A 258597-nucleotide genomic window follows, 5' to 3' on the forward strand; every position below is an offset into this window, starting at 1 on the left:
AACAAAAATCATATGATCATATCAATAGATGCAGAGAAAGCGTTTGACAAGATCCAGCACCCGTTTATGATTAAAAAAACTCTCAGCAAAATGAAGGAACTTTCCTCAATATAGTCAAAGCCATCTACCATAAGCCCACGGCAAACATTATTCTCAATGGGGAGAAACTGAAAGACTTCCCTCTAGATTGGGGACAAGACAAGGTTGGCCCCTTTTTCCACTTCTATTTAATATAGTACTGGAAGTTCTTGCCACAGCAGTTAGGCAAGAAAAAGATATCAAGGGCATCCAGAAAGGAAAGGAAGAGGTCAAGCTCTCAATATTTGCAGATGACATGATACTAAGAAAATCCTAAAGACTACCAAAAAAGCTCCTAGAAACAATAGGTTTGTATAGTAAAGTGGCAGCCTAAAAAAATCAACACCCAAAAGTCCATGGCTTGGGGCTGGAGCAATAGCACAGCAGCTAGGGCATTTGCCTTGCACACGGCCTACATGGGTTTGATTCCCAGCATCCCATATGGTCCCCTGAGCACCGCCAGGGGTAATTCCTGAGTACAGAGCCAGGAGTAACCCCTGTGCATCGCTGAGTGTGACCCAAAAAGCAAAAAAAAAAAAAAAAAAAGTCCATGGCTTTCCTATATACAAATAATGAAAGAGAATAAAGAGATTTTTTTTTTTGCTTTTTTGGGTCACACCTGGCAATGCACAGGGGTTACTCCTGGCTCTGCACTCAGGAGTTACTCCTGGCGGTGCTCAGGGGACCATATGGAATGCTGGGAATCGAACCCGGGTTGGCCGTGTGTAAGGCAAACGTCCTACCCGCTGTGCTATCTCTCTAGCCCCAAGAATAAAGAGATATTTTTTAAAAAATGGGGCTGGAGCAATAGCACAGCAGGTAGGGCATTTGCCTTGCCCGTGACTGATCCAGGTTCTATTTCCAGCATCCCATATGGTCCCCTGAGCACCGACAGGGGTAATTCCTGAGTGCAGAGCCAGGCGTGACCCCTCTTCATTGCCAGGTGTGATCCAAAAAGGAAAAAAAAAAATCCCATTCACAATAGTGCCTCAGAAAACCAAGTACCTCAGAATCAGCTTAACTAAACAGGTGAAGGACCTATACAAAGAAAATTATAAAACACTACTTCAAGAAATAAAAGAGGATGGCCCTGGGATGCTCACCATTCCTGAGCCTCTTCCTGTTCGCCCCAATGCTGTGCCAGTCTTCTTCCTCCCCCAGGTCAGTTAGTCCATCTGTATTCGAACCCAGGACTTGGCTTTCTCCATGTACGTGCCCCAGGCAGCCTCTAGGACCCTGGGACGCTCACCATTCCTGAGCCTCTTCCTGTTCACCCCCAATGCTGTGCTGGTCTTCTTCCTCCCCCAGGTCAGTTAGTCCGTCTGTATTCAAACCCAGGACTTGGCTTTCTCCACGTACGTGCTCCTCTAGGACCCTGGAATGCTCACCAGTCCTGAGCCTCTCCTGTTCACCCCCAACGCTGTGCTGGTCTTCTTCCTCCCCCAGGTTGTACCCTCTACACACACCAGGTACCCGTAGAGGGTGTGGCCTCTTCAGAAGTGGGCGTGGCCTAATTTTGGGCCAGCAGACGCTCACGTGGCCGCAGGTAATCTACTCATGCCCAGCAATCTGGTGTAACATCTCAGCCTCCATACCGCCACACCAACATGAAGAAATAATGCAAATCCCCACCACGAGGAGAGGACAATGAAAAGAGTCCAGAAGCCTCAGTAGGTGCTACTCACCTAAGGGACCTCTCTGAGAAATAATTAAGATATAAAGTAATGAAGATGTTCAATGAACTCAATGGAACAGTGAGACAGATATCCAGTAAATTGAAGGAGGACATGAAAGAAACAATGGATCAGACAATCGAGAAAATCCAGGAAGAAATGAGAACAGAAATTGGAAAGCTATGCAGAAAAATGTCATGAATAAAAGATTCCATAGATGAAATACAAAACTCGGTCTGTGCCCTCAACAGTAGAATGGCGACAGCTGAAGACAAAATCAGTGAGCTGGAAGATCAGCTGCACCAAGACAACAGGCAACAACAAACAATGGCAAGAGACCTCAAAATAGCTCTAGAGCAAATCAGAGTCCTAGGAGATGATTCCAAAAGGAACAACATTAAAATCATTGGAGTACCAGAAGCTCAGGGAAACAATCCCAATGAAAAAGCCACGGTCAAACAAATCATTGCTTAGAAATTCCCAGAGCTGTACAATGCAACCATTCAGATTCAAGGAGCCCAAAGGGTGCCAGCTAAAAGAGACCCTAACAAAAACACCCCAAGACATATCATAATTAGAATCATGGATGCCATGGATAGAGACACAATACTGCAAGCAGCAAGGTCAAAGAAGGAAATCACATACAAAGGAGCACCCCTTAGATTCACAGCAGACCTATCAGAGGAAACCCTCCAAGCCCTAAGGCAATGGTGGGATACAGTGAAAAAACTCACTGAAATGAATGCTTCATCAAGAAAACTCTATCCGGCTAAACTGTCACTCAAACTTGGAGGAACAGTACACTATTTTGTAGATAAACAGCAGCTCAGGAACTTCATAGACTCAAACCCAAACCTAAAAGAAGGGCTAAAGGGGCTACTATAAGACAAGACAAACCCTACAGGCACAAAAGACCCCTACAAAAAGATGACACAAAACTCCATAACTATAATCTCTCTCAATGTCAACGGTCTAAATTCACCAATTAAGAGGCACAGAGTGGCAAAATGGACTCAGAGACAGAACCCAACATTCTGCTGCCTACAAGAAATTCAACTCGACAGTCAGAATAAACACAGACTCAAAGTGAAAGGATGGAAAACAATCCTGCAAGCAAACAGCTCCCTCAAAAAATCTGGGGTAGGGGGCTGGAGCAATAGCACAGCGGGTCTAATCAAAGCAGATAGAGTGTTAACTAGAATTCATCTGCCTCACAGGGACTGGGAGGGGTGGGGGTGGGGTTTTATTGGGGTTCTTCATGGTAAAAAATAAGTATTGGTAAAGGGAAATTTGTTTGATATTTGCATGACTGAGACCTAAACCTGAAAGCTTTGTAACCTTTCCCACAGTGATTCAATAAATAAATTTAAAAAAAATAGCACAGCGGGTAGGGCGTTTGCCTTGCACACACAGCTGACCCAGGTTCGATTCCCATATGGTCCCCCAAGCACTGCCAGGAGTGATTCCTGAGTGCAAAGCCAGGAGTAACCCCTGAGCATTGCCGGGTATGACCCAAAAAGCAAAATAAATAAATAAATAAATTCTATCTTTAACCTTTGCTTTGTATTTAAAAAAAAATCTGGGGTGGCCATACTAGTATCCGACAACATAAATTTCAGGTTGAAAGAGATTTGAAGAGACAGCAAAGGCCATTTTCTATTCATCAAGGGATATGTACAACAGGAAGAAATCACACTCTTAAATGTATACGCACCTAATGAGGGAACAGCTAAATATTTAAAACAACTGCTAACAGATTTTTAAGGAGGACATTGCTAGCAACACAATAGTAGTTGTAGACTTCAACATCGCCTTATCACCTCTGGATAGATCAACAAGAACAAAGCTCAGCAAAAAAACATTGATTTAAAGGAAGAAATAAAAGAGAGAGGGCTTATAGACCTATACAGGGTTTTACACCCCAAAAAGAAAGACTACACATTCTTCTCCAGTGCACACAGAACATTTTTCAAAATAGACCATGTGCTAGGCCACAAAATACACCTCAATAGAATCAGAAGATAGAAATAGTATCAACAATCTTTTCAGACCACAATGCACTGAGAATAGAAGTGAATCACTCACAGACACTGAGAACCAAATCAAATACCTGGAAACTAAATAACTCAATGTTGAATAACGAGTGGGTCAAAGGACGAAATCAAAAGATACCTGAAAACAAATAAGAATGAAGACACAAGCTACCAGAACCTATGAGTTGCAGCTAAAGCCATGTTAAGGTGAAAATTTATAGCTCTGCAAGCATTTCTCAAGAAGGAAGAAAGGGCCTACATAAACAACTTGAATTCACAGTTCAAAAACTTATAAAAGGATCAACAAAAGGAGCCCAAATCAGGCAGAAGGAAAGAGATCATAAAACTTAAGGCCGAAATCAACGACACGGAAACCAAAGAAACAATCTGAAAGATCAATGAAACCAAGAGCTGGTTCTTCGAGAAAATAAACAAGATAGATAAACCACTAGCAAGACTCAAAAAAAAAAAACAGAAAGAGAGAACCCTAATAAACCTAATCAGAAATGAGAAGGGGGGACATCACAACAGAAACCAAAGAAATTCAAAAGATCATCAGAGACTACTTTGAAAGTCTGTATGCCACGAAACAAGAGAACCTAGAAAAATGGATAAATTCCTGTATTCCTATAATCTCCCAACACTGAATCAAGATCTAGAGTACTGAATAGACTATTAACATCAAGGAAATTGAAACTGTAATCAAAAGTTTTCCCAAAAACAAAAGCCCAGGTCCAGATGAATTCACTAGCAAATTTTTCCAAACATTTAAAGAGAACCTATTGCCAGTTCTTCTCAAGCTTTTCCAGGAAATTGAAGAAACAGAAACTCTCCCAAACAGTTTCTATGAAGCACATATCTCTCTAATACCAAAAGGAAACAAAGACACCACAAGAAAAGAAAACTACAGGCTGAATCCCTGATGAACACGGATGTGAAGATTCTCAACAAAATACTAGCAAATAGAATTCAACAACTCATAAAAAGATCATACACCATGACCAACTGGGATTCATCCCAGGGATGCAAGGATGGTTTAACATTCGGAAATCAATCAACATAGTCCATCTTACCAACAAAAGAAAAGATAAAAAACCATATATTCATATCAATAGATGCAGAGAAAGCACTTGACAAGATCCAGCACCGATTTATGATGAAAACCCTCACCAAAATGGGTATAGAGGGGACTTTCCTCAATGTAGTCAAAGAAACAACCACAAGCCTAAAGCAAGCATCATCCTCAATGGGGAAAAACTGAGAGCCTTCTCTCTAAGATCAGGGATGAGACAAGGATGCCCACTCTCTCCACTGCTGTTCAATATAGTACTGGAAGTACTTGCAATAGCGGTTAGGCAAGAAAAAGATATTAAGGGCATTCAGGTAGGAAAGGAAGAAATCAAGCTCTCACTATTCGCAGATGATATGATACTATACTTAGAGAACCCTAAAACCTCTACCAAGAAACTCCTAGAAACTATAGACTTGTATAGTAAAGTTGCAGGCTATAAAATCAATACCCAAAAGTCCATGGCTTTCCTATACACAAATAGTGAGAGAGAAGAAAGTGACATGAAAAAAACAATCCCATTCACAATTGTACCCCAGAAAATCAAGTACCTAGGAATCAGCTTAACTAAGGAAGTAAAACGCTATTTCAAGAAATAAAAGAGGACACAAGAAAATAGAAAAATATGCCCTGCTCATGGATTGGGAGAATTAACATTGTCAAAATGGCAATACTTCCCAAAGCACTGTACAAATTCAATGTGATCCCTATACTGATACCTATGACATTCTTCAAAGAAATGGAGCAAACACTTCTGAAATTCATATGAAACAATAAGCCCCCACAAATAGCTAAAGCAATTCTTGGGAAAAAGAAAGTGGGAGGAATCAACCTCCCAAACTTTAAACTCTACCACAAAGCAGTAATAATTCATGTTAAGTGAAATGACTCAGAAAGAAAGGGATAGACATAGAAAGATTACATTCATCTGGGGAACATAAAGTAACAAAATAGGAGACTAACACCCAAGAATGGCCAAGATTAGTACCAGGTATTTTACTCCATGGCTTGGAGGCCAACCACAAATGCTAGGGGAAAAGGGAGCTCAGACAGAGAAGGGAACACCAAATAAATGTGTTGGTCGGATCCTCCCAGGATGGGAGAAGCATGCTGAAAGTAGACTATAGACCAAACATGATTGTCACCCATTGACTCTTTTGCAAACCACAACACCCAATAAGAGAGAGAGAACAAAAGGGAATGCCCTGCCATAGAGGCAGGGGGGGTTGGGGGGGTGGGAGGGATACTGGGATCCGTGGTGGTGGGAAATGGGCACTGGTGGAGGGATGGGTATTTGATCATTATATAATTGAAACCCAAGCACAAAAATTTGTAAGCCTGCAACTGTACCTCATGATGTCTCACTAATAATAAATAAATAAATAAAGATTAATAATTAAAACAGCATGGAAGAAATAGGAAGGCAGAGCTGCAGACCAATGGAACAGGGTTGAATATACTGACATTTCCTCCCAAACATATGATCATCTAATCTTTGACAAGGGAGCAAGAAATGTGAAGTGGAGCAAGGAAAGTCTCTTTAACAAATTCTGCTGGCAAAACTGGACAGCTACATGCAAAAAAATGGGCTCAGATCTCTGTCTAACACCGTGTACAAAAGTAAGATCGGAATCCATAAGGTACATTGAAGACAAGGTTGGCAAAACCCTCCACGACATTGAAGCTAACAGTATCTTCATAGATGTCATGCCACTAGCCAAGCAAGTGAAAACAGAGATAGACAAATGGGACTATCTTAAACTAAGAAGCTTCTGCATCTCAAAAGAAACAGTTACCAAAATACAAAGACAGTCTACAGAATGGGAAAGGATATTCGCCCAATACCCATCCAACAAGGGGTTGATATCAAGGATATACAAAGTACTGGTTGATCTCCACAAGAAGAAAACATCCAACCCCATCAAATATGGGGCGACAAAATGAACAGAAACTTTCTCAAAGAAATCCGAATGGCAAAAAAGCACATGAGAAAATGCTTTACATCATTAATCATCAGGGAGATGCAGATCAAAACAACAATGAGACATCATCTCACACCACAGAGACTGGCCCCCAAAAGAACAAAAGCAACCAGTGTTGGTGTGGATGTGGCGAGAAAGGGACCCTCCTTCACTGCTGGTGGGAATGCCAACTGGTTCAGCCCTTTTGGAAAACAGTATGGACGATTCTCAAAAAATTAGAAACTGAGCTCCCACTTGACCCAGCAATACCACTCCTGGGAATACATCCCAGAGAGGCAAAAAAGTATAGTCGACGTGACATCTGCACTTGTTTGTTTACTGCAGCTCTGTTTACAATAGCCAGAATCTGAAAAAAACCTGAGTGCCCAAGAACAGATGACTGGTAAAAGAAACTTTGGTACATCTACACAATGGAGTACTATGTAGCTGTTAGAAAAGATGAAGTCATGAAATTTACATACAAGTGGTATTACATGGAAAGTATGATGCTAAGTGAAATGAGTCAGAAAGAGAGGGACAGACATAGAAAGATTGCAGTCATCTGAGGAACATGAAGTAACAAAACAGGAGACTAACACCCAAAAGTGGCGGAGATTAGTACCAGAAATTTTGCTCCATGACTTGGAGGCCAGCCACACATGCTAAGGGAAAAAGTAGCTCAGATAGAGAAGGGAGCACCAAATAAAGGGTGTTGGGAGGATCCTCCCAGGATGGAAGATGCATGCTGAAAGTAGACTATAGACTGAACGTGATTGCCACTCAATGACTCTTTTGCAAACCACAGCACCCAAAAGGAGAGAGAGAACAAAAGGGAATGCCCTGCCACAGAGGCAGGGTGGGATGGGGGGGATGGGGGGTGGGAGGGATACTGGGATCATTGGTGGTGGAGAATTGGCACTGGTGGAGGGGTGGGTACTCAATCATTGTATAACTGAAACTCAAACACAAAAATTTGTAAGTCTACAACTGTACCTCATGGTGTTTCACTAATAAAAATTTTTTTAAATTATTCTTGAATGTTAAGTGCTGCTAGTAGATACATGGGACAGATAGATTGCTCCACAGCCTGAAGCCTGCCTCATGAGCAAAGGGGAGATGGCAACTGGAATAGAGAAGGAATCACTAAGAAAAAGATGGCTGGAGGAATTGGTCGGGATCGGAGGTGTGTGCAGAAAGTAGATAAAGGACCAAACATGATAACCCTTCAGGGTCTGTATTGCAAACCATAATGCCCAAAAGTAGAGAGAGTTTTTGGGAAATCATGTCTGCCATGAAGGCAGGAGGAGGGTGGGAAAGGGGGGATATACCGAGGATATTGGTGGTGGGGAATGTGCACTGGTGGAGGGATGGGTGTTTGGCTATTGTGTGATTGTAACCCAAAGATGAAAGCTTGTAACTATCTCACAGTGTTTCAATAAAATTTAAAAATAAATAAATAAATAAACTGAGAAGCTTCTGCACCTCAAAAGAAACAGTAATCAAAATACAGAGAGAACCAATGGAATGGGAAAAATTATTTACCCAATACCCATCAGATAAAGTGTTAATATCCAGGATATACAAGACATTGTAGAACTAAACAAGAAAAAACTTCCAACCCCATCAAAAAATGGGGAGAAGAAATGAACAGAAACTTCCTCAAAAAGAAATACAAATGACCAAAAGGCACATGAAGAAATGCTCTGCATCACTAATCATCAGGGAGATGCAAATTAAAACAACAAAGAGATACCATCTAATGCCACAGAAACTGGCACACATCAAAAAGAAAACGAACAACCAGTATTGGCACGGATATGGGGAGAAAGGGGCTCTCTTTCATTACTGATGGGAACATTGACTAGTCCAGCCTTTTTAGAAAACAATTATGGGAATTCCTCCAAAAACTAGAAACTGAGCTTCCATCTGATCCAGCAATACCAATTCTGGGAATATACCCTTAGAGTGGAAAAAAGGTACAGTAGAAATGACATCTGTACTTGTATGTTCATTGCAGCACTGTTCACAATAGCCAGAATCCGGAAACAACCCTAGTACCCAAGAACAGATGACTGGTTAAAGAAACTTTGGTATACCTACACAATGAAATACTATGCAGTTGTTAAGAAAGACAAAGTCATGAAATTTGCTTATAAGTTGATGGACATGGAGATTATCATACTAAGTGAAATGAGTCAGAAAGAGAGGGACAGACACAGAAGGACTGCACATTTTGTGGAGTATAAAATAACATAATATGAGACTGACACCCAAGGACAGTAGAGACAAGGGCCAGAAGATGCTTCACGGTTGGAAGCATGCTTTATGAGCTAGAGGGAAAGGCAGTTGGGATAGAGAAGGCATCACTAAATCAATGATAATTGGAGGGATCGCTCGGGATAGGAGATGTGTGCTGAAAGTAGGTGAAAGACCAAAAATAATCGCCTCTCAATATTTGTATTGCAAAACCATAATGTACATAAGAAGAAAGAAAGAGAGAAATTATGTGCCATAGAGGCAGGAGGAGGGGAGGCACGTGGGTTGGGGAAGAGATACTGGGGACATTGGTCATTGGAAAACGTACACTGGTGGAGGGATGGGTGTTTGATCATTGTATGACTGAAACTCAAACATGAAAGATTTGTAAATGTAGCTCGTGGTGATTCAATAAAAATAAATAAACTACCACTGTAGCACTACAAAGTTTATTGTAGACACTGGAGTTTACAATACTACAAATGATAGTATTTTATGAATATAGTGATTGATATTTTTTTATTTTGGGGTCACACCCGGCGATGCTCAGGGATTACTCCTGGCTCTGTACTCAGGAATCACTCCTGGCGGTGCTCAGGGGACCATATGGGATTCTGGGAATCGAACCCGGGTTGGCCGCATGCAAGGCCAACGCCCGACCCCTGCTATCGCTCCAACCTCTGATATTTTAATTATACAACCACTTCTTTATTCAGATATTAGTGTGAATAAGTCTCTTTATATAAACTGTTTTCTGTTCAATCATTTTGATTTTTAATTTTAATGTATGTGTTTATTTTCTATACTAAGTTTTTGTTAGTTTTATACTGTAATCATTCTCCTCTTTATAAGTTACTACTTATACTTTATTTTTGTTCTCTATACTTGTGGTATCTGAGATTGTGTTTCTTATTTCCAAATCATTATCATTTATACATCTCCAAAAGAAAAAAGTCTGCAGTGAATTTCAGGTGCTCGGTTTGATTTGTTTGTTTAGGTACCCTCATAGGTGCTCAGCGCTCCCCCTGAAATGTACAGTCCATCCACAGGCATGCTTCTCCTGACTCTGAGCTCAGGGAGCACTTCTGATCAGCATAGGGGTCCAAACCTGGGTCATCGATACTATCACTCTGGTTTGTACAAGTACTTAATCTTTGGACTATGATTGGCAAGCGTGATGCTGTGAAGGGAAGTAAGAGTCTCAAGCTGGGGGGAGGGTAATGCATCACCCACCGGGGACCAAGCCTCAAAGGTCAGGCAGAATAATGAAAGGAGCACCAGGAAGGATGTTCTGCAGAGTCATCAGCTGCTGCCATTCACAGGGAGTGAAGGCGACAGGAGCCACACAGAGCAGATGCTCTCAGAAAAGTGGTACAGCTCAGGGGCGGACTTCTCCCCTGACCTATCCACCAGGAACTCATCACCCCCTTCTTCCAGGTCCTCATTTTTCAGATCTCTGATTTGAAAAAGCAGGATCACCCACCTTGGTTATTACAAGCTTCTGCATTTGTGATGCTGTGTGGGAGTGACCTTGGTGACCCTGAGCTTCTAATGAGTCCAGAGATCAGGGGCCCTCTGAACAAAAGCAATGTGGATGTCAGGGGGCACTTTTCACTTCCCATTCCGGCAAGCTTCCCTCTTTGACCATGGATACCTAGGGTGTATCTTAGGCAAAACAAAAATACAACAATAACAGGAGAATCTTTACATGAGCCACATTCTTCCTGCACAATTTCCCAGGCTGCTGATGAAGATGAGATTTTCCAGCAGCATGAAATAATTTCCGGGAGGAAAATGCTGCAATGCCACCTGACACCCCTAGATGGCAAGAAGTTCTCAAGTCATTTCACCTTGGTTCATGGTGTCTCTCAACAAATGGGGTTCCTGTGGATTTTTGCTAGGCCAGGAAGCCTGGGGATGACCAGGAAGGGCTCCAAGTCTCCAGTCCAGGCCCCTGAGCTCACTCATACCCCATGCTGCAGGGTCTGGGTGATTTAGATGGTTGAGACCTAGTCCCACCCCGAGGACCCCTCAATGATGAATGGTATAAAACATGGTCCAGTCCAACCAGCCTTGACTATGTTAGCAGTCACTGCAATCCTATGTGTGATGAACACTGCAATCTGGAACCCAAACCCAAAAAATAATATATATGCACAAAAAGTGGTGTTTCACTAATAAAAATTAAAACCCCCTTTTACCTTTTTTTTTTTTGCCTTGAACAGTCTGACTTGGGTTCGATCCCTGGCATCCCAAATAGTCCCCCAAGGAGTGATTCCTGAGTGCAGAGCCAAGAATAACCCCTGAACATCACAGGGTATTGCAAAAAAAAAATTAAAACAAAACATGAACATTGGCAGAAAAGCCAGTGGGCAGGTGGCATAGAGACATTCTTGTTTAGAATCATGAAACAGCCAGAGAGAGAGTCCTAAACCGATACACACACACACACACACACACACACACACACACACACACACATATATATATATATCAATGGCAGAACCAGAGTCTGGAGAGGGTATACTGCAATATGGCATGCATTAGAAAGGGTGGTCCAGAACAGGGGCATTTCTCACTGTGCACTGAGGTTGTACACCCAGGGTTCTGCATTTTCTTTTGCAAACAAACATAGGATGGGCTTTGAGGCCCTCCACTCTAGTCACTGTCAAGCAGATCTCCAGGACCAGGCAGGCAATGAAAACTGGGGCCCAAGGAGAGCTGGAAAATTCCAGCCTTTTCCATAGCTGAAAGCAATTGTCTAGTGCTTTCAGAATATATGAGTGAAAGGTTAGAGACACAATGTCTAGGGATGGACCAGTAGGAGGCCCAGGTTCCACCCAACATCACACAGTCCAAAGGAATAGAGCCAGGACTAGACCCAGAGTAAAAATAGACTGTCAGGGCCACAGTAACAGTACAGCAGGGAGGGCACTTACATTGCATACAACTTACCCAGGTTTGAACCCTGGCATCCCATCGGGTCCAGGGTTCACTGCTAGAAGTGAGTGAAGAGCCAGGAGTCAGTTCTAAGCACTGTCAGGTTTGGCCCCAAAAGACAAAAACAGGGGGTACGGTGCCACCAGCAGGTCAATCTGTAACTGTGAGGGGTGTGCATCAGCAGCCCGATGCCACCTTCAGACTTCCAGATACCCCAAAATTGCTGCTGTGCCTTTGGCCAGACCCCAAAAACTTGGGGCAAAGTTTACCAAGAAAGTAAACAGCCAAAAGTTAGGCACATGGGAGACACACCCACAAACCACCTCCGGCTCAGCTATATAATTGGAGGCAAGGCCTCTCTGGTTCCTGATCGAACTTCTTAATGGCCATGACTCAGATACAAATCTAGGAACCCAGCAGCTTTTGGCAGAAATGCGTCCAATCCCTGCAATGTGTTACTAGCGCCAGACCACCCCAGGGGGGAAAGGGTGTTGTCCCTCTGCTCCCCCTTGGTGGCTCAGTGGCCACCATCTTCCATAGGCCATTGGACAGACAGGTATGAGCCTGCAATGACAAGATACATGGGACCTCATGGGATAGGGGTAGAGCTGGCCCTTTGCTCCCCATCCCAACGAGAACCCTGAGTTGCTGCTCACAAACGGCCTCTCTGGCTCCTCATCAAGCTGCTTAATGGCCATGATCCCAGAGACTCAGAAATCTCAGAACCCAGTGGCTTCTGGCAGAAATGCATCTGGTCCCTGCAGTAGGTTACCAATGCCCGGCCACCCCAGGTGGGAATAGGTTTCGTGCCTTGGCCTGTTCCCCCTGGAGGCTCAGTGGCCCCCATCCTCCAGAGGCCATTGGACAGTCAGGTTTGGGCCCACAGTGACAAGACACCCAAGGCCTCACAGAATGAGGATTGCCGGCCCTTTCCTCCCTGCCCCAATGAGACCCCAAGATGCCGCCCACAAATGGCCTCTCTGGCTCCTGATCAAGCTGCTTAACGACCATGATCCAAGAGAGTCAGGAACAAATCTCGGAACCCAGCAGGTTTTGGCACAAATCCCTCCAGATTTAATTGCTAAAATTTTGGAATTCCAAAATTGCAAGGCCACCACTGCAGCCACGCGACATCATATGTTAAAAAATTGTCTACTGTTGCCTTTTCGGCAAGTAGACAATCCAGAGTTCCAACCTCCACAGAATCTGGAGTTCCGACCTCCATTGATGGTCAATAATCAGGGATGCTGTCTGGGTTGCCAAGGCGTTGAAAATCAGATGGGCTGGACATGTAATGAGATTTGGAGACGACCGTTGAACTAGAGCCATTACCAAATGGATTCCACAGGACATCAAAAGACCACATGGCCACCCACCTACGAGATGGTCAGACTTCTTCGTCAAGACCCTGAATGAGGGGCTGGAGCAATAGCACAGTGGGTAGGGCGTTTGCCTTGCACATGGCCAACCCAGGTTCAATTTCCAGCATTCCATATGGTCCCCTGAGCACCACCAGGGGTAATTCCTGAGTGCAGAGCCAGGAGTAATCCCTGTGCATTGCCAGGTGTGACCCAAAAAAACAAAAAAAAAAAGACCCTGAATGATCGGTTTGAGGCTCTTCGTGTTCCTAGAACAAGCAGACTCCATTGAGCTGCACTAGCACGCAACAGGGATGAATGGAGACGTTACTGGCGCCTGTTCAAGCAAATCGATGAGTAATGGGATGTCAAGTGATCAAATGCCTTTTTGGCAGATCTGAGTGTTGGGGTAAAATCCCAAATAATAATGGTGGGTCAAGAATAGCCGAGATCAGTACCAGGAGGATTACTCCATGGCTTAGAAGCCAGCCAGGCATTCTAGGGGAAAGGGCAGCTCAGATAGAGAAGGGAGCACCAAATAAAGGGTGTTGGGAGGATCCTCCCAGGATGGGAGAAGCATGCTGAAAGTAGACTATGGACCGAACATGGTTGCCATTCAATGCCTCTTTTGCAGATCACAACACCCAAAAGGAGAGAGAGAACAAAAGGGAATGCCCTACCACAGAGGCAGGGTGGGATGGGGGGAATGGGTGTGGGAGGGATACAGGGATCCATGGTGGTGGGAAATGGGTACTGGTGAAGGGATGGATATTTGATCATTGTATAATTGAAACCCAAGCACAAAAATTTGTAAGTCTACAACTGTACCTCATGGTGTTTCACTAATAAAAATTTAAAAAATAATAATAATGGTGGGTCTGGTGTCAAAATATTGAATTAATCAAAGTAGAGAGAGACTGTAATGTGGAAATCATCTGCCCCACAGGTAGGGGGAGGGTTTGGGGTGGGGGGTATACTTGGGTTCTTGGTTGTGGAAAATGGGCACTGGTGAAGGGACGAGTGTTTCATTGTATGACCAAGACTTAAACCCGAAAGCTTTGTAACTGCTCTCACGGTGATTCAATAAATAAAATTATAAAAAAGGGGGGAAAAAGTAAGGTGGAGTTAATGCCCAATTCAATCAGCCTAATCAATTGCTGAATAAATAGCAATACTCCTACATTAAAAAAAAAAAGACAAAAACAGAAAAGCAAAAAAATCCCAAATAGGCAAAGTGAACTGAGATGAATACAACAAAATGGCCGTTCTTTCTCAGATACACAGGATAAAGCAGCTCACATAGGACAGCTTGGTGAAACTGATCAGGTGTGTGGGGAGGAGGGCCCCTGCAGAGCAGGGCCAGGCCAGGTAACATGGGTCACCTCCTCTCTTTCAGCTGGTGGTAGGAACCAACAGCACTGAACCGCCCCCCCACCCCCCCACCCCCCCCCCCCGACCAGTTGGCAGATGACAGAGACCCTTGCTGAACAGCCCCACCTGCTGGCCGTGCATCCTCCCACCCCCATCTTACCTCCTAACCCAGGAAATGTGGCTGTGTGGCTCATATCCCATGTGGCTGCTCCTGGTCTTGATGGGAGAACCAAGGTTGGGGTTCTAGTAAAGGAAGGAAAAGAGAAGAACAAAAAGAAAAAGCATATTTCTATTGTCTAGCACTTGGCCATGGTCCCCCAGAACTCACTGTCCCCACTTCCCACTTTGGTCATCAAAACAGACACCTGTGCTTGCTCTGAGCCACATTGTTAGGAGACTTGGCTGGTGACTTTATTAGTATCTCTTTCCCCAGGAGGAAATGAAGGCCAAAGAGATGTGGTAACTTTCTCAAGATTACACAGCAGGTTAGCCCAAGAGGACTGATACCCCAGCAATGTGAGCTGAGAACACAGATCAGCAGCAGCCTGCAGGTACTGGGTAACCCCCAATGCTGATATTCCTGCCCCTTGAGGCCTATCTGCAGTAGCAACGGTCTCAGCCCACAGCTACTGCCTGAAAGCACAACTTTGCACACTCATTCACACAGCAGGGGCTCACTGAGGCCTTTGCACACTCAACTCACACAACAGATACTCACTGAGGCCTCTGCACACTTGGTCACACAGCAGGAACTCATTGAGTCTTTTGCACCTCAGGTCACGCAGCAGGCACTCACTGAGGTCTCTGCATACTCAGGTCACACAGTAAGCGCTCACTGAGACTTTTGCATCCTCACTCACATATCAGGCACTCACTGAGGAATGTTCCCAGTGGTACAGTTCTGTGTGATCACACGGTATTTGAGAATCAGGTGGCAGGACAGTCCTGAGATGACTGCATCAGAGCTGGGAGCAGCCCTTGGGGTATCATGGGGAGGCTGTGGTACTGGGCCAGGGGATAGTCAGGGATATTCCAGAGGGGCCACTGTGGAGAGCAGCAGGCACATATCAAGCTGCTCCCCCTTCATGAGTCTTCTCATCCTGGCCTGACAAACAAGGATTCGCTGGACACCCACTTTTCCGTGGTACCCAGAACAATGGCCCTCTCTGTCCTCTGACTAGGGCACTGCGTTCCTGCTCCCACCCCATGGAAGAACTGAGTGGCTGCACACAGCCTTAACAAACTGAGAGAGGCCACATTAGGGTTCAGAAAGTGGCAGAAGGGGGTTCTGTGGGTGCCCAGGGGTCAAGACTGTCTGCTTCAGGAAGTGAAGGACAGGTGTGCAAGATAGCCGTGCCCACCAGGAGGGATGCTGGGTGAGCTGCTTCTCCAACATTTCCCTCTCTGGCCAATCCCAGGAGACTGCTATATATATCCAATCATCAATTACTAATAAAGACATGAATCCTATCGATGACTGCATTTATGTTAGCAATCATGCCAGCAGTCATAGATTAGTATATACAATACATGTGCATTGGCAGTGCTGGGGCTTCAACACCAAACATCACACAAGGGTTCTAGCACTCAGCTTCATCCCCAGCCCTCGAATGTTATTTATTTTTTACTTTGGAGCTACACCCTGTGGGATTTAGGACTTACTCCTGGCTCTGCATGCAGGGATTACCACCAGTAGAGTTCGGGGTATTCTACGGGGTAGCTGGGATGGAACCAAGGTAAGCCACATGCAAGGCAATTGCTCTCCCAACTATATTGAGCCTTTCTTCAACCCTCTCTGCTATCTGAGCCAGTGCCACCAGTAGGATGGGAACCAGAGGAGACCAGGAGTGACCTTCCTTGCTGGGTCAATAGCTGAACCAGAGTGGCTGGAGAACCCCAAAGTCTGGGTGTGCAGAAGCAAGAGACAAAGCCACGTGGTCACATGCAGATGTGAGGCACAAGGCAAGAAAAGGGACTAAAACCATCCAATGGCAACCCATGGCTGTTCCCACAGAATCAGAGAGAGAAGTGGGGAGGTGACTGATGACAGAGGTAGGAATAGTGAACTTGATGAAGATAGTGACCTGCCTTTAAAGAGGTATGCACCTTATACCTTATACCCCAAAACACACCCATCCACATTTGTTCTATTTTTGAAAGGCCAAATTCACAGATGCACCAATAGGACTCATTAGCACAGAACTGAGGAGACAGTAGAACAAATAAAAGCAAGTTGGGGCTGAAGTGATAATATAGTAGGGAGGGTGTTTGCCCTGCATGCAGGCGTCCTGGGTTCTATTCCTGACATCCCGTTGGGTTCCCTGTGCCTCGCCAGGTGTGATTCCTGAGTGCTCAGTCAGGAGTAAGCCCTGAGCATTGTTGGGTGTGTCACCCTCAAAAAAAAAGAAAAAATGAAGTAAAAAAGAAAAGGAAGAGGAAGGGAGGAGGGAAGGAGGGAGGGAAGAGAGGGAGGGAGGGAGGGAGGGAGGGAGGGAAGTAAAGAGAAAGAGAGAGGGAGGAAGAGAAAGAAAGAAAGAAAGAAAGAAAGAAAGAAAGAAAGAAAGAAAGAAAGAAAGAAAGAGAAAAACAACTGATGAACTCCACACATGTATACACCCATTTTCTGGTGAACTGGGATCCCTGAATCTTATGTGGAGACCCTCCCCCGTTCTGTACCCCCACCATGATGTGCCTGACCTGGGTACCAGGAGGTTGTGGAATGGATTCTAACCCGTAAGTCAGAAAACAGACATACACGGGTGCAAAAGAAGAAAACAATCTCCAACCCCACCTTGGGGCAGGGGGAGGTGCTCTCCTGTATTAGCCCTAGGTCTGGGGTACCCTGGAATGCCCCCACCAGACTAAAGACAATAAATGTGCCAGACTAAAACCAAAACATGTTCTCACACATACAGGATACCCCAGAACCTGCACTGGTGTGCATGGCTCCTTCCATAGCAGGCTTTGAGGCCAGGGTCAGGGTATTGGTGGACTCTGTGGCAAGGGCTAGGGACATGGCAGGCGGGGATCTCTCTGTGCCCAGGGGACAGATGATCGTTTCAGTGAGGGCTATGATGCTGAGGTGGGGGGCGGGCACCCTGGTGGTGGGAGAAGAGTCATGCTGGGGACCAGACATGGTGATAGGTGGTCAGCGGGCCATGGTTGTGCATGGCACCATGGGGTTGGAACCGGCGAGCATGGGAGTCACTTGGTTAACAGTGCAATGTGTGGGGGGCGGGGGGCGGGGGGGCAGCCAGGAATTCCTCGAAGATACATCTCTTTGCTTTTTTGTCATCACTGTTTTTGGGCCACACTTTGCTGTACTTACAGCTTCCTCCTGGCTCTGCACTTAGGGATTACTCCTGACAGTGCTCAGGGGACACTTTGGAATGCTGGAGATTGAACCTAGGTCAGTTGCTTGCAAAGCAAGTGCCCTCCCCACTGTGCTATCACTCTGTCCCCTCCCCAGATACACCTGAGACTCAGGTATCTCTTTCCGCCTCCATTGCCCTAGCCTCAGCCGCTACATCGACCAAAGACACAGCCCACATGAAAACACGTCCTTTCCAGTTAGACAGACAGGCTCAGGTCAGAAGGAGCTTCTATTGTGTTAGTGTATTGTTTGGGGGCCACACCCACCAGTGCTCGGGGCTTACTCCCGATTTTGCACTCAGTGGTAACTCCTAGTGTACTCCAGGGACTATACAGTGTGCTGGAGATTGAACCCAGGTCAGCCACATGAAGAGCAACCACCTTCCCCTGTATTATGGCTTTGGTTTAAGAGTCCCTGAGCCATCTGAGCACCACAAGAAATGACTATGAGCAAATGGCTGGGAGAGAGCTCTTGAGCACCATCAGGTATGACCCCAAAACAAAAGTGGGGGTGATCTAGCAATATGAGGTTCCCAGAGTTGCCAAGTCCCTTGCCTCCACGCTCCTTTCTGGAACCTTCTTGGCAGTTGCCCCTTAACATGGTTTCATAACCTGAACCCTGACCTCAACTCACTTGATTATCACCAGCACCAACCACAAGTCCAACTACATCCTCCCACCCCATCATGGGGTCCCTCTGTCAGGAATTAGATAAAGACAGACAGGATGGATAATTTATGCAACTTTTCAATGCAGAATGCTGCTCCCTTGGGTGGTCGCACAGAAGGGGGAGGTCCTATCGCTGCTCAATTTCTGCTCTTTCTCCAGGAAGAATCTTCCCATGAGAAAGCCTATTGCACAAATGTTTGTCCCCATAAGGTCCTTGATTGTGTTAAAGTCTAACCTGGGTAGGTTAAAGTAGTTAGGCATTTGTCCAAAAAATAATGTTCTGAGACTGGAGTCTAGCGGGTAGGGTGTTTGCCCTGCATGCAGCTCACCTGGGTTTGAGCCCCAGCATCACATATGGTTTTCTGGGTACCACCAGGAGTAATTCCTGAATGCAGAGTCAAGAGTAACCTCTGAGCATTGCTAGCTGTGACCTAAAAAGCCAAAAAAAAAATGTTGTTCTTTTGGTTCTAAATATATATATTGTTTGTAAAGGTCATTCAGGGTCTCTGGGTCTCATGCTTTCTCTTTCTCTTTCTTTTTTGGGCCACACCTAGCATTGCATAGGGCTTCCTCTGGCTCTGAGCTCAGGGATAACACCTACCCTGTGGGATGTCAGGGATCAAACCATGTTAAAGTAAAGTAAAGGCCCTCCCGTTGATCATCGATTTGCTCGAGCGGGCCCAGTAACGTCTCCATTGGAGACTTTATTGTTACTGTGTTTGGCATATTGAATACATCACGGGGAGCTTGCCAGGCTCTGCCGTGCGGGCGAGATACTCTCGGTAGCTTGCCGGGCTCTCCGAGAGGGGCGGAGGAATCGAACTCGGGTCGGCCATGTTGGCTGCATGCAAGGCAAACGTCCTACCGCTGTGCTATCGCTCCAGCCCCATGTTAGTCGCATGTAAGTCAAAAACACCCTCCTCACTGGACTATGGCTCCAGTCATCTGTCTTTTTTTTCTTAATCCTCATGGCATCCCTGCCTCAGGCCTTACTCCTCTGGGGACTCATTCCCTGCCTATTCCCAGCCTGCCCCCAGCCTGGAGCCACTCACCCCTCCTTTGCTGCCTGCAGTTGTTCCTTTTCAGGTCGTTGAACCAGCCAGGTACCTTCAATATGGCAGCAGTACATGCTGCTGTCACTCTCCCTGGTGCTGGAGATGGTCAGGGACACATGGCCCCAAGAGTTGGTGCCCCAGAGGCTGTAGTGGGAGGAGGCCCTGGAGAGGACTCACTGGCCATCCATGTGCACCAGCTAGTCCTTCCACTTCGACTTGGGACACAGGCCCTTTCCCCAGCACATTCTGTTGCTCTGTGGTAACCAAGATGGGTGCTGGCAAGGGACAGACCAACCCAGATACCCTGTGACCACCATCTTGGAGATGGCCAGGGCTGTAGAGAGAAGAGAGGAGAAACCCTCATGTCAGCTCTCCAGTAGGCAGCAAGGCTTCAAGAAGGAGGTTCATGGTGCAATTCCAGGGGGTGAAGGAGGGCACATCTAATGGTGCTCAAGGGCTTCTCCTGGCTCTGTGCTCAGGACTGTTCCCTGGTGGTACTCAGAGGAGCTTATACCATGCTGGGGATGAAACTCTGGTCAACAGTTTTGTAGGCTGAGCTGTATAAAAAGCTACTGCTGGGCACGCTGAAGAAATAGCTCAGAGAGGAGGGCATTTTGTCTTGCATGCATCTGACCTGGATTTGATCCCTGGCACCCCTGATGTATCCTGAGCCCCACCAGGATGATCCCTGAGTGCAGAGCCATGAGCATCACCTGGCACAGCACAAAACAGAAACACCAAACCACAACAATAAAACCCCCGAGTAGCTTTGGCGACTCAAAACCAGCATCTCAGACATAAGACAGGGATGGGGCAAATGGTTGTCAGAGAGATTGTAGCTCTATGGCATTTTCCTCTTTTCACCAAGGATGTTTGTATACAGGTCAGCTGATTACAATACTGAAAAAAAAAAAAGCACAAGAGTGTGAAATTTCTTTTTCCTTTAGTTGGTAATTTGGGCACGCACCTAGGGATGCCAGCTGTGAAAACTCCTATCCTCAGAGCTGTGTAAACTCCTTCGCTCGGGGATTACACATTAACAGATGTTCACGGGCTCTCTGGATGGCTCTCTCTCACTGCCCACGTTCAGTGCTCTTGAACTGGTTCCCCACCGGGATGGCTGTTGCCTTGGAGGGACGAGGGGAGAATAAGTTGCTGTTTATTCAATCTCTCATCTCTCCCAGCTCTCTCCAACCCTCTCTCTAACTTGCTCTACAACGCTCCCCAACTCCTTCTGTCTCCTCTAACTCTGTGTCTCTCCTCAATCCCCTGTTCTCTTCTGTCTCTCTTTGTCTCCCTCAATCTACTCCAATCTACTTTACTTTTCTCTTTCCCCACTATAACCGCCTCCTCTCTTTCTTGTCCCTCTGTCAACGTCTCTCCTCTATCTCCATCTGTCTCACTCACTCTTCTCTCTCCTCTCCCCAGCCACTCTTTTTCTTCTCTCACCTCAACTCCCCACCCGCTCCTCCCCACAGGAAGTGCAATCAACATGTTTTTCCAGCCTTCCCAACCACCTGCAGCCCACGAGGGCAAAACAGCCCTTAAGGTGTGTCTCTCCTCTCCTTAGACCTGCATTTTGATTGCACTGTCCTCCCATTGTCCATCGATTTGCTCGAGCAGGCCCAGTAACTTCTCCATCATGAGACTTGTTGTTACTGTGTTTGGCATATCGAATACATCATGGGTAGCTTGCCAGGCTTTGCCGTGCGGGCAAGATACTCTCGGTACCTTGCCGGGCTCTCCGAGAGGGGCGGAGGAATTGAACTCGGGTCAGCTGGGCCAGCCGCATGCAAGGCAAACGCCCTCTTTAATTCTACTTTCTAATATTTACCATTCTGTATGGACAGAGTAACAGACACTTTTAGGCTTATAGGATGACTCTCCTGGGAACATCTCACCACGGACTCAGACTACAGTGCTCAGGCCAGATCAATCATTTTTAACCTCAGCAGGGTCCAAATCTAGTTATTACTTTTTGGAACATGACAGAATTTATCCATGATCATGCTCTTAACTTATAGTTAAGCATTACGGCACTTCGATCAGGCCCATTTTGATTCCAGGGTAGCTAGCTCACCACTTGCCCTGGGTCCATCCAGTCCCTCGTCGTGACCCTGCTTCTGGGGATCTAGAAAGTAAGGGCAACTGAGGCTTAAGTTGAGAGAGATGTCCAGGAGATAATATTATCTGGAGTCAATCAACTCCTAAGCCACAGGCTTGCCTTTTTGACTGTCTTCCTGTATCCATGCAAAAAGCAATTGCTCTGAAATAACTAACCATGCAAAGGACAGTAAGGAGAAGAGAAAGACAATATTTACAAGTCAGAGTTTGATCAGAAGGCAAAGGTAAATAACAGGTTGGGGGGAGGGGGCAATCAACAAACACAAGCTCCCAGTGGCCAGGGAGGAAGGGCAAACCAATGTTATCATACACAACAGAAAAAGCAGGAAAGGAGTGGACATGGGAGGGAAGTGATACACACATGAAGCTCAACATACGCCTCATCCTGGCTGCACTTGTAATTGGGACGCAAGGCCACCCTGATTGTGACCTGCTCGTCCAAAAACCGAGGATGTTGCTGATGTCCCGGAAAATGTCAGAGGAAGCGTTCTATACCAGCAGTAGTTATGAAAGCGTAAGATCCAGCCAGTGAGCATTTCAGAAGAGTTGAGGAACTGGGTAAGGACTATCCCTTTCAGCTCCAAGAGGGGACCCCAGCGAGGGGCTGAGGAGGGGTTTTGGGGCATGGGACAAGCCATGTGTGCATAAGGCCCTAGTGCCTAGGCCTACAATGGGTGGGAACTAGGCTTCTAGAGAGAAATCAATCACCCTTTTCAGCAATGACCCAGGTAGGGGCACTCCTGCTCTGGCTGGTCTCCCCGCTCTCTTCACCCCACAAGACCCTTTCCCAGGGGAGGCTTCTATCCCCCCTACAAAGGAAGGGACACTTCAGCACTGCATATGGCCCAACTAGCTCAGATTCTTCATGCCAGTTCACTGCTCATTTGGGAAATAAAGATCCAACAGAACTATCAACAGTGGCGGGGGACAACTCATGTGTTTTGTTGTTGTTGTTGTTGTTGTTGTTTTTGCAGAGCTGGGGTGTGAGTGAGGGGCTCCCTCAATTGCTGCCTCCAGCCTGGAGCAGCGGGGCTGGGGGGGTAGCTAGCCAGCATCCCCCACCCTGAGCAGTGAGGACATTCTTAAAGTCAGGGTGAGGAAGGTTCTTTTCCCTCTTTGTACAGATATGGGAAGGGAATTGATGCAGTTGTTCCTCCAGTTGCCACCTTCTGATAGGGAATCTCAGAAGAGGAGGGGATGTGGAACACAGTGAGGGTAGGGGTGCCCCATGGGAAGAAGCAAGAAAGACAGGAGGAGGTTGAAGGGCCTTTGGATAGGATCCATTATTGGTGTTTCCTAGGTTAAAGCGAATCCTGCCACCAGAACTACAGCAGGAGCATGTCTCCTGGTCTGCTTTGGAGCTGGTCCCTGCACCTCTCACCTCAAACCTGCAAGGACCTGGGGAAAGAATGAGAGCATGGCAGGGAGGGTGCTTGCCTTGCAAGCAGGCAATCTGTGTTCAATCCCCAGCATCCCATAAGGTACCCTGAGCATCTCCAGGAGTGATCCCTGAGCACAGAGCCAGAAATAAGCCCTGAGATGTGGTCCCAAAACAAAACAAAAAACCTGCAAGAGCCTGAGTCACTTTTATTTGTCCCCAGTGATCCAGGTGTGTCCTGACCCAAAACAGTCTACATTCAAGCTCCAGGACGCTAAGGAATAGACAAGCCCAGGGGCTGGAGTGATAGCACAGCGGGTAGGGCATTTGCCTTGCACACGGCCAACCCGGGTTCAATTCCCAGCATCCCACATGGTCCCCTAAGCACCGCCAGGAGTAATTCCTGAGTGCAGAGCCAGGAGTAACCCCTGTGCATTGCCAGGTGTGACCCAAAAAGAAAAAAAAAAAGGAATAGACAAGCCCAAACCCAAGGTGAATATTTAGGTTTGTGTTTTGTTTGGGGGGGCATACGTGGTAGTGTTCTCGACTTACTCCTGGCTCTGTGCTCAGGGATCATGCCTGGTGGGCTCAGAGACCCTGTGGTCCATATGTTCCAGCCCTAAGTGTGATATTTGGATCATTCAAAGCATGAATGAGGGCTCAGAGCGATAGCACAGTTGGCAGGGTGCATGCCTAGCACATGGCTGACCTGGGATCAATCTCCAGCATCTATAAGGTCCCTCGAGCCCTGCCAGGAGTGACCTCTGAGCACAGAGCCAGGAGTCAGCCCTGAGAATCGCTGGGTATGCTCTACTCGCTCCAAAGCAAAATGAACAGCACAGGGAGATGGCTCAGTGGGCTGAGTGCAGGCTTAGCACACACAACCCCAGGTTCCAGCCACAGCACCACATGTACTCTGAGCACTACCAACAGTGACCACCAAGCACAGAGCAAGGAATAGTCATCTCCCCAAGCACCACAGGGAGCAAAACAAACAAAAAGGTTTAGAAGGTGCAGAAAAGGACACTCCCTTGAAGATTTTGCAGAAGCTTTGCAAACCAATCCGGGCTCTGATGTGATAAACAATGTGTTAATAAACACATTGTTTGAAGAAGAGTGGAAAATATTTTCCAGTATGTCCAGGTGTTAACCGTGAAGAAAAAGTGCAGTACTTATTGGTTACTGCTATTCCTGCTTAATGCAGTGAAAACTGCTGTGCAAAGTACTGTAAGCCAGGCTACCTTGAAACCAGTAAAATGTGCACTGAAACAAGACCCACTTGTGAAAGTGTAAGCTATCAGTGCACCTCACAATTAAAATGTAATACTCAGAGTCAAATTCAAGCATTGACAAACTTAAGGGTAAAGTAAACTTGTACACTCAATTGAGGAGTAAAGTTACTAATGCAAGCAGGTGCATATATGCTAGTATGCCCAGGCATGATTAGCTGCGCAATAAAATTTTTATGTTTAATGGAACGGTATATGCCTAAGATTGTGCATGTGTGTGTCTGAATTTATTTGTGCACATATCTGTGTATGAGACTGGCAGAGAGAGAGAAAAGGGGAGGGAAAATGGAGGGAGGGAGGGAGAGAAATAATGAGCTGATGTTATTTGTCATAATGTCAGCATCTTTGTTAAACTTGGGAAGACACTGTGTAACCCTAAAGAAGACATTTGGTGGATGAAAACACACATGTACACACATTATACACAGAGATGTGTCTGCCTACAGCAAGTATCGTAAAATAAATAAAGCAGCAGCAACAGCACATGTCTGTTTAACAAACAAGAAAAAAAGAAGTTGCATGCTTGGGTGGCACAATAGACAAATGCATGCATATGACTATCAGAGAAATGAAGCAACTTAATATTCTGTGCAATGAGGAAGTAATTATGCTCAACACACAAATAGTACAGGAATACACACATGGGTGCATAGAAATAGTCAAGGAAAGTATTTATAAAGAAGATACATACATTAAATTGCACCAACCAAAACATCATGATTTTAGAACTAGATGAGAAACACTAACTGAAATGTGTATGCTTTAACTGTGTGGCTGACTAATATTAATGCTGTACATGTGTGATCAATAAACAAAGTCTTTATAACTTTGACATTCATGCTACAAAACGATGCCAACCTCAAAATATGGTTGTTTGACAACAGAAAACATGATTCCCGTTACAGTCTGTCCAGTGTCACATTAGAAGCACACAGCAGCATTAACCTAGAAAGTAGTTCAAAGTGGTGCAGGTCAGACTATGGTCAAAACAATAAAATGTTCATAAAGCAAAACCTGATTTTGAAGGCTTAAGTATCAGTGCACTCCAAAAATGCAGTACCAAGAATCAAATGCAAGCATGTGACAAACTGAAGGGTAAATCAAATTTTCACACCCAAGTGAAAAGAAACGCAAGCAGGTGCACATGTTAGTACGCCTGTGCATGATTAGCTGAACAATAAAATTTAATTTGTAAAAAATGAACTGCCATGGTTTGAACATGTGTATGCATAGGTATGTGTATGTATCTATGTATGTATGCACCTGGGTATATGTAGATTGTGTCTGTGCACATGCAAGAGAGAAAAATAGGCAAAGATTTGGTTGACTGAATTTTGCTTCTGTCTGTAACTTACGATTAAACAAAGAATACTCACGATTAAACATTGTGGATGTTTAACATGAATGGAATTATACAAGCATGTGAATGAACATACATGCATGAATCTGTTGTGAGAACACTTCAATCAGGAAAAAAAGCAATCACAATCATACAGAGGTAATGCTATGAAGCTTACTTGCTATCTTATACATGCAAGTAACTAATGCATAAAACAAAACTCCATCTCTTTGTATGTTCTTGTGTGATTTAGTAAATCTTGATTAGTAAATCATGTGTGTCACACAAAAACGTGGTTCAAGAATGTACGTACAAGAACACAGCACTATACAAAAAAAATGAAGTAACAGTGCCTGAGATAGGGATGCAACCACGTCTCTGATCCTGCAAGAACATCCAGACTCTATGTATAGAAGTGGGCTGTGTAACTGCAGTGAGAGAAGCACTGAAACTATACATAATATAGTAGTAATGTTCTATATGTGTCTATTAGAAATCAAGCCATTAAAACTTTTGCATGTGGTCCACAAAAATCTAAATGGCACAGACAGCAAAATAATTCTACACAATAACAAGGCATATGGTTGTCGACATCCAAGAGCTACCAGAGGGACACGGCTCCACAAACATGTAAAGTATAACACATAACTGAGAAGAGCAGCTACATGGAAATGAGGTAAAAAGAGTTTAAGAACAAGGTTAGAATAAAACAAACTGGGGCCGGAGCGATAGCACAGAGGGTAGGGCGTTTGCCTTGCACGCAGTCGACCTGGATTCAATCCCTGACATCCCATATGGATGCCCAAGTACCACCAGGAGTGATTCCTTAGTGCAGAGCCAGGAGCAACCCGAGCATCGCTGGGTGTGACCCAAAAAGAAAAAAAAAATAAAACAAACTCTGCATGCATGATTATGTGATCTACAAAGCAACTGGTGTAAGAACAGTAAAATCTGTCATAAGGAGGATATAAGAAAATGGTTAGATTAAGTCTAAGCCAGAGCCTTTGAGGTAATGTATTAGTGAAAAATACAGCATATGCAAAAATGAGTAATAACTCAAACTTTGTTTTCAACAGTCTGCTAGATAAAAGGTGATTTCTGCAAATGCATTTTACTATGTGAGAATGAATTATTGAAAGCATCTGTTTTCACCTGTACCCTATGATCACAGTTTTAGCAAGTTTTTTAAGTTGCTAAAACTAGAATCTTAATAGCAACACACTAACAATACAGAATTAACAAGAGTGGAAACACAACTTTAATCTAATCATACCAATGTTCAGAAACTGATCAGTGACTAAAAACATAGCAGTAAAAGAATTAGCACCATGAAGCATACATAAACACATCACAGAAATGTATGAAATCAGCACAGGGGCAATAGAGCAAACAAACATTACAAAAGAAAAATCAGTAAATTAACAGTAAGACACAGGTACGGGTTTTGTAGTTTTTTATTAGTCTCTTCAGAACACACCCAGCAATGGGGAGCGGGTGGTCACACCTTGGATGAGCTACCATAGTCAGCCTGTAAAAAAAAAAAACAAAAAAAACTTTAAAAAACATCTGACACCATTTGATGATGTTACTAGGCACTGCAACAGCATCCCACACCTCGAGACAATGAAACAAATATCCATACAAAGTAGAAATAAAGACTAGGTTCTCCAACAGGGTCCAGAACACAAGTCAATGGCAAACACTATGAAAGACATCCAAATGCCCATGAGGCAAACCAGGACAGGAACTAGGCTAAGATTCCTCCATTCATACGCCGTTGGTGTTCCATGGTTATTGAAATGCCAAAAAGAGCAACAGTGATTGAAAATGTCCACTCACAGACTTGACCACTCAGACAGAGACAAAGGAATCTACCCCAAGTTTCAGTAAAAGTTGGCAGAGTAAAATGAGAAAAAAAGGGGGCTGGAGAGATAGCACAGCAGGTAGGGCATTTGCCTTGCATACGGCCGACCCGGGTTCAATTCCCAGCATCCCATATGGTCCCCTGAGCACCGCCAGGAGTAACTCCTGAGTGCAGAGTCAGGAGTAACCCCTGTGCATCGCCGGGTGTGACCCCCTCCAAAAAAAAGCAAAAAAAAAAAAATGAGAAAAGAAATAAAAGCACCCTCTGTTCTTATTGACAGCGAATACTCTGAGCACTAATTTATTATGTGCCTATCTTAAGAAATCACTACGTGGGGGTATGGTGCCGACAGCAGGTCAACCTGTACCTGCAGGGCAAGTGCATCAGCAGCATGATGATGGCTTCAGGCTTCCTGATACCCCAAAATTGATGCTGTGTCTTTGGCTTGACCCCAACAACTTGGGATCAAGTTTGCCATGAAATTAAATGGCCATGCTTGGTCCTGTATTGCAAACCATAACACCCAAAAGTACTGAGAGAATAAGAGGGAATGTGCCTGCCACAGAGGCAAGGGATGGGAAAGGGTGGGGATAGGAAGAGGGATACTGGAAACATTGGTGGTGGAGAATGGGCACTGGTAGAGAGATGGGTACTTGAACACTGACTGAAATGCAGTAATGAAAGTTTGTAAGTCTGTAACTATGTCTCACGGTGATTCACTAAAAATTTTTTTTTAATTTAAAAATTAAAAAAAAGAAATTAAACGGCCAAAGTTAGGTATGTGGGAGCCACTCCTACAAACCACTTCCAGCTCAGCTATACAAGCTCATTTATTGGCCTTATTTCAGAGATTCATAAATAAATCTCAAAAGAGTGCAAAAGCTGCAGTTAATCTCAAACTCACACATGGTGCTGAACAGACCAGGGTAAATCAGAGGGGTGTATGTAGGCCTGGGTTCCACCCAAGTAGAGCCCCTGGCAGCCACTTGCTTTCACAATCCAAAATCACCGCCATACCCCTGGCCTGACTCCACCAACACAGGACGGACCTCACAAAGATATAATCTGTTGAAAATTCTAGTATGTGAGTTTTGTGACTGAAATCTCCAGGCTTTCTTGGGGTCGGGATGGGCTACCTACCCCCACCTCCCTGACTCCCAGAAGCTTCAGCAGTCACATCCACACCCCAAAGCTGCCACCCAATTAAGAAGCTACTCCAGCCTTACTGTTCCAATAAAAATATCGAATGCCCTGAACAAACACCATGACCTCTTAGCACCTGTACTGCTAACCATAATGCACAAAAGAAAAAGGAGAGAGAGAGAGAGAGAGAGAGAGAGAGAGAGAGAGAGAAAGAGAGAGAGAGAGAAAGAGAGAGAAAAGGAAAGTGCCTCCCAGAGAGGGAGGCTGGGTGTTGGGGGTGAAGGAAGGTTGGGGAATGTTGGTGGGGAAACAGGGGGTATTGGTGGTGGGAAATGTACACTGGTGGAGGAATGGGTACCCTATCATTACATGACTGAAACCCAATTATGAAAAGCTTTGTACTGGTCTATCTCAAGGATACCTAATTTAAAAAAAAAAATATTTAAAGCAATGTGGGGGGGTTGGAGCGATAACACAGCAGGTAGGGCGTTTGCCTTGCACGCGGCTGATTGGGGTTCGATTCCCAGCATCCCATAGTGTCCCCCGAGTACCACCAGGAGTAATTCCTGAGTGAAGAGCCAGGAGTAACCCTTGAGCATCGCCGGGTGTGACCCAAAAAGAAAAAAAAAAAAGTAATGTGGGGGCCAGAGCGATAGTACAATGGGTAGGGCGTTTGCCTTGCACACAGCCAACCCATGTTCGATCCCTGTTATCCCATATGGTCCCCCAAGCACCGCCAGGAGTAATTCCTGAAGCAGAGCCAGGAGTAATCCCTGAGTATCGTTGGGTGTAGCCCAAAAAGCAAAATCAATCAATCAATAAGTAAAAAAGTAATGTGGAGTTCATGGCCAATTCAATCAGCTTAATTAAAGGCTGAATAAATACGAGTACTCCTACATTTAAAAAAGTGTCACTATGAATACAAATGCTCAGGAATTAATTTTCAGAGCCTGAAAACATGGACCTCCCACGTACCCCAGTTCACGGCACTTCCTTCCCCTCCCTCATATGAGTCTTCCTCTCTGGCCCATTATTTATGGCACAGGAAAACTTGCAAAGCCACATATTATAAAAGTGTAAGTACTCCAGGAACCAGTCCCTAAGAATTAACAATCACCTTCTCCAGATGGAATCCTGGTGAACATGAGCTTCTACAAGCAAGAGTCGGGTATGTGGGTGTCAGGACTAATTCTCCGAACTGCATTAGAATAGCTCCCTACAGAGATGTCTCTGGAACTGATCTATTTATAATTTAGAATCTCAGAAGTGTGCAGCCGCTTATATGGCTGCACAACCTTTTATGATATGCAAAGTGAGCAGTGGAAAATAAATGATCCAGCGTCTGTCCCTGGAAGGCAGGCTGAATGGTGGTGGAAAAATTCTAGCAAAATATAATGTCCAAAAGTAGAGAGAGAGTATCTGAGCAATTGTCTGCCATAGAGGCAGGGTAAGGACTGAGATGGAAGTGTGGGGGGATAATGGGGACACTGGTGGTGGGAAGTTTACACTGGTGGAGGGATAAGTGATTGATCATTGTATAGCTGAATCTCAAACATGAAAGCTTTGTAACTGTATCTCATGGTGGCTCAATACAAAATTTAAGAAAAAATTTAATAATGAACCATGTTTCAGGATGAATGCAGCAGCAGACATTTCAAACACTGACATTGCTGCAATTGCTAATGAAGTCTGAGTAAAGAATAAGAAAAGTTCATTTGGACTGTATCTGGAAATAAAGTATAGCATGCCACTGTGCATAAGCAATGTGAAAAATCCATAGGTGAATGCATATGTACTAGTTTGGACAGTCCAAAAGAAACTTAAGGAGGACTCACATCTATGTGAAAGTGGAAATCCATCACGAATCTTGCACATAAGCAGCCCATGTTGAAATTCTGAAATGTTGACAGTAAGTAAGCTTTGTCATGTGTTGTTTGCTCTTCAGGACTCACTGTCATGAAACGCAGATGGTGCTTCTCAGGAAACTCCCTATGGGAAAAGATGAACAATTTTCATAGCTGATAATTAGAGCAAGTGCAACTGTGTAACGCACAGGAAACAGTACTCAATCCCTAAAATGTCTTCTACCCACACCAAGTAAGTTCCCTGCATACTGCACAATAACTTTAGGCCACAAAGTAGGAAATATAAAAGTAACTGAATTCCGGAGATAGCGATATGGACCCAGCATTAGTATGAGTAGGAAACAAGTAGTATTAGCACCATTGTCTTACAGGGTAAAATGTGCAAATGTGTTTGAGAGCAGAAAAAAAGGGAGGGAAGATTAAGGAGCAAGAAAAAATTTAATAATGAACCATGTTTCAGGATGAATGCAGCAGCAGACATTTCAAACACTGACAGTGCTGCAATTGCTAATGAAGTCTGAGTAAAGAATAAGAAATGTTCATTTGGACTGTATCTGGAAACAAAGTATAGCATGCCACTGTGCATAAGCAATGTGAAAAATCCATAGGTGAATGCATATGTACTAGTGAATGTATTTGCACACCCAAGTGAGGAGTAAGGTAACACAGGCAGGTGCATACCTGTTAGTATGCCAGTGCATGACTACTTGAACTATAAAATACTCCTAGGTTTAATGAGGGAAGAATAAACTGCCATAGTCTGAATATGTGTGTGCCTGTCTGATTGTATAGGTTCGTGCATATATACACCTGACCTTGTGTAGTTTTCAGGTGTACACATGCAAGAGACAGAGATAATGGGAAGTTAGTTGGGTAACTAGTTATCAATGTGACTGAAGTACAAAACCTTTACTCAATGAAAGAACAGCTGAAATATGGCCTTTTTTTCAAATCTAGTCACAATTTCAAGTTAAGAAACATACTGTGTTAAATAAAGAACAGTGGGCACATATGTGTCACTATATCCTAGCATTAACCTAGAGGAAAACTGCAGTGCTTAGTAGCTGGAAAATGGAATATGCCTAATTCTGTGCATGTGTATGTGTATTAGTGTGTGTGCATACTCACACTCCAGGATGTTGCAACCAATGAAATGTGCATTGAAGTCAAGACCTACTTGTAAGAGCATAAGCTATCAGTGCACCCCAAAAATCACAGTACTAAGAATCAAATGCAAACATGTGACAAGCTTAAGAGTTCAGCAAATTTGCACACTCAAGTGAGGAGTAAGGTAACACAGGCAGGTGCATACCTGTTAGTATGCCAGTGCATGACTACTTGAGCTATAAAATACTCCTAGGTTTAATGAGGGAAGAATAAACTGCCATAGTCTGAACATGTGTGTGCCTGTCTGATTGTATAGGTTCATGCATATATACACCTGACCTTGTGTAGTTTTCAGGTGTACACATGCAAGAGACAGAGATAATGGGAAGTTAGTTGGGTAACTAGTTATCAAAAAAAAGCACACATAACTAAAGAGAACTCAGTGAATGTGCACACACACGATGTGATTAAACAGGCATGTGAGTAAAAATGTATGCCTGACTCTGTTGTGAGGATGCCTCATAATCAAGATATAAAGCAATGGCAATCATACATAGGTGATGGGCTATGCAGGCTTATACATGCCAGCAAGTTTCTCTCTCCCCATCCCTGGCCTGCCTCTACGGCAGGCACTTTTCCCCTCTCTCTCTCTCTCTCTCTCTCTCTCTCTCTCTCTCTCTCTCTCTCTCTCTCCTCCCCCATCCCTCCCTCCTTCCCCACCACCCATCCTACCTCCTGCTGCCTCTAGCAGACAATTTTCCTCTCTCACCTCCTCCCTCCCTCTCCCTCTCCCCACCTATGGTTTGTCATACAGGTACTGAGAGGTGATCACGTTTGTTCTTTTACCTACTTTCAGCACACCATTCTTTTCCAGAATGATCATTTCTAACTATCATTGCCATAGTGATTCCTTCTCTATCCCAGCTGCCTCTCCCCTAGAACCTGAGGTAGGCTTCCAATCTTGGACCAATTCTCCTGTTCTTGGGTATTAGTCTCATTTTATGGGGTTTTTTTTCATATCCCACAAATGATTGCAATTATTCTATATCTGTCCCTCTCCTTCTGACTCATTTCACTTGCTGCTGCATATCTTGTCCTTTGACAATGCTAAGATAGAATGTCACAGGGCTTTAAGAGTGATAAAACAGGGAAGAAAATTTGAGGATTAAATCTTGCAGTGACATAGGGGTTTGTGCACAGCAGAAATGGCATTGTGCATAACAGAAATGCACTGTACCTGTTTTGTCTGATTTATTTTTGACATACCAGAAAGCACTCAGGGTTCAGGTATCACTATTGCATGGCTCAGGACCATAAGGAATGCCAGGGATCAAACAGGCTTATAAAAGGCAAGTGCCTAGCTGTAATACCTTTGCTCCAAGACCTGATAACAGCACCTTTAAGAAATATCAAATGAAACTACCAGTGTACTGGACTCAGCAAAGAAACTTGGCAGAAAATGAAGGATAAAAAGGTAAATAAAGCAACAGATGTGTAAAGCATCAAAAATAGCCAAGGACAAGGTCAGGCCATAAGAATTCAAATGATGTATATATATTACACTTAGGGGAGGTAAAACTGCATCCAAAAGCATTAGCACAGGGGGTGCGGTGCCTCCAGCAGGTTATCCGCAGGGTGAGTACATAGCTGCCTGATGGTACCTTCAGGCTTCCTGATGCACCAAATTGCCACTATGCCCCTGACCAGACCCCAACAACTCAGGACCAAGGACAAAGTTTCCCAAGAAATGAAACTGCCGGAAAAAGCACATGAGAAAATGCTCTACATCATTAATCATCAGGGAGATGCAGATCAAAACCACAATGAGATACCATCTCACACCTCAGAGACTGGCCCACATTCAAAAGAACAAAAGCAACCGATGCTGGCGTGGATGTGGCGAGAAAGGGACACTCCTTCACTGTTGGTGGGAATGTCCACTGGTTCAGCCCTTCTGGAAAACAGTATGGACGATTCTCAAAAAATTAGAAATTGAGCTCCCATTTGACCCAGCAATACCACTCCTGGGAATATATCCCAGAGAGGCAAAAATGTATAGTCGAAGTGACATCTGCACTTGTTTGTTCATTGCAGCCCTCTTTACAATAGCCAGAAACTGGAAGAAACCTGAATGCCCAAGAACAGATGACTGGTTAAAGAAACTTTGGTACATCTACACAATGGAGTACTATGTAGCTCTTAGAAAAGATGAAGTCATGAAATTTACATACAAGTGGTACAATATGGAAAGTATCATGCTAAGCGAAATGAGTCAGAAAGAGAGGGATAGACATAGAAAGATCGCATTCATCTGGGGGATATAAAGTAACAAAGTATGAGATTAATACCCAAGAATAGCTGAGATCAGCACCAGGAGGATTACTCCATAACTTAGAGGCCAGCCGGGTATCCTAGAGGAAAGGGCTATTCAGATAGAGAAGGGAGCACCAAATAAAGGATGTTTGGAGGATCCTCCCAGGAGGGGAGATGCATGTCGAAAGTAGACTATGGACTGAACATGTTTGCCACTCAATGCCTCTTTTGCAGACCACAACACCCAAAAGGAGAGAGAGAACACAGGGGATTGCCCTGCCACAGAGACGGGGGGATGGGGGGATGGGGGTGGGAGGGATATTATCCATGGTGGTGGAAAATGGGCACTGGTGGAGGGATGGGTATCTGATCATTGTATAATTGAAACCAAAGCACAAAAAATTGTAAATCTACAACTTTAAAAAAAATAAAATAAAATAAAGGGGAAAAAAATTACTTTTAAACACAAAAAAAAAAAGAACAAAAATCAAATAAATAATAATTAAATTTTAATAAATGTTCCTTTAAAAACTCAAAAAAAAAAAAAGAAATGAAACTGCCGGAAGTTATATATGTGGGAGCAACACCCACAAACCACCTCTGCCTCAGCTATACAAGCTCTATTATCAGCCTTCTTCAGAAACCCATAAATACATCTCAAAAGAGATCAAAAGCTTCAGATAATCTAAAACCCACACAAGACTGAACAGATCAGGGTGAATCAGAAAGGAGCTGGTTTTAGCCTATTGACTGCTCAAGCAAAGCCCCTGGCAGCCTCTTGCTCCCACAATCCAAAATCACCACCATGGCCCTGGACGGACTCCACCCTCTCAGGAGATCTTAACCCTCACCAAGATCTGAGCCTGTTGGAAATTCTGATATATGGGTTTTTTGACAAATCTCCAGCCTTTCTTGGAGTTGGAATGGGCTAACTCCCCCCAATTGCCTATACTCCTGGAAGCATTGGTGGTGACCTTCACGATTCAACACCAGTGCCACCATGCAAAGCTCTTCTACCGGCCTCTCTTCAGAGATCCATAATTTAATCTACAAAGAGATCAAAAGTGGCAATTAACCTTGGACACATGTAAGACTGAACAGACTGTGGTAAACTGGAGGGGGGTGAATCAGTCTGGTGCCTGCCAGAGCAGAGTCCATACCAGCCACTTGCTTCCACAATCCAAAAGGGCTGTCATGCTCCCAGCCAGACTCCACCATCTCAGGATAGACCTCACCAAGATATAATCTGCTAAAAAATTCGGGTATGCAGGTTTTTTGACTGAAATCTCCAAGGGTCAGGATGAGCTACTTTCCTCCACTTCCCTGTACTTCCTTCCAGAAGCCTTGGTAATGACATCCAAAAGCTGCCACCAAGTTAAAAAGCTATTCCAGCCTTCCTTTACCAATAAAAATACTGAATGCCCTTAACAAACATGATGACCTGGGGTTGGAATGATAGCACAGCGGGTATGATATTTGCCTTGCATGCAGCCGACCCAGGTTTGATTCTCAGCATCCCATATGGTCCCCTGAGCACCGCCAGGTATAACTCCTGAGTGCATGAGCCAGGAGTAACCCCTGTGCACCGCAGGGTGTGACCCAAAAAGAAAAGAAAAAAAAACACCATGATGATCTCTTAGTACTGTACTGCAAATCATAATACACAAAAGGAAAAAGAAAGAGAAAGAAAGAAGAAAAGTGCCTGCCTTAGAGGCAGGCTGAGGGTTGGGAGTGGAGTCTTGGGGGGATTGTGGGAGGGAAATGGGGACATTGGTGGTGGGAAATGTACACTGGTGGAGGGATGGATATTGGATCATAGCATGATTGAAACCCAATCATGAACAGTTTTGTAATGGTCTATCTCACAGATATTCAATTTAAAAAAAAAATTTTTAAGGAATGTGGAGTTCATGCCCGCTTCAGTCAGCTTAATCAGTGACTAAATAAATAACAGCACTCCTACATTAAAAAAAAAAAAGCATGAGCATTAGTTCAGTGACTTATAAATTCAAACAAGTGAAGTGAGTATAGCACCTGACCACTTAGGAGATCCAAAGTAATCTGTAGGGAATGATTATAGATGTGTGTACATTTCTAGATCAGGAACCAAAAAGAATATCAATGAATATCAATGAATATCAATGTAAACAGTTCCTACTAATTACAAAGAGCACATACTCCCCTCCCCATTTCACCCCCCAAAAAAGCCATCCTGTATTACAATTAAGGGGATATTGAATGACAAATCAGCTTTTGAATCTGGTAAATAAATTGTTCACAGCTCCAAAATGACAAAAAGAACCACCATGGTATGCAATCCTCCACAAGAAATCTAAAAGTGAACCAATGCAAATATCCTTACCTTTTATCAGCAGTGCAAAAGAGACTCCCAGCATCGCTTAGGTGATACTCCTGGTTTTGTCAGTTCTATCATACCCTGGCAAAAACACTTGAAATAAGATCTTATGGCAACAGAATAAGCAAAGCAAATACAATATGCAAAGCAAATATTGCAATGTTGCTTGAGGAACGTAGACAGACCCTAGACCTGAAATCATTTCCCTGAGTCTCAAGATCTCCACACTTTGAGCAAAAAGCTATAAGTGGCTATTCACAGCATCAATGCTCAAAAGTGAGTAAATGCAAAACAATGTGCATGTGGAAAAAGTGGGATCTGGGATTTGGAATCTACAACTCAGTAACAGAAGAAGCAAACTGAAGTACTGCAGTACAGGGAGGGAAATAGCCTTTAATAAAATTAAAAGGAAAAAATTCAATTTTACTCCAGCTGGTTTTTGCACTAAAAACATACATACACACCTACCAGTGCTCAGAGAAAACACCTGGATCTGAATTCAGGATCATGAAGTTTATAATAGGGATAAAATCTGGACACTCCAGCAAGTTTCAGTGCCTATTTTTTTCTGGACCCTCACTCATTTATAATCAATGAAAGTAAAAGCTGCCTGGAGCACCAAATACAGTAACGATGTTAGGTCTCATTCCCCTGACCCTGAAAGAGCCTCCAATCGTCGGGAAAAGATGAGTAAGAAGAGGCTGCTAAAATCTTAGGGCTGGAATGAATAGAGACATTACTGGCACCCGCTTGAGTAATTCAATGACCTACGGAATAACAGTGATACAGTGATACAGTGAACAGTAAAAGTACAAGAAAACACTTCAGCAATGGGGGTACAGTCCTTGCACACACAAGATCCAGAGCCAAGTAACTAGCACTTAGGTCCCAACTGAGGCAATGTAATGTGCAAACTTGGTGGTCCCTGACCCAGCACCCTCTGTGCTCCCAGTGACCCAGTGATATGGCAAGCAAACCATGCCCTGGGGGCTACCATGGGCTCATCTGCAGCCCCTGAGGGGAAAAGAAATCCTATAATCATGCCTTAGGATGTATTTCTGGACCACACTCCAAATGCTCAATGACTAGCCCTGTCTAAATGCTCAGAATTAAACCCCAGTGCTGCTCAGAGAACATATAAGATGAAACTGGATGAGATTTGGTGGCCTAAGAAACAAATACCAACCTTTTTTTTTTTTTTTTTTTGCTTTTTGGGTCACACCTGGCTATGCACAGGGATTACTCCTCGCTCTGCACTCAGGAGTTACTTCTGGCAGTGCTCAGGGGACCACATGGGATGCTGGGAATCGAACCCGGGTCGGCCACGTGCAAGGCAAACGCCCTACCCGCTGTGCTATCTCTCCAACCCCACAAACACCAACCTTCTAATGTGTAGGTCTGGTCCCACTGTATCAGGACTTCTTTATTTTTCTTTTTGGGTCACACTCGGGGTTACTCCTGGCTCTGCACTCAGGAATTACTTCTGGCGGTGCTCAGGGGACCATATGGGATGCTGGGAATCGTACCCAGGTCGGCTGCATGCAAGGCCAATGCCCTACCCACTGTGCTATCGCTCCAGCCCCTGTATCAGGACTTTAAGAAAAAATTAGGGGCCAGTAACTGGGACTCAACAACAATGCCGTTGCCTTGCTTATGTAAGGCTAGATGTAGCAGCAGAAACTGTTTAGAAGAGATGAAATACTCCTTAATGATGCAAATGGTGGATTTCTTAAAATCTAACCCTGTATCGTGTTTTATGTCACTGTCACAGTCCTCCCGTTGTTCATCAATTTTCTTAAGTGGGCACCAGTAACATCTCCATTGTGAGACTTGTTGTTACTGTTTTTGGCATATCGAATACATCACGGGTAGCTTTGCCGTGCAGGCGGAATACTCTTGCCGGGCTCTCCGAGAGAGGGAAGGAATCGGTTGTGTGCAAGGCAAGAATGCCCTACTCGCTCCAGTGATAAGATAGCGGGTATCGAATGGTGTTCGAATCACTATCAAATCATGTTTTACAGCCATGTAAATAAATACACCCAGGAAATAGCTGCAGGATATAAATGAACACACACAGAAAGTATGTAGCAAGGTTACTGTATGTTACATGTGTTACAACATATAAAAAGTGAAAAATTTAATTCATGAATCATAGAATTATCCATTGTAAAAACTAAAAAAGATTAAAAAGCAGTTGAGGGGTTGAAGCAATAGCACAACAGGTAGGACATTTGCCCTGCACAAGGTCAACCTGGGTTCGATCTCCAGCATCCCATATGGTGCCCCGAGGACTGCCAGGAGTAATTCCTGAGTGCATGAGCCAGAAGTAACCCCTGTGCAATGCTGGGTATGACCCAAAAAGAAAATACATACATACATACATACATACATAAAAAGCAGTTGAATGCAATGAAAACTTATCCACATGATGTGAAAAAATGTGCATATGACATGACAACTTGCGTTTATTATGTGTGATCAGCGATGAATCACCTCTGCATAGCACCTCCACCTCAGGCACTCTGGAGCTGGAAATTAACAGTATTGTAGCAAGAGTAGGAGCAGTCGCATGGGTCTCTGCTGAAATATGATGAGCACCAAGCCATGAATGCACGTTGGGGTTCTGGAGGCTGAAGTAAAACCTAGAAAACAGGCATGTAGAGGTTGCTGAAAACCCATGAATATGGTCAGGGACACAATATGAGTGAAATAGCAGGTGATGCATTTAAGTGTTAACTGGCATGATGCCCAGCACACTCCATTTTTATGTCTGTGGTGGTCACCCAGTGCTCACTCTCTGTATGCTCCTATGACTTCGTCAATCACTGTGCAGAGGCAGAGTTGTGTGTGAGGACATGACACCCTCCTCTGACAATGAGTATTAGTCATTGTCTCATACAGGGGGAAGCTAACCTGTAATACTATCCTAGCGTGTCACACAGGGCTCACAATGCTAAGCTTATTACCTTCCCATGATCCTCATTGTAATGCCTTCTATTTATTGCATGTGAGAAACTGTGAATTCTTGGCTCACTAACATTCAAAATGAATGCAGTCTTAGAAGTAGTGCTCCCTTCAAATACTACATGATCTTTTAGAACTGCTCCCTTGAAACACTTATGCAACAAAAAGCTGTAATGATCTTATAGTAGCATTGGATATTATTCTAAAGGAGAACAGCAGGCAATCAAGAGCCCTGCCTCCAAAGCTCAGGTACTCTAACATCTTCTAGTGCCATCCACAACTCCAAAAAGAACCTAGTGACAAAGGAGCACAAAGAGAGTCAGATAAGGGAAATTTCTGGTGCACACAGGGTACCCGGCATTGCATGCAACTGTGAACACTTCTAGGCATCACTGGCCAGCACTGAAATGGAATAGATGTCTCACACACATAGAAATCTGTATTCGAACTCTGACTTCAGCCCCTACCCAGCATGGGTGCAACCCCACTGTCTCCAAGTATCATGGGACCTGAGTAGCATTCAGGCCACTGTCTGAACTAAGCACCACAACTCGCATCCAGTTTGACAAATATCATGTGGTGCAGCAGCCACCATGACCTGAAAAAGCATTCAGAACACAAACAGTAAAACCAAAGACATAAAAAGACATAAAAACTCTGACACTGATCACAATTGGTTCAGACATTGTAGGCATTGTGACAGTGTTTTATCATAAGTTTAGCAGTGATCCCCCACGTTCTGAATGCGATAGCACAGCGGGTAGGGCGTTCGCCTTACACGCGGCCAACATGGCCGACCCGAGTTCGATTCCTCCGCCCCTCTCGGAGAGCCCGGCAAGCTACCGAGAGTGTTCGATATGCCAGACACAGTAACAACAAAGTCTCCAATGGAGACGTTACTGGGCCCGCTCGAGCAAATCGACGATCAACGGGAGGGCCTTTACCTTTACCTTTACCTTACCCATCTGATAAGAGATTAATATCCAGGATATACAAGACCCTAATAGAATTGTACAAGGAAAAAACCTCCAACCCCATCAAAAAATGGGGAGAAGAAATGAACAGAAGCTTCCTCAAAAAAAAATACAAATGGCCAAAAACACATGAAAAAATGTTCCACATTGCCAATCATCAGGGAGATGCAAATTAAAACAACAATGAGATGTCATCTCACACCACAGAGACTGACACACATTCAAAAGAACAAAAGCAACCAGTGCTGGCATGGATGTGGCGGGGGGAAGGGACACTCTTTCACTGTTGATGGGAATGCCGACAGGTCCAGCCTTTTTGGAAAACAATATGGGCATTCCTTCAAAAACTAGAAATTGAACTTCCATATGACCCAGCAATACCACTTCTGGGAATATATCTTGAGGGTGCAAAAAAGCACAGCAGAAATGACATCTGCTCCTATATGTTCATTGCAGCACTGTCCACAATAGCCAGAATCTGGAAACAACCCAAGTGCCCAAGAACAGACGACTGGTTAAAGAAACTCTGGTACACCACCCCAGATGGGAGCGGGTGCTATCCCTCCACCTGTTCTCTGAGGATCCCGGCAGCCATCATCTTCCAGAATTCATTGGAAAATCCAGGTATGGGCCAGCAGTGACGACACACAATGGGCTTCACGAGATGGGGAGGAACTAGTCCTTATCCTCCCCTGTCCTGACAGGACCCTGAGATGCCACCTATGAACGCCCCTCCCATTTGACCCAACTATATCTACCTGGGAATACATCCAGGGGACCAGAATCTGGAAACAACCTGAATGCCTGAGAACAGACGAATGGATAAAGAAACTATGGCACATCTACACAATGGAATACTATGTACTCATATGGCACTCAGAATCTGGTGTTTCCAGATTCTGGCTATTGTGAATAGTACTGCAATAAACACAGGAGTGCAGATAGTGTTTCTGCTGTGTATTTTTGGGTCCCCTGGGTATATTCCCAGAAGTGGTATTGTTGGGTCAAACGGGAGCTCAATTTCTAGTTTTTTGTCCAAATTGTTTTCCAAAAAGGCCGGGCCAGTCCACTGTTAGGAAAAATGAAGTCATGAAATTTGCCTATAAATGGATGGACCTGCCCTCCGCATCCCCCCAGTCTCCTCTAACCAACCCAGCGCCTCGGAACCCACCTCCCTCACCATGACTCCGGTCACTCCCACCCCCACCCCCACCCCCACCCCCCGCATACCCCCAATCACCCCGCTGACCGACAACAGCCATCCCCCGCACCTGCACACGTCGGCCCTCAAGAGGCTCAGACTCCCTGACAAGGAGAACACACCCCTGACCCTCAGTGCCACGCGAGATCTGGCCAGCAAGCTGGCATTGCGGATCCTGCAGGAGCTGGGAGAGCCGAAAGGCAAGGTGCCGGCCCCCGAAGCCAACGCCGTGGAGCCGCTGCTGCAAGAGAACCCTCGGCTCTTCATCATCTTCCCCATCGAATACCACAACATCTGGCAGATGTACAAGAAGGCCGAGGCGTCCTTCTGGACGGCCGAGGAGGTAGACCTTTCCAAGGACATCCAGCATTGGAACGCCCTCAAGCCCGAGGAGAGGTACTTCATATCTCATACATCCTGGCTTTCTTCGCCGCCAGCAACAGCACCGTCAATGAGAAACTGATCAAGCGGTTTAGCCAAGAAGTTCAGATCACAGAAGCCCGCTGTTTCTATGGCTTTCAAACTGCTATGGAAAACATTCACTCTGAAATGTACAGTCTCTTCATTGATACTTACATAAAGATTCCAAAGAAAGGGAATATCTCTTCAATGCTATTGAAACAATGTCTTGATACTGGGACCCATGGTGGTGGAAAATGGGCACTGGTGGAGAGATGGGTATTTGATCATTGTATAATTGAAATCCAAGCACAAAAATCTGTAAGTCTACAACTGTACCTCATGGTGTTTCACTAATAAAAATTTTTAAAAAATAAAATAAAATAAAATTTCAAACACACACACACACACACAAAAAAAAAAACAATGCCTTGTGTCAAGAAGAAGGTGAACTGGGCCTTGCATTGGATTGGAGACATAGAGGCTACCTATGGAGAACGTGTTGTGGCTTTTGTGGCAGTGGAAGGGATCTTCTTTTCTGGCTTTTTTGCATCGATATTCTGGCTGAAAAAAAGAGGACTGATGCCTGGCCTCACATTTTCCAATGAATTTATTAGCAAGATTGAGGGTTTACACTGTGACTTTGATTGCGTGATGTTCAAACATCTAATGCACAAACCTTCTGAGCATAGAGTAAAAGAAATAATCCTCAGTGCTGTTACAACAGAACAGGAGTTCCTTACTGAGGCCTTGCCTGTGAATCTCACTGGGAAAAACTGCATGTTAATGAAACAGTATATTGAATTTGTGGCTGACAGACTTATGCTGGGGCTGGGTTTTAGCAAGGTTTTCAGAGTAGAAAATCCATTTGACTTCATGGAGAATATCTCACTGGAAGGGAAGACTAACTTCTTTGAGAAGAGAGTAGGCAAGTATCAGAGGATGGGAGTGATATCAAGTTCAACAGATAATTCTTTTACCTTGGATGCAAACTTCTAAAGGAACCAAGGTGCATTTTTATACCCGAAAAAACAGTCTTCCTCGTTGTATGGTTTTGTAGTTTAGGACTTTTTGTTTTGTTTTCTGGGTGGGGCATGCCTAGCATTGCTTAGGGGTCACTCTTGGTGGAGTTTGGAGGACCATTGTGGTGACAGGAATTGAATCCAGGTAGACAACATGCAAGGCCCATTACCAAGACTCCCACAAATTCACAGGCAGTGGGCACAGGTCTCACCACTTCAAAGCAGAATTATATTGTATGGATTTGGGGATAAATAAACAAATAAATAAATGGATGGACCTGGAGAGTATCATGCTTGGTGACATGAGACAGAAGGAGACAGGTATAGAATGACAGCATTCATTTGTGGTATATAAAAATATATATACATATATATATTAGAAGACTAATATCCAAGACCAGGGAAAACAGGGTCTAGGAGGACTGGTAAATGATTGGAATCAACCACAAGTGTGTGTGAGATGGAGATAAGATAGAGAAGGGACCAGTATGACATAATAGCTTGAAATTATCACACTGGACAAGACTGAGTGTTGAAAGTACGTAAAAGGATATACCTGATAACTTTTCAGTGTTTTCAGTGTGTATATTACAAACCACAGTGCCCAAAAGGGGAGAGAGAGAGAGAGAGAGAGAGAGAGAGAGAGAGAGAGAGAGAGAGAGAGAGAGAGGAGAGAGAGAGAGAGACGAAAGTGACTGCTGCCATAGAGGCAGGTTAGGGGTGGGGGGATGGGGTGTGATGGGATGGAAACTGGGGACACTGGAGGTGGGAAATGTACACTGGTGGAGGGATGGGTGTTAGAACACTGTATGACTGAAACCTAACCATGAACAGCTTTGGAAGGGTCTTAGCATAGCGGTAGGGCATTCGCCTTACAAGCGGCCAACATGGCCAACCCGAGTTCGATTCCTCCGCCCCTCTCGGAGAGCCCGGCAAGCTACCGAGAGTATTCGATATGCCAAACACAGTAACAATAATATATATTATAAGATTAATATCCACGGTCAGGAAAAACAGAGACTAGGAGGACTGGACAATGGTTGGAATCAACCACAAGTGTGTATGAGACAGAAGGCAGAGAAGGGACAGACTAGAAAGCATAAATGCATGTTTGATACAAGCTGTTATGACTTAAGAGACAGGACCCCCATGGGGAAGGACAAGCTGAACTGGCCTGAGGACTTGGTCTGGGATTTATAGTAAAAGCCTTGCTTGCTCTCAGAGCCCAGAGAAATAAACGTTAAAAGCCTTGTTTGCTCTCAAAGCCCAGAGAACTAAGTGTTGAGAACTTTGTCTCTTACTTTGTTTATCCAAACAACTGCAAGTATTAATAACACACACAACTAGAGAGAAGGATAAAAGCAATGTAGATGTCCCTAGGAGACAGAGTGTCTCCTTGAGTTAATCTCCCCAAGAGAATTTCCTCTGCCAAATGTTTATCTGTGTAAATGATCAATCACACCTATGTCTTTACCTCAAACCCCTTTCAGATGTTCTATAAGTATGCTAGCAGCTCTAAATTAAAGTGGCCATTTTCACCATCAGGCTGTGGTCCCCCAACTCCCTGTCTCTATCTTTCTGCTGGGGAAGCCTAGGGAGGTGGGGAAGTGGCTCTGAGCCACCGAATGCAGAACCACCGAACACACACGCATCACAGCAGCAGCCCCCACATTCTACTTTGTGAACTCACACCTAACAGCAAGCCTCTGTGGTCAGCCCTACCTACAACTGTGTCCTCAGGATCTATGTTTCAAACTGAAATAGTGTAGAAGAACTTGAACCCTGGCTTTCCTGGAAGTACTGTCTATTTCCAGTCAAAAGGAGCTGAGACCAGGCAATCTCCTCTTAACCCCTACACCTGTTTCTGGCTGCAACCTCACTCCTGTGCCCTTCGAATGGGACCTAGAGTCCTGAAAACTATGACCAATTGAACCTCAACCAAGAGGGGACCAGCAGAAAAACCCAGGTATATGGGAACCTGTGACTGAGGTCTCTAAGCCTACTCAAATCGGGACTGGGCCTCCTCCCCCCAGCTCCCCAGTTTTCCAGTAGTTTGGGAGTCAGTAATGTGATCAAAGTAGAGAGAGAGTAATGTGGAAATCATCTGCCCCACAGGTAGGGGGAGGGTGTGGGATGGGGATATACTGGGGTTGTTGGGGGTGGAGAATGGGCACTGGTGAAGGTATGGGTATTTCATTGTATGACCAAGATTTAGACCCGAAAGCTTTGTAACTGCTCTCATGGTTATTCAATAAATAAAATTATAAAAAATAAAAATTAAGTAAGGTGGAGTTCATGCACGATTCAATCAGCTAATCAGTGACTGAATAAATAGCAGTACTCCTACATAAAAAAAAAAAATTTGTAGTCACACCCACAAATTGCCCCCAGTGCCATGTAATCTCATCAATGGCCAAGACCCAGAGACTATCAACTAAAGCTCCCACAAGAGAGCGCCGCAGAATGTCCTGACCCCGCACCAGGCTGTCTTCACTGGGGCACCTCAGAGGGAGGCAGGCTGAGTTTCCCTCCCCACCTCAAACAGAACCCCGGCAGCCAAAAAGCTCCAGAATCCAACCGTTGCCATGCTCAAGGTCACTCTCCACATGCTCAGATGAGCCTCACCCAAGAGGGGATGAACCTCACCCAAGAGGGGACCAGCAGAAAGACCCAGGTATGCAGGAACCCGTGACTGAGATCTCCTACTCAGATCAGGACTGGGCCTTCTCCCCCTGATCCCCAGTAGTTTTCCAGTAGCTTGGCAGTCACACCCACAAACTACCACTGGTGCCATGTAATCTCATCAACAGCCAAGACCCAGAGACTATAAACTAAAGCTCCTGAAAGAGAACAACACAGAATTTCCTGGAGTGTGCTGACCTCTTATATCTCTCTCATTCACTTATCAAAAGTAGCACATATTTGTTTGGTTTTAACATACTGCTTGTATTCTCTTATCTACAGGCTTAAACAGCTTCAGAAACAAAAGGGAATGCCCTGCCACAGAGGCAGGGTGGGATGGGGGGCATGGGGGTGGGAGGGATACTGGGATCTATGGTGGTGGAAAATGGGCACTGGTGGAGGGATGGGTATTTGATCATTGTATAATTGAAACCCAAGCACAAAAATTTGTAAGTCTACAACTGTACCTCATGGTGTTTCACTAATAAAAATTTTTTAAAAAAATGGCTTCAGAATGAAATACAGTAACCTTCACACACTTCCCTTTTATTGTGGTGGGAAGGTGTTCGGTGGTGGGATTGGTGTTTGAATATAATCTGTAATGAACTATTGTAAACTTTATAAAATATATTTATAAAATAAATATATATATATATACATATATATATATATATATACACACACACAGGGACTGGCCTTGCATGTGGCCAACCCGAGTTCAATTCCCAGCATCCATATGGTTTCCCCACCCCCCCAGCACCGCTGGGAGTAACTCCTGAGTGCATGAGCCAGGAGTAACCCCTGTGCATTACCAGATGTGATCAAAAATAAAAATAAAAAAAGAAATACATATATAAAGAAAACTATGACCAATTACTTGTTCCACTATTTGGTTGTTAAGAGTGGGGGAAGGCATTGCTACCATATCTAAGAGCTAGGGGCGGCTACAGGGCAGAACCCAAGGTCGAGTTGTAATGAGGCAAGGCAGAGGGAAGCTGGGACCAGCTGCTGAACATGCCCCACCAACAGCCTGGGCTGAGAACAGAGAAGAGGCAGACAGCAGGATGTGGCATTTCTGATTTTGGAGGGATCACAGCTTACCTGGGATACATCTAAGATGGGCTTAGTGGACTCAGCCAAATCTCCAGTCTGCTGGTCCTCAGAAGGGCCCTGGACCGTGCTGAGGGGAGAAGCGAACATCTGCATCCTCAGTCCCACCCTGAGGAGCTTATGAGTCAGGCAGTGAACTATACAGCAATGTACTCAAGTTTTCTTTGCACCAGGCAGGGACCATGAAGGTTATGTCCTACTATGCTCGATCCATGGGGTCCAAAAATGGTCCACCTGCACACAGTGACCTTATGGGGGGAGAGGGGAAAGGGAGAGAAAGAGGCCAAATGCACCCTGGGAGGAAGACATGTCACCCCCACCTCGGCTCACACCACTGGTAAGTTAAGGGACCAGAAAAGTCTCTGAATGTCCCCCACCTTCTGAGTCCTTGTGCAAGCCAAAAGACAATGAGTGCTTTGGCAGAGTGGACTCAGGAGCCAGGTACTCCCTGCTGAGCCTCCTAACAATCCCAGCCCTGTGCATCACCAGTCTTCTGTAATATATGAGAGGTTCTACACCAGAGCCACAGCTGCCTCACCACTCTCAGGACACTCAGACTCTACCCAGGCCCAGGTTTCAGGGTCAGGATGCCCAGGCACTGCTCCAGCAGCTACAGCTCCAGAATCTGTTCCTTGGGCTCCTTGGAACATGCCTCAGGCCACCATCACAACATAGGCCCTGAAGTTGGACCAGGGACTCTGAAGGTCTTGCAGCCTCCTCAGAGTGGAAGTGTCAAAAGCACTGCCTGGGACTCCCACAGAGCCCAGGCATCTGGGATTGGGGCTGCTAGTCAGAAAGAGATTCAGGATCCCATTGGGTTTCCTCATCCTCCTTCATTTTGATGATCACAAGCTCTTCCTGACCAAAAGGCAGCGGGTTGGCTGCCATGGCAAGGCCTCAGGAAGTCAGCCAACCCTACCCTCACTGGCTACACACAGCAACTTCCTAGGGCACATATCCATACAGTTGGTAATGGATCACCCGAAGCTGCCATCCACCCAGAGCATGCAAAGTCATTGAGGAAAACCTGTCCCCAAGACCTGACCATTTGGCAACAAGACAGAAGAAACATCTGGCCTCAACCTCCCAACCTGTGCCCTCAAGTAGATACGTGGCACTGGGAATCTGGATAAAAACAGAGTAAGCAGGGCTGGAGGATAGCACAGTGGGTAGGGTATTTGCCCTGCACACGGCCGATCCAGGTTCAATTCCCAGCACCCATGTGGTCCCCCGAGCACCGCCAGGATTAATTCCTGAGTGCACGAGCCAGGAGTAACCCCTGTGTATCGCCAGGTGTGATCCAAAAAGAAAAAAAAAAGAGTAAGCCTACCTTTCAAGGAAGTAATTTTAGTAAAGGCCAAACTGGACCAAAATAGATCAGATGCTGGGGAATGGGACTATGGTCATACCCATGACTGAGTGCACAGAGAGAACCCCAAAATAGTCGAGCAGCAATACTGATGGGCAAGGGTGTGCTGCCACCAGAAGGTCAATCTGGACCTACGGAGCAAGTGCATCAGCAGTCTGATAATGCCTTCAGGTTTCCTGATATCCCAAAATGGCCACTGTGCCTCTGGCCAGACCCCATAAACTTGGGAACAAGCTTTCTGAGAAATTAAATGGCCAAAAGTTAGGTATATGAGGGCCATGCACATAAACCAACTATGCTTCAGCCATACAAACTCATTTATCAGCCTTGCTTCAGAGAACCATAAATAAATCTCAAGAGATCAAAAGCCACAGTTAATCTCGAACCCATGCAAGGCTGAACAGAGCAGGGTAAATTAAAGGGGGACGGGTCAGCCTGGTGCCCACCCAAACAGAGCTCCTGGCAGCCGATTTCTCCCACAATCTCAATCACTGCCATGCCTCCGCTGGACTCTACCATCTCACAACAGACCTCATCAAGATATTAACCTGCTGAAAATTCAGATATGCGCATGTTTTCTGACTGAAATCTCCAGGCTTTCTTTAAGTTTGGGTGGGCTACCTTCCCCCACTTCCCATACTCCTGGAAGCACTGGTAGTCATGCCCAAGAACCAACTCCAGCACCATCATGTAAGCTCTTCTACTGGCCTTTTTTCAAAAGTTCATAAATAAATCTCAAAAGAGATCAAAAGCCACAGTTAATCTCAGACTCACGCAAGGTTGGACAGAGCAGGGTAAATCAGAAGGGGGCACACACAAGCAGAACCCCCTGCAACTACTTGCTTCCACAATTCAAAATCATTTATCACCATGCTCCACCATCTTGTAATGGATGTCACCAAAATATAGCACTGTAGTACTGTCCTTCCATTGTTCATCGATTTGCTCAAGCAGGCACCAGTAATGTCTCCATTGTGAAACTTGTTACTGTTTTTGGCATATCAAATACGCCACAGGGAGATTGCCAGGCTCTTCCCTGCAGGTAGGATACTCTCGGTAGCTTGCCAGGAATCGAACCCGGGTCGGCCGCATGCAAGGCAAACTCCCTACCCATTGTGTTATCGCTCCAGCCCACCAAAATATAATCTGCTGAAAATTAGGATACGCATGTTTTGTGACTGAAATCTCCAGGCTTTCTCGGAGGGCAAGAGGAGCTACCTCTACTGATATCCCTGTACTTCTGGAAGCCTCAGCAGTCATATCCATACCCCAAAGCTGCTACCCAGTTAAAAAAGCTATTCCAGCCTTACCTTCCTGATAAAAATAGTGAACAACCTGAACAAACACAATGACATCTTAGTACCAATTCACAGTGCACAAAAGGAGAGAGAAAAAGAAGAAAGGTGCCTGCCATAGAGGCAGGTAAGGGGTAGGAGATGGGGGGAGGTTATTGGGGGATGGTGGGAGGGAAACAGGGGACATTGGTGGTGGGAAAGGTACACTGGTGGAGGGATGGGTGTTGGATCATTGTATGACTAAAATCCAGTCATGAACAGTTTTATAAAGGTATATCTCATGGATATTCAATTAAAAATTTAAATTAAAAAAATTAATGATATAGTGAAGGGCAAGAAGTGATAATATAGTAGAGCAGGTAGGACATTTGCCTTGCATACAACCAACCCAGGTTCGATCCCCGGCACTATATATGGTTCCCTGAACCTCACCAGGAGTAATCCCTGAGCGCAGAGCCAGGAGTAAGCTCTGAGCACTACCAAATATGGCCCCTCTCCCCAAAACAGAGAGAGAGAGAGAAGAGAGAGAGAGAGAGAGAGAAATATGAGAGGAACAGGCAAAGAGTTAGTGCCCCAGGAAGTCCTGAGAAAGTGAAGGATGCAGTCGGAAGGACATTAAGAAGAGCAATGGGCACATATGCTCCCAGAGCCCATGTGCTGCTTGCGCTCAAGTGGCCGAGCACACGTAGTGCCTGAGCACATGTGTCACCCATATCTCCCTCAAGATGTGTACTTTCATGTCTAATGCTGGACTGTGTGTAGGGGCTCTCTCCACCCTTGGAGAAGCCCAGGTTCTCTCTTAAGCACATTACTCTCCATTCTCTCCCACTTTCTCTTCCTCCTCTCCTTCAGAAACCTCCAGATAAAATCTATTTACTTAAAAAAAAAATAGAAGAAGAGCAATGTTGCTCTTGGAAGCTGATTGGGGGACAGATTGGAAGCTGGAGACAGTTGCAGTGTCAGCAATATCAGCCAGGCATAAGGACAATAGCTGGACCTTCACTGGAAATTCTTCCTTCCCTCATGGCAGATTCCTACGAAGGCTGAGAAGTTCAGCTCAAGTCAACTAGCCAAGAGGCAGTGAATCAAAATATTAATGGGTTAGGACACTTGCCTTGCACACAGTCATCCCAGGTTCTCCCCCTGGCGTCCCATATGGTCCCCTCAGCACCACCAAGAGTGATTTCTAAGTGCAGAGCCAAGAGAAAGTCCAAAGCATTGCTGGGTGGGCTTTCTGCCCCCCCCCCCCTCCACACACACACAAAATAAGTAGAGAGAAATGCCCACTAGATGACCCAAAATAGGAAGGAAGGCTAATAGGGATGCAGAGTGGAAAGGTTTGTGTCTCACAAAAATGAGCCTCTAGCTGTAATTCCCAGCATCTGAAAAGTTCATTAAAATGTTGGTTAAAAACACAGGGGGCCATGGACACAGCACCAAAGATATGTGCTTGTACACAGAGGACCCAAGTTCAATCACAAATCCACATGCTCTGGCTCTAGACCCACCAGTTGTAGTTATGGTGGCAGCCCTCAACATTGCTGGGGACTCCTCTCCAAAACTTTATTTTAATTAGCTAAGAATGTAGCTCAGAGATGAAGTACATGTTTTCAATGTTTGAGGCACTGGGTTTTATCCCCAGTGCCAAAAGGAAAAAAAGGAGTGGGGAGGGCCGTACCCAGCTCAGGGGTTACTCCTCTGTACTCAGGAATTACTCCTGGCTTTATTCAAGGGACCATGTGGAATTTTGGGAATAAACCTGGGTCAGCTGCGTACAAAACAAAAGCTCTACAAGTTAAACTATCGTTCCAACCCCCAAAGGAAAAAAATTTTAAATGAGGAACAATAAAAAAAAATAAGTTGTGTGTAGCCTCATTCAATTCCTCACTCATCCCGATAACTCTGGCGCTGAAGGTAGAAAGGGGGCAGGCTCGTCAGGGGTTCACCTGACTCTAAAGCCACACTCCACAGCCCTACCTGGGCTGAGATTACAGCGGTAGTATGACTTTCAGAACAGTAGGTGGCAGCACAGGCAGAAGCCGTGGTGATCATAGGACCCTTGGGCCAAGTAAGTTCTGTATTTAGATATCTGCAATGTCGCTTTAGGAGGGATATGTGCAGGGCGAGTTCCCAGAGGAAGCAAAAGCAATTTAGCAATTTAGCAAAAGCATAAGCAAAAGCAAAACGCAGTTAGGTAAAGAATGGGACCCATCAGAGAGAAACCCGAAACATCAGCTCACAAGCCTGCTAGCTCGAACCCCTTCCTGGACAGGCCCAGCCTTGCCCAAAGTCTCCCAAGTCCCAGGATCCTTCATGCTGCCCTTTCCTTCTGACTCAAGGGCGACTGCAGCACCTGGGGTTTCACCGTCCACTCCTTGACCACCCTCCAGACAGCTGCACACATCATCCTACCTTTTCAAAACCCCTAGCAACATTGCACCCGGACTCAATCACCCTGAGCCTCAAAGCACCTTCCTGCACTGCCTCCCACCATGGGTATCCCATATTCAAATGCAAGAGAGGTCGTTTGTGCATCTCTATGGCAACTGTCCATGCCAGGAAGGGAAAGCCATGACCAGGTGGCTGCCAGAGTAGCTGGGAAATAGATAAGAAGCTCTCTCCCTTCCTGCAAGACTGCAGAATACCAGATTTCCTTGATGAGTGAAAATCCTTTTTCCCAGGTTCCTCCTTTCTCTCCATCGTTGCTAACTTTGCCAGGATGACTTGCATGGAAACCTGGTACTGGTGCTTGCTGAGGGTCTCACATCAGCCTGTGCTGCTGGAACACAATTGTGCAGCTCACCAAGGATTGCACTCCTTCCAGATTAGTGACATTTTGAAATAACCAATATTCTGCCAGCAATGTCCCCAAAAGTTGGGTCACCAGCTTCCTAGAGTTTTCCCTATCCTGTCCTGACCTTTTGTCAAACAGAACACATCAACCTCTAGACTAGAGTCCAGAAGTCAGTCCCACCATCCTGATTTCCCTAATATCGAACAGGTTCCAAGTGCTCCTAACTTTTGCAATTAATGCACTTAGTCACCAGTGGCCTAAGAACTACTTCCCTTCTATCACCCTCTCTTGCTCCTCTCTTCAGGAAAGCAAGCAATGATTTCACTTGACCTTTCTCTCACTACACTAAGGCTGGGTCCTCAAGTCCCTTCCTGGCCTCTACCAGTGACATACTGACAGGCATGCACTTGCAGGTGTTAGATGGGACAATCAACAAAAGTTCTTTCCTCCATCTTTATTTCCTGGTAATCAAGAAAACATGTACAAACACACACAAGTACCTGTGCTGAAAGAAGTCCAGCTGAAAATACAGAATAGTTTCCCTCTTGCAACAACCTGAAATGAAGGAAGACTGTCCAGGAAGATTATCCATCCATCACAATCAAAGCTATAAGTCCATATCACACAGGAGTTGTAGCTGAGTCAACAACACAGTGAAAGCTGACCTTGAGATAGTGACCAAGTCCTTAGGAGTGTATGTTACGAGAAAGCAAGAAATCAGGGATGGAAAATGGTAGAGGCTCTTCCAGTAGGAAGCCTACTCTAGGGCTATGCTCGACAATCGTTCTCCCACTGGATGAGATTCTGTCCTGGACCTCACAGTTCATCTGTCATACAGGAAACATCCTCCTATTCCCTCACTGTACGAAGACAATGGAGCATGAGGGAAAAGTAGCAGAATCTACTCTCCAGAAATAAAACATCAGATAGGGGTCATCTAATATCAGAGACAAGTCACACATCAAGTAGGGCATTTACAGAAGTCTGTACTTCATAGGCTTTGACCTCAGCCACTTGCCCACTCTAAGCAGGCCCCTCTTGGGACAAGTGTTAGCCCCCTGTCAACTCCCTCACTGCCATGATCATATGCCCTCCTGAAGATACTGCCACCTGAGACTATTGCCTCCTTTTTCAATGTAACTCTCGGAGGCAGGCGAGGGCACAACTGACACTGCGAACACCCACAGGCTGCGCTCTCGGTTAGGATCATTAGGATCACGCAGGACAGTGGCAAAGTGAGGCAGAGCCTCAAAAAGTGCTCTGAGGTCAGTATCCCCAAACCAGGTCCCCCGGTCCTTACAATCATGGTCTCTATGAAATCTGGCTCATTTTCCAGAAGCCAAGCCTTTTCCTGCCTCCCACGGTAGCCCAGAGCCACAGGCATCCCCACCTTCCATGTCCTGTAGAATGCCACGAAGTGGGGGTTCACCATGGGCGTGCAGCAGGTGGGAAACATCAGACTCAGCAAAGTCGACATGACTGGCCAGCATCACAATATTTTGCCGGAACTGGGGCACAACAATGGCTTCAGGGGCATCGGTGATCACACATTCTGGCCAGAGCCCCCCTCCGGGCACCATTCATGGTGGCAGGCTGCAGCTCTTCCCAGGCCTCAGCAATGTTGTCCACAGCCATCATGAGAGTGTAACTGTGCCAGAACTCCCTCACAGAACTCTGGTCTTCACTGTCGTCTCCTGGACCAGTTAAGTGTGCGGCACAGGTAATGGGCCTTGAAGGTAGCAATTACACCCTGGTTCATGGGCTGGATCAAGGCTGATGTATTCTTAGGCAGGAACTCCACATGCACATGGGCTGAAAGGTCACTCAGATGAGTTGGGTGTCAGTGTGCACTGTCCAATAGCAATAGAACATGGTATGGGAAGTCAAGACTGGTACAGTAGTTCTCTACAGCAGGACAGGAGCAGCCAGTAAACCACTACTGGAATATGCTGGGTGTCAGGCAGTCATTGTGGTTAGTGTGCCAGATCACAGGCAAGCTGGCCTTGGAGCAGTCCTTCAGCATCTGTGGGATCTCTGGAGAATACACAAGCAAAGGCTTCAGTTTGAAGTCACCAGCAGCATTACCCCCAAGCAGTAGGGTCAGGTGGTCCTTAGAGGCATTAGACCCAATCCTAGCTGTGTCTTCCAGTACCAGCTGCATGCGCTCTGGCAGCTGCTTCCAGAACAGGCCTGTCTCATCACGTTGAAGACTTGGTTTGGTAAGTAGCAGCCTTCTTCCAGAATGCTGTGCAATACACGGGGGTAGTGAGCAGCACCTTGAGTGTCAGCCTCAGCTGGCTCATCTGTCAATAGCACGTTGTGGATTTTCCTTGAAATGGGCAAACCAGCCATTACTGGTCCCAAAGGTCTCAGCCTGGATGCCATTACCCTGCTTGTGCTACAGCTGTGCAAAGAGCTGTCGTGCCTTGTCCTACATAAGCAGCATGCTGACAGGCAATCTGCTGCTGATTCTGCTCCTCAATCCACAGGCTTAGCAGGTGTTCCATATTGCCCATCACTACACCCCAGCAGTGGATCAACTGTGTAGCACTAACAGGCATGGCTGCCTGAGAATTAGCCTGGATCTTGTCCTTGTTGACACAGATGGAGGCAACAGTGGAGGTTGACAACCCCAGGGCACAGGCAATCTGTGTCAGCTTCTCATCCTCTTCAAACCTCCGAAGAACCTCCAACTTCACATGCAGGGTGATGGACTTCCAGTCCCGCTCAGTACTGTAGTAAAGGCCAATCCCACTAAGCAGTGCCACCTGCAGCTGGGGGGTTGTCTTCATTCTGCCTCCAGGAGCCATGCACCTCAAAAAGCCAGTTTGCTTTTTTCTCCCCACTGTCTGTTCATAGCAGCTACCAGAGTTTGCACACTGGCATTCTTTTGGCCACTACTGCGTTACCCTGTAACAGGACATTAAGGTGTAAGTACATGGGTATACTGACAATTACCGAACTTTCCCATGCTGACAGAGAGCACCTGGCTCTACTAACCACTGCCTCAGAGCCATACCCAGGTCCTCCTCTCCCCATTGCTAACCACAATGCCCACGCAATTTCAAGACTTCTTTGCATTTAAAAGAACATTTCAGCTTATGAAGTAAATAGAGATCTGTTGGGAATCTTCACTCTTCTGCAAACTCAAGAGGAAGCCAAGAGTGTCTTGAAAACCTTAACCTACCTCCCAGACAGTGAGAAGACAAGTTACCCATCTCCATGTTTCTTATTCAAAGGCATGAAACATCAGCATAGAGACTAAATAATAGCTCCTTCAGAACATGCTTACCTGAATGTTAGGGATGTGGACCAAGTAGGAGAGCACATGTCAAGCACATGCATTGACCGAGTTTGATCCTTGGTACCACATGCTCCACCACCCCAATATTGGTGGTTGGAGCCCCTATTAAAAAATATTTTAGGGGCTGGAGTGATAGTGCAGCGGGTAGGGCATTTGCCTTGCATGCGGCTGACGCGGGTTCAATTCCCAGCATCCCATATGGTCCTCCGAGCACCACCAGGAGTAATTCCTGAGTGCAGAGTCAGGAGTAACCCCTGAGCATTTCCAGGTGTGACCCAAAAAGCAAATAAATAAATAAATGTTTTAAAAAGAAGGGGGAGACCTCTACATCCTAATTCCCAGAATCTGTGAATAAATTCCCTTTTGGGGCAAAAAGGACATTGCAGGTGTAATTAATGACAGAATTGGGAGATTACCCTGGGATATAGGAATGCACCATAAATATAATCACAGTGGTCCTTGTGTGAAGACACAGAAGATTTACTTCAGAAGGAAATTTGGACATGTTCAGAAGCTTTTGAAACTTCCAGAAGGAAGCAGTCCTGCCAAGACCTTGATTTTATCCAGTGAGACCCATATCAATTGTGTTAAGCTGCCAAGTTTATAGTGGTGTACTACAGCAATCATAGAAAACTGACAGAGGTTAAACTCCTAACTTGTGTCACACCATACAGTACCTGATAGAGAAGCAAGAAAGTTCTCATATGGCAGCCAGAATGAGTCAGTTAGAATTATGTCATTTCTGGGGTGAAAGTGATAGTAGGGTAGAGAGTTTGCCTTGCATGCTGCCAACCTGGACTCAATCCCTGGCATCCCATATGGTCCCCCGAGCCTGACCAGGAGTAATTTCTGAGTGCAGAGCCAGGAGTGGTCCCTGAGCATCACCAGGTGTGACCCAAAAAGCAGAAAAAATGTATATAATTATGTCATCTTCTGTATTCTCTGCTTAGATCCCTCCTAAATCTCCCATCTCTGTATACAAATAGTACAGTAATAACCAGTATCCTCAGAGGCCTCAAAGCCTCCTTCTCTTCTTTGCTAATTTGTTATTGTGTTTTTTTGTTCTAGAGCCACACCTGACAATGCCCAGGGATTACTCCTGAGGCTCTGCATGCAAATCAATCCTGGTGGTGCTCAGGAGAGATATGGAACACTGGGGATCAAACACGAGTCAAATGTGTGCAAGGCAAACACCTTAACCACTGTACTACTGCTCCGGCCCCTTCTTTGCTAATTTTGGCTACATTCTCAAGGCTAAGGGTTTTTGCTCCCGTGGTCCCTCTGACTCAGAACTGTGGACTCATCTCTATTATCTCCCCTATTCCATTACCTTCTGCAAGTCTCTAGCAAATGTACTCGGATCAGAGGCCCTCCTTATCTATATCTAACTGTGCCTCTGCTACTCAGTTATCAGTTGCCTGTGTTGCTTGAGCTTTTATCCTGCTCCCAGACCCAGGAATGCTCAAGAGCATTTGGCAGGCTGTCACAAAGTTACCTCTCCCTAAATTACTCAACAAAGAATGGGAGAGAGGCTTCTTGCTTTAGTCCTTTATCATTTCAAACCACGTGAACATTGCATGTTTGTTTGATTTTTGGGTCACACCATGGGTGCTCAAGGGTCACTCCTGGTGGTCTCAGAAATCTATCTGTAGTGCTAGGAATTGAACCTTGATCGCTGCAAGCAAGTCAAGCGCCTTCCGCTGTACTATTGCACCGACTCTGAACACTGCATGTTATCAAAAAATGTATGTGTGTGTGTGTGTGTGTGTGTGTGTGTGAAAGCTGTGTGAAAGCTGTGTGTAACCGAGGGACAAACAGACAGATCTGTGTTTCTGGTGAAGCTATGGTACCTAGGTCGAGGGGTGTGTGTGTGTGTGTGTGTGTGTGTGTGTGTGTAAGCTGTGTGTAAGCTGTGTGAAAGCTGTGTGTAACCGAGGGACAAACAGACAGATCTGTGTTTCTGGTGAAGCTATGGTACCTAGGTCGAGGGGTGTGTGTGTGTAAGCTGTGTGAAAGCTGTGTGTAACCGAGGGACAAACAGACAAATCTGTGTTTCTGGTGAAGCTATGGTACCTAGGTCGAGGTCCTTCTGGAACCCATGGGTTTGAAACACGGTGGCAGAGCATTAATAAATATGGCTACCTGAGAACTGGCCAGAATCTTGTCCTTTGTTGACACGGACAGAGGCAACAGGGGAGAGGTTCCAGCTCCACTCGTAAAGGTGGCTGGGTGTAGGGGATCCCCGTGCTTGGAAAAAGTCTCGAAATTCCGAACCACTCACGCCCCCGTCCTCTCTCCGACACTCATGCCTTCCTTTACACGATTTTAAATTAATTCGTCCATTTCTCCATTCATCCCGTCACACCTCTCCACAGAATAATCTGTCGCCGAACAAGCCGCAGGCGTTCGTCCCTGAAGACTACACTTCCCAAAAGGCCGCGGAAAGGACAAGCGCTTCGATTGGCCCCCTTGGCGCGACGGCTGAACGCGCAACGCCCTCATTCTGTTTGTTTCTCCACGGGCTGTGTCATGGTCCCCGTGTCAGGCGCTCGAACCCCCACGCGTGCTACTACCCTCACCTTAGGATCACGGCTGTGGCCGGTTGCTCTTGCTTCACGGTGGCACTTCACCAGTCAAGCCCTTCTTGCTGGAGATAGCTAAAACAAGCCTCCATCTTGCAGGCGAGGCGGAAGGTATGAACAACGGACACGATTGGAAGCTATGCGGCGGGACAGCCCCAGATCGTAAACTAGGAGCCTGGCTAGGAGGTTGCGAGTGACGATCAGGATTGGAAGATTCATAAAAGTCCCGCCCCCAACGTGCGCAAGGACTGCCGGGAAGCGTGGTTCCGCGACGAGCGCACGGTGCTCTTACCCCCAAGGCGCGTTTCCCGCTTATTTGTTTCTATCTTTATCCTTCACTATCCCGAAGAACCCAGTCTCTTCAGACTATCCAACATAATTCTTAAAAAAGTTAACAAGGGCTGAGGCGATAGTACAGCGGGTAGAGCGTTTGCCTTGCACGCGGCCCACCGGGGTTCGATTCACAGCATCCCATATGCCCCCCCCCCCCCCAGCACCGCCAGGAGTAATTCCTGGGTGCATAATCCAAGAGTAACCCCTGTGCGACGCCGGGTGTGACCCAAAAAACAAAAAAAAAAGTTAACAAAACCCGGGCAAGACTTGCCTTGCCTCTCGCAGATTCCAATTCCTTCTTCGACTCTACCACTAGGGGTCAGACCTGAGCTCAGAGCCACTAACTCCTAAGCACCTAGGGGTGAGGCGCCGAAAGTAACCACTTACCCAAGACTGTTCGTCTACCTTGGGGGAAACGTTTCCCAGAAAGGAATGGGAGAAAAAAGCGGACCGAAATACTAGAACAGCACAAAGTCGTTCAACTCTAGTCTTATGGATACTTTTCCTACTAGACAGAAAGCATTTTTTAATTTTTTGGTTTGTTTTTGGGACCCACTCGGGGATACTCAGGGATTATTCCTGGCGCTGCACTCAGGAATTACCCCTGGTGATGCTCGGGGAATCAAATGGGGATGCCAGGGATCAAACTCAGATCTGCTGCGTGTAAGGCAAGTTGCTCTACCAGATGTAATATCCTTCCAGCCCAGGACAGGAATTACTTGTAACCTTTTTTCTCACAGAACAGCGTCTAACGACAGTATTGGGACTTCGTGCAAAGGAGGCTGAGCACGCTTTACAGGCAGGGGTCCAGATTAGAAATCCGGATTGCATCGTCCTCTGAGGACTTGGGGAAGCATTGTGTCCCCCACCTCATCACTCCACCCCACCCCCAAAATCAAGTGTCAAGTAGCTGCTATGTGTAAGGACTCGAACGAGCACAGAAGGCCAGGGCAGAAATGCTGCATAACTTAGAAAGAGCTCCTGTTCATCAATTAGTCTTACTGGCAGGTTTCGGATATTTTCCTAATAAGTGCCCTTCTCTGTGACTTCTTCCAGACTCCTCCTGGATACTGATTTGTCACTTTCTTGAATCATGAGATCTTGCACGTCTGGTTACGGATTCTTGCTCTCTTCTTTCCCCTCCATCACTTCCACCCTACCTCAAATGGTTCTGACATATCTGCTGGCCCCAAATTGACGTTTTCAATCATGCCATCTAAAATCACGACTTGGAGCCCTAGTGACAGCATTGCAGGTAGGGCGCTTGCCTGGCACATGGCCGACTGGGGTTGGATCCCCGCATTCCATATGGTCCTCCCCCTCGCCAGGCATGGGTGAGGCACACAGACCTAGAATAAGCCTTGGGCACCGCCGGATGTGGCCCAAAAACGGGGAAGAAAATAAAACAATAACAAAACACTGTCTTCACTCTTCGAGTAGAAATCCCTGTCGGTGTCTTTTTTTCCAACCCGGGTGTCGGATTACTGCCCTCCCAGCCTTACTCAGAAACTTCCCCACCTTTCCAACCCGTTGCCCAGGAGCCGCCCGCCACCCTCACGTCCTCACCGCTCACGAGCGCCTATCCCGGCCCATGCCCCCTGCTGGGCCTGCGGGTGAAAGAGGATCATGAGGGTACAGAGGATCTAGGTGAGAGAGAGCAAGGCATGAGGGCCCAGGGCCTGGATGCAAGAGCCTGGAATCTGCAGGGCAATCTCCCCTGAATGGAATAATTCCTGCTCTTCAGTAGCCTCACCTCCTGCCCAGCCAAACTGCTGTCACTTCCCCACACATTTCAAGCCTGTCAGTTGTGTTTCCACATACTCCCTTGGGATAAAGAACCCTGTTGGAGTTCCATGTATAAAATTGATGCGTTTAGGGTTCACTCCCTCAAAGTAATCCATTAAGGGACATCTGCTGGGGAGCATACAGCAGGCCAGAATACGTGTGGGCCTAGTTGAAGGAGGACTTCAAAGGGCCATGTCTACCTCTCATGCTGCCAGACAGCGTGCATGGCACAAACCTCAGCTGGCTCCACCCCTGAGACTGAGCCTTACATTGCCCTGCCCAGCCCCAGGCCTGCACCCAGATGTCATCCCACCTGATCCCATCACCTGGCATACCACAGCATGAGGAAGGGAATCAGTGTGGGAGCACCCCTGCTGCCTGACCCCATCCTTCTTCTCTAGGACTTTCAGATTCTGAGCCACTAATCAGTGCCTAGGACACTGTGTCCACTGTCCTGCCTGACATGGCCCAGATGAGCCCTGCACAGACCATGCCCTTATTCCTGGGGTCCACAGTGGGTAATAATCTAACTGTTCCCTCCTTGGACTGAGAAAGGTACAGGCAAGCCTTGATGACTGTTATTTCAGAGCTACGGGATGGTGCTTGACCGGGCCTCTCCCCATAATGAGATCAGGACTTCGTGGAGGGAGTGCTCCAGAGCCCTGTGGCAGAAGGCTGCTAGGGACATCTTCTCCACAGGTAAGATAAGGCAGTATGTGGGACAAGGCTCTACCCACATCTGCCATCCCATTCTTGTAGCTCAAGAATCCCCAAACTCAGGCTGGAGTGATAGGACAGCAGGTAGGGCATTTGCCTTGCATGCAGCTGACCTGAGTTCTAATCCCCGGCATCCCATATGATCCCCCAAGCACGGCCAGGAGTAATTCTTGACCATCACTGGGTGTGACCCAAAAGAAAAAAAAAAGGATCTCCAAACTCACCCATTTCATGTTCCATCTTTTGCTCTCTGTTGACCTCACCTCTTTCTGCTGTTCTTCAACACAGTAAAATCTTCGGGAAAAACTTAAGTACCAGACCAGAGCAATAGTACAGTGGGTAGGATGTTTGCCTTGCATGCAGCCAACCTGGTTTGGATCCCTGGCATCCCATATGGTCCCCCAAGCACCACCAGAAGTGATTCCTCAGTGCAGAGCCAGGAATAACCCCAGAGCATTTCCAGGTGTTACCCGAAATGAAAATTTAAAAAAAGAATCCCTTAAGTACCACATACCCATGCCCTCTCTCAGCCATCCTAGATGGCACTCGAACTCTCCTCTTCCCATTGACTTTGAAGGGCAGGGTTAGGATTTGTCTGTGATAGAAAGTTGGTAGGCGGGAAGGGAGGGAGCCCTAGGAGCACCTGGGGGCCCAGCAGGACAAAGCAGGATCCTACCCATAATCCAAGTAGCAGCCAGAGGCCCCCTCCTGTCTGCTTCATCCCTACCATATTTAGTCAGCCTTAGTCCAGGCTTCCTGCCTCCTGATAATCCACTTTCCTGGATTCTTCTCTTTCTAACTTCACTCCCTGTTTCTGGGATACTGTCCTATAAACTCAACTTTGGGAGGTAAAGTTCTGAGGGCTACATATTTGTCTAAACCTCAACCTTAAAATTTCTGGATCAGTAGATGGCTCTGAGGGCTGGAGTGCAGCTTCGCATGCAGGAACCTCGATTCAGTTCCTGGGACAACCACCGCCCCCTTGCCCCAAGAAAACCGAAAAATGGGGCCAAAGCCATAGTACAGCAGGCAGAGCCATAATACAGCGGGAAGAGCCATACTACAACAGGTAGGGTTATCTGCTTTGCATGTGGCTGACCAGGGTTCAATCTTCAACATCCCATATGGTCCTCTGAGCATCACCAGGAGTGATTCCTGAGTGCAGAGCCAGAAGTAACCCTGAGCATCAATGGGTGTGACTCAAAAGGTCTAAAGAAAAAAAGAAAACTGAAGATTTATTGGACAATTTTGTTGTTGTTGTTTTGGTTTGGGGCTGATTTCTGACTCTCCACTCAGGAGTTAAGTCCTGGTGGTACTTGGGAGACCATATGGGATGCTGGGGGTTGAACTACAGGTCGGCTGTGTGCAAGGCAAGTGCCCTACCCTCTGTACTATCGCTCCAGCCCCAGTGTCCAACTTTTTTATTCAAAATTTACATTTCTTAATTTTGAGAAATTAGCTTTTTTTCTTTGATTTCCTCCCCTTCTAAAATGCCTATATTTGACTATCAGTCTCTGGGATAGGGTCTTGCATTGTATTTATTTTTTCCATTCCACTTTCCCATTCTTTCTGCTCTCTTCCAGAAAATTATTTCAATTAAATTTTCCAGGTGTTTCAGGAAAGATAGCTGAAAGGTTGGAGTGCATGTTTTATATGCAAGAGTATGGATTTATTTCCCAATACCTCTGGAAGGAACCTCCCAGAAGCACATTGTGGGTAGCCTCTGAGCACTGCCAGGTGTGGCCCGAAAACTAAAATTGGAAAAATATCTAGATTTTTGCTAGCGTAGTCTTAGTATCTGAGAGTGCATTTATTTCCTGAACATTTGTTTCTGTGTTATTCTTAACAGTCTTGCCATTTTTATTTATCTGAGGATAGCAGTGACTTGGTTTATTAAAATTTTCTCAGCATGGGCTCTCTTTAGCTTCTCTTAAGTTGTTTGCTAATGTGCAAGACAGAGATAACAAATCATTGAGATATGGGTGAGAAGCATATCAGCCATAACAATAAACTAAGGATAGAAAATATAGTGTCACTCATCCAAGACAGCCACTTGTTAGGGGATATGATTGGCTGGGACATGAATCTGCAGGCAGCCTTTTGCTGAGCATTTTCAGGTCTTTTCTCTCAGTCCTCCCAAAAAAAAGCAGTTGCAGGGATTGAACAATAGTACAGTACATCAGGCACTTGCCTTGTATGCAGCCAACGCAGGTTCCATCCCCATCATCCCATATGATCCCTCAAGCCCCACCAGGAATGATTCTTGAGCAAGAGCCAGGAGTAAGTGGAAGGTAGTGCTTTCACTTACTTCCTGGTGGTGCCCAGGGAAACCATATGTAATGCTAGGGATCAAACCAGTGTAAGGAGCTAGACTAGAGAGGTTAAGGCACATGCCCTGCATATGGCCAACCCTGGTTCAATCCCCGGTATCACATGCAGTCTTCCAAGAATTGCCAGAGCACAGAACCAGAAGTCCAGAGCACTCCCAGGTGAACCTCCCCATCTCCCCAATCCCCCCAACCCACCTTGACCACCCCCCAAAAAAATTAAACAGGTTCTGCCATATTCAAAGCAAGCACCTTTAACCCCATGAAACTCCAGCTCTGGTTACCTTTTTTTTTTCTTAAAGACCAGAGATATAGGGCTGGAGCCATAGCACAGCGGGTAGGGCATTTGCCTTCCATGCAGCCAACCCGGGTTGATTCCCAGCATCCCATATGGTACCCCGAGCACCACAAGAAGTAATTTCTGAGTGCACGAGCCAGAAGTAACCCCTGTGCAATGCCGGGTGTGACCCCCCCAAAAAAAAGCAAAAAAAAAAAGAAATAATAATCACGTTCACGGTCCTCCCGTTGTTCATCAATTTGCTCGAGCGGGCCCAGTAACGTCTCCATTGGAGACTTTGTTGTTACTGTGTTTGGCATATCGAGTACATCACGGGTAGCTTGCCAGGCTCTGCCGTGCAGGCGAAATATTCTCGGTAGCTTGCCGGGCTCTCCGAGAGGCACTAAGCATATGTTTTACATACCACAGGATCCCCTTAGCTTCTGGGAGCAACCTCTGAACATGGAACAGGAGTAGTCTTCAGCACTGCTGAATGTGACTCATAATCCCCTAAAACAGCATTTTAAAAAATATTGGGGCCTGAGCAATAATACAGTAGGTAGACTGCTAGCTTTGATCAGTTCAATCTCCATATGGTCCCGAGCTCACCAGGAGTAATCCCTGAGCTTAGAGCCAAGAGTAAGCTTTGAGCACTCCTGGGTATGCCCCCCCCTCCAAAAAAAAAAAAAGGTTGGGAAGAGGGGGTGTTGGAGTTTGGGGCCACACTCAGTGGTTGCTCAGAAACTATTCCTAGATCTATGCTCAGAGGTCACCACTGGAAATGCTCAGGGAACCATATGTGGTAAACAGGGCTGCAAGATAAGTGCCTTAGTCCCTTTACCATCTCTCTAGCCTCCGATCAAAACAAAACCATTTAAAAAAAATTTTTGATGGTCATGCCTAGCATGCCCCTGACCCAGGTTCTATCCCAACACTGCATGGTCTTCTGAGTGTTGCTAGGTGTAACCCTGGAGACCCCCAGCATAGCCAGGGAAGCCCAGGTAGTCTCATCATAGCAGGGTCTGGGCAGCATTCATTGCATTCTCAGGCCCTTGGACTGAACTTCCAGCCAACTTGGCCATGGGTCACTGGAGGTCCCTTTACCCCAGGTCTTCTTAAGGACTACTTGAAATACCGCAAGTAAATAAGTAAATAATTGGAACCAGAGTAGTAGCTTGACAGGCTCAAGTAACCTGCTTTGTTTGTAAGAGACCTAGATTTGATCTCCACAACACATAGTCCCACAAGCACTGCCAGGAGCAACCTAGCACTGCCAGGTATGACCCGAAACTGAAAGGAAAAAATAATTGTGCTTTTTTTTCTGAGAGTTTTCAAATACTTTAGTCATTTTTCCAGACTGGCCAGTTGTTTCCTCAGGTGTAAGTCTTCCCTCTGGTTACCCTGTTGACAAGCTGCTATTCAAGTTCAAAGAGCTTCTTGTTTGCCTTTACCCTGAGCGTCACCCTAAGACTTGTGACGCTGATATGAAAGGGTAATCTGGACCCCACACCATTCAGTGAATGCAGCCTAGCCAAAAGTAACTTAGGCCTGGTTTGGTCTGTAGGCATACAAGGCATACTAAGCCCATGACTTCAGCCCCCTACCTTTATGCCAGAACCTGAACATCAGTTCTCAGAGAGTATCAACCTTAGGACTTTAGAGCTTACTGCATCAAGCTCTTTTGGGGGATGGGAACGACCAGATTGAGGCCAAACCTCACAGTGCTCAGGGCTTATTCCTGGCTCTGCAGTCAACAATCACTCCTGGGGAGTATTCAAATTCAAAATAGAACAAAAGTCACCCTGGTGGGGCTCAGGAGAATATATGGGACACCAGAAATTGAATCCTGACTGGCCACATCAAGGCAGGAGCTCTCCCTGCCATGCTATCCCCACTGCACCAACCTCTTAATTTCTGGACCTCATCAACTTCCCTTTGTTACTTTGAAGTTGCCCAGGGTATTTTTCAGTTTTTATATTCTATGTGTTATTTCTCTATTGTGACTGAGAGTAGGCTCTGGCACATACATACCACTTTGGCTCTTTCAGTCTTTACCAGGCTGGCCAGGCCCAGCCCATCTGTTTTTTGACCAAAGGAACCACCGGGACCTTTATTAAAAACTCACATGACAGCACAGGGAAACGTGGTGAGACCACTGCCCGTGGAAGGTGGAAACCAACCCAGAGCTGCAACTGCTTGTAGGCTCCAATCCCTCTGTGATTTACCACTCTTTCTGGACTGGATTTTGATTTTTGGGTCACACCCAACAGTGCTCAGGGATTGGTTTTCTCCAGCTCTGTGCTCAGAAATCAGAAATCACCCTGACTTTTGGGTCACACCCTGGTGGTGCTCAGGGGACTATATGGGGTGCTGGGGATTGAATCTGGATGGGTAACTTGCAAGGCAAGTGCCCTAGCCACTGTATCACTATAGCCGTTTCTTTCACAGTTCACTACCCCTAATGTCTCTTAGATTTCAACCACACCAATAGCACCACCTCGGGCTCCTTGGACAGTTCCCACTCTGTAGCTCCACAGACATAATCATTTCCAATTTCTGTTACCTAGTTCTCCCAGGAGGTTCCTCTGGATGCTCTTCTGTTGTCTTTTTTTGTTTGTTTGTTTCTGGGCCATACCCAGTGATACTCAAGGCTCTGCACTCAGGAGATCACTCCTGGTAGTGCTAGAGTCACTGTCACTGTCACTGTCCTCCCGTTGTTCGTCGATTTGCTCGAGCGGGCCCAGTACATTGTGAGACTTGTTACTGTGTTTGACATATCGAATACGTCACAGGTAGCTTGCCAGGCTTTGCCGTGAGGACAAGATACTCTCAGTAGCTTGCCAGGCTCTCCACGCAGGGCGGAGGTATCGAACTCAGGTCGGCCATGTTGGCTGCGTGCAAGGCAAATGCCCTACCTGCTGTGCTATCGCTCCAGCCTAGTGCTAGAGTACCTTATGAATTTGGTGATCCAACCCAGGTCATCTGCATGCAAGACAAGTATGCTACCCATGGTGCTGTCTCTGGATCCACTGCATGCTTTTCTTGCTCTTCAACTGAATATCTTCTGTACTGCCAGAAGCAAAGTGTTTTGAATTACTTATGCATCCACTACTTAGAAAATTCAAAGCCACAACAGAATACACAGTGGAACACCCTCCTCTTCCTAGTCAGCATTACCAGTTTCTTGTCTGTTCTTACAGAAAAGATCCATGCCAAAAAGGAGCAAGTATATCTATAGATACACATTCATTCCCGATGAAGATTTTTGGGTTTTTTTTGGGGGGGGAAGCTGAGGGGGAACACATCTGGCAATGCTCAGGGCTTACTCCTGGCTCTGTGCTCAGGAATCAATGCTCTGTGCTCACTCCTGGTGGTACTCATGGGTACCTGAGTTCAAACCCAGTTTGGCTGCATGCAAGAACTTTATCTGCTGTTTCCTCTCTCCAGTTCCAAAGGTGATTTTTTTTTGTTTTTTTTTTGTTTTGTTTTGTTTTGTTTTTGCTTTTTGGGTCACACCTGGCGATGCACAGGGGTTACTCCTGGCTTTACACTCAGGAATTACTCCTGGTGGTGCTCAGGGGACCATATGGGATGCTGGGAATCAAACTCAGGTCGGCCGAGTGCAGCCAGAGCTTCCAGCAGCGCTCCAACCTCACGTAGCAACGAAGCAAGCACACAGGCAAGTGGCCCTTCACCTGTGCTGTACACAGCGAGTCATTCCGCCAGCAGCCCCAGGCTCATGTAGCATCTGCGGGTGCACACTGGTGAGAAACTTTTCTCCTGCCCCAAGTGCGGCCAGTTCTTCAGTCATTGCCTCAAGCTCACATGGCACCAGTGAACCCACACAAGAGAGAAGCCCTATCACTGCACTGAGTGCAGCCTGGGCTACATACAGGTCTCCCACCTCAGGGAGCACCAGCACATTCACACAAAAGAGAGGCCCTTGGCCTGCCCTGAATGTGGCCAGAGCTTCAGGCAGCATACAACCTCACATTACACTGGCACATCCACACTGGGAAGCGGCCCTTCGCCTGCCCGAGTGTGGCAAGGCATTCCACTAGCGACTCACTCTCATGCAGTCCTCTGCCTCCCGGGACCATCGCTGCAGCTTCCACCTGAGTACCAAACTCATCCAGCAACAGCGCATCCACGGTAGGCAGCGCTCACCACTTGCTTTGTTCTCTGCATGTCCACCAGGTCCTGTGGGTGGGGAATGGGGCCACAAACTCCTGCCTCACAGGGTTGCTGTGAGGCCTGTGATTGCAGGCTCATCCTGCAATCTCACCCAATAGGTGCTCAATAAGCAGTGTCTGGAATATGAGTCTCACCCACAGTGCCTCCTCACCTCTGTGGATCCCTCTGACCCATCTGCACCAACATGGTTCCTCAAAGAAACACACCCTGCAGAGGTGGCTCCTAATAGTGCCTGTCCATGTCTTGGGGTGTTCCTGTACCATTTACCCTAGATACATCAACCTCAAATACCCACCACGCTGAGAACTCACCCCCACAAGACTGGCTTCAGTAACAGTGAGATAATACAGCAGGTAAGGCACTTGTCTTGCATGTGGCTAGCCCGGGTTCAATCCATGGCACCACACAGAGTCCCCCAAGCCCACCAGAAATGATCCCAGGCCATTGCTTAGTATGATCCCAAAAACAAGGGAACCAAAAGACTGGCTTTAGGTAAAATGCCAGAAGTCAGAAAGATAGCTTAAAGAGCTAGAGAACATGCGCAAGCCAAGAAGTTAACTCAAAAGGGCTGGAATACATGTTCCAGATTCACATCCTCTGGGTACCGCTTAGCTAGCTGGGCACCAAAACAAAAAATATGTGTCAGTCCCATATTTTTCCTGGCCCGATTTCTTTCATCTACCCACCAAACATCCTCAACCCCACCCAGAGCCAGGGGCATCCACCATCTCTGATAATGTCAACAACTGATGAAGTGGGGGGACAGAATAGTGTCCCTGATCCAATGATAGCATTTGTCCTCTCCAACCATAAAAGGGACTCTTAAGCCCTGGTCTGAAATCCACAGGCTCAGAGTGGTGAGGAAGACCACCAATGAGCCCTAAGCACAGGCTAGGAGTCAGATCTATTGTACACAGAAGTAAAGTGGTCTCAAATTAGAGGGAGTCCCCAGAACTTCAAAGATTCTCTCATGTGGATTTTAACAAGACTGACTATTTGAGGGGCTGTTACATGGGCTACTCCTGCTTAGCATTCAGGGCACTGAAGTTGGTGGTGCAAGGAATCAAACTGGGGTTTTCCACATGCAAGGCAAGTACCTTAACTTCTATGCTATCTTTCTGAAATTCTGTGAGTTTTATAATCAGAAAGTGAAGATAATAAGAAAGAGGTCAGAGAGACAGAACAACAGAGAAGGCACTTGCTTTGCACATGGCTTACCCAGATTTGATCCCTGGCACCCAAAACCCGCCAGGAGTGATTTCGTGAGTACACAGCCAAGAGTAAACCCTGGTCACCTCACGAGGCGTTGCCCCCCAAACAACAAAGCTGCCTTCTATTATTTTGGGATTAAGAACATGAAGGACATTTGCTTTGATCCCTGGCATCATATACAGTTCACTCAGCACTGCCAAGAGTGCTCTCTGAGCACAGAACCAAGAGTAAATCCTGAGCACCACCAGGTATGGCCCAAAAACAACACAAAGTAAGCTTCTGGGACCTGATAGTATAATGGGTAAGGCATTTGCCTTGCACACAGCCTACCTAGGTTAGATCCCCAGCACCCAATATGATCTTAAGCATCACCAGATGTGATTCCTGAGCACAGAGCCAGGAATCAGCCTTGAGCACAAGTTGCCTTTGGCAAAAAAAAAAAAAAAAAAAAAAAGTGAGATTTGGCGCCAGATCTTACTGTAGGTAAGGCGTTTACCATGCATGTAGCCAACCCAAATTCAATTCCCAGCACCCCATATGGTCCCCTGAGCACAAAACAAAGAGCCCCAAATACAGCCAAGTGTAGTCCAAAAACAACAATGTGAGATTCTACATGTGAAAAACTATCATGAAAGGCATGGAGACATCAGACCAGAGGCCCACACTAGAATTTTATGGACGTCCCTTATGGGTTGAACTACCATCTTAAGAAACAGGAGGAGGAGCCAGAGTTATAGTAAAGCGGGTACAGGGTTTGCCTTGTATGCAACCAACCCAGATTTGATTCCCAGCATCCCATATGGTCCCCTGAGCACTGCCAGGAGTAATTCCTGAGTGCAGAGCCAGTAGTAACCCCTGAGCATCTTCAGGTGTGACTCAAAGGTTTAAAAACACAAAGAACAATATGAAGTCTTTCTAAAATTAGTTAAGGACACTTTTGCAACCTAGCCTGGCATGTGACTGGGGGTTGAGAACCTAGGTGCTGTTATACTCTGAGGGCTTGGACAGAATGACCATTTGATAACCCTTGACAACAGCCATAGGAGGAAGCCCAAGACCCTAGTCCAGCTGGGAAAGCTAGGCAGCCTGTGCTTGGATCAGCTGTATTTGACCCAATATTGTTTGGACCCAAATCCAGCCTTCCCATACCATATTCCAATAATTTTTCTTGCTCCAGCCCTTCTGCACAATCTGTCCGCCTATTAGCACTGTTCTCATCTCAATCACCAATGTGGTCTCCCTTCCCTGCCTGTTCCTGGACTCCGCTTTCAAAAATATGAGGGTTACACAGATGCTCTCACTGACACCACCAGGTACACTTATACCTTCACTCTTCAAAACTATTTTACAGTCCCTCCAAGAAACTGGTCCCCGTATGTGCCAAATCTTGTGCTGCCTTCTAAGAGGTTACAGGCCCAGAATGTAGGTAACATTATCACCAGTGATTATTTGCGACTTGATTGGCCATGAAGGTAACAAGGAAGAAAGTGCTAGTCCTTAATAAATAGCAATACTCCTACATTAAAAAAAAAAAAGTGCTAGTCCTTTTCTAGCCCAGCCTACTGCCTCAGTTCAACCAAACTTTCCTCCCTGACCCAGATCACATAGCCAAGAATTCTGCTTTGCTGCCCAGTATCTCGTTAAATGAACTATAAGGTAAGAGATCAAAAGTTCACCTTTGGTTAGTTCAACACTAGAGAACTAAGACCCTCATCCCCAATGTGATGGATCTCCATAACTGTCTCCTTAGGTGATGGGGTAACTGGTGCTACCCCTAGACTTCGGCAGGCTGGTCATAAACCACTAACTGAAAATATTCTGTATACACAAATATAATCATGAACAAGAATGGAAAGGCTTAGAAGATGGAGACTGTGGTTGTGTGTCAAACAAGCTGGACTGTTGCAGTCATGTCGGCCCCAATCCTGAACAATTTTTTGTATTTTTGTTTTTGGGTCCACACCGGGCAGTGCTCTGAACTTATTCCTGGCTCTCCACTCAGGGATCACTCCTGGCCAGGCTGAGGGGACCATGAGGTGTTAAGAATTGAACCTACATTAGCTGAGTAACCCATTGTACTATCACTGACCTTCCTACCCTGAACAATTCTCGGGGCTTTTTTTGGGGGGGGGAGGGAGGGCACAACTGATGATGTTCACAGCTTACTCCTGGCTTCTGACTGGGGATTATGGGGGAGCTATGGGATACTGGGAAGCAAGGAATAATACAGCCCTACTCGCTGTACTATTCCTCTCAATCCCCTACCATGAACAATTTTGAGGCTTCTTAGCACCCATGCTCACCTGGGCACCTGTCCAGCACTCAGTTTTCAAAGATAAAAATTAATAAATGATGCTGGGATTATAAAACTGGGACAAGGAGAAGGCTGAAGGGCACGGAGGGATGTGGCGTTGAGGCCCCAAGGGCCACAGTCGGGGAATGACTGGGAGGTTACCACTGGGTATCAATCCTTGAGCCCAAGGGCTCCAAGTGGACCCAGACCGAGAGCACAATCTCTGGAGAGCCGGTTACCTGTACGATATCGGAAGCCATTGCGAGATCCCGAAAGGCACATACAACGTCCTCGAACCTGGGGCCGCAGTACACAGTAGTCCAGGGAGACCACGGGCGTGAGAGGGTACCATGGCAACTCCAAGTGAGGCCTGGGGTCAGGGCCGGGTGACCTACCACAGGCCAACATCGTTCTTGCCGGACCCAGGGCTGGAGAATGGCTCACTCCACCAACTCCACTAACTTCTCCCACAAAGGTCCGGACGCTAACAGAATGTCGCCGGTGATAACAGGGGAGGCCCGGGAAGCCACATTCAGTGAGGGGCTGGCTAGCTACGCCACGGCCACCGCCTCCCGCCGTGCACGGCGCGCGCTTCCGCAGGGAGCGCCCCAAGACGCTGCTCAGGAACTGGGCGAGGGGCTGGCCTCGGCTGCGGAGCAAGCGGTCCTTCGGGAGCGCGCCCAGCCCCACGACCCGTCCCTCTAGTATTCACTCGTGTAAAGTACCACAGTGCTCATCACTGCCTGGCCCAATGCACGGTTTATTTGCTAGTTTACCTCGACCAGGATCTCAGCAAGCATGTGCTTTAGGTTTTGGATGGTTCACTGAGGTTCTCGACCTCGTACAATCACGGACTCGCCTAAGCCCCGGCCCAACCTGCTGCGGTCTGCTCAAGCCCACGCCGCAAAGTGGGATAGCGAGCGAGGGGGCGAGGCGGCAATGTCGCTCGGAGATGGCGGCGGTACCGCCCCTTTCCTCAGTCCACGAGCATGTCCGGAAGTGGCCACGGGATGGGCCATCCCGAACGGAAATATCCGAGTCCACTCGGAGGCGCCCGAGTGTCACAGGCCGTCGCTCAGCCGGCCAGCGGCGGCTGCGCAAGCGCACAGCGCGGCCAGGCGGGCCGAGCCGAAGCGGCCGGCGGAAGTCTCCGAAGCGTGGGGCCCCGGGGCCGTTGCGGACCTCCACGCCGAAGCCGGTACTGCCGCGGAAGCCGGACCTCCTCCAGGACACGGCCTCCACCGCCGCGGCCGCCCCTTCCATCCACCTCGCGCCATAGCCCCCTCGCGGAGGGATCGAGCGAGCGGGAAAGCGACACGGCCCGAGAGTCCCGCCGCGGCGACGGCGGCCCGGCCCGAGGAGACCTGAGCGGGCAAAGGGGAGGAGGGAGCGGCCGCTGGGGGCGGGGACGGGCGCGTCCGAGAAAAGCCGAGTCGGCCCGAGAACAGCCGAGCGAGTCCGAGGCGACGGGCCAGGCCGGAGCCCGAGTACGGGAGCCGACGCGGGCCGCGCGCTGGGCGCGGAGCGGCACGGCAGGCCGGGTGGACGGCTGTAGCAGCGGAGGAGGCCGCGGGTGCGGGTCCAAGTGGCGGAGGCGGTGCGGCCGGCAGCGGGGAACCGGGTGGCCGGGGTCCCGGGCCCCGCGGCGGCGGTAGCGGCGGCGGCGGCAGGATGATCAAGCTGTTCTCGCTGAAGCAGCAGAAGAAGGAGGAGGAGTCGGCCGGCGGCACCAAGGGCAGCAGCAAGAAGGCGTCGGCAGCTCAGCTGCGGATCCAGAAAGGTGGCGGGAGTTAGGATGGGGTGGGGTCGGAGGTCAAGGCCTGGGGTGGCGTGATGTGGGTTCTGGAGTAGAGTGATGCGGTCACTAAGCCTTAGAGGTGGCGGTGCCGGGAACATGGGGGTCGGGGGTCAAGGCCTGCATGATGGAAGATCGAGGTTAGGCTAATGCAGTAACGGGACTGGTCAGAAATGGGGAGACACAGGGTGTTCGGGGTATTTGGGAAACCAGTCGTCTCTTATTTGGTACTGGAGTCTGAGAGTCGGACCTCGGCGACGGGTTGAGGGGCCAGAGATTCGGGGGTTCGGATAGGAGCGTGCTTACCTGGCAGAGGAGCGGGTATTACAGGTAGGGGTGGGAGAAGATTTGCTGTATTGTGCCGGATAACTAGGAATCTGAGTAAGATGGGGTAGGGTGGCTTGTGGCCCTGGAGATCCCATAGGAATTTGGGGTGTGATGACAGGTGGAGAAAGAAAGGATAATTGTGTGCTATGCACTGGAGATTGCAATGGAGACGCATATCTACTGTAATTCCTAAGGTGGGACTATTAGAGTCAGGGGTGTAGGCTAGGATGCCTGGAGATTCAAGTCTGGGGTTAGATGGGAACCGGAGTTGGGGATGACAGGAATGGAGAAAAGAGAAGAAAGTCCTTGAGTTTGGGAGATAGTCTGTATTGGAAGTGAAAGGTCACTGCTGCCGAACCAAGGATTTGGGGTGTGGGGAGGAGGGGGCTACTCCATTCTGGAGTCTCACATATCTGCTCAGGGTACTTAATTTCTCTTCCATTGTGGAACTGAAGTCTTCGCACTTGTCTCCTAAATAAAACTATTTACTTCACTAAGAAACAATGGGAAAAGAAGCCGGGAAGGCCCATACTTTCAGAGTGCTGCCAGGGGATGCACTTGGCATCTGGGTTGGAGGGACATAGCTACTGGATGCTGGGCTTGAGGTTGTGGGGTCAGAACAGTTGAAACTACTTAGGCCAAGAGCTAGGGCACAGCCACGTTTAATGTTTGTGGTGGTACACTATAGATCCAGACAAGCCTAACACAAGAAACAAGAACAGGGTTGGGTTTTTTTTGGGCGGGGGCACATCTTAGGCTAGAGTCCTGGGGTGTCCTGGAGGAAGCCATGGGGGCTCTATTGATAACTTTCACTTACTCTGAATACTTTCTTTTCCCTTCCTTCCCCTCTCTCTCTGTTCCCCTTCTCTGTTGCATTAACCAGACATAAACGAACTGAACCTGCCCAAGACGTGTGACATCAGCTTCTCAGACCCCGATGACCTCCTCAACTTCAAGCTGGTTATCTGTCCTGATGAGGTGAGGAATGGAAGCGGATTGAAGGGAACCTGACTCCATCCCAAGGAGGAAAACCTCCTTCATTTGCCAGACCTAATCCCTTCCTCTTCTCTACCTTCCTAGGGCTTCTACAAGAGTGGGAAGTTTGTGTTCAGTTTTAAGGTGAGTTCCAGGTGGGTAGGGATGCCTTCACTGGCGGAGGAGGCAACAATTAAGACCCCAACCTGGCATTGTGGGGGACCTGTCTACCTTCCCTCTCTTCTCCTGGAGCCAGGTGGGCCAGGGTTACCCGCATGACCCCCCCAAGGTGAAGTGTGAGACGATGGTCTATCACCCCAACATTGACCTAGAGGGCAACGTCTGCCTCAACATTCTCAGGTGAGGGCATTAGACTGCCACTGTTCTCCACAGCCCTGCTTGCAAGGTCCCCATTATGGCCTTGTATTGCATTGACCTCAGTCCCTTTCCTTTTCCTTGTTGTGGTGTTGTCATCATCATTGTATGTGTTCCCTACCCGCCTCCCTCCCCCCCTTTTTTTTTCTCATGGATTGACCTTGGCATTCTCCCAGGCCTGTCCAACAAACCTCCCAGTAACCTTCCACAACCAAATTTTCCTGGACCCTGGGCCTGATTTGTCCTGTCCCAGGAAGGTCTGTGGCTGCTGCCCACTAAGCAGCCTTGACCCTAATTCTCTCTGCCCACAGAGAGGATTGGAAGCCAGTCCTTACGATAAACTCCATAATTTATGGCCTGCAGTATCTCTTCTTGGTAAGTAGGAGTGAGTAGTGGGACTGGGGAAGGTTAACCCTCTGCCACTTGGGCCTGTTGACCCCACCCATCCTGGCTACAGGAGCCCAACCCTGAAGACCCGCTGAACAAAGAGGCCGCGGAGGTCCTGCAGAACAACCGGCGGCTGTTTGAGCAGAATGTGCAGCGCTCCATGCGGGGAGGCTATATTGGCTCCACCTACTTCGAGCGCTGCCTGAAATAAGGTTCGCGCACATCCGCCCCTGCCAGGGCCACCAGCCCCGGCGTCCCCTGAAAATATTTATTGGGGGCCACAGGTGGGGGCGTGGGGCAGCCTGTGGTGGAAGCCCATGCCCTGGCCTTGTCTCCTCTCCCTTCCACCCACTCCTAGTTACCTTTTTATTTTTAACCACCATGTGATTAAGGTCGGAGCAGCCTTCCCACAACTCACTCGATGATGGGAAATGAATTGGCTTGCCTATCCCCCAGCTGCGTGCTGTCCAGCCCCCGCCCCCACTCTGGGCTCTGGGAGAGGTGGCTGAAAGGACTGGGTGGACAAGGTCTGGGCACCCCACCCACCCCTCCACCACTGGAGGTCCCACCAGGCTATTAAAGGGGAATGTTACTGCATGGCCTCCGCCTCTTCCTTCTGTTCGGTGGGATGGGCAGGTGATGACCACCAGGTACCTTGCATCAAGAGTGGTGGGAAGTTTGTGGTCAAGTGTGGAGTTAAGATATCATTCTGCAGGGTTGGAGCGATAGTACAGCATGTAGGGCTTTTGCCTTGCACGTAGCCGATCTGGATTTGATTCCCAGCATCCCATATGGTCCCCCAAGCACCACCAGGAGTGATTCCTGAGTGCAGAGCCAGGAGTGACCCCTTAGCATTGCTGGGTGTGACCCAAAACGCAAAAAAAAAAAAAAAAAAAAGACATCATTCAGCAAACTGCCCGTGTCATGAGGCAGTCTTGGTGGTAGGAGAGGAAAACAAGCCTAGGCTTTAATGTGGGTTGGGGTCAATCCCATCTGGAATGATTGAGCAGGATCCCACAACCTAGATTCCTAGCTGACAAGACAGCTGCGCGCGATTCTGTCGTGGGGAAGGCCCGGGACACCTGCCTAAGTCTACCAGGTGTGGAGACTTGGCCCTTAGGGAAAAGTCGGGGGTCCCTCCAGCTAGTCATAGCTGTGGGATACCAAGCGATGGCATCTTTTAGAGACAATCTTGAGGGCCAGAGAGAACCGTGTGCAAGGCGCTTTCCTTTCACGGAGCAGACTCTAGTTCGGTTGCCGGCGTCCCATATGGTCCCCAAAGCATCGCAAGGAGTGAGCACACTGCCAGGAATAATCCCTGACAACCAACGGGTGTGGCCCCAAAACCAAAAAATAAATAAACACCATCCTCTCAAGTACTGAGATTCAGCACCTGACTCAGCGTCTTTGGGCGAGGAAGTTGAACCTATCAAAAATAGGTGAGCCGCTGGGAAACTGGTGCGCATGCGCTTGCCGCCGCAGCCTGCGCGTGCGCAGTTGAGTACGTCTCATTTCCCAGCATTCCGGGCGTTGGCGGGGTGTGTGACGTTAGCTCGTTTAATCCGGAAACGGCGGCGAGAGCCAGCCGCAGAACCGAGGGACTATCGGTGGGATCCGCGGGGAAAGAGCGAGACCCGGAAGCGGAAGCGGAGCTGCATTCCAGCTCCGGTGAGTGGCCGCAGCAGGGCCGCGGGTCCCGGGTGGGCGTGCGGGCGGCAGCGTCATAGGGTCCTTACACCGGAGTGCCTAGTGCCACGCCCTTTATTGGGTTCCCTGGCCTCATTTGGGGCCCCTCTGCTGCCCTCGGTGTGGACGCCCAGCAAACCTATACCCTGCCCTGTCAGTGCTACCCCCAAATCCTACTCCCCCCAAATCCTGCTCCCCACAGCTTTTGGGGACTCCATTTCGAAAACGATTCATCCATACACTTCCATCTTCCTTGTTTGGGGCACTCAGAGCTTCAGTTTCCATTGCCTTCCCTACCACAACTGTGCTGCCTTGACTCAGGAACCCAGAGGCCCGAGTTCACACACACACACACGCCCACTTCATCTCAGTGCACCCACAATCTGAGGGGACAAGCTGCCTTGCACCAGTGGGCACACTGGAAGTGGGGAAGTGGGCAATCTATTGCTCTCCTACAGGGCGACCCATGGTATTCTTCCCTTCCTTCCCATTTTGTAAATTCCTCACACTGTGACCCCAAGTGTGCCGCTTGTCGATTCATTCTAGGTTCCACCCAAGCTTTCCAGTTGTCCTAGGCCCATTGGCAGGCTTCTGCCGCAATGGACCTATTGTTTGGGCGCCGGAAGACCCCAGAGGAGCTGCTTCGACAAAACCAGCGGGCTTTGAATCGAGCTATGCGCGAGCTGGACCGTGAGCGACAGAAGCTGGAGACCCAGGAGAAGAAAATCATTGCAGACATCAAGAAAATGGCCAAGCAGGGCCAGATGGTGAGCTGGGTTGGGCAGACAAGGAGCACAGGGTTGGATTCTGTTGCTTTGTCAGGCACTGCTAGTTTAAAATTCCAGAAAGGCCACTTCCAAGAGTATCATATCTCAGCCAAACTTTAACAAGCTTGTGATCACTGAGAACAAGTGTCTAGCAGAGAGCAAATGGAGTAGTAAATTTCAGATGAAGGGTAATAGATGGTTAGAAAAATGAATAGACCAGCTCATTTGGTCTCCAGGGGAGCTGAATTACAGGCTCAGCTGCCAGATATATGACTGACAATCAGGTCAGTGAGATAAAAAGATAAGGTTGAGGGGCTGGACTGATAGCACAGCAGGTAGGGCGTTTGCCTTGCACGCGGCCCGACCTGGGTTCGATTCCCAGCATCCAATGTGGTCCCCCGAGCACGGCCAGGAGTAATTCCTGAGTGCATGAACCAGGAGTAACCCCTGTGCATCGCTAGGTGTGACCCCCCCAAAAAAAAAAAAGTTGAAACAGTGCCTGTAATGGGGCCAGGGATAGCTGCTATTTTGAGATTTATTTTAAGATACACAAAAGGTTTAGCCAGTAAACTAAGCCATAGATGTGATTCAGCTTGGTGTGAGATAAGTGCCTATGTGAGTGAAGGAGGTGAATTCTTCTCTAATATGGAGATTCAGTACTAGGTATGATGATGATGATGATGGACTTTGATAGAATAGGCGAGAGCAAGTGAGTTGCCTCAGTGTTTTGCATAGATGCCTAGGTTCACTCCCTGGTACTACCCTAAGTAGTCTAAGTACCACCAGATCTACCCAAAAATACAATTTTTAAATATGAAAAAAAAAATTTTAAATAATTGGCTAGAGGGGCCTCAGAAATAGTACTAGAGATAGTGCATTTGTCTTGCACACAGCTGACCTGGGTTTAATCCCCAGCATCCCATATGATCCCCTTAGCACTCCCAGGTGTGGCCAAAAAATAAAATAGTCCGATACAGGACAAAGAACACCTGCTTTGCATACTGCTGACCTGGGTTTGATCCCTGGCACCCCATAGGGTCTCCAGATTCCTTCCAAGAGTAAACACAAGCCAGGCATCCTGCTGCACCTTGCCCGCCCCCTCCCCCCATAAATCCTTCCAAAAAGTAGGGCCTGAACAATAGTACAATAGAGAGGGTATTTGTTGCGCAAACAGCTGTCCCAGATTCAATCCCCTGGCATACCATATAGTCCTCCAAGGTATGACCCAAAATACAAAAATTTTAAATAGAATAAACCTGTAGAGTATGCAAGGGTGCAAGGACTCTAGCTCTAAGGGATGAACACATGCCAAAACCCAAGACCACATGGTACACCCTAACAGTGGTCCCTTCACACTACCAGATGTGATACCAAAACCAGTGAGCAGACTTATTTCAGCACATGGGAAGAAAAGCAAGCACAGAAGAGCTTGTGTAGTAGTAGACCAATAGTGAGATAGAGAAGAACAGCTGCTTATGGGTAACCAGAGATCCCTAAAAGCCCTAATAAGTAATGGAAAAAAGCATGTTCAAACAGCAGTCCTCCTGCCTTTATCTGTTTCTGCAGGATGCAGTACGCATCATGGCAAAAGACCTGGTTCGCACCCGTCGCTATGTGCGCAAGTTTGTGTTGATGCGGGCCAATATCCAGGCTGTGTCCCTCAAGATCCAGACACTCAAGTCAAACAATTCAATGGCACAAGCCATGAAAGGTGTAACCAAAGCCATGGGCACCATGAACAGACAGGTGTGTGTCTCCCTACTCCTCTGCCTACTAACCCACCCCCACCTCAAAATCAAGACCCTCACTCCCGCCAATTCCAGCTCAAGTTGCCCCAAATCCAGAAGATCATGATGGAGTTTGAGCGGCAAGCGGAGATCATGGACATGAAAGAGGAGATGATGAATGACGCTATTGATGATGCTATGGGTGATGAAGAGGATGAAGAGGAGAGGTTTGGAGGGGAAAGGCAGGTGGGAATGCATGCCTACATGGCAATTATAATCCTGGTCCTCCCGAGTTTCTCTTTTCCTCCCTAGTGATGCTGTTGTGTCCCAGGTACTTGATGAGCTGGGGCTGAGCCTGTCAGATGAGTTGTCAAGTGAGTACCCCAAACAATGGGCCCTAACCCACCACAGCCCACCCCTGACCCTCTTGCCCGTTATTACTCTTTTCCATAAAAATTCTTAACTTTCTCTTGGGGCTGGAGCGACAGCACAGCGGGTAGGGCATTTGCCTTGCACACAGCCTCACCCGGGTTCGATTCCCAGCATCCCATATGGTCCCCTGAGCACCGCCAGGAGTAATTCGTCAGGTGTGACCCAAAAAAGGGAAAAAAATTTTCTTTTTGGGTCACGTCCAGTGATGCTCAGGGGTTAGTCCTGGCTCTTCACTCAGAATTACTCCTGGCGGTGCTCGAGGGACCATATGGGATGCTGGGAATCGAACCCGGGTGAACCCGGGTCGGGCCTCGTGCAAGGCAAACGCTCTACGCCCGCTGTGCTCTCTCCAGCCCCCCCCAAAAAATTCTTAACTTTCTCTTTGCAGACCTCCCATCCACTGGTGGCTCACTCAGTGTGGCTGCTGGTGGGAAAAAAGCAGAGGCTACAGCCTCTGCCCTTGTAGATGCTGACGCTGACCTGGAGGAGCGGCTCAAGAACCTACGGAGGGACTAACGGGAGAAGTACAAATGTTTTCATTGTTATGTCTTCTGTGTTAATAAAAAGATCGAACACTATAGAGTTCCTGAGCTTTATGACTGGCCATACCAACTTTTCACATCAGCTTTTTTTTAAGCTGTCCATCAACACACAGGTTAGATAAGATAAGCTCCTCTGATTCTGACTTACCTCCAAGTTTTCCAGGTCACGTGGTAGGGGGTGGTGTTTGACCAGAGTCTCAGCTACATCCATTCATTGCAGCATCCTGATTTTAAGCTAAGAGTAAGTACCTGCTACAAGTTGCTATTTGGTGTATTCTTGGCCTTCACGGTGTCTTACTTTTAGTCACAGGTAGCAGCAACGTCCCCCTTCCCCCACAGGACAGAATTTCCAGTGTGCCTGCTCCCCTGTGACACACAAACCAGCACAGGAAGAGCCTAGAAAGTTATGTTCTTTACCAGTCAACTGGTAAACAATGACACACAACCACCAGGGTTTGGTGAGGTATTCATTCACACAGGATAAACCAGGTTCGGGGCTTGAACAATACTACAGTAGCTAAGATGCTTGCCTTGGCCATGGCCAACCCAGGTTTGTTCCCCTTCATCCTATATGTTCTGGAGCTCAGAGCTAGGTTGCAGTCAACGATGAGAACTGCCTGGTGTGGACCAAAATACAAACAGGCTCTGGGACCACTACCTACACCAACCAACTCTTGAAGAAGTGGTGAAGTTTTTATTAAATCCACAGAAGTAAAAACCATATTGTGAGAGGGCAGGGGATGGGACCACCGAGAAGTGGGAGCCAGACCACCAAGGGGAAAGGTTGTGAGGGGTATGTTGAAAGGACAGGTAATAGCCAGGATAAGGGTCTGGCTAGGGATACTGGAGCCTCAGGGTCCATCACCAGGGCCACTGGACAGCTCTTGGGAACTCAGACCAGCACCAGGCAGGCTCAGTGGTGGGGGCTCCACCAGCACAGCAGAGAACTTGGTATCACCAAAGGCCTCATTCATGCGAGTCTCGAAGAAGCGCTGCAGACCGATGATGGACTGCACATCTGCCTTGTCCTGGGTCAGGAAGATAGCAATGGTGGGACCCGGCTCTCCAAACGGCCATTGTATTTCATCCCCCCCTTCCCCCCCACCCCCATCCCCAGCTAGTTTCTTTGGGCCTACCTCTGTTAGCTTATTAAACTGCTTGAACATGCGGCCCACATCCTGCGCAAACTCTTGGGGAGAGCTGTAGGGAGGTGATAACTTCTCCTGCAGGCGAGCTCGGATAAGGGTTAGATCCAAGGTGCCACCTGGCTGATCCTAAAGTAGAAACCACAGCCACAGGCAGAAGATAAAACCATAAATAAAGCCTCAGGCACTACCCTCTCCATTCCCTCAAGGCCTAGTAACTCACCAGAGAGAAGGTAGAGTCAGTAGCCAGCTGGTGCAAGGGCCGGCAGGGCTCATGACAGAACAGGGCCAGCAGGACACGCTCACACTTCTATGGACAGGACATTAGAGGGAAATGTAGGGACTAGAGAGATAGTACAGTGGTACAGCATTCACCTTTTATGTGCAGACCTGGGTTCGATCTCTGGCACCCTATATGGTCCCTGAGCACCGCCTGAATGATCAAGCATGATCCCTGAATGCACAGCCTGGACTACACCCAAGTGTGGTACCCCCCATCCCCCCCCAAAAAAAGGTGACGGGGGACCAGAAGATGGTGCAAAGGGCTAAAGCAAAGGCTTCACTAGTGAAAGAAAAGGGTTTAATCTCCAGTATAACTGAGTATGGCACAGGTTCAATCCGAGGCACCACAGTCATCCCTCCCTCCAACCCCCCCTCCCCAACGCCCCCTCCCAATACAGAGCTGGGTATTAGAACAAGAACTGCGCTTGGTGACTCCCCAAAAACCCGGAAAATGCAAGGTCGGTAGGGAATATGTACAAAAGCTGCTGGACCCTCCCCTTACCCGCTGGTTGGCTGGTGAGAGTTTAGCCACTACTCCAGCGCTGTCACCAATGTCAAGGCTCAGGCTGCCATCCTCCTCCTTCAAGTCAGGCAGCACATGGCAAAGTGAGCAACTCCACTCCTCCCTGGCATGAAAATAATGTAAGGGGCTGCACAGGACCTCACAGAAGCCCTCCACCCTGCCCAGACCCAGTGGCACACCCTGGAACATCCTGGAGAACAGGCAAGTGGCAATCCAGGTGGAAGCAGAATTCACACTGGTTGCACATGACCAGGTCACCTGGCTTCTGGCAGACACGACAGATGGTAGCACTGTCATCCAGGGCACCAGGGCCACCAGCTGGTGCTGAGGTGCCCTCTGGAGCCACAACCTCCAGGCCGGAACTAGTACTACCACTAGGTGAGGCCAGACGGGGGCCTTCAGCGCCAGGTCCCTCCGCCATAGCCATCAACACTGGTTTGGTTTCAGGCCCCTCAGTGGCAGCAGATGGGGCGCCAATGGCAGCCTCCGTCTCTTCCTCCTGCATGGTGATGAGAAACATGTTAACACAGTTCAGGCTTTAGTGAAAGCACCTTTTTCCCATCATGCCTTGAGTAAGCTTACCTTGACAATGGCCATACCAGGCAGGGGCGGGGCACCCGGAATGCCAGGAGGTGCAGTCACAGGCTGGCCTCCAGCGGCAGCAGCAGCAGCGGCAGCAGCAGCGGCGGCAGCAGCACCACGCTCTATGACGATGAGGTTATAGTCCTCAGTGGTGCTGCCTGGGAAAACCTTGAAAACTGGGGGCTGGCTATCAGCAGTGAGGTCCAGATCCAGGCGCTCTAGGCTCACCCGTGGCACCTTCCGCATGAGGCCACTCACCTCACCGTCACCTGAGCGGGACCTGTGGGTACAACTTCATTTAAACCCTGGTCTCCCCATTCCCACCTGGCTCCAGAGGATAGCCACACTCACCGCTTCATGCCTGAAACATGAGGCTCTGCACTAGAATAAGGGTCATCTGCTCAAAATAGATAAAGGGACAGTGAGCTAATATGAACCTGAAACATGGATGCTAGCACTCCTCCCACAAGCTAGGCATATCCACTCACCTGACCCAAAGCCATATCCTTCCTGCACTTCCATGGGCTGTGGGCAGAGTGGGGGTACTTCAGTGGGCAGGTGTCCCATGGGATCCCCACAACCCTATTCTCCCTCCACAGGCTACCCACTTCCATGCTCACCTGACTGCTGCCAGAACCCTGCTTACTCAGGGGCCCTGGAGCCCGGGGAGGGGCCATGGATGCAGGGCCTGTCGAATTGGTGCCAGGACGCTCTGCCACAATCTTGCCTATGGGAGGAAGAACGATAAAGCACAAACAAGAATACCTGAAATAATGGCAACATGAAATCGAAGTAAAGAAAGGCTTACCGAAGGCCTCTGCACTCTTGGTCCAGGCATTGAGGTCCCACTGGAATTTCATCTCACCATGGGGCTCCACAGGGTCAACAATCATCTTGAGGGCCCGGTGCAGCTGGAAGTAGATCTGAGGGCAGAGCAATGATGAGCACAAAAGCAGTGATTCAGAATCCATGGGACCAAGTGCTGCTTGGTACCTGAGGCCCAGCACTTCCATGTCAACTACCACATACCAGTTTCTTGGAGAGCAGTAGTGCGGTGTTGTTGTCACTCTCCAGGGCCCATGAAGCAAAGCGAAGAATGTGCTCCTGGTGCTTCTGAATCTTGGTCATGGTCCAATGCTGCCTCTCCAGGCGTTCCTGCTGCCCCTCAGTGACCTTCTGTGGGTGGAGAAAAAAGCAGGTAAAAGCATAAGACGGACCAGAGTGACAGTATAGCAGCTAGGGAATTTGCCTTGCAAAAGGCTGACCCAGGTTCAATCCCCAGCACTCCGTATGATCCCAAGAGTCCACCTAGTGATTCCTGAACACAGAGCCAGAAGTAACCCTAGCACCACCAGGTATGACTGAAATAATAAAAAATAATGTTATAAAACAGCTGGAGAGAGTACAATAAGCAAGGTGCTTAGCTTAAAGCAACCCAGGTTCAATCCCCTTTACTCCATAGTCACCAGACCACAGAGCTAAAACTGAGCTCTGGGCACAGCCAGGTGTGGCCCAAAACTCAAAATAAATTTAAAAAACACTTTTCCAAGGGGGAGTGGGAAGGGGGAATGAGTAAAGAAGGCCTGGAGCATAGTTCAGTGCCTGCCTTGGACACATATGATCCCCTAGGCCCACAAGGGTACCTGGGAACTGTATGAGGTCTGCTAAGCATACAGCCAAAAAAGTAAGCCCTAAGCAATGCCAGGTGTGGACCAAAAACAAAGCAAAATCTAAAACAAGGAAGGAATAGAGTATTAGGATCTTTCCTCTCCTAGCAGCCAGCACAGGCGCCTAGGGATATTCCCTCCCACAAACCTGAGCATCGTTCACCAGCACACGGCCCCGCTTATTCAACTCCTTCATGATCTGCAGGATAGCCATCTTAACATCCACCTGCACGCGTTTCTGTACATCAGACACTTGGCGGATTCTGGAGGAGTGTGGGAGGTGGGAGGAAATAGGACAGGTTAAGTCAAATGAGGAAGACGCACAGCTGAGTACACCCTCTTCCCAAAGATACAGCATTCAAACTTACGAGCTGCGAACCTCCTTGGTATTCTTCTGCAGGGTTGCATGTTTGTCCCCAAGGCGCTTCACCAGCGAGGCCAGCAGTTTTCTCTGGTTCCTCACTGCATCCTCCAAGAACTGATACCTACAGGCAGACACAGACACAATGTAGTCTGGCAACAGAGTAGGGGAATAAGGCCCATTCACCCAAACCCAAGACTCACTGGTGGTCTTTGTGAGCATTTAGCTGGCAGTCCCGACAAGTGAGGGTGTCGCAGCTCTCACAGAACAGCACAAGGGGCTCATGCTTATGCACGCTGCAATACACTGTGCGCTCACCATCCCGTGATTTAGCAGGCCCTGTGTAATAGAAACCATACAATGAAACTCAGCATTGGCCCCACATAGATCTGGTGGCATTTGGAGTTTCACTTCCTGCTAGTCCTAAAACCCTGGACTACCTACTGGAAGCCCCAGAGGGTCCTGAGGTAGTACAAACAGAAGTCAAGATTCTTGTTCTCCAAATCAGTGCCCCTGAGAGTCACAAGACCCACCACCCCCTCCTTCTACAGGTGACAATACAACAGGTATGAATGACAGTCTCTGGCAGGAGACATTCCCCCCTGAAGTTCCCTCTGCAGGACAAGAGGAAAGAGCTCTGCCTCCAAACCCCCCACTGGGCTCCCTGGCTCCTCCACTCACAGTAGATTCTGTCCAGCAGGGAAAGGGACTCTGGCTACAGTGGCATCCCAGCAGGCAGGATATGCTTTCTAGCACAGACAGAAAGTAATCAGGGCATAGAGACACCGTTCAAAGCAGTTTCTTCAAGAAACCATACCAGGACCTCCCTCTTCTCGGTAAGCGAAGGCCACAAACCACAGCAGGCATTTACAGAGCCTTTTCAGGTGAAAAGGAGATCTCATCCAGGACCCACAGAAAAGTGGCTACCCACCTCTCTGAGAGAAGGGTCCTAGTGTTCACAATACCACCCCCAAAAAATACCCAGTTGATAATCATCACCCCCACAGCATATCGCCCATCAGAAAGCAACTTGTGAACAAATGTTAATGTTTACCCAAATGACATAACCAATTTAAAATACATCAGGACAGATCAGCCCAGGCTGCATCTTTCTATTCCACTCTTTCGTCACCTTGGCCTGGCCTGGAATCCAGAATACCCCACCAAACAAGACCCCTGACCTTTAGTTCTGGCTCCTCAGACCTCATCAAGTTCCTATGTAACCACACAAGAGCCAGTAAACAAAAAATAAAAACAAAGACTTGAGACTCCATTAAAAATAAAAGAAACAGACTCTTAAAAATAAAAAAATAGAAATAAAAACAAAGACCTGACACCCTTTTCATACCACTGCCAGCATACAGAAAAAGGTTTCGGGGTAACAAGATAAACTCTTAGTAGATCCATGGCACCAAAGCTAAAACACTTCCAAACTCAACCCATAAGAGGTGGTCTTTGTCAATACTCGCCCTGAGACCTGTCTTACAAACTATAGCCAAGTGTCAAGAACCCCTGGACTGGGAGACCCATTATAGCCTACCCAAATTGTCATCTGTGTACATGTGCTTCTCCATACACCACTGGAACCCACTTAGTACCTGTAAATTCCTGGAAGGACTTCTTTAAATCTCTGTACACTACACATTGTAACAAACAGATTCCCCTGAGCACCTTCACCCACCTGCCTGTAATTAAGTTACACTACCAGCTGACTTTAGATTGTACTTGGGGGGAAAGGGGTGGAAACAGAATGATACAGGATGTAAGGCATTTGCCTTGCATGTAGCTGCAACCCCGGTTCAAATTGCTGGCACTACAAACGTTGTCATGTACTACATACATCATCGGGGGTGACAATCTGCGAACTGCAAGGTGTGGGCCAAACACCTTCTCCCCACCAACTTGACCATTTTAGGGATTCCCTTCTGAATTCTTGATTCAGAACTCGACAAATGGCACCCCCTAGATAACTGGCTATCATTTACTGCAAAGTTGCAAGCTGCTCGGGACCCTGCACCCCGCATACCGGTGGATCGCACAGTGTGGTCCTTGGTGTATTTCACCCGCTGGTGTGCCTCCACACACGTCTCACACAGAGGCTCAGAACATTCCACACAGTAGCTGGTAGCAGGAGCATTGTCCTCACAACTCGTGCAGCACTAATGGGCAACAACAAGAGTCAGAGAAAAACAAACCGAGGCAAGAGAAGTGCATTGATTCAACCTTTATCAAACCTCCTCTCCCCACCCTAAGCCCTGCAGCAATAGAAAAGAGCCCTGCAGGCAGTGCTGCTCTCCACCTGGGAGGGTGCCCTCCCCTCGGACTACAGTTCACCCTAAGGACAGCTATGCTCTAACATACCTGATTTGCATCCTGGGAGTCGGTAGCAGTCTTGCTGCCACTGTCGCGCATAAAATAATTCTCCACGATGTCTTTGGAGAAGCACTGCTGCTTACATACAGGACAATCCACCACTGCGAAGCAGACAAGGAGCCTTTTAGATCGGAAAACCCGATCGTTAACCGGGACCTAGTTCGTTCCTAAACTCGAAGCAGGGACCCCACTCCCCCCACACAATTAGGCCAATCTCTGCAAGCTTCGCTGGCGCAAAGCAGGAGTACGACCCTGAGCCCGCAGGTCTGGCTCAGAAACCAGGGTGGGAGATGCGGTCGGCAGCCCGCACTCACCGGCACCGTCCCCCGCCGCACCCCCGTCCCCTGCACTGTTGGAGGCGGCAGGGGCCGCGGGCCCGAGACAGGCGCTGCAAGTCGAATGCAAGCAGGGCAGGAGCCGCGGCTCCCTCTCAGGCCTCAGGCGCTCCCGGCACACGCCGCAATGCTCCAGCAGCTCCAATGCCTCGCTGCCGCCGCCCCCTGCGGGAGACGAGGCGGAGGCCGCAGCCGAGGCCGAGCCTGCGGCCGAGGAGGCTACAGCGCGCTTCTCGCCACCCGCCGAGCCCTCGCCCGGGCCAGGGCTAGCCGAGGCAGAGGCTGCGGCTGCGGCCGCCGCCGCCGAGGCCGAGGCCGCCGCCGCTGAGGCCGCCATTCACCAGCCACCGGGGGCGCCTAGGGGGAGGAGGAGCACGGGGTCCGCTGCGCAGGCGCAGACGAGCGGGCCGCCAACGGCTGGGCCGCCGCAGCCGCGAGGCCGAGCGCCGCCACGCGCCGCCTGGGCCGTCGCCTCCCGCGCGCCGGGCGCTGCCGAGGCCCGACCGGCCGCTGCCGGCCCGCCACCCGCCTCTGCGCCGCGCTGCCTGCCTCTCAGGCGGCCGCCTAAGCCCACGCCACAGTCCACGCGTACAACCGCTCGCCCGCGCGCCTGCTCGCAGAAAGAGCCGTGGCCGAGGGGCGGTACAGAAATAACTGGCGCCGACGCCAGCGCGCACGCGCACTGGGCGCCTTCAGCCCGGGGCGGAGCCACCGTTAAGACCGGCCAGTACGCACGCGCCCAGCGCGGCCCGCCCAGCCCGGCCTGGAGACTCTTAGTGCTGCGCGTGTAGCAGGGGCAGAGCCCTTGTTACGTCACCGCCGCAACCTGGCTGAGGGCGTGGTGCGTGCACCGTTGATTGAACGTGCTTTCCCCTCAGCCCAACTCCTCGCTGCTTTACAGCGCACGCGCATTGGCGCCACGCGCCGCCACTTCCTTCCCCGCCCCTCTGGACCGCCCGGAGTTTTCTCCAGTCTCCGCGTCACCCAGTGCCTGAAGCGGGGGCGGTATTCGGACTGGTCCTAAGGCGTTGGGGTACCCGTGCAGGGTCCTGCCGAAGGTGGGAATGTTGTTCTGAGCCCGGCAGCTAACTTTTGCGTTTTAATTTTTCACTGTTTAACCTGAGAAACATTAAAACCAAATGTTGATCCTAAAGGTTTCCCTGCGTTCCATTGGAGGCCCCTTCTCAACTTGCCTGCTTTTATGTTGTTTTTGCTTTAAGGCCATGGTGGTGCTTGAAGGGCTACTCCAGACAGTAATTGGTGTTGAGGACCCAGCCTCCCCATGCAAACCGTGAGCTCCAGTTTCCTGGCCCCTCACGGTCCCTTTTTTGTTTCCGTGGGACCACAGCGTATAAACTTGGGGCTTACTCCTAGCTCTATGTTCATGGGTCACTCCTGGCAGCACTCGGGGACAAGCAGTGCCAGGGAGTAAACCAGGGTCTGCTGCATGCAAAGCAAGCAAGTACCTTACACCCTGTACTATTTCTTGGACCCATCCTCCCCAATTTTCATTTAATGTATGTGCTGACTCTTTCCACGTGGGAGAATTGAACCTCAACAGTAGGGGGATTCTAAAGCGGAAAACTCGGTAAGAGTAAATCTCATCTAGAGAGGAAGCAGGATCTGCAAAAGAAGAAAACTAACAAAATGGAGGAAACAGAATATTTGGGTGGGGTGGCTCCAGTCGGACTGAGGGAGGAAACGGTGTTTGGAAAGAATTCTATCAATGAAGGGGGGTCCTATCTATATGACCCTTAGAAGGTGAAGCAGGATTTGTGGCAAGAATCCTGGGGGAAGGGCCAGAGTGGCAGTACACAGCCGACCTGGGTTGGGTTTGTACCTCTGCAACCCAGCCGACCTGGGTTGGGTTTGCACCTCCAGCGTCTCCAGGTGTGATCCCTGAGCATCAACAGTGTGGCACACTTCCCCCCACACCCAAGAAAAAGCAGCTTCTTTGGATGGATTCTATGAGGGGAAGCAGGATCTGTGAAGGGGATCATCTCAGGGGAAGCAGGATCTGTAGAAAGAAGTCTAATGCAAACAGAAACTGGAAAGAGTCCTGTGTGGTCAAGCAGGATCTGTGGAAGTAAAGCATGATCTGCACAAAATCCTAAGGGGAAACAGGATCCCTGGAGAGAATCCTGTGTGAGAAAGGAACAGTGGAAAGAATCCTGCGTAAGAGAAGAGAAAGCAGGATCATTGAAGGGGGCCTCCTAGTGGAAGCAACATCTGTGGGTGGATCCTGTCTGAGGGTAAGCAGGATCTGTGAAGATCTTGTCTTGAAGTAGGATGCAGGTGGGGGAAATCCAGTCTCTGAGAAAGGATCTTTGATGGGGATCTGAGGCGGACAGCACAGTCTCAGAATAAAAATCTGTCAGAGATCAATAGGCTCTGAGAAAAACAGAGACCGATGCGCTGGAGCTGTTCCCTTGGTTCGGACTCGGGCCACGGGGCAGGACTCCTCCGTGCACAGTGCTCCAGCGCCGGGAAAGGGCTGAGGCGATTTTAAGAGGAAGGAGAGAGAGGCACGTTCGTGCAGCCGCTACACCCTCCAGCACCTGTTCCGGGCTCAAGCGGGCAAACGGGGGACAACTCCAGGTCCAGGCTCCCACGCGAGGCTGAAACTCACAGGCCCCCGGGTGTGTCCTTTGTTCCCGGCAGGAGCTTTGTCTCAGCCGCCTGCCTTTGTTCCAGTCTGGCGCGGTCCCCAAATCAGGGTCCCGCCCCCTCAGCTACATCATCAGGAGTCTTTGCGCGCTTTGCCAGGTCCGAGGGGCCCGCCCCCGCCTCGAGCTGCTCCACCCCTTACCTCCAGCTTCCTCAGGCCTCCACTTGCTTGCCAAGGAAGGTCAGTGGCTGGCGGCGCCCCGAGGTGAAGGCGGCATTCTTCAGTATCCACAACCCATCAAAACGATGGACTAGGCAGACCGATCCATCCCTGCCCAGGCCCCTAGGGTAGAGGCAGGAGGTGTAAGGGAGAAGACTGTAAAGGCGTGATGGCTAGAAGGAGTGGGTTGTGCCCCAGCGTTTTCTGGAGGGACAGTTAAAGAAAAGAAACAAGTGCAAATGCGCTAGGGTCACACAGCAGTGAGCAGAGGAGCAGGAGGAACCTAGAGGGTAGGAGTCCCTGGAGTCCTCTGGTTGCCCCTGCTTGGGGCCCCTCACCACCCTTTGGAAACTGTTCTGAAGCTAATAAAGCCATGCTCTTCCTGTGGAAACACTTTTTCCGCTTCTGAACCCTGGGCATTCCTTCTAAGAGTGCCCCCCAGATGCCAGTAGCAGGTGTCAGAACCCCCTTTACCACCGGGTGCTGGAAAGCCCCATTTTCCAATTAAGCAAAGCTTTCTGGGGAGAGGGGTAAGAATCTGCCGGGACCAGGCTCAGACCAACTCAGGGGAGGTCCTGCAGGAAAACAAGGGCAAGGAAGAATCCTGTCTGAGAGCCTCTCTGAGGAATCGGCCTATTCTGCAGTCCTTTAGGGCAGAACGTGGGTACAGCATGGGATCCCAATCAATTGAAGAATTTCTGTGTCTTTATTGCTTTACCGACCCTATTTCATTATTCCCAGTTCTGGACATTGGAAACCAGCTATAATCTGCCCTGCAGGTCAGTCTCTTGATGTTAACCAGCATTTTGGAATCATTGTCCTTGCACCCAGGTCGACCTACTTCTGGTTCTAAGCCCTTTTGAGCTTCTAACTACAGACTATCACACTCTCCCCCAGAATCCACACTTGCACTTAGCTCTCCTCTACACTTAAAACCACTTCCTGGGGCGTGATTGTGTCTTCAAGGACTTAATCTCTTTCTCCACCACAAATTTCAGGCAGGAACTAAACCATTGTAATGGTAATACAACATCATTAATGGTCTTAATGAATTATATGCTGCTTTTTTCTTTAACTTGATTCACTGCTGGCAGTGCTCAAGGTTTACTCCTGCCTCTACACTCCATGATCGGTGCTCAAGGAAGCATAAGTGCCCTGCCTGCTGTACTATTTCTCAGGCCCTTGAATTATATACTTTAGAATAATCAAAGAGGGGCTGAAGCAATAGCACAGCAGGTAGGGCATTTGCCTTGCACATGGCCAACCCGGATTCAATTCCCAGCATCCCATATGGTCCCTGGAGCACCGCCAGGGGTAATTCCTGAGTGACAAGCCAGGAGTAACCCCTGTGCATCACCGGGTGTGAACCAAAAAGAAAAAAAAAATAGAATAATCAAACAGTTTATCTGTTTTTGTTTTTATTTTGAGGCAATGCTCAAGAAATACTCTTAACTTACTGCTCAGGGTTCATTCCTGGCTGGGCTCGGGGGATTGAATCTGGGTCGGCCTACACGTGATATGGTCTACAGAGCAGCTCCAGAATAGCTGGGACCAAGTAGTGTCACATAAGCAGTTTTAATAACTGGTCCACTTAACTAAGAATTTCTGGTAGTGGCACCCAGATGCCCCTGAGTGCATTTCTTTTTTTTTTTCTTCTTAGGGGGTGGGCTACACCCAGAGGTACATCAAATAATTTAAGGAATATAGTGCCTGAGCAGGGCTGGAGCAATAGCACAGCGGTAGGGCGTTTGCCTTGCATTCAGCCGGCCCAGCCGAGCCGGGTTTGATTCCTCTGCCCCTCTCAGAGAGCCTGGCAAGCTACCGAGAGTATCTTGCCTGCACGGCAAAGCCTGGCAAGCTACCCGTGACGAATTTGATATGCCAAACACGGTAACAACAAGTCTCACAATGGAGCCGTTACTGGGCCCGCTCGAGCAAATCGTTGAACAACGGGAGGACAATGACAGTGACAGTGCCTGAGCAATAGTACAGCAGATAGGGCATTTGGCTTGCATGCAGCCAATTCTGGTTTGAACTCCAGCATGTCACATAGTCTCCTGAGCACCACCAAGAGTAATTAATGAGTGCAGAATGAGAAGTAACCTCTGAGCATCGCTAGGGTGTGACCCAAAAAGAATATATATAATATATATGCTATATGTATTATAAATTTATGGAAGCAGAGTAATAGTATAGTAGGGTTGGATACCAGGCAGCTCATCTAAACACATCAGGAGTGATCCTTGAGCACAGCCAGGTGTAAGCCCTGAGCACCGCCAGGTGTGGTCCCCATAAAAAAAATGTATATATACATAAATTTATTAGCTAGAGAAATGAAATAGTGCAGGTGGTAAGCACAGAGCTTGCCTTGCATATAGCTAGCCCTGATTCTGTCCCTTGTACTACATGTGATCACCCAAACACTACTGGGAATGATCCCTGAGCACAGAGCTTAGAGTAAGACTAGAGCACCACCAGGTGTGGCCCAAAAACCCAAGAATAAAAATTTGGCCAGCGGGAGGGGGATGGTGGTGGCTGGTACAGCGGGTAGGCTGCTTGCCTTGCATGTGGATGATCCAGGTTCAATCCCCAGCATCACATATGCCCTTCAAGTCTCAACAGGAGAAATTTGTGAGTGCAGAGGTGGGACTAACCCTGAGCATGACTGGATGTGGGTCCCCTCCAATTTTTTTCTTTTTGTTTATTGGGCCTGAAGAAGTACACGGACTAAGGTGCTTGCCTTGCCTCTGAGCACCATCAGATGTGGCTCCCCTGTCCCTGCCCCAAACACAAAATTTTCAGTGCTAGAAAGAGTACAGTGGGTAACCTTGTATGCAGCTGACTAGGTTTAATTTCCAGCATTCAATCTATAGTCCCTCAAGCCCTGTCAGGAGTTACTCCTGAGTGTAGACCCATGAATAACCCTTAAACATTGTCAATACAAAACAAAAGAAAATTTTTAAAAATTTCTTGATTATTATTTGGTTTGGGGGCCATGCCTTGATAATCTCAGGCGAGCTCTTTTTTTTTTAATTATTTTTTTTTTGTTTGGGGGCCACTCTTGGTAATACTCAGGCCTTACGCCTGGCTCCACATTAAGGCATCACTCCAGGTGGTGCTCAGAGGACCATAAGAAATGTCTGAAATTGAACCCAGGTCAGCCATATACAAAGCAAAAACCCTACTGGCTGTACTAGACTTCTGGCCCTGGTCTTTCACTTTTTTTTTTTAACCTATCTCTTGCTTTTTTTGACCACTCAGAGCAGTGCTCAGGGTGACCACGCAGAGCAGTGCTCAGGGTTTACTCCTGGCTCTGTGCTCATGGATCACCTTGGTTGCTCAGGGGAAGCTAAGGTAAGCCCCTTAGCCTCTGTTTTATCTCTCCAGTGTGCATCTCCCAGGTACGTTTTCTCTCTGTCTCTCTCTGTCTCTGTCTCTCTCTTGCTCTTTCTCTTTCTCACTCTCCTCTCTCTTGCTCTCTTTTCCATCCTCCCCTCTTTCTTTCTCCCACCCCACCCCCTCTCTCATACAGTGATTCCTGAATGCATACCCAGGAATTACCCTAAGCACTACTGGGTGTGGCCCCCAAACAAAACAAACAAAAAAAATTATCAGCCAACCAGGCCAATGGATCAATGCATGAGTCCAAGACTATAGTGTTACTAATGCAGGAGATTACCTGGGCAATCTCAGGAGAGGTCAGGGGCTTTCAGAAATATATCTGGAGATGCTCAAGGGACAGTATGGTGCTGGGAATAGAACTAGGTGAGCTGCATGCAAGGCATGTCCTTTAACCTGTGTACTACCCTTTGATTCCACACTTTTTTGTTGTTGGAGTTGGCTTTTGTTGTTTTTGAGGTTTTTTTTTTGGGGGGGGGTAATAAGTTTGTCCTTGACTCTGTGCCCAGGAATGTTTCCTGGCAATCCTTGGAGGACAATCTGTGGTGCTCTAATTTGAACCAATGTTTGCCACATACAAGCCAAATACCTTATCACCTATTCTCTCCAGCTCCATCCCCATATTTGTGTTTAAAAGATGCATCTTGAGTCAGAGGACTGGAGTGAGTGCTTTGCATGTAGGAGGCCGAGGTTCAGTTCCCAGAACACATGGTTCCGTAAGCACCTCTGGAGTGACACCCATCAAGCACTACTGGGAGCAATCCCATGAGTACAAAGTTTGGAGTAGCTCCTGAGCACTGCAAGGTATGGTTCACAGAAATAAGTAATGTATCATGTACTGTGGTAGAGCAGTAGAAGATCCACCTTGCATATGTGAGGTCCTGAGTTTGATTCTTGGCACTATACACATATACAATAATAATAAAACAAGGACTGTAGCAATAATTCAAGGGACTGAAGGAAAGTTTTGGAAGAAAAATAGCTGGTCTGAATTTCCAGCACTGCATGGTCCCTAAACATTGTTGAGAGTGACCACTCTGACTTTTTTTTTCTTTTTTTTTCTTTTTATTCCTGCCCCTGCCATGCTCTGCCACCCCCTCAGCCCCACTCTGACTTTTCTAAGCACAGAACTTAGAGTAGCCCAAGAGCACTGTTAGGTGTGACCGCAAAACAAACAACAACAAAATGGTCTAGAAAGATAGTTCAGCAGTTAAAGAATTTGTTTTGCACATGGCTGACCCTCTGCACCCCCAAATACCACCAAGAGTGATCCCTGATCATAGAGCCAGGAGTAAACCCTAAGAAACACAGGATGTGTGTAGTCTCATCCCCCACCAAATTAGGTGAGACAAGGGAGACAGTTCAAAGGGCTGGAGCACAGGGTTTGATACTGGTGATGTAGGCAGGATAGGGAAGGCCCCATCCCAAGTCGATAGCAGTAAATTTCCTAGGAAGTAATAGGTCTGAAGTTGTGAAAGCCAACCTTGCAGAAAACAGGAACTGAGGCCTGATAAGACCTTCACCAGCAATGGATCCTTGACCTCTCCCTTAATCGGATTAACTTTAGTGATTCAGCCCAGAGAAGGCTTCAAAACATTCCAGACCAAGACATCCCAAGAAGATACTCTATAAAAGCCTCCTTGAACAAAGGTAGGGCACACATATGCTGTCCAAGCCCATATGCTGCTTGTGCTTGCGCTGATGTGGCCGAAAACATGTTGCGCCCGAGCACATGAGTTGACCGCATCTCCCCTCTTGAGATGTGTACTTTCATGCTTTTGTGTCTAATGCTGGGGATGTGTGTAGGGGCTCTCTCCACCCTTGTAGAAGCCTGTTTTCTCTCTTGAGTGTTACTCTCTCTCTTTTTCTGCCTCTCTCTCTGTCTCTCTGTGTCTCTTTCACTCTCTCTCCCTCCACACCTTCAAAAAAACCTTCGAATAAAATTAAAATCTATTTGCTTCACTGCTTGTCTACTCCTGAAATTCCTTTCTGTGAGGCAAGACAAGAACCCAGTAACCCTGGGTCCCAGATGGCAGAGGCAGATGGGGAGAAAGAGACCATCTTTCTCCATTCCGCTTCACATAAGTCACCCATGGGGCCCACTGACATCACCAGTACCATCAGGAGTGACCCAAGATCAAGCTATGATTTGCTCTGAGCACACTGGATGTGGGCCAAAAACCAAAATAATTTTGTACTACCAAAGACTAACCCCAGGACGCCACACATGCAAATTAACTGAGCTATATATCTAGCACTAAATTTTTTTATGAGGGAGCCCACACCCACCAGTATTCAGGAACCATTCTTGAAAATACTTGGGGGTCATTTACAGTGCCAGGAATCAAACCAGAGCCTACTGCATTCAAGGCAAAAACCCTAACACTTGTACTATTTCTCTGACCCTAAAACTACATTTTTCTCTCTTTTTTTTTTTCTGACTTTTTGGGTCATACCCAGGAATACTCAGGGGTCACTCTTGGCTCTGCACTCAAGAATTACTCCTGGCAGTGCTTGGGAAACATATGGAATGCCACTGATCAAAATTGGGTCAGCCATGTGTAAGGCAAATGCCCTATCTGTTGTACCATCACTCTGGTTCTTCTTTTTCTTTTTCTTTTTGGGCAGGGGACTATAGCCAGTAGTAGTCTTGGCTTTGGTGCTCAGGATAACTCCCAGCAGTGCTCAGGGAACTACTGAAATAGGGTCTCCCTGCCTGAGTCGCGGCCCATGAGCGGCCTCTCTGGCTCCTAATCAAGCTGCTTAACAGCCATGATACAAGAGACTCAGAAACAAATCTCGGAATCCAGCAGCTTTTGGCAGAAATGTGTCCGGTCCCCACAGTAGGTTACTGGTGCTGGGCCACCCCAGGTGGGAATAGGTTTCTTGCCTTGGCCTGTTCCCCCTGGTGGCTCAGTGGCCGCCATCCCCCAGAGGCCATTAGACAGTCAGGTTTGGGCCGGCAGTGACAAGACTTGCGGGGCCTCACCAGTGGGATGGGAGTGGAACCAGCCCTTTCCTCCCCGCCCCAAGGAGACCGCGGGTCACTGCCCACAAATGGCCTCTCTGGCTCCTGATCAAGCTGCTTAATGGTCATGATCCCAGAGAATCAGGAACAAATCTTGGAACCCAGCAGGTTTTGGCAGAAATCCCTCCAGATTTAATTGTTAAAATTTCAGAATTCTAAAATTGCACGGCCACTACTGCAGCCACGCGACATCATAATGTTATTCATAATCAGCAATAGAAAACAAATTGTCTATGGTTGCCTTTTTGGCAGATCTGAGTGTTGGGGTAAAATCCCAAATAATAATGGTGGGTCTTGTGTCAAAATATTGAATGTGCTCAAAGTAGAGAGAGAATAATGTGGAAGTCATCTGCCCCACAGATAGGGGGAGGGTGTGGGATGGGGGTATATTGGTTTTTTTGGTGGTGGAAAATGGGCACTGGAGAAGGGATGAGTGTTTCATCATTGTATGACCGAGACTTAAACCCAAAAGCTTTGTAACTGCTCTCACAGTGATTCAATAAATAAATTTGGACAGTGCTAAATTTATAGAAAGAAAAAGTAAGGTGGAGTTCATGCCCAATTCAACAACCTAATCAATGGCTGAATAAATAGCAATGCTCCTACATTAAAATAAAAAAAAGAAAAAAGAAAAAAGAAATAGGGTCTCCCACATGCACTCACTCTGGCACATAAATTCTATTGTTTTTTTCTTTTTTCGGTCATAACCAGTGATGCATAGGGTTACTCCTGGCTCATGCACTCAGGAATTACTACTGGCAGTGCTTGCTGGACCATATGGGATGCTGGGAATCGAACCCGAGTCGGCAGCATGCAAGGCAAACACCCTACCCTCTGTGCTATTGCTCCAGCCCTGCATAAATTCTTATTGTACTAAATACAAGATTTTTTTTTCTTTTTGGGTCACACCTGGCGATGAACAGGGATTACTCCTGGATCATGCACTCAGGAGTTACTCCTGGAGGTGCAAAGGGGACCATATGGGATGCTGGAAATCAAACAGAGGTTGGCCACGTGCAAGGCAAATGCCCTACCCACTGTACTATCACTCCCACCCCTATAAGATTTTTTTTTAAAGACAAGAATATATGCTAATTTGGAAACATTGAGATGAGTAATACAGTTTTCTGCATATTTTTTTTGTCTTTTCCAAATTAATTTAAAAGGAACTATAGGGTACATTCAAAGTGCAGGAAGAGTGTCAGTGGTATCCTTGTTATGAGTTCAATTTAGTTTTACTTCAAGCAAGGCCTGGCCCGGAGGCTAGTAAGATATTCTTTCTCTTTTACATATGAAAGGACTTTAAACCTTTTTAAATGGCAAATGATCTTCACCTCATCACACCCTCTCCTTGACAGTCCCAGATCTAATCAGGCTCAAGTATCAGGAAATTCTTTTTTTTTTAATTTTTTAAAAATTTTTATTAGTGAGACACCATGAGGTACAGTTGTAGACTTACAAATTTTTGTGCTTGGGTTTCAATTATACGATGATCAAATACCCATCCCTCCACCAGTGCCCATTTCCCACCACCACGGATCCCAGTATCCCTCCCAGCCCCCATTCCCCCCTCCCACCCTGCCTCTGTGGCAGGGCATTCCCTTTTGTTCTCTCTCTCCTATTGGGTATTGTGGTTTGCAAAAGAGGCAAAGGGTGGCAATTGTGTTTAGTCTATAGTCTACTTTCAGCATGCTTCTCCCATCCTGGGAGGATCGGCCCAACACCTTTTATTTGGTGCTCCCTTCTCTATCTGAGCTCCCTTTCCCCCTAGCATGTGTGGCTGGCCTCCAAGCCAGGGAGCAAAATTCCTAGTATCTGGAAATTCTTCACGCATTGCTTCTGTCTGCCCCTATTGCTTCTATAGCCTCAGAGCGTGTGAAGCTGGAGACCCAAGGTTGGCTGCCAACTGCCTCACAATGCGTGCACTGCAGGTATTAGCCCCCTAAGCAGAATTTGTTTGTTTGTTTGTTTGCTTTTTGGGTCACACCTGGCGATGCACAGGGGTTACTACTGGCTCTTCACTCAGGAATTACTCCTGGCGGTGCTCAGGGGACCATATAGGATGCTGGGAATCGAACCCGGGTCAGCCGCATGCAAGGCAAACGCACCCAGAATCTGATCTGAAGACACCAGGCCACATGGCAGTGGAGGTTTCTGCCTTCCTTTCCCTTAGGGGTCCTGGCTGTCACACCCAGGAACTGCCTTGGGCCATATTTAAGCTTGCCACCAGCCTTGATCCAGAGACTCACACATGAATCTCAAAATGGATTAGCTCCTCACAGAGATGTCTCTGGGCCCCAAACATTTACATATTTAGAATTCCACAAATGCATGCACTCCAGGAATTCTGAAATTGAGAGCAGATTCACTAGTAGGTAAGGAGATTATTCCTATCTTCCTGAGTTTTATTTCAGAGTCTCTGGATCTTGGCCTTTGATGAGATTATATGGCAGTGGGGATGGGGGGTAGTTTGTAGGTGTGACTACCAAGCTACTGGAAAACTTTGGAGCTGTGGGGAGGAGGCCCAGTTCCACTAAAAGCGAGCTTGGAGATCTCAGTCATGGGCCCTACATACCTGGGTTCTTCTGCAGGTTCTCTTGTGGGTGAGGCTGTCTGAGTCTGTGGACAGCAGCCTTGACAATGGCTGTGGTTGAATTCTGGAGGTTTTTGGCTGCCGGGGTGCTGCTGGGGCCGGGAGGGAAACTCAACCTGCCCCCCTCTGAGTTGCCCCTGTGAAGACAGCCTGGTTCAGGGTTAGGACAACATGCGGGGTTAAGATGTACTGTGTCACTCTCTTCCGGGAGTTAAAGCAACTTCTGATCTTTGCCTGTCCTGATAAACTAACAACACTCAAACCTTCCCCACAGTTTTTCTGTTTTTGTGCTACACCCTGTTTTTGAGCTGTGCTCAGGGCTTACCCCTGGCCTTGAGTTCAGGAATCACTCCTGGCAGGGCTCAGGGGACCATATGGGATGCTGGGTATTGAACCCAGTTCAGCCATATATAAGGCAAGTAGTCCACTGTACTACTGTTCTGGAACTCTCACCTCACTTCCCTCATTCTGAGTTCTGGTTGAGAGTTTAGCACGCATAAGATATTCAGTAGAGTGTGTATTGGTTTGGTCATGCCTACCACCCCAGCAGACAGGGCTGGTGTCTCCCAGGTAGGAACATCCTAAACTCTGCTGCCAGGGTAAGGGGGAGGCCAAGTGGGTAGGATCCTTTCTCCCTCTCCACTCTCAGGGTGCAACAGGAGTAACCCCTCTTCCCTGGGGCCTGAAGGCCTGAACGGTGAGCTCTAACCTAGCTTCCTTTCAGTTCACGAAAAAATCCCATGTCCACATTGCGCCTAACACCGGTCAGATTAGCTGCACCGCCGTCTCTAGGGCGTGCACAGGCCCCGCCCCGTCTCCAGGGCGACGAGGGACGCGTGCTCTGCCCCTCGGATTCCTTAGTGTCCGCTACTTTTGTTCCGACATTGATAGTCCCCGAAATGCGCCTCGCCGCGACCGCTCCTCATGCAGTAACTGGAAAGGGCTGATGAGACAGCTCAAGGGGTTGGAGTGCGTGCTCTGCCTCTGGGAGCAGCCCGGGGGTCCTTCCCCGGTACTGCGCGGTTCGCCAACAGTCCCGTCTGCCGCCGCTCCCCTCCCCCGCCCAAACGCAGCCAACCCGGAAGCGTGCTCCGACCTCGCGTTCCCCAGTGCAGCGGCGGCTGCAAAGTCGGGTTCCGCCGGCCGGCGCCCGGAAGTGAGGCCTCGGTGGTGGCGAGCGGGAGGCAGCCGCGGCACGGCCGAGTGCCCGAGGAGGAGCCGGAGGTGGGGTTGAGCGGTTACCCCAGCCGCGGCGCCCCGGGGAAACCGTGGGGACCATAGGCGGGGCGCCCGTATAGGCGAGGAGCGGACCCGAGGAGGCGTTGTAACGAGGCTGTGGAGGCAGGAGATTCGGGGGACCCGGGCTGCAGCGGGTCAGGAGCCGATTCGATTCGGGACGGGTGCATGGCACGAGTGAAGAGCGGGTGGCTGATGTGGATCCCTCGGGAGGGCGGGCCTTTGTTGCAAGGCGACCCAGAAATCCGGAGTCCACCCAGGGGCAGGGAATAGCGAGTGAGTCGAGAAAGGACAACAAGCGCCACGGGTACTCAGGTTTCGGACTCCAGTCTCGCGGACAGGGCGTTGAAGTTCCTTAGTTTCTGGCTAAGATGCTTCTGGCAGAGGTACCGGCGGTGCAAAAAGAGGACCGGCTTAAGGAATGCCAGGAATGACTGCGTCTCTCGGGCCCTGAGCAGAGAGGGACGTCCCGGTGGAGGGTCTGAACGTGCTCCCCCTGGCTGTCGCCTGTGGAATGGACTGGGAGGAGGTCGCGTTCAAGGAGCTTGGCTGCTCCAGTCCAGGCCAGCCTATAAAAATCTATGCTAGGTGGTCAAGGAGTCACTTGTGGGACATGATGAAAAGGGAGGGGGTGTGGTCCCTGCAAGGGAAAGGTGAGTTTGGAATAGGAGGGGTTGTACTGGAACCCCACTCTGACCTGAGCCTGGAGAGGGGCCAGTTCTCCCTATACACGGTGTTGGAGAGAGTAGTATGAGTAGTAGTAGTAGAGTAAGGGCATGATCCTGACTGGGAGATGATCCAGAGTGGGGTGTGCTCAATTCAAGCAGTAGAACTCCTGTTCCTACCTCATCATCCCACCCTTTGGTGCCTACCTGTGGATGGTATTTAGGGGTATAAAGCTTACAGTTTTGCAGGCAGCAAGGGGAGTCTCAGCTGTGCTCATTCTGGATTGCTACTGCTTTCCCCAGTCCCCACCCAATCATACACTCCATGCACAGGTTATAAACAGCTCATCCGGTCCTGCACCCCATAGAGTGGGGCACCAGGCTGTGCAGAGACCTCCCTGCTTCTTGCTTCCTGGGCTAGGGTCTGCCTTAAATTAGGCATTCTGTGAGGTGCCAGCCAAATGTCCCATCTAAACTCAACCTTTTATGGGGGTGTAGAGATAGTACAGCAGATAGGGCTCTTGCCTCACACATGGCCAACCTGGGTTCAAATCCTAGCATCCCATATGGTCCTCTGAGCACTGCCAGGAGTGAAACCTGAGTAGAGCTGAGTGCAGAGCCAGGAGTAAGTCCTGAATACAGCTGAGTGTGCTGCCCCATTCTCCTTCCTCTCCCACCAAAGAAAATAAAATCTAGATTCAGTCCTTGGTAGCTCTGCACTAATCAATCATAATTTCCAAGGCAGGTTGTGCCATTCCAGTGAATACCATATACATTGGCAAATATGCTTCAGTTCTCAGGCAGATCATCTGAACAGCGCTAGTGTGGGTCTTGCATTCTCTGAAATTGGGGAGGTGGCAAGGAGAGAGGCTTGTCTGAGACTATGGACCTATGTTACTGCCACATGAGGAGTGATGTGAGGTGTGGCAGCCAGTTCTGGTTAGGATTGCTGCTTTCACCCTGAAGTGGGACAAGGGGAAGACTTTTGGAAGGATAGTGAACAGGTCGCAGATGGCTTGATGGTTAGCCAGACAGGTGGGCTGGTGTTTAGTGCCCCCTCTTTCTGTTTTGCTGAGAGCTGTGCATGTGGAGGGTCTATAGAAATCACAGAGTGGGGAGGAGTCCCCTGTGTTGTGGTGGGGCAGGGTTCAGAAGCTTGGGGCTGTGGTTATCCTGTCCTGGGACACTGGGCACAGGGATGCTTAGGGGTCCCATCTGACATCCAGTCGCCCCACTCCTCATCCAGTACAGATGGCGGTAGCCGAGACTGTGCACCATATCCACCTCCAGAACTTCTCCCGCTCCCTGCTCGAGACCCTCAACGGGCAGCGGCTGGGTGGCCACTTCTGCGATGTGACTGTTCGTATCCGCGAGGCCTCTCTGCGTGCACACCGCTGCGTGCTGGCCGCCGGCTCACCCTTCTTCCAGGACAAGTTGCTACTGGGCCACTCGGAGATCCGTGTGCCACCCGTTGTGCCTGCGCAGACCGTCCGCCAGCTCGTAGAGTTCCTTTACAGCGGCTCGCTGGTGGTGGCACAGGGAGAAGCGCTGCAGGTTCTCACGGCTGCGTCTGTGCTACGCATCCAGACGGTCATTGATGAATGCACACAGATCATCGCCCGCGCCCGCACCCCTGCCCCTGGTGCCCCCACACCTGCACCCCTGCCCGCCCCCATTCCCCCGCGGCTCGCACCCGCGCAGCTGCGCCATCGCCTGCGCCACTTGCTGGCCGCCCGCCCTGCGGGCTACTCCGGTGCCGCACATAGCCGCAAGCAGCGCCAGCCTGCGCGCCTCCAGCTGCCCGCGCCCCCAGTGCCGGCCAAGGAGGAAGGCGCTGAGGCCCCCCACATCCTGCCTGCTGCCCCGGAGGATCGAGGGGATGATGAAGATGAGGAATCCGAAGACGATTCCTATGGTGAGGATGGTGAAGGCAGTGGGCTGGGTGAGGGCCAGGCGCCCCCGCCCTTTCCGGATTGCACCACTGGCTTCCCTGCCACCACCGCTACAGTCGCCGTTGCCACCGCCACCACCGACAGCGTCCACAAGGAGGAGCCGCTGGGGTCCTCTGGCATCTCAGATTATAGTGGCGCTACCCGAGTTTTCCACCGGGGCACTCCTGCTGAGGAGGTGTTCTCTGATGGCTATGTGTCAGCCTGGCAGGATGAAGACGGCGCCACCGCCACTGCCGCTGTGGCTGCAGAGAGCTGCCCTGCTGAGACTCCCATCCCACCTGACTGCATCCTGGCAGGACCCCAGCCACCAAGTGTGAAGACACCGGGAACTCCACTCACCCTCTTCCCCTTCCACCTGGGCTCCCCAGGCCCACCCGGACAACCTCCTCCAGGGCCTGCTGGTGCTGCCCCTGCGCCCCCACCAGCCTTCTACCCAGCACTTCAGCCCAGCACTGCTCCCAGCGCACCTTTGGGGGAAGCGCCCCCTCCTGCTGCCGCCGCCACCTCAGCAGCTTGTGCGCGCAACCCCCGAGCAGAGCCGCCCGCTTATGAATGCAGTCACTGTCAAAAGACATTCAGCTCCAGGAAGAACTACACGAAACACATGTTCATCCATTCTGGTGAGCGGGGATGGGTCACAGAGGCCCCTGCTCATTGGAGTTCAGATCCTGAACGGGGGTTGGGCACTCCTGGGGCAATGATGTGAGGAAGAGCTACACCAAACACACTTTCATCTACTCCAGTGAGCAGGATGTGTCACTGAGCTCCCTGCTCTTTAGAGTTCAGATCCTGAGAGGGACTGGGCATTGCTGAGGGCACTAATGTGGGTATGTTGCACTAATGTGGGTATGTTGCTCTGGTGACCCCAAAGGAGTTGGAAATTAAATGAAGCCCCCACATGAATGCAGGGGAGAGAAAAGTGACAGACTCTCTTGCCCTTTCTTTACCTCCTCGTGTGGGGCCTGGAGAATTCGAACATAGGTGAGATCAGGAACCTGGTCTGGACTGCTGAGAGCTGCACATCCACTCTAGTCACTGTGATGCCAGGGAAAGCACTTAGCTAGGTTAGAACGATTCTGGGTATCACTGGGACCAGGTGTTATGAATGAGGCATGTAGGCCTGTGGAAGTAGAGGAGAGCTTCAGAGGTGGCCTGCACACAGAGCTGGAGGAGAGGACTAGGACTGCAGTGTAGGACCCCACAACTGCATGAAGGCCCTGAGTTGACCTTGCAGAAGCTGGGGAAGAGGTGCTTGGTGGACTCTAGATAGAGTTAAGCAGGGGCCCAAGTAGGTCCTGGAATGGCCTGGTATAAATGGTTGGTGATGGAAAGTGGTGGTGTGTAATGGCAAAGGCCACAGCTGGACACTGTCAGGAAAAGCAAATATTTGGAAGACCAGCAGGAGTAGAGCGTAAAGTGCTGGAAGGGCAGGAATTTAGGATCATATAGTCAATCCTTAGGATTGCAAAGGCGGCAGTGTTCTGAGCTGGGGAGTCCCTGAGACGTGACTTAGAATCCACACCCAAGCTGCTTTGGGGAGGAAGGAGAATTGAACACAGGTGGCACAAGGATGTTGGTTTGTGTGCAGAGGGCTTCCTAGTGCCAGATCTGTCTGGCTGAACCAGAAACTTGGCAGGTTTGGGGTTCCCCCTTCTGCTGAGACTTTTTTCCCCCCTTTGAGCCACTATGTTGGTACTTAGGGACTGCTCTCCGTGGCGCATGGGCTTAGCCATTTGAGCTATCTCCCTGGTCAGAGATTTGCTTTTTGCTTCTACCAAATAACTCCCAGAGCCAACACAGCGTCCTCTTTGAGCGAGGGTCATGGGACATGATAAGGTCCAGCATAAGAAGGATCTATGCAACAATACAAAGTTCCAGAAGGAAGGGTATACTCTGATTCACCCCTCTGTCCTGGAGGAGAGAAGTCCCATCATTGTAAGGGTGCTGGCCCTTGACAGACTGTCTCCAGAATGGTGCCCAGGACCGTAGTTCAGTATTGTCTGGGGCCAAAGAGAGAACTCAAGGATTATAAAGCAGGGGGCCTGAGCGATAGTTCAGCGGGTTAGGTGTTTGCCTTGCACACGGCTGACCCGGGCTCAATCCCTGGCATCCCATATGGTCCCCCAAGCACTGCCAGGAGTAATTCCTGAGTGCAGAGCCAGGAGTAACCCCTGAGCATCGCTGGGTGTGACCCAAAAAGAAAAAAAATTATAAAGCATTCAGTTTGATCTCCAGCACTTCATGGTCACTTGAGCACCACTGGCATAGCCTTGGTGGCCCCCAGCACCGCTGGGAGGTCCTCCAAAGACAGGAGCAGAGTGTTCTATGGATATGGTAAAGTAGGGGAAGATGCAGGACGGTTTTGAAAAGTCAAGTTGGGGAAGTAACCTGGTTAGTTCTAATGGGCAAGGGATGTCCCAGACTAGGATTTCCTACTGGATGGGCAGGGGGTGACCTTATGGGACACTGCTAGGAATAAATGGAGGTCTATGGGGGTGTGGGTCCAGGAACAAGGGTTGATCCAGGAATGGAAGAAGCTCTCTTCCCTGCTGACATTACTTGTGTGGCCCATCCTTTCTCCTGCAGGTGAGAAGCCCCACCAGTGTGCAGTGTGCTGGAGATCTTTCTCTCTGCGTGATTACCTACTCAAGCATATGGTGACGCACACTGGCGTGCGCGCCTTCCAATGCGCCATCTGCGCCAAGCGTTTCACCCAGAAGAGCTCGCTCAACGTGCACATGCGCACTCATAGGCCCGAGCGAGCACCCTGCCCTGCCTGCGGCAAGGTCTTCTCACACCGCACGCTACTTGAGCGGCACCTGGCGGCACACCCTGCCCCGTGACCGGGCCAGGGACCTGTCCACGTCTTCCTCCTGCTTCTATCATTTCCTCCCAGACCTGATGAGACTGGCTCCTGGTTTCCCCCTCTACATACTCGGCCCCTATGAACAAAATGGAGACTGGGACTGTTCCCTGTCCTGTGTGAGGCCACGGTTCCCGACTCTCACCCAAGACAGCCCTCCTTCATCTGACTCCTAAGGGGGCTCAGGTTCACTCATCTGGGACTGGGGCTGGGGTGGCCTCCACTTTGTAATAAAGGACTGTGGGTCATAAGCCCCAATGATGGATGCTGTGAAATCCTGGACTAGGAGTCCCCCTATCCCAGACTGGCTGGGGATGCAAAAAAATTTTTTTTTTCTCTTTTGTTTTGAAGCATCCCTGGCAGTGCTTGGGGCTTATTCATGGCTCTGCTCAGGGATCACTCCTGGCAGGGATTAGGAGATCATATGGGATGCTGGTGATTGAATCTGGGTTGGCCACTTGCAAACTAAACAGCCTACTTACCCTACTTACTACATACTCTCTGGCCCATGAAGATGCAAAGTTCTGGAGTGTGGGTGGCTGGAGGTTGTCAGTAAGGACCCTTGGATGCCCTCCTGGTGGCTGCACACTGATGTTCAATGGTGCAGTGTAGGAATCCCCAAGTGGTGGGGAGTCACCTCGGAGGGTCGCAGTTCTTCCTCCAGATGAATCAGCTGCCCAGAAAAGTTCCAGGGTAGAGAAGAGTTTTTTTCTAGTGAGTAATGCTGTAGTTGGCTGTGCTACAAAGGTACTGCTTTTTATTAATTTATTTTTTTTATTTTTTTGGGTCACACCCAGGAGTTACTCCTGGTTCATGCACTCAGGAATCACTCCTGGCAGTGCTCAGGGGACCATATGGTATGCTGGAAATCGAACCTGGGTCGGTCGTGAGTAAGGCAAATGCCCTACCCACTGTGCTATTGCTCCAGCCCCAGTACTGCTTTTTAGAGTAGCCTGAGGTGAAGGACTAAGGCCTTTCAACCCATGTAGTGGGCAGAGTTGAGCCTCCTGAATTGCCAGCATGGTTCTGTGGTGCCAGGAATAGGGCAGAGGCATTTTACCCTTCCAGGAAGCCTAAATTTAGTTTGCAAGAAGTATTTACTGAGCACTTGGCAAGAGGTTGTGGGCTGCACTGCACCACCAGACTACACTTCCCTGGCCAAGAGGGCACCACAGAACACCCGCTGTGTACTGTGTAGAGTAGCAGACTCTTGTTGGCCTGCCAGTTTTGCTGTGGCTTACGTAAAGTAACAGTTTCAAAAGCAGGCCTTTCAGCTTTTGAAATGATGACAAAGCAGAGAATGGTAATCAGGTTTAGGGAATCTCGGGGACAAAGTCTTAGGGGCGGTTCTATGCCAGCGAGATCACACCAGCAGGCAGACAGGAGCAGTCTACACACATTTAGGCAGCCAGAAGGTGCCATGGCTATGGGGCTGCGACTGGCTCTGTTGCTGTCACTGCTGTCACTGCTGAAGGTACTGGGATATCCCATCTGGCCTTCAGCTGGGGCCTTAGCCCTGCGCTGGCTCCTGGGTGACCTTACCTGTTGTGGTTTGCTTGGCCTGATCATTATGGCGTGGCCAGGACTCAGTCCCTGGATGCCCCCCTGGCTGAGCCTAGTGGCCACAGTGCCTATACTGAGCCTGTTACCTCCACGACCACCTCCTGGACTGCTCTGGCTGCCGGCAGACCTGATCTACATCTTGGGGCTCTTGAACTTGGGCCTGAAAGTCAGCGCCCGCCTGAGCCGCAGGCCCCCACATACCTTCGTGGACTGCTTTGAGCGGCGAGCACGTGAGCAGCCAGACCGTGTGCCCTTGGTGTGTACAGGGTACGGGGGACACTCAGTGACCTACCGGGAGCTGGACACCCGTGCCTGCCAGGCAGCGTGGGCTCTCAAGGCCTTGCTGAAGGATCCCACAGGCCACGCTTCCAAGGAATCTGCTGCCCTCCTGGTGTTGCCCTCCAAGACAATTCCAGCCCTGGGTTTGTGGCTGGGGTTGGCCAAGCTTGGCTGCTCAGTGGCCTGGATCAATCCAAACAGCCGAGGGGCACCCCTGGTACACTCTGTGCTGAGCTCCGGGGCCCAGTTGCTGCTGGTGGACCCAGGTGAGTGCTCCAGAGACTAGTGGAAACTGGACGGTTGTGAGAATTTGGGCAGAGGAGGGTTAGGAGGGATATGCAGGGAGTGTCCTTTCCTGGCATCTCTCCCATAATTATAGTTAAACCTGAGTTGCTGGATCAGGAAAGACAGTATAGCTGGGAAGCGGGCAGCAGACCTGGTTTCCACCCCCAGCACATATGATCCCTTAAGTCCTACCGGGAGTGAGCACAATCAGGTGTGGTCCAAAACCCAAACCCTCAGGCCAAAGTAATAGTACAGCAAGCAGGGCTGTTTTTGATCCCTGGGACCCAATATGGTCTCCCAAGTTCACCAACATTAATCCCTGAGCACAGAGCCAGGAGTAAGCCCTGAGTTCTGACAGGTGTGGCTCCAAAAAAACAAAAATCTTAACTGCTGGAAAGTAATTCTGAGAGAAAAAATGTTGTTTTAGCTTTTTTAAAGTTTTTTCTTGAAGAGGGCTGTATCTGGTGGTGCCTCCAGGGACTAAGAAGTGCCAGGGATCAAATCAGGGCTCATGCTTAAAGCACATGCTTGCGTCCTGTGAGCCAATTCCCCAGGCTGGGTTTGGTTTTGTTGGTTTTGGCCACATCCAGTGTTGCTCATGGTTTACTCCTCACTCTGTGCTCAGCGATCACTCCTGGTAGGTCCTGGGGATTATACAGTGGTCCCTGGGATTGAACCTGGATCTGCCGTATGCAAGGTGAGCCCTATCCATTATACCATTTATTTTTCCCTATCCTACTCCATTTTCAACATTGTTTTCCACTCCAGTTATTTTAATTTTTTTTTTTGCCAGAAAGCACTACTTATGTGCAGAAGTTTTTCATTGTTTTCTGGAAGCTGTTTCCTCTGCTTCATCCTTGGGTCCCGGACCCCCCTCACAGGCTGAGTTTTTGCCTCCATTTCTCCTTTGCTTCTCCTGCAGAGCTCCGGGACAGACTGGAGGAGGTCCTCCCCAAACTGCTTGCAGAGAACATCCGCTGCTTCTACCTTAGCCACTCCTCCCCCACACCGGAAGTGGGGGCTCTGGGACCTGCCCTTGAGAAAGCACCCCTGGACCCTGTGCCTGCTGACCTACGTTCTGGGATCACAGGGAAAAGCCCTGCCCTTTTTATCTATACCTCAGGAACAACTGGTGAGATGTCCTGCAACTCTAACCCCCATCTCTAAACATTCATGCTGATCTGATTCAGCTTTGTGCTTGAGCCTGAACTCTGATCCACCATGAAATATGAATGATCAGTACCAGAATTCTGCCTCTGCCCAGAAAAATGGGTAAGGAAACCCAGCCGAGAATTCAGCTTCTGAGCCCTCCACAAATTTCCATACTTACTCCCATCCTGAGGGCCTCAATCCCTGGCCGTGCTATCTCATTCCTCTTCTACTGCCCCTTACCACCTCACCTTTCCCACTCCTTCACCCTGCAGGACTCCCAAAGCCCGTCATCCTGACGCATAAGAGGCTACTTCAGATGTGCGGCATGCTGTCTCTGTGCGGGGTCACAGCTGATGACAAAGTCTACACAGTCTTGCCTCTCTATCATGTCATGGGCCTTGTCCTTGGGGTCCTTGGATGCCTGGAGCTTGGTAAGCCCTTCTCTGAGGATCCCTCTGACCACAGGATCACCTGAGTGACAACTTGGTGACAAGACTCCCTAGGTTTCCTAGCATTTTGCTTTTCATTGTTTGTGATCAGAGATCAAACCTATTCGAGCCCTGGGCCTACCTGGGCAGACAATTGGACACCCAGATAGTCCCCAATGTCTGCTCTTCAAGACAAAACAGGTGTAAACATTCCATTGGACTGTCTCCCTAGATACAAAACAAGAATTTAAGTAGTTCTCTCCACTGCGTTTCTGTGTGTACATGTGTGATATGTTTGTGTGTGTGTGCATGCGCTTGTGTGATGACAGGGATTAAACCCAGGTCTCATGAATGCAAAAACATTCACTATTCCATATGTGCAGATCTCCAAAGATTTTCTTTCTTTTTTCTTTCTTTCTTTCTTTCTTTTTTTTTTTTGAGCCACACCTGGTGGTGCTATGCTTGGAGGTTATTCCCAGTTTATGCTTACTGGATCATGCCATGCTGGAGATCAGATCCAGCCACACACAAACAAAGCATGGGTTCCAGTCCATTCATAGAACTATCATTTTGGTTGCCCATCAACATTGGAGTTACTCCTGGTTCTGCACTCAGGAATTACTCCTAGCAGGCTTAGGGGCCATATGGGATGTTATGCCAGATACTGAACCAAGGTTGGCTGCGTACAAGCCAACAAATTTCTCCTGCCACTTTTTCTTTTCTGGTTTTTGGGCCACACTCAAAGGTGCTCATGGGTAACTCCTGACAGTGCTCAAGGGACCATATGGAGTGTTGGAATGAAACAGGGTTGGTCACATGCAAGGCAAGTGCCTAAATTTCTATACTATTCTATACTATTTCTTAAGCTCAAAACACAGATTTCTAAAACTTGTTTTTTCTGGTATGACCCAAACCCCTCCCACCAGTTCTTTATTTTATTTTATTTTTTTGCTTTTTGGGTCACACCTGGCGATGCAGAGGGATTACTCCTGGCTCTACACTCAAGAATCACCCCTAGCAGTGCTCAGGGGACCATATGGGATGCTGGGAATCGAACCCGGGTTGGCCGCATGCAAGGCAAACACCCTACCCGCTCTGCTATTGCTCCAGGCCCCGCCACCAATTCTTTAAATAAATAATTAAAATTGTTATTTGTAAGCCACCTGGCAATCCTTGGGACTACACCCAGCTCTGTACTCTAGAGGTTGTTTGTGTTGATACTTAGGTGACAATGTGCTGAGAGAACAGAGGATTAAAACAGATTCCCCTGTACTCTTCTCAAGGGGGCAGCCCAGGTTGGGTTAGAGACAGAGATGAGACCCATATCCTGTGCATCAGGGAACGCAGTCCAGTGATATTTTGCGTGTGTGCAAGTGTGTTTGCTATGCCCAGGACTGAGCCCAGGGACTCACACAGAAATTACTCCACTGTTGAGCTACGTCCCCACAACCACAGTCCAGTAATAAAGGTGCCTACTTCTAGTGGCTTGGGAACATGACCTAAAGGTCTCTCCTTTTTCCCAGGAGCTACTTGTGTCCTGGCTCCGAAGTTCTCAGCCTCCTGCTTCTGGGATGACTGTCGACAGCATGGTGTGACTGTTGTGCTGTATGTGGGTGAGGTCCTGCGGTACCTCTGCAACATTCCCCAGGTGAGGTGCAGAGATTAGGACTTCACAGATAACACACTAGGTGTGAAATCAAAGATTATCCCTGGTAGAGTTCACAGGTATATTCACAGAATTCAAGTAAGATGCCACAGATAAAATACCTGCTCACTAGTCCCAGATAACAAGTCTCACACAAGCTTCCCATCTGGCTTCTTCACCAGAGTGCTAACTCTCGGTTCGGTGCCTTCATTTAGAAATCAGGCATTCTTCAGGAGATTGTTGTAAGAATATGTATAAAGTGTCTCACTCAGCTCCTAGATGTGAGCTGGCCCTATCCTTACAAAGCTCCCTATATAACTGTTTCCAGGCTAAACTGCCCATATGTCTCTCTAGATAAAACCTCTAGGTAATCCTTCAGGAAAAGTCTACATAGTCATCATAGAGGTGCAAATCACGCCCCCAAGATACCTCCACTGAATGGCCCTAAGTCACCTCTTCAAGTAAGGCCTTCAGGCAATTCCCCCAAGGTACAAGTCTCAGGTAACTACTCCTAAGTATAATGCCAGGTATTTCTTCTAGGTTAGACACCCAGATGAAGTCTCCAGAAAGTGACCTTTGAAGGTGACTCTCCAGATAAAGATTCCAAGGAACTAGTCTTAAGTTGAAGTCCCTAGGCCCAACATAGTTCAGTGGGTTTGACTCATGCTTTATATGCAGGTGTTCTGGGTTTGATTCCTGGCACCACACAGTCCCCTGAGTACCACTGGATAAAAAAGCCTGAGCCCTGAGCTTGGAGGTGTGACTCAAATCCCAAAAACTATAAACAGGGGCTGAAGCAATAGCACAGTGGGTAGGGTGTTTGCCTTGTATGTGGCCAGCCCGGATTCGATTCCCAGCATCCCATATAGTCCCCTGAGTACCTCCAGGGGTAATTCCTGAGTTCTGCGCCAGGAGTAACCCCTGTGCATCGCTGGGTGTGACCCAAGATGCAAATAAATAAAAGTAATTATATTTTTAAAAAAAAACTATATACAGGTTTCTGTCCCTGAATGACTCTGGTTGATATAGTCTATAATGTCTAGGAAATCCCTCAGGTAAGAGCCCTAAATAGCTTTTTAGGGTATGCTGGGTATGCTGAGTCTACTACTCATTCTTCTTGGGACATCCCTACAGCAACCAGAGGACCAGATGCATACAGTCCGCCTGGCGATTGGCAATGGACTCCGAGCTGACGTGTGGAAGACCTTCCTGCAGCGCTTTGGCCCCATGCAGATAATTGAAGTCTATGGTTCCACAGAGGGCAATGTGGGTTTTGTCAACTACACAGGGCGCTGTGGGGCCCTGGGAAAGATGAGCTGCATCCTCCGAGTGAGTTGATTGTGACACTGGAACTAACTGAGGGTGAACACACAAGAACTCTGCTGACCCCTCCTCTCCCTTCCCCCAGATGCTGGCCCCCTTTGAGCTCGTACAGTTTGATACAGAGGCAGCAGAGCCTATAAGGAACAATCAGGGTTTTTGCATCCCTGTGGGGCCAGGTGTGTATGTTGGGGCACCTGTCCTGTGTGTGGGAAGGGTGGGAACCCTACGTTTCCTTCTTAACTGGAATAAGCTACCCAGAGCATTGAGGTTAGTGCCCAGTGCTGTTGTCTACAGCTCTCAACCACTTTGACACTCAGACCTGTCTGATCATTCCTTGGAACCTCCTGTCTCACAGTTTCTAATTCCAAACAACTGCCCTGCACTGCCTGCCTATTCTGTTGGGTCTCTGTATCCATCTTTTGTTAGGCAGGTGGTGGGGGTTATTCCTGGCTCTGTACTCAGGGGTCACTCATAGCAGTGCTTATATGGTGCCATGGATTGAACCTGGGGCTCCAGCGTGCAAAGTATGCTCTCCAGCCTGTTGAGAGAGCCTCAAATTTTCTGTAAGAGGCGGTCTCTTCTTCCTCTCTTAAAGATGTAGCTCAACAGTACAGTACATGCCTTTCGTGTGTAAGATATTGGGATAGACCCCTAGTAAGGTTTAGAAAAAATCCAGTGATTCCTTATGTGGTCTTCTGTTCTTTGGTTTGTTTTTTGGAATATGTGTGCCAAGAATCATTCCCAGAACCTCACATGGAAGGCAATCCCTTTGCTGCTGAACTAAAATCCTGACTTTTTTTTTTGTTTTGTTTTTGGGGGGGCCACACCCAGTGGTGTTCAGAGGCTACTTCCAGGCTGGTGCTCTAGGAAAACCATGAGGCACCCGGCCGCCCACAGAGAAAGCATCTGCTGAGCCCTTTGAGTTTTCTCCCCGACCCCCGCCTCTCTCAGTTGTGTCTCCTGACCTGTCTAGTGTTTCTGGATCTGTCTCTTCTCCAACAGAAACCCCCACTATTGTGGGTCCACTCCTGCGAGGACTGGTAGGCCCTGAGGTTAATACCTCTTCTCCCACCCGTTTTCCTTTAGACCCTTCCCTTCTTTGACCTCTGCTTAAGTTGTTGCTGTTGCACACGCGTTCCGGGGTTCACCACAAACTCCGCGGTGCTACTGGCCAGGCACGCGGTGAGTCGGGGGGCGCTGAGCGCTACCTCATCAAGCCAGCCCTTCCCGTTTCTCCTCAGGGGAGGCAGGCCTTCTGCTGACCCAGGTGTCGGGTCTCAACCCCTTCTTCGGGTACCGCGGGCCCCGGGAACTGTCGGAACGCAAGTTGGTGCGGAACGTGAAGCGAACAGGCGATGTTTATGTCAACACCGGGGACGTGCTGACCATGGACCACGAAGGCTTCCTCTACTTCCGGGACCGCCTCGGGGACACTTTCCGGTCGTGGCTTTGGGGCGGGGTCGCCCGGACTTCATGCCCCTAGCGGGAGGCGGGCACATTCCCGGGGGCGGGGCCCCGCCAGCCCTGGAGGGGTCGGGGGAAATATGGTCTGTAGCGTGGTCCCCTCCCTCTGGGGCTGCCCATCAAACTGGCTCGCATTCCTACAGCTGGAAGGGCGAGAACGTGTCCACGAGGGAGGTGGAGGGCGTGCTGTCGCTTGTCGACTTCCTGCAGGAGGTTAACGTATACGGTGTGCCTGTCCCAGGTGAGAAGTCGCCTTCTTCAGCAGCTGGGGGCGGGGGGAGGGGGAGAGGGGGAATGTTAGGGGGGAAGCTGCTGGGCTATGACTGGGGGCCGCCCTGGCATTGAGGTGACTACTTCTCAGGATGCGAGGGTAAGGTGGGCATGGCAGCAGTGCAGCTGGTCCCAGGGCAGACGTTCGATGGACAGACACTTTACCAGCATGTGCAAACCTGGCTGCCTCCCTACGCAAGGCCTCACTTCATTCGTATCCAGGTGAGTTCAAGGTGTAGGTGTATCCAGGTGTATTCGTATTCAGGTGAGCTCAAGTTAGAGAGGTGTGCAAGTCAGTCTGGTGACTACTTTTACCATCCCCGCAGGATGCCCTGGAGCTAACTAGCACTTTCAAACTGGTGAAATCCCATCTGGTGCGTGAGGGCTTCAGTGTAGACGTGGTCGCTGATCCCTTGTTCGTGCTAGACAGCCAAGCTCAGACCTTCCGGCCCCTGACACTGGACACCTACCAGGCTGTGTGTGACGGAAGATGGAAACTCTGACCATCTGACCCGCCCACAGAACACAGGAGTGGGACCCAGTGCTGACTTACACCTGCATTGTCATGTCACCCCAGACACGTGAGGTGGCACCCTAACTGCCCAGCCTGAGCTATTTCCAGGTGCAAGGCACAGGCCAGGGCCCAGTAGCAGAGTGACAATAAACTCAGATATATACAGAGTCTGTTCCCAAAATTATTTAGCATAACAGTCCCTTTTCCCTTTTCAGGAAGGAAAAAATAACACAGCACCCCTTGGAATTCTATCTTTTTTGAGATAACAGGAAGAGCCCCCCAAATGCAGCCAAGATCACTCCTACCCTAGAATGACCCTTCCCTGCCCTCATTCTAGCACTCCCTGGCCGTAGTGTCCACTTTAGAAAACACTCGGTAGCTCGAGAAACAATCCAAGAACAGAGCTCAACATTGCCCAGAAACCTAACGGTCCCTTTTGTCTCCCTAGCATCTGTACCAAGAACTTCTGTTCGCTGTGAGCAGTGGCCCTGTCTGGGAGGAGTGACCATATCTGGGAGAAGTCCAGGGCAGAGATGAGAGTGCCAAATTCACCATGTGTCCTGCATGAAAAGTCACATGGCCACGCTGAGTCAAACTTGGGTTTCTGGATTCTAGAACGAACAGTGTGAAATGACGGGTAACCACTAGATATAAAGTAATTTAAGGGTGTTTATTTGGGAATAGGAATCAGAATCCAGTTTCACAACTGAGGGAGAGACCACTCTTGTCCATCTATACTGGAGAGGAAGTCTCCTTGGTTCCTACCCAACCAGAGAACTCAAAAGCTGAAGGAGACAAGCAATGGGCAGACAAGTGACAAGGCCAATGGCGAGTCCTACAACCACTGGTCCTTAGCCTGGCTGCTGATGCTGTCGCTCCAGCTCAGGCAAGCACAGCAGCACTGCTGGTTTTCTGACCAGCAGAAGTCAGAACATCAGAGATCAGGATTTTTCTGCAAAAATACTATTTTAAAAGTGGAATTTGCTGGAAACAAAAGGCAGTAGAGGGTAGTTCTCTGCCTACTTGTCAGTAGCATGCCATGCTCTCCTGGGCTTTTTTTCCTGCCACAGGGAGGTCTTGGCCCAACTACTTCACTAAGGTGTGGAAAGGAACAATCCTGAACACCCACCCAGGACCAGGAAAGTGCCAGGGCACAGTTCCCAGGATGTCATCCTGGAGCCAACCAGTGGGAGGTGGGATCTGTACTCAGGTCTCACTCCAGATGAGGGCAGGAGAGTGAGCTTCTTTGCACCTAAGGTGGTTCTGAGGGGGGGAAGACTGGGTCAGTGCAGGGGACCAGCCTGGAACTGATCTATTCCAAAATCTTCTGCTGCCTACAACCCTCTCCAGTTGCCCACTCATGAGGTTTCAGACCGGTGACTCTTCCTGTGAATGACTAGTTGGGACTTCCAGTCGAAGCCACAACCACAGTCACTACAGAAGTGACGCCGCTGGCCAGTATGGCTCTTCCGGTGGATAACCAGCTGAGACTTCCAGCTGAAGCTGCGCCCACACTCGTCACATACGTAGCTTCTGGGGCCTGTGAGTGTGCACCGGAGATGGCGAGGCACAGCGGGCTCCTGGGGGCCCTTCGGCAGCTTCTCAGTGGCCCCTGAGGCCTGCACTTGGGCACATGCATTCTGCCCCCCGGCATGGGTCCGGAGGTGGATAACGAACACTGACTTCCAGTCAAAGCCTTGGCCGCACTGCTCACACATGTATGGCTTTCTCAGGGGGCCACTGTACTCAGGCTCTGCTCCTAGAGGTGCAGGCTGGCACTGAGTGGTCCCAGACAGGCCAGCCCAGGCCACTGGACCCAAGCCCTTGTGGTGGCTTTGCTGCTCCTCTCCTGGGGAGGCAGCAAACCAAGGTTGCTCTGACATCAGCCAGCCCCCCGCCCTGTATTTGGGGTGACAGGGGTCCCACCCACATAGAGAAACTCACCGGAGCAGCGGTCTCCTTGGCCTAAAGAGCTTTCGTGCATCACCCCTGGCGGAGCCTTCCTGGCTGTTAACCCTGCTGGGATGGGGGCCCATCAGGCCTAGTGCTGGCGTAGGGTGGGCAGGGCGTGTACAAGGCGGGTGGGGTTCTGGCGGGCATCAGGGAGATGGGGTGAGCAATGAGGTGCACTGGAAGAGCCCAGCAAGGATAGGGGTAGCGAGGGGCTGGGCCTGGGCTCACCCAGGGAGACCACCGTGCCGTACTTCTCCAGCATCATGTCCCAGGACAGCTCCTTCTGTGATGGCAGGTGACCTGAGCCCTGCCTGCCTGGGGCTGCAGAGGAAGCCGAGTGCTGGGAAGCAGACAGGAATAGGCTGTCCTTCAGTTCTCCTGGTGGATGTGGCCAGCACCCATCCCTTTCGGCCACCCCAACCACTTTCTGGCAGGCTGAAGCTGAGGACCCCTGGGAAGAATTCAGGGCAGGCCAAATGTGACAGATGTGGCTTGAACAGTGAGTGCTGCATAGAAAGCAAAAAGCCAGGAGACCCCAGGGGATCCCAGTCACCTCTCAGGAGGAATAAGAGGGCACTTTCTTGCGGAGGCTATTCCCTGGTGGGGACTAGCTGTCAGGACTCAATAGTGCAATCACACTGATGACAGACATAGTTGGGAGGAGAGACCCTCCTTTGTGTTTCTACAGAGCAAGCTGAGGCCTAGGGCTATGTTTGTGCAGCCAGTCACCTTCACAAATTATATCAAGGACCCAGCCATGAGGTCTGCCCTAATTTCTCAGATTCCCCTCTACCAAGGCTTCATGAGGCTGGAGAAAATAATCCTGACAAATGCTGCAGTGACACTAGGGGAAGGAAGGTGACAGGCCCACCAGGACCTGGATGCTGTGACCTTCCCATTTGCCTTCGTTTCCAAACATATCATCAGGCTGTGGAGGGAGCCAGGGACACGTGAGTAGGATCTGATGGAGGAAGCTTTCTTTCCTTTTTATTTTTTATGGGGAAGGGTCCCCCAAACAGTGTTCAGGCAGCCTCAGGGCCACTCCTAGAGAACTATCTCCACATCACTGAGAAAAAGGAAAGTACATCCTCATCAGCTCTCTCCACTGGCCAACTCCCAACCACAGAGATGTAAATACCCAGAGTGAACTAGACTTCTGTAGTCCACATTCAAGAGCCCTGAACTTGGAGCAACAGGCTTAGATGAGTTTGTGCGTCTGGTTAGATGCAGTCTGGGGTTGGAAGGACTTGGAAGGAAGGCCCAGGAGAGAGCAGACGTTTTGGTGAGAAACCTGGGATTTTTGTTTTCAGTCAAGCCTGTTGAGGAGACTAGGCTTCTATGTGACCATCAAGGTCAGTGATCTTGTTCCCTTCCCTAGACCCAGCTCAGGGTTAAGTAAGCCAACCCTGATCAGTTTCACTGAACCAAACTTCTGCTCTGTAACCAACACACCTCCCTCCTGAACAGAGACCAGCACTTTGCCCCGCAGCCCACCATGGAGGCCCACAGGCAGCCCATAGGGCAGCAAAGAGCAGGAACTGTAGGTGAAAGGCACTGACAAGCTAGCTGGTGGAAGTCTGCCTGTCTGCCTGCCACAAACTACTCTCTCATGAGGCCAGCATGCACCTCTTTCCTAGGGCTGCTCACCGTAATCCTGGGTGCTGGGAAAGTAGTCGACATCAGTTTCTGGTGTCTATGGTGCCCCTCCTGAGATGGTGGTGGAGCTGAAGAGCTGCAGGGCACTAGGAAAGGAGGTGCACAGGACTCAGAAGCAGGGAAAGAGGCAGTGTTGTATCTTACCAGAAAGAACCTCCAGCCCCCTACCCTACACCTGCCCCCAAGGCAGCCCTGGAGACAATATGCATTGATCCCTGGAGAGGGCCTGTCTCCTGCTCTGGGGCAGTACATCCACCATCCTGCATGAAACCCTATCCTAGTACCACCTCCCATGGGAACCCCACACTCCTACCTGGGCCCCCAGCCCTGATGCCATTCTCTCACCTGTTTCCTGCCCATCAGTGTCGGGCTCTTCCTTCACACAGTGGTGGAATAGAACAGGCCTCTCCTCAGGGGCTGCCTGAGTGGGCTCCCCTGTCCCTGAAGGGCAGGGGCTGCCCAAGAGCTCCTCAGTAGTCTCGGCTGCTGGGAGCATCTCTCGTTTCAGCACATGGGCTGTGATCTGAAGGGGAGATCCAGTCACTGGGGCTGGCCTCTGGATCTGTCCCTCCAGGGCCACCAGCCACACTCACCCAACCCAGCAGCTGCTCAGGTTCTTGCTGCAGGCCCTCGACCAGGGCAGCAGCCGTATCAGGGCTTCCTGGCTGCTGCCCCCTCACCCAGGCCTGGATCTCAGGGGGCAGCGCGCTTAGGAACTGCTCCAGCACCAGTAGCTCCAGCATCTGCTCCTTAGAGCGCACCTCAGGCAGCAGCCACTGGCGGCACAGCTCCCAGAGCCGGCTCAGGGCCTCTCGGGGACTAGCTACATCCCAGTAGCAGAAGCCTCGGAAGCGCAGACGAGCTGCCTCCGGCTCCTCCAGACTGGCTGCGGGGTCCATGAAGGCAGGCTCTGGAGAGCCGGGGGCACTGTGCAGCTCCACCAGGGACCTGCAGAATAGGAGGAAGACTGGAAGCCAACAGGCCAGAGCTTCGTGCAGTTTTGTTTTGTATTTTTTCAGGGCTGGTGACAGTATAGCTGTTAGCGCGTTTGTCTAGCACACTGCCGACCGTGGTTTGATCCCTATAATGGTACCTCGAGCCCTGCTGGGTGTGATCCCTGAGCACTGCTGGGTGTGGCCCCAAACAGAAAAGGTTTTAAGTGGGACATGGTCAGTTAAATAGATGAATTTAACTTCATCCCAAATTGCAGCAGCCTGAGAGCACTGAATGAACTAGAATACATTGTGTAGAGAGATTCAGCCCCTTAGCTGGGGATGGTGTGAGGCCAAGAAAGCTTCAGGAGGACTCAGTGCTGCCTGAGTCCTGAAGTAAGGAAACCTGCACCTGTGCTGGCAAGTAATGTATGCCACGGAGCTTCAAGGAACTGCAAACACGTGGGTCAGGCTAGAGAGCTGGGCAAGAGCATCCCAGGGTTCGGAAAGTGCTGCGGGAGGATTGAGAAGGAGCCACACGCAGAGGCAGGGCAAGGGAGAGGCATGAGGGAAGGGAGCGGCAGCACGAGCGCATGACTAAAAGGGGGAGCTGCGTGGGTGGATGTGCACCGCGTCGGTGACCCCGGGAACTGTGGGAACTCACACTTCAGGACCCGGCACGTACAAAGCAAAGCAAAACTGGGAGACAGTTTTCTGGTGCTGTCAATGGAGCCCGGGAGTCCTCGCGGGCCGGTCGGCTTAGCCAGCCAGGCCCGAGGCGGCGGTCTTCCAGAGGGGGTGCTGTGTTTTGGACAAGAGGGGTGGAGCGTTCAAGACGAGAAGACAGACCCGGACCCTCCCGCCAAGGAAAAACAGCGCCCAGACCCACAGACCCGCTCGCCTCCGCGCAAGCCTCACGCTTCTTCCGGCATTGGGCCCACCCACCCCGCGCACTGCCATGGCAACGCCGCCCCGGCCAATCCCCAGAGCACGCCCTCTCGGCTCGGACTACGTTTCCCGTGCGCCACCGCGAGCGAGGCCACTTCGGTGTCTGGCGGCGGGCGCTCATTCCCGGGGCCTCTCCCAACTGCAGCGCTCCGTCCGTCTTGAGAGTTACATGCAGGAAATGGAGCTGAGGTCCCCGCCCCCGGTTGGCGGAGACTCTCGGCGCGTCCGCGACCCAGACTACTCACCCGAGGCCGACACCGACGGCGCGTGAGGATATCGCGCGTGCGCAAAACGACGCAGATGCCTATTGGCAACCGGGAAGGAGCGTGACCTCCGGCCAATCAGGCCTGGCACTCGGCCCAGGCCCCGCCCCCGGCACTCTTTGGGGGGTGTGGAGATGCGGTTTGGGTGCCACACTGGGCGGTGCTTAGTGTTCTACTGTCTCTGAGCACAGGCTCGGGAATCACTCCTGGCGGTGCTGGGGGATGGTATGGAATGCCCGGGATCGTGACCTAACAGAGCTGGCCGCGTGCAAGTCCCCAGTGATCTTCTAGAGATTTTTCTCACTGTTGGGGCCTCCCTTTAGAAATCGCTCTGCATTCCGCTTCCACCAAGTTTCCAAGAAAACAGTGCGTGCCCCTGGGGGCTTTGGCAACCTGGGTAGTGTTGTTGGCCTATAAGCAGGCAGGAGGTCCCAGGAGAAAACTAGGTGTAATCAGAAGGGCAAACCTCACCCCCAGGGCTTTCTTCGTCCCTTCCGGGTAATTATCCATCAAGGAGGGTGCATAACTTCATTAGACCTCTGAGGAGAAACACTACAGACTGGGACCCAGGTGGGTATCCATTATTATTCTGATTTTGACTCAGTCTCAGACATGGCCTTAATAACAATATTACCAGGAAATGGCATTCTGTCCAGGTTTATGGGACACACCTGGTAACCAAAGGTGACCTTCATCTCCATTAAGTTTTTGTTTTGTTTTTTTCAGGGCTGGTGATAGTATAGCTGGTAGGGGACTTCCCTAGCTCACTGCTGGGATTTGATCCCTATAGTGGTACCTAGAGCCTTGCTGGGTGTGATCCCTGAGCATTGCTGGGTGTATCCCTTAAAAAAGGTTTTAAGTGAGACAGGGTCAGTTTAGTGGTTATTCATCAAGATGGACGAATTTAACTTCATCCCAAATTGCAGCAGCCCGAGAGCACTAAATGAACTAGAACACGTTTGCATGCAAGAGGCCTGGCTTGGGACTATATCTGAAATACCATATGATCACTTAAAGTAGGGATGGAGTGACAGTCAGCTGTACTGCCAGGTGTGGCCTAAAAACCAAAACAATAAAAGAATTAAAAATTCTAGGAACAGGTATAAAAAAAGAGTTAGGACATGGGTTCCATCTCTGGCATTTCATATGATTTCTGATCAGAGCCAGGAGTAACCCCTGAGCACTGCTAGGTGTGGCCAAAAAAATTTTCCCCTCAGGGCCAGAGACACATTGATCTCCTGAGTCCAACAGTCCTGATCTCTGAGCACAGAGCCAGGAGTAAGCCCTGAACACAGCCAGGTGTGGCCCAAAAACAAAAATTCCACCAGTCCTTGGTTTTTTCTGAATTCTGTGATCTTACTCATTGAGAGCTACACCTTTATGTTTTTTTTTTTCTTTTTGGGTCACACCTGGTGATGCACACGGGTTACTCCTACCTCTGCACTGAGGAGTTACCCCTGGCAGCGCTCAGGGGACCATTTGGGATGCTGGGAATTGAACCCGGTTGGCTGCGTGCAAGGCAAACGTCCTACCCACTGTGCTCCAGGCCTGAAAGCTACACCTTTATGATTGGGGCTTGTCAACTTGTCCTGGTGGTGTTACCAGACTGAATTGTAGGGGAAGAGGGAGCCTAGGTGTTCTCTGCAAAAAGTGCTCATTATGAGGAAGAGTCAGCCTCTAAGATCTAACCAACTAGCTCTCCAGCTATCTTTGTCACGTCCTTGGAGTGGTGTTGGCTTTTGGGTCACACCCAGTGGTGCTTAGGGCTTACTCCTGGATCTGCATTAAGGAATCAGAGCTGGGGTACCAGAGATGGAACCTGAGCCAGCTGTGTGGTAAGTAAGCACCCTACCCAGTCTACTATTTCTCTGACCTTTTGAAAAAATTAAGAGAAAGGCGACGGGCAGTATGTGGAGTCACCAAAATGGGATTCCCAAAACTGTTTTGTTTTGGTTTCAGACTACACCCAATTGTCCTAAGGGGACCAAATGGGTTCTGTGATCAAATTCAGGTCTCTAGTTGGCAAGGCAAGCACCTTTCCTGCTGTACTCTTTTCTCAGGCACCAAAACAGGTAGTCTTGGGGGCAGAGATAGAGCAGTTAAGTAGTTAGGGCTCTTGTTTGCTCCTAATTCCATCATTGTGCATCTGCCTTTCTCCAAATTGGTGACCTTTCCCCATTGCTTTCCCACTTACACAGTCACTGTGGAAGCTTTTTTACAATGCTAACACGTTTGATTTTTTTTTTTCTTTTTTGGGGCAAACCCGGCAATGCTCAGGGGCTACTCCTGACTGCAGGAACTACTCCTGGTGGTACACAGGGGACCATATGGGATGCTGAGTCAGCCGTATGCAAGGCAAGTGCCTTACTTGCTATACTACTCCTGGTGGTACACAGGGGACCATATGGGATGCTGAGTCAGCGGTATGCAAGGCAAGTGCCTTACTTGCTATATTATCTCTCTGCCCCGACATGTAGGTTTCTGAGACAAATGAGCCGTATGTATTCAGTCCCACAGAACACCTTATGCCACTTTTAGTTAGTCTATTCAGGATAAGACCAGAAGCATCCCAATAGGACAGAGTCTGAAATAATCAAAGGTGGGGGGAGACCAAGGCCGAGGGGAACTCATTCCAAAAGAATAGCATGGAAGTCACTGACCAGTCCCTGATATCAGGCCATATTTGAAGAGGGTGAACAAACTGAGAGGTAGCCAAAGCAAGCACAGCAGAAAATTAAGTGGGGGGGGGGGGGGGGAGGGCGGGAATGCTGGAGGGGAAGACAGAACAAGGTGTTAACACCCAGTTTAAGAGATTAAAAGGACTTGAGCTATCCTGGGCTCAAATAACTTTGCTCAAGGTGTGGAGAAAGCATGTGACTCGAGTACACATTTGCTGTGATCCCATGGGCTCACCAGATGTCTGTCATGTCTGGATGGGGCTTGTCTACACTCACAGCTGTGCCCTTTAAGCCCGCACGAGCGCTCTGGGCTACTTCATGAAAGATGGCCAGCCTGGGAAAAGATGTGAAGTCAAGAGAAATCCACAAGGGGCAATTATCAGGTGTCCCATCCTGGAGGACAGGGCAGGGGAGAACAGTTCTGCACACACCTTCTCCCTTCCCGTGCCCTTTCCTCAAGGGAACTTGAGGCACTGCCTGGGAAATGGGGATGACCCTGGGGGTGGATGGAATAGAAGGCAGCCTAGATGCTGTCTATCTGGGAAAGGCTCTGGAGTTCTGGAAAGGGTGAGACTAGAACACAAGGTGGGGGTTGGGAGAATCAGTCTTCAGGAGTCATGCTGTCTGCCCTGTTGCATCTTGTGGCTGGAGCCCACCTGTGAGTGTACAGACAAGCTGCAGCTCTGCCCTGTGGGCCCGCAATTCTCTGACAAAGATACACCCCACTGTCATGTGTGTACTGTGCTAAGTACCAGGCTATTACTTTTCACGTTTTCAAAAGGAAATTTTTTTTTTATCAGAGCTTCTATAGACTCATTTAAACCCTCTAAAAGTCTTCTGGAGCTGGACTGGAGGTTGAGGGACTGAGTTCCAGTGCTATGCAAACATTTACAATGTACATTCATTCCAAGCTTTAACTTCCTTATGAGTACTGCTCCCACTGCTGGAGTGACACTGGGGCAGGGCAGGGTCTGAGCTCCTGGGATGGCATCACAAGTGGCCTCAGTTTCATGAGGTAGGTTAACACTCCTCACCTCTGAGGGATGAGCACAGGTGAATGTAAGGGTCACCAGATCATGCAGAAATGGCCCCAACTTGTCATCTGGAACAATCATTACAGTCACCACTTGTCTGAAAGACACAAGACTCCAGAAACAAGATACATTCAACATTGAGCCTTGGAGAAGTCTTCACACTTGATCTGTTACTCCTACACTCCAATTCTACCTCTGGTGGGTCTGCCAACTCAGGAACCAAGGAAGGTCCTGCCCAGTTCCCACAGCCCAGCTGGCAGAATAGCATGTGAGGGCTGAAAGCTGACGGTCCAGATGGTGGGCTGGGCGAGGTGGGGTGGGGGGGTAGGGGGGCTGGGTGGCTGGCTCAACTGTATCCCTCTATATGCCTTTTTCCTCATTTGAGGAGTGGGAACGCCAACCACAGCAGTATTTCCCAGGGGTGTCAGGAATTTAATGGCGCTCAGACAGGGCCTTACAATTGGCACGCACTGGCTCTTATGAAAATCCTGAATATCACAATGTCTGTAAATACCCTCTCTGTAGGCTTGTATCTTTTCCATCCTTGCCTCAAGAAAGGAAGCTTAGGTTCAGAGCACGATTACTTTTCCAAGCACCAAGTACATGTTCCCTACCATTTCTTGTCCATGAGTCTGGTTCCCAGGCCCTTGTGTGCCTGGAACAGGCTGGCTAAAAATACTCAAAAAACCTTAAAGAAACTGAGGTGTCAGCACAGCAGCCAGTTTGTGTAGACCTGGGTCACCTCCATCCTCCTCACCTCAGTTTCCATGACAAGTAGGATGTGGCATTGTGTTGCCACGTTCAATAGTGGACTGCCAAGTATCAGTCTTTCAAAGTGCTGACAGCCAAGTCTCTCCCTCTCATGTTCCTGCATAGTAACCTCGTGGGGATAGAGAAGTTGTGAATACAATGGCAAATCTTGTTGCCATGCGTAGAATCACAGAGCACTTCTCCTCCTAGGTGTGGTACTGAGAAAACATGGGAGCCTTAGCCGTGGAAGTGAGTCACAAGAGGCCAGAGAGATGAACTCAGTTCTCACATGGGTTTGAGACTGCAAACCTGACTTCTGAGGCAGAACTGGCCCCAGTTTCCTTCCCTTGAATACTGTCCCTGGCCTGAGGGCGGACCTGGGACCGCCGCATGGCCTTCTCACCAGTGTGTATCCTCTGATGATGAAAGAGGGCTGGACGCTCTCGGAAGGCCCGGCCACACTGCCCACACACGAATGGCTTCTCGCCTGTGTGGATACGCCGGTGGCTAAGCAGCACAGCACCCTTGGCAAAGGCCTTGCCACAGTCCCCGCAGCGGAAGGGCCGTTCACCAGTGTGCAGCAGCTGGTGCTGGGTAAGGTTGGAGCTGTGGCTGAAAGCCCGGCCACACTGCTTGCATGTGAAAGGCTTCTCACCTGTGTGCACACGCTGGTGCTTGAAGAGTGAGGAGCCCTGGCTGAAAGCTGCACCACAGAGCGTGCAAGCATAGGGCTTCTCACCAGTGTGCGTGCGCTCATGCTGAATCAGATGTGAGTTGCGGCAAAAGCGGCGGCCACACTGACCACAGGCATAGGGCCGCCCGCCTGCATGGATCTTGCGGTGCTGGCTGAGGTTGGAGCCGTGGCTGAAGGCCTTGCCACACTCACTGCAGTGGAAGGCCTTTTCAGCCGTGTGGATGCGCTGGTGCCTCACTAGTGAAGAGCTGTGCCGGAAGGTCTTGCCACAGGCCGAACATGTATAAGGTGTCTCACCACTGTGGATGCGCTGGTGCTGTGTCAGGTGTGATGTCTGGCTGAAGGCCTTGCCGCACTGTGCACACTCATAGGGCCGCTCCCCTGTGTGCGTGCGCAGGTGCTTGAGCAGGTCAGAGCTCTTCACAAACACCTTGCTGCATGCCCTGCACTCAAAGGCCTTCTCCCCTGAAAGGAGATCTGTGCCAGTCTGAAAGACCTCGCCCAGATTGTCCCAGGTTGCCGGCTCCTGCCCAGGAGAGAGTCTCCGAGGCCCATGCCAAGTTGTGGCTGTGCCTATTCCCGGTTCCCCATCAGTGTGACTGACCTCCAAGTCTGGGATTCTTGGGAAGGTTCTTCCAGAGGACTCCCGGACACAAGGCTTCTGTTGCTCCAACACACCAGGCAGTCTGGCTGACACAGAGCGGTCTGTGAGGACCTTTCCCTGGGGCGGGCCCCCCTCAGGAACCCTCAGAGGGGAAGTCAGCCGCAGGCTTACATTGGTGTCACTGTTGCCAGGGCCTAGCAGGAGCTTTTCCCAGTATATAACTGACACTCCCATGGGCTTTCTCTGCCAAGACGGGGAGGTGACCTGCGAACTCTGCAGGATTTTTCCATGTTCACTGGCACCAGCAGCAGGGATGATCTGAGGAGGAAAAGGCCGAGGGAGACCCCTGGGGAAGGTCCTTGACGGTGCTGCTTCTCCAGAAACACTTCGGTCCTTTGCTATAAGCCGTGACCCTGAAGACAGAGAAACAGTACATGCCTAAGTCATCCTATTTAGGAGGGAGAGAACAGGGCAAACTGAATGGAAACCAAGGGGGTCCCCCAGGACTAGGTGTGGGGGCTGGGAAGAGAAGCAGGGAACAGCCACCCTTCCTGTAGCTAAATTTGGGGCACTGCCTAGCTTGCCTTTGCTCTTTACACTAGTGGCAAACTGGTGTTATACAACTCTTTCCCGTGAACTCTGTATCCAGGTGAAAGCTGTGCCCTAGTGCCTGGAACAGGCTGGCTAAAACTACTCAAAACAATAAAAACATGGAAAAGGAGGGAGGGAAAGGACCCACAGATGAAGTGGTGAGGCAGGATAAGAAGAGATGTCACACAATCTAAACTCAGAGAAAAGACATGGTGAGTAGATCTCACCATGTGTGGGGTAACCTCAGAGATCCCCTTTTCAAGGACAGCCAAGGCTGGAATGTCTAAGAGAGGCTGCTGGGGGAAGAATGCAGGGGTGAGGTGGGGGTGGGAGGCAGACAGAGAAAGGAAATTGGCCGAAGGAAGAGCATGTAAGGCACTGAAAAGGCAGGTCAGTCAGAAGTTAACCCCCAGCTTAACCCACCCTGAGTCCCCACTCACCAGGGATTGGCCTTCTTGGGGAGTTCCTGGCTGGGTCCATATCCCTCCCGCCAAGAACCCATGGCTCCTCACCATGCTGGAGCTGAATAACCACATGAGGTCTGGAGGTAGCAAGTCCTGTGGAGGAGGAAAAGCAGGGGATGGCCCAGTGTCTGTTCAGAGTGACCACCCAACACGAGGCAAGAGTCAGGGCTTTATAGACATGAATGGTGTGAACAGTGCAACCCAGGAAAGCAGGACATAGCACCAGTGGAGATTTCAAGGAACACCTCAGTGGTTCCCATGAGAATTCTTTTAGTTTAGTCAAGTGCAAAGGCACCATGGCCAAAGAGACACACAATCAGTGGGGAGGGGGCTGCTTGAGGACCATCAGAAAGGAGTCGCTGTTGGCGTCCCAGTCTGGCAACAACTGAGCTTCCCATATAGGACCCACAGCCTTACCCAGGGAAGCCACTAGTGCGAAGTTCTCCAGCATCACCTGGCGGTACAAGGCCCTCTGGGTTGCATCCAGGAGCCCCCACTCCTCCCTGGAGAAGTACACAGCCACGTCCTCAAAGGCCATCAGGCCCTGCAACAGCAGCCAAGGAAGAGGGACATGCTCTAAGCCAGAGTTTGTCTGTTGTTTTGTTTTTCTGGGGAGGGAGGTTTACTGAATGTAACCTGTGGTGCTGGGAGAGGGGATTAGGGACTACTTAGGGTTTGATACTTAGGCACCCTTGGCTATGTTGGGGTGCCAGGGATGAACTCAGGGATAAACCTATAAAGTACTCGCCCTAGCCCTGTTGAGCAACTCCCCAGCCCCTACTTTTTAAGTCATCTGTCCACAAAAAAGTTATTTTCTCTTAAAGGGTATGCTTGGATAAAGTTCATTTTATCAATGAATTTTAAAGTAACAAAAAACATAACTTTAAAAGTGGTTCCTTTAACTTCAAAATAACAATCTAATTTTAAAATAACACAAAGTATCATTCTGAATGGTCTTTACTTCTGCCTTAGCCATCTGTAAAATATTTCTTCTGTGCAATTTAAGCCCAAGCTTCCCCCAATTGTCCTGCCTTCCCAAATTACAATTTGTTCAACTACAAATGCAGATGAAGTTATGCTTCCACTCTGGAAATCCCGGCCAGAGTCCTCGCCTAAATTCAGTTTCCCTTCAAATTCCCGCATCTCCTGGAAGCAGAGATGGGATGAGTACTTCATGAACTAGTTTTCCCAAAGCTGCCGCTCCAGTCTGGCTGGGGACAATCTCTGCATCCTGGCCTGCCACTTGAGGCACACAAGTCTCCCCCCAAGAAGCACTAAATTCGGCTAACCCCCTCCGAGCTTGTGCACGTGCGGGTCCCTGCCGCTGTCATTTTCCCCGAGACTTTATATGAGCAGGGGTTCTCGCGTGCACGCTGCACCGCCCTGGATCCCCGCGGCAATGGGGAAGGGGCGGTTTAGGAAGCCTAACCCTTTGCGTTTTCTGAGTCCGTGGGGAAGGGACCTGGGTGCGCGGTCTCTGAGCCGCATCTACTCACCCGGGCCAGGTTGGTCGACATGGCCACCGCCATTCGCACCGTCCGCTGAGGAGACGCAGGAAGGGTCGGCCCCCTTGGCGCCCTCCTGGCCCTGGGCCTCAGCGTCCCGAGCCCTCAAGTACGCAGAAGCCCAGGGAGCCTCCTGTGGGGCCACCACGATGCACGTGGCATTGAGGGCCGCCTATGGGCCCCGAGGCCGCCGCTGGCGGACTCAAGAGACCGGGGATGAGAGGCCGTGTGGCGGGCTGGACAGCTGCGGCGAATGCACGGGGAGCAGCTTCTCCGCTCTCGGCTCCCTCACGACCTTCGCTTCAGCTCCCGAAAGCATCGAGACAAGAAAAGTGACCACAAGGACCCGTCTCTGACCGGCGGCGGAGCGGAAGCTCCGGACCCGCAAGTCCAAGCTTCGTGGGAGCTCATTGGCCAAGAGCACAGAAGACGCACGCGCAGAAGCCTCTGGGTAGTGCGCGTCCCGCCCCCCACCCCCGCCCCCGTCTCCAGGGCAGCGCCTGAGCATCGCCGTGAGGGACGCTGGGAAACGGAGTCCGATGGCTGCTCCCCCGGACAATCCGATGGCTTGTCGCTATTCTAGGTCAATCGCTGAGTATGGCTTCCTACCCGGGAAATCTAGATTAACCACGGTTGTTGAAAAAATGAAGGGGACCCCAATGGGGTGCACCAAAGAACAAAATTTGCAGATTGGGCTGAGAGGGGCAGAGCTTGGGCCTTGAGCCCAGGTTCCAATTCCAGCTAAACCTCTCTCAGGGTGACTGTGGGCCCTAGGTTGGTCAAGGGGTAATGATCAGTTTTGCTATCCAAGATTTGCAAGCCCCCAGCTTAATCCTTAAATCTGAAATTGTTCTCTGAGACTTCCTCAAACCGTTTTCCTTGCCACACTGAATGATGCTGAAACTTCATTTCACACACCATTTGTCCTTATGTTATCAGGGTTATGTTATTTTGCCCTCAGGTCACACCATTAATTCCCTGTGTCCCAGCTAACTCCCCCAATCTATCTCAGGGTTTTCAACAAATAAAACAGGACCAGGAAAAGGGCATAGAGATAGTACAAACATTAGGGTGCTTGCCTTGTATGTGGCTGACCCATATGGTCCTCTGAGCACTGCCAGGAGTGATTCCTTAGTGAAGAACCAGGAGTAACCGCTGAGCATCATCAGGTGTGGGCCACAAACAAACAAACAAACAATAAACACAATCTATCTCTAGGACTTAACTGCAGGCCGTGGTACACTTTAAGTATGTTGATAGGTTAAAGGCAACTGCAAAGCCCAGAATTAAATAAACTCAATACCTGAGAACAATATTCCTGGAATGGCAATTAGAATAGTTCAAGTTGCTGAGTGGTGGTGCTGACAGGGACTGCATCAACAACTTCAGAATAGGTTATCTTGGTGAGTGGGCAGATGAAAGAAGGAAGGCCTGGGGGTCTGGCCAACACCTTAAGACTGGATTTTTTCAGATTTCACTCTAGGACCAGGGGAACCATAGGACCAGACCCAGTCCTTTCAGAACTGGAAAGAATTGGGATCAGAAAAAAGGGCCAGACTGTGAAAAAGAAAAACCGCAGGACTGCCACTAGGGATACAGCTGCTTTGGATGATAGCAGCCCAGATTCAGTTCTGCTACACCCCACTTCACAATCATATGTGGTTTTAGTGATGGTGGGTCATGGGCCCCACCCATAGTGCTGAGGGGCTACTTCTGGCTCTGCACTCAGGCATCATACCCAAGTACAGAATACTGGGGATTGAACCAGGGTTGGCCATGTGCTAGAGATAGAGGCTGAGGCATATTGGAGATGGCAACAAGATAAGAAGACCAGAATTGGTGCTTATTCACTCCTCAAGAGATTCATTAGCATTTCTTGACAACCCTATGAAACCATGGGATTTCGGTGGAGCCGGTGATTAATTCAATGGCAGACAGCTGGAAGGGGCTTCTGCTCTACCCCTTGATACACATGGATTAAGATTCCCAATATTAAAGGTGACAATATAGCCTTTATTACTATATGTTCCAGAACTGTGTGAGGCAGTCAGTTCCAGGGTTGGATAAATCCACTATAAATCAAGTGTTCATGAAAATGCTTAACCTGAGTCAGAGTTATCACTGTTATCACAGAGTTATCACAGTGGGTCGGGTGTTTGCCAAGCATGTGGCCAACTTGAGTTCGATCCCCAGCATCCCATATGGTCCCCCAAGTACCACCAGGAGTAATTCCTGAGTGCAGAGCCAGGAGTATTCTCTGAAATTGCCTGGTGTGACCCAAAAAGGGAAAAAAAAAAGAGGAAAAAATGTTTAAATTCCCTGGAAGTTCTTACTAGACGGTGCCCACCCAGATATAATTCTTGGCCAGAGTTGTATCAAGTCCACACCTAATCTATTGACTACCCATAATTCTCTTCCAAAAAGAGTAGATACAAGAGAACCAGAGGGGGGAGAACCAAGCAGGGAGGGGGCTTGCCTTGCACATGGCCGACCCAGGATTGAACCCCAGCATCACATATGGTCCCCCAAGCACTGCCAGGAGTAATTCCTGAGTATAGAACCAGAAGTAATCCCTGTGCATCACTGAGTATGACTCAAAAAGCAGAGAAAAAAAAGAGTAGATAAAGGGACAGAGCAATAGGGCAATGCCTTATACACAGCAAACTCGGGTTTGATCCCCAGCACCCCGCATAGTCCTCAAAGTGCCAGGAGTGATCCCTAAGCATAAAACCAAGTCAGCCTAGTGCACCACGAGGTGTGACCCCCCCAAAAAAGAGAGGGTCCAGAGAGATAGTACAGCAGGTAGGCTGCTTGCTTTCCATTTGGCCAACCTGGGTTCAATCCTGGCACCCCATGTGGTCCCCTGAGTACTGCCAGGAGTGACCCCTGTGCACAGCACTGCCAGGTGTGTCCACCCCAAAAAAGAGAGAGAGGAAGTTAATGGAGGTACATCACTCCTAAGCCCGCAGGGGTGACAGAAACCATACGCATGTACCAGGTAGAGTGGGGACAGTTCTGTCAAAAATGTCGACATTCCTGGGAAGATCAGAGAATACATGGTTCCTGAGAGCTTCCCAAATACATGGCACACCTGAGGGTGGGTGCTGGGTCTACTGGGTTTGGTGTTTCTCTCAATCTAGTTTCAGGATGGAGAGATTTCATGCTGAACAATGTGCCAGTGGTGGCCAAGGCCAAAGGCTTTCACACACCCATGGCTTTCTTTTTTTTTTTTTCTTTTTGGGTCACACCCGGCGATGCACAGGGGTTACTCCTGGCTCTGCGCTCAGGAATTACCCCTGGCAGTGCTCAGGGGACCATATGGGATGCTGGGAATTGAACCCGGGTCGGCTGCATGCAAGGCAAACGCCCTACCTGCTGTGCTATTGCTCCAGCCCCACCCATGGCTTTCTAAGGCCTTTTGCCAGTGTGGATTTTTTACACTGAAGGAGGAGAGAACTATATTTGAAGGATCTCCCGCACTCTGTATGCTCGAGGCCCTCTCCTCACTGTGAAACTGCTGGTGCCAATTGCATTAGTACCTCGTGGTAAATGCTTTCCAGCACAGATTGCACTCATAGGGTCTTCTCCAGTAAGCACTTTCCAGGGTGGAGAGACCAGAATGAATCATGTAAGGTTTCCCACACTGCTTGTATTCACTCCAGTGTGAATCTTCTGGAGAAGAATGAAGTATCTAAAGAATTTTCCACATTCTCTGCATTCATGGGGCCTTTCTCCACTGTGAATTTTCCAATGCTGAATGAGGGTCAACAAAACACTTTAAGACTATGCCACATTCACTGCACTTGTAAGGCCTTTCTCCTGTGTGAATCCTCTGGTGCAAAATAAGTGCCTCTTTGTAGTTAAAGATTTTCTTACACTCATCACACATGAAAAGCCTGCATGGACCTTCTGGTGTTTCCCCATTTTTTATTTTATTTTATTTTATTGCTTTTTGGGTCATACCGATGATGCACAGGGGTTACTCCTGGCTTTGCACTCAGGAATTACTCCTGGTGGTGCTCAAAGGACCAGATGGGATGCTGGATATCGAACCCGGGTTGGCCGCGTGCAAGGTAAATGCCTTACCTGCTATACTATCGCTCCAGCCCGTTTCCCATTTTAGGTAGATATAAAGGTCTTTCCACAGTCACTATACATACACATGGGATGTATCTGTTGTGTGAAGTTTCCGGTGACTATCACAGACCAACTTCCCGTTGGGGGCATTTCCAACTGTTAGGCAACTGAGAGGTCTCTTCAGAATGAGCTATCAGTGGTAAAGCAGGGAAAAGGCCTTCAGAAAGGCTTTCTCAAAACAGCTGTACTTCAGGATCTTTAAGCAGGTGCAGATGTCCTGCTTCTGCTGCTGCTTGAAGCTGGGTGCAATCTGCTCAGAGGCCTCCTCACACCTATTGGGTAACATTGGGTTGTCCTTGTACCTCTGGCAGGAAGTTTAGGTTTACTGAGCTACTCCCACAACAGTGTCCCTAAGGCACACCCAATTCCATCAGGCACTAATAATCCTCTCTCTCTCTCAAAAATATATTTTGCTTTTTGGGTCACACCCACATATGCTGGGAATAGAACCCGGGTCGGCCACATGCAAGGCAAATGCCCTACCTGCTGTACTATGGCTCCAGCCCCTTCTTTTTATTTTCTAATACTCAGTTTTCTTCCTGATTGCCATGATGACATCTGTGACAGGATGGGTCAACATTGGCTTACTACTGCTTTTACTGCTTTCTAGGTTTGATTCCTTCAAGATCATGTATGGTTGTCCAACTGGAGGAAGAGACCTGGCAGCCCAGCATGGTAGACAGGACTCTGATCAGCAGAGCAGATTCTAGGTGGAGTTCAGGTCTTGGTGAGTAGGGCTGAGGGAATACCTTGGTTTCGGGTATGCACCCTGTGCATCGCTGGGTGTGACCCAAAAAGGAAAAAAAGAAAAGAAACCTCTGTACATTTAAAGTATTTAGAGCTGGAGAGAGAACAGTGGATATGTGTAACTTTGCTTTGCACATAGCCCACTCAGGTTTGATCTCCAGTTCTCATGTGGTCCGGAGCCCTGCCAGGAGTGATCCCTGAGTGCAGAGCCAGGAGTAAATTCTGAGCTCTAGTGGGTGTCTAGAGGGGGCGGGTTGCATTTCCCTTCCTGCCCCAAACAGAGCTCTAGCAGCCGAAGATCTCCAGAACCAGCCACCACCATGCTGAGACCACTCTCCACACGCATGAAGGTACCGGCAGAGGAACAAAGGCATGCGGGTCCCGGGGCTGAGATCTCCAAGCCTGCTCAGATTGGGGCTGTGCATCCTTCACCCAGATCTTCCATCTTCCAGTAGGCAGGGGTCACACCCACCATCTGACCCCCAGCGCCCGTGTAATCCCATCAACGGCCAAGACCCAGAGACTATAAAACCCAGCTCCCGGAAGACATCTTATTATCTTTCTTACTTTGGACAACCTGGCAGGTTACCAAATGTTACCTGCCTACACGGCAAAGTCTGGCAAACTCCCCGTGGCGTACCCAATATGCCAAATACCAGTAACAATGATGGGTCTCATTCTCCTAATCCTGAAAGAGCCTTGAATATGGCATTTTTTAAAATCTCAGGGCTAGGACGAATAGACGTTACTGGGGCCTGCTCAAGGCAATCGACGAACAACGGGATGATGGTGATCATGATCGTGAGTGGGTGTCATCCAAAAATCAAAACAAAACCAAACTAAAATTAAAAAAAAACAAACAAACAAAAACACAAAATAAGTTAGAGTACATGCCTTCCATGTAGAAGGCCTGGGATCAATCCAAAGTATCACATAGTCTCCTGAGCACTGCTGGAAATGACCTTTAGCACTGAGCCAGATGAAGCCCCTGAATACCACCAGATGTGGCCCACAAACAAAAAAAATCATATTTAGGAATAAATTTAGCCCTTTGTACTGAAAACTGGGCTGGAGTGATAGCACAGCAGGTAGGGCATTTGCTTGCACACATTCAACATGGCTGACCCGAGTTCGATTCCTCTGCCCCTCTCGGAGAGCCCAGCAAGCTACCGGGAGTGTCTCGCCCACATGGCAGAGCCTGGCAAGCTCCCCGAGACATATTCAATATGCCAAACACAGTAACAACTAAGTCTCACAATGGAGACATTACTGGGCCCACTCGAGAAAATTGATGAACTCAGCGGGTAGGGCGTTTGCCTTGCACGCGGCCGACCCGGGTTTGATTCCCAGCATCCCATATGGTCCCCTGAGCACTGTCAGGGGTAATTTCTGAGTGCAGAATCAGGAGTAACCCCTGTGCATTGCCAGGTGTGACTCCAAAAAGCAAAATAAAAAAAAAAAAAGAAAAGAAAATTGATGAACAATGGGAGGACAGTGACAGTGACTGAAAATTATGTAACACCACTGAAAAAAAAGCTAAATAAATCAGAAGCCATCCCATGGTCGTGGACTAAAAGATATGAGTGAAGAAAGCAATACTCTGAAACTGATCTACTGATCTGAACTCACCACTTAAGCCAGACCCAGAGAGGGTCACCAAATTTCTTTTAGGACATGAAAGCAAATTCTGGAGCACAGAGAATTGAGGCTTTGGCAAAGTGCAAGTGCCAGACAGAGGTAGAGCTAGATGGGATTTACTAAACAATCAATCAATTTTTTAGTTTTTGTGTTTAACCTACGTTACTGGTGCCTGCTCAAGCAAATCGATGAACAACGGGAGGACAGTGCTACAGTGTTTTTAATCACACTGGTGGTGCTCAGGGCTCACGCTGGCAGGACTCGGGACCATAAGGGATGCCAGGGATGAATATAGGATGGCCAGGTGCAAAGAAAACATGCTCAGGCCAAACATTTGGAGGTTTGTGTGCATATGTGTGATGGGGAGTGCTCAGTTGCATAGGTGCTTGAGGAAAAATGGGGTGTCAGGAGGCTCAAATGTAAGCCCAGGCATCCTGCATGAAGGCATACACTTTATCCCTTTGAGCTATCTTCCTGGTCCAAATTGAACACCTGAACCCCAAATTTATTCTGTAATGCAGTAGGTATGAAGGCTGCAAGTTGGTTGCTTAGAGAGAAGAAGGGAAGAGCAGATCAGATTCATTGCAACAAGAATAGGGGCCTGAGAAGGAGGTAGCCTCCATGGTGAGCTCCCTGAGGAGAAAAGGCAAGGTGCTTCAGTTTGCTGTGGGAGAGGATGAGAAACTTACCCAGGGACCCTACAAGTTCTCCAGCATCACATCTTGGTAGAGCCTCTTCTGGGTCAAATTAAGAAGTGTCCACTCCTTCAGGGAAAAATGCACAGCCACATCCTCAGATTTCAACTGCATCTTGGATCAACAGTGGACAGAAAAGTCAACAAAAAATGGAGCAGAAGGATACATCCAGGATCCTAACCTGTGTCTCAGGGCCCTACTGTATCTTTCACTGACATCACCTTTCCTTTTTTAAAAATTGACTTTTTGAGGCCACACCTGGCAGTGCTCAGGGGTCACTCTTTGCTCTGCACTCAGGAATCCTGGTGGAGCTGGGAGACCACATGGGATGCCATGAATCTAATCCAGGTCAGCCTTGTGCAAGGTAAGCACGCTACCTGCCATACTACTGTCCCAGCCCTCATCGTTCCCTTTGAAATCCAATCTCCATACCCCACTCACACCCACGAACCCCTCACCTCCTAAGAACCTCCGCTAAGCAGATCACTGAAAAGCCAGAGTGTTAAAGGGCATGTCTCAGTCTCATGTAAGTGCTGGACTCTGCATGTATCCACTGCAACTACATGAACAACCAGGCAGACACAAAACTAATTCATGCTGGGAACCCTTGATGACCTTTCTACAACCAGACCCAAGTCACCCACTCTCTTGGGGCAAGTAGCCACCTGGTTCGCAGGCCCTTCCAGTTGACCCTCCTACCCACAAACACATATTTTGGGGGGTCGGAAGGGGGGGTGGGCCACATCCAGCAATCACTCCTAGCTGGGTTCGCAGGACCCTATTCAATTCCAGGGATTGAACCTGGGTGGCTGCACGCAAGACAAGCTCCTGACCCCATGTACTATGGCTTCAGTCCTAGCACACACTTTCAAATCTATGCATGCTGCTTCTCTTCAACCCAAGTACAGCTCACCACCCATCATCCCATCCTGCCCCGGTCCTGCCCAGGACACCCCCATGTCTACAATGGAACCCAAAAGTCAGGCTCGTTCCTGGCTTCAACCACCCATAGTTCGAAACCGCACGCGGGTCTCCGAGTCCACATTCAGTCGGGCACTCGAACCCGGGGAGGGTCCTGGCGCTCTTCCTCTCACCTGCACCTCCTCCGCCACGGAAACCATGGGCGGGTGGGGCCCTGCCGGACTCGGAAGATCCTTACCAGCCTGCCAACTGATGACCCTTCTGCTTACGATGTGCCTCGAAATCCCCGGGAGGCGGAAGCGGGCGTGGAGGCCAACGCACCGCGACAGAGGCTTCAGGAAGGTAGAGCCACTGCGCTAAGGTTCCAGTTTGCGCGCTGGGCGGGAGCCAGGAGAGGGTCACAGCCCTTCCTCGGGGCGGGGCCTCCAGCACCGGCCACGCCCGCGCCACCACGCCCCAGTCGTTCGCCCCGCCCACCCACGGCCGTAGACGGAGCGCGCCCGTGTCGCCGGAAAACGGACCTCCCCTGCCCTGCACTCACGAATCAGCGGCCTGGACGTAATCTTCATGCTTCCTTCAAATTTGTTGTCTAGGCCACAGGGGGTGTGATGCCGGGCGCGTGGTTACATGATCTCGCCCAGCGCTCGTTTTGGTGACGCGAAGGACAGCCCGGAAAAAGGTGTCCAGACGGCACGGGAAGGGGCCGTGTCCGGGCGCGGGGCGCTTTTGGGGCGGGGCTTCTCAGGGTGGGTTTGGGCTGGATCTTTGGCGCAGAACTCGGGGAGGGCTTCAGCGCGCCTTTGGAGGGTCTTGCCTTTCCGCTTTTTGAAAGGCTGCCCCGTAGGTCTGCACCACATAGGGTGTCCGGAGCGGAATGTGGGCTCAGTTACAGAGGCTCAAGTTGGGTCCACTTATAGAGGCTCAAAAGCGTCCCTGCTCAAATTCAGTGAACAGTTGGAAGGATCCTGGCAGTAGAAGGGAAAGTCGGGGAAGGTCCGCAATTGGGATTTAGATATTTATTTGCGTGAGGCGGGGTTCAGGACTTACGCCTGGCTCTGTACTCTGAAGTGGCCTCTGGCGGTGCTCGAGGATTCGAATATGGGTTACCCCAGACAGGACTCAAGACAAGCACTATCCTGTCCCTCTCCTTTTTGACCCTGGGGAATGAAGCACCTGACTGACTCCCTTACAGACTCAAGGGAAGGGGTGAGATAGATGAGGGCCCGGGAGCAATGTGGGTCGGAAGATGAACCCTCTGTTCAGCCTCTGCCATATGTGATCCCCATTTGCTCCTTAGCAGGTGTTCAATAAATACTGCTGCACAAATTCTCACTGCAAGTAAGGATGTTTATTGTTTCCCATTTTACAGCAAGGCAAACAAAACTAAGCTGATCAAGGCCTATCTGGTGCTATGGCAGTCTTTGACTCCCTCTGAGTACTCACCAGCACCAGTCCTGGGGTGAGGAGCAAGCTTGGAGCCAAGTAAGGATTGCTTATGGATGGAATAGGGTGAGGCAAGACTGGGAAGAGAAAAAGTTCCAGGTCATCACAGAAGTGGCTGGGTAAGATGAGGAGTCCCCCGTGACTCCCTTTGTTTATGGGAAGTTGATGGATAAACCCAAAGTAGTAGTCAGCAAATAGAGATGCTCACCAACCCTGGACTTTGTCATCAGAGGCATTTTATGGCAGAGTGAGGACTTCAGCTCCCCACTGAGAGACAGAGACTGAGTGCTTTCCTGCCAGCTCTAGGGGGGATAGGGAGGGGCAGGGAGTAAGTGGGTCATTCCTGCCCACTGCCTTCACCCACTGTCTTGATGCCCCAGGCCTCTGCCTCAGTGCCAGTTCTTGTTTCCCCTGAGCATCTTTGAAGAGATAACTCTAAGGTCTTTCTTCCAAGTAGCCTCTTCCTGACCTCTGACTCCATCCCTGCCAAGTCTTAACCTTGTCCTTCTCCACTCTCCCACCCTGGGGTGGAAAAGAGGGGAAATGAGGGGGTTAGAAAAGATGCTCTAATATCTGAGTAAAATACCCAGATTCCAGAGATCCATCTCCTCACTGGATCTTACATAGAAAAATGAACTTTATACTTGTGATCAAGGAGGTGAAGGTAGGGCAACCGTCCTGGATTTCTTAGCAGGTTTAGTGAAGGCATGGTGCCCGGGGAATGAAGCAGGAAAGGAGGAGCATCACAGAGATTTGAAGACAGAGGAAGAAGCCATATGACTCTAAATGTTGGAAACACTATTTCTCATGAATTCATGAGAAGCTCCAGAAGAACTAGTCCTGTGGACATCTCAGTCTTTGCCTGGTGAAACTACTTCAAGACTTCTGACCTGCAGAAGTACAAGAGAATCAACCACAGTGGTGGCGATATGCTGAGGTCAGCAGAGAGAGCGAAGACAGAGGCCACTTCAGCTCCTGCCCAAACAGGTCCCCTCCCTGTGGGCTGGGCTTTGTCTGCCCAGTGTTCTGCCACTTTCCTGGTCCCTATGGGTGACCTGAAAACCAGTCATAGACCAAAAACTGACCTATGAAGGCACTCCCTCTGATTCCCTTAAGTTCCTTCTCTCCTCTCCTGGAAGCAGCAGATTGCACTGGAAGGACTTCTCTGACCTTTTGGGCAGGCAGACAGCGGACCACCCAAGGTGTCAGCAGCCATTTCCAGGACTCCTGTCAGCCCTTGGCAACACTGTCACTACCCAGATGTTTGGTACTCACTGTATGTTAGCCATTGAGAACACACATAAACAACTCTAATAGACGCCTCCAGCCCCATACATACAAGAATTTCTTTCTGGAAAAATATTGAATGCTCATACCCAACACATAGCACCCACCCCTGAATGGAGAGGTAGGAGGAGGTCCCAGAATCCTGTTCAGTTTGTGCTGAAGGTGGCCACCAACTGTCCAGGAAGGCTTCCAGAAGAGTCCATGAGACATTCTCCCTGTAGGCTGCCATACAGAGAAAGAAAGGATGGGACAAAGATGTGGTTCAGTGACAGAACACTCACTACACCTGTGTAAAGCTCTTGATTCACCTCCTGGCACACCCAAAAGGGAAAAACAAAAGGAAATATGGAGGAAGGGCCAGAAAAGCTGAAGGAGCCTGACAGGATGGAGCAGTGCAGTGGTTTCTACCTCCCTGCATGTACAAGATGATAGAGCTGCAGCAAGGTCCCACATGCTGTCAGTGCCCAGATGATGTCTGGCGGCTAGCAGGTTGCACACAGTAATCTGAGTGTCCAAGACCACCACAGAACAGAGTGCTCTTCCTTCCTGCTGATGGAGCCGGGCTGTTATCACAGGGTCACCTCCTTCTTGAGTCCCCAGGGAACATAGCAGCTTCTGGGGCAGGTCTCGCGCCCGCCCTCAGAAGGATCTAGGCCAGTCCCCGCCCCAGACAGGCACCGTGACTAAGGTGCCCTGTGCCTCCCACCGCGAGCCCCAGGACCCAGCTGGGGCCGTTCTAGTCTAGATGCCCCCTGTGTAGCCCAGGGCCAGTGACTGTCCGCGGACCCTCCAAGGGGCTACAGTGCGTCCCCTGGGCTGCCTCGGAGCACATCCTCATCCCCCGTGTGGCCTGGGGTCCACTGTGAGTCTCCTGGGCTGCTCGGGCGCCAGTCTGCCGGCCTCTTGGCTTCTTCGGATCCCACAGGTGTCCCCGCGCTCTCCAGCGATGTGGCGTCCACGCTTGGACCCGTGGGCTGCGGTGTCCAAGCAGAAGTCCAGGGCGGCCCAGGTGCGGGCCGTGGCGGGAGCCAGGAGAAACCCGGCGCTGGGGCAAGTGCCACGAGCTGCGGCCGCGCGGGGCCCGAGGCGGCAGCATGCGGGATGAGGAAGAAAATGTAGACGCCAGAGACCACCAGGCCGGCGGCCACCAACACGGCCAGCGCCACGGCCGCGTTGAAAGCCCAGGCCTGGCTGGACAGCGTCAGTCGGCGCGAGAGTGGCCGGCCCAGGCGCAGTGGCGGAGGTGGCGGAGGTGGCGGCGGCGGCCCTCGGGCTTTGCGGGGTGTGGGCCCGGGCGGCGGCGGCCCCAAGTAGAGGAGGCCGCGGCGGCGGTCGAAGCGCACGGAGCCCAGCCATGGCGGGCCGCGGGGGTCGCGGGGCAGGAGGCTGGCCTGTGTGGGCAGTGCGGGCAGTCCGCGGCGCGGCGCCAGGCGCGTGGGTGCACGGCACACCGGACAGGCCACTGCATCCCCACCACCCGCTGTGGCCAGCGACAGGCGCGCGAGGCACTCGAGGCAGAAGACATGGCCACAATCCAGACGTTTGGGCAGCTTGTACACACCGTCAAAGGCGGACACGCAGATAAGGCACTCGGTGGGAGACACTGGGGGCAGGATGGGGCCTGCGCCCTGGCTGCCTTCAGCATCTTCATCCTCATCCTCCTCCCCAGCCTCCCCACTGCCCGGGGTGGGAGGCGCAGGAGAATTTGGGGAGCCAGGGCTGGGGCTGGGAGGGGCGTGGGAGCAGCATAGCCACGGTGGCCGGGGACAGGGCATCAAGACCAGACCTGTGGGGAGATGTGGGTCACAACCCAGAAAGGTAGAGGTGGAAAGCCCAGTGGTTAAGTGGTTCCCACAAAAGTCAGGGATGGGACCTGGGGCCCTTCAGTAGAGGCAAACTGGAACCAGGGCCATAGCACCAGATACCCGTAACGTAGCCCTGGAAGATGGGCTTCATCCCAGCACAGGGATTGTTCCACCAACCCCCAAGAGAACAAGTGAGGACTCCCCCAGGGCCCTGGTTCTTCCTACCTGGAAGGTCCTTCTCTGGCTGGTATATCGGTAGCCTGTTCTGATCCCTGGTCCCTACCTCCAGAGGCTGGGTACTATGCTGCCCCGCCCTAGGGGTGGGTGTGGGCCAATGGCTGCCTCCCCAGGTTCCAGCCAGACCTGCCTGACAGCCCGCCCTGCACGCAAGCAGGTATCACCAGGGTGAACACCAAGCCTGACTTGGCCGGATGGCGGGGGTGGTGGGAAAATGGCAAAATGAGGTGAAGAAAAGAGGCAGCCATAACCCTATAGTATAAAGATTCCTGGCTGCAGCTTGGATCCTGTGGAAGACGCATGGCCACAGGAAAGGTCCTGACCCCAGGTAACACCTATCAGGACATCAGGCAGACCCCCCAGAACACCACCACCCCTATTTCCAGCAATGGCAGGAACAAGGGCTTCACCCAGGTGCCATGGTTCTCTAAGTCAGTCATGCTCTAAAAGCCTGGTCCCCCAAAGGGCAGGAATCTGAGCCATTCCAAAGAGTACCTAAGTCACTCTATCCTACTGCTCGAAACTAGCCCCAACCCCAAGGAGAATAGTACAAATGGGTGGGGCTGTCCCAAAAGACAGACAAGTTTATTGAAACAGCAGCCTCGTGATCAACGGTTGGATTTGGCCACACGTTCGAGTTCATCCTTCTTCTTGATAGCATACGAATTAGAAGAACCCTACAAACAAAGAGGCAGATAGATGGTTAATTCTCCAAAGAGGCAGATTAGTTCTGAATGTTCAATAGGATCAGAGATCTGGGAGTTGGAGAAACAGTACAGATGGTAGTGTCTGCCTTGCAAGTGTTGAACCAGGGTTTGATCCTTAGTACCCAATATGCCTTCCCAAGGCCTGCCAGGAGAGATCCCTGGGCACTACCAGATATGCCCACCCCCCCTATCAATCAATCTCTGAAACCCCAAGCTCTACTCACTCACCTTGGCTGCATTGATGAGCTCGTCGGCCAGGCACTCTGCAATGGTCTTGATGTTCCGGAAGGCAGCCTCACGGGCTCCTGTGCACAGCAGCCAGATGGCCTAGGAGATACATGCACACGGGTCAGCTGAACTGCCTCGCAGGGGGTGACCAAGTGATAACGCAGATGTGCTCCTCCACATTCCACAAGCCCCAACAAATGATGTCCAACATGTGGCCATCCTCAGGCCCATAGAGACAAGGCACACAAATTAAGAGCTCGTTGCACTGCCCAATCTGGGATCAGAGCAAAGGCGGCCACAAGAAAAAAAAAGGATGCAGGAACGTGCCACAGAGCAAGCTCAAGGGTATGTGCCTTTCACAGGCAAAGTCCCAAGTTTGATTCTGGCACCATATGATCCACCAAACATTGCCATACCACCTGGTCCTAGCACTGAACTGTGTGGTCCAGTTGGTATCATCACACCGAATGACCTCCAGAGCCACCCCAGCCACTGCATGGGAAATACCCCAACCCACCTCAAAACAAAAACAAAAAACAAAAAACAAAAAAAAACCGTTTAAGGTGTTAAGACGTTTACATTGCATAACCGAACCAGATTCTTGGCATCAGATGGTCCCTCAGAATTGAGGGTGGACCTGAAGGTACAGCCCAATTGCCCCCCCCATTTCCTTGTGACAGTTGGGAAATAATATCCTTATTCTTTGGAGAAACCCAAAAGACACCCCTATACCAATTGGTATGGGGGGAAATGGTCAGAATGTTAGTAACTAAGCAGGGAAGATAACTCAAAGGGTAAAGGAGGCCTGTGTTTAATACCGTCACTGGCAGAGACTTCTCAAAAATGCCACATCAAGTATGAGGTGCCTGATATGCACCGACGTGAACAAGGTAATTAAACTCTAGCTCCACACAGCCCCCAAAGAATCAATAGAAATGATACCAAAACACAGCTTGGTGTGGGGCTAAAGCAACAGTACAATAGGGTGCTTGCCTTCCCTGGTTTCAATTCCTGACATCCATATGATTCCCCAAGCCACGAGGAGTGATACATGAGCACAGAACTAGGAGCAAGCCCTTAGCACTGGTGTATTTGCCTAACTCTAACCCCCCCCCCCCACCAAGCTGGGTGTGACCCAAAAACAGATTACCAGAATGTGATTTTATGTTCAAGAAAATACACACTCCCCCACCTCTCATCCAGAGAGAACCAATGCTAGAATATGCCATGTATGAGACAGGAATTCAGGAAGGCTTCCTGGATGAAATGACTTAACTGGTAAAATATGCAGGCAGGGATGAGCCCTTCACCCACTCATCTTGTTCCCCAGGCCCACCTGATTCACTCTGCGCAATGGAGACACATCCACAGCCTGCCGCCTCACTGTCCCAGCTCTTCCAATTCTGGTCGAGTCCTCTCTGGGGCCACTGTTGATGATGGCATTCACCAGGACCTGCAGAGGGTTCTAGAAAGGGGGGAGGATCCTGTGAATCTGAACAACTGGCCTGCAGCTCATTTCTAAATCCTAAGACCCAGACCAAGTATAGGAGGTTTTGGATTTCAAGATTACTCTGGACTCCACCTTGCCTCAGTCTTACCTCACCAGTGAGCAGATGGATGATCTCAAAAGCATGCTTGACAATACGGACAGTCATAAGTTTCTTGCCATTGTTGCGACCGTGCATCATCATGGAGTTGGTGAGGCGCTCCACGATGGGGCACTGTGCTTTGCGGAAGCGCTTGGCAGCATAGCGCCCTGCACTGTGAGGCAGGTACTTGGCATACTTCTCCTTCACAGCGATGTAATCCTGGAGTAGAAGTAGGAGAGAGAGCCATGGTGAGGATGGATCATGAGCAGGAAACCACGGGAGCAAGCAGCCACTTAAGGACAGTTCTAAACTGACTTACCAGAAAAATACATTTATAACGGGTTGAAAATAGATGAGGTAGGAAACACCCTTGACTTCAACTTTAAATGTTCCTCAGGCCAAGGAAATAGCTGACAGGGCTCACGCGCAAATCACCCATCCAAGACCTGGGTTCTGTCTGCAACACTATGTGGTTCTGAACACCAACAAGAATGTACCTCCCCCAGTAAAAAAATCAAAACGTGTTCCTTAAATTATACTAGTCTTCAGATCGTGGAGCACTGCTAGGGGGGCTACACTGCACACTGTAGAATTAGCAGTGTCCATGACATTAGGCCCATTTCGAAACCAGATTACATGGATTCAAACACTGCCATAAAATCTGAGAACCAATTTTTTTTTTCAATTTTGGTTGGCACCTTACCCATTGAATTCTCTATCCAGCCCCAATGAACCAGCATTTTTATTTCACACAAGAAGCACTGACAGGGAGCTGGAAAGTGAGCACAGCCGGTAGGGCATTTGCCTTGCACACGGCTGACCTGGGTTTGATTCCCAGCATCACATATGGTCTTCCAAGCACCGCCAGGAGTAACTTCTGAGTGCAGAGCCAAGAGTAATCCCTGTTCATGGCCAGATGTTACCGCCCCTCCCCCAAAAAAGCGCTCCGACATATGTACCCCTCACCTGCAAGGAAATGTCATTTATCTGCACATCGTCAGTGCTCCACTTCCCGAAGAGCTTGATGTCAGGCGTCTCTGCCACTGCAGGTGCAGCTGTCTCCCACTCTGTCATCCTAAGGATAGATGCAGAGTCAGATAGGCGTGTCTGCATTCCACCGAGGCGGGCCCATAGGATCCACGTAAGGGTCCCAAAGCCTGGTTCCGTCCTTCCTGACCCTAGTAAAATCGCTAAGTGTCCCAGGATTACCAGCAGACACCGGACTTGCGGCCGCAGTAGAGGACGCCAAATGCCTGACACTTCATCCACGACTACAAATCCAGCCATCCTATTAGCTAGCAACGGATCTAGGTAACAGTTAACGAACGTCTTTTATCCGAGGTTCCTTGCCAAAAGGGCACGTTATCTGCATTAGGGTGACTGCACGGACTCCCAGTCAAATCATTAAGTTTTCTTCTTGATCTGACACTGAAGAGGTGCCAAGGTTGCCGTAGCGGGGAGGGGGGGGGCAGGGGGCGGGGGGCACCTCGCGCACCGCGTACTACATCTTGTATATAAAACGCAACGGAACCAAGTGCAAAACAAAATGGGAACTGAGCTCCGTCACAAAGCAGTTACGGAGACCGGGGGAAGAGAGGGGAGCACAAGCAAGGAGTCCCGGAGTAACTTCTAAGAACCTTGCGGCCATTTTCTCAGTGCCTCTTTGGCGGAGAAAAGCCTCAAGAGAACTTAAGAGTCTCGCCGCGACTCAGAATTCGCCCAGGTTCCGTAAAGGTATTGGGCCAGGTCTCTTCCCTGGGGTCCAGATCCCCGCGGGACCCTCACCTGAAGACCCAGCCGGGGCGTCTTCAACACGCGATGAGGACCACGCGTCGCCTCAGTACGGACAGGAAAAGGACGTATTCCGCGGGGCCACGCTTTTAACTCAAACGATAACTTCCGGGTCAGCTGGAGCGACGCGTGCGTGCGAGGACAGCGTGAGTTCACGGGCCAATCTGGAGCAAGAATATAAAGGCGAACTCGGCGCCCAAGCTGACGTAGAACGCTTGCACATGCGCACTCGCAGAAGTGGCCCAGAGGCGTGCGGGGCGGTAATCTAACGTCCTAGTCGTACGGATTCCCAGTTCTTGTGGGCCGCCATCGCGGACGTCAGCGAGTGCTTCTGGTGCACTTTCTGTCGGCTGCCCCGATCCCGCTAGCCCGCGATGTCGAGCGGGGTAGCCAGACACTTCCCTGGTCTCGAGGAGGTAGAGCGATCGTGCCTGCCGGCTGGGCGCCACTTCCGTACGAGCGCAGGAGATTCGCGGCCGACTGAAGGGACCCTCGGTCCTTAGGCGCGGCTGCCCTCTGCGGGCTACTCTTCGGCATGACTCCCTTCACAATACTCCAGGAAATATAAATCGCTCCGTATCCTCTTGGCGATCCCCGTGTCTCCTGCCCCTTCGAGACGCGCGGCCAAGTGGGGAAGAGCCGTCCGCGCGGAACCGGGACTGTGCCCACCCGCTTCCACGGGGACAGCGCGCCTTTCCTGCATTTATGCCAGTATCCTGCACAGGAGCGGGTCGGAATGGTGCAGCGTTGCACTGGCCTCTAACTTCTCCCTCCCTGTGATCCGCGGCAACGGGGAGAGAAGGCCTTTGGCGCACACCGGTTCTGCCCCTAAATCCCCTACACCTCCGTCCCCATTCTTCCCCTCCCCCAGCTAGAGCCGCCCGGGAGCGGGTGTGAGTTTCCCGCCTGGAAAGATACTTGAGCGCAGAGGTAGGAGTAACTCCTGAGTACCTACCGGTATGAATCCCCTCCTCAAAAAAATAAATAAATAAATATATATATATATATATGTATATATCTGTAATGGTTCTAGGACTGTCTCGGAGATATCAGTGCCTTCCTGGGCACACAGAGGTGCACGGCAACTGCAGTTTCAGCCCTTGACCAGTTTATAGGGTTGCCCCTACCTCTGTTCCAATTCTAGGGACATAGCAGAAGGGAGACTTTCTGATTGTTGTTACTCACAGTTCATGCTACAGCTGAAGGACATGATCCAGATAGACTCAAGGCTCCCTCTCGGTCACTTTTCATGTCACCTTAAGTGACTATTGGTAATAGACCTTAAGCAGGGAAAGGTACCCAGGACCTGTCCAATGCTCAGTGGACAGATCTATGTCCCATTTAATTTATTCACCTACAGAATGAGATTTAGGGTCTTCTGGGGTGGGAAAGGCTGATGGTGTGGAGGAGGCAGAATGTGCAGGATTCAAGTGACAATAATGAACCAGAACCAAACTCATGCCCTAAACTGGGGCACTGGGGATAAAGACAGATGAGGTGCCGAAGAGAATACAGCAGGTACAGCACTTGGCTTGCAGGCTGTTGCCTCGGGGTTCAATACCTGACACCCCAGAGCACTGCCAGGAATGATCCCAGAGCACTGCGGGTGGAGGGGGAGTGGCCCAGTAACCCCTCCCCCAAAAAAGAGAGAGCATGGAACAGAGAGTGGAGGGCTGGGCAGGGGATATATCCTGCATGCTCAGGGGTCAATTCTGGTTCTGTGTACATGGGATTCCAATCAGGTCACAGTCCACACAGACTTAACCTCCTGTACAGTTTGCCCTATTTTTGTTGTTTTAGGGCTTCTCCCTGAGACTCTCAGCCAGCATGGTGCTGGTTCAGTACCAGGAGCTATGCATGTCTGCTCAGGCCCTGCTCTGTCACCTCCAGTGGTGCCTGGGAGAAGCAAAGCTGGGAATCTTGGACTAGGCAGATAACCAGGTTGGCCATGTTTAAAGCAGCTGCACCCTGGAAAGCTGTGAGCTCTTTTGAGATTGTGAACCCCACATTCATTTTGATTCCTAAGATAATTGTGAATGGTGACAGAGCTGGATAAAATACAGATTTCTGAGGCCCCTAAAGGCTAAGAATTTGGCTCAAGGCTGCTTTTTTCCCATGCTGCATATTTAAAAGTGGGTGGATCCAGGCCCAAAAGAGAACTGGGCCTGAGTACAGAGAGTGGGGCTCTAGCCTTGCATGCGGATGAGTTCAAGCTTCAGCAGTCCGTATGGCACCCCAAGCACCGCCAGGAGCAATTCCTGATGCAGAGCCAGGATTAACCCTGAGCATGGCAGATGTGACCCAAAAAGCCAAAACAAACAAACTTAACTGCTTTATGATGCTCTCTAAATTGGGTGGCCCATTCTTTTATGAAATCCCATTGTGCACCTTGTCTTAGACTGCCCCAGTCATCTCCAGCTTTTGGAGCGACTCCCTGTCTTTTTCCTTTTGATTTTGGTCCACACCTGGCTTTGCTTAAGGCTTACTCCGGGCTCTGGTCAAGGACCACTCGTGGAGGAGCTTGAGGGGCCTTACGTGGTTCTCGGGAACAAACACGGGTCGGCCGGGCGCAAGGCAAACGCCCTCCGCACTGTACCATCTCTCCAGGCTTAAGCAGTTTTGACACCAGATTCCGATTTCAGCGCTCAAGCGAGTAACGTGTTCACAAGGTGCTCACAGGGTACATATACGAAGACCTCGCCGGTTCAAATTTCAGTCCCAGGAAATGGCAGGTCTAGCACGGGGGTGCGCTCTCTTCCTTTATTGGAAGGAGGGCTGTTCATCATCACCATAGCCAATCGCCCGCTTCGACCGGGCAGGGGGCGGTTCTTCTTGTTCCTCGCTGACTCACAATAGGCCAACAGAGAATGGGCTGGTGTTGCCACAGCAACCAAGAACCGCACACTGGTGGGCGTGACTAGACTACCTTTCAGCAGCTCCGGCCTGCCCGCCCCCGGTGACCGCAACTCCTCCACGCACGAAGTGGGGAGGCGTGCGCTCTCCGGTAGCGAGTTACATTCTGCGTGGAACAGTGACCCCGGCTGGCGAAGTGGGGTCCCTCAGTCGTTCGTTGCCGCCGCCAGCCGCGAGGTGCCGTGCCCGGCGCCCATTTCCGGTGCTCACTTTGCGAGTCCGGCTCGCAGAGGCTGTCGGGGCTTACCGTTCCGGGGGCGTTCGTGAACGCTAGTCGTGGCTCCCGCGTCTCGCCAGCTGCATAGGGTCCAGGACCCTTTGTCACCACTCCCGGACTCAAATTCACCACCCAGTGGCCGACACTGACCTTCCAACTTCGTTCCTTGTCACAATCCAGCTTTTCCACACATCTGTGAAAACTAATGTCTCCTCGCACCAAGGAAGTCCTTGACTTCCAGGTACCGGAATATCCGGAGGTTCTGCTGGATGCTGTTCTAGGATCCGCGTTGGCCGACAGCAGTTGTGCAAGCCTGGGCAGACGCCAGGGTATGACTGGAGGGGGAGAGCATATTCCCCAGAGTGGAAACTTTGGGGGCAGGAGTGGTGGCGTGTGGGGCCTATCGTCTTACACTGAACAGCCTGGTGTCATGCCAAAAGAATGGGGGTTTCAGGGTTGCACAATTGAGGAAGTCCTAATTCCCTCCAAAGATTAGGTTCCATAGAAACCAGTATTATCCTCCTGTTAAGCACACAGTAAGGGCTGGAGTCTGCCCTAGAGACATCGGTAAACTGCCAGGAATCCACTCATGTCCTTCTCTGCGTGGGGCTTTGACTACTAACCTGGCTGCGCTCTTGCACTGAACCCCTTCCTGGAATGCAGGTGGCCTGTTCTTGGCTTCTTGCAGGAAGCTCAGAGGAGCACCTGGTGCCACAGATGGAACCTAGGCTTCCTGCATTCTTGTTTTATATTTATTTACCTAGAAGTTTTGTAGACCCTTTTGTTCTTATTACAGATGTATTGTTTTGAGACAGATAGTACAAAGGTTAAAGACAGTGCTTGACTTGCATGCAGTTGACCTAGGTTTGATCCCCAAAACCACAAATGGTCCCTTGAGCCCTGTCAGGAGTGATCCCTGAGCATAAAGCCTAGAGTAAGCCCTGAGCACTGCTGGATATGACCCCCAAAAAACAGAACAAACAAACAAATACCCACAAAAGTTGTTTGGAAGGCCAGAGAGAGCCCCCAAAGGAGTGGAGCATATGCTTTGCATGTGGGAGACCCAGGTCCAATCTAGAACCAACTGTCCACTGAGAACCACTGGGGAATGCCTCATGATGGGACCTTCCCAACCCACCCCACCAAAATTTTAAGGGTGAAATGGGTAGGGAGTGTGACAAATAGAGAGAAGCAAAGTCAGAGCCATGACAGGCTCATAAAGAAGCCAGAAGCGACGCTGGAGCAATAGCACAGTGGGTAGGGCGTTTTCCTTGCACACGGCCAATATGGGTTCGATTCCCATCATCCCATATGGTCCCCTGAGCACCAACGGGGGTAATTCCTGAGTGCAGAACCAGGAGTAACCCCTGTGCATCGCCAAGTGTGACCCAAAAAGCAAAAAGAAAGAAAGAAAGAAGCCAGAAGCTAGGTCTACGCTTTGGTTCCAGAATTCCTGGAATTGAGCACAGATACCTGGAATTTAGTCATGATTTCCCCGAAGTGAGATAGCCATGGGGAGTTCCACTAAGGGTTACCAATCAGATGCAGGTAGGGAAGCCCCCCCATATAACCCTTATGTAACTCTTATGCAACCCTTACATAACTCCAACTTATAACCATTCAGCTAAGTAGTGAAAAGCCACCAAGGGGCTGGAGCAGTAGCACAGAGGGTAGGGTGTTTGTCATGCATGTGGCCAACCCTGGTTCGATTCCCAGCATCCCATATGGTCCCTTGAGCAATGCCAGGAGTAATTCCTGAGTGCAGAGTGAGGAATGAATCCTGTGCATTGCCAGGTGTGACCCAAAAAGCAAAAAAAAAACTAAAAATCAGAAAAAGCCCCTCAGACTGTGGCCAAAAGGGTGGTCTGTGGAAAGTCCCTGTTATATATATATGATGTTATGGTATAAAAGAGTTGGGGCTGCTTGTTCCAAGAAGGCTGCCACTGTGTTGGTGAGTCGGACGAGGGCCCTAGCTCGAGCTAGCCAATAAAGACCTTTGCTTACTGCATCGCAACTTGTTTTTGTGTGATTCCTCTGGGGAGATCTCAGCCTGATTTAACAAGTAATAGTACACTTGGAAGGTTTTTGCCTTGCAGCTGACCCAGGCTCAATCCCAGGCACTGCATATAGTCACCTAACCCCACCAGGAGTTACCTTCCCTGAGCACAGTGCCAAGGATGACACCTGAGCAGGGTCCAGTATGGCTCAAAAATTTTTTTAAGAAAATACATAAAACACTCACACGCCTCCATCTGTTCCTGACAGGACCACAGCTATTGCAGACAGGGCTCATAGACCTGCTTGGAACATTCACCCCAGTACATCAAGGTAGGAACATCTTGTGCAATGTTTCATTCTGTTCTGTAGGCAGTGCCTGAGGCCTGGGGCCACGAGACAGCCATGTGGATCTGACAAGGGCTCAGGCTACCAGTGCTTTGGACTTAGGTAACACATAGTTCTGGAGAGCTTGGGTTCTGTGGTGCCAGGGATAAGCTAGGGCCACCTATAAGGCCACCTCTGACACATTCAGCTGTTTTCCTCAAGTATTTGGCCACTGGCAGTGTTCAGGGCATACTCCTGGCTCTGCTCTTAGGGATTGCTCTTGGTGAGCTAAGGGGCTAAGGGGGCCATATGGAATGCTGGGGGATAGAACCCGGGTCATCTACCTGCAAGGTAAGTGCCCTAACTACTGTAATACTTTGCCAGCCCGGTTCTTCTTTTTTTTTTTTTTTTTTTTTTGCTTTTTGGGTCACACCAAGTGACGCACAGGGGTTACTCCTGGCTCTGCACTCAGGAGTCACCCCTGGCGGTGCTCAGGGGACCATATGGGATGCTGGGAATCGAACCCGGGTCGGGCTCGTACAAGGCAAACACCTTACCCACTGTGCTATCGCTCCAGCCCCCAGCCCAGTTCTTTTTTAAAGTCCATATAGCCATACCTTCATGTATGTGCTAACAATAAAGGAACATTATAGAGGCGCATTTTCCAGAGAGAGAAATGGATTGGTCTTGTTTTTGTTGTTTGGAAGACTTAACCACAGAACATACATGAGGAACAAGAGACTGCTGTGCCTTCTGAATGAGAGCTGGGAAAAGGTAGCCTCCCAATACTCCCATCCTCTTAAAATTGTAAAAATTTCTATGTGCAGCAATACTGAAGTGTCAATAACTTAGAAATTTATATTTTTTGTTTTGTTTTTGGGCTAGACCTGGTATACTCAGGATTACTCCTGGCTCAACGCTCAGGGATCATTTCTAGCAGGGCTTAAGAATCATATGGGATGCCTGATGGGATTGACCCTTTCATTTACGGGTCAGTGTAGAATCAACTGCTGTAATACAGAACTAAGAATGCAGAAAAGCTTCTGTGGACAGAGAAGGTGAAAAACCATCTTGACATCATGGATGTAGTAAAATATATATGGGAGTGGAGGTGTAGGCCCTCTGTGAATTGTGCTATTTTTTTTGTTGTTGTTGTTTTTTGGGTGACACCTGGCGTTGCACAGGAATTACTCCTGGCTCATGCATTCAGGAATTACTCTTGGCGGTGCTCAGGGGACCATATGGGATGCTGGGAATCGAACCCGAGTCGGCCATGTGCAAGGCAAATGCCCTACCAGCTGTGCAATTGCTCCAGCCCCCCTCTGTGAATTTTGAAGGGCCCCATAAGTGAGATGATAATAGTGGTTCTTGGTTTGTTTTTAGGCCACAGCTAGCAATGCTCAGGGCTAACTCCTGGCCCTGCAATCAGGAATCACTCCTGGCAGGCTCGGGACCATATGGGATGCCGTGGATCAAATCTGGCCTGCTGTGTGCAAGGTAAGTTCCTTACCTGCTGAACTAACTCTCTCTCTCTCTCTCTCTCTCTGGTCCCTGATGGTGTTAATGGAAAGAATCCTTGTCCTAGACTTGGCTTAGCTTAAAAGTAGTTGTATGACTCTGGGCAAGTTTCACCAACGCCTTGACCTCTTTTCCCATGTATAAAATGAAGGTTGTTCAGGAAAAGATGCCCTGTCAGGCACCTCAGCAGGCTGGCAGTCACTGCTTCTCACTGGTACCTGAGGCAATGAAGTGCCCTACCCACTGTACTCGGTCCAAATTATTTTTTTTCTCTTTTGGATTTTGGCCAAACCCAGCGTTACTCCTAGATCAAGCTTGAAGGCTCTGGATGGTGCTCCTGGCACTGTGCAATGCCGGGAATCTAATGCTCTCAGTCCTTTCTCTCAGGTCCTCACAGTCCTCTAGATTACGTTAGGATTTGCTGTTGCTTTGCAGTGTGTGGGTCGTGCAGAAGAATGGACCCTCAGTGTACTGCGTGCAGAACTGCTCCAGCTTTGAGCGAGGCCCGTCCTCCTTTCCTTCTAATTTCCTGCTTGGTCTGGCCAGGGTCAGGTCGGGTTAACGGATATCGATCCAGCCATCCAGCCGCAGAGAAGGGAGTTTTGCCCTTTGTGCCCGCTGTGGGCCCGCCCCCCCCCTCCCCCACCCCTGCTTTCCCGTAAGGTCAGCCCCCGCCCCCCCGCCCGCCCGCAGACTATATATGTGGCACGCTCGGCGTTGGAGGGCAGCTGGACAGCATGAAGGCGCTCATCCTGTCCCTCCTGCTCCTGTCCAGTAAGTGGCACGGTGGGAAGGGGTGGGTGGACCTGCGCTGTGGCGCGGACTCAATGGGGCTATCTTCACAGGTCTGTCCGGGATTGTCCCGGCCGAAACCGCAGTCTGTGAGTGCACTGGGCTGGAGCGGGGCCAGGGCTGGGGTGTAGGGTTGGGCCTGCTGGACTGGGGGAGGGGGTGGGCTTGGACCGCGACCCACGCGCAGCGCTTTGACTCGCAGTCACAGAGATGCGACCCACCCTGTGGGCAGAGCCCGGCTCACTGCAGGACCCCTGGGCGCATCTGGAGCTGCTGTGCCAGGCTCCCGAGTGGACCACAGCTTTCCAGCTCTTCAAGGATGGTGTGGCCCTGGAGCCTGTGCACCTTGACACCCCCGCCACAGAACAACGCTTTCCCCTCGGCGCTGTGACTGCGGCCACTCGCGGCCTCTACCGCTGCCGCTCCCGCCTGGACGACAGCTGGACCCCGCTCAGCGACCTGGTGGAGGTGACAGGGCCAGGTGAGCGTGGAGTCGGATGACCAGTGAGCGTGGAGTCAGATGGGGTCACATAGGCTCCAGCCCCTTTCCTCACCACCGATGCAGGTCAGGAGGGGTGGCACCGACCCCTGGGGTGGTGAGGATTTTGGTGCCGGTTCCTAGAAATGTCTCCTACACAGAATGGGGTGTGGGGAGCTGGAACCTGGATGTGGCTTCCTTGGGTTCCAAGAATGGTCTCCCCTGTGCCTTAGCTCCTCGTTTATGTTCTGCAGCGCCCCAGTGCTCATCTCATGTCCCTTTCACCTCCTCACCCCTTTGTATTGAATGTCTCTTCCACTTTGCACACTCACAGGGTCCCTGCCTCCACCCTCGCTCCAGGCCACCACGGTGTCCTGGATCACGGAGGGCCTGAAGCCTAACCTACGGTGCCGCGCGGAGTTTCGAGGGGTGACTCTCCTGCTGAGACGAGAAGGCTGGGATCAGGTTCTGCAAGAGGCGCAGGCACCAGACTCCAGGGAGGCCAGCTTCCCGATCCAGCAGGCCGGCAACTACAGCTGCAGTTACCGCCTGCACGCCGGGGGTGCACCCTCCCCACCCAGTGCCTCCGTGCTTATTCAAGAGCTGGGTGAGCAGCCGCCAGCCATTTCCAAGGACTTCCTGGAGGCGACAACCCGGGCGCGGGCTGGGCCTGGGATCCCCCCACCCCAAGATCATATGTCAGTGCCTGGGACTAGATCAGGGTAGCCGGGCCTAAGGAAGGTGTGGTGGGAGGTAGCTGCTGAGGTCAGCAGGGTGGGCTTTCGCGGCCTGTCGTGCCTGCCCCAGTGACCTTGGCCGCTCTGCAGCGACACTGCCACCACCAAGGCTGACACTGGGGTGGGAGCGCTCAGTGCTAAGGCGCCCAGGCGAGGATGTGACCCTTCACTGCGTGGCGCCGCTGGAGGGTGTGAGCTTCCAGCTGCGGAGGGGCAAGGAGGAGCAACATGTGGAGATGAGCAGCACCTCCTCGGACAGAGTGTTCCTGCACTTGAAGGCTCTGGCTCCTGGTGATGGTGGACTCTACACCTGTCGCTACCGACTGACCGGCAAGCAGAGCCACTGGTCCGAGGACAGTGCACCCCTGGAGCTGCAGCTGAGCGATGGTAAGCACCGGGCAGTAACTCAAACTTGTGCATTGGAGAATAGAGGCACCTCCTGGCCCCCGAGGGGCCAGAGTGTCAGCCTGCACGTGTGTTCCACATACGTCCAGCCGGTCTCCGAAGTCACTTGCTGAGGGCATCAGACTGGGATTGGTGGCATGGACACCATTCCATCGTGTGCCCTGGGCTCGGCGACAAGCACCACCACTCCTTGACCTGTCCACCCGTTTAATGGCAGTCAATAGGCAGCAGCATAGACCCGAGGAAAGAAAACCCACTGTGTTGGTGGAGACAGGGTTTTGCAGCAATATCCCACCCAGGGCCTGACCCTCTGAGTCACACTGGCTTCCTCTCTGCAGAGTCTCTCCCAGCACCCCAGCTATCTGTGGAGCCAGCATCTCCCAGGCCCCGTCGTGGGGATCAGGTGCAGCTGCAGTGCCAGGCGCCCAGGGCCAACCTGCGGTTTGCCCTGCTTCGCCAGGAAGCCCACGGCCACCGTGTGCTGCAGTTTCTGAGCCCCACCAGCGCCGAGGCCCACTTCGAGCTGCATGACATCTCTGTGGCCGATTCGGGCAACTACACTTGCCTCTACATGGACCCCTCCTCACCGTTCAAGGGCTCCAAGCCCAGTGCGCCTGTGGAGCTGTTGGTGGACGGTGAGCAAGGCCAGCTGAGGCCAGGGCAGGGTAGGGTTAATGAGATGCCAGAGTCCTTCCTACCTGGCCAGTGACTTCAGGTTTTGTGAAGGCACTGAGAGGCTCCTTCTTAGGGAGGGTCTCCAGGCTCGTGGGCACTCCACCAAGATGGAGTCTGGATTCAGATTTCACCCTTTGAGGTCTCCCTCCCCCACCCATGGCTTGGCACCCACATTTGGCAAAGTATTATTCCCACACTGGCTGGACCCCTGTCCCCATATTCCTGGGCGTGTTAATTCCTCCAGTGTCCACATCAGGATGTGGATGAGAGGCGGGGGAGCCAGGGGAGGAGGCCACTGGGTAGAGGCAAGGGTCGATCCCCAGGGCACAGATTCCACCCCCAGACTTGGCGTGCCATGCTCTGCACCCAGGGACCCCGTTTCCTTTCCTCTCCTTGGGATTCCAAGAAATCTCAGCACATGCTCCGGTGGGGGACTTGCAGGTCCCAAGGAAAGGGCGACACACAGGCAGTCACAGTGCAGTCACCTTAGTGAGAGGAGTCCAGTGACAAACTGTCTCCTCTCATCAGGCGAATGAGAACTGCCCAGTAGCCTGGGCCTCAGTGGGAGGCAGGCAGGTGTACGGGTGCTGGAGGTGGCAGCTGTTAGAGGTCAGCACCTTACCTGTCTGACCAGGCTGCTCTGCCTAGGGCCCGCTCCCAAACCACAGCTCCATGCCCTGTGGAGTGGGGCTGTGACTGCAGGACGTGACGCTGTCCTGCGCTGCGAGGGCCCCGTGCCCAATGTCTCCTTCCAGCTGCTGCGGGCAGGTGAGAAGATGGCTTCTTTGGAAGAGTTGTCTGACAATGCCTCAGTGAACTTCAAGCTGTCCTACATAGGGCCCCAACACGCCGGCAACTACAGCTGCCAATACCAGTCCAGAGGGCTCAGGCCCTTCCTGTCAGAGCCTAGTAACCCTGTGGAGCTTCGGGTGGCAGGTGAGTTTCCCAGGGTTCGGTGGGCAACCTTTGTCCAGATTGTGCCCATTCAGTCACAGCCTTTGCCCAGATTGTACCCATTCCCTGAACTTCAGGCATACTGAATAGTGAGCCTGGCCAGCTGGGGTCAGGGACTGCAGACTGAGGAACACCAGCCAAGGCAGAGTCAGAGAGTGGTTCTGTCATCTGGCAGGAGACCCTGGTATTCCCAGGGAGGACTCAGAATGCACATTGCTCTGACTATTTCTCTTGGCAAATCTCTCTAGGAAGTTGATCCAACTGCAGACCAGGTGGTGGTTGTATCCACGGGAAGGAATTTCTCCACTCTAGTTCTGGTGGTCCATTTTTCTGGAATTCAATAAAGGTTTCCTGTGTGCCTGTGTGGGTGAAGGGTGCTTCCTTTTCATTCCCAGAATCAGTAAATACAGAGGCCTTAAATAGTGTCTTGTCATGGGCTTGGACTCCTATAACTCTTATACAGGGTAAGTGTGGGCTTGGGTAGCCATTAAGGCCTGCTTGAGTCTGGCATGGTCCTAAGGTTTGTCTGGCTTTGTCCCAAAGGTTGAGGGGCTGAGCACTGTTTCCTAGACCCACATTTTTTGTTTTATTTTTTTGTCACACCGGAGATGCTCAGGGGCTACTACTCCTGGCTCTGCACTCAGGAATTATGACTGGTGTTGCTTGGGGGACCATATGGGATGTCGGGGATTGAATCTGGGTCAGCCGCGTGAAAGACAAATTTCCTACCCATGGTATTATCACTCTGGCCCCTAGATCATTTTTCAAGACCTTCTTCAAACTTCTTTTTTTTTTTAAATGTAGGAGTAGTACTATTTATTCAGTCACTGATTAGGCTGATTGAATTGGGCATGAACTCCACCTTACTTTTTTTTATTATTCATTTTTTATAATGTTATTTATTGAATCACAGTGAGAGCAGTTACAAAGCTTTCGGGTTTAAGTCTCAGTCATACAATAAAATACCCATACCTTCACCAGTGCCCATTCTCCACCAACAAAAACTCCAGTATACCCCTATTCCACACCCTCCCTCTACCTGTGGGGCAGATGATTTCCACATTACTCTCTCTACTTTGATTATATTTAATATTTCGACACCAGACCCACCATTATTATTTGGGATTTTACCCCAACACTCAGATCTGCCGAAAAGGCAACAGTAGACAATTTGTTTTCTGTTGCTGGTTATGAATAACATATGATGTCGCACAGCTGCAGTAGTGGCTACACAATTTTGAAATTCCGAAATTTTAACAATTAAATTCTAACAAATTAAATCTGGAGGGATTTCTGCCCAGACATGCTGGGTTCTGAGATTTGTTCCTGAGTCTCTGGGATCATGGCCGTTAAGCAGCTTGATCAGGAGCCAAAGAGGCCATTTGTGAGCGGCAACTTGGGATCTCATTGGGATGGGGAGGAAAGGGCAGGCTCCACCCCCATCCTGTGAGGCCCCACGTGTCTCATCACTGCACGCCCAAACCTGACTGTCTAGTGGCCTCTGGATGGCAGCCACCGGGCCAACAGGGGGAATAAGCCAAGGCACGAAACCTATTTCCACCTGGGGTGACCCATCGCCAGTAACCTACTGCATTTCTGCCAAAAGCCACTGGGTTCCAAGATTTGTTTCTGAGTCTCTGGGACCATGGCCATTAAGCAGCTTGATCAGGAGCCAGAGAGGCCGTTTGTGGGCGGCAACTCGGATTCTCGCTGGGGTGGGGAGGAAAGGGCCGGCTTCACCTCCATCCTGTGAGGCCCCGTGTGTCTCGTCACTGCGGGCCCAAACCTGACTTTCCATGGCCTCTGGAAGATGGGAGTCACCGAGCCACCTCGAGGGAGCATGCGGATGGACAGCACCCTTTCCCCTCTGGGGTAGCCCAGTGACAGTAACATACTGCAGGGTCTGGACACATTTCTGCCAAAAGATGCTGGGTTACGAGATTTGTTTCTGAGTCTCTGGGATCATGGCCGTTAAACAGTCCGATCAGGAACCAGAGAGGCCGTGCCTCCAATTATATAGCTGAGCCAGAGGTGGTTTGTGGGTGTGTCTCCCACATACCTAACTTTTGGCCGTTTACTTTCTTGGTAAACTCTGCCCCAAGTTTTTGGGGTCTGGCCAAAGGCACAGCAGCAATTTTAGGGTATCTGGAAGTCTGAAGACGCCATGAGGCTGCTGATGCACTTGCCTCACAGGTACAGACTGATCTGCTCGCGGCACCATACCCCCCCTCTTCAAATTTCTTCTGTCAAGCTGTCGCTGCCTCCCTAGGAGCTTCTGATCAGTCACTGACAGGTGCAGACTCTAGATCTAACTCCATATGTGATGCCAGATTTAAACTAGCACTGGCTGCATACAAGGCAAGCAGCTTACCTCTTAGGTTATCTTGCCAGCACTGTTACTTTTTAAAAATATGGGGCACTGGGGCCAGAGTGATAATACAGCAAGTAGGGTGTTTGCCTTGAATGTGGCCAACCTGGCTGGATCCCTGGCAGTCCATGTGGTTGAGCCTGCTAGGAAACTTCTTCAGAGTGGAAAAAGTAAGTAAAGAGAAATAGAGATAAACAAGTGAGATATATGTTCAAGAGAGAACATGGGCTTGAAAAGCCAGCCTCATGTACAAATATTTCTTTCTTTTTCTTCTTCTTGGGTACCACCCAGCGATGCTCAGGGCTTATTCCTGACTTTGTACTCAGCAATTACTCCTGGTGGTACTTGGGGCACCATATGGAATGCCAGTGATCGAACTTGGGTCAGCCATATGCAAGGCAAACACTCTACATCCACTATACTATCACTCTGGCACCCTGTGCAAGTATTTTTGTGATTTTTTTTGTTTATATTTTGGGTGTTTGGGCCACATCCAGTGATCCTTAGGGGTTACTCCTGGAATTTGGAATTATTCCTGGTGGAATTATGGAATGAGGATTATGGAATACTGGGGATCAAACCTGGGTTGGCTGCATGCAAGACAAGTACCCAACAGTCTATACTATCTCTCTAAACATTTTATGAAGGTAAATATCTAAATAAGACTGAAGGATCATGGTTCATCTCAGTCTGTTTTCAAATGATGTGTGGAGAGATAATACAGGGACTAAGGCACTTACTTTACTGCAGCTGACCTTGGTTTGATGCTTGATCCCCTGAGCACTGTTAGGAGTGACCCCAAAAGGCCAAAGGGTGTATCCCAACTGTCCCATCTCTACAAAAAAAATTAATAATTTTTTTTGTCATTTATGATGTGGGGCCAGAGTGGTAGTACAGCAGGCAGGGCACTTGCCTTGTACACGACTGACCTGGGTTTGATCCTGGGTACCCCATATTGTCCCCTGAGCCCACCAATAGTGATCCATGAGTGCAGAGCCAGGAGTAAGCCCTAAACACTGCTGGTGACACCCAAAACAAAACAAAACAAAGAGTAATTTATGATGTATTTGGGCATTGTTTTCCTTGAGGTTATGTCTTCTAGAGTTTAATAAGTTTATTTTGGGGAGAGGGTTTGGCCCACACCCAACTATGCTCAGGGGCTACACTTGGTGGTTAGGAATTGAATCTGGACTTCCACAAGGCAAAACATCCACTTCAGCCCTTTGAGCTATCTCCTCAGGTTCAATGAGCTTTCATATTTTTTGCTAAATGTGAAGTTTCTGGCCATTTGTTTCTTTACATATTGTTTCTGCCACTATCCTAAAGAACATGGATAGAGAGCCAGAGAGAGCTCAGTGGGCTGAGGAGCTCAGTGGGCTGAGTGCATGCTTTGCATACGGGAGGCCAGGTTCAATCTCCAGCACCACATAGTCTCTTGAGCATTGCAGGGAACAATCTCTAAACAAAACTGGAAATAGTCCCCAAGCACTGAGAGGTGTGAACCAAAGTGACTAGAATTTTAATTACATTGGTGATTTAATCAGTTTCATATTGTTATTTATTTTTTGCTTTTTGGGTCACACCTGGTGATGCACAGGGGTTACTCCTGGCTCTGCACTCAGGAATCACTCCTGGCGGTGCTCAGGGGACCATATGGGATGCTGGGAATCGAACCTGGGTCGGCCGCCTGCAAGGCAGACGCCCTACTCGCTGTGCTATTGCTCCAGCCCCTCTCATTGTTATTTTTTTCCACATGAATAGTAGCATGACCTGCTTGGTTTCAAACTATTAGTTGTTCCTTTTATAAAAAATAGTGATTCTGGGGCCAGAGTGATTATACAGCAGGTAAGGGCTTGCCTTGCATGCGGCAGGCAGGGTTCAATCCCTGACACCCCATATGGTTCTCTGAGCACTGCCAAGATGATTCCTGAGTGCAGAGCCAGAGCCAGGAGTAAGTTCTGATCACTGCCAAGTGTTTTCCAAAATCCCAAACATTACCAACAAACAAATGATCCTAAAAATGCCTTCTTTTTTTTTCTTTTTTGGGTCATACCCGGTGATGCACAGGGGTTACTCCTGGCTCAAGCACTTGGGAGTTACTCCTGGCGGTGCTCCGGGGACCATATGGGATGCTGGAAATTGAACCCGGGTCGGCCACATGCAAGGCAAACGCCCTACCCACTGTGCTATCATTCCAGCCCCTAATAATGCCTTCTTGCATTAACACTATTTTATATGAAATACATACAGCTTTGCTGACTTTTTTCAGTAAATAGCTACAATTTATATCTCTTTATATTCCTTTGCCCTCAACTTCCCCATGGCTATTTTAGGTGTGTCTTTTTGGGTTGGGGTTCCTCCTGGCTCTGCACTCAGGAATCACTCCTGGTGGTACTTGGGGAACCATATGGGATGCCCGTGATTGAACCCGGGTCAGCCACATGCCATGTTCAAGACAAGCACCCTACCCGCTATATTCTCTTTGGACCCAGGTGTATCTCTGGGTTGAAGAGAAATTTAATGTTTGTATTTGTCTCACTTGATTTCTTGTGTTTACTCAAACTTACTGAAACTGAGAACAAATTTGGGTGTGTTTTTAAATTCCAGTACTTCCAGTCCCTGCCAGTGCAAACTTGGCCTATCTCTGATCCCTTGTCCCCTCCTTTATGAAAGAGATGGCTGCATTCCCTCAGAGAATTGTTTGAGGATCAAATAAGATGATGCATTGTAATTATTTGGCAGACTGAAAGCACATGTGCAGCATTAAGAAAAACCTTTATTCTCTCTGACTTCCTTTCCCTTTAGATAAACTTGGGCACACATCTCGTGACAAAGTAGGTACTAGAGATGCTCAGTGCACCAGGGGATAGAGGCATGAACTATTCTGTGACAGGTATCAGGAGAGTGGGGGTTAGAGAAAAGATGAAGACAGGAAGAAGTCAGTCAAGTCCTGGATCACATGTAGCATAGACCAAGTCTTTTTCTGCCTTAAAAATTATCAGATCTTCAAAGTTCAGGGGAGCCACTAATCTGAGGTCCCGAGAGCAGCCCTGGGGAAGAATGAAACTCTATAGTATGGCTTTAGGCTTAGGTTTGTTTGATCACTTAACTGAGAATGTCTCTTAGTGGAGTTTTCCCTGCACTTGTCACCTTCTCTTTCAGCCCCTCTTGTCTACATTATGTGTGACAAAATCTGTGTTTCGCCTCTACTTGACAACTTCTCTCCTTGGTTAGTTTTGTGATCTCTCTTACTGACCTTGGAAAAATGCTCAAATACAGAGAAAAAGAGGGTGAGATATTGACAGTGAGGATGACTAAATGATTCACATGTGAATGGATTATAAAAAAAAAAAAACGGGTGTCAAGGCCAGAACACTGACAGGAATAAAGGCTGCAATTTCCAGTTAAAGATCAATTGTCAGGGTCACTGTCACTGTCCTCCTGTTGTTCATTGATTTGCTCGAGCGGGCCCAGTAATGTCTCCATTGTGAGACTTGTTGTTGTGTTTGGCATATCGAATACGTCATGGGTAGCTTGCCAGGCTTCGCCGTGTTGGCAAGATACTCTCGGTAGCTTGCCGTGCTCTCCAAGAGGGGCAGAGGAATTGAACCTGGGTTGGTCAGGTTGGCTGTGTGCAAGGCAAACGCCCTACTGCTCTGCTATCACTCCCACCCCCCAAAATCTGTCTTATTCTTTATATGTTGTTATTATCCTGTTTTTGGTACTCGTGGAACTCAGGATTCATAGATGTTGGACATCTGAGGAGGGACAGTGTGGTGCCCAAGGCTATCTCTTGTTACTGAAGGACTGTGATATGGACCCTCAGGTGAACCATGAGTGCTGAGCTGCGGCTGAAGGCCTTCCCACAGTCACTGCATTTGTAGGGCTTTTCCCCAGTGTGGATTCTCTGATGCTCAATGAGGGAAGAACTCTGTGCAAAGGCCTTCGGACACATCTTACACTGATATGGCTTCTCTCCTGAGTGGGTTCTCAAGTGTCGGATGAGTGCTGAGCAGTCACTGAAGGCTCTCCCGCATGCATCACACTTGTAGGGCTTCTCCCCGGTGTGGATGCGCTGGTGTTGAGTAAGGTGGGTACTCTGACTGAAGGCCTTGCCACACTCCTCGCACTCGTAGGGTCGCTCCCCAGTGTGCACCCGCTGATGCTGGGTGAGGTGAGTGCTGCGGCTGAAAGTTTTGCCACATTCCCCACACTTATAGGGCTTCTCCCCAGTGTGGATCCTCTGGTGTTGAGTTAGGTGGGTGACCCGGCTGAAGGCCTTGCCACACTCCTTACACTCGTGGGGCTTTGCCCCTGTGTGCACAACCAGGTGCTGGGCTAGGTGTGTACTACGGCTGAAGGCTTTTCCACACTCACTACAAGAATAAGGTGTCTTCCTGGAATGGCTCTTCTGGTGTGCCTCCAGGGTCAAGGGGCTTTGGAATGTTTTCCCACACTGGGCACACTTGGAGGACTTCCTCCCAGAATACAGACATGGTAGTTCTGTCCCATAACCCTCCAATGGATTAAATTTCTCTTCTGGAGGAGTGTTGTCTGGGGAGGTGAAGTTTGTCCACACATTGGGAATGTTCCCCAAGGCACTTGATTCATAGCAGGGTTGCTCTGGAGGGGTATCCTTGTGAAGCACTACTGATGTTTCCCCGAGATCTATTTCTTGGGCAACAGAATTAGTCCAGATAACCCCTGCGACTCCCACCTGCCTCTCTGAGCTGCCCTCAGATTTGCAGGAATTACCAAAGGCAGGTCCCAGGCAAACACCTCCCACAAGGGTTTCAGTGGCCCTGTCTGAAGGCTCTGACTCTTCTGAATCACTCTGCTTGTAGTTTGCCTTTGACAGTTCAGCTTCCGGTTCCCATCCTGAAACAATCCAAACCACAGCATGACCATTCTCTCCAAACTAGACCTTCTCCTGGTTTTTCGACATATGGAAAATGTGGACCACTCCTAATATTTCACCTATTCCAAAGGAAAGTTTCTCATTTGCAATCCGGGATGGGATGACAAAAGGGCACAGGACTTTCTGGACCCCCCTCCCATATGAAATTACAGGTTCCTATTCCCCCCCTCCTCTCCCCAAATGCTTCATTCTTCAAGGCTCCTGATTTTGACTTAAGTGTCAAAATGAAAACTCTAGTGTGAACTGATAAGAATAAGGGTAGGGCAAAAGAGAGAGGAAGATATGGGGTGGTGTGGGTTGTTTGTGCCAGGTGCTGTGTACTTGCTCCCTCTTGACAGACCCCAGCTCCTTGGAGATTCTTCTCTTTCCAGTTCCATGTTCTTCCTAACCAGGCATGCTCACCCCAACACCTGCTACCATTAGGTCAAACCAAGGCAGGGTAGACCCTATCAGGAGGACTGTTCACACTTTTTTTTTTTTTTTTTTTTTTTTTTGCTATAACCTAGTAGTGCTCAGGGCTTACTTCTGTACTACTAGCTCAGTGCTCAGGTATCACTCTTGGTGGTGCTCAGGGGATCACATAGGGTGTTAGGGATCCAACCCAGATTAGACAAGTGCAAGGCAGCTGTATTTTTACTGTATTATTGCTTCAGTCCACATTTCACTATGAACATTTCACTGCTTCAGTCCACATTTCACTATGAACATTTCACTCTGAATTGATTTAGCTCTGGGTCCTCCATGGCTGGACCATATGTGTGGTATGATCTTCTGACCTGGGAACAGCTTTTTATCTTTTTGGGAGGGTGTCACATTCAGTGGAACTCAGGGCTTATGCCTGGCTCTGAGCTCAAAGACTACTACTGGTAGGTTCAGGGAAACATATACAGGGTGCTGGAGATCAAACCAAGTTTGTCCACGTGTAAGGCAAACACCTTGCCCACTGGTATGAGGCTAAGGTTTGATATATTGCGTTATCAGAGGCCAGTACAAAGGGGCTCAGAGAGGATACATAGGGATACCTGGGTTCTATTTCTCACACCTACACCAGAATGAAGGCCTTTCCTGATACTAGCTGGTTTAGATCCAACCAGTGCAGCAAGCTCAGCCTGAAAGTCATGCACTCTCTTCTTCTCTGGGGTGTCTACATTAAAAAATCCACAAGCCTGAGGTTGCTCTGCCAATCTTGAAAAGCTGCTTAAGGATGAAGCTGATGTAAAGAAAGCCAAATGAGAAACAGAATGAGAGAAAAGAGTCTGGAACTAACCATGAAGCCTCCCTACTTGGTCATCAGCAATCAAAACAAAGTCTGGAAGAGGGAAAAACATGAGAATTTGTGACAAAACAAATCTGAAGGCTGCGTCCCCACATTCTAGTCTAGATCGAACCCCTGCTCTCCTCACCTTTCTTATCCAGAACCTGAGTCACATCTTCCACCATCAAGACAGCCTCCTCACTGCTCTTGGGGCACTGGGACCCCACCCAGGACTGGATCACAGGGGGCAGTGCCCCCAAGAACTGCTCCAGCACGAGAAGCTCCAGAATCTGCTCCTTAGAGTGCATCTCTGGCTGCAACCACTGGCGGCATAGTTTCCAGAGCTGGGCAAGTGCATCATGTGGACTGGATGCCTCTTCAAAACGGAAGTGCCGGAAGCGCTGACGTGCAGACTCAGGGTGGGCAGTGTAGCTAAATTCCTGGACACGGGGACAGTCAGTCTCTTCATCCTCCACCTTCACTCGTAGGAAGTCATCCTGTGTCCCAGGCACTGTGCTCAGGGGGCTCTTGGGAATGGCCATTGGGCAGTAGCACTCCAGGCAAGACACAAGATGGAGTCTGGGAACTGGGTCTGTAGGAGGATCAGAACTTGGTCATCATGTGAAACCTGGGGCCCTCCTTCATAGAGCAGGGACATATGAGATGTGAGTCACTCTTCACAATGACACAAATTATCAAAATAATCATGATAGCACCCACTGTTTTAAATACTAGCAAGCAGCAACAATTTTAAAATTCAAACTAAACTCAGGAGGTAGAATTTTCTTCCCATTTTATGGTTACAAAAAGAGACATAGAAGAAGAAAAATTTCCTAAAAGTGAAGGGATGGGTGGTTGCTCAGTTAGAAACCAAGGCAGCCTGACCCTACTGGAGTCTGTTTAAGGTATGCATAGCCCAAAGCCAAGTGCTATCTATTTTGTAGTTGCTATCTATTTTGTAGCTTCTGAGATGGATACTAGTATCACAGCTTTCAGTCTTTCCTCTTTTATTGGTTTGGTTTTAGAACCACACCAATTGGTCTTCTGGGGCTATTTCTAGCCAAGTGCTCATTTCTAGCACTACTCAAGAAGTACAAGGTGCCAGATTGTCCTGCAAGGAAAGGATGTGATCTAGCCAGTTAAACTGTCTCTATGGCAACTTTTTTTCTTTTCATATATTTTCCTCTAAATACAGCTTTAGCTGCATGCCCTCAAGGTTTTGTTTTCCTTTTCTTTTTTTAATGGGGAATACCTGGTCAACGTGCACAGGCCTTACTCCTGGTTCTGTGCTCAGAGACTATTCTTGGTAGGACTTGGGGATTATATGGGGTGCTAGGGATCAAACCAGGATCAGCAGTGTGCAAGGCAAATGTACTATCCTCGGTACTATCTCTCCAGGCTCCTGCACACTCTCAAGTTTTATTATATCTTCATTAAATATTTGGTTCAATTTTTTTTTTTTGTCTAGGGGGTGGAAAGACAGCTCAAAGGTTTAGCATGCATGTATTGCACGTAGAGGCTAGGCATCAATCCCTGGCACTGGATGCTCCCTGAGCATCCCCAGTGACTGAACTGGAAATAGCCCTCAAGTACCAGAGGAGTATGACCCTAAAACAACCCCCCCCTTAATTTCTGTTGTAGTTTCTTCCTCACCTGTAAATTATTTAGAACTCTGAAATTTCTTTTTGTTTCTGTGCCACATTCGGCTATGCTCAGGGTTTACTCCCGGCTCTGAGCTAAGGGGATCACTCCTGACAGGCTCAGGGGACCATATGGGGTGCCGGGGATTGAATTCAGATTGGCCATGTGTAAGGCAAGTGTAAAATAGTTGTAAATTTATTTGTATTTACCCACTGTAAAATAGCTCTGTTGTCCTTAGAATTCAGATTTCTTTATTAAAAAATAATTGTTTTTTTTCTTTTTTTGGGTCACACCTGGTGGTGCTTAGAGATCACTTCTCTAAGAGATGGGGGATCACATGGGGTGCCAGGGATGGAACTGAGGTAAGGAACTTTAAGGACAGAACTCTGCCTTAACTGTTGTTCTTTCTCTGACACTGGGGTTTTATTTTCTTATTGTTTTTTGGACCATATTCAGTGATGCTCAGGGGTTATTCTAGCTCTGCACTCAGGAATCACCCCTGGAAGTGCCCAGGGGAATGTATGGAATGCCTGGAATCAAACCTGGGTCAACCACATGCAAGGCAAGTGTACCCGCTGTACTATCTCCCCGTGCACCTCACCTCACCCCGCCCATGGGGTTTTCTAACTCACTTTTGACTGTCGATTACTGTTAAGTTCACAAAATGGGATCTGGAGTCAACAGTACAGTGGTTGTGTTACCTGCCTGTACATACAGCTGACTCAGATTGATCCCCAGTACCCTATATGGTCTCCTGAGCCCACCAAGAGTGATTCCTGAGGGGCTGGAGCGATAGTACAGCAGGTAGGGCGTTTGCCTTGCACATGGCTGACCTGGGTTCAATTCCCAGCATCCCATATGGTCTCCCAAGCACCGCCAGAAGTAATTCCTGAATGCACAGCCAGCAGTAACCCCTGTGCAACTACAGGTGTGACCCAAAAAGCAAAAAAAAAAAAAAAAAAAAAAAAAAAGTGATTCCTGACTACAAAGCCAGAAGTAAACCATGAACAATGCAGGATGTAGCCCTAACAAAAAAAGAAAGTGAAAGGGCATTACACAGAATGGAAGAAAATATTTGCAAATCGCGTATCTGATAAAGGACCTATATCAGGAACAACTTTGTAATAAAAAGTGAAGTAGCCTAGGCCTGAGTGATAATACAGCGAGTAGGGCATCTGCCTCACACGCAGCTGACCCAGATTCCATCCCCAGCAACCTATATGGTCCCCAAACCTGCTAGAAGTGATCCCTGAGCACAGACCCTGGAGCAAAGCCTGAGCACTACTGCGTGTGGCCCCACTACACCACCACCAACATCCACCTCCCCCAAAAGCTAAGTTACTCAATTAAAATATGTGCAAAGGATCCACTAGACATTTCTCCAAGAAGAATATGCATACAAATGGCCAACCAATAGATGAAAAGATGCTAAACAGGGAATGGAGAGATAGTACAATGGGTGAGGAACTTGCCTTGCATATGGCTGACCCAGGTTCAATCCCTGGCACCTCATATGGTCCCCTGAGTCCAACCAGGAGTGATCCCTGAGCTCAGAACTGGGAATAAGCCCAGAACACTGTGGGTTTGCCGAAAAAGAAAAAAAAAGATGCTAAATATTATTAACAAATAAAGAAATGCAAATCAAAACTACAATGGGGAGAGGCCTAGACAGAAAGTCAATAAGGTACTTGCCCTGCATGTAACTTTCTCTTTTAGATCCCCCAGATAATCTTTCCAAGAGTGAAAACCACCAAGAGTGATCCCTGAGCACAGAGCCAGAAATAGCCCCGGAGTATTGTCTGAATGGCCCAACTCTATTCCACCCTTAAAAAAATGAAACAACAACAACAACAATAAAAACACACTATGAGGGGGCTGGAGAGATAGCACAGCGGGTAGGGCATTTGCCTTGCACGCAGCTCACATGAGTTCGATTCCCAGCATCCCATATGGTCCCCTGAGTACCGCCAGGAGTAACTCCTGAGTGCAGAGCCAGGAGTAACCCCTGTGCATCACCGGGTGTGACCCAAAAAGGCAAAAAAAACCAAAACAAAACAAAACAAAAAAACCAAACCACTATGAGGGATTAGAGAAATGGCATAGCGGATGGGCTAGAGAGATAGTACAGAGGGTAGAACAATGGGTAGAGTGCTTGTCTTGCATGCAGCTGACCCAGGTCCAATCAACAGCAACCTGTATTGCCTACCTCCCCAGACTCTGCCAGGAGTAATCCCAGAGCACAGAACAAGGAGTAGGTCCTGGGCATCGTTGGTGTGACCACAAAACAAACAAAAAAGAAATAGTGCAGGGGTTAAGGCACTTGCCTTCTATTTGATGATCCCTGCTTTTTGTTTTTGTTTTTGAGCTGCATCTGGCCATGATTAGGGGTAATTCCTGTGACTGCACTCAGAGATTATTGCTGGTGATCATGGAACCATATGGGATGCCAGAGATGGAGGTGGGGCAAGACAAACACCCTACCCACTGTACTATCTCTCCAGCCCCCCTATTAAATTTTTGGTACTCCTTGTGGTACTCAGGGGTTACTCCTGGCTCTGCACACAGGAATTACAGGCAGTCCTTGTGGAACCATATAGGATGCCAGGGGATAGAACTTGGGTCGGGCATGTGCAAGCTTTATCCATTGTAGTATCTCCCCAGCCTCTGTTCCTGTTTTTGTTTTTTTCTTTCTCTCTCTCTTTCTTGGTTTCTAGGCCACTCTCAAGGTGCTCAGGGCTTACTCCTAGCTCTGTGATCAGGGATCATTCATGGTAGGGCTCGGGGATCATTTAGGGTGCTGGGAAACGAATCTGTGTTGGCCTCATGCAAGTCAAGTTCCCTACATGCTGTATTATCACTCAGTCCCTGGTCTGGTCCCAGTACATGGTCCCTTAAGCACCAGGCAGTAATTCCCAAGCACTGCTGGGTGCGGTCTCCCCCATTTTCCTAGGAAAAAAACAAAATAAAGCCCTATAATGAAATATTTTCTTACACTTGCTAGAACAGTTAAAAGACATAACTGTTGTCATAGGTATATAGAAAATGAAACCGCATTATAGATAAATGCACTGTCCTCCCGGTCATTAATTTAATCGAGTAGGCACCAGTAACGTCTCCATTGTGAGACTTGTTGTTACTGTTTTTGGCATATCAAATACGCCACGGGGAACTTGCTGTGCGGGCTCTGCTGTGCGGACGAGACACTCTCGGTAGCTTGCTGGGCTCTCTGAGAGGGATGGAGGAATCGAACCTGGGTTGGCTGCGTGCAAGGCAAACACCCTACCCGCTGTGCATCAATTCTATATTATAATATATAGATTATATAATATATAAATTATATACAAATAAAAAATTAATAAAATAAAATGATATATACTATATATAAATTATATATTATAATATATAGATTATATATCGATTATATATTATAGATATATAGAAAACAAAATAGAACTTCGTTACGGAGAAGGAAACTATGAGTAGGGAATGTAAGATGGTATAGCTACTGTAAAAAATAGTCTGGCGTGGGTGGGAATGATAGTACAGTGGGAAGGGCATTTTCCTTGCATGCGGCCGACCTGGGTTCAATCCCCGGCATCCCATATGGTCCCCTCAGCACCACCAGGAGTAATTCCTGAGTGCAGAGCCAGGAGTAACCCCTGAGTATCACTAGGTGTGACCCCCCCAAAAAAAATAGTCTGGCAGCTCCTCTATTACACATGGCATTACTATCTGACCCAGAAATTTATTTCTAGGCTCATACCCAGGGGAAATGAAGACTAGTGTCCACATAAAAACTTGTACACAAATGTTCACAGAAACATATGATATTAACAGCCAAAAAGCAGAGGCAAACTCAAGTGACCATCAAATAATGAATGGGCAAAATGCTATAAAACTTATGACAGAATATTATTATTCATAAATTGGGATAAAGTACTGATTATGCTAAATCACGAACTCTGAAAACAGTATGGAAGAAGCCAGACACAATAATAGTTCACAGAGAATAGTCTCACTGATATGAAATATCCAGAATAACATTCAACAGACCCACAACTCCCAACAATATTGTTTATCTCCCTTCTCCTTTTCTTTCTCTTCTGTGTCAGTCCTGATACCCACTTGCTTAAATTCCCTTAAAGTCCCCTCTAGACAAAAATAGAGAAAACAAAAAAATATGAGGAGCCATGGCCTAGGGCAGAGGGAGAAGTGTTAATAAAACAAGCCCCAAACCTAATACCATTCAGTGGCAGCTGGCAATCTTTGGCAAGCTGTGTTCTAGCTGCTAACTCTAAAATACATTTGAGTCTCTTGTCCCCTTGCTCTTGTTACCCACATTCCTTTCAGTTTGTGTCCCTTGTCCAAAACCCCCTCTGCGGCTAGTAAATCAATCCTAGTCTCCCAGGCCTCACCTCAACTGCTGTTTTCTCCAGAAGTTGTCCCAGCATCTGGGACCAAGTTCAGTGAGTGTCCTTTTGAGTATGGAGGGTGCTTCTCCAGAGAAAGTAGGCATGTTAGAGTCACAGCACCCAGTGTGAGGGCAAAACTGATGCCATGACAAGTTGCAGCTAACATTCAGTCTCAACTAGGCCTCAGTTTCTATTCCCGAGGCAGGACTTGCAGTTTCTGATAAACTCTTAATTGAATAATTCACCTAGATAAGAAACTGGGCAGTTGGATCTGGCCAGTCATGAGGCCTCGCTGCACCCTTCATGGAAAGAACCCCAAACTGTTACTGCTGACAGCTGGTGTAATAAGGCCAATGCTAAAACAGACCAGTATATAAACCGCTCTTAACTCTGAACCCCACATAAACTGCTTGTGATTTGGAGTCAGGGTCCTTATCAAGACTCCACTGCATTGGATGAAACTCGGACCCTAGCTCGAGCTAGCAATAGTTCCTTTGCTTTTGTGTGGCCTCGGTCTCCCTGCAAGTGGGGATCTGAAACTCACAACACCAGGATCCGCACTGAGCGCAGGTGCAGTGTAAACTGGTACTGAGTAAATAAATGGAAGGCCTAAAAAGGTGGAGCTGGTCATCACACATGGGCACAGCTCCCCAACTCCTCTCTGTACCTCGAATCTACCTTTCTAAGAAACTCCCCGCCCCCAGGCCAGTTTCTGAGACCCACGCACAACGTTCCTCGATTCACCACCTCAACACTGGTCCGGGAAGGCCGTTGGCGCTAACAAGCAGCCATGAGGATCGCATCCTACCTCCACCCGCTGCTGAGGGAGACGCTGGCCCTCAGGTCAGGCCGGCCCGGCGGCCCGCAAACAGGCAGCCGGACCGTGGGTCACCCGGGGCGCTGAGGGGCATGTCCGGAAGTGGTCACACCATTGCCTCCGCAAAGAACGAATTCTTGTCAGAGCTCGGGGAACTGCCGATCTGCCGGTTCCGGCCCGCTCGGAGTAAGCAGCCGGGCCCTGGATGAGCGCGGGCTCCTCGCTCCTCCTCGCTGCACCCCCTGCCGGCTGGAACCCGGCAGCCACACGGCCGCCCCCCGGAAAGCCGTCTGCGGCGCGATCTCAGGGAGCGGAGGGCGAGGCGGCGGAGGGGCTGCGTTGGTCGGAGCGCCAGCCCATCCCGCGCCGCCCGTCAGGCACTCGGTCCGTGGGTTCCATCGGACCGACCGGACCCGCACTCAGACCTCAGAGCCCACGCTCAGTTCACCGCCAGCACGCGAGACGGTGCCGCACATCCCGCACCCGCACCGCTCGAGCCGCGGCCGAGGAGCCCCAGCCGGGCGCTTTCGGGAGCTGAGGCGAGGGCGCCAGGGACGCGGGCTCCGCGCCGGCTCCGGACTGCGATTCCCAGCAAGCTCGCGGCACACTCTCACGCGACTTGCGACTTGCGACCACCTGGACTACAACTCCCAGCAGGACGAGCGCCCGGCCTCGGGCACAGGTGGCCTTGTCCAGCGCCACTCGGGGCTGGAGAGGCAGCAGGCTGTGCTGGAGGCGGCCCGATGGCGCGTCTGGGGGAAGATGCTGATTGGGGTGTGGAAAGGGTCGCGTGTGTGGTGTGTGTGGATCAGTGACCCTGGTTTCTCCAGCCTGTGGGGTGTAACTCCGAGGTTGCTCGTTCTGTAACCACGCGTGGACGTCTGTGTGACCTGAGTTAAGTCACCATATGTGGTGCTCATGTAGTCTTCACGCAAAACTTATGAGGCAGAGATGGTGGTGACAGGGATGTTCTGATAACAGCACGAAGATTCCAGATTGATTATAGTGTTGTTAGTGTGATGGTGGGTGTGATTCTGTGATATGTGAGTGTGTGCAACATTGTATGAAGGTGTGTGAGAGACTGAACAGGAGTCTCCCATTGGGAACCCTGGACAGAGGATGGCAGTGCCCCAGACTCATGACCAAGGAGGGAAAAAGAGACATCTTCTGACCATGTCCCCTGCATTTCCTCAGGCCTTGGCCTGGAGCCAGACTGAGCACTTGTGAACCCCATACTCAAGGCTCCTGGGGGAAAGACCCATGTGCTCTGCCTACTGCCAGCTGCCTTGGCTACAGGACCATTCAGTTGGGGAATCTGGAGGCTTACAGAGGGTTTGCATGTTGTTAGAAATTTATGTAGGGCTGGAGAGAGAGTGCAGGAGGGAAGGTGCTTCCCTTGAATACAACCCACCCCAGTGAGATGCTTAGTACCAAACATAGTCCTCCAAGCACTGCCAGGGTGTCCTGTGCACAGAGTCAGGAATAGCCCCTGAGCATAATAGGGTGTGTCCAAACCACCCCACCTTTCAAATTATTTAGAAATGATCAAGAGTTAAAGTGATTAAAACAGATTTTATTAAGAAAAATTTGCAGGGCTGGGAAAGTGCCTCAAGAAGCTTTGCATGTGGGAATCCTAGATTTAATTCTTGGTTCCCTAAGTACTGAAATACTACGAGCAACTCCCAAGCACCAATGGTTGTGATCCAAAAACTTATACCAAAAAAAAAAAATAGAGCTAGGGCTGATGGGATAGTATAGTGGATGAGTAGCAGGTCTTGAATGGGGCTGACCTGGGTTCAATCTCCTAACACATATGGTCTCTCAAGCACCGTCAGCATGATCCTTAAGTACAAAACCAGGAGTAAGTCTTAAGCACTATTGGGTGTAGTCAAAAAACACAATCTCCAGCTTCCCACCAAAAAAAGAAGGGTTAAGGTGTATGCCCTGCATGTGGCAAATTTCAGTTTGATCTCCAGTACCACAAGATGCTCTTGAGGACCCCACGCACCAGCAGGTGTGGCCCTTGAGGTCGTGAAGCTCTGCTAGTAATCCTCAGCACATGGGGCAAGCACACTACATCCTTGATCCCCCACATGATAGGGGATCAAGGCCTAGCCTGGTTGGCCAAAAATATTTGGCAGGATCCCTCAGCCTCCTGAGCAACAGCTGGGATAGCCACCCCCAACAAATAATAGAAAATGTTTAACAGTATGCCTGAGGTAAATAGCTCAGTGGCAAAATGCCTGCCCTCTACGTGTAAGGCTGCAAGTTCAATTCCCAGCACTACTCCACATAACCCAAGTATGATTATGATGATACAGCCATTTGGATCCCCAGTGATACAAAAAAGGGTATGGTCTCCAGCACACGACAACCAAATGTGTGCCAACACTGAAACTAAAATGTGTGACCCCTACAACCAAATGTACAACCACCAGAGAGCACCACAATCTAGTGTGTGAATAACACAACCAAGTATGTGTGACATCTGGTCACTGTGCCAACAATAAAAAGGGAAAAAAAGGGAAGTTAAAAAAAAATAACCAGACTATTGCAGTAGGGCAAAAAAATCTTAGTATAGAAGTGGGCTCAATTAGAAATATAACATGATCAAATGGATATTTATAGCAAAGGTGCAGGGGAGGAAGTTAAAGGAATACTCTATTAATACATGGATACCTACACAGGTTTCCTTTTTGTTGTTTTGGGACTACACCTGGAAGTGCTCTGGAGTTACTACTGGCTCTGTGTTCAGGAATTACTGCTGGTGGTGCTCAGGGGATGATATGGGGTACTGGGGATGGAACCCAGGTGTCCTTGTGCAAGGCATGCACCCTACCCACTATACTATCTCTCCAACCCCACAGGTTTCCTTTTGATAATGTAATTTAGCAAATTTTTTGACTTAACAGTGATGACATTTATGACCAAACCCTGAGGTCTAATGTCTACCTCTTACAGCCAGTACTCACTGTTTTCCTGTCTCTATGCAGGATCTGGGGAGCTCTTTACAACACTAACATTTGGTATAAGATACACATGGATAGAGCCAGAGAGATAGTATAGTAAAGCACTTGCTGTGCACCGGGAAAACCCTGTTAGATCTCTGACACCACATAAGCCTTTGATAGCCCCTCTAGCCAACCCCTGTCAGGAGTGATCCCTAAGCACAGAGCCAGGAGTAAGCCCAAAGCATGGCAGGTATACCCTGTGGCCTCCCCATACCCCCCAAAAAAGATTGATTTTGTAACAATTTGCTTTTCAAATTAATTTTCTTTTGTTTTGAGGCCACACCCAGTGGTACTTGGGGGCTACCGTCAGCTCAGTGCTCAAGGGGTCACTCTCAGTGGTACTTGGATAACTATGAGGTACCAGGACTGACCCAGGACTTCATATGAAATGCACTCCTATCCCAACCCTTCACTTTCTATTTCTGCTTTTGGCAGGGTGGCCTCCCAGGAGGCACTTAGAGGATCTAAAGTGTAGTGCTGCTCAGGCTCTGAGGTGTCATGGATTACTAGAGACAATTCAAAGCTACACCCAGTGATGTCTGACGACTTGTGGTGACAATGATTGAACTGTGTATGCACCTTAATCCCTAGACTCTGGCCTCTCACTTGGCTGGTTTTGTTTGTTTCATTTTTGGCTACAGCCAGGGATGCTCAGAGGTTCCTCCTGGCTCTACACTCAGGAATCACTCCTGGTGCTAAGGGGATCATATGGGATCCCAGGGATCAGCTGCTTGCAAGGCAAATGCTCTACCCACTGTACTTTCTCTTTGGCCCCTCACTTTGCATTCCTAATGTCCAAAGCACTTATCTTCATGTAGAAACTGCTAGTGCCACCATTTACTCATTTCCCTTTAATATCTCCTGGGTATCTGCCCATGCACATGCCAGGTTCTCCTATGACCCTTTCCTTGTATATTTACTGAAACACGGTGTGGCCCCTATAGTCTAGACCTCCCTGGTATACAGTCTCATCCAAGGAGACTATAAGCCCCAAGATAGAGAATGACAAAGTGAACAAAGTGGTGGGACTAAGGCAGAGGCACAGAACTCCCACTGGTAATTCTTGATCTGGTATTCAACACAAAGGCCCAAGAACACGATGCTTCTCAGGCCATGCTGGCAATACTTGGGGTCTTCAGGGCCATACATGCTGGTGCTCACAGTTATCCAGGACATACCTGGTGATGCTTTGGGGACAAAATGCTGCCAAGAATTGAACCTTTGTCAGGTATAGCTTGCTAGGCATATGCCTTAATAATTGTACTATTTCATGGTCCCCGGAGGTATTGTGGTTTGTTTTAATTAAAAAATAATTTTTGGGCCATACCTGGCAGTGCTCAAGGATCACTCCTGGCAGGGGTTGAGGGACCATATGGGATGCAGGGGATCAAACCTTCATTGACTGCATGCATCCCCATCTGCTGGGCTATCACTCCAGTGCTTGGAGGTCTTGGTTTTCTATCTGTTGTTAGATAACATTGGTTTGTACTTGCTCCACCGGCAGGGAGTTTAGGTTTATTGAATTATTCCCACCACAGCGCTCCCAAGGCACACCCAATTCCATCAGGCACTCCTAATCCTTTGTGTTTCTCTTTAACTTCTCCTTTATGCCTGCTTCCCCTATCTGTTAATTACTTGTATCCCCAAATCAGATCCTGTAACCTGTAAAATCAAATTCTTCTGAGGGCTCTGGATTTTTTACATGTAAGTGAAATATTTCTCTACTCTTTCCCTATGCCCTTTGCATAGTTTATTTTAGTGCAATGTCCTTTTTGTACACACAGGAGAAAGACAGTTAATGCTATGCTTTTGTAACATGGGAGTTAACTGACTCTGAATAATATTTACTCCTGGGCATCCCTCATATTTACCTGACTTATGCCTCAGTTGCCCTTGGTTCCCAACACCCCAAAAGGAGGGTCCTGGCAAGGGATAAGGATGGACTCTGGGCAAGCTGCAAGCTAACCTGGCATCAAAAAGGCTAATCACCATAAAAAGTATAATAAGTTAAGAGCACTGTCATGGAACAAACTCTGACATGACCCAAAAAGTAATAATTGAAGCAGGACTTTTCTGGGGTTAGGAAAGACTAACCTGGCCTGAGGACTGTAGTCTGGGATATATAGTGAGATACACCCAGGAAGAGCTACCGTTTAAACTTAATATCTTATTGTGTCCATACAAAATGACTAGAAATATTACTAAGAAGTAAATTTAAGATGACTGTTTAAATGAATTACTAGTTAAGGAAAGAAGAAAGCAATATACCCTTAGATGGAATTCCACCCTTGGGCAGATCTCCTAGTAGGGATCTAGAGTGCTAAACTTCTAAATGAGATTCTATCCTTGGGTGATTATTCTAGAACTTCCCCTGAAGGAAGGGCCTTATACATCTGTTTATTGTTATGATAATATTGAACCACACCTATGTGTAACTGCTACCCCCTTCAAACGCTGTGAGACTTAATAAATGGCTACTGACTACCAACCACTCATTTCTTCATACATCCATTGCTGTCAGCTGGTCAGGGTGACAGTGATGGGCCCCGAACACACCAAGGAGACCCTTGGGTCACTGCAGGTGGGCTGATGACTATGCCAGAACAGCAGCATCTATAAAGTGGGGTAATCCATCCTTCACTCTTACAGGGATGAATCTTTTTTTCAGATCCACTGCCTTGCTCCATCTAGTCCCACATTGTGGCGAAGCTTCAGGCTCTTGGCTTCAGTACAATCAGGGCTCAGGACTGGGATTCGGGAAAATGAAGTACTAATGGGTGAGAATAGACAGCAGCAGAAGCAGCAGAGAGCAGGTATGGTCAGAGCCAAGATACTGTGGGATGGACACAAACACACAGACACACATGGTGACTTAGACACACATACAGATATACAGTGACTTAGACACAGTGACACACAGAAACACACTGAGACAGACACATACACAGACAACAGTGACTCAGACACACAGTCATAGAGAGAGACACATACAAAGATACAGATTCACACAGTGACTCAAACATACAGAGACAAAGATACACATAAAGGGGTTGGGGAGAAACTGTAGCGAGTCAGGGGCTTGCTTCCCACAGACAACCCTGATTCAGTTCCAGGCATCCCATATGGTTGCCTGAAGGTAGTTCCTGAATGCAGAGCGAGGAGTAAGCCCTGTGTGGCCCCAAAACAAAAACGACAGAAACAGAGACACATACACAAACACATACAGAGACAGGGGCACAAAGTCAGAGATACACACAGTGACAGACATACTCAGAGACAGACACAAAGATACACAGTGACTCAGACACACAGACCTAGCACGCCCTCCGGGCCCTTCGCAGCCTCGCCTGCCCACACTAGAGCTGTCACAGAGTCCTGATCCAGAGAGGCCACAGCAGCCTGCGTTGGGCGAACCGCGAGTAAGCCTCACCGCCGCCTGGTGAAAACGGACTAAGAATCCATCCATGGCAAGCACGGAAGGGCTGGAACAACGGGGGAAAACGGACCGGCCAAAACAAACCTTAAAGAAGTATGAGACGCCCCTGACGGGAAAAAGTCCCGAGCAGGAAAGGAAGTTTCTGGCAGCGGCGAGCGGGGCCGGGGGGCGCAGGAGCAGCTCTGCGGTGACACTTGGACACACCGGTGGAACGTGCCCGGCACCTGCACACCCTGGGACAGATGGGCCTCCCCTCACCTGCTTGCCCACGTCACCCTCTCCACCGCTCGCGGCCGCAACGTCTCCGGAGTGACACGGAGTCCCCCGCCCCGCCCCGCGGGGCCTTCTCCCAGCTCAGCCTCGGCACTTCCGGCCTCCGTCCTCCCGGGACTTCAACTCCCAGCGCCCCTGCCGGCGCAGCTGCCCTGTTCTCGGCAGCGCTCTGGGAGAGAGCCGCTCGGGGCACTCTCATGCACTGTAGCACTGTCCTAGCACTGTCCTCCCTTTGTTCACCGATTTGCCCTAGAGGGCACCAGTAACGTCTCCATTGTGAGTCTTGTTACTGTTTTTGGCATATCCAGTACCCCACGGGGAGCTTGCCAGGCTCTGCCCTGAGCGGGGGATACTCTCGGTAGCTTACCGGGCTCTCTGAGAGGGACGGAAGAATGGAATCCGGATTCTCGGCCTGTGTGCTTTGTTTTTTCAGTACTACGCATACACTTACACACATGTATATTTATATAGATTGCCTGGGGATTTCGTCACGGAAACGGTATATCCTGTAAATCCTTCATCAATTGTTCCCTAAGAGCAACCACACGGCAGGAAAAAGACAATGAAACCACATCATCACCTCCGCAGTTCCAAGTTTTAACCCTCCCAGCAATGACTACCCTTGTGTTTTCTTTTTTCTTTTTGTATTTTGTGCCACACCTGATGGTGCCCAGGGCTCACTCTTGGTAGGGCTTGGAGACCCTGTGCAATGCCAGGGATTGATCCCAAGTTGGCTGTGTGTAAGGCAAGATATCCCATCTCTCTGGACCATACCTTTTTTCTTATTTCTTGTTTTGTTTGTGGGAACCTAGTGGAATCGTTCCGGTGATGTTCAGGGAGACTATGTCGTGCAGAAGACTAACCCTGTTCCTTGTCCTTGCTTGCCAAGACCTCAACTGAGGTCTTTCTCTTGCCCGTTTTTCATTTTATTCAAGCCTCAACTTATTAAAACATACATTGCATTCCCATCTAGAGTTGACATAAACTGGAATGGTACCTCAGCATCAAAAATTGTAATGGAGGATTTCGGGGGGGGGGGGGCGGTGCAGGGCTCTCAAGGGGACCCTTTTTGGGTGGTTGGGTGATTCTCTGTATTGTGGAGGATGCACTGGCTGCTCCTACCCTGCAGTGCAGGTTGTCTTTGCCACTGAAGTGGTGCTCAGAGGCTTAGGGCCATCTAGTAGGTTGCTGAGGGTCTTTCAAGGCTGGTGTGTCTATTTTTCTGTGTATCACGGGACTCCATTAAAAAATTTATGAATAGGCCCTGTGTGTTACAAATTACTTTCCCTAAAGTCACAATGTGGTGTACGATATTTCATCCATGACTAAGTCTGTGTGAATACTGAGTGACATTCTGTTACCTTATCCATTCCCAATAGCTGATCACAAGGTGGAAAGCAGGGGGAAAATAATCTCCAGCCAACTACCTTCCCTTATTACCTTTAGATGAATACTGTAAAATAGCTTTCTATAATGGTATTGAAACTTTTTTTTTTGTGGGGGCAGGGGGTTGGGTCCACACCTGCTTAGGGGTTATTCCTGGCTCTGCACTCAGGAATTAACTCATGGTTATGTGCGGGGGACCATATGGGATGCTGGAGATTAAATTCAGGTTTGCAGCATACAAGGTAAGTCCCTACCTGTTGTACTATGGCTCCAGCCTTGGCCAAAAAACAGTTACATAGACATTTTAGTGTAAGAATGGGCTGGAGTGATAGCACAGTGGGTAGGATGTTTGTCTTGCATGCAGCCAACCCGGGTTTGAGCCCAGCAAGCTACCGAGAGTATCTCGCTTGCACGGCAAAGCCTGGCAAGCTACCCGTGAAGTACTCGATATGCCAAAAACAGTAACAAGTCTCTCAATTTGTTGTGAGACATTACTGATGCCCGCTCGAGCAAATCGATGAACAACAGGAGAAGAGTGCAGTGCAACAGTGTAAGAGTATATGAACAAAAGTAAAAAATAAAACAAATGGTCAAACTTTAATTTGAAAGAGTTAAAATTTTATTTTTTTAAACTAGTAATATTTTTACATTTTTCAAAATTTAAAAATCACTTGATCACTTGACATCCCATTACACATCAATTTGCTCAAGCAGGCGCCAGTAACATCTCCATTCATCCCTGTCACATGCCAGTGTAGCCCAATGGTGTCTGCTCGCTCCAGGAACACGAAGAGTCTCAAACTGTTCGTGTCAAGTGATTAAGTGAAACTAGTAATATTTTTACATTTTCCAAAATTTAAAAATATCAAAAGATATAATAAAGCTTGTTCCTTAACTCCAAAACTAGTATGCAGGTTACTTTGCCCCCTTTCAGAGTATTTATGTGTAAGTTTATTTTTTACAATGGAAACAAGGTATAAGATGCCGTTATGCCTTTTTACTTAACAATGTGCTTGAAGTTCTTTCCAAGATACACATTAGTACATACAGTCCCCATTTTTCTGGTGGGTGGGTTGAGTTATACCTGGAGGTGCTCAGGGGTCACTAGTGATGGTGCTTGAGGGACCATAAAATGTGGTACCCAGGACAGAACTGGAATAGAAAACACCTTAACCCCTGTACTATACTCTCTGATCCAATGACTGTTTGCAATTTTAAGGCTGTGCAGATCTCCAGTCCACCACAAGTCAGCTAGTCAATCACAAATCACAAGGTGCAGACAGTGGTTTATTTCCAAATTTCCAGTCTGAAATCATTACCATAGAGAAAATGATCACGATCACGGTCCTTCCGTTGTTCATCGATTTGCTCGAGTGGGTCCAGTAACGTCTCCATCGTGAGACTTATTGTTACTGTGTTTGGCATATTGAATACATCACGGGTAGCTTGCCAGGCTTTGCCGTGCGGGCGAGATACTCTTGGTAGCTTGCCAGGCTCTCCGAGAGGGGCGGAGGAATTGAACCTGGCTCGGCCAGGCCAGCTGCACGCAAAGCAAACGTCCTACCGCTGTGCTATAGCTCCAGCCCAGAGAAAATGATAAATAAAATATATCTATAGGATTCTTTCTGAGAAATAGGTTCAGACAAAGATTTTGTGTTTGTAATTTTGACGGCATAGGATAACTTGCTCTTCATAGAGGCTGTATCAATTTATACTCCCATTAGGAACTAACTCCTTTTAGATAAAAGTCAAGGCTGGATGGAGGGTATATTGCTACAATACTGAAAGTTTTAGAGTTATATGAAATTCACTGTCATAGAAAAATTCTGTTATTGTAAAAAGCATGGGTTACAAGAGAACTAAGAAGGGATCATAACTTTTCTAAATCCAAGATAACCATATAACTATACATGTATGGATATGTATATATGGATATATATATATGTACATTTATGTGGAATCCTAGAGGATTCTACACCCTTCCCCCCACAATACAATTTAGTATATTTTATGTAAATATATATGCGTATTTTTAAGAAAAAAATGTAAGAAAAAACAAAAAGTTCTTTTTGGTTTTTTGGGGAGGGACTCTGGGCGACATCCAACAATGCTCAGTGATCATTCCTGGCAGGCTTAGGGGACCATAAGGAATGCTGGTGACAGAACCACAGTCAGCTCCATGCAAGGCAAGCACACTATTTACTGTACTATTGCTCAGACCCAGAAAAATTAAAACATTCTTAGTTCTTTATGATAATCACCATCTCTGGATGGTGAAAAAAATCTAAGAAATTGAATTTTAAATAAATTTTATACTTTCATACACGGTTACTTTTATAAATAAACCATATTTACCCTAGTTTATTGTAGGAAATTATGCAAAGGAAGGATGAACTGAAAAGGAAAATGGGAACTTTGCCAAATTCTTCACTGCCTGTAAGATGGAGATGAGTGCTAGCAGCGAGCTGCTTATTGCCAGCTAGTTTCATGAGCATTGTGAAAATGTGACCATTCACAATCTGCTATTTTGGGGGCCAAGGTAGAAGGTACAACTAATCCCAGGCTCAGCTTCCAGAACAGCCTTGGTTGCCCCTTCCCAGAGGGCACCAGTAAGCTGAATCACCCTAGAGGCTACACCACATGGTTGATGATCATATGCAGGGCTTAGGGGGCTGAGAAGGTAGTATAGGGATGCCCTGTGTGTGGCTGACGCAGTTTGATACCCAGTCCATGGGTCCCACAGCATCATCGGGTGTGGCCCTGGAAGAGCCCAAGCACTTTGGTGGCCAGGGTAATCCCAGCACAGCACTGTATCCTTGGTCCTTCCTGGCCAGGGTGGTCAAGAACCCCTAGAGGATTCCGCACCCCTCCCTCCATCCTGTCCCCTGCCTCCTGAGCAACAAATGAGGGCTTTGCAGGGGTCAGGGAGATGGCACAGTGTAAGGGCTTGAGTGCTTGGCCTGCAGGCACCCTGGATTCACTCCATGGCACTGTGTAGCTCCCTAAGGAAGGTGGGAGTAACCCCTAAGCACTGCTGGGTGTGGCCGACCCCTCAAGAAAGTGGGAGTCTGGTAGCTATAGCTGCATCACTTTTTATATTTTAAGCAACATCCTATAGTGCTTGGGATCACTCCTGGTGAGGCTTAGGGGACCATATGTGGTACTGGAAAAGAACCCGGTCAACTGCATTCAAGTCAATTAAGCACTCTGCCTTCTATGGTATTTCTCCAGCCCTGGTGCTGGAATCACTTTTTGAATACAAATTTTTAGGATACACCCAGCAGTGCTGAGGGGCTATTCCTGGCTCTGTATTCCGGAGTGACCCTTGGAAATGCTCAGGTGATCAAATATGGTGTCATGAAATCAAACCAGGGTCACAGTCAATGCTGTCACATGTAAATCAAGTTTTTTGGGAAGTGGGGTGGGGCCCACCCCACTTCCCACTTTATTTATTTTTTTGCTTTTTGGGTCACACCTGGCGATGCACAGGGGTTACTCCTGGCTCTGCACTCAGAAGTTACTCCTGGCGGCGCTCAGGGGACTATGTGGGATGCTGGGAATCGAACCCGGGTTGGCTGCGTGCAAGGCAAATGCCCTACCCACTGTGCTATCTCTCCAGCCCCCCACTTCCCACTTTAGGAGACCACATGCAATGTCAGAGATTGAATCTGAGTTAGCTGCATGCAAGGCAAGCACCTTACTTTTTGCATTCTCTCTGGCCCATGTGTGTTAGAGACTGATCCAAGAGCTCATACATGCAAAACACGTGCTTTAGCCCTTTGAACATCTCCATGGCTCACCTCTTTGGTTTTTATAGCCCATGTGCTATGAGATACCAAATATCATATCTCAGTCATAAAGTTGTTTTATACCAATAAAAATGGGGATATAACTCAGCAGTAGATCCTTGGCACTGCAAAGCATGAGCTAGAGAGGTAGCACAGGAGCTAAAGAGCTTGTATTACAAGCAGATGATCCTAGCTCAAATATAAATAAACTTAAGTGCTTTAAAAATACTTAAAGGTACTGCACTTTATTTTATTTTTAAATTTTATTTATTTATATTTATTTTTTTGCTTTTGGGGTCACACCTGACGATGCACAGGGGTGACTCCTTGCTCATGTACTCAGGAATTACTCCTGGTGGTGCTCGGGGGATCTTATGGAATGCTGGGAACCGAACCCGGGTCGGCCGCGTGCAAGGCAAACACCCTACCCGCTGTACTATTGTTCCAGCGCCAGGTACTGCATTTTAGAGATCATTCATAACCATGATGAAAAGGCATGATTTCTGGGATTGATGTGAGATATCAACTAGCATTTGTTAAAATCAAACAATATATCATGGAATTTCACATGAACTTTTTTATCATCTGATTTTGGAGAAGTCTGGGGGAGGGCCAGAGAGATACTACAGTGGGTAAGGTGCTTGCCTTGTACACTGTTGGCCCCAGTTTGGTCACTAAATATGATCCTCTGAGCACTATCTACTCTTGAGCACAGCTACGCATGGCCCCTAACCCTACCAAAAAAAAAAGTGAAAGGACATGTGGCCGTCAGTGAAGTGTGCTCCAGTGACTGTAAATTCAGAACTGGAGCCACTGGGGTCTGTATATACATAGGTAATAACCTGTTTGCAACATATGACTTGAATTCTTAAGTCAACCTCACATATAAACACAATTTAATCCTGGCATGCTTAGAATATTACACCCAATTTTCCAGTGTTATGGCATTTTATTCTAAAATTTTGCAATCATCAATTTTGAAAACTCACAATGCCCCTCACAAAATTCAGGAGTCAATCCTATATCCCATGAATGAGACAGAAAGCAATAAGCAATGCCCAGGTCTCTAAGTATAATATCCCCACGCAGTGACATTACAAGATATCCCACTAACTTAGTACATGTTACCCTATCACCAATTACCTTTGTTTTCATTATTCTTTATAAAACAGGCTATATATATATTTATGTATATATATGCATGTGTGTATAGATATATATACATACATATATATATTCTTGACATTCACATATAGATAGGTTACATTATGCATGAATTCATTTCTTGGTAACAGAGGAACTCAAGAAAAAACATTTATGCTTTCAGGGAGCAGATTTGAGAACCACCTATCTCTGGTGTTTGGGAAACTTCTTTTCCTTAAGAAACCAGGGGTTACCTTCGGCATTTTTATTCTGTCCCTCTACCTGTGAAAATACTATGTGGACTTACCACATTTTTGTAACCAGGGTTCAAAAGTCATCTGTAGTTTCTCCCCTATGAGGATTCGCTGATGTTAACTAACACTGAAGCACCCACAGAAGGCTCTTCAATCCCAATAACGTGCACTGGGTTTTTCTCTTGCATAATCTCATGGATGTCAAACAAGGCAAGTGCCCTGCCTGCAGGTTGACCTGCCTTTGTTCCGCCCCCAGCATTCTCTCCTGAGCGTGCCTGCCGACTGAGCTGTGAGCTACGGTGCCTGTTTCGTCCATGGGGCTCCTCCCTGGTGTGAGTTATCTGGTGTCGGATAAGATGAGAACTCTGAATAAAACACTTTCCACACTGATTACACTTAAAGGGCCTGTCACTACGGGAAGCACTCTCTTCTGGACTCAATGTGGAGTTGCAGCCTAGTGCTTCTGCCCACTCCTGCTTCATTAGAGCTGAAGTCTGCTTAAAGAATAGTCTCTGGCGACACTCATAGGGTTTCTCCCCAGCATGCTTTCGCTGATGCTGGGTCAGGGAGGAGCTGTGCCGGAAGCCCTTCCCACAGTGGTTACACTCGTAGGGTCTCTCTTCTGTGTGAGTCCTCAGATGCAGGAATAGGCAAGTGGTTCGAGAAAAAGACTTCCCACACACACTGCAGGTGTATGGCTTCTCTCCAGTGTGTGTGCGTTTGTGTCTGCCGAGGGAGGAATTCTGGTTGAAAGCCCTCCCACAATCCTGACATTCATAGGGCTTCTCTCCAGTGTGAATTCGCCGATGGACAGTGAGGTGCGTACTATGACAGAAAGACTTCCCACATTCAGCACATTTATAGGGCTTATCTCCTGTGTGGATTCGCTCATGCTGAACCAGGGAGGAGTTTTGGCTGAAGGCTTTGCCACACTCTTTGCACATGTAAGGTCTCTCTCCAGTGTGGATCCTTTTATGCACTGTGAGGTGTGCATTATGGTTAAATGACTTCCCACAGTCTGTACACTTGTAGGGTTTATTTTGTACTTGGCTTCGGGTAAGTTCTGTAGCCTGAATGGCCGGACTGGAATCTTTGCCATAGTTGCTGATGTCACAAGGCTGTTTTTCTAAGGAGGCTGTCTGCTCAATGCCTAAACTTGAATTAAGGCCCAGATTTGTAACCTGCGAGTCATCAGTAGTGAAGTATTTTTGCCTAGAAATCTCCAGTAATGGATCTGAATTTGGGACACAGTTATCCTCAAATTGGAGACTTTCACAGTCTCGATCTTTGACTGGTGCATCCTTGGAACCAAATTCCAATTGCTTCAAATCATCCTGGTCCAACTTGGGCTTCTTTATATGGTTTTTACCTTCCCATTCTATCTCCAGTGTGGCAGAATAGGGAGCATTCAAGATATGGGATGACTTCTCCTCAGGAAAGTCCTGCTCCTTGGGTGACGTTCTATTCTCAGGTCTAAGCTCCCAGCCTGAAATAAAACCAAAGAACTCTGAGGAGGCAATAGGAAAGCAAGAGAGGGAAAGATCCCCAAACCTTAGATATAAGTCCTACCTATCTGTCCGTATACCACTAGACAAATACAGATTCTGCCAAGGGTCCCATTCAAATATACAGCCTTACTAATTCATTCAACAAAAATTTTGGTTTTAGGACCATTGTGACAGTATAAAGGAAAGGGTGCTTGCATTGCAAGCGGCTGACAAGGGTTTGATCTCTAGTATCACATATAGTCATTGAGCCCCACCAGGAGTGATCATTGCATGCAAAGCCAGGAGTAACCCATGAGCAATACCAGATGTGACCCAAAACAAACAAACATTTTGGTTTTAAAAAACTGGGTAATGCTGATGGGAATGTTGACTGATCCAGCCTTTCTGGAAAACATAAAGGGTTACTACTGGCAGTGCTCAGGGATGCCAGGGATACAACACAGATTGGGTGCATGCCAAGTTAAGTGGCCTACTCACTGTACTACCGCCCTGACCCCTCAACCAAAATTTCATAATTACCTGCTTCAGGACATAAACTGGCAGGCAAACCTCAGCTCCAAATGTGAGACTGGCAGAGTTATTGCCCTGACTGTCAACCAGTGAGTCAGTCAACACAAAGAGACTTGACAGGTGACATAATAGCTATTCATTCTACTACCTTAAATCTTAAAATAGGGAGATGTGCTGAATTATTCAGGTGAATCCAAAGTTACCCCAGTGTTTAAGAGGAAAAGGAAGCAGAGGAGACTAAATGTGAAACACAACTGAGGTAGAGAACAGTCTTGGCTAACAGAATGTAAATAAATAGAAACCTTAGTCCTATGAATGCATGGAGCTGAATCCTTGCCTACAGCCTAACAGAACTGAATAGAGAATGTTCTCCAGCCTCTGATAGTCCCTCAACCCAAACCCCTGAATGATATCTTGACTCTGACTTTGTAAGATTCAGAGGAGAAACCACTCTGGTTAGACTGGTAGTAAGAAATATTTAAAATATATGTTGTTTTAAGTTGCTAAGGTAGTACTAATTTGCTATATAGTCATAGCAGAAAACAAATATATTTGTGTTTGTTTTGGCCATACCTGGAGATGCTCAGGAATTATTCCTGGCAGTGATCTGGGGACCATATGGGATGATGGGAACTGAGCTGGCCATGTGCAAGGCGAGTGTCCTACCTACTGTATTACCTCTCTGGCCCAGAAAACAAATACATTTGCAAAAACAGATATAGATACTCATGTTTCTTGCAACACCTAAAATATTTACTACCTTTAACAGTAAATGGAGATAAAGCAATGACCCTGACAGATGAAAAGCCCTACCCTGAGGAGCAGTGGAGGCAGATACTGATCAGAACAGGTCGTAAGGCTTAGTTGGAAGATAGAAGAGCTCAGTTTTCAGAAATCTAAGTTTGCTATGCAATATAATAAAGTGGAGGCGCACTCATGTCTTCAGGAATCTTTGGAGGACAAACACCAAATTCTACAATCTTCCGGAGTAAGAAATGCCCCTCAAGGAAGCAAAGGAAACACATGCTTTCTCTATCCTTATAGCACAGTGAAGTAAAGTGTATTTATTTCATATGGCTGCTGGAACAACTTAATTAGCATGGCATTGTTCCTTTTGGAATTTACATTCTTTCCAGTTCCAGCTTTTATTTAAAAGTCTCCAACATGAGACTTAAGGGTATCCAATGTGACTACTAAGAAAGTACTCTGGGAAACTTACACCTGGTTTACACTGGGATTTGCCATTTCCTTTTTTTTTTTTTTCTTTCTGGGTCACACCCAGTGATGCACAGGGGTTTCTCCTGGCTCTGCACTCAGGAATTACTCCTGGTGGTCCTCAGGGGACCATATGGGATGCTGGGTATTGAAACTGGGCCACGTGCAAGGCAAATGCCCTACCTGCTGTGCTATCACTCCAGCCCTGTCCTTTTGCCAATTTCGTTTTGTTCTTTTATGATAATCACTGGATCTACAGGTGATGGACACTGTCACACCACCTTTTCAAAGTGGCTTATATGCAGTCACCTCTTTGGCTATTCCCATTAAGGATTCCCACTAGAAATGTTCTCACCTGGATAATGGTCCTGCGCAATTCCTCTCTCCATCACCCATAGCTCAGCCCCTTGTTCCAGCTGTGAGATGACTTCAGGTTTGGGAAGAACAGGCCCTTGAAATGGAAAGAACAGGACATGAGGATCTACAGAGAGAAAGAACCAGTCCAGGATCCAGTTCCTACTTCTGCCCATTAAGACATAGGGATGCTTTAGAAAGTCAAAATTTTGCGTTGGAACAGAAAAAGATCAGGTAACCTTCCTATCACCCCAGCCTGTGTATTCCACGGGAAATGAGAATCTAAGGTTTCAAGGGACCTAACGTCAAGAATTCATATCTGATGCCATATGACTTATAACCCATGGGGAATCATTGACTCTAGGTATCTGTCAGTCAGCCAGAAAGGAAGCCTTACCCACAGAAAGCAGGTGCCCAAAGGTTTCCAGCATCACATCACGGTACAGAGTCCTCTGGGCAGGGCCCAGATGTCCCCACTCTTCCTGGGTAAAGTCCACAGCCACATCCTGAAAGGTGACTAGCTCCTGAAATACACATATCTCCATTAGCTCAATCATCTCATTAGTACTCGCAGGAGAAGGAAAAGGAAAGACGAGCAAGAGAACTGAGAATAGGTTAGTGATGTGAATGTCATCTCACTGGGTACCTTCCTTGATATACATGCAGATATGGCCTGTGGAGTGTGGACAAATGAGAGCACCAAGGTAAGATAACAAAGCCAATCAAGGCTCACCTACAACTGATCAGATGATGGTGCTGAAACAGACTGGTCAAAACCACTAGCATGCAGTCTATGAGCTAAAAAAAATCTGGGGGGTTGGGAAGGGTTTTGGGTCCACATCCACCAAGCAATGCTCAGGGGTAACTCCTGGCTTGGCATTTAGGAATCAGTTCTTGTGGTGCTCAGGGGACCCTATGGATGCCGGATTTCAAACCCAGGACAGCAGTTGGGGGCTGGAGTGATAGCACAGCGGGTAGGGCATTTGCCTTGCACATGGCCATTTCGGGTTCAACTCCCAGCATCCCATATGGTCCCCCAGCACCGCAGGAGTAACACCTGAGTGCAGAGCCAGGAGTAACCCCTGTGCATTGCTGGGTGTGACCCAAACAGCAAAAACAAAACAAACCCAGGGCAGCCACGTGCAAGGCAAATGCTTTATCAACTGTACTATGGCTGGAGCGATAGCACAGCGGTAGGGCATTTGCCTTGCATGCAGCCAACATGGCCGACCCGAGTTCGATTCCTCTGCCCCTCTCGGAGAGCCCGGCAAGCTACCGAGAGTATCTCGCCCGCACGGCAGAGCCTGGCAAGCTCCCCGTGACGTATTCGATAAGCCAAACACAGTAACAACAAAGTCTCCAATGGAGACGTTACTGGGCCCGCTCGAGCAAATCAATGGACAACGGGAGGGCCTTTACCTTTACCTTTACTATTGCTCTGGCCCCCTAAATTATTGCTTTAAGCCACCAAATTAGAGAACTGTTTTTTAAGCCATAACAGTTAATAATACTCAGATTTGAAAGGGTCTGATAAAAATATTCAGGGCTCATCATGCTCCTGAAAAGTTGAAATCAGAAACTCACCTGATAAAAGTAAATGAAATGGATCAACTTAGAATCTATAAGTGGGGGCTAGAGCGTACAGTGGGTAGGGCTTTTGCCTTGTACACCACCAACCCGGGTTCAATCCCTTGCATCTTATCTGATCCCTTGAGCACCATCATATCACCAGGTGTGACCCCAAAACAAACAAACAAACAAACAAGAACCTATAATGGGGACTGGGGACATGGTACAGTGATAGAGCAAATGTATTTCTTTTCATTTTTGGGGGGGTTTGTTTTTGAGTCTTACTTGGCACTGCTCAGGAGCTACTCCTAGCTCTGCAGTCAGGGATCACTCTTGGTGGGGTTTGGAGAATTACAAGGGGTGCCAGGGGTCAAACCTGAGTTGGCTGAGTGCAAGGCAAGCACCCAATCGCTGTAGTATCTCTTAAGCCCCATAACACATATCTGTCTTGCATGTGAGGCGCCAAATTTGATGCCTGCTACCACATGGCTCTCTGAGCATTTCTGGGTGTGGCCTTTGTGACTCAATATTGCTAGGTGTAGTCTCTATTCAAAAGAAAAGCAAAACACTAAGGGGTACTCAATCTATGAATGATAATGCAGGCATTAATAGGAAATTTATATCCTGTCTGCATGGACAACTGGGAATCAGAACAAATTAAATACAAGAAAATACAGGTCCTGGGACCAGAGTGATAGCACAGTGGGTAGGTCGTTTGCCTCCCAGCATCCCATACGGTCCCCTGAGCACTGCCAGGAATAATTCCTGAGTGTAGAGCCAGGAATAACCCCTGTGTGAGACCCAAAAAGAAAAAAAAATACACGTCCAAGGTGATCAGGTACGCCAATCTCAGGAGAAACTTAAAAACTAGATAATCAAGTAAAAAACATTTTTTAACTAACTTGCCCTGTTAAATACAAAACAAAAACACACAAAAACCTCCCAACCCTACCAATAAACATATGAAACCTGATTTTTATTAGAATGTAATTATTTCTTTACATTACTAAGTCAAAATCAAAACCCAGATGAGGTGTATGTGTTGCAGGGAGTGGCAAAGGATACTATTACTAAACTTCACTCTCTGCATAAAAATGCCAAGTTATTCACTCTTCATAAAAAGCAATTACACGGGGGTATGGTGCCGCCAGCAGGTCAATCTGTACCTGTGAGGTGAGTGCATCAGCAGCCTGATGGCAATGTCAGACTTTTAGATACCCCAGAATTGCTGCTGTGCCTTTGGCCAGACCCCAAAAACTTGGGGCAAAGCTTACCAAGAAAGTAAATGGCCAAAAGGTAGGTATGTGGGAAACACACCCACAAACCACTTCGGCTCAGCTATATAATTGGAGGCATGGTCTCTCTGGTACCTGATTGAACTGCTTAATGGCCATGATCTCTGAGTCTCAGAAACGAATCTCGGAACCCAGCGACTTTTGGCAGAAATGCGCCCTGTTCCTGCAGTAGGTTACTGGCGCTGGGCCACTCTAGGTGGGAATAAGTTTCGTGCCTTGGCCTGTTCCCCCTGGCGGCCTAGTGACCGCCATCCTCCAGAGGCCACTGGACAGTCAGGTTTAGGCCTGCAGTGACGAGACACACGGGGCCTCACCACATGGGGGTGGAGCCGACCCTTTCTTTCCATCCCAATGAGACCCTGAGTCGCCGCCTACAAATGGCCTCTCTGGCTCCTGATCAAGCTGATTAATAGCCATGATAATGGAGACTCAGAAACAAATCTTGAAACCCAGTGGCTTTTGGCAGAAATGCATCTGGACTGCATACAAGGTGGCCGCCAGCTCAGAGCTTATTGCAAAGCCAGATATGAGCCGGTGGTGACAGGGCAACTGCAGTCTCATGGGAAGGGGAGCGGTACCGGCTCATCCTTCATGCCCTACTGAAGTCACAAATTGCCCCCCACAAGCGGCTCTCTGGCACGGCCATGGCTCCAGAGGCAAAAGGACTTAATCCAGAGCCCGGCAGCTTGCGGCAGAAAAGTGAATGGACCATGCGTTAAACTATGGCGCCATGCCTCCCCAGGAGGGAAAGGTGTTGCTCCCTTCCGCCTTTCCCACCCCTGGAAGCAAGGTGGCCATCACCTCAGAGAGTATTGGAAAGTCAGGTATAAGCCGGCGGTGATGGGGTAACTGCAGTCTCCTGGGAAGAGGACGGTACCGGCTTGTCCTTCACGCCCTACTGAGGTCATGAGATGCCCCCCACAAGTGGCTCTCCGGCATGGCCATGGCTCCAGAGGCAAAAGCAGCTAGTCCAGAGCCCAGCAGCTTGCAGAAGAAAAGTGAATGGACCATGCATTAAACTATGGCGCCATGCCTCCCCGGGAGGGAAAGGGTGTTGCTCTCTTCCACCTTTTTCCCCCCCTGGCAGCAAGGTGGCCGCCACCTCAGAGCTTATAGGAAAGCCAGGTACGAGCCGACAGTGACGGGGCAACTGCAGTCTCATAGGAAGGGGGATGGTACCAGCACATCCTTCATGCCCTACCGAGGTCACGAGTTACCCCCCACAAGCGGCTCTCTGGCACGGCCATAACACCAGACACACAGAAACCAATCTCGTAATTATCTGGCTCTTTGCAGGAATCCAAATCATGGCCGAGTGACATTATATGATTCTCATAACCAGCTATAGCAAACAAAATATTTCACAATGCCTTTTCAGCAATTCTGATTGTTTGGGGGAAAATTCTAAACAATAATGGTGCATCTTTTGTCGAAATAATGAATGCAATCAATGTAGAGAAGAGTTAAGTAGAAATCATCTGCCTCACAGGCATTTGGAGGGGTGGGAGGGGTGGTATACTGGGGTTCTTGGTGGTGAAAAATGAGCACTGGTGAAGGGAAAGGTGTTTGATCATTGTATGACCGAGACTTAAACCTGAAAGCTTAGTAACTTTTCCCACAGTGATTCAATAAATAAATATAAAAATAAATAAATAAATAAATAAAATTAAGGTGGAGTTCATGCCCAATTCAATCAGCTAATCAGTGGCTGAATAAACAGCAGTACTCCTAAAAAAAAAAAGCAATTATAGTTTGAGGATGTTTCATATTTATCTCTTTTGACACTGCCTCTTTGCCCTTGTCTGAATCTTTTCACATCATGAAAAGCATCAATTTTCCACTGCTGTCTGTGGCACCAGTTTTTTTTAAGTTTATATTTTTAGCTTTTTTTTTTTTAAATGCGACAGCACAGCGGTAGGGCATCTGCCTGGTGCGTGGCCAGCTTGGCCTAGCTGGGTTCGATTCCTCCGCCCCTCTTGGAGAGCCCGGCAAGCTGCCGAGAGTATCTCGCCCACATGGCAAAGCCCGGCAAGATACCCATGACGTATTCAATATGCCAAACACAGTAACAAGAAGTCTCACAATGGAGACATTATTGGGCGCACTCGAGCAAATCAATAAACAATGGGAGGCCAGTGCTACAGTACAGTGTTAACATTTATCAATTTCTATAATCTAATAAATACCCTTCTGGCTTTGGCTATGGTCTAAAGGTAGATACTTCTGGATTAGAACCTTGGTTCTTCACTTTCCTCTCAAGAAGTATAGAGCAAGTACTTACCTCTAGTATGTTTCCTGTTTCCTATCTACAAATGATTACTCCAGGGGGCTATGATTGAATGAAGTGGCTATAAAAATACTCCCTAAGGCAGATACACTACTGGAGAGTGTGGTGCTGGAACACAGTTTGCATGAAACTCTATCATTAATAGTACTGTAAATCAAAGTTAAAATATATATATATATATATGTATATATGTATGCATGTGTATGTGTATGTATATATGTGTATATATATATATATATATATATATATAACATATATGGGCTGGAACAATAGTAGGGCAGGGTGTTTGTCTTACATGCATTTGAACCAGGTTTGATTCTTGGCACCTCATATGGTCCCCTGACCCTGCCAGGAGTGATCCCTGAGCTCAGAGTCAGGAGTAAGCTCTGAATACTGCTGGATGTGGCCCCAAACCATAAAAGAATAAAAATTTCAAAATAATAAAAAAAATTTAAAAAAATCCCAGGAGCTGGAGAAGTAGTACAGGGGTAGGGTGCTTGCCTTTCGTGTGGTCAACCTGAGTTTGTGCCTTGGTAACCCATATGGATTCCGAGTTCCATCATGAGTGATATGAGTGATCCCTGAGTACAGAATCAAGAGTAAGCAAGCTGTGAGCAATGTTAGGTGTAAACGCAAAACAAAGAACAGAACAAAACAAAAAGATATCTTAATTCTAGAATAGAGAGAGTACGTGAGGTAAAGTGGTTGCCTTGAATATGGCTGACCTGGGTTTGATTCCTGGCACCACACAGAATCCCCTAAACAATGCCTGGAGTGATCCCTGAGCAGAGAACCAGGAACAAGCCCTGAGCCCTGTTGGTGTGGCCTAACCCACCATCCCCAAACATCCCAGTTTTAATTTCTACAACCTATAATTTTTACATAAATGTTAAAAAAGTACCCTGTGGATAAGATTAAGAATTTTAAGATGAGAACTTACTTGGACTATCCACTTGGCCCCTACCTACTAATGCAAATGTCCTTTTCTGTTACTTATTCTCATAGGGACCATACCATACTGAAGATTAAATCCAGGAACTATCACATGCTTAAGACATTTCCCTGACTTGGGACTGGAGCGATAGTATAGTCAGTTGGGCGTTTGCCTTTCATGAGGCCAACCCAGGTTCAATCCCCAGCATTTCATATGTCCCATAGGGTCTCCCAAGCACCGCCGGCAGTAATTCCTGAGTGCAGACCCAGGAGTAACCCCTGAGCATCACTGGATGTGACCCGCCCCCCCCCCCCCAAAGGCATTTCCTCGACCCCAAATGGTACTTTAAAGAGAAAATCGGAGATTTACTTACAGAAGGCAATGTAATTACAAAAACAAGATGTTATAAAAAATAGGAGACTAACACCCAAGAGTGGCCGAGATTAGTACCAGGAATTTTGCTCCATGGCTTGGAGGCCAGCCACACATGCTAGGGGAAAAAGGAGCTCAGATAGAGAAGGGAGCACCAAATAAAGGGTGTTGGGAGGATTGTCCCAGGATGGGAGAAGCATGCTGAAAGTAGACTATAGACCAAACATGATTGCCACTCAATGCCTCTTTTGCAAACCATAACACCCAAAAGGAGAGAAAGAACAAAAGGGAATGCCCTGCCACAGAGGCAGGGTGGGATGGAGGGGATGGGGGTGGGAGGGATACTGGGACCCATGGTGGTGGAAAATTGGTACTGGTGGAGAGATGGGTATTTGATCATTTATAACTGAAACCCAAGCACAAAAATTTGTAAGTCTACAACTGTACCTCATGGTGTTTCACTAATAAAAATTAAAAATAAATAAATAAATAAAGATAGAAGTTGAAAAAAAAAACAAAACAAGATGTTATGTTACTGGCTTTGAAGTCAGATAAAGGGTCATGAAGCAAGGAATACAAGGAATACAGCTCTAATAGCCTGAGAAAGAAACATATTTTCCCCAGCAGTCTTAATAGGAAAGATGGCTCCGAGGGCCCCCGCACCTCTTGTTTTAAGGCAAGTGAAACTGTTAAAATAAATTTTATGGTTTTACGTCAACAAGGGCGGTTACCTGTTACAGCATTCATATGAACGCTGATACACTAGCCTTTGAGCTCTGTACTTCATAGTGGCTTCCATAATGGCCAACAAAAGATGTTCAGCCTTTGCATAGTATCGTCTCCTATCCTTAACAGAGTTGACTTGTGTTACTTGTGATAGAGACTTTAGAAATATCATAGTGTGAATCCAATTCATAAAAGGCATTGATTGTAATGGCGTCCACAGTGTTTTGCCTAAATAATTTACCCTATGGCTTCCACTTGGTTCTCTCCTAGATCATTTGCCCTGAGAAGAAATTGAAGCCTCCTGCCATCTGTCACAAGAATAAGCCATCCAGGAGGTAGATCCTCCAGCTACAGTGAATTCTCAGTAACAGTCCAACCTCCTCATTTTTTTCAGTGCCAGGGACAGAACCCAGGAATACAAACATGTGAAACATGTGCTCTACCACTGAGCTACATTCCAAGTTCCCAAGGTAATATGCTGACTGCAACCTGCTAAATTCAAGCAGAACAACCAGCAAAGTCATTCTAGGATTCCTATCATCAGAAACTGTGCAATAATATTTATTGCTGTTCTAAGTTTTTAGTTATTTCTTATGCAACAGACTAATACACCTTCTACTAATTCTCTATCACTACTGAAAAACATTCTCTCTTGACCAAATTACCAGGTTCCTCTGAGTATCTCTTCAACTAGGCCTTAATCTTTGAATTTCTGTGTCCATTTTAATTTTTTTTTTTTGAGGGGTCATACCTGGCAATGCTCAGGGGACCATATGGGATGCTGGGGGTTGAACCCAGGTTGGCTGCATGCAAGGCAAGTGCTTACGTGCTGTAATATCTCTCTGGCTCTCTGTCCATTTTAATAATTAGGGAGGGGCCCGAGCGACAGTTGAGTAAAACGGGTATTTGCATGAAGCTGACCTGGGTTTGATCCCCAGCATCCCATATAAACCTGATCTGGATTTGATCCCCAGTATCCTATATGGTACCCTAAGCACTGCCAGGAATAATTCCTGAATGCATGAGTTAACCTCTGAGCATCACTGGGTGTGACCCAAAAAGCCAAAAAAAAATTAAATAAATAAATAAGGGCAACACCCTGTAGTGTATGGATGAACTGAATGTAATAGTAGGAATTCAATTCAGGGCTTGGCACACATTAGGCTTCTGTTCTACCATTTGAGCTATCTCCCTGGCCTCCTTTATGTCCATAATGCACTCCCCAAATTTAGTAAATTACTGTCAAGTTGGTTTAACCAGAATCACTCACATTATTTTTTGAAGTCTTTGTCACTCACAGTCCTCTACATAGTATCTGATACATCTGGCCTGCTTTAGCAAGAATCTGGTTAGACATCATATCCCAAGAAATTAAAAAAAGATGAACTGGGAAGATAGTTCAAAGCGCTGGAGTGAATGCTTTATACGAGAATGGCCCCAGTCATACCGCTTGCACCACATCCCTGAGCATGCTTCAGAGACCCATAAATAAATCTCAAGAGATTAAAAGTCACATTTAATCTTGAACCTACAAGAGGCTGAACAGACCAGGGTAAATCAGAGGGGGATAGGTTTGCCTGGTGCCAGTCCAGGCAGAATCCCCACAGCTACTTGCTCCCACAATCCAAAACCACAGCCATGCCCCAGACCAAACTGAGCCCATGGCAGCCACTTGTTTCCACGATCCAAAATCACCACTTGACTCCACCATCTCAAGAAGGACCACAATAAGATATAATCTGCTGAAAATTAAGGTATGTGGGCTTTGTGACTGGAATCTCCAGGCTTTCTCAGGGGTTAGTATGGGCTACCTCCCCCCACCTCCCTGCACTTTCAGAAGCTCCGATCATGTCCACACCCAAAGCTTCCTCCCATTTATAAAGCTACTCCAGAGAAGAGAGTATAGTGCTTAGGATGTTTGCCTTGCACAGGGCCCACCCAGGTTTGATCATTGGCATTCCATATGGTCTCCTGAGCACCGCAAGGACTGATTCCTGAGTGCAGAGCCAGTAGTAAACCCTGAGAATTGAAAAAATGAAACAAAAGAAAAGAAAACAAAGCAATAAAAAATAAATCACAGAGAAATCAAGAAAACAGGACCAGAGAGAAAACTAAAGAGAACTGTTGCACATGCTCTGCACCCAAAAACCTGGGTTTGCCACATGGCCTCCAGAGCACTGCCAGGAGTAATTTCTGAATGCAGAAACATGAGTAACCCTAAGCATTGTAGGGTGTGACCCAAAACATACACACACACACACACACACACACACACACACAAATAGCCTGGGTTTGTTCCCTGACACCCTGCTCTGGTCCCATGAGCACCAGAAGTGACACTGAGCAATGAGTCTAGAGTAGTCACCATGCACTGCCTCCAAACAAAATAAAAAATACAAATAAAACACACCAGGAAATTAAAAATATTCCATGTTCATGAATTGGAAGAATTAAATAGCTATTATGATAAGTGTGTGTGTGTGTGTGTGTGTGTGTGTGTGTGTGTGTGTAGCATATCCACCTGTACTCAGAATTTTCTCCTGGCTCTGTGCTCAGGGATCACTGATAACAATGGTTATTATCAATATGTCTCAGAGTACCATTGTGGGTGCCAGGCAGGAAAAGAATAACCTGGGTCAGCCACATGCAATGCAAGTTTCTTACCTGCTATACTATTTCTCCAGCCCCAGAAGAATTGTTAAAGTGGCTGCCTCCGAACCCTCCATGACATTGAAGCTAAAAGCATCTTTGAGGATGAAACACCTCCGATCAAGCAAGTGGAAAGAAACAAATGGGACTTCAATAAACTAAGAAACTTCTGCACCTCAAAGGAAACAGTGACCAAAATACAGAGAGCCCACTGGAATGGGAAAGAATATTTACCCAATACACATCTGATAAGGGGTTAATACCCAGGATATACAAGACATTAGAAGAATTGTACAAGAAAAAAACCTCCAACCCCGGCGCTGGAGAGATAGCACAGCGGGTAGGGCGTTTGCTCTGCACGCGGCCGACCTGGGTTCGATTCCCAGCATCCCATATGGTCCCCTGAGCACCGCAGGAGTAACTCCTGAGTGCAGAGCCAGGAGTAACCCCTATGCATCACCAGGTGTGACCCAAAAAGCAAATAAAAACCAAAAAACCAAAAAAACCCAAAAAAACCCCTCCAACCCCATCCAAAATATGGGGAGAGAAAATGAACAGATGCTTCCGCAAAAAAGAAATACAGGGGCTGGAGTGACAGCAGGTAGGGCATTTGCCTTGCACACAGCCAACCCGGATTTGATTTCCAGAATCCTATATGGTCCCCAGAGTACTGCCAGGAGTAATTCCTGAGTGCATGAGCCAGGAGTAACCCCTGTACATCGCCAAGTGTGACCCAAAAAAGCAAAAAACAAACAAACAAAAACCAAGAAATAAAACTGGCCAAAAGGCACATGAAAAAATGCTCTATACCACTAATCATCAGGGAGATGCAAATCAAAACAATGAGGTATTATCTCACACCACAGAGACTGGTACACACCAAAAAGAACAAGAAAAACCAGTGCTGGCGCGAGTGGAGAGAAAGGGACTGTCTTTCACTGTTAGTAGGAATTCCGACTGATTCAGCCTTTTAGGAAAACAATATGGGCATTCCTTCAAAAACTAGAAATTGAGCTTCCATATGACCCAGCAATACCACTTCAGGGAATATATCCCGAGGGTACAAAAAAGCACAGTAGAAATGACATCTGCACCTGTATGTTTATTGCAGCACTGTTCACAATAGCCAGAATCTGGAAACAACCTGAGTTCCTAAGAACGGACGACTGGTTAAAGAAACTCTGCTATTCTACACAATGGAATTCTATGCAGCTGTAAGGAAAGATGAAGTCATGAAATTTGCTTATAAGTGGATGGTCATGGAGAGTATCATGCTAAGTGAAATGAGTCAGAAAGAGAAGGACAGACTAGAATGACTGCATTCATTAGTGGAATATAAAATGAGACTGACATCCAACAATAGTAGAGACAGGGCCAGGCATATTGCTCCATGGTTGGTAGCCTGCCTCATGAGGTCGGGGGAGAAGGCAGCTGGAATAGAGAAGGGATCACTAAGTCAATAATGGTTGGAGGGACCATTCGGGATGAGAGATGTGTGCTGAAAGTAGATAAAGGACCAAACGTGATAGCCTCTCAGTATCTATATTGCAAACGATAATGCCCAAAAGTAGAGAGAGAGTATGGGGGAAATTGTCTGCCATAGAGGTAGAAGGGGGGGTATACTGGGGACATTGGTAGTGGAAAATGTGCACTGGTGGAGGGATGGGTGTTCAATCACTGTATGACAGAAACTCAAACATGAAAGCTTTGTAACTATCTCACACTGATTCAATAAAAAATAAATAAAAATAAAGTGACTGCCTCTTCAAGCATTATACAGATTCAATGTAATTCCTATCAAAATTTTAGGGGCATTCTTCAAGGACACAGAACAAATACTACAGAAAGTGTATGGATCTTAACTCTCCTTACAAATAGTCAACAAAATTATAAGGAGGAGGAGAGGTACAATAACTCCAGACTTTAAATTACACTATAGAACTATATGGTATTGGAATAAGACTTTCAGACCAATGAAACAGAACTGACAACCCAAAAGATAATTTCAGAAGTATGGAGCGTTAACTAAGACAAAGGAGGCAGGCTGGAGAGGGATGAGACAGTGGGTAGTGTGTCCTGCACACAGCTGACTGGGGTTCTCCCACTGGCATCTCATATGGCCGCTGCGCACCACCAGGAATAATTCCTGAGTGCAGAACTAGGAGTAAACCTAGAGCATCACCAGGTGTGTTCCCCAAATTAAAAAAGAAAGTAAGAAATTAAATATACACATAACTGACTACTACTCAGCTGTAAGAAAAAAATAATTTCTTCTTGCTACAACTTGGATTGATCCTAGATGGTGTCATGAAGGTAAGTCTAATTTATGACACAAATGCCAGTTGATCTCATTCCTATGTGGCTTATAAAAAACAAAAAGAAGGAATGGACAAAGGCCAATGTAAATAAACCCTTGTACTCTTGAGAACAGTAGGTGGTATGGTCAGAAGGGGATTAGGCAGAGGGGTGAGGTAGCAGTGACAGAACAGAGTGCAGTCTGGCACTTACGTCGTGGGAGAGTAGCTGTAAGTTTGAATACCGAACGAAACACAAACATTAACACTGTAAAGTAGGTTACCGCTCTAATAGTGATGTTTAAAAAAAAAGAAACGGTCAGTTCACCAGATTTACTCTTATCCCTGCCCCCTCACACAGTCCCACTTTCCCCTGTATTCGGAATTGGACTCCATTTTGTCAGAGGGTCTCCTCTCCCCTATTTCCGTTTTTCCTGCTTTCACCAAGTCCAGCCTGTGTTTTCCTCCTCACTGCTCACCCCCGGAACAACAAACGCACACCAAGTGTGCTCGCATTTACATCCAGCCTGCAACAATCTGCACTTAACCTGGCCAGCTGGCCGCCTCGGAGGTTCCGGTCGAGTAAAGAAGGCTGGCCGTCGGCAGGGGCCTCGCGGGCCGAGAAGGCGGCCGGGCACAGACGCGAGCAGCGGGGGCCATTTCGAAAACACCCGCCCAGCTCAGCACCCCGGCGCCACCGCGACGGCCTCACACGCGCCGCAGTCATCCGCGCGGTCCCCTACAACCCCGCACCCGCGCCGCGGGCCCCAGTACCACCCGAAACTCCCCGGCCTGCGCCCGAGGGGGCGGAGCATCGAACTCCGGGCCCGCGGACCAGAGGACGAACCCTGACTGCTGCGCCCGGCCGGGCCCATCTCCACGGTGAGAACAGCTGAAAGGACGTGCCTCCGTCTCCTCGCCAGGCGTGGCTACCGGGAAGCCTCAGAGTCTGACGGACACTCTCGGCCGGGCCCGCGCCCATCGTAACTATTTTTGTGAAGGTGTATTGTTACCTGTGGCCGTTGCGGCGGCGGCCCTGTGGCCAACTCTAATCCTGCAGCTTCCTCCTCGGAGTCCATACTGGACCGGCCGGTCGAGGACAATGACCTGGGAAACTCCAAACTCGACAGCCAACCCAGCCACAGGAGTCGCCCGAATCGTCGCCTGCAGGACAATGGCGGCCGCACCGGCAACACTGAAACTACATTTCCCAAAAGGCGGCGCGCTGCACCACGGCGTCCGACCAATGGGAGCCATTTCTCGCCCAGACTTTGACCAATAGAAATCTTCTGGCTTTGGCTGTGGGCGTTTCCTCCTCTAGCCAATGGATAGTGTTAGCCGCTCCATCCTGTCGGTCAGTGTCAAGGCTCTCCTGCCGCGGCTTAATGGAGCACTTCAGCTCCTGGCTCTGCCAGGCGGATGCTCTAGGGGAGGTTTGCTCCTAGCCTGCCTACTGAAGGCACGGCAGTGTTCGCGGTCCTTCCTGTGTGACAGGCAGTGTCTGGCTGGTGTCCGTGTTCTCCCGGCAGGATGGCGGGCAGCGATCCAATCCCACCCGTATGGATGACGCCGGTGACCACAGGCTGACCTCAGTTCGGCCTGAATGGTAGGTAGTGAACGACTTTCTGAACGATGAGCAGTGAACAGCAGTAATTGTCCTGCCACCTGTAATTGCCCTTGTGCCCTGCCGCAGTGACTGCAGGCACGGTGGAGAACCGCTCAGACTAGGGCTTGCTATGCCCAGGTTTGGGACCTCCCCTCCCCACGCCTTTATGCTGTTTGCAGCGCAAACTGCCAAAGTATGTCAGACAGCTCAGGGGTTCAGAAGCTTGCGTCTTTCAGGCCAACTTGATATCATTTCCTTTCCCTCCCAGTACAGAACTGGGGGCAGCCCCCAACATCATAGCCTCAACTATCCCCAGGGCCTCAAGATAAAACTTCTGTGATCAAAATTACATAAACATTTGAAAGATTTAAAGCTTCGAAAGGGACTCCCAGGTCTTCTGAAAACTGTTCATGTTCAATTTTACTGTTTGGCATGTTCACTTTGTGGTGTGACTTCTGTGATTTCTGGAGATCCGTTTAAAAGCCTTAGGCCCAGAGGTGGCTGGAGCGATAGCATAGTGGGTAGGGCGTTTGCCCTGCATGCGGCCAACCCGGGTTCAATTCCCAGCATCCCATATGGTCCCTTGATCACCTCCAGGAGTAATTCCTGAGTGCATGAGCCAGAGTAACCCCTGTGCATTGCTGGGTGTGACCCAAAAAGGAAAAAAAAAAGCTTTAAAAGCTTTAGGGTCAGAATGCAGAGGCTGCTTGCTTTGCAAGTGTCAAATGGGGTTTGATCCTGGCACCATATATGGCATCTCAGGCACCACCAGGAATCATTCCTGTACACAGTGCCAGGAATACCACCTGGTGTCTCCCAACACCTCCATCCCCAATTAAAAAAAAATTAAAGTTTATTTGAAAGAAGTCTTGCTTTGCTTGTATGAAACCCAGGTTTAAGGGATCTAACTCAGTTATGCATGACAAGTGCCTTAACCCCGTATCCTCTCTCTGGCTCCCAGGAACACAAATTTTCACTCTACTGGGAGCCCAACAAAATTTCCAAGTATCTTAGCGGCAAGCCCCAGAGAGTGGAAAGGGCTGTCTCCCCGTCCTCCAGCTCCACTATTAGACTTTTTTCCTTCTTTTTGTTTTTTGTTTTTTCCTTTTTGGGTCACAGCCAGCAATGCTCAGGAATTACTTCTGGCTCTGTACTCAGAAGGATTACTCCTGGCGGTGCTTGGGGACCATATGGAATACCGGGGATAGGACCCAGGTCGGCCTGTGCAAGGCAAACGCCCTACCTGCTGCACTATCACTTGGACTCCTTCTTTTTTCTTTTTTGCTCCCACTCTTATATTTGCTCTTCTTTTTGAATTTTTGGGTTCTGGGTCTCACGTGGTGGAACTCAGGCCTGACTCTTGGCTTTGTGCTCTGGGATCACTCCTGGTGGGTGCTCAGGATCGAACCTTGGTTGGCTGGGTGCAGCAAGTGCTCTACCTGCTGTACTGTGGCTTCAGTCTGACTCTGACCACCTTAACTATCCATGTTAGCACACATTGTTATTTGGCTGTGACTTTGCCTTTCTCTTCCCTTTGTTACCATTATTGTCCTCTGGTTGTCACGACAGTGCAGGGAGTGTTACTCAAGGTTGGTCCCGATCCATAAAGTACTCAGTCCTGGTCCATGAACCTTGGTTATGGTGTGTGCTGTGGGTGAGACATCTGCTGTACTCTCTCAGACTTAGTGTTCACTAGGACTTGCAATCCTGCTGAAGTAATTACATACCTTTAGGCACCCCAGATAGCAGAGCTGCTGGGACCATGCTCAATGCATGCGGGTGGCAGAAAATATAGGAATTTGTGAACAGATGCTGGGAAAGCAGTACTTAAAATCACTGAATCATTGTCCAGGCCCATGCGGTTGTTATGTTTTATGTATACACTGTATTTAGTTGTGTTTTCTTTATTTCCTAATTATTTTTTTTTTTGGCATTTTGGGTCATACCTGGGATGCTCAGTGGTTACTCCTGGCCTTGCACTCAAGAATTACTACTGATGTTGGTCGGGGGACCCTACAGGATGGCGGGGATCAAACCCGGGTTGGCAGCATGCAAGGCAAATGCCCTACCTGCTGTACTATTGCTCTGATTCCTGGTTGTGTTTTCATCTACTAAATTTTGAAACCAGTTCAGGTTAGTCAACCTAGAGTTCAACTATCCTTAAAACATTCCGAGTCTACCAATAATTTCCATGATAATACTTCGGGTTGGCTGGGTGCAGCAAGTGCTCTACCCGCTGGGAATCTGATAACCTGATAATACTGCTGGGAACAGCCCGAGTAGACAGGATCAAAGCAGAGACCCTGAGAGGACTAAGAAGCAAGACAGTAAGAGGAAAGTATGGATTCGGGGGTGACAGCTCCATGGATTGAGAGCCCAGCTGTCCTTCACAGATGGTATTTGCTTTGAGCAGGAATCACAGGAGAACAACACTATTTGGTCTGGTGCCTAGCTACCCCAATCTAATCAGGCTAAACTTACACACATCCGAACTCCTCAGTCTATCTATAGGGACAAATATCTATATTATGGGCTTATCTCAGGATTGTTTCCTCAAGGAAGACAAGCAGAGATAGAGAGTAGTAACAGTATCTGCCTTAATGGCTTTTACACTAGCTGGCACTATTTTCTGGCCCCTGGTTCCAGTTTTTCTGTACATTTAGCATTTTTCTTCATCCTCCCTATCTAAATCCTTTGTTCCCAGCATAATACTATTTCAGAGGTCAGAGATATAACAAACGGGATAAGTGCATGTTTGATGAAGGAGGCCTATTACCACTATTACACGTTCCCCTGAGCGGTGCCAGGAATGATGCCTGAGCACAAAGTCAGAGGTAACTATAGCTCTCAAAAAATAATTCAACTTTAAAATTTTAGTGTTAGTGAAGTGGCTCAGTGGAAGGTCATGTGCCTTCCATGTGTGGACCCTGGGTTTGATTCCTAGCACCAAACACACAAAACATCCCTACATTTTCTTCCTTTCTAATCAAGTTTTTTTGGAGTATGGTTTAGGCCAAACCAGTAGTGCTCAAGGGTCACTTCTGCGGGTGCTGGAGATCAGACCATATACTACATGCAGAGCAAGGGCCTTACTTGCTGTATTATCCCTTCAGTTCAATCATGTTCTTATTAAAATTGCTAGTATCATAGTTTCTCTCTCTATAGCACATTCTCATGTAACTGAATCTTCTTTGAGTATGGATGTCAGCCAGATCTAAATTAAGAAATCTATAAGGGCTGGAGAGAGATAGGGGTTAAAGAACATATTCTGTATGTGGCTCACCCTATTTTGATCCCTGGCACCATATAGTTCACTAAGCACCACTGGGTATGGCTTTGGGCACCTCCTAGCACCAGTGGGTGGTCATGGAATCCCAGGCTGGCCCAACCAGCCCTGTATCTTTGGGGTCTCATGTTGAAAACAACCCTGGTTCAAAGACAACTGCCAGGAGGGCCCAATGAACTTCCTGAATATTCTTTAGAGATACCCAAAATAGACATTCTTCTAATTCCTCATTATTCCCAGTAATATGTTATAGAGATAGGTGATTTGATTGGGTGTTTTTTTTGTTTGTTTTTTTTTGCTTTTTGGGTCACACCTGGCGATGCTCAGGGGTTACTCCTGGCTCATGCACTCAGGAATCACTCCTGGCTGTGCTCGGGGGACCATATGGGATGCTGGGAATCGAACCTATGTTGGCCATGTTGGCTGCATGCAAGGCAAACGCCCTACCCGCTGTGCTATTGCTCCAGCCCCTGATTGGGTGTTTTTTAAAATAAAATTTTATTTCTTAATATTTATACATTTATGTATTTAGGTTTTTGAGCTATACTCTGCTGTGCTCAGGGTTTACTCCTGGTGGTGCTCGGGGGACTATATGAGACACTGGGGATCAAAGACGGGTCATCCACATGCAAGGCGTATGCCTTACCTACTAACTCCAGCCCCAGGTATTTTTTTTAAATTCAAATATCTTATGGGTACAGCTCCATTCTGAGTTCCCCAAGTTCTTTTAAGAGACATGACTAAGGTCAAAAGAGAGATCTCAGTGGGTTAGAGCACTTGCTCTCCATGTTGTAGGCCAGAGTTCCGTCCTTAGTACCACACGGTCCTGGAGCACCAGTAGGAATGATCCCTGATCATAGAGGAAGAGTAGGTTGTGTGCACTGCCAAGTATGGCCCCAAAGCTCAAAAACAGAAGCACCAAATAAAAGTTTTCATCAATGGTCATGCTCAGCTTTTTACCTAAGGTAGAAGTAAACACACTTGAGTATACAAATTACAAACTGCAGTTTGGAAAATGCAGACTCCTAGGTTTTACTAGAGATCTTTATTTAGTAGATGCAGATAAACCTGGTAATATGCAACTTCTGTACATACCAACACAATTTTGAAGCATGTGATCATAATCCACACTTAGAGTTATATCATAGTTAATTGATGTCTAGTAATGGACTGTCAATGGCTTTTTCATACTCATAGGGTTTCTTTCTTTTTTTTTTCTTTTTGGGTCACACCTAGTAATGCTCAGGGGTTACTCCTGGCTCTGTACTCAGGAATTACTCCTGGAAGTGCTGGGGGATCATATGGGATGCCGGGGATCAAACCCAGGTCAGCCGGATGCAAGGCAAACGCCCTACCAACTTTACTATGGCTCCGACCCCTCATAGGCTTTCTATCCCATTAAATTTCTCATTTTAAATAAGAGATATATTACAACTAAAAGCATTGACTATATTCACAAGGCTTCCCTCCTAGTATAAATTATTGTAAGTTGACACCACTGACTAAATGATGTTTCACAATGATACTCTTAGGTTTCTCATAGTTTATGTTCTCTCTGCTTTTTTTGGGATGATCAATCACTTAAACTTTCTCATAGTAATCACAATCACATGCCTTTTCTCCAGTTTGTGTTCTTTGGTGGTCAATAAGGTGCAACCTCTGACTGACGGCTTTTATAGACATGTCACAATGGTGGTATACTCTGATGGCAAATGAGAGGAAACTCTGGCCAAAAATTTATCCACTATGACCTACATTCAGAATGTTTCACTGCAGTGTGAGTTCTCTGATATTCAGTATGGTGGGAATTCATAGTAAAGGCTCTACAACACTGATTGCATTTATATGGCTTCTCTCCAGTGTAAAGAGAGATTCCTGGTACATTAGAAGATGCCTGGTAAGTTGAGTGCTTCATTCAAATGATTTTCCAAATTGGTAACATTCATAGGGTTTCTCTCCAGTGAGTCCTTTTTAGTAAATCAAAGCTTTCACTGAAGAATTTCCACACAGTACACTTTAGGTATTCACAGTACCTAGGTTGAGAAGTCAAAATGACAAATGACTTGGCACCTGAGTTGTGCAGGAGGAAGAAAGCAGCTTGGAATGCCTTCAAGAACGTCGAAGAAATAGCTAAAATGACAAAGAACCTCTGGCTCCGGGCACATCTCTTCGATTCCACTGTTCTTCCTGCATTAACATATACCTCAGAGACCTGGGTCCTATGAAAACAGGATGAGAACACTATTCAGGACTCTCAAAGAGGAATCGAAAGAGCTATGCTTGTAGTATCACGCTTCACTCAAATGAGAGAAAGAATCCAGAGTTCCAACCTTTGTCGACAGTCAAGAATCAGGGACGCTGTCTCGTTTGCCAAGGCATCGAAAATCAGATGGCTGGACACGTAATGAGATTTGGAGACGACCGCTGGACTAGAGCCATTACCAACTGGATTCCACAGGACGTCAAAAGATCATGTGGCCGTCTACCTACGGGATGGTCAGACTTCTTCGTCAAGACCCTGAACGATCGGTTTGAGGCTCTTTGTGTTCCTAGAATGAACAGGTGCCATTGGGCTACATTGGCATGTGACAGGGATGAATGGGGCCATTGCTGGTTCCTGCTCGAGCAGATTGATGAGTAACGGGATGTCAAGTGATCAAGTGACACTCACAAGTTTTCTCTTCATCATGAACTCTTTCATAAGGTATATGTCAAAATGAAGGATTTCCACATTCTTGACATTTATCTGATTTTTCTCCAGTATTAGTTTGCTGATTCCTATTAAGTATGAAATTCTGTGTGAAGTCCTATTCATAGGACTTCCCTCCATTTGAGTTCTCTGATTTACAACAAGAGCTTGGGCTGAACTTACCTTATTATGCACACTTATATGGCTTTTCTCCAGTGTGTGTTCTCTGTTACAATAGAAAAAAATTCTGTTGTGAAAACGAATGGAGACACTATTGTTGAGTCAGTTCTGACAGTATATCCATAGTTTTTTTTTAATTTCTTGTTTCTATCTCTGCAATTTTAAGTAAATTCTCTGACATAAGGATCTACCTCTTTGCTGTTTTTTTTAGTAGAATGTGAGATCTGACCAGCCTTGTTTTGTTTTGTTTTGTTTTGGTTTTGGGCCACGTTTGGGAATTACTCCTGTTGGGCTCGGGGATCAATTGGGATGCCATTGAACCTGTTTGGCTGCATGTTGGGGACGGGCCTAGCATCAGCTGCCTCTGTCCCTGGAAGCAGGGACTGGGTGTGGAGGGGGACTAGGCACTCCCTGCCTCTGTCCCTGTAAACAGGGATGGGTGTGGAGAAATTTGGCCTGAGAGCGAGCCCTCTCCTGACACCAGGCCTTGACAGGACACCAGGCTGGAAAGGGGGTCGAAGGGCCACCATGCTTTGGCGACCTGCCTTGAGAGAAAAGCTGAAGGGACACCATGCTCTGGCAGCTGGACTTGAGAGGAGGCTGAAGGGTATTTGCCTTGGTCAGACCCGAGGCCACATCTCCATTTCTTGTTTCTCAGGGCTGAGATAAGGAACCAAAAAACAAGTAGGAACCGAAAAACAAGTAATGTTGGCAAAAATAAAGTTGCTTGCACAGCATGATTAATATTGTTTATGCAGCTTATGTAACCTGCTGACCCTTGCTAAAGTAAGACTATATAAACCAGCTTGGATTATAATAAACCTGCTGTATGCCGTGTATTGCATGCAATCCTCTCTAGCCCGTTTCAGCTCTCATTCCCTCACTCCGGCAAAGGTCCAAGTTGGCCGCGCAGGACGTGGCAAGTGGCATCTGAACACAGGAACCAGAGCACGAGGTAGTGAATGAAGAGCCCCCAGCAAGAAGAGGCGCGTCGTAAATAATTTAAAAGAAATTTAGAGGAATTTTGAAAGTTCTGGGGAATTGTGTAAATTTATAATGAGTAAAACGGGGCAAGCTTATAGCCACCAGCAGCTGTTTGCGCAAACCTTGCAGATGATGTTTAGAGCAAAAGGCTTGAAAATGCAGGAGAAGCAGATAGAAGCATTTCTATCTGAGCATGTAAGAAAAATTTGTCCTTGGTTTCCTAAGGAGGGTATTTTAAATGAAACTACATGGAGACAAGTAGGACATGAGCTTCAGCAATATTATAATAATTGCAGTCCAGCTGAGACGCCTGTAGGTACTTTTGCGCTTTGGCGATTTATAATGGATTATATTAGTCTTTCTTCTGTCCCAGAGCTACAGTCACGGGAAATCCTTCTTAATCCTGTATATCTGCTCCTTCCTTTTCTGCAGAGACATATGCTTCTGTAACGTTCCCCGCTGCCATTTCTAAATCGGTACAAACTGAACCTATGCCTGATGACAATTGAGGAGAGACAGAGCAGTGGGAAGAGGAAGGAGAGAGTTGCATGAGCCCGAGGCTGTACGGAGGTCTCTCAGTGCTGACTCTGTTAGTCCCCAGTTATGGCACCAACTGAAAAAGCTTGACTTGCAAGTAACTATTCACCCTATACAAAGTTCTGACGAGAAGACGACTCAGCGTTTAGTTGCTGATAAACATGCTAACCTTTCCCCTTATCAAAAGGCCATTGCCTTGGCAAAAGAGCAGGGCAAGGACGTGACTGGTTTCTCTATGTTTCCTGTCCGTCTTAACCAGCAAGGTGGTCAGATACATGAGCCTCTTCCTTTCAAGATAAAAGAGTTAAAATTGGCATGCTCTCAATATGGTCTGACCGTACCCTATACTTTAACTGTCGTGGAAAATTTAACAGACAACAACTTATGCTCTAATGATTGGAAACAACTGGCTCTTGCACTCCTTTCCGGGGGTAATTATTTGTTATGGAAAACTGATTTTTTTGACTTATGCCGAGAACGTCTCCATTGGAGACTTTGTTGTTACTGTGTCTGGCATATCGAATACTCTCGGTAGCTTGCCGGGCTCTCCGAGAGGGGCGGAGGAATCGAACTCGGGTCGGCCATGTTGGCCACTTGTAAGGCAAACGCCCTACCCGCTGTGCTATTGCTCCATGCCGAGAAACGGCTAGGGTGAATCGGACGCACCAGATACCAATTACTGAAGAAATACTAACAGGAGAAGGAATTTACACAGACACCCAGAATCAATTAGGATTTACAGCAGCTTGTTATGCTCAAACTAAGGGAGGGGCGTGAAAGGCTTGGAGGACTCTGCCTGCAGACTCTAACAGGAATGATGAACTTACAAGTGTTAAGCAGTGGCCTGATGAACCATTTCCTACATTTGTTGATAGGCTGCTTAAAGCAGTAGGTAGAATTATCCCAGATCCTGCTGCTAGAGAATTAATAAGTAAACAATTGGCTTTTGAAAATGCAAATCAAGTGTGCCAGGCAACCATCCACCCTTATAGGAAGCAGGCCGATTTACAAGATTAAATCAGGTTGTGTGCTGAGATTACACCATTGAGAGTTCAAGGGATTGCGTGAAGGGAACAAATTATTGGACTGAGCTGCAGAGACAGCTAGGTCCAGGCCAGCCAGCAAAGGGAACATGCTTTAAGTGCAGGAAAAAGGGCTATTTTGCAAGAAACTGTAGGAGCTCCAATAAAGGCCTTGGTATGTGCCAACGGTGTAATAAAGGAAAACACTGGGCTAGTGCATGTACAAGAAGACCAGAAGGCCAAAATTAGGGAAACTTTTGGAGAGGCCTGTTCTAGGCCCCACCAAAGAATGTGGAACGTTACACAGCACTGAACCTGGAGGAGACCAGCAATCCATTTTTTCCCCCATCAGAGCCACCACAGGAAGTGCGATGTTAGACCTTCCCAGCTCTGTATATCTTGTATTAACTCCTGAAATGGGGCCTCAATCTATAGCTATTGGGATATATGGCCCCTTACCAGAAGGGACTATGGGACTTATAATTGGCAGAAGTAGTGTAACTTTGAAAGGACTACAAATAGTAGTTTTTGGCTTATTGATGAGGATTACAAGGGGGAAATAAAAATTATGGTCCAAGCTTTACAGACAATAGTTGATATTACAAGCTGATAAACAACTTCCCAGAAGAGAACAACACAGAGTCTCCTGTTCCTGCGCCTGGCTGTCCTCACCTTGGAGAAGGGCGGGTTGAGTTTCCCTCTCCTCCCTGAGCAGAGCCCCAGCAGCTGAAGACCTCCGGGACCCAGCCACAGCCATGCTGAGACCACTCTCCACATGCTAGGACAGCCTCACGCATGAAGGAATCGGCAGAGGAACCCAGATGTGTGGGACCTGGAATTGAGATCTCCAAGCCTGCTTGGTTTGGGACTGGGCCTCCTCCACCAAGATCCCCCATCTTCCAGTAGCTAGACAGTTACACCCACCAACTGCTGTGTAACCCCATTAACAGCCAAGATCCAGAGACTATAAAACCAAGCTCCCGGAAGCGCAGCCACATTCGTGGCCACGCGACCTCTTATTGCATAGTTCTCACTCTCAGAGAATGCAGCAGGCTACCGAGAGTATCCTACCCACATATATGCCTGACTGGGAAAACCTGTAAAGGTTACTAGAGTCTGCCCCAAAAGCCTCCATCCCTCTCGGAGAGCCTGGCAAGCTACCAAGAGTATCCTGCCTGCATGGCAGAGCCTGGCAAGCTACCCATGGTGTACTCAATATGCCCAAAACAGTAACAATGATAGTCCTCATTCCCCTGACCCAGAAAGAGCCCCCAATATACCATCGGGCTACACTAGCACAAGACAGGGATGAATAGAGATGTTACTGGCACCCGCTCAAGCAAATCGATGACCAATGGGTGATAGTGATAGCTGATATTCCCAAGGGAGAACCTGTGGCTCAACTTCTCTTGCTGCCCTATGCCACTAAGATCTGGCCCTACAAACAAAAAGACAGAGGTACCGGGAGTTTTGGATCTTCCAACATTTATTGGACTCCCTGTATACAGTCTTCTAGACCAAACATGGACCTGTGGATAAATGGCAAAAAATTTCAAGGTCTCATAGATACAGGAGCAGATGTTTCGGTTATTTCTTTAAATTTTCGGCCACAGAACTGACTTTGTGATGCCACCAATGTTCAGCTGTCAGGAATAGGTCAGACCACTTCTTTACAGTCTTCAGCTTGGCTGACCTGGAGGGATGCAGACAATCGTTCTGGAAACGTCTGCCCATTTATTTTACCTAATCTTCCTGTTAATCTCTGTGGATTTGATGTCCTTGCCACTATGGGAGCAACGCTGGTTATTCCTTCCACTTCCCCAGCACTACCTTTTTAATTGGGGTCACTGTAAAGCAAGCGGAGCCTATTACTTGGCTCTCTGACACACCAGTATGGGTGGAACAGTGGCCTCTAACTACAGAAAAACTTGCTGCCGCTCGCATGTTAGTTCAAGAACAGCTACAAGCTGGTCATATTATATCCTCTACTTCCCCTTGGAATTCTATCTTTGTCATAAAAAAGAAGTCAGGAAAATGGTGGTTACTATAGGATTTAAGAGCTGTAAATGAAACTATGGAAACTATGGGTACCCTGCAACTTGGCTTACCTAGCCCTACTGTATTCCAAAAAATTCTCTTATTCTAATTATTGATTTAAAAGATTGTTTTTATACTATTCCCTTGGCTGAGGCTGACAGCAAGAGATTTGCTTTTAGTGTTCCTAGTACTAATTTGACCAATATCAGTGGGTAGTCCTGCCTCAAGGCATGAAAAATAGTCCTCCTCTGGGGCTGGAGCAATAGCACAGCGGGTAGTGTGTTTGCTTTGCACACGCTGACTCGGGTTCAATTCCCAGCATCCCATATGGTCCCCTGAGCACCGCCAGGAGTGATTCCTGAGTGAAAAGCCAGGAGTAACCCCTGAGCATCACCGGGTGTGACACAAAAAGAAAAAAAAAGTCCTCCTCTGTGCCGAAAGTATGTTGCTGCCGCTATTATACCCATACAGATGCTTTGCCTGAAATAATTATTTTACGTTATATGGATGATATACTAATAGCTGCTCTTCAAGAATGTGCACTTGGTAAGGCTTATCAGTTGTTAAAACAACAGGCAACAGAGTATGGACTATATATTGATCCTGAAAATATTCAGAGGCGAACACCTTTTAAATATTTAGGATATAGGTTATTGCAGGATGTTATCATCCCACAAAAGTTACAAATTAGAACAGATTCCTTGGAGACACTTAATGATTTTCAAAAGCTCTTTGGAGATATTAATTGGATTAGGCCAGCTCTAAAATTGACCACAGGAGATCTTAAACCTTTCTTCAACATTTTAAAAGGGTTCGATTCCCAGCATCCCATATGGTCCCCCGAGCACTGCCAGGAGTAATTCCTGAGTGCATGAGCCAGGAGTAAACCCTGTGCATCGCTGGGTGTGACCCAAAAAGAAAAAAAAAGAAATATAATCAAAAGCTTAACATATATACTGATAGTAAGTAGCCAAGACTTTAAGTCCTCTGGAGACTGTCATCCTATAAATCATGATTCTCCTTCTCCTATTGGGAGATTATTTATAAGGCTACAGTTATACATCCAAGCTAGATAGCACCCTATTTTTATTGGACACTTGTGGTCACAATTCAAATTGCCTGACCCGTTAGCACTGGGTAATGAACAAACAGATCAAGCTATCCAGCTTCACCCAATCCTAACTCCTGCTTCTTCTCATGCTATTCATTATCAGAATTCTAGAGCTCTTCAACAACAGTTTGGTATCTCCTGTGAAGTGAGGATGTTAGACAGATTGTTAAAACATGTTCAGCTTGTGCACCTCACCTTCTTGTCCCTCATGTTGAGATAAATCCTAGGGGACTTTTGCCAAATGAACTATGGCAAATGGATGTTATGCATGAGAACTCTTTTGGCAATCTTAAATATATTCATGTGTCTGTTGATACCTATTCTGGACTTATTTTTACTACATTACAAATGGGAGAAGCATTTAAAGATTTTGTACACCATTGCTTAGCTCAGTTTGCCTTTTATGGAATACTGCACCAATTCAAGAGATAATAGTCTTGGTTATATTAATAAAGCATTTGCAAACTTTTGTGACACTTTTGGTGTAAAGCATGTTACTGGTATTCCTTCAATCCTCAAGGACAAGCAATTGTTGAGCCGTTATTCATTGATTTGCTCGAGCGGGCCCAGTAACGTCTCCATCGTGAGACTTGTTGTTACTGTGTTTGGCATATTGAATACTTCATGGGTAGCTTGCCAGGCTTTGCCATGCGGGCGAGATACTCTCGGTAGCTTGCCGGGCTCTCCGAGAGGGGCAGAGGATTCGAACTTGGGTTGGCCATGTTGGCCGCTTGCGAGGCAAACGCCCTACCCGCTGTGCTATAGCTCCAGCCCAAGATTATGTTACAAAAATTAAAAAGATAAAGGGAGGAGATGGTGGTAAATTACAAGCCTACACCATATAATTTGCTAAATCATGCTCTTTTAATTTTGAACATTTTTAATTTGGACCAGGACAGAATTTCAGCATTGGATATATTTTGGAAAAGTTAGTTCCCCTGGTCAACAAACTACACCTGAGGTCCTCTGGAAGGACTCCGTTACGAACAAATGGAATGGTCCAGACCCGTTACTAACTTGGAGCAGAGGACATGGTTTGTATATTTTCCAGAGATTAACATGAACTGAGATGGATACCAGAGAGATTCATCCGGATGGTGGAGATAAAGAAGAAAGAGACCCTTGAGGAAAACAGCCAAAAGGATGAGTCAGATGACTCTCCACTTCAGGGATAATATTCCCAGAGGTTTGCTTAGGCTGGATACGTCAGTCATGGCTATAGCACAGGGAGAATTACAGCTGCTCCGAAAAATTGGAACCAATCCAATTTTGTTATTTTTTACCTTCCTGGGCCCTAGGTGTGCACACTGCTGATGGGGAGCAGTATTGGACCTATGTGCCAGACCCTCCTGTTTTACAAGTGGCTGCTTAGGGAGGGCCCAAGGTTCCAATTTATACAAACTGCACCCCTCTGGTGGGAGAATACTCAGCTTCTCATTTGAGCTGGGAAAGGAGGACTCTTAATTTTTCTGGGATAAGTCATTTAACACCTATTTGCTTATGTAATAACAGGACCAAACAAGCAGTATATGGATGTCTCCCCTTGAAGACTTTGATGTACTATCGTCCATGACAAGAAAGCTGCTTGGGTGATCCATGCCGCCTTTGCTATAACATCATGCAGATCCTGGTGACTGGACTAGCATTTCCAAACTCTCCCATGCAGCATGATGTTCCTGCACCCCCGCTCCTGGTGTGTGAATCCCCTACACAGGACTCTTGACAACCTGTATTGCCCCTTTGTCAGGCTGAAAAGGCTACTACTTTCACCACTGAAAAAACCACCTGGGTCTCTTGGCATCCTAGGGGAGACGAGACTATACTTGGCATTGGCCATTTTTTCGATAATTGATTCCCCTTGGGGGTTGCTTGGTGAAGGATTGCAGCCAAGTATTTGGAAATTGGCTTTGGCTATGACTAAGGACAATTATTCTTGGCCTGATAATCAAGAGAACTTTAAATTAGAAGGGGAGGGAGATTTTAATGTACAAGTGTCTGTTAATGGGATAGATCGCTGTTATGGAGAATTGATAAAGGCATGTGTACCATTCCCATGGGGTCTTATGATCGGGAACGTGAACATGAGTAAGACAAAATCTGGTTGGAATATTACATGTGAGAATTGTACAATGTCTAACTGTGTGATGGGAATAGGGGATGATAAGCAGCTTCTGACTGTGCACCAACCTGCATTTTTCCTTATTCGCACCAAAATATCAGGGGAATGGGTAGATGAGAGCGGGATAGAAATCTGGAGAAAAATCACTAATGCATTGGCCAGGGAAAGAAGATCTGTTGGAATGATGATTGCTGGAATTCTTGTTCTCATAGCTATAATTCCTTCGGCAACCTCTGCTGGGGTTGCTTTAGCCAGAGAAGTCAAGACCGCTCGTATGAGTAAACATGATGGGTAAGAATGTTAGCAAGGCTCTGAATATTCAAGAAGAGATAGAAAGATGGAAGAATGATTGAATACATTATGGGACACGATGCAAGTTATTGGGGATGAGGTACTTGCATTGAAGGTAAAGACTAGCCTCCGCTGTCACAAGCAATATCAGTGGATATGTGTGACCCATAGGAAATATAATAATACCCAATACCCTTGGGAGAAAATTAAAAATCATGTATTGGGAATTTGACATCATGCCAATGATAGTCTGGATTTAATACAGTTACATCAGAAGCTATTGGATCTCCAGAATTCCCCTCCTCTAAAGGAGACTTACCAGCCGATTTCTTACAGGCTCTTGATAAGGTATTGAATCCTACATGGGTGATGCTCTCATTAGTGGGACTGGGTTTTGCTGTTGCAGGTTTATATATAATTTTTACCATCTTACCTTGCTTGCTTAAAGATGTTTTTAATGTTCAAGGATTATGGCTCCACATATATACGCTGCAAATTAGAACTGGACACCCTGTCCAGCTTTGAGAACGGAAAGGGGGAGATGTTGGGGACAGGCCTAGGCACCCCCTGCCTGTCCCTGGAAGCAGGGACTGGGTGTGGAGGGGGCCTAGGCACTCCTTGCCTCTGTCCCTATAAACAGGGACGGGTGTGGAGAAACTTGGCCTGAGAGCGAGCCATCTTCGACAGCAGGTCTTGACAGGAGACCAGCATGGAAAGGGGGGTTGAAGGGCCACCATGCTCTGGTGACCTGCCTCGAGAGAAAAGCTGAAGGGACACCATGCTCTGGCAGCTGGACTTGAGAGGAGGCTGAAGGGAGGATTGGCTCATATCCGCCTTGGCCAGGCCTGAGGCCACATCTCCATTCCTTGTTTCTCAGGGCTGAGATAAGGAACCGAAAAACAAGTAGGAACTGAAAAACAAGTAATGTTGGCAAAAATAAAGTTGCGTGCACAGCATGATTAAAAATATTGTTTATGCAGCTTATGTAACCTGCTGACCCTTGCTAAAGTTTATATAAACCAGCTTGGATTACAATAAACTTGCTGTATACCGTCCGTATATTGCATGCAGTCCTCCCTAGCCCGTTTCAGCTCTCATTCCCTCACTCCGGCCAAGGTTCAAGTTGGCTGCGCGGGACACAGCAGCTGCATGTAATGCAAACACCCTATTACTCTGGCCCCCAGATCAGCCTTTCTGATGATTAACAAAACATAAATTCCTGTTTTAACATTGTAACATGTGAGTAAAGCTTATAGAAAGGTGTTCTATAAACTCTGTAGTTAATGTTGAAAGTGGAAGGCTTATAGACAGCTTCCCCCACAGTGGTCACTAGGAATAGTGTCTCTGAGGTATCATTTGACTCTAAGAGTCTCCTGGTACTTCATTGGCTAGTCCTTCCAGTCCTGCATTTCTAGTCACACTGATCAGGGTTCCTCTCCAGAAGGCAGTTTTACTTCCACATGGTAGGATGGTCCTTTCCAAGCAATAACTTCTCTAGAAGGTGAGTCTTTCTTTTAAGTGAAGTCTTCCAGTCTGAAAGAAACCCAAACTGCTGAACTGCTACAGAAGCGTGAGAGGGGAGGGTGGTACAAAGGAGACCTCAAAGTACGAAAAGTGACCTGAGGTTTGTTCCTTGTTTCATGCTACAGCCCACAGGTTGTAATTCATGCAGAATGTGAGAGGAAATATCCACAAAATAGGAAAATGGTAATATACTAGACTGTCACTGTCACTGTCCTCCTGTTATTCATTGATTTGAGTGGGCCCAGTAATGTCTCCATTGTGAGACTTGTTGTTACTGTGTTTGGCATATCAAATTTGTCATGGGTAGCTTGCCAGGCTTTGCTGTGCAGGCGAGATACTCTCGGTAGCTTGCCAGGCTCTCCAAGAGGGGGAGGAATTGAACCCGGCTTGGCCGGGTCGGCTGCGCGCAAGGCAAAAGCCCTACTGCTGTGCTATTGCTCCAGCCCGGTAATTTACACATAAAGGTAAAATTAATGAAGAGATGATGCAGGAAGGGGGATCCTCTGAAGAAAGCACAGAAGAAAAGAATAAGCTGGGAAGTCAGCAATTAATGGAGAAGCCCACAGGCCAGGGAGGTTCTAAGGGCTGGCGTCACAAGTACGAGGTGTGGATTTGCACCCTAGCACCTCATAGTTCCTTAAGTACTGCCTTGGTGACTGCAAAATTTAAAAATGAAATGGAGAAACCCATGGAAATAATTGGGTCTCATGGCCTGTTCAATTGCCACAAAAGATAGTTGTGTTCTTACATCTGGGAATTTAATATGATACCTCGTTCGAAAATAGGTATTTGCAAATTTGTTAAGATCTCAAGATGGAGACTTGTTTAGGATAGACCCAAATGTCTTAAGTTCCTAAAGGTGAGGCTTTGAGATCTGGAAGATGGCTCAAAGGGATGGAGCAACGACTTTACATGCAGAAGTCCTGGGTTCAATCACTAGAAAGGAAATACATGTCCCTGAAACTTCTAGAAGCTACACTTGAGCACAGTAGGTGTGGTTCAAAACAAGAACAGTAAGATCTGATACATTCAGAGAAGACATTACAGACCAAAAGATATGGTTTAAAAGCTAAAATGCAAACATATTTTAAAAACCCTGAAATTAAAAATCAAACCTAAAATGATGTGGGCAGAAGCCAAGAAAAGGCAAAGCCACAAGCACTTCCAAAGCATTTTCTCCTGAAGCCTCCAGGGGAACAAGACTGTTCATGGCTGGATTTCAGCATAATGATAATACTTTTACGTTTCTAACCTCCAAAAGTTTGAGAATCAATTTGGTTTTGTTTATAGAACCTGATAGTAGTCAGGGTTTACTCCTGGTTCTGCATTCATCAATCACTCCTGGCAGGCTCAGGGGGATCCATATGGGGTACTGGGGACCGTATCTGGGTCAGCTGCACCAAGGCAAGCACTCTACTACCCACTGTACCTCCTCTTCAGCCCCCATTTGTTATTTTAAGCCACCTTATTGAAAATTTGCTACAGAAGCCACAGGAAACTAACAGGGGGTATTAACTATGACTCAACCTAGATTACTAATCCAGACTTAGTCTACTTACTTAGTATACTTACTAAGTCTTAGTCTACTTACTTAGTCTACTTACAGACTTAGTATACTTAGTATACTTAGTCTACTTACAGACTTAGTATACTTACTTAACATTTTGGGTGGGCCCCCAAATAGTGTTCAGTTTTCCCAAAGGCCACTTCTGGTAGTACTTGACACAGCTAAGTATGTCTGAGGATTCACTGGTAGGGCCTACTTAGGTAGTGCTGCCTGGGTCCAGCGCTGGGAACTTCTGGGGCTACCCTGGTGACAAGTAATGGCTTCCAGTGCTATACCCAATGTTGTCTGTGAGGCCAGTGTTAGGAATTTAACTCAGGCACCTTGGATGCCAGGTATGCATTCTAGCCCTGTAAGCCAGTTGGCTATTTTTGGGCCACCTTGCAGTGTTCAAAGCTTACTACTTTTTAAAAAATTTTTGGGTCACACCCAGCAATGTCAGGGATTACTCCCGGCGGTGCTTGGGATATATTGGGGATTGAACTCAGCTCAGTCGTGTGCAAGGCAAATGCCCCGCACGCTGTACGATCTCTCCAGCCGGCCCTCAAAACTTACTTCTAGCTGTACTCATGGATCACTCCTGGCAGGCCCAGAGGACTGTATGTAGTGCTAAGTTTCAAACCCAGGTTGGCCATGTACAAGGCAAATGCCCTATCCACAGTACTGACCAGCTCTGACCCCAGCATCCTCGCCATTAAAAAAAACTTCCGCCCTCTTCTCAGCTTTATCTTCACTGCTACTCTGATGGCAGTGACTGGAGATTGCATATCTCTGGCTACTGTGGTTAAGTTTTTTTCACAGTGCCCAGGACTTCACACACAAGGCAATTGCTTTACCCCTGAGCTAGTCTCATAGTTTTCTTTTTATGGCACTGAGATCTGGCAGTAGGGCTGCCAGGATAGTATCTAGTACAGACAGACATAGAATCAGATGAGGTGGCTGATGTCAGGACACAAATGGGAAAACTACATGTGAGAAATGTCCACGTAACAGTTAAGGGTGTTCTCCATAGTCTGGATATGGAATGACTTGCTGATGTGAAGGCTGCTCTGTTGAAGACAGTCATGGTAAAGAGAATATCCCAGGTTTCCTGGGAGCAACCTCTACCAGGCCATCTCTTCTTTCCTCCCCAGTCTGATCTTTGCCCCTTGGGACAGTGATGGGGTGCAGGTGCTTTATAGTGTTGCCTCAGTCTATCTCTAGCCCAGACTTCCTACCTCCACCTTTAAGCCCAAAGTGGTATCTACTAGTTCTGAGCACTGTAACCCCACCCTGGCTCCCTAAAGTTCCTTTATCTTCTCCCACACCCTCAGTACTAGCTTCAGTTGTGCACTGTTAATTCCACACCTCAGGAACTCATAGGACTTGCACTCCAGTTCTGTTCCACCCCTAAGATAAGGTCTTTGTTTTATACTCTTGGAGGTGGGGACACACCTGGTGCTACTCAGGGCTTGCACCTGGTGGGGTTTAGGGGAACATTTGGGGTGCTGGGGATAGAATTTGGGTCAGCTGTATGCAAAGCAAGTACCCTACTTATTGTAAAACCACTTCAGCACCTAATTTTATATTAAATCATCAAAGAAAATATATTTAGCAGGAAAAAAACATACAGATTCTACCACAGAAATATTTATCCAAGTTTTTAAGTCCCCGACATATGCATAAGTGTTTTACCTTGAATAGATTATCATCGTATTAGACATTTTGGTACCAGGCTTTAAAAACGTACAACATAACAAGCTTTACTAGTATTTCAATAACTAAATGAACTTATAATGGCAAATTATGTTAGTAGCTTGCAACCAGGTCATGAAGGACCAGGTCAAAAAGATGCCATCTCTTCTGCTAGTCTGAGTACTATAAGGCAGTCCGTTTCTTCTTGAGCTTGGCCTTACTGTGTGTTTTCTGGTGCCCAATGAGGTGTGAGCTTTGGGTGAAGGCCTTTCCACATCTGGTGCACTTGTAGGGACGCTCTCCTGTGTGCGTGCGTCGATGCCTGATGAGATGGGAGCTCTGGCGAAAGGCCTTCCCACAGACCCGGCACATGTAGGGCTTGGCCCCGGTGTGAGTCCTCAAGTGCTGAGAGATGGCTGAGCGATCATTGAAGGTCCTGCCACACTCCTTACATTCAAACGGTCTCTCTCCAGTGTGAACTCGCATGTGCTGTGTGAGTGAGGAGCTCTGAACGAATGCTTTCCCACAATTCTGACACACGTAAGGCCTCTCTCCTGTGTGGATTTTCTTATGTACAGAAAAGTATCTTGGGTTACGAAATATTTTACCACAGGCACTGCATCGGCAAACTTGGCTCCCTTTACGAATTTTGGTGAAGGTTATCTGCTGAGGGTTTCGAATGAAGACTTTCCCACTACTTTCCCTAGCTTTTTCCTCTCTGTAGCTCTTCTGATGAATTTTGACAAATGGAGTCTGTGTCACATTTTTAACCTGTGAGACACGCTTGCGTAAGTTTTTCTTAGGAAGACTTTTTGGGACTGAAACATGGCTTTTATCAGAAGTAATGTTTGCCTGGGACCTGAGACTCTGACAGTGCTTCTTAGGGAGGGTCTTTTCCTGAGCAGGCTTCACCTGTTTCAGTGCAGTTTTTGAGACTTTGGGGGTCCCACCATGTGGGCTATCCCTGGAGGTGGAGGGCCTGGCCTCCTCTTGTGAGACTACTGCCATTTTCGGCTCAGGGGATGGTTCTTGCTCAGGAATATCAGACCCTGACGTTAACTGTTTATTTTCCAGCGTAGTGTCCCACCCTGAAAGAAACAAAAGGGTGTGGATACACAGAAAACTGAACTACATTGACAGGACTTGAAAGTCAGAGGGCTCAGGGAAATTGCTGAAGTGCATGCTTTGCACATGGGACACCCAGGTTCAATCCTCAACATTGCATGGTTCCTGAGAAGTACCAGGCATGTGACCCTTGCCCTCAACTAAGAATAAAAGTCGATGACATTTAACCAAGTACAGCCTTGGCACCTGGAGAGAAGACCAGAAAAAGCATGAAAACAGTAAGAAGGGGAGCAGTGAGTGTGGTGGGGCTAGGGCCGCTCCTCAAAGGTACCTTCAGAGTGAACAGCTAAGCAGTCCTTTACTGTATCGTTTTGGCCCTCAGACCATGTACAGTCTTTATAATGACCCCAGAGAAAGATGGGCCCAGAATCAGTTCTAAGGGGTACCGTGAGGGGAAGGGGTAGCCAGAGTGCAAACTCACCCACAGAAACCAAGTGCCCAAATGTCTCTAACATCACATCATGGTACTCAGTTCTCTGGGTTGGGTCCAGCAGCCCCCATTCCTCCTTGCTGAAGTCCACAGCCACGTCCTGGAAGGTCACAGGATCCTGTAATGTCACATTTGGTGTCTGTTCAATAGGAGGTTCAGGAAGTTGATGATGGGGATGAAAGAAAGGGGGCTGGGAATTGACACTGCCGGTGTGATAGGGATACACCTGCTGTGGGATTCTGCTTGGAAACAACTGACAAGAAACCCTCTCAGAGGTTGTGTGCTTGTTCTAACAAAGTCAGAGTCTAGGACCCAGGTGTAAGCCGAGTGCTATTTTACCAAATTAAAAATGACACGAGGACCAGAGAGAGTACAGTGGGTAGGGTGCTTGCCTTGCACATGGCCAACCTAGTAGGTTCAATCCCTAGTGCCCTACCTGGTCCCTCCTCTAGGAGTGATCCCTGAGTAGAGCCAGGAGGAAGCCCTGAGGACCACTGGGTGTGGACCCAAAATAAAATAAATTAAAATAATACAAGCAGGGCCAGAGATAGGACAATGGGTAAGGTGCTTGCTTACAACAGGGCTGACCCAGGTATGATCTCTAGCAGCCTGTATGGTCTCCTGTGGAAATACCCCTCCCACCCCAGCATAAAACAATCCCCCACATACCACAAGTGGACCAGCATCTCTCTTCTCCTGGGAAATGCCTCCCCTGCCCCGCTAGGGCCCTGTTCTGTAGCATACCATATTATTCTGGAAAGAGATCTTCCAGATGGGGAGAACAAATCCCTGGCTGTGGCCAAGGGCTTATTTAGGTGACTCTTCCTCTTTTTTCTGTGTTAGACTTGTACTGTCCTTTCCTGAATAGAAGGTATTCTGTCCAAGAGTGCTATATCCACAGGCTGACCCCTTGGACAGAAGGTATTCTGTCCAAGAGTGCTACATCAACAGGCTGACTTGCTCTAGTTGTCCAAATGACTCATGACCCACTCACAAGCCTGATTCACCTGTAGTACCAATAGCACTGACTAATGCCACATAGTCGTGATGACCTTTGGTGAAACTTTGAGATTCTACAGGGGAACTGACAAGACCAGGACCTGTTCTGTTTTCCATCACTCAGTTATGGTTTACTTGGATTCAAATCCCTGATTGTTGTCAAAAATGCCAAATTAAAAAAGTATATATATATATAGGATAAAATTTATATTCAATATATGCATGGGAAAAAAACCCCAACAAATAAAGCACTCCTAAGAATGAGGTTTTCTTGTTCTAACCAATACTCAGATGTGTCCTTGCACCTGTTTCATAAGTATAAACACTCTGTCCCGCTTGCATGAACACTTTCTGATTCTGGTCTGAGTCGTTTCTTGGTCTCCCCAGTGAAACCACAGTGGCTAGAGAGTGGGCCTGACTCATAGGTGATGCTGTGCCCAAAGAAGGAAAGCTAACATGCCTAACTTACCTCAGGCAGTGCCTTCTCTATGCAGGCGGTCATGTCTTTGTCCTTCTCTTTGTGAGCTGTGACATCCAGAGAGCAGGTGGAGCCTTGGGTGGGTGAAGCTGGGAGGAGACATCATCACAAGGGTCAGCTAGCTATGGGGCCAGCACTCCTGGGGCGAAGGCAGCCTGTGTCTTTCACCCTCCCACAAGGACAGTTTTATTCCTATATAAGAGGTACCTTCTCAGAGGCAAAACCCCCATTTCTGGCTTCTTTTCTTTCTTTGCTTCTGACCATGCCGCCTTGTGATGACCTCGACTTATCCTGGCCCTCTGGACTAACCCCTACTTTTCACCTCATAAATGCTCATCTTTGTGCCAATTAACAAAATCCCCTCCACTAAAGAAAGTAACAGCCCTATCTGACTTCATGGCCCCAGGTCAACCAGAGTAACATGAAATCCCAATTTCCTGTGTCCGGCAAGGCCATGGGTTCTATTGTGAAGATTCCCCTCAAGTATTAAGAGAGGTGGGGACCCAGCCTGGCCCACCAGACCAATGCTTCCTTTTGGACAATAACTAGATCAAGGATGAACATGGGCACAAAGGGAGGACATGGTTGAAACATTCATAAAAATGAAATTTCAAGCAGGAGGATTCAAATGGAGACAGTCTGAAGGTGAGTGAAGCTAACAGACCAGCAGAAGTATCCTAAGAGCAGAGAGGAGACCCTGAGGCTGGCCATACCTGAAGTCCACTCACCTTGGAACTTTACATTAAATTCTCCTCCATAGTCTATCCTATGCAAGGCTTTGTGACAATCACACCCAAGAGTGCCAATTAAGATAATGATCACAAATGCATGATTCATCAGCATTCTGTAAAAAAAATCCTTGTTCTTCTGTGGTACTATTTGATTTCATTCAACGCCAGATGTAAACCAGAAGACAAATTCACCCACTTTTTTCTCATAAACTTACACAAAGGCACATATGTCAGTTTCCTTTAGGTACTGTGACACACTGCCCCAATAGTAAGCTCATAACATACATATGTGCTCTTTTACAACTATACAGAGCTCTTAACAGGAGCCCTCCCTGGACTTGGGACGTGGCTCTGGGAGAAAGCACGAGACTGAGTTCAATTCCTGGTACTAATATCAAACTGGAAGGAGAAAGAAAAGGAAAGAAGATATACTGCTTCCTTATCCAACTTCTAAACGCTGTCTATGATACTTCTATTGTGATCCTTTAGTTCTCACTCTGGACTTCATCCCATGTACTCCTCTAACTCTGACCCTCCAGCCTTTCCTATGGACACACTGGGTTCGCAGGAATATCTGAATAACCCTTATGTAGGATGCGGACACTACTGGGATTCATTATCCTAGTGACAACAGATCCCTAGATTCAGTGTCTCTGCCAGTCCCCACCCTGTCCCAAACTGGCTTCTCTGGAAAGTACTGTTCTCTCAAATCTCCCATCCATGCTTTAATTACTCTACCCCAATATGAAACTTCATATGCTAACAGAGCAACTTCTGGGAATCCTCCAGATACTGGGCAGTGATCATGGTGAGTGAAGACCAAGTGTGAGGTTTCATGAAGCTTCAAATATGTCCCAGACAGGTATTCTCTGCACAGCCCACAGACCTCTTTCCCTACTTCTCAGTGTGCACACTAACTCTCCTGGGTGTCTATATGTTTCTAGACCTTCCCTAGTCGCCACCCACAAACCACAACATTCTGAAATCCAATGCATCTTTTTTTTTTTTTAGCTTTTTGGGTCACACTTTGCGATGCACAGAGGTCACTCCTGGCTCATGCACTCAGCAATTACTCCTGGCAGTGCTTAGGGGACCATATGAGATGCTGGGAATTGAACCTGGGTTGGCTGCATGCAAGGTAAACACCCTACCGGCTGTGCTATTACTCCACCCCCCCACCCCTGCATCTTAAAGCTCAAGATTTGGTATGTGCAGGGTGTTCGCTTGCACACAGCTGACCTGGGTCCCGTGACATTCACCGGAAGTGATCCTTGAACTGAGAGCCAGGAGGAAAGGTCTGACCACAGCTGGGTATGGCCCCCCCAAAAAAATAAAAAGAGCTGGGGCTGTAGACACAGTACTATTGGTAGGGCACTTGCCCTGAAATGTTGATCCAGGTTCAATCTTTCCCCACCCCACCCCGCCTTGAGTTCTGGTGCTGAGGCAGAAGGGGGCAGGAATAGCCACTCTGGGACAGACTGTGCTACCTTCTGTGTAGAAGATGCAGGCTCACTGTTGTACTTCACCACCTTCTTTGGAAACCCGCAGCTCTTCTATTTTCATTTACCCACTGCACTCACCTTCCTCCTCAGATACCCCAGTCGCATCCTCCACCAGGGCCACCGCTGCCTGACAACTCTCAGGGTGCTGCGACTCCACCCACACACGTAGCTTAGGAGGCAGCGATGCCAGGAACTGCTCCAGCACCAGCAGCTCTAGAATCTGTTCTTTGGAGCGTATCTCAGGTTGCAACCACTGGTGGCAAAGCTCACGCAACTGGACCAGGGCATCCTGAGGTCCTGTGGCCTTGTCAAAGCGAAATCCGCGGAACCTCTGCTGAACAGCAGTGGAGTCCACTGTACACTGGCTCTGCTGTTGTGTTGGCTCCCCGAAGTCTGGGCTCAAGCCCTCATTTTCAGCATAGAGAGCCCGTATCTGGGCGTTCCGGGTCCGAGCTACCTCCTCATTCAATGTGAGGACTTCAACCACCTTGATCTTCATCAGGGGATTCTCAGCATGAAGACGATTGGACTGAGAGTTCAACTGAGCCTCAGGACATTCTGTGAGTTGAAAGCAGAACAAGATGATGTTTAAGAACATTTGAAGGCTGGAGCAAAAGTACAGCGGGTAGGCCATTTGCCTTGCACGCAGCCAACCCAGGTTCGATTCCCAGCAACCCATATGGTCCTTCACGCACCGCCAGGAGTAATTCCTGAGTGCAAAGCCAGGAGTAATCCCTGAGCATCGCCAGGTGTGAGCCAAAAAGAAAAAAAAAAAACACATTTGAGAAGATACTCCACATCATTAATCAAACTAAAAAACTCTGAGACACCACTTCACACTCACAAGGATGGTTCTTAGAAACATGTATAACAGTGAGTGTACCTAAAGATGTAGAAAAACTAGAATCCTCATCCGCTCTGTTGAGAATAACACTTTTGTTTCACTTTGGAAAAACAGTATAGCAGATTGGGTGTTTTGCCTCACATATAGTCTACCTGGATTTGATCTCCAGCATCCCATAGGTCCCGTGAGCAGCATCAGGAGTGATTCCTGAGTGCAGAGCCAAGAATAACTTACCAGCATCTCCAGTGTGGGCCCCCCAGTACAAAAAAAAGTGTTGAGCCAGAGAAAGAAAGTGTAATAAATTGGGCCAATTACTTTGCACAGGCCTACCTGGGTTCAATCCCTGGCACCTCTTATGGTCCACCAATTACGGACAAGGTTGAATGACAGTGGTTCAACCTTTCCTATTTAAAGTCAGCTACAAATTCTGCCCAACGCCACACACTGGGGGCCACAGCAGCTAGAATTTAAATCTATTCATTATGCTCACTTCAAAGGGGCAAGGAGTAATCCAAGAGCATTGCTCAAGTCACATCCCCAACAAGCTATGATGCACATTTTTATCCCATCAACCCCCACGAAGTTTGGAGGATTGGTGCTCTGGGTGCAGGCCTGAGGTGATGGGTTTGATCCTGCCTTTCCCTGGGGCCTGTCCCTGTAACTGCACCTGAAGTTTGTTAGGTACTCAGGCAGTATTTGACTTACTACTGCTTGATTTGTGTTGGGGTCAAACATGGCAGTGCTCAGGGCATACTCCTGGCATGGGCTGAGGGATGCTAAATGGTGCCCAAGATGAAACTAGGGTAGGCCACATGCTAGGCCAGCACCTGACCTACTGTACTATCTCTCCTCAGCATTTCTTTGGGGTGGGTGGGTGGATGGGTTTGTGCAACACCTGGTGACACTCAAGGGTTTCCCCTGGCTCAACATTCAGGAATTATTTCTGGCAGTGCTCATGGGATGTGGGCGTCAACATGTGAAGATCTGTGCCTTATCTGCTATACTACCTCTACAGGCCCCATCCTCAGCACACCTTTTAAGTAACTTCACCAAGACATTTGAGACTTGACATTGTCAGGATTTTCCTATTATTTCTTTGTGGTTTGGGAGGCCATACCTGGCGTTGCTCAGGGTTTTCTTGCAGTTCTACACTCAGGGATCACTCCTGGCAGGCTTAGGGGATCACCTGGGGTCCCAATGATGGAACCAGAGGCAAGTGTTCTACCCTCTATACTGTCTCTTCAAGGAATTTCCTAGTGTTGTGTATATCTAGACAGTTCAGTCTCTGCAACAGTCAACAACCCTGAAAGGAGCCAAAAGCCCAGTGATCTAAGTCCATTAATATGTCATAGAACTTTTAGAAAACCTCACAAGCTTCATGACTATGTTCCATCAGTGAATCACCATGGGCGACTGCTGTTTTGTAAAGTTCCCATCTCCGTGTACACACTAACAGTGGAATGGATGCAGTTCCAGGCGGAGAGGACACACACAGTTCAAACCTATCTGCCTCATGATAGATCAGGTGGCTCAGAATTTGCTCTTCTGCTCCCAAAGCACTTTTAGGGTATGTTGGCTGGAATGACCAAAAGAGTTAAAGGACTTTAGAGCTATAGAGGCAGCTCAGGGGCTGGAGCGATCGCACAGCTGGTAGGGCGTTTGCCTTGCATGCGGCCGACCCCGGTTCGATTCCCAGCATCCCATATGGTCCCCTGGGCACCACCAGGACTAATTCCTGAGTGCAGAACCAGGAGTAACCCGTCACCTGTGTGTTGCCAGCTGTGATCCAAAAAGAAAAAAAAAAAAGGCAGCTCAAAGAGTTCGAGTATGAATCGTGAACGTTCAAGACTCCAAGTTTAATATATGCCCCATTTGTACAGCTGAGTATAGTTCTGGAGACTCCCTCAATATACAGGAGTAGTCCCTCAGCTCAATGTCCATTTTGTATAGAGGAAGATAGTTAATACTATGTTTTTGTAACATGGGAGTTAATTGACTCCAACTATTATTTACTCCCAAACATGTCATATTTAGTTGACTTAAGCTTCAGTTGCCCTTAGTTCCGAATACACCAAAAGGGGGTGTCCCAGCAAGGGCAAGGATGGACCCAGTGAAAGCTGTAAGCTACCCTGGCATCAAAAAAGGACAGGCTAAACGCCATAAGTTTTATAAGTTAAGAGCACGGTCATGAAACTGACATAACACAAGAAAGAAGTAACTATTTAAATAGGGACCAGGCAAGGGTTAGGAAAGACTAACCAAGCCTGAAGACTGTAGTCTGGGATATATCGCAAGATGCCCCCAGAAAAAGCCACTCTTAAGCTTAATATATTGCTTACTGTATTCATACAAAACTACTAAAAATATTAATAAGTAAATTTAATGGTTTAAGTGGATTATCAGCAAAGGAAAGAAGAAAGCAGAATGCCCTTAGATGGAATTCCACCTTTGGGTGGATCTCCTTGTAGCTATCAGGAGTGCTAGAGACCCTAGATGAGATTCTGGCCTTGGGTGATCTCCTACAAGAACTTCCCCTAAATGAAAGGTTTTAATCTGTTCCCTTTTTTTTTTCTTTTTGGGTCACACCTGGCTATGTATAGGGTTTACTCCTGGCTCTGAGCTCAGGAATCACTCCAGGTGGTGCTCAGGGGACATATGGGATGCTGGGAATCGAATCCGGGTTGTCTGCATGGAAGGCAAACGCCCTACCCGCTGTGCTATCGCTCCAGCTCCAATTTGTTTACTTTTTAATAATAATGTTCAATCACACCTATGGGTAATTGCTACCCCACAACCCTGCTGTAAGGCTTGAGGACCAGCGACCTCACTGGAACAGTGACACTCTTATACTGTGTTATTTTGTTATTTGCTCTGGTCTTTGCTTTCCTATGAACGTGTTTTTTGGAAGGGGGGGGGGGGTTCACCTTGCAGTGTTCGGGGCTATTACAAGATTGGTGCTCAGAGATTCATGTGGTAACGGATTTTTTTCTTGCTTTTTATTTTTTGGTGGGGTTTGGGGAGGGGATGATGCACAATTGGCAATGCTTAGGATTACTCCTGGCTCTGCACTCAGAAATTATTCCTGGTAGTGCTAAAGGGGCCATAAGGGATGCTAGAAATTGAATCCGGGTCTGCCACTTTCAAGGCCAAATGTCCAACCCACTGTACTATCGCTCCTGCCTGGTACCTGGGATTGGAACAAGGGTCATGGCTGCTGAAACCACATAGAAGTGCCCTACCTCCTAGACCACTGCTATAGTCCTCCTATGAATTCTCTGATGCTGAGTACAAAGAGGACTCCTACTGAATGGCTTGCTAGTGTGGTTCTGACTCCCATAGCCTTTCCAAGCCTGTGTGCATTCCTGATGTAGGCATGCAGGCAGATAATGAAGGCCTCCTACCAAGACAATGGCAGTACATTTCCTGGGAAGAAATAGCCCTGAAGTTGCGAAAGCCAACCTCCCAGAAAACAGGAACTAAAGCCTGATAAGACCCTCACTTGGCACCAGCAACAGCCCAGAGATGCTCCAGCAGAAACAAAAGGCCAGGAAAAGAATTTCAAATATGACCATCACCACTCCCAACCCTACCCGCCTTGGTAATTGCCTTAGTAACAAACTTTTACCTAGATAGAAGCGCCCACACAGAGGCAAGTTGGAAAATCCCTATAAAAACAACCTCAAAGACCGGAGCGATAGTCCAGTGGGTAGGGCATTTGCCTTGCATGAGGCCAACCTGGGTTCAATCCCCGGCATCACATATGGTCCCCCAGCACTGCCAGGAATGCTTCCTGAGAGCTGAGCCAGGAGTAACCCCCGAGCATTGTTGGGAGAGACCCCCCCTCAAAAAGCCACCCCGAACAAAGGAAGGGTGAATAAATGCTGCCTGAGCCCATGTGTTCCTTGAACCCTCGAGGCCAAGCACGTGTCGCCTGCATCTCCCCTCTTGAGATATGTACTTTCAAGTCTAATGCTGGGATGTGTATAGGGGCTCTCTCCACTCTTGGAGAAGCCTGGGTTCTCTCTTGAGTACATTATTCCCCACTGTCTCCTACTTTCTCTTCCTCCTTACCTTCAAAACCTCCAAATAAAATCTGTTTTACTTCACTGACCGTTTACTCCTGAAATTCTTTTCTACAAGGTAAGACGAGAAACCAGTAACCCTGGGTCCCGGGTGGCAGAGGCAATTGAGAGAAAGTGACCATCTTTCTCCTCCCCACTTCAAATAAGCCACCAATGGGGCCCACCAACATCATTCCCAATCCTATTATGTCTGTATGCTTAATAGAAGTTGCTCATAAAATCTTTTGCATAGCATTCACCTTTGCAAAGTTTGCCAGTGTAGTATTTTTTTGCACAGTAACTTTTCCAAATTCGGCACAACTAGAATTTTACTGTCTAGTATGAATTCTCTCAAGTCATATAAAAATCAGTTTATAAGCACTTTATTTTGCTTTTTGGGTCACACCTGGCAATGCACAGGGGTTACTCCTGGCTCATGCACTCAGGAATTATTCCTAGCAGTGCTTGGGGGACTATATGGGATGTTGGGAATTGAACCCGGGTTGGCTGCGGGTGCTGTACTATCACTCTAATCCCCTATAAGTATTTCTTGCTATAAGCATACTCCTGGACATTTTTCCCAATTTCAATTGAAAAACTCATGGAAAACTCCATTTAGGGTCTTTTTAGATGTTGGTCTCTGGTTTGAGCCTTCTCTTCATTACAAGGTTGATATCTGAAAATAGGTTTTTTCATATGAACACATTTAGTCAGTCTTGTTCTTCTTGGTTTTGGTTTTTTTTTTTTTTTGCTTTTAGGTTCACATCTGGTGATGCACAGGGGTTACTCCTGGCTCTGCAGTGAGGAAACATTCCTGAGCACAGGACTGAACCCAGGTCGGCTGCGTGAAAAGTAAATGCCCTACCCACTGTACTATAGCTCCAGTCCCTCAGTTTTGTTCTTTAGTTGTCTGTTTTTCAATAAAACTGATGCCCTATACCTACCACACTTAGAGTGCATGAGTATCCTCTCAGGTCACACAAAAGCAGGAATCTAGAGAAGGATATTCTTGTATAAGTTCTCTTTCAACTACTGCTTCAAAAACATCTGAGGTGCCACATTCATGTTTGTTGGGTTTTTCTATTTCTCAGAAAGAAATTCTTCAAGCTTTCTTATGATCATGACATTCAAAATATCTTTGCTTCCATAATAATTAAACATAAATTACACATGGTTTAATTATTAAGAAGCCATACATATGGCGATGCCTTCTCAAGCAATAGTTAGTGATCTGAGGGTCATAAGTTCTCATCTTGATAGCATTTCCCTAAATCACTGCCTAATGAGGATTACCCAATGTCCCGTTTATTTCAACCGATAACTATACTACAACCTTTGCCATATTCAAGAAAAGATGCATGTGGGGCTGGAGAGATAGGACAGTGGGTAGGGTATTTGCCTTGCACGTGGTTGACTTGCATTCGATCCCCAGCATCCTGAATCCCTGAGCTCCTGAGCACCATGAGGAGTGATTCCTGAGTGCAGAGCCAGGAGTAACCCCTGAGCATTGCTGGATGTGAGCTGAAAATCCAAAGAGAGGCCTGCAAACCATGTTGTTTCAGAAAGGCCTAGCTTCCTATTCAATCTCACCTCTTTGAATTTAAGAGAAACAAAATTATGCCAGTGTCAATAGAAAGAGAATAGCAGGGGATGGTTGCTTCAACAAACAGTAAAGATTCATTCCAGTTCTGCACATGCTCAGGCAGCAATGGAGACAGCTGTATTCAAATGATGTATTAGTTCTCTCAGTCACAATTCACTAACAGGGAAAAAAAATCAAGAAATGGGAAAACTCTTGAATTAATATTAAGTGAACTCCTTGGTTTAAAATTATTTTAACAAAGAGTAAAAGCACTTCAATTTGTAACTTTCAAAAGTTTGTGTCTTTGTCAGATTTACCCATGACACTAGCTTATATCCAAAAATCAAGAACAAATTTTTTTTCAGGATCTGGTGCAGTATGACAGCAGGGTGGGTGTTTGCCTTTCACACACTTGACCTGGTTTGAATCCTCGGCATCCCATATGGTCCCCTGGTACCCTGAGTAATAATTCCTGAGTGCACAGTCAGGAGTAAGTCTGAGTATCACTGGGTATGACCTAAAAAGAAAAAAAAATTTCCTCTTTTACCTTTTTTTTGGCCGGAGGGGGCGGTGTTTGAGCCACATCTGGCAGTGCTCAAGGGACCATATGGTATGCTAGAGATCAAACCTGGGTCACTGCATGTAAGACTAATGCTCTACCCGTTGTACTATCACTCTGGTTCCTATTTTATTTTTTTGGTCACATCCAGCAATGCTCAGGCTTACTCCTGGGTGTGCTGGGGGACCATATGGGACATTGGGGATTGAACCCGGGTCAGCCATGTATAAGGTGAAAGCTCTCTACTCCCTGTACAATCATGCTGGCCCTATGCCTTTCTTTATTAGGTGACAAAATACACAGAGAAATAATGTATGTAGGGTTGGAAGGTAAGAGCTCAAAGAACTTAAATGCATGCTTTGAATGTGGGAGTCCCTGATTCAATCCCTTACACCACATACTCTGAGTACAGTAGGAACTCACATACTTCAGCACATAGCTGGGAGTAGCCCCCAAGCACTGTTAGGTATGATCCCCAAGGCAAACAATTATGTAATAAACAGACAAGTGCACCTTGCTTTTTAAGTTTCATTATTACGAAACTATTTTAAAAAATTAAAAACCAAGTTTCATTCTGTACTTTGCTTTTATTAAGGACCTAAACTGGTATTATTTCAACTGTTTTCACCAACTGAAAGAAAAATGAATGATTTTTCACTAGCACAACACAGTAAGCATCACAGAGGTAGTTGAGCACTGAGAGTGGCAATGTACAAGTGCCTTCCCCGGAAACTACTTTCTACATGCTGTGTTAATAACCATACACTTGATGATTTTTAAATTTTTTTGGCTATTCCAAGCAGTCTGACGTAAGAGAATACAATTCAAGACATACACTCTCCCACCTGAGTCCCAACCCTGGCCCTCACTCCTGCTCTTACTCTACACTTGTGCTGATTTTTATTTGACGTATTTGTTCGTGTGAGTAGAAATAATTCCTAGAAATGTTTAGTAGGTTATTTCTTTATTCTGGGAATACGCAAAAACATTTTCTATATGAATTAGTGCAAATTGCTTCATTTTCCATCACTCCAGAAGTTTTAAAATATCTTTGTACTTTTGGATAGTAGGGAAACCTGCATTCCAAGCAGTGACAGAAAATCCCATTAAAAGGCTTCATTTTACTCTGGAGGAATTCATGGTAGCTTTATTTTGCCCTTATTGAACCCACCTATATCGGGGAGAGGCTGGCTTCCCCAAACCTACTGCAAGTCTTACTAGGTCTGGAACCATCACCTCTTCCCTGACGGAATGTGCCCAGCTTATTCCACTTGGAGGGTGTCTCTATGCCTAGACATTCTCTCTGTGGATCAATCTTAGAGGATGGATGGGTAGGTGTTTATAGGGACTGAACCCAGGGCCTAGTGCAATTAACACTGCTACATCTCTGCCCTGACAACTAGCTTAGAGCGTCATCCCCCTACCTCCTTCAGAGTAACTCCCCATTATTTACTTTCTGCTTCACCCCATCTTTCCCCTTCAATGCTAAATACAGTATCTGTTTTCCATTACAGTTATGTATCATCTTCGTATCCAACTTTACAAAGGTGAACCATCATGTTAAGCTATGAAATCACACTGATGTAGGGTGCTTGGTTTATTAATAAAGTGTTTAGTACACTGAATGGGACATCAGTGATCTTATATGAGTATTACAGGGTAAGAGAAAGATCACATTAGACTCTGATAGCAGAGACCAGTCAGGCACTGATCACCGTGGCCTAATATGCAAGAGTCTCAACAGACTTGAAAAAAATCTCCCTACCTCAGTCTCTTACTAGAACCTCATTTTTGTCACTTGTAAACAAAGTTCCCTGATACATCACATTATATGTGACCAGAACATCACATCCGTTCAAGCTAGTTACAGGGGCCTACTAATAATCCAGAAATGCATGTTCACATTGGGGGTAGGATTTCACTGCCAGATAGGATGAGAAAAGATCTGACAAAGCAAGACCACAAAGATGGGAAGGAGTGTGCCAGAGAGATGTCACAGTAGGAATAAGAGTTGCAAATGCAAGAGACATTGGTCAATTCTTGGCACAACCTGGTCACATAATCACCCCAGGAACAAATTCCAAGCACTGAACTGAAATCAATCGCTGGGACTACCAGGTGTGCTCTCCGAAGTATTATAACAAAACAAAACAAAAAAATCAGGCTGTAAATGTAGAATAAAGTACAAGGGATAAGGTACTTGCATGTGGACAACCCTGTTTCGATCCCCGAAACCAGATCTGTTCCCAGGCTCTGCCATGAATGATCCAGAGAAGTAGCAGGTGTGGTCCAACCACCATCACCACCCTCATACCCCTGGGAAAAAATTCAGGGAAAGGAGTCATAGTGCAGGAGTTAAAGTGCTTGCCTTGCCTGCTGCCAACTCAAGTTCAATGGTGGGTGCTGAGCACTACGGAGTATGGCCCAAAAACACACAGAGAAGGATATTTGAAAGTTAGATCAAAGGTAATAACCAGGGTAACAGAAAATATCAGTGGGCAAACACATTTATTTGTGCTGCTATGACCAATTAAGGTGATGCGTAATTCAGTCCTGTGTGCTAATGAATTAAAAGGCAGGTTTTAAATGTAAGGAAAGAGAAACTAGAGAGAAAATGAGAAAAAAGGGGGATGAGCTGACGTGCCAAACAGAAGATCATTATCAAGCATGGTGTAGATTTCAAAGCTAAATAGTGCCAAGAAATCATTCTTTATTAACATCAGCTCTAGTGCTTTAAAAGTACCAGCTTGAGGGGCCGGAGTGATAGTACAGCTGGTAGGAAGTTTGCCTTGCAGGCAGTCAACCTGGGTTTAATCCCCGGCATCCCATAGGGTCCCTGGAGCAATGCCAGAAGTTATTCCTGAGTGCAGAGTCAGGAATAACCGCTGAGCATAGTTGTGCATGATTCTAAAAGCAAATAAAATTGAAATAAAAGTAACCAGCTGAATTCATATAATTATGTAACTGTACAAAAATATACAATTGTTTCTACTTCATATTTGCTGAAAAAATATTTTGTATGAAAAATTCCTGAGAATCTAATACAACAGTTACAAATACATTATTTAGCAGCTAAACAGGTTCATCTGGAAAAGAATGCAACCTTAATAGATTTTTGTTTTGTTTTTTTTTTGGGTCATGCACAGCAGTGTTCAAGGCTTACTCCTGGATCTGCACTCTGGGCACCATGTGTAGTGCCTGGGATGACCCCAGGTTGGCCGTGTTCGAGGCAAACGCCCTACCTGTGGTACTTATCTTTGTTGGCCCCCAAATAGATTAGTAGCAACCACAATGAAAACCTAGCAGTGTTTGAAAAGCTAATATTAGAGAAATAGGATAAGCAGATCCCACCTTCTTTTTTCTGTTTTTGGGCCACAAACAGTGATGTTCAGGAATAAACTCCTGGCAGTGCTCAGTAGATGAGATGCAGAGGATTAAACCTGAGTCACCTGTGAGCAAGAGAAGCGTCCTACCCATTGTACTATTGCTCAAACCTCAAAGCTAAGTAAATTCTTATCAAATTAGGCGAGCCCAGATTTCCTGAAATACAGGCAATTTATCACATTTCTATTCATAAAATAAAATCACATTACATGCAGATCTGGTTCAACCTTAATGCTATATGCAATGTCAACACCCAATGATGTTACATTTCAGTGCAAAGCTACATTAAATGTTCTTTTGTGGCAAAACAGAACATACCAATTCTGCAAAAAGAATTTTCTAAATACAATCAAACATGACACATTCTAACAATGCTTTTAATCAACCCAGACTTGACATCTGTCAAACTAAAATGTTGAGAACAGCTATTAGCTTAAAAATAATAAGTACCTCATGGTGTTTCACTAATAAAAATAAATAATAAGTACTACCATTTTCTAACCTTGTTGTAAATCTTTAGTACTTATAAAGCTTTTAGCAAATTTAACAATATGGTGTTTACTTAGAGACCGAGATAAAAAAAAAATGGCCAGTGCATTCTGATGCCAGTTGCAATTTAGTCACTGATGAAATGGTTATCCGGGGCCAGAGAGATGCCTCAAATGACTGAAGGGCATGATTTGTATAAGGACTCAGGTTCAACTCCAGGTACCACATAATCCCCAGAGCACTGGCAAGCACTGACCCAAGCAGAAGAAACTAGTCAGAAATGTTAATGAAAGAATTTGTGTCTTGGGGCTGGAGCAATAGAGGGTAGGGCATTTGCCTTGCATGTGGCTGACCCGGGTTCGATTCCCAGCATCTCATATGGTTCCCTAAGCACCGCCAATGGTAATTCCTGAGTGCAGAGCCAGGACAGTAACCCCTGTGCATCACCGGGTGTGACCCAAAAAGCAAAGAAAAAAAAAAGAATTTGTGTCTCATACTACATGTATGTAGAAACTGTACATAAAGAAACGACCAAGAAAAAATAAAAAATACTAGAATATCAACAAGTATTTGTATAATTTCCCAGTGAATGCAAAATATAAAAAAAATTAGATTAGATACATATTTTCATAAAGGAACCAGAGAAAGAGAAGAGGAGGTAATGCACTTGCCTTTATGCAGCTACCAACACACCCCTGGTTTGAATCCCTGGCACCACCTAAGTTCTTCTGAGCACTGCCAGGGGTTACCCCTAGAACGGAAGAACAGCTATAATCCCTCAACACCACTGGGTGGATCCCCTATCCAAAAAGAAGCAATAAAACCCAGCTGCCTTTTCTTCTTTTTAATTCATGAATAAAAAGATATAAAAGTAGAGGGGTAGAAGAGATGGCGCTTGCCTTGCATGTGACTGACATGGGTTTAATCCTTGTGATCCCTGCATACGGTCTCCCAAGCCCACCAGGAGAAAGTTCTGAGTATAGACAGATATGCCTCCCAAAATTAAAATGTTGGGGGGTTTCAGAGATAATAAATACAGTGATAGGGCACTTACATTGCACGTGGCTGGTCTGTGTTTGATCCCCAGCATCCTATATGGTGCTCCAAGCACCACTAGGAATAATTTGTGTGTGCAGGGTCAATTGTGGCCCAAAAACAGGCTCCCCCTCCCCCCCAAAAAAACAAAGGTTGGTCCACACAGAGCACTCACTAAAGAAAATAAAGTGCAACGGGGAGATTTAGCAACAGCAGAGCTCTTGCCTTACATGTGTGACGACCTGGCTTTATTCCCTGACACTAAGGGAAAAAGGGGGTTGGGGAGAATAGAGAATCAAAAAGCAAATGTATAAACCATGAGGAATTTAACAATTTAAAAAATACATTGCACATTCATGATAGGTATGTGTACTAAACTGAACATCTAATCTTTCCCATCAAACTTAAAAAAACAAAAAGATCATTAATAAAAATTATGGCTGGAGCGATAGTACATTAGGTAGGGTCTAGCACTTGGCTGACCCATGTTCAACCCGACACCCCATAACGTCCCCCAAGTAATGCCAGGAGTAATTTCTTAGTGCAATTAGGAGTAACCCGAGCCAGGTGTGATGCAAAAAGCCCCCCTTGCACCCTCCCCCAAAAGTATGGTCAAAGCAACAGTACAGTAGGTAGGGGATTTGCTTGGCAAGTGGCTAACCTGGGTTCAATTCCCTGGCACCCCATACGGTCCTCTCAGCTCTATAAGGAGTGATTCTTGAGCTCAGAACCAGGAGTAAGCCCCGAGCACCACTGGTATGGCTCATAGACCAAAGTATAAAAATTACAAATTTGTGGTAGTAAAAAGGAAACTATTGTGCACGTCAGTATCTACATACTTTTATTTATATTTTGCTTTTGAGTCACACCTGGCAATGCTCAGGGGTTACTTCTGGCTCTGCACTCAGGGATTACTCCTAGCAGTGCTTGGAGGACCATATGGGATACCAGGGATTGAACCTAGATTGGCCATGTACAAACAAGTGCCCTATCTGCTACACTATCACTTTCAGCCTCTTTATATACATTTTTTTTCTTTTTTGGGTCACACCCAGCAATACTCAGGGTTACTCTTGGTTCTGCACTCAGGAATTACTCCTGGCAGTGCTAGAGGACCACCTGGAATGCTGGGAATCGAACCCTGGTCAACCACGTGCAAAGCAAACACCCTACCTGCTGTGCTATTAGTCTAGCCCCCTTTATACACATTTCTGAACTACTAGAAGGCAATTTTTAATTTCTAGTCTTGAAGCTTACATTTTGGTTATCTTTAAGTTTCATTCCTAGAAAGTTTAGCTAGAGGAAAAACCAAGTTTTGTGGAGCTAGAGAGATAGGATATTGGGTATTGACAGTTGCCTCAAACATGAGTTAGGTTACTGCACCACCAAGAGCGATTCCCAATCACAGTGTCAGGAACACACCCTAGCAACGCAAAACCAAAATCAACTTGTGTGTGTGCAAAAACAAAGTATGCAAAGTTTTCTGCAACAACTTGAATGCTCTTCAAGAGAAAACACTCAAGATCTGAAGCTGTCTGAAGTACATCTAAGTATATCAGGCTGGAAGATGATTCAAGGGCTGAATTCCTCGACCCCAAATAACTGAGCCAGAGTAGCCTCTGTGCACTGCTGGGTTCTGTCTAGAAAGAAATACAGATCACCTTTTTGTGTAATACCCAACCCAGATCATCTGTTTTCAGGCTACACACACACACACACACACACACACACACACGGCAGACATAAACCACATATGGGCAGAAGACGATGAATAGATCAGCAGTCGGCATTAATGAAAACTTGCCACCAGTAATAGCTTCCTCAACAACAGAGTATACCCTTCTCAGAAGGTCAAAGATGAAGAGCCTGATTTAGTATATTCACAGTGAACCCCCACAATCTACCCCCATTACCACCCACTCACCTTCTAAGTCACCATTTGCTAACCAGTTGACCCATTCCTTGCCAGGACTCTCATGTGCATAGATCTCACCTGAAAAGGAGCCGTGAATTCCTCTCTCCATGGAACAGAGCTCTTCTGCCTCTTCTAACTGAGATACGACATCTGGTTTGGACAACTGATGTTCTGTCCAAGGAAAAGAAACAGAGCTAGGGGCTGTTTGGTAGAAAATACTTTTCTGCTGTGATACATGCTTGTGCCCCCATTCTCTGCTGCCAGGACATGCTTTCTGGTCTAAGGCGAAGAATAATCTTACCCATCTCCTTTGTCATATTTTTTCCTTCTGTAAACTCTTAAGCTAGCAAAGGTGGCAAGGGAACACTTGCCAATGAGATGAAAACGAAGTTGGAGGATTTGGCTTTTGGTAATACATAGCAGCTGTGATCAGAACAGGTCTATGCCTCCCTGATTTGTCTTAATAGAAACATGCTGCTGGAGTCGCTGCCATGGACAGCTAGAGGTTTGGTTTTTACTAACTGGAGGAGGCATCAGAGTCATTGAGGATATTTCTATAACACTGGATACTGACACTTTCATCCTCTTGGAACTCATTACAAAACAAGCATCCACTGCCTCCACTAAAAACATCCCTGAAAGTCACCTCCCCAGAATTTAAGGCTTCTGAAAATGGCCTTATTTAAAGCTTAGCAGTCAAACCTGAAGCTGCACTTTTCCTCCATCTATGAAGTAAAAACTCAGGTTCCACCTGATCTTTGGCAGCCTAAGCCCACGCAGACATACACTTCAGCAGTAGCACATGGATGCAGCAAAGCAAACTTTAAAGCAAAGTCTTTATTGCCATGGAATCTTACCCACTGTTACCAGGTTCCTGTAGTTCTCCAACATCACTGCCCTGTACAGGGACTTCTGTTCAAGGTCAAGCAGACCCCACTCCTCCAGTGTAAAGCCCAGGGTCACATCGTCAAAGGTCACTGGCTCCTAAAATCCACATATTACCGGTCAGCTCGAGCTGTCATCATTGTCGTTGGCAGCAGGGGGCCGTAGGGGGCCATGTGACTCAGCATTCGAAGGTACTTTTTTCTATAGGAAGAACTGAGATTCCACTACTCTCATCACAGGTGCACTCCTTGGAAACTGAAGGAGCCTGGATTTGACCCTATTTTGATCCCGGCTAGGAAGACAATTCATGAGGCTGGAGACTTCTTGATTATTTGAGTAAAAAAAATAATACTTTTTCATTAGCCGCGTGTGTGTGTGTTGGGAGGGGGGGGTTGTGTGATAATGGCCACCAGAATGCACTCCCTGACGACGGTTCCTCAAGCTATGAGAGGACCCGCAAGCCCCACCAGCTTCGGCTTCTATACCCCGTTAAGGTTCCAAGTCTCTCCTCTCCCAGTTCTCGACTTCGTGGCACTCTAGTTCGTGGCCCGTCTCCAGCCCACCACGGTGGAGTCCCCTCCCTTCCCGAGACGCAGTCCTGGAAGGGGCTACCCGCCACCTCCAGGGAGCGGAGGGGTGCATCTACTCACACGGAACCACGCCGTCGGAAGCCCGGAAGCCATGACTTCCTCTTGTTAGTCGGGTCTCGGGCAGTCCTGAGAAGGTCGAATTGAGGGTGAGGGAAGAGCATCGGACTTACTTCCACCTCGGGCAAAGACCAAAGGGATACGTGGGGGAGCGCCGCCCAGTCCCACCCGAGGACGGTCGTTCTCCTCTTTCAAGTCTCCACGCGCTCCGGAAGGGACGGCCCGCCGCTAGCCCCGACCACGCCGCGGGACTGCTCCGCGGCAGGAACACTGCAGGGAAGAGAAGACTCCGGGAACCCAGGTTACCTGGGGAGCGGCTTCGGGCTGCCTGCTCCACACAGCCCAGATGGGGACAGCTTGGGCTCGGAACCCACCTGCGCGCAGCGCACAATGGCGTCCGTGTGCCCGCGTAAGTGCGTAACCCGTCGACCCGGACTACAACTCCCAGACAAACCCGCGGCACACCGCCCGTTCTCACGCTGCGGCAGCCATCTTGGCAGCCCGCGAGCGGCAGCTGGGGACGCCCAGACGGCAAGTAGACCTGCGGCCTTCCGGTCGGGCTGAGGACTCTTGGGATGGAGCACGCCGGGTTACCGGCACCGGTCCTCGCGTGGATAGCGACACAGGCCCCGCTTCGAAGGCGACCGAGCGAGGGGCACACCGGAAATCAGACGGAGACGCGGGCCGAAACGTGGGCGGCACTAATCGCCTCAGGTGGCGGAAGCGGAAGCTGGCCACGCCACCTGCTGCTGCCACTCACTGTAGGGGAACTGGGAAATGTAGATGAGCCGAGGCCAATGTTGAAAACTCCGGGCGCGGGGGCGTGCGCGCGTACATGTGGGCTGGGCAGACGCACCACGTTCACTGGGCGGGGCGGGGGCGGGGCTTGATCCGAGGCCTTTGCCCTCTTGGCTTCTAAAAGGAGTTTTAGGTAACCGGAAATGTGCGCGAGAGGGTTCTAACGTTCGCCGTTGGTTGAAGGGAAAAGGGAGTGCAGTGACTTTGGACCGAAGTGAGCACCGGCGGGAAAAGTATGCCTCAGACCTGGGAGGGATGAAGTTCTTGGCTTAAATCTACCCCTTTCGTGGGGAGAAGGGGTTCATCAGTTGTATCCTGAGCGACAGGGGCTAAGCAGGGAAAAAATAGGTTTTGTTCAATGAAACTTACAAAAGGGAAAGAAACTGTGGATTGGAACTGGATTCAGCTATTCTGGATAGGTAGACTATTATAGACTATTATGGACTACTCTCAACTGCAACTACTCTCAATTTGCTTTCTGGATAAACTTAAACAAGATTCTTTTTAACGTTATTCTGCAAGACAGCATCTAAAGTGTTTTTTGGGGGAGAGCCTAACAGAAGTGGGGGCCAAGATGACTCCATGGTCGGGTGAGCAGTGAGTGGCTGAGATCCTGTGCTGGTCTTGTGCCCTGTTCTGAGAGTGCCCAGGTCGAGTAAGAAGTCTTAAGGTGCCAGGACTGGGGTGCGTGCATCCTTGGATCTGGCATGCTGGAGTCTTCCATAGAGCCCAGGACAAGGTCTTCTTTTCCTTATAGTCTATATCAGGTGGTCTTGTGTTCTGGGGTCCCAGGATCACATGAGATCTGTGTTGCCTACTTAGTGCCTGGGGATTCACCTCTTCTGAGCCTCAGTCTTTTCTAGCACTTCAACGCAGCCCTTTGCCTCACTTCAGAACACCCCTTCTACTGCCTGCTAAATGTGTAGCAAGCTATTTATTTCAAGACACTGTGGAATGTTACCACCAGATGGCACGTTTTTCATCTCAGTTATTGCAGCTAGCCAGTTAGGTAGTCTGCTGATTTTTACCTGTTAGTATTTACGCAGTTAATGCAGGTGTCTTAGTTTTTGTTAGAATAATGCTATTTTGTTTCCTTTTGTTTTTGGTTATTGTAGATAAAATACTATACGTATTTCATGAGTAATTTGGTCCCTTCTCATTATTTTTATTTCAAAATGGTTTTACAGGCTCAGAGAATTAACTCAGTGGAGAGGATATCATGCTTTACATGTGGGAAATCTGGGTTCAATTCTTGATACTCTATTGTCCCCTGAGCACTTCTAAGTGTGGCCCAACCCATAATATTTTATTTACTTTTGGACTTGCTGTCCAGGATCACTTCTGGTGGGCTTAGGGACCATATGTGATGGCAGGGCTGGAACTCCAGTCCAACAAATACAAGGTAAACACCCTATTCACTGTACTCTCTCCAGCAATTTTTTGATATACCCTTAGACAGTAAGACAGCCATGTTAGTCCTGTGCTAATAGCTGTTTTGATTTGCTGTTGCTATGGGCCTTTCTAGTTTTTCTCTGTCATATGTGTAGTCATGGGATTCAAACAAACACCAGGAATATACGTCATAACTTAAGCATATGCAACTCTTGTCGATTTTGTTAGTTTTGATAAAATAGGGTTTGGGAGGGAGATACAAAGTGCTCAGGGGACCCGAGCCACTCTCGCCTTTACTTGGCTAATCTAAACAGAGGTTCAGTGCTACAGTCCATGGATGCACCAGTGCTGCCAGGCCTGGTCCAGTCCAGAGGTCCATGTGATTCTGGGACCAAACTCTGCTAGGCAGCACTGTTACTATCTTCCTGTCTCCTGGCCCCTGAACTTGAGTCCTTTAACATCTTTAGGAAGTAAGCATCCATGACAGACTTTCCTTTCTTTATTTTATTCTTTTGTTCTTTCTTAATATGATACTAGAGAAATACCTGATTATAGACTAAAGGGTGATTATTATTAGTTCGTGTTTTGGACCACACCTGCCAGTGTTCATTCCTGGCTCTGGGTACCTACCATATGAGGTTCCAGGGATGGAACTCAGGTTGGCCACTTGCTAAGCAAATACCTTATGGGCTCTAATATTGCACCAGCACCTAAAGGGTGATTTTGTTTATCTTGGTCTCAGTAGGCAGTAGTCAGGGCTTAATATTGGCTCTCTGCTCAGAAATCACTCCTGACAGGCTTGGAAACCATATGGGGTGCTAGGCATCAAACCCAAGTTGGCTCCAGGCAAGGCAAGCGCCCTACCTACTGTATTATCACTCCAGCCCCTAAAATAATAGTTTTTAATGAATTTTTCTTGTTTAGAAAATTAAGTATGCCATTTAATTTACTGTAATTGGATTACATATTAAAAATGCATGATTTCTGGGGTCCAGAGCAAAATGATAAATATGCATTAGAAAATAGTTTGGAATTTAGAATTGCAGGAAAGGTATTGTGAATCCCTCCTGCTTATCTTCTTCCTTCTCCTTTTGCCACACACTTCCCCTTTATGAGTCACACCCAGTGGTGCTCAGGATTTACTCCCACTTCTACACTCAGGGATCACTCCTGGCAGTGCTCAGTGGACCATGTAGGATGCTGGGGATTGAACCTAGGTTGGTCATGTGCAAGGCAAGTGCCCTACCCACTGTACTATATACTCCAGCTTCAGTTTCTGATGTTTTCAGCTACCCTGTTGGAAATCTTTTACAGAAGCCAGAGAAAATAACATAGGGTATTAACTATGCTGTATTGTGAATCTTAAATGCAGATGGCTGAACTAGCAGTAGTAGTTGACTCACTCAATTGCAAATTTTGATTTGCACTTTTCTCCTTTTAAGACACTCCACAGACATGTTTATTGAGATACTGTGTTTTTATATGACAGCTTTACATTTGCTTTCTTGACTTAACATTCCACCATATGACTGAAAACAAGGCATACATAATTTATGTAATAGCTAAATGACAATAGTAGCTGGTATCACTTGGTATAATCACTGGTGGCTTTCAGCTGAGGAATAAACTATCCTTGCAACTGAGTCCTGGATCTGCAAATTGACCCCAATTATCATTTTTCATTGTTTCACCAAACAAAGTATCACAAATTGTTAGATGTGAAAGTGAACATGTAAATAAAAGACACCTTAAAAAGAATAAAAGGGCTGAGAGGAATCCCATGGGTTAAGGTGCTTATTTTGCATGTGGCCTACCGCAATTCAGTTCCTGCACTTCATGTGGTCCCCGAACATTACCAGGAGTGATTCCTGAGCACTGAACCAGGAATAAGCCCTGAACACAGCCAGGTGGAGCCCCTAAACCAAAATTAATTAAATAAAGATATCTTTTGTCTTTAAGACAACTCAAATTATGGCCATAGCAGCAGTATAGCAGGTAGGGTACTTGCCTTGCACGTGGCTGACAGGGTTTGATCCCTGGCATCCCAAGTGGTCTCCTGAGTGCCACAAGGAGTAATTCCTGAGTTTAGAGCTAGCAGTAACTCCTGAGCATTACTAGATTTAACCTGAACGCAAAAAAAGATCCTGGAAATAATTATAAAAAACTTGCATAAATTAAAATGCTGATCAAGGGGCTGGAGCTGTAGTACAGTGGGTAGAGTGTTTGCCTTGCATGTGACTAACCCGGGGTTGGATCCCTCCAGCATCCCATATGGTCCCCCGAGCACTGCCAGTGTTAATTCCTGAGTGAAGAGTCAGGAGTAAGTCCTGTGCTTTGCCTGGTGTGACCAAAAAGAAAAAAAAGCTGATCATGTTTCATAAGGGGAAAGGAGAACCCCAAATTCATCAGTAGTCTCAATCTAAGAGCCAACAGGATTATAACGGGTCCTTGGAGAGACCTGGTCATTGTACTTTTCTCTGTGCTTCCTTATTCCTCAAAATGTAAGGGGATTACTTTTCCTTACAATCCAGTCATTTCAGTATAAATCTCTTGATTTATCTAAAGTGATTGCATTTGAATTACACAGGAGAAAGACACTGGGCCTTTTTTTTTTGCCCTCTGAGAATACACATGCATTGATTCTAAATGATAAACGATCTTTGTACAAGAAGTGAAATGTGGTGGTTCTTTAATTTTTAGATGTAAACAGAAGATACACTGTTGTTACTGGTAATCTTACATCTGATAAAATATAGCAGCCATTTATATGAAACATTACTCACTAGGCCAGGACCGTATTTTGTATTATCTGGTATTTTTGTGGCAAATCAAGACTGATGCACTATAGAGCATAAGTGCTTGTACTATGCTCACCTATAACATCAGCTAGCCACAAGTGCATTTGCATACTAAATTTAGTCACCTGTTTATAAGTCAACAATATCTTGTAGGTTTTGCCATCTTTGTAGCTTATTTCTGATGTCAAAATTCCAACCAACACCTTTTCCATATTGGTTATGTTCAATGAATTTCTCTGATCTGTATGAATTCGCTGTAGTCAAAGTAAAAACTTGTCTAACATTAACCCCTTCTGTATGATCATCCAGCAGGAGTCCTCCTCTGTCGAATAAAATGAGAACACTGCGGGAAGGCTCTTAATTCAGTGGTCACATATCGAGGGTTTTCCCCCAGTATGAGTTCTCTGATAGGATGTCACAAACATGTTCTTTTTCACAGTTTTTCCCAGGATATCTACTGCCATGTCTTTCGCTCCAGTGTGTATTCTATGCATATTGAGTGAGGGAGTAGAACATCATAAAGTATTTACCTGAACTGTAGGGTTTCTCATCTCTGTAGATTCTTACAGGTAGACAGAAACTATCACTCTTTGACAGTTTCTTACAACTAGAAGTCCAGTAAGTAACTAAGTAAGTCAGTAAGATCTGTGTCTACACACTCATGTTTGTTGTTTTTTTGGGGGGGGGGTTGAGGGGCACACCCAGTAATGCTCAAGGCTTACTCCTGGCTCTGAGCTCAGGAGTTACTCTTGGTGGTGCCCTTGGTGGGGACCATATGGGATGCCGGGTATTGAACTCGGGTCAATCACGTGCAAGATGAGCACTCTACATGCTGTACTATCCCTCAGGCCCCTATATTCATTTTTTTGTCCAAGTTCTGAAATGTACTTAACTGTATTCTTCCTCAGTAGACATTCTCCCACAGTTGTAAATTTTGTCTTACCACTGAATATCTTCATTGTTAAAAAAGAGCTCTGTTCCAACATTTCTCTATTCATATTTATATGGCTTTTCTCCAGTATGACTTCTCTGTTACTATATAGTGAAAGATGTAAAATCCAATCACTTTCAAAATTCATTATTGAAAAAACTCTGGCCTGCGTCAGAGTTTCCTCTAGAGCCGTATTTTCTACATTCATCTCTGCTGCTGCTTCTCTGAGTGGCACTCACGTTCCCATTCTCTACCATTGTGAAAGAGTAGAGTTCATATCCTGTGAAATTTTGTTTTTAGGATTATGGATTACATTCTAAGAGAATTCTGGTTCTAAGATATATGCCATATGGAGTTAAGTAATTGCAACAGAGACTATAGCTCACTAAACCAAAATTATTTACTCTATAACCCTTTATAGAAAATTTGCAACACTTTGCTAAGTCACTGTTTTTAACTAATTTAATTTCTTTGAGGGGAGGGGGCTGGGCCACACTCAGAAGTGCTTAGTGAGCAGTACTTACTTCTGACTGTGCATTCAGAAGCCCATATGGAGAGCCAGGGATAGAACCCAGACCAGCTGCATGTTAGGCGAGAACATTTCTCTGCTGAACCATTTCTCAGTCCTCTGTTCTGTTTTCTTTTTGGGTCACACCCAGAGATGCTCATGGATTACTCCTGGCTCGCTCTGCTTTCAGGAATTACTCCTGGTGTAATTTCTTGGGGAACCATATGGGATGCTGGGAATAGAACCCAGGACGGCCACATGCACGGCAAACACCCTACCTGCTCTGCTATTGCTTCAGCCCCTGGAGCAGTCTTTTTACACAGCACTATGTAATTAATACACAATATACCTCCTACTCATAACTTTGGACTAAGACACGAGACAGCTTTTGCAAATAGATTGTCGTGGTGTGAATAAAGGCTTGGGAAGTACCAGTGTGGCTTGACTTAGACTTGTGCTTCTGCTATTAATATGGCATAACTGTAATCTGGCAAACCTGTTGATATAAGGAGGATGAAAGATAAAGGCAAATTTTTTATAAAATTTTGGGAGCAATTTTTGCAAAGTTTTATTATGGTAATAACAATGAGAATCCCTGATCTAGAGCTGAGGTTATAGCTGAAACAAACAAAAGTACCAGGAGTCTCTTTTTGAAATAATTTTGGGACCTGAGTGATAGTATAACTTGTAGGTTGTTTGTCTTGCACACAGCCAACCTGGATTTGATCCCCAGCATCCCATATGTTCCCAGAGCAACACCAGGAGTAATTGCTGTGTGCACAGCCAGGAGTAAACCCTGAGTATTGCTGGGTGTGACCAAAAAAAAAAAAGCTTGGTAAAATGTTGGAACAATAAAATACTCTATATTTGGTGGTGAAAAACTGTCTCAGGAGATAAAAACTAGAAAAAGAAGATCATTTAAAGGGCCAAGATGTGACAAAGGCTCTGGTGAATAAGTCTAGGAATTAAAAGTAGATGAGAATTTAGACCCCAAGGGTTTAGAAATGTTGGAGCTTGGAGTTCAGTTGAGATAGGTAACCTGAATGAAGGATCTTACTCTCTTAAGAGAGAGGGTACCATATAGAGACATTTGGGTTGAGTTTTGCCCAGATTGACCTTCTAGGGGGGTCCTGCCATCCTGCCACTAGCTCCAGGCCCCTTTCCTGTAGCACGCCTACCCAGAAAACAAGGCTGTGTTCCTAGGGCATGAATGTTTATATCCTAGTTTCATTTCTCAACGGGAGCCCAATGTGTGAGAGTAGGGGAACACAAGAAGGATAAAAGTTAAGAAGAGACAGTGTTGGAAAAGGTTGAGATACACTGTTCTTTTTGTTTTTGGACCACACCCTGCAGTGCTCAGGGATTACTCCTGGCTCTGCACTCAGCAATTACTTCTGGCAATGCACGGGAGACCATATGGGATGCCAGGCATGGAACTCAGGTCAGCTGCATGCTAGGCAAACACCCTAATGACTGTACTCCAGCCCCAAGAAACATTGGTCAGGTTTCCTGCTGAATCCTTCTCAGGTATATCAGTCCAGAGCTTTGTGATCCAACAAGAAGCTCCTGTCTATTTCTACTTTTTACACACTTCATTGATTTCCTCTTTGTTAAAAATCAGTGTTGGGGCCGGAGCGATAGCACAGTCGGGAGGGCATCTGCCTTGCATGCGGCCAACCCAGGTTCGATTCCCAGCATCCCATATGGTCCCCTGAGCACTGCCAGAAGTAATTCCTGAGTACAGAGTCAGGAGTAATACCTGAGCATCCCCAGGTGTGACCCAAAAAAGGAAAAAAAAAATCAGTGTTATCCATAAATAAATTACGCATTTGTCTCTCAGCATCTCCTACCATGAACTGTAATAACCGTAGAAGGTTTTTTTTTTTAAATTCAGGAATAGAAGAGATGGAAGTTGTCATAGGAAAGTTCATATGCATTAGTGAAATAAACAAACCAGCATAGAAATGGAGAGGCTAGAGTAATAGTGCAGAGCTAGAGGTCAATCCTGAGCACAGATGTGTGTGTTCCCCTCTACCCTCAAAAAACTGAAATGGATAAAAATTCCAAAGTTTCAAGTCACCTCAAAAGATTGTATCTAGCTACATGCAAACCACCTGCTTTAATAAAAGATGCAGTTAGCTACTTGGATATTGTGAAATGCACACTTCTAAGATTACACCCATAATTTCTATTTCCCAGTATTTTTTGGGCGGGGCCAGGGAATGCTCAGGCTTATTAATGACAGTGGTCGGGGGACCATCTGGGATTCCACGAATTGAATTTAGTTCTGCTGGATACAAGGCAAATGCCCTACCCACTGTACTATCTCTCCAGCCCTCTACCTCCCATTATTACATCATGTTATTTCAATACTGTAACAAAGATAATGGGGCAAGGGGATGGGTATTTATAATTAAGGTCTCAATTAGTTTATTAAAACCTTGTCAGAAGGAAGATTATTCTTGGAAGACCTAGCTGAATTTGCCTGGAGACCTCCAAAGAGGCTCAGAGGGGCAGGGAAATAGTACTGCGGGTATGGTGCTTGCTTTACCCCTAGATGACTAGGTTCATTCCAATGTACCCCATATGTTCACTTGAGCCCACTATTAGTGGTCCGTGAGCACCTCCACTGTGGCTCCCAAACAAAAGAAAAAAATGTTTATACTGGGGCGTGGGGTGTAGTTCAGTGACAGTGATTGCATTACATGTGTTAAGTCTAGAGTTTTAGCCCTGACATCAAAAATGAAATGAAGGGCTGGAGAGATAGTACAGTGAGTAGGGTGCTATCCTTCCATGCAGCCAACCTGGATTCCACCCCTGGCATCCCATATGGTTCCACATACACTGCCAGGAATAACTCCTGACATTATTGAGGGTGGTGCAAAATCAAAATGTATGAAAAAGATAGGAGCAATAGTACAGTAGGTAGGACACACCCTGTATGTAACTGATCTGAGTTCAATTCCCAGTATCCCAAAAGGTTCCCTGAACACTTCCAGGAATAAAGAGCCAGTATAGAGCCAGTAGTAACCACTGAACATAGCCAGATGAGGTTCAAAACAAAAAACAAATGAAAGAAAAATACACTGTTCTTTCTAGCACCTAGGAATTCCACTTCCAGCGAAGGTTAGTGGCTATTGGATCTAATAAAGCACTTGTCTAATCTAGCGGCTGGGTTCATGGATTTTTCACACATTTCTATAACATTTCTTAACTTTGTGTTTTGTTTGCTTATTTTGCTTGGGGCCTTATAGCCAGCGGTGTTCAGGGGATTCCTCCAGCTATGTGCTTGAGATTCACTCTATTGCTTGAGGGACAAGCATGCATTCAGCCTGGTAAACTGTTGTCATGAACGTTGAGGAAAGGCAACTTTTAAGTGTGCTATACTGTAACAATTACACATTAATACTTGTATTAAGGCTCACATCTCGGTGAAGGAATTAACTCTCATTTGAATTATCTCAAATGAGACTAAGTCATTGCTTTTCCCAGGTCTGGAAAAAACACGCAAAAAAGTCTTCCGTGGCTGAAAGCAAAGCTCACTTGAGGAATTAGCGGTCCTCGGCTGCCCCCTGCAGGCCGGCCCAGTGCTCCGCGCGCAGGACTGACTTGTGAGTTCTTCGCCCCATCTGGTCTGCGGTCACATCCAACCCGGAGAGTTCGTAATCCGCTTACCTGGGTTTACACTAAAGTTCCGTGGGTGGCCAAGAGTGACCGTTCTGTATTAATCCCTATTTCTCGCCGAAAGAGGGCACCGCTGAGGCAATAAAGCTACCTGCGGGCGGCACCTTGTTGAGATACCTTCTGGGAAATATAGGCGGGAGGAGCTCTCCAGTAGAGGGAAGGGGGGTAAGGGAGGGGTGTAGAACCATGCAATGCGCTCACACATTAGGAAGTGCGGTCTAGCCGCTGCGTATTCTGGAAGACGTGCGCGGTGGAATCTCTTAAGCGCATGGGAGTTGGCGGGGGCGCGCGTAGCACCTGAAGGTGCGCACGCGCGTTGGGTAGCCGGTGCGCGCATGAGAGTGTATGTGTGTTTCCGGGGAGAGAAACGGGTACTGTTTAGAAGCGGGGCATTCTGGGAAATGTAGGCTGCGGGCGCACGGAAGAACAGAAAGAGGGTGTAGGACCAGGTGGTGCGCACGCGCATTAGGAAAGACGAGCTTGGTGCTGAGCCTTCTGGGAGATGTAGGCCGCGGAAGCAGGCACGCACGGGAGGGAGGGGTTCGAATAGGCAGTATGCGCGCGCATTGCTTGAGCATGGGTGGGAGGAGCAGTTGGACAGGGCTTTCTGGGAGATGTAGGAGGCGGGAGCAAGTCATAAACATGCAGTAAGAGTGTTGTTCATTGCTCCCAACAGAAGTCCGCAGGGCCTTCTGGAAATGAAGGCAGCGAGATCACGCCAGCGCAGAAGTGGCTTTAGAATGAGATGGCGATCACGCGCGTCTGCAAAAGCCTATGTGGGAGGGATTGCCGCGTCACCTTCTGGGGGCTGTAGGCGGCGGGCGCATGCAAGCACAGCGCGGGCTGGGTTAGAACCTGAGTTCATGCACGTAGAGGGTATGCGAGTAGGAGTACGGTGGGTGAGTGGGCTCTGCCTCGGTCCCTTCTGAACCGTGTAGGCTGCGGGCATTGGTGAGCGCTGCGGAGAGGGGCATGGTGGGAGTGGGTGTTAGAAACCCGAGCGTACTGCCTGAGCTCTGAGGGTCGTCCTTGGTCTTACCTAGGTTTCTCACATTTGTTCATTTGAGTTCATTCTGCATCTCGTTTGAGACTCCCGTTCCCCGGAAATATGAGAACCAGGTTATTTCCTAGCCAAGCCTCCGCCAGTTCCCTGCAAATAAATGAAATGCACTCAAAAGATAGTTTTAAAAAAAAAACAGTAAAAAAGTCTGTATGAGGGTCAGAATAGTGGGGAAGGGCGCTTGCTTTGTAAAGGATCCCTGGCACCCAGAGCCCAGGAGGAGTAATTCCTGAGAGCAGAGCCAGGAGTAACCCCCTCCCCCCACCCCCCAGCACCACTGGGTATAGCTCCAGAACACAAAATGAATAAAATTAAAACAAAATACAATAACTACAGTAAGAAGTTAGATATGTGGGGTTTCTGTGATAGTACGATGGGTAGGGCATTTTCCCTTCACCCAGCTAACCCGGGTACAATCTCTGAAACTCCAAATGGTCCCCCAAGCACTGCCAGGAGAACGAATGCCTGAGTGCAGAACTGTAGTAAGACCTGAGCACCGAAGGGTGTGGCCCACAATTAATATATGCGTGTATATTACAACTCTTAAATTAACCACTAAAACCTACATAGCTACCATTCTTATTTTTTAGAATTAAAAAAAATTTTATTGAATCACTGTGAGAAACAGTTACAAACCTTTCATGTTTCAGTTTTAGTCATACCATGATCGAACACCCATCCTTCCACCAGTGCACATTTTCCACCACCAATGTCCCCAGTATACCCACCTCCCCCTACTGCTATGGCAGACAATTCCCCCCATATTCTCTTTCTACTTTTGGGTATTATGGTTGGCGATATAGATACTGAGAGGCTATCACGGTTGGTCCTTTATATACTTTCAGCACACATCCCCATCCCAAACAATTCCTCCAATCATCATTGACTTAGTGTTCCCTTCTCTATTCCAGCTGCCTTTTCCCCCAGCTCATGAGGCAGGCTTCCAACTATGGAGCAATATTGGCCTGGCCCTGTCTCTACTGTCCTTGGGTGTCAGTCTCATGTTATGTTATTTTATATTCCACAATGAGTGCAGTCATTCTATGTCTGTCTCTGTCTTTCTGAAGAGCTTTTTTTTTTTGGCTTTTTGGGTCATACCCAGTGATGCCCAGGGGTTACTGCTGGCTCTGAACTAGGGAATCACTTCTGATGGTGCTCAGGGGACCGTATGGGATGCTGAGAACTGAACCCGGGTCAGCCACGTGCAAGGCAAGCACCTTCCGCCCTGTACTATAGCCCCAACCTGTCCCTTTCTTTCTGACTCATTTCACTTAGCATGATACTCTCCATGTCTATCCAATTCTATGAAAATTTCATTATTTTATCTTTCCTAACAGCTGCATAGTATTCCATTGTGTAGATGTACCAAAGTTTCTTTAACGAGTCATCTGTTCTCGGGCACACGGGTTGTTTCCAGATTCTGGCGATTGTGAACAGTGCTGCAAAGAACATACAGGTGCAGATGTCATTTCTTTTCTTTTTTTTTTTTTTTATTAGTGAAACACCATGAGGTACAGTTGTAGATTTACAATTTTTTGTGCTTGGGTTTCGATTATACAATGATCAAATACCCATCCCTCTACCAGTGCCCATTTTCCACCACCATGGATAATATCCCCCCATCCCCCCCATCCCACCCTGCCTCTGTGGCAGGGCAATCCCTTGTGTTCTCTCTCTTCTTTTGGGTGTTATGGGAGATGTCATTTCTACTGTGCTTTTTTGCACCCTCGGGATATATTCCCAGAAGTGTTATTGCTGGGTCATATGAAAACTCAATTTCTAGTTTTTGAAGGAATGACCATATTGTTTTCCAAAAAAGACTGGATCAGTCGGCATTCCCACCGACAATGAAAGAGAGTCCCTTTCTCTCCACATCCGTGCCAGCACTGGTTGTTCTTGTCCTTTTTGGTGTATGCCAGCCTCTGTAGTGTGAGATGATATCTCATTGTTGTTTTGATTTGCATCTCCCTGATGATTAGTGATACAGAGCATTTTTTCATGTGCCTTTTGGCCATTTGTATATCTTTTGAGGAAGCTTCTGTTCATTTCTTCTCCCCATATTTTGATGGGGTTGGAGGATTTTTTCTTAAATAATTCTACTAATGTCTTGTATATCCTGGATATTAACCCCTTATTAGACAGGTCACTTGATCACTTGATCTCTTGACATCCCGTTACTCATCGATTTGCTCAAGCAGGCGCCAATAATGTCTACATTCATCCCGTTGGCATGCTAGTGTAGCCCAATGGTGTCTGCTCACTCCAGGGACACGAAGAGCCTTAAACCATTCCTTCAGGGTCTTGATGAAGAAGTCTGACCATCTCATAGGTGGGCGGCCATGCGATCTTTTGAAGTCCTGTGGAATCTAGTCAGTAATGACTCTAGTTCAGTGTGCGTCTCCAAATCTCATCACATGTCCAGCCCATCTGATTTTCAACACCTTGGCAAATGAGACAGCATCCCTGATTCTCGATTGTTAACAGAGGTCAGAACTCCGGATTCATTCTCTCACTTGAGTGAAGCGTAATACTTCAAGCAAAGCTCTTTAGATTCCTCTTTGGGAGACCCAAATAGTGTTCTCATCCTGTTTTCGTAGGGCCCAGGTCTCTGAGGCTTATGTTAGTGCAAGGAGAACAGTGGAGTTGAAGAGATGTGCCTGGAGCCGGAGGTTCTTCGTCCTCTTAAGTATTTCTTCAATGCTCTTAAAGGCGTTTCATGCCAATCTCTTCCTCCTGCGCAACTCAGGTGCCAGGTTGTTCGTCATGTTGAGTTTTCGACATAGGTACACATAACTGCTGCATTCAGAGGTGTTCATTCTGTTAAGAGTGAATGGAATGTCAGGAATGAGTTTGTTTCTCATGAACACTGTCTTCATGAGATTCAGCTGCAGTCCGACCTTTCCACAACCATGGTCGAAGTTGGCCAGCATTTGTGCTGCTTGGCTAATGTTTGGTGTCATTAGAACGATGTCATCAGCAAAGTGGAGGTGGTGTAGTTGCCGACCTTCTATCTTCACTCCCATTCCTTCCCATTCCAGTTGTTGCATGACGTTCTTGAAGGTGGAACTGAAGAGTTTCAGTGAAATAGTATCACCCTGCCGAATCCCTCTCTTTACATCGAAGATCACTTCCTTGTAGAATGGTGAGATACTGGTAGTGAATTCGTAATACAGTTCACAGAGGATCTATCCTGATGTCTTGAGTTTGAATGTCCTATTTGGTTAGGGCTTTGATGACCATTAGTCTCAACAGAATCAAAGGCCTTCTTTAAATCAATGAATGTTAGACAGAGTGGCATCTTGAACTCCTGAGAAACCTCAATGAGCTTGGTTACTGTGTGGATATGGTCGATTGCACTGAATCCTTTTCGGAACCCGGCTTGCTCTCATGGTTTTCCTTCATCTAGTGTTCTGCCTATCCTATTTACTATTAAACGGGTATTGAGTAAGTATTTCCCATTCAGTGGGCTCTCTGTATTCAGTGTGACCACTCTTTCTTTTGAGGTGCAGAAACTTCTTAGTTTAATGAAATCCCATTTGTTTATGTTTGTTTCCACTTGCTTGGTCAGTGGTGTTTCATCCTTAAGGATGCTTTTAGCTTCAATGTCATGGAGGATTCTGTCTACATTTTCCTCTATGTACCTTATGGATTCATGTCTGATATTGAGGTCTTTAATCCACTTTGATCTGACTTTTGTGCCTGGCAGAGGTTAGACAGATGTCAGAATTCATTTTTTTGCAGATAGCTGTCCAGTTTTCTCAGCATCATTTGTTGAAGAGGCTTTCCTTTTCCACTTCACATTTCTGGCTCCTTTATCAAAGATTAAGTGATCAGCTCTGCTCCATTGATCTCCGGGTCTGCTTCTGGTCAATACCATGCTGTTTTAATTACTACTGCTTTGTGGTACAGTTTGAAGTTGGGGAAGGTGATGCCACCCATCTTTTCCCCAAGGGTTGTTTTCATAGCTACCATTCTAAAATATAAAATGAAATGCTGAAATTAATCAAATGATCCAGAGAAGGCAGGGAAGAATGAGCGGTAGCAAAAACAAAAACAAAAACAAAAAAAACACAAGGAGACAAACAGAAGACAATAATAAAATGGTAGATTGTATCCAGCCTTACCAACAATTGCATTATGTATTACTGATTCACACACACCAATTTAAAATTAGAAATTATAAAATTGGATAAAAGAGA

The 258597-nt window shown here is 47.8% G+C and overlaps 13 protein-coding genes and 1 pseudogene across 22 annotated transcripts; 6 read left to right on the forward strand and 8 right to left on the reverse strand.

Moving 5' to 3' along the window:
* The first annotated feature begins 41732 nt into the window (after nt 1-41732).
* On the forward strand, nt 41733-43150 carry LOC130044449 (ribonucleoside-diphosphate reductase subunit M2-like; annotated as a pseudogene).
* A 29400-nt stretch (nt 43151-72550) lies between these two features.
* On the forward strand, nt 72551-75903 carry UBE2M (ubiquitin conjugating enzyme E2 M). Its single transcript, XM_056136394.1, has 6 exons — nt 72551-73227; nt 74453-74547; nt 74650-74688; nt 74801-74904; nt 75231-75294; nt 75377-75903. The coding sequence occupies exons 1-6, from the start codon at nt 73119-73121 to the stop codon at nt 75515-75517; spliced, it is 552 nt and encodes a 183-aa protein (XP_055992369.1). The 5' UTR covers nt 72551-73118; the 3' UTR covers nt 75518-75903.
* Nucleotides 75904-76834: 931 nt separating this feature from the next.
* CHMP2A (charged multivesicular body protein 2A) lies at nt 76835-80493 on the forward strand. Of its 2 annotated transcripts, none has more exons than XM_056136389.1 (6): nt 76835-76974; nt 77568-77759; nt 79326-79505; nt 79583-79713; nt 79799-79860; nt 80307-80493. In XM_056136389.1, the coding sequence occupies exons 2-6, from the start codon at nt 77592-77594 to the stop codon at nt 80432-80434; spliced, it is 669 nt and encodes a 222-aa protein (XP_055992364.1). In that variant the 5' UTR covers nt 76835-76974; nt 77568-77591; the 3' UTR covers nt 80435-80493. The 2 variants fall into 2 exon arrangements, with proteins under 2 accessions (XP_055992364.1, XP_055992365.1); XM_056136390.1 differs by having other exon boundaries at nt 76855-76974; nt 77539-77759.
* Nucleotides 80494-81132: 639 nt separating this feature from the next.
* On the reverse strand, nt 81133-88350 carry TRIM28 (tripartite motif containing 28). Its single transcript, XM_056136359.1, has 17 exons — nt 87708-88350; nt 87382-87494; nt 87047-87179; nt 85224-85359; nt 85028-85144; nt 84808-84922; nt 84022-84168; nt 83801-83915; nt 83613-83719; nt 83481-83517; nt 83344-83389; nt 82993-83272; nt 82590-82909; nt 82390-82513; nt 81829-81915; nt 81597-81734; nt 81133-81488 (listed from the first exon to the last, which is right to left on the reverse strand). The coding sequence occupies exons 1-17, from the start codon at nt 88063-88065 to the stop codon at nt 81312-81314; spliced, it is 2550 nt and encodes an 849-aa protein (XP_055992334.1). The 5' UTR covers nt 88066-88350; the 3' UTR covers nt 81133-81311.
* Nucleotides 88351-100705: 12355 nt separating this feature from the next.
* ZBTB45 (zinc finger and BTB domain containing 45) lies at nt 100706-106767 on the forward strand. 2 transcript variants are annotated; one of them, XM_056136377.1, is made up of 3 exons: nt 100706-100799; nt 102728-104048; nt 106015-106767. In XM_056136377.1, exons 2-3 carry the CDS (start codon nt 102728-102730, stop codon nt 106269-106271), a joined length of 1578 nt encoding a protein of 525 aa, XP_055992352.1. In that variant the 5' UTR covers nt 100706-100799; the 3' UTR covers nt 106272-106767. The 2 variants fall into 2 exon arrangements, with proteins under 2 accessions (XP_055992352.1, XP_055992351.1); XM_056136376.1 differs by lacking the exon at nt 100706-100799 and adding an exon at nt 102330-102498.
* Nucleotides 106768-107248: 481 nt separating this feature from the next.
* Nucleotides 107249-115381, forward strand: SLC27A5 (solute carrier family 27 member 5). Of its 2 annotated transcripts, XM_056136362.1 has the most exons (10): nt 107251-108399; nt 109341-109550; nt 109843-110001; nt 111522-111646; nt 112778-112972; nt 113052-113142; nt 114208-114406; nt 114574-114671; nt 114792-114922; nt 115027-115381. In XM_056136362.1, exons 1-10 carry the CDS (start codon nt 107574-107576, stop codon nt 115201-115203), a joined length of 2211 nt encoding a protein of 736 aa, XP_055992337.1. In that variant the 5' UTR covers nt 107251-107573; the 3' UTR covers nt 115204-115381. The 2 variants fall into 2 exon arrangements, with proteins under 2 accessions (XP_055992338.1, XP_055992337.1); XM_056136363.1 differs by lacking the exon at nt 114792-114922 and having other exon boundaries at nt 107249-108399; nt 115027-115183.
* A 490-nt stretch (nt 115382-115871) lies between these two features.
* Nucleotides 115872-121075, reverse strand: ZNF446 (zinc finger protein 446). 3 transcript variants are annotated; one of them, XM_056136388.1, is made up of 7 exons: nt 120949-121075; nt 119417-119771; nt 119169-119346; nt 118815-118909; nt 117396-117507; nt 117159-117230; nt 115872-117063 (listed from the first exon to the last, which is right to left on the reverse strand). In XM_056136388.1, exons 2-7 carry the CDS (start codon nt 119720-119722, stop codon nt 116573-116575), a joined length of 1254 nt encoding a protein of 417 aa, XP_055992363.1. In that variant the 5' UTR covers nt 119723-119771; nt 120949-121075; the 3' UTR covers nt 115872-116572. The 3 variants fall into 3 exon arrangements, with proteins under 3 accessions (XP_055992363.1, XP_055992360.1, XP_055992362.1); XM_056136385.1 differs by having other exon boundaries at nt 117159-117233; XM_056136387.1 differs by lacking the exon at nt 120949-121075 and adding an exon at nt 120420-120608 and having other exon boundaries at nt 117159-117233.
* Nucleotides 121076-124189: 3114 nt separating this feature from the next.
* On the reverse strand, nt 124190-136611 carry ZNF324 (zinc finger protein 324). Of its 2 annotated transcripts, XM_056136367.1 has the most exons (4): nt 129278-129434; nt 128199-128325; nt 127758-127874; nt 124190-127139 (listed from the first exon to the last, which is right to left on the reverse strand). In XM_056136367.1, exons 1-4 carry the CDS (start codon nt 129308-129310, stop codon nt 125707-125709), a joined length of 1710 nt encoding a protein of 569 aa, XP_055992342.1. In that variant the 5' UTR covers nt 129311-129434; the 3' UTR covers nt 124190-125706. The 2 variants fall into 2 exon arrangements, with proteins under 2 accessions (XP_055992342.1, XP_055992343.1); XM_056136368.1 differs by lacking the exons at nt 128199-128325; nt 129278-129434 and adding an exon at nt 136498-136611.
* A 4340-nt stretch (nt 136612-140951) lies between these two features.
* RNF225 (ring finger protein 225) lies at nt 140952-141929 on the reverse strand. The gene has a single exon (XM_056137188.1). It carries the CDS (start codon nt 141927-141929, stop codon nt 140952-140954), a length of 978 nt encoding a protein of 325 aa, XP_055993163.1.
* An 825-nt stretch (nt 141930-142754) lies between these two features.
* Nucleotides 142755-146610, reverse strand: RPS5 (ribosomal protein S5). Its single transcript, XM_056136393.1, has 6 exons — nt 146506-146610; nt 145687-145795; nt 144730-144939; nt 144468-144596; nt 143132-143230; nt 142755-142873 (listed from the first exon to the last, which is right to left on the reverse strand). The coding sequence occupies exons 2-6, from the start codon at nt 145792-145794 to the stop codon at nt 142805-142807; spliced, it is 615 nt and encodes a 204-aa protein (XP_055992368.1). The 5' UTR covers nt 145795; nt 146506-146610; the 3' UTR covers nt 142755-142804.
* A 6795-nt stretch (nt 146611-153405) lies between these two features.
* Nucleotides 153406-157886, forward strand: A1BG (alpha-1-B glycoprotein). The gene is made up of 9 exons (XM_056136375.1): nt 153406-153460; nt 154175-154255; nt 154327-154362; nt 154476-154754; nt 155086-155358; nt 155579-155875; nt 156232-156528; nt 157217-157504; nt 157771-157886. Exons 1-9 carry the CDS (start codon nt 153421-153423, stop codon nt 157776-157778), a joined length of 1599 nt encoding a protein of 532 aa, XP_055992350.1. The 5' UTR covers nt 153406-153420; the 3' UTR covers nt 157779-157886.
* A 4760-nt stretch (nt 157887-162646) lies between these two features.
* ZSCAN22 (zinc finger and SCAN domain containing 22) lies at nt 162647-173065 on the reverse strand. The gene is made up of 3 exons (XM_056136383.1): nt 172925-173065; nt 166212-166655; nt 162647-164768 (listed from the first exon to the last, which is right to left on the reverse strand). The coding sequence occupies exons 2-3, from the start codon at nt 166603-166605 to the stop codon at nt 163687-163689; spliced, it is 1476 nt and encodes a 491-aa protein (XP_055992358.1). The 5' UTR covers nt 166606-166655; nt 172925-173065; the 3' UTR covers nt 162647-163686.
* An 11656-nt stretch (nt 173066-184721) lies between these two features.
* ZNF8 (zinc finger protein 8) lies at nt 184722-203512 on the reverse strand. 2 transcript variants are annotated; one of them, XM_056136369.1, is made up of 4 exons: nt 202951-203162; nt 190209-190335; nt 189813-189908; nt 184722-187710 (listed from the first exon to the last, which is right to left on the reverse strand). In XM_056136369.1, the coding sequence occupies exons 1-4, from the start codon at nt 203014-203016 to the stop codon at nt 186323-186325; spliced, it is 1677 nt and encodes a 558-aa protein (XP_055992344.1). In that variant the 5' UTR covers nt 203017-203162; the 3' UTR covers nt 184722-186322. The 2 variants fall into 2 exon arrangements, with proteins under 2 accessions (XP_055992344.1, XP_055992345.1); XM_056136370.1 differs by lacking the exons at nt 189813-189908; nt 190209-190335 and having other exon boundaries at nt 202951-203512.
* An 18986-nt stretch (nt 203513-222498) lies between these two features.
* ZNF274 (zinc finger protein 274) lies at nt 222499-243710 on the reverse strand. 3 transcript variants are annotated; one of them, XM_056136365.1, is made up of 8 exons: nt 243602-243710; nt 243231-243296; nt 242553-242679; nt 241774-241866; nt 227905-228384; nt 225585-225682; nt 224108-224234; nt 222499-223649 (listed from the first exon to the last, which is right to left on the reverse strand). In XM_056136365.1, the coding sequence occupies exons 2-8, from the start codon at nt 243261-243263 to the stop codon at nt 222745-222747; spliced, it is 1863 nt and encodes a 620-aa protein (XP_055992340.1). In that variant the 5' UTR covers nt 243264-243296; nt 243602-243710; the 3' UTR covers nt 222499-222744. The 3 variants fall into 3 exon arrangements, with proteins under 3 accessions (XP_055992340.1, XP_055992339.1, XP_055992341.1); XM_056136364.1 differs by having other exon boundaries at nt 243231-243310; nt 243602-243673; XM_056136366.1 differs by lacking the exons at nt 242553-242679; nt 243602-243710 and having other exon boundaries at nt 222501-223649; nt 243231-243251.
* Nucleotides 243711-258597: the final 14887 nt, after the last annotated feature.

This window comes from Sorex fumeus, unplaced genomic scaffold, assembly GCF_029834395.1.
Source record: "Sorex fumeus unplaced genomic scaffold, SorFum_2.1 ptg000122l, whole genome shotgun sequence".
Classification (NCBI taxonomy): Eukaryota; Metazoa; Chordata; class Mammalia; order Eulipotyphla; family Soricidae; genus Sorex; species Sorex fumeus.

Coding starts and splice junctions, on each gene's coding strand:
- UBE2M (XM_056136394.1), top strand. CDS start 73,119: ATGATCAAGCTGTTCTCGCTGAAGCAGCAGAAGAAGGAGGAGGAGTCG. Junction 74,548..74,649: donor TGGTTATCTGTCCTGATGAG/GTGAGGAATGGA, acceptor CTACCTTCCTAG/GGCTTCTACAAGAGTGGGAA. Junction 74,689..74,800: donor AGTTTGTGTTCAGTTTTAAG/GTGAGTTCCAGG, acceptor TCCTGGAGCCAG/GTGGGCCAGGGTTACCCGCA.
- CHMP2A (XM_056136389.1), top strand. CDS start 77,592: ATGGACCTATTGTTTGGGCGCCGGAAGACCCCAGAGGAGCTGCTTCGA. Junction 79,714..79,798: donor GAAGAGGATGAAGAGGAGAG/GTTTGGAGGGGA, acceptor TTTCCTCCCTAG/TGATGCTGTTGTGTCCCAGG. Junction 79,861..80,306: donor CCTGTCAGATGAGTTGTCAA/GTGAGTACCCCA, acceptor TTCTCTTTGCAG/ACCTCCCATCCACTGGTGGC.
- TRIM28 (XM_056136359.1), bottom strand. CDS start 88,065: ATGGCGGCCTCAGCGGCGGCGGCCTCGGCCTCGGCGGCGGCGGCCGCA. Junction 84,923..85,027: donor ACCAAGGAGGTTCGCAGCTC/GTAAGTTTGAAT, acceptor ACACTCCTCCAG/AATCCGCCAAGTGTCTGATG. Junction 83,273..83,343: donor CATGTTTCAGGCATGAAGCG/GTGAGTGTGGCT, acceptor TTGTACCCACAG/GTCCCGCTCAGGTGACGGTG.
- ZBTB45 (XM_056136376.1), top strand. Junction 104,049..106,014: donor ACACATGTTCATCCATTCTG/GTGAGCGGGGAT, acceptor TTTCTCCTGCAG/GTGAGAAGCCCCACCAGTGT.
- SLC27A5 (XM_056136362.1), top strand. CDS start 107,574: ATGATGACAAAGCAGAGAATGGTAATCAGGTTTAGGGAATCTCGGGGA. Junction 109,551..109,842: donor CTATACCTCAGGAACAACTG/GTGAGATGTCCT, acceptor TTCACCCTGCAG/GACTCCCAAAGCCCGTCATC. Junction 114,672..114,791: donor ATACGGTGTGCCTGTCCCAG/GTGAGAAGTCGC, acceptor ACTACTTCTCAG/GATGCGAGGGTAAGGTGGGC.
- ZNF446 (XM_056136385.1), bottom strand. CDS start 119,722: ATGGACCCCGCAGCCAGTCTGGAGGAGCCGGAGGCAGCTCGTCTGCGC. Junction 118,910..119,168: donor CACTGATGGGCAGGAAACAG/GTGAGAGAATGG, acceptor CTCCTTTCCTAG/TGCCCTGCAGCTCTTCAGCT. Junction 117,234..117,395: donor CGGCACGGTGGTCTCCCTGG/GTGAGCCCAGGC, acceptor CCCCCATCCCAG/CAGGGTTAACAGCCAGGAAG.
- ZNF324 (XM_056136367.1), bottom strand. CDS start 129,310: ATGGCGGTGGCCATGTCGACCAACCTGGCCCGG. Junction 128,326..129,277: donor TGTCGACCAACCTGGCCCGG/GTGAGTAGATGC, acceptor CTGCTGTTGCAG/GGCCTGATGGCCTTTGAGGA. Junction 127,140..127,757: donor CCCAAGAAGGCCAATCCCTG/GTGAGTGGGGAC, acceptor CTCTGTCTTCAG/GGTCACGGCTTATAGCAAAG.
- RNF225 (XM_056137188.1), bottom strand. CDS start 141,929: ATGCCCTGTCCCCGGCCACCGTGGCTATGCTGCTCCCACGCCCCTCCC.
- RPS5 (XM_056136393.1), bottom strand. CDS start 145,794: ATGACAGAGTGGGAGACAGCTGCACCTGCAGTGGCAGAGACGCCTGAC. Junction 144,597..144,729: donor TCCATCTGCTCACTGGTGAG/GTAAGACTGAGG, acceptor CCCCCTTTCTAG/AACCCTCTGCAGGTCCTGGT. Junction 143,231..144,467: donor CATTGCGCAGAGTGAATCAG/GTGGGCCTGGGG, acceptor TGTATCTCCTAG/GCCATCTGGCTGCTGTGCAC.
- A1BG (XM_056136375.1), top strand. CDS start 153,421: ATGGGATGCCGTGGATCAAATCTGGCCTGCTGTGTGCAAG. Junction 154,363..154,475: donor CCCGGCCGAAACCGCAGTCT/GTGAGTGCACTG, acceptor TTTGACTCGCAG/TCACAGAGATGCGACCCACC. Junction 155,359..155,578: donor CGTGCTTATTCAAGAGCTGG/GTGAGCAGCCGC, acceptor GCCGCTCTGCAG/CGACACTGCCACCACCAAGG.
- ZSCAN22 (XM_056136383.1), bottom strand. CDS start 166,605: ATGGCCATTCCCAAGAGCCCCCTGAGCACAGTGCCTGGGACACAGGAT. Junction 164,769..166,211: donor TCAGGTTCTGGATAAGAAAG/GTGAGGAGAGCA, acceptor GGATTGTTTCAG/GATGGGAACCGGAAGCTGAA.
- ZNF8 (XM_056136369.1), bottom strand. CDS start 203,016: ATGGACTCCGAGGAGGAAGCTGCAGGATTAGAGTTGGCCACAGGGCCG. Junction 190,336..202,950: donor CGCCGCCGCAACGGCCACAG/GTAACAATACAC, acceptor TGTGTATTTCAG/GAGCTAGTCACCTTTCAGGA. Junction 189,909..190,208: donor TGGGCACCTGCTTTCTGTGG/GTAAGGCTTCCT, acceptor TTCCATTTCAAG/GGCCTGTTCTTCCCAAACCT.
- ZNF274 (XM_056136365.1), bottom strand. CDS start 243,263: ATGGCTTCCGGGCTTCCGACGGCGTGGTTCCGT. Junction 242,680..243,230: donor TTCCGACGGCGTGGTTCCGT/GTGAGTAGATGC, acceptor TGTGGATTTTAG/GAGCCAGTGACCTTTGACGA. Junction 224,235..225,584: donor TAGAGAAGGCACTGCCTGAG/GTAAGTTAGGCA, acceptor GTGACATTACAG/GATCCTGTGACCTTCCAGGA.